Raw genomic sequence first — 288,358 nt, forward strand, 5'->3', positions numbered from 1 at the left:
TAACAAGGTGATTCATATTGTGATCGAAGCAAACTCTATTTTTACATGTCATAAAGTTTCAACTGTGTCTGTAATGCAAATATAAGAACTGAAACTACAATTCCACATTGAGGAGAATAATATCAGCAGGTGTAATGCTTTATGAGGCTTGTTAATTAGTACCACTAATATTAGGGATTGTAATTGTAACTTCTCATAAATCAGCTAATAGAACTGAAATGAATACAGACCTGTACACGGGTACACACTATCGCTACCAATATAGGGACAAGACTACTACTTAACTTAATATTAATATATTAAAAAGTAATAGTATAAAATAATTTCTGCTTTAGGCTGGCATATAAATCACACACTTTTACATTCATTAAAACTAGAGCTTTTCAGCGTTGAAATGTAAGTGTTCCGCGGCATTGCTAGGTCTAGTGCTGTTAAACAGGGGGATAGCACGTATTGCGGTAAATAACCTTCCTTTGCATCAAGGGTTCATATAATATTTTGTCAGTAGGAGAAAAAAAAAACTGCAGTATATCAATAGCGCATAGATTAAAGGTTATATAATTCATAATGCAAAAATAAAATCGATTTACTAGCCAATGTGTACATGTCGAAATATTTGGTACTGTTTTATTTATTCGCTAGTAGACCTGTCCGCTTCTTGCAAGCTAATTACTTGTGTAATATATCAAAGCATACTTTCAGCAGTTTGTAGATACATCAGTCATATTGACTTTGCATTTATCTTTTGTAAGGTGTTAGCTAAAATATTGTCTTTAAAATTTGGTTGAATCTATCTTGACATCTCACTTCATTCTCCCCCCCCCCCAAAAAAAAAAAAAAAAGCCATTCAACGAAAGTTTCTGAAATGTATCACCATTAGAGAGTGGAAGAAAGATTAATGAATGTGTATTTATTTTTAAACATATACACATTCATTGTGACTGCCTTTGGTAGTAAGTCAAATAGTCTAGAATGTTAGAAATAGTTCTTAGAAACAAATTTCTTTTTGAACATCTGTAAACACAATATTTAAATAAAAGCAACACGTAAGTTTTATTAATGTTTACAAATACAACATAGACATTATGAGCAACAATAATGCATTTTTGAAAGAAATACTTCATGATTCATGAATAGAGAAACACAAGATTCATAATTCCTGTTTTCAGTAAGTATACAGACGTACGATGTAGACTATAATCTACCTTACAATGCGTTGGTATATGTAACGTTTATTGTTAAAAATTATGTCAAGCACCCTCTTGGTCTTTAGAAATAAATAAATAAATAATTTAATAAATGAGTAAATAAATAAATAAGTAAATAACTAAATAATGAGTTTCTTAGGGATATATGTTTTCAAAATGATTAACTGTCTATGTAAATTTTGAGCCATCAAAATCTTGTGCAGCATGAACAATAAATAAATAATTATCTAAACATCTTATCTTACTTTTCTTGAAATTTAGTTTTGATCTTTTTCTTCCCAATCAGCAACGGAGTTCTTGCTAAATAAATTATATTTTTCGTCGTTATTATATATGATATTTACAAAACTTCTTCAAACTTGTCTTACAATCTCCTTTATCTACAGGTGCAAATTATAAGTGACAAGTTTTGAATGACTAGATATAAGACTTTTGGATATTTGAAATTTTAATCGCACGTGTTATGGTCGATACTCAATAAATTCCATTAATTTACCATGATCTCTAACTTAAATTTATTATAAATCTGACAAAGGCGTGTAGAACCAAAATGTTCTTTGTATTATTTCCATGACAATATTTAGAATTACCCAATGTCAGTTCGTTGTGGACAGCTTTCGCCATCCTACCCAAAGATTTTCAAAACACCGGAATGCAATCATCAGCTCTGTAAATGGCTGGTGCTTTTTCCTTGTGAATCACCTACATAAACAAGCAAAACGCAACGGTGATTTCTCTCTATAATAGTCAGGATAAATGAAGAAAATATTGCATTCCTAAATTTATTAGTAATATCCTATACTAATGATAAATATTAATAATTTATACTTTATAATCAGATTAAGTCTCGCGTTAGATGAGCGCCATTCATTACATTCATAAAAGTGATTGACTTGATAACGTATTATTATAAAGTGTAAAACAATATGACGTTACAAATAACTCAACCATATGACACTAAACATTTATTTTACTTTGAATAGTACAGTGTCGGTTTCGCTTGTACAGAATCAGTCAATGTTGTGTGTGTGTGAAACAACATTAATTGGAGTTCCGCCGATCGCAGATATGTTTTCTCAAGCAATGTTGACAAGTTCAAAAGAAACCCTCTTTTGGAATATTTAATTGAAATCTTTTTGTGAAACATCTTATATGATGCAATAAAATGTCGTTTTCATATTTACGGATATTTGGTCTTGTGCAAAATTATCAGTTTCTTTCTCAACTAATATTGCTGCTCATTGTCACAGATTTCTGGATGTAAACAAAGATAGCACTAGGTTAACCTTTTAAGTGGTACACAGACCGGACAACATGTATCGTTTTAACAAAGGTCCTTAACTTGAGCAAGCCCTCACATTCCAATTCGTTTTCGTTAAATTTCAAAAAATTGTTTAAAATAAATGTATTGTATATATATATATATATATATATATATATATATATATATATATATATATATATATATATATATATATATATATATATATATATAGTAGGAAAGCAAAACTTGAAACTGAGTCCATTAAGTTTTTGAGACTGAACACCGTTGGTCAGAAGGTTTTAAAACGCCAATATATGCAAAACAGTGCATTAAGCTTTCGAAGGGACACACACACACACACACACACACACACACACACACTTTTAACACTTATCGGTATATCTTTTTGTGATATCATATCAAGTGGAATAATACAAGGCTCTGAGCCGGAACACGTTAAAAGCCGGAGCACATTAAACTGTAGGCCGCCGAAGAGGATAAGGCAGAATTAAGTATCGCACAAGGTAAAATGCTAACATTCTCATTTACTAGAACAAATTATCTTCAAGACCCGTTAAAAAAGAATACAGATTTTGTTGATCAGTGTTTTCCAAGAAAACAGACTGTTGTTAAAGTTCCTCTTCTTTCACCACTTTGAATTTTTTGCTCTCTCTCTCTCTCTCTCTCTCTCTCTCTCTCGCTCTCGCTCTCTTGGCGCCCCGAGTGGACGAGTGGTCTAAAACGCTCGCCGTTACGGATCACTACCATCTCACCTCTGTCTGCGTGGGTTCGAGTCTCGGGTTCGGCCAATGTGGTTATGTGTGTAAGCTTGCCAGTAGCTTCTCGTAGGTCGGTGGTTCTTTCAAGGGTTTCCTGGGTTCTTCTTCCACCATTAATACTGGCCACCATGTATAGCCTATCTTGTGCTGAAAAACGGCGTTAAACCCTTCAGCAACAACAACAACTCTCTCTCTCTCTCTCTCTCTCTCTCTCTCTCTCTCTCTCTCTCTCTCTCTCATTTGCGACGACTCTGACTACGATCAGTTCGCGACTCGCGTAACGATATAGTAGACAACTAGTGCGACAAAAGGAATGACTTGGATATCTGTTACATTCTGGAGCGACAGACCTTAAACGTTTTTTACTCCAACATCTGTACCTACCCAACGGACATGAGAATGTGAGACTCATAATATCGTGGTCGAGCGATTCTACTACAATACATATTGAAATCTGGCTAAATTATGTGCCTTAATAGCAAAAGATTTGAGTGTTACTAAGCAACGACTTGTTACATTATTCGATTTGCAGTTGACATGAGCTGTGAATCGAGCATTAGAATGCAGGCAAGGTCATTCAAGGTCATTAGCTGTACTGTCTCTCTATACAATGGCTACGTAGATGATACAGTCATATCTATCTATTAATATTTGTAGTCTCTCTCTCTCTCGGTCGATTGAAATATGTGTTATATTCTAATATAAAATGCGAGGCAATATAATTATTCATGCTGTATAAAAAAAAGAAAAAGGTTCAGGCTAAACTGATTAAAATTAAAACGTACAAGACTTAATAGTAGAGAAGCTACAAAAGAAAATTCTAACTTTTTCATTTCAAAAGTTAATTATACCGATATCGTATTCGTCTGAAGAGAAAGCTAGTGAGTAACAACACTTCTTTACAGTATTACAATCTTCTTTTATCTGGTTATGGTTTGTAATATACATTAAGATACGATTTAAATGTAAAAGGTTGCCATAATAGTTTATCCAGCTTAATCACTTACGGAATTCGAATATTTTTAGGTAGGCCGTCAACGTGCAGGAAAGTAAACAAAGATAAACCCCAAAAATATATACAGGAGCCATTCTTGCTTTCTTTTTTCAGCCTACGTACCGTAACTCTCGGTATCCTTCCATCCTAGTCATTAGGCCAGCGGCTGTTTTAGGCTGTGTGGGCCCGGTACGAAATGAGGACCATGGGTCCTCTAAGTCTAACTTATATATCACTGAACAAATTCCGTTAAATATTCATAGAAAAATACAGGTTCAATTTATTTGCGAAAGAATCGTCTCTATTTTGACCATAAACCAAAAAAAAGGTTGAATTTAAGAAAATGAGTACGTATGAGTCTTTTCCAAGTACGCAGAATAACAAACATAATTTAGATGATTGTCAGAAATCATGTTATATCTGTATTCACCAACCCCGTAAGAGAGGAGGGTGCGGTAAGGAAACATTATAGAAACGCAGTATAAGTCACCTAGTGCGGGCTTTTACGAGGTCATTTTTCACCTGGCTATCTGTCACCCTGTTACTAAAAGTATATATCACCTGGTACTAATACAACTTTACACTCTTTTCATTTACTATGATAGGTGAAACATTCTTGCGTTAATTACATTTTATCGTTCAGCTATGATTAGAGAAATAATATTTACAAATAAAAATGTCGTTAGTTGCATAGAATTTACTTACCTAGATACATTAAAATCATTCTGTCGCGACCAAAGAATATTATCTTTTTCTTCATCACTGTTACCTGGATACGATCCCTGTATTTTATTAAGCACACCCACAATTCATAGCATATCATGCATTTTTGTGAGATTCTGTGCTATTATACGTACATCTTTGAGTCATAAAGTTCAGCTGTAAAGTAAAATAAAGGTTGAATATAGTAATTAATGTTGTTAAATGTTCGTTCCGACAAATCAAAACCTTCACATGAGCATTATAGCAGAAATTGAAATAAGAAACACAATGTCGTTTTATACACAATCGTGTGTGTGCGTGTGTAAATATATATATATATATATATATATATATATATATATATATATATATATATATATATATATATATATATATATATATATATATATATATCCAGGCATCAGTGAGCCGTTTCCAACTTTCATCTTCCAAAAGCAATTGTTTTGTTTATAATGGCTGTCTTGCCAATCAGTAAGGTACACGATTTGCGATTCTCCATATTGCCCTCTTGCTGCTTCGTATTTTATAACAAGTTAACGCAGAGGGACCATCCGGAAGACTCTAGTATGATGGAAGTTGCTCTATAATGGACGATGTACAGATTTTCGAAAATCCTTTATGTACAGCTTTTAATTACTCACTCAGTCAAACCATTAATAAAGATAGATATATAGTTAGACAGATATATATATATATATATATATATATATATATATATATATATATATATATATATATATATATATATATATATATATATATATATATATATATAGATAGATAGATAGATAGATAGATAGATAGGTAGATAAATAAATAGATAGATGGATAGGTAGATAGATAATAGATAGATAGACAGATAGATATATCGATATATAGATAGATAGATAGAGAGAGAGAGACAGACAGATAGATAGATAGATAGATAGTTTTATTTGGGTAGCATGTTAAGAGCAGAAACTAATCTGTTTATATATTTATCTATTAAATTTGTTCATGACAGCAAAAATAAGAAGTTGAATAAACTCATTTAGTAAAAGAAAAGTGAGATTGAAATTAAAAAATAAACGTTGTCCAAAACGCTATAAGCTGAATCCAAAGTTTCACGTTTAGGTGTCTTGCTCACGAAAGCTTCAAGTCTAAAACAGTAGGAAATAAATACAGTTAAACTTTGCGAGACGTCAAAGCATTTACGTTTTAACTGTTGTTTATACATGGATGACTTATTTATTGAAATACCTCTTTTTTTTTAGAGACAAAAGGTTTGAAAATGAAAATACATAGCGAATCATCTTTGTTTATAGACACCCAAAAGTCGCTGGTTGTGCTCATAATTTAGGTTGTCCCCATTTTTGTTACAAGTTTTCGTTTTTAATTTGGTCTCAAAAAGTAAGATCTAATGTCTTATTCTGTGCAATTTCTTTAAAGTGATTAAACATATACATCTATATAAAGTAATTACTTAAGTTCACCTGTTTTGACATACGACTATAATAACAGCCTTTGAAATTATTGTGCAGTTGTCTATAAGTGAATGGCTGCAATTGTGGGAAAGATTTTTAAATCCCGCCTTCTGTTGTTATTTGTTTATTCACATTTTGGCGGCCAATTGTCGACTCGAGTCAAGAAAGGGAATTGTGGAAAATGGTATCGTCTGTCTGAAAATGACTCAAAGAGGCATGTTACGTCATGTAAAACATATCATCATTTGAAAAATGGCACAAAACTTCAACACAAGATCAACAAGAACAAGTAAAACCAAGGGTATTGTTAATATATCTATCCTATTTTGTACATTGAAATATGATAGAGCGGACTGTTGAAAGAAAAATATTAAAATGTTATTATTAAAATTCATCAAACGTCCACTTTATCCGGCAAACAATGTATGCGAGCCTGCGTCTTTAATTGGTATGTGCTAAAAATATCAATATTTAGATTTTTACGTAACCAACCAAAAATATTAAAACAAATCATCTTCAGAGTAATATCCTTGAAATTTATAAAAGCAATGCAAATCTACGATTCCATATGGTAGTTGTTGATAAGAAGAAACGAATGATTTCGTAGGTAAACCAAAGTTGGTTTTGGTGTAAATGGACCGTTTCCTGGCGATGAAATCTCTGTTGGTCACATGCTTTACTTCGCCACCTAATCTAAACAAAATCTTTCCGTTGTAGGTTTTATTTCGCGGATATATGTTACTCTAAACAAAAAACACAAAAAGCAAAACTAAATCGATTACAAATATGTAAAAGTACTAAAATATAGTTATCCCTGAAAACATGTAATAAACTATTAAACTGAGAAAAGGACTCATTCAAACATAAGAGCCTTGCCTTTTGTTTTCTGCATGCAAGGTTTTGGCGATTTTGTGAACAGATGCCATCTTTGAAGAGCTATAATTTGGTGATGTTTGCATTACAGCATGAATTTTGATGCCTAATCTTAATTAATTCATCTTGATAAAGTAGATCCTCTATGTATGTGTGTTGGTGTGATTCATTTACAAATTTCACATTCGCTAATCAATATAAGCATCAAAGAAAAAATTCAAAGCTGTCAGACGTGCGAAAGAAAAGTGCGCTAATAGTTGACTAATATATACCGATTAAATTTGTTGCCCAAGTGCAAAGCACAAGGCATGCACTGTGTGTGTCTCTGTGTGTGTATGAGAGAGAGAGCGAGAGACAGACAGACAGACAGACATAAAGAGAGAGAGAGAGAGATAGACAGAGAGAGAGAGAGAGAGTAGAGAGTATTATGCACTGATTTTCAAAAAGATAAATTGGCTATTTTGGAAAATCGTACAAATAAAAATTTGGATTTCTCATTTTTTTAAATGTATTGACTTGAAGAAGAAGAAAAGTTAATGATTTGAACACCTTTTAAATTAAAGTCAACGGTACAGCCGAATTAGTACAATCTATATTTTCATGAGGCTTCGATTAAAAGAGACGGCATGAATCGCCCTTGGGCAAGCAAAGAGAAGGCACGAATCACTCTTGTGACAGCAAAGAGAAGGCACGAATCGCTCTTGTGACAGCAAAGAGAAGGCACGAATCGCTCTTGTGACAGCAAAGAGAAAGCACGAATCACTCTTGTGACAACAAAGAGAAGGCACGAATCGCTCTTGTGACAGCAAAGAGAAGGCACGAATCACTCTTGTGACAGCAAAGAGAAGGCACGAATCGCTCTTGTGACAGCAAAGAGAAGGCACGAATCGTTCTTGTCGCAGGAAAGAGAGGGCGTGAATCGCTCTTGTGAACGCAAAGAGAAGGCATGGATAGCTATTGTGCAAGAAACGAGGGAGTATGAATCGCTATTGTGCAAACGAAGACAAGTTATGTATCGCTACGGTTGAAGAAAAGAGAAAGAATGAATCACTATTGTGCAAGAAAAAAGAAATCATAAATCGCTATTGTGCAAGCAAAGAGATATTGTGCAAGAAAAAGAGAAAGAATGAATAGCTAATGTGCAAGCAGTCTTAAGGTCCTGAAAGCAAGACATATATAACCTCTTAATCAAAAAAATAAAAAATAACTTATTCTCTCAAATCAAGAAGACAATCATCAAATTCACAAGAAGTGTACAATGACGAATTGAGACTAGTTTAGTTGGCAGCATCCAAATATATGATAATAATATGTATAGTGGAGATCGAACAAAGCGTCATACAGGTAATACAGTTACTTATGTTTACAAAATGTTGCATCGTATCAAATACAAATGTTATGTCAGAACCAGGAAAATCAGTTTATACTTACTGGGCAGGAATTTGAGAAGACAGCATAGAGCCAGTGCAAGAAAAGAATAATCCTGGCTAATATTAGCGGATGAATTCCATTTTATTGATGGTGACATGCAATAAGTAGCATATATATATTCTTGTTTTCTGTATGTAAGTATGTATAACGTTCTCTGAAAACACATACAAGGACAACACATTCTAGGGTTTGTTTATTCAAATGTTTAATTGATCGACAATCTTGTAGACCCATTATGTAAATTTTGTAAATTTGAATCCCCGTACAGTGAATATATACAGTACGTGATGTGACGGATGTGTGTGTGTGTGTCTGTGTGTGTGTGTGTGTGTGTGTGTGTAAGTCTCTCTCTGTGTGTGTGCATGTGCTGACAGTGGCAGTATAATTAAGTTAATATCACCTCGAGCAAAGATATTCACAATAACTCATACACCAAACTGCAATGAGAACATCAGCAACCCACTTGTAAATTTAGATTCGAACTGTCTGCTACCATACACCTGAGCTAGCACAGCAGTGGTTAAATGTGATACTATTTTGGGTCACAAAATACACTTGGTGGTCAATTGCAATTTAACAACAGTCCTTATAAATAACATTATGAATTACCTATCATTAGCATGATGGTGATATTATAAAGATAATGTAAACATCATATACTATTTTACTCACCAACATCCAATCTTTATGTACCAATACCCATGTCTGCTAACCAACACCTACATCAATGGGATGAAATAGCAGTTAAACTTTTAATAAACAAGACAAATATTTTGTCATCCACCCATGCATCTACCACCATTCCCCTCATCAACAAAGCTAACATCCATATAGTATCCCCGTAACGTTGGCAGTGAAGAGTAAAGAGAGAAAATGGTGAAAATGTACACACATTATACATAAAAATATACTTATATACTATAACACAAACACCTATGGAGGTATAGGTTTCTATGGGGACTTGTGTAGCCATGTTTAGAAGGTTTAAATAAATATCGCTAGCATATACCACACTACCTCCCGGTTCTTCTTCACAAGCTTCTCCTCAGTGCAGGACCAACCAATACTCGCTTTAGTCACCCTTGCGTTTCAATGTGCACGGTTCTTTTCGCTTCCAAAAAGTTGCAATCATAGTGATCGTACGTAATGACTACACATACATAAGGCAGTCTGTATCGAAAAGCATACTGGTAGAAACGACAGACGAGAACAATGATTGCCGAATCGAAGAAAAACCAACTTGGCTTGGGTTGAGATGATACAACGTGATAGCTCACCTTTACATATAGTCAACGATAGGATCGAATTACGAACACAGAACAGTTTGAATTCAGTATGGCATGACTTTATTTCGGGATGAGCCTGCAGCGGATACTTTGCATACCTACTACTACTGGAGTAAGTTTTATTCAAGAGGAAAATGGCTTAAATTTGGATTTGAACTTTGCGACTCTGTGTCTTCGAAATAATATCTGTCGGCCTATCGTTACCTGCATACGATAAATTTAAAATAAACATAAGCTATAGTTAAGCGCGTTTGTTTTTACAACGTCAAAATGGTAGAGGAACAGGAATTTATTTAAAAAATACCAACAACATGACGAGGAAAAGAAAAAAATGAACTTTTGATAGGTGAGAGGAAGGTAGAAAGTGAAAACAAAACTATTGGACAAGACTTTTAGACAGAGTTAAAACACATGAGAGAAATGTAACAAAATTCGTTGGTGAAACCCAAGAGAAAGAATCCTTTACAAGACTTCTAAAACTTCCATGACTACATCGAGGTCCACCACTGAGACAGCAGTCGCTACTTCCAGTACAACAGGAGGAGCAGAACTTGGGTGTTGAAGCGATTTAAGTCTGTTACAGCTGATGATGGGAAGTCGATAATTTTTCCTTCTGAATATAAGAGACCCTCTCTGTGTCATCCAGATCTCTTAGATACTAATACAAATCAAATTCCAACACAGAATTCTTTGTATAACTGAGTGTCCGTGTTTGATTATATTTTCAACTCTAAAACAAAATCATATCGAGACACTTATATTTATGGTATATTCTTGTGAATAAGAACCAAAACGCACTTTTAAACGCATCACAAATTACAATCTTTCTTTTATACATTGTTTTTTGTTTAGTGTGTTCTTCTCCTCCTCCTTCTTTTTCCTCTTCTTGTTTAATTTGCTTCACTTGTCTAACTTTTTTTTTCTTTTTTCTTTTATTCTTCAGTTTCATCTGGTTGCCACTTCTTTCTTTATTCATTGGAATAGGTTTAAGTCTGTTTCTTTTTCTTCTGAACACTTATCATTGTTTGATCTTTGTTCACATTTTCGGAAAACTCTGAAGACCAATATCATTTTCTTGCGAATGGTAAAATATATACTTATCTCTGGATCTATCTTTTTTCTACTATAATTGGTGTGTGATTTAGATTTCTAGCGTAGCTTTAACAATTTTCCGGTAATATCACTACGATGTCTGCAAAGTGACAGTTTTAAAGTGATGTATAGCACTGAGACATCACGCCGCAGACATATAGCATGATGTCCCACCGAATCACATTATCCTGACACCAGGCCGACCAGTCCTAACACTAACCTCTTAATGCTGAGCGACAAGCGAGGCAGCTGTTAGTACCATTTTTGTAAGTCTTTGGTATGACTCGGCCGGGGTTCGAACCCACAACCTCCTGCATTCGGGGCGCACGCTCTAACCACTAGGCCACCGGAGCCGCTTGGTCTATTATTGGAGTTTCTTTTCTTTGATAATGTGGACTTTTTAAAGTCTACTATTCCTTCTCTGGACATAACAGATACCTTCACTTTTATCTTTAATGGAGTAGTCAGAAATATTGTTGCAGGTTATTTTCCAGCGTCCATCTGTAAATCTCTGACCAGAAGTATAATTTGTTAGGACTCTTCTACTTTTACGCATTGAAAGTAAATGAATATTTACCCTTGTGTAGAGAGGACACTATTTATATGGATAGAGAAGTAAGTGAGACAGGATCACTTGTTTCTTCTTTTCCATCTCCTTTTCTTTCTTCTTTTTTTTTCCTCCTCCTATTTTATCTTGTCACTTTCCTGGAAGGCCTCTATGGCCAACTCATCCAGGAGTCGCCTGGCATACTCCAAGTTCTGGTAATTTGCTTATTCTGTTCATTTTCTTTGATGTTGTCTCGTTGACGATGGGTTGCAAGACTGACTGACTGGCGTTTCGATTAAGGTCGCATGCGACTATAATGTATGAGCCACCAGTTAATGATACCATACTGGGGTTAATTAATTATACGCGGTGAAAGGAAAGAGTGACTCATCCCCTGGCGCAGTTATGCACTCATAGAGTGCTATTTAATTCAACCAATAAAGTCCCAAACGACCTGTATGTAGGGCTATCATGCATGGGAATAGACACAACACACACTAATGCTGATTAAGCGTGTTTACTGCAGTATGAGACGTCAAGTTTGATTGGGCAATTCTCATATGACTTCACCCCGGTTCTGTGCGTACACGCTCTTCGGGGCACCTGATTTTAGACGAGTGGGAATCGGCCCAAACACTTGTCTTTTGAATGTCCTAGTAAGCAGAGAGGAGAGGGACCCGAAAGGAGGCACCAAGCGTCAGCGGAAATGTACCTGAAACGCGATAATTAATACTATGAAATTAAACTCAGTTATCTTACATGATGTGTAAAATCTATTGATAATTTTTGTAAGCCACAATTATAATTAGAGCCGCGCTAATTAGTTATAAATTTTCCTATCATGAAAAATTAATGTTTGGTGTACAAGATGTACCTCTAAATTGTAATGTCGAATAGAGGATCAATGTGACCCTTCTAATTTGTATGTCAAAATCTAACAATACCCATTCCACCATCAATAACATGGAACGTGCGGACCTAACCTACAAGCACACTTTATTATGACTCATACATACAAGCAAAATCCATAGACTATCTTACAAGCTAGGGAAACGAAGTGCTTATAGGCACACTTCTATTTTTTAAACCTACCAATACACCAATACAGACAAATATTTTGGCAATAGAGTAATTTTTTTCTAGATTATTGGGATAGCCCTGAAGATGGCTGTTTTGTTGGGGTTATGACAATCTCTTATCGTCTAATATTGCGTCCCCGTCTGGTTTCAGGCTTTCCCACAGGACAGGGCCTGCTTCTGCGGAAGAAGGAGAATTCGTTCATGTCCACTCGACAGTCTACAACCCTATGTCTGGCTCTTGTTGTTTCAGCTGCTGTTGCTGCTGTCTCTGCTTCTGAAGTCTATACTTCTCGATCCACTCTTCTTGCTCCTTCTTGATTTATTCTTTAATCAGATCTTCTATCATATCTTGGGCCACTATTAACACCCTGATATTTTCTATCTCTTCAGGCTTGGTTATCTGGTGTTTCCTGACACGATGTAAATTCACGCGGGCTTCATTCATTTAGCTAAATTAGAAGTCATCTTCATAGGTTGACCAGTCAGACTGGTGCGTTCGTTTGTTGGATTACGTTCGCATTCGCCCAACAGGGCATGTGCGACCGGTTAATGCCCCCACAGGGAACTGATTGAATTTTTCTTGGGATACGGGATAGTACCCATCTCCCAACGCTTTAATGCAAACAATGTGTGCTGTCTGATTTAACTGACTGGTCGTGGAATGTTAAGTCTCATTCGACCTTTATGAAAGGCTATCATTGGTGGGAATGGACCTAGCACGTACTCAGTGTAAATAAATTTCGTATACTACAGGATTAGACGTCTCGAAGGATTGGTCATTGCTCTTATGACGACATCTCAACTCCGTGCTTAGACGCTATTCGGGGCACCTGATTTATAGACGAGTTGGGATCGGCACACACACTCGTCTTTTAATGTATGAGTCGGCAGGAGCCATATGCTGTTATCAAATTCAACCCAGTTGTATACATAATGGGTGATTCCTATTAACATTTTTACGTAAGCCGAAATAGTAATTAGAGCCACGATTATAAGGAAAAACAATTCTTATCTTAGTTTAAAATTTCAAAAGAACATAGTGTACATATTTATTATTAATGTTAAACTAAACGTGATACGTCTAAGGGTCCAGGAAACGTTTATATCATCAAGTTAGGATACTTGGTTGTTAATTTGGATCGGTGATTAAATGTACATATTTGTTAAGTGGAGTGATATCGAATCGGGATTACGACCCAAAAAGAAATCCCTTGTTAAGAGGCAAGCATTAAAAGGACTAAGATTATTCCTCGTCAGGAAACCGTAATCCTTTCAGGTGTTTGAGAGGCATGAACTTCCATTTGACCTCTGATTCGATTATACTCGGACAGATGATATCTCCGAGGGTTAGATGTTCGTATTCAGGCAGTGTTTGGGATTTTGGTATTTTTATGATATGTACATTGATCAGCTCTTTGGATATTAATACCAATGATGGAATCGGGGTCAGGTCGAATTCATCCTCTAATTTTTCTAATTGGTGTACACGTGTTATAAAGAATTTCCCTGGACATTTTGCCCTTTGGTAAGTATCCATCACCTGTTTTAGGTCTTATATATAATTTAATGCAGCAATTTGGTCAGCCATCATCTGTCCAATTCCTAAATTCTCAGCTTAGTCAAATATATAGTTGACCACATTTGCGCTTTGGTTGGCTGTGAGTCGAGTTTTCCGTTTTCGCTGGAATATCTGGATAAATAGGCAAAACATCAGGTTTTTTGTTGCCTTTTCTTAGGATTTCTTGCAGTGGTTCCAGAGGCTGCAGTAACTGCTTTTGATGTCTCCGGTTTAGTTTTTGTCGATGTAATCGCTTTCTTTACTGTCAAGATTGCAACTATTGTTGTTATTGTTATTGTTCTAGTTATTTCATTTTGTAGTGCTGAAGCCACTGAACTGGTGTTCTGCTTCTCTAATAATTTTTTCCGAGCGATAGTAATGATTTGGCTTACTTCTATCGATTGTGTCGATCTTGGTGTTGGAGTAGGTACGGTTTTGATTAGTGATGGGTCTACTGGAATTGCTGGTTACGTTTTCTTTGTTTCTTGATATTTTTTTTATGAGTTTCTTTTAAATTCTAACTTAATATTTCCTTGGATTCGAGTAACCTCCATTGCCTCTACCCCTTTAGTTCTCTCTGGGGTTTTGATTTTGAACTCCTTGTCCATTTGGAGTGCGTCTGCGTGAGTAGTATGCACTGAAACAGTAGTTAATGTTGTTGTTGTTGTTGGCAAGTTAAGCTGGGCCTCCATTAATTTTCCATTGGGCTTTGGAATCTCTCTTGGTGTTATAGTAGTTCTAGTACTACTTTTTTATCGTTTCTAAAAGAGTCACGATCAATGTCACGGAATGGTGTAAAGGTTGTTAATTAAATACATGTACTCGGGTTTCGTTTCTTTTCGCTGTACAACGATGCCCGAGGGTGATTATATCAGGGTCTATTGTATTTCGAAATCGTGAGTACGATTCGTCCTGTGCCACACGTGCAAGGTGCCTTTGATAAAGAATAACGAAAATTCTAAAGGTATAAATACGTTACTACATGTAAAGGACCTTTACAATACTAATGGTTTTGTCAGCAAGCGGCCTGCTTAAAGGATTCGCACAACTCCAGCTGTAGGGGTAGGTAATTTTTGAGTTTTAAGTGATAACTAGTGTAGTACCATATTTACCTTTGCATGTTTGTTATAGTTTTCTTTACATACCATAATGCGTGCATTTTTTATTCTTGTTGCGACGTAGTGCAGGATTTGTATTGGTAATGTAAAGTTACATTTTTTTTAAAAAAAGTTGTTTACTATTGTCTTATCGAGCAGGGTTAGGTTTACTACTGAACCTCTGTTTTGTAATTGCCATAATAATATAATCTTTATAACTTACCATGTATAACGTCCTTACGTTATGTCTGTAACAAGTTTAGTACACTGTATCGGGTATATTTTCAGCTGAGTTTTTGATGGTAGGAATATCCGGGGTGTCCGGTGTTGTCAGAGGGTAGAAACGTCCGTGTGTCCGGAGCGTTTAAGGTGCCGGAGCGTCTAATGTCTAGCGTCCGGAATGTCAAGAGTGACTATGGTGACCCAGCTGTAGAGCCGTCAAAGGACCAGGGGGACCGGAGGGTCTAATATTTCAAGTGTCCGGAGGGTCTAATGTTTCAAGTGATCATAGTATTCCGAGGGTCCGGAGTCTATATTGGTTGTGAAATTGATTCGGAGGAGCTGTGGAGCGGATATGGTGCACGGGTGACGGAGTGCATCTCCACACATGTATTTTTAGCTGTATGCTAATTTTGGGTTAGTAGGACCCAGTGTATTATTCAGGACTGGAAGGATAGATTGTATATCCGTTCTTGTTTAGTGACATAATTTCGCTACCTGAGCGAATACATTTTTTTACTATGTGTAAACGCTTACATTGTTTACTATTTGAGTGAACTATATTCATCTTTCCATTATTGAATCATTTGTGAAATCATTTATCCTGTATTTTAGGGTTACTGAACTAAATTTATTTGTATATTTTTTCCATCTTTGAAACTGTGCGTTTTTTTTTGTTAAATAGATCCAATATTTGGATTATAAATACGCACACATCTTCATAATCCACTACTCAAATAAATCGCCACATTAAACCATATATCTGTGTCGTCAAAACGTGTTCTGTTGTTAAAACGAAATATCCCACCCGGTTATCTTGTTACAAATGGTGTCAGAAGTGGGATCATTTCGGATATAACAGAGCCCTGAAATTGTTTTATTATATTTGTATGCTTTCTGTGTGTTTCAGATGCGTTTGACAAGGCACCAAGGTTAGGTAGATACCTAATATTACTTTATTTTTTGTATTTAATATTTTCGTTGCATTTCGTGAAAGAAAATACGGTTTGTGGTAATTACGTGGTTTGTATAAAACTGCACTTTAAGGTTGGTCACCACCAAACTTTTGAAATGACTTCTATGAAAGAACTGGTAGAACTGGGGAAACAGTTTGGTTATGAGGGAGAGTCCCTTAGAAATTTCGTTCGTGAAGAACAAGCCCGGGAGAGGGACCACAGATTAAAGGAGAGGGAATTAGAGAAGGAAAAATTTGAAAGGGAACAACAAATAGAAAGGGAAAAAAGGGAAACCCAGAAGGAAATGATAGAATTAGAGAAGTGTAAGATCGAACTAGAGAAACAGGCTGAGAGGGAATTAGAAAGGGAAAAAAGGGAAACCCAGAAGGAAATGATAGAATTAGAGAAGGGTAAGATTGAACTAGAGAAACAGGCTGAGAGGGAAAGGATAGAATGGGAAAGGGAAGCAGAGAGGGAGAAGTTAGAAGGGGAAGATAGAAATCGGCAGAAGGAATATCTAAGAAATTCTGAGCTATTGCAAGCTAAAAAAGAGGGGGAACATGATGTTAAACTGAGAGGTCCAAAATTGCCCCCATTTGAAGACGATAAAGATAATATGGATAGTTATCTAAATAGGTTCGAGAGGTATGCTACGGTACAAAAATGGAAGAAAGAAGATTGGCCGCTCCATCTTAGCGCGTTATTGAAAGGTAAAGCGTTAGACGTGTATTCGCGTTTATCCACGGCCGATTCGCTCAATTACCCCGTGTTGAAAGAGGCACTTCTCAAGAAATATGAACTAACCGAGCAAGGGTTTCGCAAGAAGTTTAAGTATAGTAAACCAGATAGAGGCGAAACATTCACACAGTTCGTCAGTAGGACTTGCCATTATTTGCAGCGATGGGTGGAATGTGGTAAAGTCGTCAAGACATTTGAGGGTCTTGTCGATTTCTTGCTTCGTGACCAATTGTTAACAACTTGTGGCAAGGAGTTATATTTATTCTTGAAGGAAAGATCCTTCACAAATGTACATGAAATGGCCACACAGGCGGATTTGTTCGCCGAAGCTCGGGGAGGTTCGCAGAATGTCATCACGCGAGATGTCAAAGGTGGGAATCAGGTCAACGACAGAAAACCCAGGGAACCCGAAAAATCTGGTAGGAGTAACCAGGGGAAGCGGAGTGACATGCAATGTTTCATTTGCAAGGAAGTGGGTCATATCTCCCACTATTGTCCTAAACGGAAGGGACCAGTCCAGAAAGTAGCGGTAGCCATTAGAGGCAGAAGATCGGTAAATGGAAAACTTAATGTTTCCCAGCAAGTTAAGCGGAAGGCGGTGCGTGAACCGGTGGTGCGTTCAGAGATCAGTCGCGATGTGATCCAATCAATCGGCACGTGTATTTTTCCAGAGGCACGGGTGCCGACCGCAAACGGCACTGTTAACGGACAAGAAGTCACCGTTCTACGAGACACGGGATGCACTACTGTAGTCGTGAAACGGAGCTTAGTCCGCGATGATCAATTGCTTGGGTTTAAATCACCTTGCATGTTGCTTGACCAGACAATCGACCACGTTCCAGTTGCAAGGATAATGATAGATACACCTTTTTTGACCGGGACTGTGGAAGCTTTATGCGTAGCCAACCCGATCTATGAACTGACGATTGGCAACGTACCGGGTTCTAGACTTCCAACCATAGCAGATTTCCGATTCCCTATCATCCAGGCAGTGCAAACTAGGGCTCAGGTAAAGGAGGAAAATAAACCTTTGCGTAAGTTAAAAGTACCGGAAGCCATTACTGATATATCCCGCGAAGAATTTCAAAATGAGCAAAAACGTGACGCGTCTTTACGTGCAACCTCTGAGAAGGCATTAACGGGTACCGTGAGAAAGTGTAAGAACGGGGGTTCCTCTAAATTCCTTGTTCGAAAGGGTTTAATGTACAGGGTTAGGTTTACTATTGAACCTCTGTTTTGTAATTGCCATAATAATATAATCTTTATAACTTACCATGTATAACGTCCTTACGTTATGTCTGTAACAAGTTTAGTACACTGTATCGGGTATATTTTCAGCTGAATTTTTGATGGTAGGAATATCCGGGGTGTCCGGTGTTGTCAGAGGGTAGAAAGATTCAAAGATGGAAAAAATATACAAATAAATTTAGTTCAGTAACCCTAAAATACAGGATAAATGATTTCACAAATGATTCAATAATGGAAAGATGAATATAGTTCACTCAAATAGTAAACAATGTAAGCGTTTACACATAGTAAAAAAAATGTATTCGCTCAGGTAGCGAAATTATGTCACTAAACAAGAACGGATATACAATCTATCCTTCCAGTCCTGAATAATACACTGGGTCCTACTAACCCAAAATTAGCATACAGCTAAAAATACATGTGTGGAGATGCACTCCGTCACCCGTGCACCATATCCGCTCCACAGCTAAATGTTCTAAGGGATATCCAAGACTAGATTGTGGAAGAAATACACATAATATTGTCCGCACGCCATGGAATATGTGCCTTGTAAGTTCACATTATTGAAGCGACTCAAAGTCACTGATTTCGTCTGCCACAGTTGGAAATCCATACGAATCAAAATACTCCACACAGGCATCGTGGTGAAAGTAGACGGCTACCCAGTGTGTTCCTGAGAGATGACTGTCGTCCGTGTTGATGCCAGGTTTGCGATGAGGAAGTTCATCTTTAGCACACACGACAGGCTTCCAAGAAGCGGTATACAAACTGTTTTTCAAAAGGTAATAAAGTTCCCAGGTATCAATTTCGTGTTTTTTATTTCTCACAGTAATAAGTCATCAATTCAATCCTTATATTTAACTTGAAAATCTGTCAAGTAATCGTCTCTTCGCTTCGTCTCCGTACTCTGGGCCAAGAGAGATTCAATGCGATGGAAGTCTAGATCAGTCAATGGAATGGGAGTTATGATCATGCAAGTCTTTATACCACAAATGCAACACTGCTTGTTCCGAGGTGAGACCCCAAGCTTCATCCAGATACTCGTTCAATTTTTCTTCTTGACTCATTATTAGGCATTTATCGTGTTGAATTTGACAGGGATGATCGTTCTGACATCCATAGAAATCTTTCTTGGTCAACCGTGTAACAGTTTATGAAAGGTGGTTGCCGAAACGGGAGACTAAATGTTATTTTTGTTCTGGCCACTTAGACATTAGCAACACCACTTAGTCATTGTCTTTTTGTTCTGCTTCCAAGATATCATCCCATTCCATTTCCAAATAGGCTCCAACATTCAGAGGGAAAAATGTTTTCCATAGCTTCTAATAGTCGAGAATGACTTCTCGCAAACTGTTGATTTCTATCGTATTGTCGAATTCGGCACACAATAGAACCTTCACCGTCTATTTCAGTTGTTTAAAGTTCCACACGAATCCGGCCGGATTTTATAGGGTAGAAATGTCCCTTGTCGCTGCTTTGGTCTGTAGTGAAACTATTAGCCGAAAAAGCGTAACCATCTGCATAGTCATCGTACGCAATACCATGGCTGGTGTTGGTCGCTAATTGTCCAGTGGCTTCGTACAAGGACAAGTACGACCTCAAGTAATTTTCGTATCGGGAAAAAAGTCAGGTTCGAAGGGTCCCTTACACAAGGTTTTACCATCTCGACTGACTTCGATTTTGGACACGCCAAACTGCTGAAACGTGAAAGGAGTTTCTTTGTGGGATCCGTTGAAGGGTGAATTCTTGACGATACCAATGATTAAACGTTTGGGTAGCTGTTCTTGGGACAGATGATCTTCGACCATGGATTTCCGACCATTGGGAATGGTGAAGGTTTTCACATCCACTCGTCATATTGGATACTTGGCGTTCGTTCTGCTCAAAGTGTGACTGATGTCGTTTCCCACTTTAGGCAACACTTCCAAGCGTCGTATGTAAAGTCGGGCTTCTTGGATGATGGTTTTATCTTTGGTAGCATCATCTCTAGCCATCAAATGGAAAGCGGTACTGCTACGATTCAGTCTCAGGCGGACATCCACACCGTTCAATAAATACTTCTCTTGCAACCACATGTCCAAATGCAAACGATCCCTCATTTCTAAACTATGTCCTTGTGGGATTTAACTTTGCTCGTTGAAGTTGGTCGCTGTGTCAGGTTTCCATACTACGCAATCATTAAGATGAGTGTTCTTGGCTTCTTTTCCGTACGTCAAAAAATTTTCTATGTACGCTAGGTAAAGGCAATTATCCATGCAACTGCTGACCAGTTTGTTATTCAAGTACAAATCAACTCCGCTCAATGAGGAAGGCATGAAATTGTTAACGGAGGATACTTTATTGGCCACTTCTAGATCGGCACCATCCGCCGCTGTATCACTTTTACTTTCCAGTACTAGTAACTGCTATTCAGATCGATGTAATTTTCGTGTTGTCTTATAATTTCGAATTCGATGAATCCGTCAAAGAGGAGATGGATGAAATACTACCCTTTGGGATTCTTGCATCGTCATCATGGTGGGTGGCATGGCAAACATATCCAGTTACGACTTGGAAATCTCGGGCATCAATTTTTTTCTGTGATTTAAGTCTAAAACGTCTAATTCTCGAACGATTCTTCTTTTCCTGGTCTTTCTAGCTGTGTGAGTGTGAAGTCCTGCGGAAGCGGACCGGTGTCTTTGTCTCTGTCTACGTTGCCCATACTGTGGAGCCAGGGAAGCAGGAATGCCTTACTAGCCAGCGTCCAGGTCATTTTTAGGAGTTTCTAGTTGGCTCAAAATGTCATTCCCAGTTTGAGGCAAGACATTTTTGCCCTCTCAAGAAGGTTTATTTGGGGTTTTGTTTTTTGATCATGACATTTTGGAGAAATCCTTTGCCTTGCGTCAAAGCGGCATCTTTCAAGTCGTGCAGTCCTCGTGCCACCATCGGTTTCAAGACGGGAGCCAGCAAACGAAACGCCGATTTCAGCATATCTCCTAAACCATGTCCTCGCTGTCGAGCGACTCCTCGGTACACTGGATACACGACTTACAAGTCCTAGAGAATCTTTTTCGAAAATGGAGTTTCACCGTGACTTCCCCTTTGGAGAAAGGAATATTGTGTCCCAGATCTATTTTTATACCAATATTGTCACTGTCAAAATACGACTTACTGACGGGTAAATAGTGAGGATGTACAAATTTGTGGTGAACGTGATAGGTGTTTCCATTTTTTTCTCGTCAGCAATCATGACATAATCCACTTTGAAATGAATGACTCGCAGTAAGGGTGCGGAAGTGTGCGGAAGTGTGCTCCACCGTGTTGTACTCCACCACATACGAGTACACAAAGATCAAGTTCAATCCTTCATTCGATTCTTCCGGCTTGCGAAATAACTTTAAGAATCGATAATATCTTTGTTTCAACACCAGTTTTAGGGCTCGCACAAACTCAGTGCTCGATTTCGAAGTCGATGGTACGACCATTTAGCCGTATAAGGATTTTTAAAGGATACCCTATGATGTAAAAAAGCGAATAAAGCCAGGTTACGGGTCGGATTCGGCCCCAGGGCAGTTCGTCTTACATGTCTGCTTTAGGTGAGTATTATCTCAGGTACGCATAAACACAAATACCGTCACATTCATAAACATAAAATACCCTTACATTCATAAACACAAATACCCTCACATTTATAAACATACAAATACCCTTACATTCATAAACATACAAATACCCTCACATTCATAAACATACAAATACCCTCACATTCATAAACACAAATACCCTCATTTATAAACATACAAATACCCTCACATTCATAAACATACAAATACCCTTACATTCATAAACACAAATACCCTCACATTTATAAACATACAAATACACTTACATTCATAAACATACAAATACCCTCACATTCATAAACATACAAATACCCTTACATTCATAAACGTGCAACTTTTGAATTACCTTGAAAACAAAATTTGTCCTCTCACTATGTCACTGTCGCATACATTTCCCACTTAAGTGGATACAAGTAGTGAGATCTGATTGACTTACATTAGTGGCGTCCAGGCAGATATTAAACACTTGAAGGATCTTTGAAGATCTGCATAACAAATCTTGCTCACGTGTGCTTTGATATTTGAATAGCATTTGATGTGCCCACTTATGGGTTCATTGATTAAACCTTACGTTGCTGGACATACTCATCAAATTATCTGGAACCGATATTTGTACTGATTTGTTATAGTTGTTACTAGACTATGCTCTTAGTAGCAGAAAAGAGTGAAAGACAACACGTTTTGTACAATTTAACAAATTTATTTCAATAGAATACAAATTGAAAAATGAGAAAGAAGAACTGTCGGTATTACGAATTAGATCCCAAAATAATCCAAGAATTATTGACATAAGTCCTAATAATAAAAAGTCCTGAATAAAACTCAGTTCAAGTCCCGAAGAGATCCAAAATTGAAGGCAATGTCGTGTCTGTTATAGCTAACAAAGTTCTGATGTGTCAACAGTCTCTTGTTGAATCATCTAAAAAAAATCTAGGTTTTAATTCAGTACAAATTCCAGTGAATGTCTTTATCCAAGAATTTTATCAGAGCTCTTTTGAATTTCTAGAGAAAATAATCACTTGGATTCAATAATTTAAAGAAAATAAAATTGAACCAAAACTGGTCACAACATAATACAACTTGAAGGTGCTACATGTTAAAGCACAACTGGTAAAATCCTCAGTCACAAGATTATATAGTTATCTGCTTGACCTTAGGTCACAATTAACATTTTCTAAAAGCAATTTTTACCTAATGGAAAATAACCCTCTAGAATGTTATAATGAGCCTTCTTTATTTACAGCACAATAACACGGAATCTCCGAAACCCTGACCCAAATCAACATATTTACACCTTCTTGTTTACCTGAATAATAATCCTAATAATGCGTTCATACACAAAGAGAATAATGAAGCTATTATTAATTGTTTACATAAATGAAATAAAAGAAAAAGTCAAGCCTGGTCAAGCAGAAATGAACTCCGTTTTGGATAGGGTCAAGTCCAGTACACAATGTTACATTACAAGAACATGTAATGAAATAAAAAGAATTAAAACTAACAAACAATTAAATTAAATATACATAATATAGTAAACTATCTGATACACGTGACCATTTTAACTTAAAATCTTTTTAAACAAAACATGTTAAATTGAACGTTCCTTTTCATATTACATGATAGTAACTGTAAAGGACACATATACATAAAAAGACTTTCACGATTATAGCATTATCTTCGCAGGCTAAAGTAACCAGAGGGAATTATCAGTTAATGAACACCGAGAGCAAGAATATATGGACCGATCAAGGGAAACCAGCACATGGAATTCTTTAATTATCATTTATAATCCGAGGGACACTGATATCTTCCTTATCGTGGAAGACTTGCTGCAAAGTATTAATACAATTATACATGTTTTGGAGAGAATGATAAGTTTTTTTAGTCACAGACAACCCGAAACATTTGACACCTATTTTACCAGGTCTAAATGTAACTTCATGGAAAGAGAGGCCCGAGAGAGCAAATATGGTACGAGTAGATGCGGAACATGTTCAAATATGATAGAGAAAAATTAATTAAATCTACAGTTGGTAAGATATTTAAACTTAAGCAGTCAATGAATTCCAGTTCAAAAATGGGACTTACGCATTGGTATGTGTGAAATGCGGAAGCTTTTACATATATCGGACGAGAAATGAATTTACGAAAGAGTATGACAGTACATAACAGCAAACAACATCACTCTACAGTCCGATTTCTTAATTTGTTTTTTATATAAAAAACTAATATATTTTCATAACATGAAAGAACCTATATTGTTCAGTCAGTGTTTCCTTAACGAACACCTAAAATTCCCGAATCGTATTCCCAGCCTGGAACTACATTTGCTACTTAAAAATGAATACAACAAGTAGTCTAGATATAAGATATTGGGATTTTTATGGCAATAAAATATAAACTAATTGATGTTGTTTCAATAATATCCACACAGTTTTTAATATACACAAATGGGGGGGGGGGGCAAGAGAGGAGCTCCTGGACATTTCACAGTACCTACCAAAAAGTGTGTGTGTGTGATTTAGATTTTTAAGGTAGTTTTAAAAAAAGCTTCAGTCATATCGCTACGATGTATGCAGTGTGACAGTTTATTATGATGTCTAGTACTGTGGCATCATGCCGCAGACATGTAGCATGATGTCCCACCAAGTCACTTTATTCTAACACCAGGCCGAAGAGTAATAGGAGCTAATGTTAACAGCAATGTATTAGACATAATTTTTGTCGATGAAATCTCATATGATGTGTTATGCAAAGTGACACCAAGTGTGACCGAGAACGAGCGACAAAGTACTTTGCCATAGAAACTATATATCACAAGTAAAACTAAAAAATCCAGTCAGTCAAAAAGACTCATAGATTCGTGTCCAGATTCAAAGCATGCTTATACATGCACCCACACCTTGTTCACAGACAATGGAACTTATTAATATTAATCCTGTGTAAAACAGTTATATAGTTATATATTGGTGCCTACCTTGTCGTTTGCATGAAACCGGGTCTTTCATACTATGAACTAAATTCTATTATTACTTATAAAAAATATATATGTCTATATATATATATATATATATATATATATATATATATATATATATATATATATATATATATATATATATATATATATATAATGTGCATTTGATAAGTAAGGATCTCAAATGGGTATTGATATTTAGTGTTGGATTTATTAAACGAGTTTATGCTCTGCGAGCCTTGATTCATTTAGACTGATATATATATAATGTACACTAAATATGGCAACATCATTTGACCTTCAATTAAACGTACTGGTACCAGCCGCAAAATGCGAAATTCTTAGCGTAAAGACCTTAAACAAAAGGTTTCAAAGAAATCGTAGAGAAATCCCTGAACCGTGCACCTCTTGATCTTGTTCCCAACTGCAACTGGTGACACAGAAAACAGTTGTTTCACAATGTAAATCACTTAAAATTCTAACCCCATCAACAACCAGTTTAAACTTCAGACTTTCAGAATATGATATTGGGAATTGTTTTTGTTTTTTTGTTTTTTTTTATTTATGTTTTTTTGTTGTTGTCATGGAACAAATGTAAGTACTGAAACGTTCAGTCTGTATATTTTATGTAGGATCCAAATTCGTTGAGTAAACAAGACGAGAAAATTTATGAACATTTGCAACACAAAGGTAGACGTATCATGGAAGAGACCTGCTCCATTGACCCTGGTTGAAATTTAGAAGACTTTCCTATTATTTCAACGTTGCTAAGGGTTATTGATCACATGGGCACACGCACGCAATTTTATTTTATTTACATCATAAATTCCTACGACTTTTCAATGCAGAGAATAAAAGAAAACTAAACAATATTGTTCAGAATTTCTTGCTGCAAAATACCAAATAATTAATAAACTGTATTCCGCGTTCATAAAAGCTGAATCGTATTTTCTTTTCTTTAAAAATGTATTCGATTCTCACTATAATTTAAATGCATCAATAACGTCCTGTTATGAAAACGTTAAAATACATAGGTTAAATGTATTGTAAATTAATGAGATTTCGATATTATTGAAAGCATTTAGTTCCTACAAGTCTATCAAATTTGCATTGAATATTGCTTGGCATATTCAGTAAAATGGATGTAAGAAAAATGATTCACTTGGTCTAAAATTTATATTCCATTTCAGAAAAAAGAAATCCACTCACCTGTGACTGCAGTGTAAATTCATGTTTCCAATATAGAAACTTTCTGATCTCCAAAGCTAAATAGTAAGCCACTGCACATTATTTCTTTGAACGTAGCACCGATTGCGTACGTCTCATGTTTGTTTTTTCCCCAGTGAGTTGTGCATTACCTTTCATAAATATCCAAATGATTGATTTCAGTCTTTAAAAGGATTGTTTTAATAGATTGACAACCTGTTAGAGATTAACCAACAATTAAGTCCAGGTTTAATAATGGTAAGTGAGGCACTAATAGTGAAATATGAAACACTGACGTTCTGCATCCTGTCTGCCTCTTTCGTCCTAAGCTTAAGTCATAGGCGTATATAGATGATTAGAGCTCATTGTGTGTGTGTGTGTGTCTGTGTGTGTGTGTGTGTCTGTGTGTGTGAGAGAGAGAGAGAGTCTGTGTCTATATCTTTGTGAGTGTGTGTGTGTGTGAGGGAGAGAGATGTGTGTGTGTGTGAGAGAGGGAGGTATGTGTGTGTCAGAGAGAAAGAGAGATGTGTGTGTGTGTGTGCGTCTGTGTCTGTATGTTTGTGAGTGTGTGTGTGTGTGTGTGTGTGTGAGGAAGAGAGATGTGTGTGTATGTGAGAGAGAGGTGTGTGTGTGTCAGAGAGAAAGAGATGTGTGTGTGTGTCTGTGTCTGTATGTTTGTCAGTGTATGTGAGTGTGTGTGAGGGAGAAATATGTGTGTGTGAGAGAGAGAGAGAGAGATAGGTGTGTGTGTGTGCCAGAGAGAAAGAAATATGTGTGTGTGTGTGTGTGAGAGTCTCTGTCTGAATGTTTGTGAGTGTGTGTGTGAGGGAGAGAGATGTGTGTGTGTGAGACAGAGGTGTGTGTGTCAGAGAGAAAGAGATGTGTGTGTGTGTGTTTGCGTGTGTGTGTGTGTGTGTGAATCTGTGTCTGTATGTTTGTGAGTGTGTGTATATGTGTGTGAGGGAGAGAGATGTGTGTGTGAGAGAGAGGTGTGTGTGTTTCAAAGAGAAAGGTATATATATATATATATATATATATATATATATATATATATATATATATATATATATATATATATATATATATATATATATATATATATATATATATATATATATATATATATATATATATATATATATATATATATCTGTGTGTGTGTGTGTGAGAGAGAGAGAGAGAGAGAAACAGACCCAAAAGACCCAATAAATTACGATGCATCCACTTCAGTTATGTCTATTGGTTTATTAAAACTGTTGTCGACGACCAATCGCAAGCAAAGTTCTTACACTGTCAAATGAAATTACGAGAAAAGCTGTCGTGCGTCCACCAGGCTTTACTTGATAAGGAGAGAAAATTAGTAGTGATGGCAATAATTGAGATACATTCATTGAACACAAGCGATACAGCCGTCTTATCAAAGTTCATCTGTGTATTTGTTATTAGCATTTGACGCGTAAGGACTGAAGAAAATTGATGGTATTGGATCATTATGAAGATGCGAATTTGAAAGTTTGGAGAAGGACCATCTACAAAGCTTCCCCGTTGTCGTAAGTGCGTACGAATTTTTTGTTAACTTAATCTATATTTTCTTTAAAAAGAGAACATCTACGTAATGAATGCGAGTAAACAAGTAGCTTGCATTAGCCTATTTCATTGGAAAATGCAGTATATATATATATATATATATATATATATATATATATATATATATATATATATATATATGGCACACTTTATATTATGGAGTTATGAAGCTCACTTGACTTAAAACATCTTTGGAGATATTTGAACGACGCGAATATTGTTCATGCCTATTCTTTTTACGAGAAAAATACAGCTTTGGGTGAGAAACAAATTAAACAAAGGGATCAACAATGTTTACTGTTCCCTATTAATCTGAAACAATATCTTTTAATGACACAGAAGTTTGTTTTAGATAAGAAAGTTTGTACATGGCCATTTTCACTTTTCTTTGTAAGGGTAAAGAAAAATCATTCTTGTTCAATTTAACATGGGGGGGGGACCAAGCAGATTGCCCCCCCCCCCCCCCACTAGACGAAACAAAAAAGAGTTTCTATGTATTAGTGTTACCCCAAAAGTGTGTATGTTTGTTTTATTTAGACGAAAGAAAATCTAGATCAAAATTTTTAGTTTAAAGCTCAATTTTCATGGGGTATTATTGATTCCCTAGTGTGTTCGTAAGGGTTGTTCATCCGATAAAGGGGTTTGATCCTCCTATCAGCGTTCCTTCCCTTGTTGTTTTTGGCAATCTTTGCCAGCGATCTCCCATGTGCGTTATGTGTATCAGTGCTATATTGTATGTATGCTACATTGTCTGTATGTAGGGACGGCAATCTTCATAAAATATATCCGTTATCTTAACAAAGATCTTTTCAACTTCATAAGTCAAAGATTATTGTTATGATTATTTTAGTTTTTATTATCAATTTATAATTTCGACAAAAGAACGGTGTACTAAGTCATTTAAATTATAGAAAACCTCATATTTTATGTGTATGCTCATATCTGTATCGATCTTCATTAAACTAGTTCTAACATAATTGAGACAGGCTGTACCCGAGTAAAGGGTCCACATTTTATTTATTTCGTTATGTTTCACCTTTCTCGGTTTCGGTCTTCTCTTTATAGTATTTATCTTAATCAGCTAATAATTAGGTTAATCCTTAAAAGTTAGAATGGGTAATATTTTGTTAGTTCCCGTTTTTGTGTTTGTTTGTCCATGTCTTTGCAAGCCTGTTCACTTCGCGTGGCGCCTTATGACATATCCCTGCGATGCAAATGCATCTTACTTCACCCACACGAAGGTACCCTGTATTCTCCCTAATTTAAGAAAGTTACTGTGTAGATTGTCATAAAAAATTATTATATAAGTATTCTTAATAGAATTTAGTTACCCTGTTAGTTATTTTATTGTGTTGGTTAGAAGAAGAAAATAAAATTATTTTAAAAAACCAGTATAGGTAATTGTGATTTTATAATTTAAGGTTTTATAGTTACAAAACTCAACATTGCTTAAAAGCGAACCATCCATGTTGAGTCCAGTCAGTATTGAAAATTATTATGTCATTTATTAAAAGATTTATGAGATGTTTTAGATTTTAGTTTGAAAACAGCAATGCCAGAGAGAGAGAATTTGTGACCTTTTTATATTTGGGAAATAATTAATAACTTTATTTTAACCATTATGAGAGAGATGAAACTGGGGCTGTAGCCTGTGCTTGACGGAACACACTCCTACGTGGGCGGTAAATCGAAGCCCCCTCCCCATATCACCCGGTATAATATGAGCTATTAAATGTAAATTTTAAAAGTGGGAATTTTTTTTTACAACTCCCATAAAGGGAATGCGAAATTTTTATAGTTGGGAAATAAAGCTTTTTTTACCATGTGGAGAGAGATGAAACTTGGCTCCAGCCCATGCATGATGGAACGCGCCCCTACATGGGCGACCGAAGCCCCCTCTCCATCTCCCCCCCACCCCCCAATATAGCATGAGCCATATAACTACTTTATTATTCTTATTACCTGACAACATGATAGCATCGTGTAAGTATTTGATGATTAGGCTTTGTAGTTTTAAAGACCTTATTTTTGCCCAGCTTAGCCAAGTTTGTGACTAGTTTACACACCCCTCCCCAAGTTATCCTGTTATGCTCTACATTTTACTTTTTTATGTCTTCTCTTATCCAGTCGTAAGTATTCATTGTGTCCAATTGCCATAAATCTATTATATCCCCATACTTTAGTAAAAATTTCTTTTATATATCTAAATCGTCTCGGAAATTCTAGTTTTTTTTTGTAAGGTTATTATTCCTATATATTTCCGGTCTGTTTCTCATAGTAAATCCAAACCAGTAAATATATAATGCCTCCCAAGCTGTTTTGGTTTCAGGTTGTACGTTTATCAATCTATTAATAATATGTTAGACTTTTAGTAGTAAAGGGCGTGGGATACCCAGTCCCCCTCTACGATTTTTCCTATATAAAGTGTCCTTGATAATGTATTGCGTTTTATAATTTAATTTATAATCTATTATGTCTTTATCAAGTTTATTCAGAATTTTATTTTCTATAGCAATTGATTTAATGGTGTAATTTATATTCGAAGATAGGTAAGATTTTTCTACTTGAGCACGCTCCATGATGCATAGTGGTGTTAAAGCCCAGATATTTGTATTGTCTTTAATCCTTTTGATTAAGTGTTTATAGTTCTCTAATTCATTATTTCGACCAAAGAAATCTTCCAGAGCCTTCACTTTATCTCTCAGGAGGTGCGAAGGAAAACCTGGGTGGTTTCCGCGCCAGTAACCTATTTTAATATTTCAGTTTTGTCATAATTTATTTTGGAACCAGATGCTTTACTGAAATTTTCAAATTCTTCTTGCAGATGAACATAAGATTTAGCTTCCCTTATAAAGTTGGTGCAATCATCAGCATGTTGGAGCGTTTAAAAGTCTCCTTTGGGGTTTGGAATTTGAATACCTTGTATTTATGAGTTGTTTCGGATTTTATGGCTTAGAATTTCAAATGCTATCACATACAATAGCATTGACAGCGGGCATCCTTGCCTTACTGATCTTTGGATATCAAATTCGTTCGTGCATTTCAATTAACCTGAACACATGAAGTTATTCCAGTGTAAAGGATTTCGGTCCACGTGCGGAAATCTTTTCAGAAAACAAATTTTTTCAAGTACTTTCTGTATATAGTTATGTTCTAATTGGCCAAAAGCTTTTTCTTGGTTGAAACTACCTTGGCACATTTCGATCCTATTTCGTTTATATAATCAATTATTGTTTTTATATTTACAATGTTACTTTGTATATCCTTCCCTTTTCCCCCGCAAGTTTGATTTACATTAATTATTTTTCCTAATCCCGCCCGTACTCTTTTAGTTAAAATTCTACTTAAAATTGTGTAGTCCGTTTTTAAAAGCGAAATTAGTCTCCAGTTTTTAATATCTTCTCTATCACCCTTCCCCTTAAAAATAATTATTATGATTCCTTGCGCATTGATTCTGACATATGTTTCCTTTTGCTTAAAAGTATATTATTGAACAAAGCATTTAGGATCGGCGTTAGCTCACCGTGGAATTTTTGATAGAATTCTGCGGTGAGTTCATCCTTCCCTGGTGATTTCTTCTCTGTAAGTGCAGCAATATTCTTTGATATTTCTTCGTCGGAGATGACATCATCAGACATGTTTTTGAGTTCATTCCACTTCATTTAGTTAGTTGTCAGTTGGGTCAGGATCAATATGTTGTGTAGTATATAGATACTTATAATATGAATAGATACTATTTAGGATATCGGATTTTTCCATGTACGTAACATTACCAACTCTAATTTTATCTAAAATCCCCCCCCCCCCTTAATTCTTCCCGTGTGTATAAACTTTGGGCTTTTTTTATATCTATTTCAGTAATTGTTTAAGCCGTGACTATTTTCCCTTGAGATTCTTCTTCTTCGATTTGTTTTCAATTATTTTTCGATCTTTTTCATTTTTTGTTATACCTAGGGTTGTTTTTAGTTGGTTGTTGTCTTTCTTTAAGTTTTCTGCTCTTGTATTAGAAAACTGGATTGCTTTCCTTTTTATTGTGACTTTTAAAATATCCCATTTTTTATTTTGTCTACAGTTTCATCGTTTTTAAAAAGCTTCAATTATATGATTTTATTATATTCACAAATTCTATCGTTCAAAATTTTATTGTTTAATTTCAATTGTCCTGGATCCCACTTGCACCTATTTCTAATTTTCTAATTTTTAATTCAACATAAACCATTTTGTGATCAGACAATTTAAAATCGGTTATTGCAACATCTTTATATATCAGTATATTAAAATTAGTAACATAAAATCGATCTAACCTGCTTGCCTGTCTTTGTTTGTACTCATTTGTGTATTCTCGTCGGACTAAATTTAGTTTCCAATATATATCAAATAACTTGTGTTTGTCGATTAAATTTAACATTTCAGATTTAAAATGTTAATCATATTTTCTGTTAAGTCAGTTGTTCTATTTATTTCATCACCTACTCGGTTAAAATCTCTCTCCCCCCCCCCCCGATCAGATTTTCCATTGAAAAATTTAACAAATAGGTAAACAAGTTTTCTATAAAGACTTGACTTTTACTTCTGTTAGCTGGAAAATATACATTTATTATATGCCAATGGTATATTTTAATATGTAATAAACGTCCCTTAAAAATTCTACTGCATGTTTTTGTTCCCGAGTTAAACCCTGTTTATTGTTTTATTATTGTAGCCACCACCCCTCTGGTATCTTCATTAATGTAGTCATTACAGATAACTACTGAGCTTAATTTGTCTTCTAAGAGGTATTTTAATTCCGGTGTAATCCCATTATGAGTTTCTTGTAGCAAAATCATATCAAAGTTCATTTCTTTGGGTAATTTTCTACCTTTTGTTTATCTGCCCCATTGCTATTGATGGTCACAATTCGGAAGTTTATTCCCTCCATTTTTGGAGACACTTTACTAGGTGCCGCATCACTTAATTTTCTTTCCTATTTAAAATTGTGTTAAAATATATATAGGTTATCTAAGGTCAAGTTATTCTTGTATTTTTGAAACGCTCTGGTCTATTTCCAGAGCCTCTTTTGATTTTTAGATTTCCTCCTCTGTTATTTCTTCAATATCTGAGTTAGAATCATAATCTGTTTCTTTCGTTCGTGTTTTTCAGTTATGAGTCCGTGTCATCGTCCGTTTCCATTTCCAAATCGCTTTCTGCTTCCAATTCGTTATTCTTTTCCGTATCATTCGTTTTTGCTTTTTTTTTGGGGGGGGGGTTCTAGTCATGATCTTAGGCCTAACTGGCGGGATGATAGTTTGTTGGGTTTTGTTGATGACAAATCCATCCCCACCCACGTCCTCGTCTAGGCAGGGGCTCTGGGATGAAATTGTAAGTTTTCTTTTCTTTGGGGCCGGTGTCGATGTGAGGGGTTTCAGCCCTATTAGATCGATTGGCCCATCTTCTGTTTGATGTTCTGATTCTTGAGTTTCCTCATCCTCCTCTACATGGAGGAGGTAGCAGGAGTTTGTTTTTAAAATGTCCCCTTCCTTTTCAAAGAACACATACTTGCAAGTTTTTCGGGGGGGGGGGATAAAATCCTCCTATTCGAGGTCTTTTAACCCCAGAGCTCCCGTTGTGTCACTTTGTACTTAGACGCTGTTTGCGTCTGTAATATCAAACTTTGATGGTGTCGTTATTTGGTAGGTTCTGCAGCTGAAGCATATGTTCCTGGCACATAAGGTTCCTTATAATCCCTTGGTGCATGACCTGTTTTTTTACACATAGGACATGCCCTTTCTAGCTCACATCCTCTGTGCCAGGACTTCAGTAGAAAACCTAGCACGTAGAAGAAAGTGGGCATCTTTACCGAATCTTCTTTGGATATTGTGAGTATTCTCACGCCTTTGTTGACGGTTTGATAACCCCATACCACAGTCATTTTTTTCGGCTCTAACTGGTACTTTGTGTTGTACTTTCTTTACTAGTATTTCATTATCAACCTCTAGAGGGAGCCCCAAAATAAATATTTCTATGGTTGTAGGCTCAACCTGTCTTAGTATTGATGGTGCGTCTGATACAGTAGCTTTTAGTCCTTTGACTTCTAGCTCATCGAAACCTAACACGGGAGAACCAGAGTCCTTTGGGTAAATCACAAACTTGTTCTTCCCACCATTTTGTATCCATTCTATCTTGTCTATTGTTATTCCCTTCATTTTTAGGGCAGTTAGTATGTCTGACTGTCGGGGGCAGTCATTCACTGTCCCGAAGTACAAAAGTTGACAACCTTTAGGGTTGTCAAATATTCTCCTCCCATCCCTTTCTCTAGCCTTACTGCAAAATATTTTTCTAATTTTGCCTCTTTGTACATAACTTGTTTTGGTATGTTATCCATTCTACTTGACGTGAGGGTAATCCTATAATCTGATTTGGTACGAGTAAGACTCACTGATAAGTTGAAGTGAACTTCACTCAGTGAGTGTCACAACACTAAACACCAGATACAGATACAAAGATTAAGTTTGAAAATTTGTTGAAATGGCAAGAATCAATAGGTCAGGTGCAGATCTCTGCACTAACCAATCTTCAAAAATGACAAATTAACTAAATGAAGAAAAGAAAAATGAAAATTGTAAACAAAACTTTCAAAAGTGAATAATATGAAAATTTTTTGAAATGGCAAAATCAGAGGGTCAGTTGCAGATTAAATATTCTGCAACTAACCAAATCTACATAAATTGCAAAATTGCAAAATGAAAGATGAAACAGGAAGAATGATGAAAACGAAAAATTAATATGTAAGCAAAAAGGCAACAAATAAAGCTATGGAAAGCATATACCTCAACCCTTCGTTATCGCTTTTTTGGCACCTTTGCTCGCACTTGCTTGCATAAGCGGCATTGTACTGTACTGTACAACCCGATTTGCGTGCATTCGGGTCACTGACCTGTCCACGCGGGTAAGTTCAATTTCACAACCCAAAAGACATGGTCAAGGTTCGCGTGATATCTTCATTTTATCGGCGCTTGTTTCAAATAAGCTCTTTCTATCTCGGTTTTTTGTCTCGGTTAACTGTGAACGCTTGATTTCACATTTTCTATAGTGTGTTTACTCTGCTATATGAAAGCCAATTAGTCCGTGAGCAAACAAACAACGAAGACCGGCAATTTTAAGGTATGGACCAACATCAAGTCAAGTCGTGAAGGCTAATTTATAAATAAAATTTACTGTGAAATACTACTTTTAGGTAGCAAAGACGGTTTTATCATATGTAAGTCTGTTGTCTCGGCAAGTGATGGGTATACAATATCTCTTAGGAAATTCATGTACAATGTTTACGCAGTTCCCTCCATAATTCCAAAGTCTATATTCACTCTAGTGTACGCCAATAAATTCATTATCTTATTTACTCTTTAAAAGCTAACTATTTAATTGTCCTGGATGGAAAGATTTTACAAATATAGAAGTAGCAGCTCTTTTCCTCTCGAAGATCTTTTCTGTGGTAGATCAATTTTGATTATCTCCTTCAGGTTCTTTTTTTAATGTCTCAGTAACATACAATTGATACTTATCTCTGCCATACATAATTCCATAAACTTCATTATGCTAAAGACAACTAATTGTCATATCTATCCTAATTCGATTTCTATTTCGACACATACATCTGTTTTCAAAAATCTTTCACATATTTTCTAATTTGTGGCACATCCATTTAAAATTACATTGTTTGATTTTGTGGTATATATAAAAGTAACGATTCTTTTGTCATTATATGTAATTGCATCTGATAGCGATATGGGGTCCAAAATGGCATGGAGGGGTTAATGGTATTTAACATTAATGTCTCTATCTTAGAATGATGGCAACATGGGTTTAAATTGGCACTTAGTGTCGACGGGAATTTAACAATGCTATCACTGTTTTAAAATGATGGTAACATAAGGCTAAACTGACATTTGGGGTCAAAGGGAATTTAACATTCATCCATAGGAAATATATTATGAATGTAAGTCCAAACAAAATGGAATTGATGGGCAGCTAAAACATTTATGATTACCTAGATTTCTTCAGTATATCATAGTACCAAAATTGAGGCTTTCCCTACAAAAGTTCTTTTTAGATTATAACAGCTCAAAAACAAACAAATGATCAGTCACCATAATTTATTTTCTTGCTTCCAGGCTTATATATTTATGTGACTTTCACACAGATTTTAGTGATCACAATGATAAAAAATGAAATCAGGTTAAGAGGTAGATTTTCGTGTCGCCACTGTCGATTCTCACAAAAGTATGCTTTTATCAGATGATCGAATTATCAGTTGACCCTTAACAAATATGCATCAGGTCGTCATAGAGAATGAATGCGACGTGAAGATCACAACACGGTGCCAAGAGGATATCGTCATTCAATATAATTAGGAGAGAGCTCCAAGACCGAAAGTGCATTGTTTCCAAAAACGTCCAACGAAAATGATGAATTGCATACAGAATTAGTGTGATGTATCCACTGACTCCAAGCTGAGTGTAATTGAGTGTAATTCTACGCGATGCTACCAGAGTGATGCTGTGCCCTGAAACAAGAGCGATGCAGTAAAACCCTGTGCTTCACTATCAGGAAAATGCTGATTGAGTGCCTATCTATGGATGTCATCCATACACAAGCAAACAACCCTAAATACCACGAATCACAAATCAGCTAATAATGCACGTTTCACGTTCCTTTGTCTGGCTATTGCGATTTTGTCAGTCGATGTCAGACATCTAAAGGGAAGTGACCCATAGATTTGGATTTTCCCACTCCCATCATTTGAGAGAGACAGAGGTATTCGTCTACTTGGGACGAGAAAACCAGGTACAGTATTTCAACTGTGGTGGAAGAGTTAGAAGTGGCAGTATAGAAATTTGACTTTCCTTAAACACACCAGATGGTCTCTGTGCTGTCACTACATTCCATTGGTGGGTCATGATTATTATTCTCTTTTATACTTTAAAAGAGATGATACGTTATTTACATCCCGAGCTGTGAAAACGTGTGTACAGAGACTTTGTATACATTTAATTGATACTTATGAAACAGATGCATCAGCGACGAAATAAACATTTTAGCGATTGGCATTTGATTGATATAAGAAGTCTGATTATTTTATACGTGTTCAGTTGATCAGACACTGAGAGGAAGTCAAGGCAATGTTTCAGAACCTTTAGGATTACCAAAAATTTTAAAATATTTTAAAAGACGTTTTTGCGCCAACACATGACTCCTTCACTTTGTGTCGTGTGTGAGGTAATCACTGATGTTTTGTGGATGTGGTTAACCAGCTTTCTCCGTTTAGCCAAGGTTTGACTATTTTCTCAAAAGCACAGCTTATAAGAACCCATTGTTAATCTGTTATCACACATTGTGTTGTAAGACTAGCCATAATACGACCTATATAATCAGTGTTGCACCAGATTCTATTGGGGAAGTATATGACACCATTTAAGACTCAGTAGAGAGAATTGCCAAGTACATTTAAAATATGTGATTCCGTAAAGCGATATGATTCACTTAATGACTGACTTTCATCTATTTTTCAGTAGCAAATTTATCAGCAGAGCATGCAAGGTCATATAAGGCATTTTATGTGTGCACGAAAATCTCATTATATGTGACTCATGAAAGAAAGTAAACACGAACATTATTTTGAAATGTGTATAAATCTCTGTGGTACCATGTAAATATAATATTAAACATGTAAAACATTACTTACGTTCTTTGTGATTGTCTCAGAATTGTTTAAACTACCTTAGTGTCATGACTGCATCCTCTGTTCTCAACGTTATTGACGATAGATAACGTAGCCAAAGTTTAGAGGAGCTGTATCATCGCCATCCCTTTAACGTCGTAATTGCTGGACCAAGTAGTTCAGATATAATATAATATATCCGATATGTGATCGAACAAACACGAAATTTTTAAGATTCTTCCACACCACATTGCGTGGCGTTTTAAATATTGCAGTCCGCTTACACGTTAGTCAAAGCAAATCAAGGAAAATTGACTCCGTAGAAGTCATTCCTTGCCAAGAGGAAGGGTCGTGTCTGACTCTAGTCTTACTCATCTTGTCATCTTTGATATCAAGTTCAGAAAAGTCAAAAAAGAAATTAAATTTTGATTTACATAACAAAGAGCATCATCTTAATGTAAGTATTATTTATATTATTCAAAATTTATACTGCAGCTAGAACACCCACATACTCACGAAAACCTCTATATGAGACAGACTCCCCCTCCTCTTCTTCTACTCCTCCTGTCTTTAAAGTTAATGTTAGACAAACCTGATTTAGGACCACGATTTCGTCATTTGATGAAACAAATGGAAATCCACCTCTACCTTTACTTCTTCGTCGGCATCGTTTTCTGTTACTCAAGCAGCTGCTCCTGCAGCTAAAAAGGTGTCATCGTTAAGAAAAAAGTGAAACAGAGAACAACGTTTACTGGAATTGTCCAAGCTAGAAGTACTATGATTTAGTCCGTTGACAACTCTTCGTTATCTAGTGGTGTATAAAGTCAGGAGTCGGTTTCATGGTCAAGGACTCAATCGCCACCAAGTTAACAAATCTTCCCACTGGTCACATCGACCGCATTGTGTCCATGCGTTTCCCGTTAGGTAACCAACAACACGCCACACTCTTCAGTGTATATTCTCCAACACTTCAGGCAGATCCTTCTGAAAAGAATAAATTCTACGCTGATCTGTGTAGATTTCTCAAGAGCGCCCCAGAGAGAGACAAAATAATCATTCTCGGCGATTTCAATGCCAGAGTGAGCCAAGACTCAGAAGCCTGGAAAGCCGTTCTTGGGAAACATGGCGTGGGTGGCTGCAATGAGAATGGGCGCCTGCTTCTTGAATTACAGCTCACCATCACAAGCACCGTATTCCAGCAGAAAGACAGCCTGAAAACGACCTGGATGCATCCTAGATCAAAACACTGGCACGTAATCTATTACATCATAGTACACCAGAGGGACTTAAAAGATATCACTGACACCAGAGTGATGCCCAGTGAAGAGTGCCATACAGATCATCATTTTGTCCGATGCAAGCTCGACTTCCACTCAAGTCCAGGCCCAGACAACGAGGAGGTACCCCGAAAATGGAAGCTCCAGATCAAAACCCCTGTTGTCTGAAGACGTCAAGGCAGATTTTCAAGAGAGCCTGCAGTCTAGACTTAAACAACCCAACTTTCCGTCAGATCTACCTCCGAAAGGGATGTGGAATCATATCAAGGCTGCTATTCTGCAAACCCCAGAAGAAATCCTTGGATTCACCACTACCAAAACAAAGACTGATTTGAATAGAACAACCAAGAAATCAAAGAACTGTTTGCCGAAAAATAGATCAGAGTACCAAGCCCACTTCGCTCAACCATCCTGTTTACAGAAGAAAGCAGCCTTCCGCCTTATCTGCAGCTCCCTCCAGTGCAGTCTCCGAGACATACAAAATGAAAGGTGGAATAAGCTTGCAAAAAGTGCCCAGGTGTACGCTGACACTGGTGACTACAAGGGGTTCTATGAAGCGTTGAAAGCAGTGTATGGTCCTTTCTTTTCAAATACAGAGCCCCCTACGGAGTACAGATGGCTAAGAGCTACTCACTGACAGGGAATCTATCCTGAACCGCTGGTCAGAGCACTTCCACATCCTCTTCATCACTAGCCGTACAGTCCAGGAGGCAGCTATTTATCGCATCCCACAGCCGCCAAAAAAGATGGAACTCGAAGAGGCACCCACACTGCAGGAGACTGTAAAACCCATGGAACAGCTGAAGACTGGAAACTCTGCAGGGAAAATGGTATCCAACCAAAGATATGGAAGAGAGGAGACCCAATATTGCACACCATGGTCATCCAAATACATGAAGACCAGCTTGGTCAAGTAACGAACAATAACGATCTGTCACAGACCTTACTCATTGTAAATGGCGTGAAACAAGGCTGAGTTTTAGCCCCAATACTGTTATCAATCTTCTTCACCATGATGCTCCAAAAAGCAACAAAAGACCTTGATAATTATGATGGCATCTATATATGATTTTATACTGATGGCAACCTTTTCAACTTAAGGCTACTTCAAGCCCACACCAAGACGTCGGAAAAAGCGATTAGGGAACTTCTCTTTTCAGAAGACGACGCCCTTGTTGCTCACACGGAAGCCGCCTTACAACGCGTAACATCCTGCTTTGCAGACGCTTGCCAGCTCTTTGGTCTTGAGGTAAGTCTAAGAAAACGGAGGTACCGGCCATCAAACATCTTCATTGACCAGACAGAGAAGAACGTGGCCCAACAGTTCACCTGCCTGGGCTGTGTGATATCCCCTGATGCCAAGATCGACAAAGAAATAGACAACAGACTGGCCAAGGCAAACAGTGCCTTCGGCAGACTCTGTAAACGAGTGTGGTAGAACGCCAGTCTCAAGAGAGATACAAAAACAAATTCAAAATGCACTTTCAAGCACTTTTTCTATAATCCCAACCACTTCTTCTGTCAGGTTAATTTATCTCTTTCAGTACTTTAATTTTTCTAAATTCATTATATTTGGATAAGAATTCTTATATATTCAACTGAGTCTTTTGATAATTAGCATTTATATTCTTTGTATATATAATAACACTAACTTCATTGTTTTGTTTCCATTAAAAGAACTTCTGCGTGTGATATAATTTGATATGCTATTATCTTCATACTTGTTTACATATTTAGAAGAGAAAGCGGACCTCAAACATCGTTGCTTTCGTGCATATCATTAGCATCGTGTTGCTTGTTGGCAATGGCATTCTACACATTGCAAAATAATACAGCTTTAAGCTAAACCAAAGGCAAAAGCTGAAAGACATATGTACTGAAAATGAGAATTTTTATAAACAGCGATATACAGCTACCTCGATCGATAAATCTGATCACCACTGAAACTAGTGACAGTGAAAGTGAAAGTCTAATATTGAACGGTCTTTTCGTTAAAATGGATAAGATGCAGTAACCTAATTCGAGATTTGATATTTTTCAAGTAATGCTGCCTATTTGTAGAATGAAAAATGCTCTTTTAAATTAAGGTATAATGTAGGTTCAGTTAAACAGAAATGTATAAATAATCTTTTCACTTATCACTTTCGACATACTTGATATGTATGTATGCATGTTTGATATAAATTTAAGAAAATAAATAAACAGATACGGCGTGTGTGTGTGTCTGTGTGTGTGTGTTCAATTTATGCTGGAACCCTGCGTATTAATATTTTAGTTCACTCTCCAAGCATTGGATTATGTACACAAGAGTTTGCATTATGTCATGTAGGACAGATCTTATTAAATGATACATCAATCGAGAGTAGGTATGTAGATGACATAGAGACATAATAGACAACAGGCTAAAATTTTAGATAATATACAAGAGTGAAAAATCGCCAATAATCAAAGGTAACTATGGTTGGCGTATTATCTCGCTGATTTAAAGTGAGGCTTATCGTGATTGCCCCTAATTGTTATTAATATGTGTGTGTGTATTATCATTCATGATTATATATGCAAGGGTTGTTTAGTTAATAGTAATTTAAACACACAATTTCGTATCAGGTGTACGTTCGCATCTAAGATGAGTCATAAACCATATGAGTTGATCCCTGCATAAGTTTCAAGGTTGAAGTGTATTGTAATTCAAGTAGACATCACGTGATGTGAATTGAGGTTGTGTGCTTTCTAAAAAGGATAGACTGACCTAATTCTTGAGCAAGCATAAGCCACGAGATGCAATGTAAATGAGTATTTAAAGTATCTTTATGTTTTATTAATTACGACTTAGCATTCTATACTAGAGACTTATTACGTTCAATTAAGCATCCCTGGTAGTACAGTCAGTCTTGAAAGAGTTATATTAAGAACGTATATTCCTTTTTTTTAATTTAATCATTTAGTAGAATTACAGTGCTCTAAAATTTAGTAATTGACTATTTGGACACATAATAGCTGTCCTGGATTACTGTGAAGACATTTATCGAGTACTTGGATTTGTCATAGATGTGCGGTATTACTGTAAATTAACTTAAAGACATTTTGGGATTATGTCATACTTATTTCTACTGTAATGTTAGCACACCAGTACATTATAGACTATCATTCGGAATACCTTTGGAACTCAATCGGATTACACGAAACGTTTGGAATTGATACAACATTTATTAGTTAGAATTTCATTCTTCATACTATAAGTTATTTTTAATTTGTTCACTTTGTATTTTAGGGGGATAAATTATATATTCAATTGTACAAAACCTGATGATTTTGCTCATTCTTTTTGCTCATTTTAAGACCACAGAGTCGTAACAGTATATGTGCACCAAAGACAATGGAGGACTATTATTGACGAATAGCTTCCGTAGCATTGTTAATGGGTATCAATGGTTCAAGTCTGAGTAAAATAAAACATAAATCAATCAAATTGTCCGAGAATAAATATATTGAAAAGGCTGGACATAATGCTGTTGATTCCATGCCCGAGGACAACAACCTCAGCCAGTTGATCCTATCCCCGAGGACAACACCCTCAGCCAGTTGATCCTATCCCCGAGGACAACAACCTCAGCCAGTGTGAATTGCATCACCCACATAATCGCCCAAGCCATTTCGATTTTACAGACTTAAATTACCTGTAATGGATATGCAAGGTTGATAATAACATTAAACAATCACTGTAAATTATTTCCTTAATATATATTTCACCAGCTGTAAAGAAAGAATATAAATTAACTGATGTGGAATAATGAAGGGATGCAGAAATAATTCTTTTCGAAAGGAAAAGTCATTGCCTTAAAAAACACGAGGAATAAATAAATAATTGTCTTTAAGAATGGCAACATTTTGAAATGTATATCCAGATTTAATACAATCTCGCTAGGAAAGATTTAAAAAAATTATATGCGATAATTTATTTCCTGGCCCGGGAATTGTGTGTGCCTTTGGTATATAGAGAAACAGAAAGTAGAAAAAGGAAAAATGATATATTGGCCCAGTGATGATCATTTAAAGTTTATTGCACTCAAATATTTGAGAGAGATGTGTAATGTCTCAGCGATTGGTCTGCACCCTACTACTTTTAGCTAGTGACTTCACACCTGTAGCCCCGTCCTTGAAACAGAGACGATGATCTATTCAATTGATTCCGGCGAGTAAAAGCCACTGTTTGAGTCTTTCGTTTATGTGGACTACGTGTTGGACCCCTTTTGTTTCGACACTCTATGCTCTTTATTGCAGTTCTGCTATATATTTGCAATGATAGAATACATATCAGATAGCATATAATGCCACCAGTAAAAACGTATTGGAAAGACAGACAGTGTTATTCACAGCGTACATGTATACAAAGGTTTTAAATTTAGATATCCGCAAATGATGGAAATAAACATTAAAATGTTCCACAAGCAAATAAGTGAAATAATAAAGTAAAATTAATAAACAAGTTTTGAAAAGGCAGTAAGGTGGCAGGACGTAAACCATCAGAAACACATTATAACTACAGAAGCACAAAACTGATTGCAAATGACCGCGAAATTAAACGGCACAAAGCACATTTGCACAGAGACTCTAGCAATGTTCAAACCAGCTAACTAAATTCTTTGAAATCAGAGATTGCTCTTAGTTGAAGCAAGAATACGACCCTCAGAATTAAAGATCTTACTGTACTTTGTGGTTATTGCAATTGGTACTATTGCCAACGTTTAGTGCCTAAAATTGTGATCGAGTTCTTTGAATGTGGCCAGATTATTGAACTACTTAGGTGTTTTCTTGTGAAATATCTTGTATACATCAGGCTCCATGTATTTAATAAACTATTAAAGGTATTGAAAACCAGTTTTAGTGCCATGTACTGTAATTTTGTCATGTTGTCAGCAGTTTATTAGAGTCAGAAATGCCTAATAAGAAGGGAACAAATACAGTTTGACAGATGAAAGCAATTGTGGAGCATGCTTAATATTAATGGAGGAATAGCGGTCGAGACGTTGCACGACGTTTAACTGTCTTGCTGCTTGCTCCATGTCTTAGATATGTGGCTGTTAATCTTTGTTTTAGTCACTATTTACTCCAAGAAGTTTCACATGGTAAACAAACAGTATCTTTTGAGTTTCTTATCATAAAATTAGGCAAAGTTTGGACGTTTTATATTGCAGATAATAAAGAATGCCTGGTATGGAGACTCGATGAAAAATAAACGTGAAGAAAAGAAACAGTATTTCTTCTTTCGTGGTGTTGTAGATTCTAATACATCGCCTAGACAATATTTAGTTTCAACTGTGGTACAATTACTATTGCACTTAATACGAATTTCCAAAACATAGTTTATTATACCGTGCCTTGTATCTTCGACGGAATGGAAAAGAGTGCCTTATCGACAGGCATTATTCAGGTGAATCTTATCAAACGCCAAAAATATGGACTGGGTTTACTGGTGCGGAGCTGTACTAAAAACTCTTTCGTGGTAGTTTCTGATTTAATTAGTGGTGGCAGTGCGGCGGAGACTGGTTTGGTACGGTCTGGAGACATACTGATCAAAGTGAACGATATAAGCCTTCAAGACAAGACATATGAAGAGGCAATCTGCATTCTCCAGTCCATCCCAGTCAATTCCCAGGTTGTTCTGCTACTTCGATGTCAAGATGGTTACACGGCTCATCTGGAAACTGGTTATGATGAGGGCGGCATGCAACCAACTGTACGAACTACAAATCCGATCAACCAGCCAGAAACGTTCATGTCAAAAATTAGGAGAACATGTTGTTCAAAAAATAATGTATTTGAAGGAAGCGAAAATAATGCCTTTGAAGTCGAGACCAACTATGCCACTGGCCATTGTTCCAGAAATGGAACTAAGACCAGAAATTGTCAGGATGAAATTAAAGTTGACATTTGCAAGAAAAAGAAAGGAGACCATTTTAACGAAGGTCCCGTAATCAATGCTTCAGATGCACATGGTAGTATTGCGTGCGATAACGGTCATGACGCTCATCGTATGGAACAATTCATGGAGTCCAAGTACAAACAGGGATATGAAAAAAATGGGAAAGAAATTCTTAGCAATGGAAGCAAACACGAAACCATTGATGAAGAAACAAGGAAAATGTTAGAATTCGGCGAAGGACATTATCCAGTTGTGTCTAAAGCTGGAAGAAGATCCTACAACTCCAGTAATATTCCCAAGAAGGTCGTGAAATTGAAAAATGTAGCCAATGAAAGATCCGTATACAGAGACACATTACATATGAAGGCTTTAGAGGTATTCTATCTTTCTCTGCCTGTCTCTCTCTCTCTCTCTCTCTCTCTCTCTCTCTCTCTCTCTCTCTCTGTATGACTCTCTGTCAGTCTCTCTCTGTCTCTCTCTGTCTCTCTCTCTGTCTCTCTGTCTGTTTGTCTTTCTGTCTGCCTGTCTGTCTGTCTGTAATTCTCTCTCTCTCTCTCTCTCTCTCTCTCTCTCTCTCTCTCTCTCTCTCTCTCTCTCGTACCGACGTTAGATATGATAAATAAACTTTACTTAGAATAAAATCTCTTTTTACTTTTCCGTGCAGACTGGAGCAGTGGGCTCAACACAATTACTTATAGGAAAAATCTCCGAGATCTATCTATCTGTCTATCTATCTATCTATCTATCTATCTATCTATCTATCTATCTATCTATCTATCTATCTGCATGATTGCATCATATGCATATATAACGATTATCTTACAAGACAACAATCTCACTGATTTTGTGTTAATCTCAAGCTGTCCGTCTGCCTCTCTGTCCATAATTCTTAATTCCACCTAAACGTCATGCAGACATTTGGCATTCTGAGTTCTGATTTAAGTATAATGCATGGTCAATTTACCTCGGTACTGTTACTTTTATTGTTGTTGTCGTCGGCGTAATTGTCAGTTTTGCTGTTTGTTCCTCTAATCGGTTTTGGACAGAACTGAATAATGGACTTTACATGTTCCTGTAATATGCTTTGCGGTAATTTTATAATAACCTGATCTTCCAACATATTTGAACCAAAGGCACGTAAAACGATTGTCATTCATGTCTATATATTTTTCGTTCTATATGTATATGTATACAATTTGGGTTAACCCTATTTTTTAAATCTTAGTTTGTATTTTAAGGATTTTACCCGTTGTTGTCTTTATCTTTATATTCCTTGCCTTTTGGGGACACCTAAATTTATTAGACATTGTACAACTAGGATTTTGCTGTTGTGCCGTTAAACGCTATACATACATGTTGTATTTAACTTTTAGAGCACAGGCTGTACCTCAGAACGGTGTGTAGGTTCCATGATTTCAGCCCCTTCAGCCCGACCCCCAGGGACATCCCGATCAAAAACCGAGCTCATCGATCAAGCCAAAGATTTTATTGACCAATATTATGCCGACATGAAAAGGTAAGACGGATTCCGGGATGAGAATATATCGGATTTTATCGGAATCGGTCAGGTTCAACAGTATGTTTCCTTGTAGTTAGCTACACTCAAGTTTAGCAAATATTTTCTCTCAGGAACGACACCTGAAGAATTTTCAGACATAAAATCACCGCAGATGCATATCTCCTACTTACATCTTATTCAATTCCGATAAACAATTTAAATTCTTAGAAACATGATATATATATATATATATATATATATATATATATATATATATATATATATATATATATATATATATATATATATATATATATATATATATATATATATATATATATATATATATAATGTGTCTGTAATCAATTGCACGTATGTATTTAATGAAATATGTTTGTTTGTTATAGTTAAATAATTCCAATAGTTTTGAATTGACTGCATTTTCTACGTTTTCATTGGTTGCAAACGGTCACGTGTTACTGATTTGGCATTTATTACACATCGATAAATTCTGCGGGATACTTTTGGTTCCATGTTTCCAGATCATGTAATGTGAAGTTGTATCTATATCAAAGGCTCACACCATAATAATAACACCAACAAGCTTCCACCCACCCACTCCTGTGATTTCGGATTGAAACTGACAAGTTACAGATTAAAATCGACCATTAAAAGTTAAAACAATGTAATTGCTCAGACCTTCCTGCACTTCAACACTCATCCATTTTGCCGAAGAAGGCATATGTCAAGCTTTAGAAGCCAATCGTAAGAAAGTTTTGCATTTCACCTCGACAACATGTTACAGCAGCGGTTATTTAAAGTTAGGGTCATATGTCAACCAAGAGATCTCACTAAACATGAAAATGGACACGATTTTCCTTTTGAAAGATCGCAGAGGCTAATGAAAGAGAACTTCGTTGGAATAAAAGTGAATGTTTTGTTGATTAAAGCTGCTGATCTGATGTTAGATAGGAAATAAATTGGAATGATACGGATTAAATGATCCTTCGGACCTTATTTACTTTGGTGAGTGGTTAGGTGAAATTTATACGTTGATAAATACCCAACCATGATCATTTAATCCGAAATTGTTATTGTTTCTCTGATATTAGGTAAACTAGTGGCACTGAGAAATTATCTCTTATAAAGTAAATGTAGACCTACTCAAAATAAAGTTTGTAGATTTTCTGTGTATGTATATATAATGTATTACAACTCTAGTACCCTACCAACTGAATTACCACAACTCCCTCCAAAATATATTTTTTTTCAAAGACACTGTTAATCATAGACGCCGATCATGCGTGTAGTTTTTATAGGCCAAGTTAGAAACTGGAAAATGGATTAAGACAGCAAAGAAAAGGATAATTCACTCATTTATGTTTTCTACTCCACGTTTCCGTCGAACCCAGAGCACTATCCATATAAAAAAGTCTTTGTATTATCAGTCTGCGTTAGTCGGAAGCGAGACAAAGCAGTGACATTTCCATCCACACTCTGTTAAAGTTTTGGTTAAAGGTGTATCTTTTCACTTGCGTAGATTTCCTAAATCAACTGACAAATTCTAATCATATTTGGCTTGAATTACTATGAAACTAAAAATCATTTTTCTACGACACGCTCTTTCACTTCATTATCCTTGAGGTCAATGCAACATTAATCGGAATCTTGCGTGTTGGTTAAATTGTAACATTTATTTAATACATCTTATACGTCTTTGTGTATTTTCTTCATGACTTGGGTAATTATTTTGAAGCTAAGGCAATATAGGACATCCAGACTTCCTTTACCTTCAAGTCAAGGTCTCAGTGAATGAAAATTTGCGCAAAGTTTCCGTTAAGGCTTTTTCATTGCATATATTGCCATTTAATGGACCATCTTCACCCATTGTGAGGCGATGCTAATTTAGCGTACGAAAAACATGATCGCTATTCGAGTCAAGGTCAGAGTAATAGAAAATGTGTGCTACGGTTTTGATTATGTTGTTTTTGTTTGCTTATATTTCCTAAACCCATTCAGAGAATTCCTTAATATCATGATTAAGCTACTATGAATTGAAGGTAACTCATTTTTTGAATCGATGTCGAGCCTCTTTGATGAAAGGTTTTGGTTCAAGTTTTCTTTAAGACACATGTTTGCTAATATTTCCCAAACCCTTTGATGGACTTCATTCATAGTTTGGATTGATCATTATGAAGCTAGAATATTTCATTTTATGTTTCTACCTTGGGGTCGATGGTCACACGTTTCTCAGAAATCCTGTGATCAAGGGCTTAACATGCAGATCGAGGCCTTCTCATAATGTGGGATAATATATATTTTAGGGAGAAATATTATTATCGACATTTTACGTTGAACAATAAATGAATATACTTGTCAAAGGTTTCGCTAAGAAAACTTGCTTTTCGCACGGATATTATATTCTAGAAAGGAGCTCCTTTGAGAATACTTGTAAATGGGAATTTCTCATTCACAGACAAAATAAAACTGCCCATCAGAAACGCTGGATGGATGTCCTCACAGCCATTGAAAACACGGGCACATACGAGCTGACAATAAATGAGCTGACTTATGGAGCAAAGACTGCATGGAGAAACGCACCTAGGTGTATCGGCCGGATTCAGTGGTCCAAGCTTCAGGTACGCAGAAGTTTCACCTACATATTACATTATATACATAAATACACGCAGGCTGTCTGACTAGTAAACAAGCTGTCTGATAGGCGAAAAGGCAGATAAGCATGATTTCTCCACTTACAAATTTAGATCCACGAGGCGTCATAGTGTTCCATTAGCATGCCCCAAAAATGGACAAATAAGAAAATGTCCTCGATAAATCACTTTATTGGAATGCTCGTACCGTCAGCTTATACACATGACAGTCTGTTATCACACCACAAAGCAATAAAAATGATGTTATGCTGCAACATCATTTTTTTCTGTATATGTTTAAAACTATAAATGCAAAACCAGCATAAAAAACAGAAAGTGATTTTGTTCATGTAGTAAAAGTAAAATAATTCAGTTAGATTATTTGAGGTCAATACGACAGTTACAGAGAAACATAACCATGCCTGCGATTGGAACTTGGGACATCTGGCAAGCACATCGACAATTCTACCAAGTGACCTAAATAATTACATGGTTAGTCTTTGTGACCTTTATTATAACAATGTTTTAGAAGCACAAAAGTTAACCATAATGACAGAAAATTTATTTGCTTTTGATTATTTAAAGAAATTGAAAAGACATTAAATATTGTCACCAATTTCAGTACAATTTGGAAGAAATTCGGAGAAGATTTGAAAATAACATATTGTGTCTTCGTGAAATAAATATTCTGGGTTTAAAATTCGGCCATTTTCGAAACTAACCGCACTAATTCAGCATCTATAGCAAACCTAGGGAAACGCCATGTAATTAAAACTTAAATAACTTTACATTTATGAATACTCATGATCAAACCTATATATATCAGTATTGGCCCGTCCTTGATGCAAGCTTCGTGTCTCAGCATTGGCCCATTCTTGATGCAAGCTTTTGTGCGGAGAAAGCAACGTCTCCCGCAAAGTTTTGTCTGATCTACATGTGTTTGAAATATGTGTTATTCATTTTGCACTTAAAGAACCATGTGCTAGTTACAGTAATGATATTCCAATGTCAAATATGTTAAATAACGGACATTCTATCAGTAAGAGATTGTCTCTATGATATTGTTCATTTACAAGTAAAATAAGATCTTGAAAGATTCCTGTTACTAAATTTACTTTACATCATCAACCGATCATATCCAATAACACCCATATATACTTTATTTTAAATTCATCAATTTATAGACTGGTTCCAATTCTTCTACATGATAAGGACCGTGCATCCATTATAAACAAAATCAGATAACAGTCAGTATTAATCTTTAAAAGGATACTCTAAACTGAATTAAATATTAGAGGTCACTGTGACCGACTTTTAAAAACCAGACGGGCTTAGTGATGCAAATTTGTATCGGTAAGATTCTTAAGTGATTGATTTAGATGGAATTATGTGATATTGTGTACTGGTGCAAGAGATAAAATCACCATATTAACAGTAACATAATTAATAACTACGTTGAGACTTACTTTAATTAACATAAAGTCATTCTTTAAAAGTATATCACTTAAATACTTTTAAAAGTCAATCGATCGACTAGTTTCCATTTTCATTAGTTGGGCATTGAGTTCCAGAGCTAAGCTATCTGTATGAAGTCTTTTATATTTTCTGAAAATTTCAAAACAAAATACTTAGATAAATTAAAAAATTTCATTTATTTCTTTGTTTGCTTGTTCTTTCTGCTTCATATGTGTACTCAAATTGATATCGTTCATTGTAGTATTTAAATGATGTGCCTGGTGAAGCCTCTTTTTCAGATACTAGTATATCCAGAAAATACAAGGAGACTCCATATGAAGGACACTGTTTGTCAATATACACCGCTTCTTTATTTACTTACTTTTCACACCTTAAGATAAAGGACACTTTCTATAAACGGAAAATGCTGTGATCCATGTTGTTTCTTTTAGCGATATATTTCTCAGTGTTTTCTATAGACATGTTTCACTCTAGTGTATTCTATGGACAAGCTTAGCCGCGTACAAGCATCTAACCACGAGAACGTCTTTGGCTTTTTCAGGTATTCGATGCTCGTCATATCACCACAGCGAGAGGCATGTTTGAAGCTATATGTAAACATATCAAGTATGGAACGAACAATGGAAATATAAGGTGCAGGAATATTTTTTTAAAAAATCATTACGTAAGCTTCAGCTGAAATTGTAAATTCCACACACAATTAAAAGTTGCAAGTTTGGGTCGCTATCTATTTGAATAAATTTCTTGCCTGTTAATGGCGAGATAGTGGCATTACTTTATGATGGCAACCACAATAGTCGATGCTTAGGCCCTGTCTTAACTTTTCTAACTCGCTCATTTTCATCATTATGTGATGTATTCCATTGAAACTTTGGGATAATATTTTACATTGAAACTTTGGGATAATATTTTACATTGAAACTTTGGGATAATATTTTACATTGTGTGTAAAATGTGTACCATGCTATGGTGAAATTTTTCTTCACCCGTGTATTCGTTTATGCAGAAATGTGATTCATTATAACGTCTACAAATTGTACATCATCACTGCACACCGAAAATCACAGTTTGCATGCAGTGACCTCATTTTGATATGAGCATTTTAATTAGACATATATTGACTTTAAGTGATGCTAAGACTAGGTAAGTTCACAGTTGGCGGCCCACAGTACCGTGAATATAACTCTGTACTCTTTCCTCAGCATCCATTTGCTGGCCCACAACAACATTTATTAAACTGCAGGTACGATTATGCTGCGTAAGGAAGTTCTGTCCACAATTGGTGACACAACTGTGTGTGTGTAAGTGTGTGTGTGTGTTTGTCTGTCTGTCTGTGTGTGTGTGTATGTCCTCGTCCATACACAATTAGATATCTATGGCAATATCGGACCTTGTATTAATGCTCGATCCAGCAACTACAAGCCTTCTATGCCACTCTCTTGGCATGCCTGAACATAATTGAATAAATTGGTATAAGACTTAAGTGGTATACCTTTAATTGCCTCATTAACAGTCATTCAATCGCTCGCTGTTCGGTCATACGTAGCAACAGCAAAGTGTTTTAGTGCTGGCAGTACTGGTATTTCTGCCATTAATCAGTTGTTTGATCACCACCCGTAAAGGTAATACAATTATGTGATTTTGAGATCAGCATATATATATATATATATATATATATATATATATATATATATATATATATATATATATATATATAGTGAAGGGGGATAGATTAGCGTCAATGGGGATTAGCATTACAGACCCCCCTGGGACAGATTAGCGTCAATGGAAATTTAACATGGAGAAAAATCGTGGGACAGATTAGCGTCAAGGGAAATTAACATGAGAATAGGGGACTGTATAGCGTCAAAGGAATTTAAACAGGGTGGGACTTTATAGCGTCAAGGGAAATTGAACATGGGATTTTTTTATATTTTTTTTTAAAAAATAAAAAATAAAAAAGAGGTAGGCAATTGAAAAGTCATTCTCTTTTCGAGAAATATGGCTGGCCCTGAAAAGGGCCTTTGGGTTTATGTTAATGTATTCATTAACGTAAAGGGCACCGCATTGGTCTTCTTCTTGTCCTTAGGCTGCGTCTTACTGTTGGTCCGTAAATCAGCACTCTTTTCAGGCATCCTTGTCTTTCAACGTAGATCCTACGTATCCACAGGCTAGTGTTTGTCCTGTGGACAACGGTCCACTTGGATCGGACATACATGAGCATGTCCGGCCTAAACATCATGGAAGACACAAGGGTGGATGACTCAGCTGTGGTCCACATCTTGAAGCGAGGAGAACAGGTGAATCAATGCAGTGAACTGCGCTTATTTATAGGTAGAGGAAGGATTGAAACGGATTGAGTTCATTCACCAATCCGAACACGCGTTACAAAATTCAGTCAGCTCGCATCCAATCCGAAGAGAGCAGTCTGTGACGTCACGTGGTCTATATAGATTCGCTAGCGCTTGTGTGCAGTCAATCTATGCGACAGTGATTCAACATGACGGAAACTCAGAAAACGATCCATTGGGGTGCACCAACAGGGGAGACCGCCCAAGGGAACCCGGACTTACTTTCAGAAGAGGTGAATTGGGATTTTGTGGATTTTCTCTCCTCGCAAGAATTTGTTCCGGAACCTTCGTTACCTTCTTCATTACCGCAAGTGGAGAATTTTAGACAGAGACAGAAAGAAGAATTGGAGAAATTTATACAACGACAAAAGGAAGCGGAACAAGCTTTTCTCCTACAGCAACAGCAGCAAGAAGAAGAGGTAAGAAAAAAACAACAGCAAGAAGAAGTAGCAGCAAAGAAACAAGAGGGTGAAAATCAAACGGTCACGGTATTGTTGGACATTTTAGCGGAGTTAAGAAGTCTGAAACAAATGTATCAGACTTCTTTATCACGACCGAAGAGAATACGACCTTCCCGAGCTAAACACGTCAACCCTGTGACTAAGCCTACCGTACCACCCTTAGTGATTTCAACCCAATCATCATCATTACGCAGTCCAGAAGTAGGCCTTGGCCGTGGCAAAGGCTTAAGGCAGTTAAAGTTGATTGCTTAAACTCACCCCTTCACCATGAAGAAAAAAGGCCCTTTTCAGGGCCACCCACATTTCTCGAAAAGAGATAGCCTTTCAATTTGCCAATAACTAAAAAAAAATATTAAACAGCCCATTTTACCCTTATAGTACGTTTTTGTGTATGAGTGCGTGAGTGTACGTTCTTATTTTAAAATCAAAACTCAAAGACACTTACCTTATATCATTAATTTATTCTTTTATAAATAGTTACAATCCAATTCACAATTCATAACACAACACTTTAATTAAAAGTTCATTGACTTCTTCTGTCTCCTTGTTTAGTCTCTCTGTTTTTTTTAAATTTCTTCACCGTCACACTCTTTTCCTCTTCTTCTTCTTCCTCCTCGCTTTCTTCCCTTCTTCTTTTCTTCTCCTGTTTCTTTTTCTTCACCTGTCTGCTTTCTTCCTCTGAAAAATTCCTCTCTTCTTCCGAAGAATCCCTTTCTTCTGAAGAATCCCTCCTTTCTTCTGACTCCTCTTGTTTCTTTTTTGGGCAATCTGGAGACCAATGTCCTTTTTCTTTACAATAATAACAGGTATCTTGACTTTTGTCTTTTTTAGCCCCTGTGTTTGTTCTTTTTTGACGGTCTGGACACTCTGAAGAAAAATGCCCTTTCTTCTGACAGATATAGCAAGTATCTTGACTTTTATCTCTAAAGGAAGGAGAGTAGTCCGTAGGCTGGTCTGAAGAGAATTTTCTAATGGCCCCTCGCAAAGCTCTGACGAAACGTTCGATTTGGTTAGCCTCTTCCATCGTTGTGCTCGGCTTGAGAGTGAAATGAATAGTGAAAGAACAAGACACACACCCTTTTATATACGCTAGTCTGCCATGACTATAAATTAGTCTATGGTGTTTGAACTTGAGTCATTTGACGTTTTTCACTCAAGATGAAACCATCCTATTCATTTGAGAAGAAAGAAGAAGAAAGTAAGAGGCAGAAACGTGATCTATCGCCTCGTACCAGGGCTGAAATCTTGGCACAAATTCATGCCAGTGATTTTGAAGAGGACATGAGTGAACCAGAATTTGAAACCTCTAAACCAAGTTCACCACCCTTAGTCAACCCTGAAAAATGCTATTCCATTCGAGAATGGCACACGTATGTTCAGGAAAGAAAAAATGTCACATTTGTCACCACATCGTGGACTTGGAACACGAATGCTACGTGCAAAAATACCAACCCCCACCAGAGAAAGAGGACGGTCACAAGAAGAAAGGCAATTTCATCTTTTTCGATTTCAAATGCATGCAAGAAACCGGCATTCACATTCCTAATTTCTGCGTGGCTCATCGAGCGTGCGAGAAGTGCATTCAAGAACCTATCTTCAGTCATTGCCCTCACTGCAGCAAGATTCCTGGAGGGCGTGAAAAAATCTTTCGGGGACCGAACACGTTAGCCGATTTTGCACAATGGGTTTTAGACCCCATCGACAAGACGTGGAGCCAAGAGGACATCGAACGTTACGGAGATTGTCATCGTCATGCCACGGTGATGGCTCACAATTTCTCCGGATACGATGGACAGTTTCTTTTGAGGTACTATACGGAACAAGGCACCGAGCGTCCTAAAGTGACTTTGAACGGAGCCAAATTCATTTTCATGCAAGTGGGACAAGTACAGTTTAAAGATTCGATGAGCTACTTGGCCATGCCTTTGAGTCGAACGCCTAAAACGTTTGGAATGACAGAAATGGCTAAAGGGTACTTTCCACACTTTTTCAATACGGAAGCCAATCAACACGCCGTTCTACCCCATTTACCTGAGGCTCACTATTACGACCCCGACAACATGCGTACCGAACAACGAGAAGCTTTCTACGCTTGGTACCAGGCTCACGCCTCGGACCCTTTCGACTTTCAGGAAGAAATGCTAAAGTATTGTCGTTCCGACGTGGACATTTTACGGCGTTGCTGTGGAAAATTTCGAGAACTGTTTATCGAACACGGAGGGGTCGATCCTTTGAAAGAAGCTTGCACCATTGCCAAAGCGTGTTCCTTAGTGTATTGACAACGATTCATGCCTGAAAACACCGTGGCTGTCATCAGTCCTCAAACGACCCACTTTGTCAAGCGTCAATACTCGGTCAAAGCCCTATGCTGGTTACATTACTTGTGCGACAAGGAAGACAAGTGGATTCAGCATGCTCGCAACGGAGGGGCGAAAAGACCATCGGAACGTATTCGGTCGATGGCTGGGACTTAGAAAACCCCAAGATCGTGTACGAGTTTAACGGTTGCTTATTTCAGGGATGTCCCGTCTGTTACCCTGACCGTGGCACTAAAAATCAGTTTTTGCAATGAACCATGGAAGACTTGTACCAGGACACTTGTCAGCGACGCCTAAAGTTAGAACAGCAAGGATACCAAGTGGTGGAAATGTGGGAACACGAGTACGATCACCGTATGAAAACCGATCCCGAGTTTAAACGTCTCGTGGAAAGTTACCAGTTCATGGACCCGCTGAACCCGAGGGATAGTTTGTACGGAGGAAGGACCAATGCCACCTGTTTGCTGTACCAAGCCGACGAAGAGAAAGGAGAAGAAATCAAATACTTGGACGTGTGTTCGCTATATCCCTACGTGTGCAAATATTGTCGCTTTCCTGTAGGGCACCCGCAATTGCTGACGGAACACATCGACCTGAAAAACATTCGACAATATGAAGGCTTGATCAAGTGCAAAGTTTTGTCTCCCACGAACCTATACCATCCCGTTTTACCTCACCATTGTCAAGGCAAACTGATGTTTCCCTTGTGCCGTACTTGTGCCGAAACGTGCAACCAAGACCAACCTTGCCATCACACCCAAGAAGAACGGGCCTTGACGGGAACCTGGGTCAGCGTAGAATTGTTCAAAGCTCTGGACATGGGATACCAACTGTTAGAAGTGTACGAAATTTGCCACTTTCCCAAGACACAACAATACCACAAGGGTGATCCCAGTCAGAAAGGCATTTTCGCAGACTACTTGGATGCCTTTTTGAAACTGAAGCAAGAAGCCAGCGGCTATCCTTCCTGGTGTCACACTCCCGAAGACCAAATACAATTCAAAGAGAAATACTATGAACAAGAAGGCATCTCTTTAGACCACATCGAAAAAAACGAAGGCAGGCAATCGTTTGCCAAAGTGATGTTAAATTGCTTGTGGGGTAAAATGGCACAACGACCGTGTTTACCCAAGACGGAATATTTGACAGAACCTTCCCGCTACTTCCAGATGATTCACGACAAAACCAAATACATGAAACACGTGGACGTCGTTCGAGAGAATTTAATCTTGATCAATTACGAAGAAGATCTGGACTTTGTACAAGACGACCCTTTTGGAAATGTCATCATTGCGGCTTACGTGACAGCTCATGCTCGCTTAAAATTGTACGAAGCTTTAGAACTGTTAAGGGAACGCGTTCTGTACTTTGACACGGACAGTTGCATTTACATCCATCACCCGAGTCAACAGCACCCTAACATCGAAGGAGACCGTTTAGGAGCCTGGACAGACGAGCATCCCGACGACAAGATTCTAAGTTTCGTCAGTGGTGGTCCCAAAAATTACGGCTACGAATACCGGGACAAACAAGGAGAAGTGCACACGACGTGCAAAGTGAAAGGACTGACTCTAAATTATCGTACCAGTCGAGTGGTCAACTTTGGGGTATTGAAAGAAGCCTTGCAATCGGGAGAGGATGGAAACTTTAAAGTGACCACCTATCAACCGAACAAGATCGTACGTTTACCCACTCACCACATCGTCAGTCGGCCCTTGGAAAAAGTCTATCAAATCGTGTACCAGAAGCGAGTGCGACTTCCCAATCATTTCACCTTACCGTATGGACACGTTGTATAAAACATTGGTTGTAAGAGGATAGTTACCCCACCAGAAAGATGACTTCGCCACAGCAAGAATCGAGTAAGAAACCCGATGAGAACTCCAAGTTCAAACCCTACCATTTTCCAGTCTTCTTACCTGACTATTGTGATTGTGCCCGTCGATTGGACACGTTTCAGAAATGGCCTACGGATAGGGAAGGATTACCTTCTTCGCATGTTTTAGCTAGAACAGGATTTGTCTACTTGGGACCTGAGTCCGGATTGAGATACGAGGTACAGTGTTTCGCTTGCGGACTGAAGTTACGAATGGATCTATGTATCTATAAAGATTCAGCTATTCTGGAACATACTCGATGGCCTCCGCACTGCCCTTACCTTTCTATGGCCTTTCCACCCATCACACTACGGTACAATGTTGACGGTACCTTAGAGACGGTACCTTCCAGAACAGGACATAAAAAACGTAAAAAAGGAAAGATGTACAAGCTGGAGACTGCATTGCGACTAGTATAAAAAGGGGGCTATGGTCAAGATCGATAGTTCATTGTGACTACCAAGACCGAGTGAACAAGATGAATACTTTCAGAGAAACACAGAACAAGTTGTTTAGAAAGGCACAATTCAAGTGTGAGGCTTCGGAAGTGGAATGCGATTGTGAGCCTTGCGATGGGTACGATGCTGTACCTTGTGACCTTAGCGATGCCGTAAAGCATCATGGGAACTTTAGTGTCACTACCCCTATCATGGAAAGTGATGCTGTGCGTGTCAAACCTGAGGGATGCGAAAGTGATGCCGGTCGTCCTCTTGGACATTTTACTGGGCTTCGTTTTAAAGGGGAATGTTCACCTTCACGTCTACCCCCCTACGGATGTCATCCAGCCCTGAGCAAACTCCTACCCATGTCACTCAACCCTCATCGAAACTAACCTGTGAAAGACGAATATTCGTTTCCTGTGCGTTTGTCGGAATACTGCGACTTTGAAAATCGTCTTCAATCGTTCAAAGGAAAATGGCCTAAGTATCTGGGAGGACCGACCCCCGAAGAATTAGCCAGAGCCGGATTTTTCTACTTGGGCGAAGGAGATAAAGTCAAGTGCTTCAGTTGCGGTGTGTCACTTCACCACTGGGAACCGCAAGATTCGGCCTACGTTGAACATGCTCGATGGTCACCGAATTGTCATTACTTACCCTTAGTGGGACCGAGACATTGAAGTAACCTCTTACCATAATCTGTTCATGGATACTTTACAAGAGAAAATTCGTGCTTTGCCTGTGGAGTTGAGAGAACGCATTTACCGAGAGCTGGTCAAAATACAAGTGAAACGTAAAGAACAATTGCATCCGTTACGTCACCGGTGTTTGAACCACTGGTACCTGAAGGCTATACAAGGATTGATTCAATTGAAAGTGTTCCATCGGACAGACATTGATCAACGATCCTCTAGTTTTAAAAAGGATTGGTTTGGTATGGACGATTGTAGGTACATCATTGTAAACGTACTGCATCGAATTCCAGAGGAAGAGTTAACGAATTACCAACATCTTGAACACAATGTCAACTTGGTGAAAGAGGAAACTTCTGAACGAATTGTAACGTGTAGATTAGTGACTGAACGATTTAAATTCGACACTGAAGTAAAACCATGTTTGTGCAAACAGTACATTTCTTGTGTCAGACCAAAGAGGATTTAGTATGACCTATTCATGGATACTTTGCTAGAGAGCATTCGTGCTTTGCCTGTGGAGTTGAGAGAACGCATTTACCGAGAACTGATCAAAATACAAGTGAAACGCAAACTCAAAGTGATTCGTCCGTTTTTAAATTATGCTATGTTCCAAAGTACAAGAAGACTGATTATGAGTGGATATTACATTAGGCACAAAGTTAAACGAGGCTATTGGCCACCACCCAACGATTCCAAAAACAGTGTATATACTTATGGATACTTTACAAGAGAACATTTTGGGCTTGCCTGAGGAGTTGAGAGAAAGGATTTACCGAGAGCTGGTGAAAATACAAGTAAAACGTAAAGAACAATTGCATCCGTTACGTCACCAGATCTTTAACCACTGGTACCTGAATGGTATAAGAGGACTGATTCGTCAGAAATTTTTTCAGTGGTCAGACCTTGTTGAACACTTTCAGTTTGGGGATGATGATGGACCAGACGTTCGTAATTTTGGTTACTTCGAGATTCACTTACTGCAACGTATTGAGGAAGACGAGTTAAAGGATTACCAACATTTGTTACATGGAATCTGCTTAGAAAAAGACGAAACATCTAGACAAACTCTGACGTTTCAGTTACAGTATGTAACATTTAAATTCCCTACTGGAGAACGAACATGTTTGGTTAGAAATTACCTTTATTGCTTCCGAAACAAAGACACTATAAAATCAAGTTGCCATGCCACGGATTATGTCACATATCATTGAACAGATTCCGTGGAAGGTACTCAATGACCATATTCAAACCGTGGATCATTACCATCAATTATTACAAGAACTGTATCCATTCAATTTGGGACGACAAGTGGTGTGTGTCTTAGTGACTTGTTTTCTGGGATTTCGTTTACCAGCCGATTCTTTGTGGACTCTTTACGATCAGTACTTACCACCTCAATGGCCTTAAATGGTCACGAAAAACTCCTTTTGCTCAAAGCCTTGCGTTTTCATCTGGATACTTCTCGACCTCAACAGGAAAAAAAGATTCGTCAACTTTTAGCTACCCAAGACGTGTATGACGATGTGTGTGTAGCTTGTGACTTACATCCCCATTGGACAGATGTCCGTGCCTGGAAAGAACGGGGTTTTGAGGCTTGGACCCAAGAAGTGGCCCAGTATGCACGAGAGTTGTTCAAGGAAAAAAGTTACTTTTCATCCTGTGTTAGTGACGGTGCCAGAAGAACCCGTCACCCAGGACAGGACTGTCGTGGACAGACCTGAAAGACCCTTTCGGGAGGACACTTGTGTGACCTTACCCCCTACTATAGAACTGGTTAGAACATTACCCAAAACATGTTGTACAGACACTTGTTTTTATTCCACGTTTATGGTTATCATGTGCCTTTTATCCTTGTACTTAAGCCTTTGGCTTTTATGTATTTTTGTCTTTCGTATTCATGTTTGAAAAAAAAAACATTCAATAAACGTGTTCTGAAAAAGTATATAAACTCTTGTCTTGTTTGTTTTCGTGTCACAAGTGACATTTCTCACACAATGGCTACCTCTGCTGTCTCTGCTCCCTCTTCCTCTACTGTCAAAGTCATCGACGAACACTTAGATCGTGCCAGTTGGGAGGCTTTGTATCTTCGCCATCCCTTTAACATGCTCATTGCTGGACCTAGCGGTTCAGGCAAAACCGAATTCGTCAAACGTTTGATCGAACATAAACATCATTTGATCGATCGGCCACCTCAACGGATCGTGTGGTGTTACAAAGAGTGGCAATCGGCGTACAACCTCTTGCGAGAAAGTCAAGGCGATTCCATCGTGTTTGTGGAAGGCATTCCTAAAGAAGACGACAGCATCGTCTCTGACTCCCGTCAAACCCATTTGGTCATTTTCGACGACATGTTAGGAGAAGACGAAGAAGAAATTAAACTGTGGTTCACGCGCAAAGGGCATCACCGTAATGTCAGTGTTGTTTACATCACCCAAAATTTGTTTCAACAAAGTAAAGCCCATCGCACCATCAGTCTCAATGCGCATTACGTGGTCTTGTTTAAAAGCCCTCGAGATAAATCGCAAGTGCAAGTCTTAGCCAAAAAGTTAGGAACGCCTTGGCTGACTCAGGCGTACGACGATGCCACTCAAACACCACACGCCTATTTACTCGTCGATTTGAAACCTACAACTCCCGAGGATTTGCGATTTCGTACCCACTTGTTTCACCGCTGGTGCCAAGACGTCTCCGTCCTCGATTTCATTTCACGCCACATAAAAAAAATCTATAAAAACCTCAGACCCTTTTCGTCTGTCTCACACACAGTGTGAACATGACGTCCCTTCAGTCGCATCTTCCCGTCAAATTGATTCGTGCATTGTATGGCATCAGTCGAGAAAAAAATCCTCAAACACGAGCCCGTGTCTTAGAAGCTAGTCTCAAAGAAGTCTTACGATGGTTCACGGTGACGGCACGTCAAATACTCCAAGGAATCATTCAGATTCCTCATCAAACCAAGCGCTTTTTCGATGGAAACAAAGTCGCTTTGGTCCAACTGGCCGATCCCCGCATCGACACTCAAACCAAAAAACAAATCATTTTGAAACCTGGAGGGAGCGGTACTCTAGGAGGGGTCATCATTCGCTCTCTCTTAAGATGGGATCCTAATGTCTCAAAAGTTATCCCCAAGAAAAAAGTCCAACGAAGCCCCAAGAAGAAGAAAAAGACCAGGTCCCCAAGGAGAACTTCTCCAGTGGCAGGACCCTCCTCTGACCAGACACCACCACCCCGGAAAAAGAAAAGAAGCTCCCAGAAAAAGAAACAGAAAAAAAGTCCCCAGAAAAAGCAAAGTCCACAGAAGAAAACTAGTCGCAAGAGAGGCACTTCGGGCAGGACGCAACCTTACACTCGCAAACCACGACCTGCCACAGCGGTGACTGCGTCTCCGGCAGCCTCACGTTTGTCCACTTCTCCGTTAATGACACCCAGAACTGAAGAGTACTTGGAGACGTTGATAACACCAAGAACTTCTCCGTTGATGACCCCCAAAAGAACTTCCCCAGTGGCAGGACCCTCCCATTTAGCGGCAGTGGCTGCTGCTCACAAAGTACCTTCTCCCAAAATCAAAGTCCATGAAAGATCGGGCATGTTACAAAGTTTACTGGATTTGTCCAAGCAAGAACTGGCTCGATTTAGTCCGTTGCGTACCCCTGCACGACGTGTCATGCCTGTCCTCAAACTGATACGACGTAAAGACAATCAGTGGCGACGCGTTCCAGTATAAAAAAGACCTGTGACCAAGTAGGGTATCAGTGTTTTTTCGGTGCTCCTGAAGACTCAAAGATGTCACCCTTCAGAAAACCGCAAGGAAAGAAAAGGAAAGGACTGCCACCACGTTTAGCCAAACATGGAGACATGTTATCTGTCCTGTCCAAAGCTTCTCCACCCCTACGAAAAAAACTCATTCAAACGGCCTCCAAAGAGGTCATCGATACCGTGTGCGATTGTTGTTTGAACGTTTTGAAAGGCACGATCCCTTTGTCCAAACACCAGAAACAATGCTTAGGCAAACATCGTCACGTTCTTCGGAAAATGGTTCAAAAGAAAATTCCCATTCGTCAAAAAAAGAAGATGTTGGTCCAACGTGGAGGCATTTTGCCTCTCTTGTTAGGCCCCATACTGAAAGGAGTCTTGGGAACCATGTTGGGAGGACTGGTGGGAGCAAGATAAAAAGGCCCTCGGAAGTCCCAAGATCTCAGAATCAACCCCTGACAACCCCATGGAAGGACGAAAACTAGCTTTAGTGCCTTACAAACGATGGATGGAATACCATTGGTGGCAAGAACAACGCACCCCGCATTTACCTCCCAATCCCAATTTGAGCGAGATGTCCCAGGTACAACACGAATTGCAGTCCTTGATGGATCGCCAAGATTTGTCCGAAACAGAAAAATCGCAAAAGTACGGTCAACTCTTGCAACGATTGCAACTCTTTCACCAGAAAGCTTTAGACGAAACAGCTCTACCCACTCTGAAAGATTTTAAGACCTTGATGAAAAGTCCAGCACCATCACCAGTACCAGTACCAGTACCAGTGACCAAGACAGAAAAAGGAAAAGAAGAAGAAGAAGAAGGGTTTCAAACTCCACCAGAAAAAGTACGCAAGTTAACAACACCACCTACCTCCAGAATTGGATGGATTAAAAAGATGATGGCCACCCCTTCTTCATCACAAGAGAAAAAGAAAGTGAAGACAGAAGTGAAGACAGAAGTGAAACAAGAACCGATATCCCCCGCTCAGACATCCTCCTCCTCTTCAACACCTATTGCCGGTCGCACACGCAAAGCATTGCAATCCAAGAAAATACCCCAAGAGAAAAAGAGTAGCCTCTTCCAAGAGTGGGTGCCTTATTAACACACCAACCAACACAAAAAAAATAAAAAATGGAAAAAGTCTTAGCCAGCATTTACTACGATCCCTCGCATCCTGCAGGTTACGCAGGAGTTCAAGAACTGTATCGTGCTGCCAAAACGCGACTGAAAAGTCTCCGTTTACCTCAAGTGCAACGATGGTTACAAGAACAAGCTACCTACACTTTGCACAAACCCATTCGACGCAAGTTTGCCAGAAGTCGCACCCGAGTGGAAGGCATCGATCATCAATGGCAAGCCGATTTAGCCGATGTCTCTCATTTGGCCAGCTACAATCGTGGCTACAAATATTTGTTTTGTGTCATCGACGTCTTTTCCAAATTTGCCTGGGTCGTGCCCTTGACTTCCAAATCGAGCAGCGAGTTAGTGCGAGCCCTGCAACGAGTGTTGAAACAAAGTGGTCGTCACCCTCTTCGATGGCAAACGGACAAAGGCACCGAATTTCTGAACCAAGCTTTCCAAAAAGAATTAAAGAAACGTGACATTCATTTTTTTACCACCGAGAATCCCGAAACCAAAGCCAGCATCGTGAAACGTTTTCAACGCACTTTGAAAGAACGCATGTGGAAATATTTTACGCATCACCACACTCTGAAGTACATCGACATCTTACCGCACCTGGTGCAAGCTTACAACCAATCTTACCATCGAAGCATCGGACGTGCCCCGCAAGACGTGACTCCCGACAACGAAGTGCTGGTGTTTGAGCGTCTGTTTGGTACGTCCCCGACGAGGGCTGTCCCCAAGAAAAGTGGAGAGTTGGCAAAGCCAAACGCACTTTTGACAAAGGTTACTTACCTAACTGGACGACCGAACTGTTTCGCGTCACTGGACGAGTGCATGCCGTCATCCTGCCGTCTATAAATTGGAAGACATGAACGAAGAAGTGCTCAAAGGAACGTTTTATTTGCCCGAGTTACAACGTGTCACCAAAAAAGAAGACGACATGTACGACATCGAAAGCATTCTCGAACGCAGAACCCGTAAAGTGGGCAAACGACGTGTCAAAGAAGTCAAAGTACGATGGAAATGATATCCGCCCAGTTCCGATTCTTGGATCGACGCTTCGCAAGTCATCGACTATAAAAAGAAGTGACCATCATGCCCTTTCACACATCAGACGCAGCTACGTCGACCACTCCTTCTTCACCCAGTTCTTCTGTGCAAGATTTACAAAAACAACCCTTGTGGGTGTGGTGTGGAGAACGTGTGCCTAAAACGCAAATCGTCTTTTTCTGCCAAATCTTCGTGGTGTATTGTGTCATCGGGGCAGCCATCGCCAATTTGAGTTTGCAACAAGGAGACAAACAATTGTGGACCATTTTATTGAGCAGTTGCATCGGTTACCTGCTTCCCAATCCCTCCCTGAAATTCTCCTCGAACGGGAACCTTGTGTCCAGTGCCAGTGTCAGTCACCACTCCAACCACAATCAGAACCCCATTTTGGGCGGAGACACGCCTCTGACGTCCAGTAATATCCCCTCGGACAGCCACAGAACTCTGGAATTATGAGTCACTTAAACCAATTTTACTTAACCTTACCCAGTGACAGTTCCATGGAGGTGTTTCCCAACAACACGTTGTGCTGTTACACGGCCAAATTACCTCAGGCCATCGCCTTAGATCACGAAGCCCATTGGGAAGTGGCTTTAGTAGAAATGATTCACCCGACCCAAGTTCTCAATGTCCTTCCCAATCAAAATAAATTTGATGTGGAAGTTCATGACGTGCCATTGCAACAGGAATTGAATAAAAGAACCATACCTGACAAGAAAACCTATAATGAAAGCACTCAAAAGTGGACCTACCACTTGTCCATTCTTCCAGGCTATTATTTTAGTGGTCATCATTTGGTCAGCGCCATAGCCTCCAGGTTTAATGGCGTGTTTGGGAAAGCTTTTGAGCAGGTCAACAACAAAAGTGTCACCATGGAGTACCACAAAGTAGCTCGTCGCTTCTTGATGAAATTTGAGCGGAGTAAAATCGTGTCCATTTCATTTTGTCCTGAATTGTTTGACATGTTGGGCGGAGACATGGAGCTGAGGAAGAAATTAGAACAAAAACAAAACCCGAATTACCAATCATTTACGACAACGAGACTTCTGGCCAGTATTTTCGTACCCCGGTAGAACTGAACCAAGGACTGAATTTGATCTTTGTGTACTCCGATGTGGTGGAGTACAACGTGGTGGGACACACCTCCGTGCCGTTACTGCGTGTCATTCCTTTCAAAGTGGATTCTGCCACGAACGCTGACGAGGAAGGTGGAAACACTTACCACGTCCACCGCGAATTTGTCCATCCTCACTATTTGCCGGTCAGCAAGTCGTATTTGGACACGGTCAACATTACTATAAAAGGAGATTTGGGACAAAATATTCCATTCACCAAAGGAAAAGTCACGGTGAAACTCCATTTTCGAAACGGTTCTCTCACGATTCGTAAGTAAGTCATGTATCCAGTGTACCGAGGGGTTGCACCACAGCGAGGACACGGTTTAGGAGATATGTTAAAATCGGCCTTTCGTTCGGTGGCCCCGGTGTTGAAACCGATGGTGACACGCGGATTGCACGCTTTGAAAGATGCGGCACTGACGCAAGGCAAAGAATTTCTCCAAAATGTCATCATCGACAAACAAAACCCTAAAGAAGCCTTCATGAGGGCTGGCAAAAATGTCTTGCTGCAAACGGGCAAAGACATTTTAGGCCACGAGACACACCTATAAATGCCCTGCACGCTACCGAGTCAGGCATTCAGCAAGGACAAGGTAGAAAAAGACGACGACGAAGAAAACACCCTTTCACCAGACTTCAAGCGAGAAAGGCCAAGAAAAGAAGAACCGTTCGAGACTTAGACGTTTTCGATTATTGAAACACAGAAAAAAAAATGATGCACCGAGAGTCTTGCGCTTGTTCCAAGACGGAACTGGATCTGTTTGCCATGCCCCCCACCATGATGACGATGCAAGAATCTCAGTGGGTGGAATTTCATCCCGTCTCCTCATTGACCGATTCCGCTCCCATTGAGTTTGAAATCAAGGGACAGCCCGAAGATTACATCGATCTGAATAGCAGTTACTTGTACTTGAAAGTCCAAGTTCTAGATAAGGGTAATGGTCCAGTAGATGGCGCTGAGGAAATAGCTCCCGTCAACAATTTCATGCATTCCTTGTTCAGCTCAGTGGATTTGTACTTGAATAACAAACTAGTCAGCAGCAGCATGGATACATACCCTTACCGTGCCTACCTGGAAAATCTCTTGACGTACGGAATAGATGCCAAGGATACTCATCTCAATGCCTGTGTGCTGTGGGTACCTGACGAAGCGGGCAAGTTCGAGGCAATGGATGGAAGCAATTCCGGCTTTGAGGCAAGAGAAAGCAAAATCTTAGACAAGAAGAGTTTAGAACTGATGGATCGTTTGCATTTGGACATGTGGGTGCAAGAGAAATATTTGCTGAATGTTCGCTTGAGACTGAATCGCAGCAGTACCGCTTTCCATTTGCAGGCTGATCCTGCTAAGGCTCCTAAAAGCAAAATTGAAGAGGCCAAAGTCTACGTACGACGCGTAGAAGTGTTACCCAAAGTGGGTAACGAAATCAGTCAAACGTTGAGCAGAACGACCGCCAAGTATCCCATCCGACGTGTGGAAGTGAAAACGTTCACCATTCCCAAGGGACAGCATTCTATGATCGAAGATCATCTGTTTCAAGGACAGTTACCCAAGCGTTTAATCCTTGGTATGGTCTTGAATTCAGCCTTCAACGGAGCCTTCGCTGAAAATCCTTTCAACTTTCAACACTTCAACGTGAAGAAAATCGAAGTCAGTCGCGATGGCAAGACCTTGTGTACCCGACCTTTCGAACCTGACTTTGATCCCAAAAAAATGAATTACTTGAGATCGTACTTGTCCCTGTACGAAGCCACCGGCCAGTTAGGAACCAACACCAGTCACGGTATTGAGTACGAAGATTACGCAGGAGGCTACGCTTTGTGGGCTTTCGATTTCACTCCAGACCAAGGCAGCGACGAGGGACATTTCCACCCTATAAAATCTGGCCAGATTCGTGTGGAACTTCAGTTTGCAAAAGAACTACCAGCAACAGTGAACGTCATCCTGTATGCCGAATTCGATAATACCATAGAAATCAACAGTTTGAGAGAAGTCATTCTAGATTATTAGAAGCCATGGAAGACTGTTATCCCTCTTTACCTAGTGGAGAATCTTTGGACATGAAATGTGAGGAGACCGTGGAAGGAGAAGAATCTCAAGACAAAGACGAAGAAGTTGTCATGATGAAGTCGAGATGGCCAGAACAAGAAGCCCATTTAGTCTCCTGTTTTGCCAAACACTTGGTCGAAAAAATGACGGAATTAATCAAGAAAAATTGCTATGGATGTCAAAACGATCATCCCAGTCAAATTCAACACGATAAATGCCTGATGTTGAGTCAAGAAGAAAAATTGCACGAGTATCTGGACGAAGCTTGGAGTCTCATCTCGAACAAAGACGTGTTGCATCAGTGGTATAAAGACTTGCGTGAACATTCTTGTCCACCATTAACCACTCAAGAGATCCATCGTATCGAAGCTCTCCTGAATCAGAGTGAGGAAACAGAACGAATAACCGTTTATTCGTCAGACATTTTCAAACAAAAAGTCAGGATCGAATTGACGACTTATTATTACCTGTGAAGAAGAAGAAGAAGAAGAAAAAACACAAAACAATGGATACCTGGGAACTTTATTACCTTTTGAACCACAGTTCGTATACGTCTTCTTGGAATCCTGTCGTCTGTGCTAAAGATGAACTCCCTCATCGCAAACCTAAAGACCATCAAGCTTACGTGATCAACACGGACGAAAGTCATCTCCCAGGAACCCACTGGGTAGCCGTCTACTTTCCTCAAGAAGGATGTGTGGAATATTTCGATTCGTACGGATTGCCCCCTTTGGAAGACGATATCATTGACTTTATGAAAAGAAATGCTCAAACCACCCGATTCAATAACGTGAAATTACAAGGCACAGATTCCTTGGTGTGTGGACAGTACTGTGTGTATTTTCTGCATCATCGCAGCCTGGGCTATTCCTTAGAACATTTAGTGACTCATTTCGATCCTCGTTCTTCTGCTAGAAACGATGTGAAAGTAGATCGATGGTTTTGTGACCATTATGCTTATCTTTTGTCTCAAGCTAGGAAACGTAGTGTCCATCAATGGCCTAATGATTTCCAACAGTGGAAATCACAATTTCATTCACAACGTTGTCAGCCCTGTTTAAAGTAGACTGTCAATTGAGAAAAAATTGTTTGTGATTAGAAAAAATTGTTTGATGTTATATTGTTGGATTATTGTTAAAAATGTTAGAGTTGTTGTTTAGTGTTAAGTGATTTTTGAATAAAAAATGTTGTGTTTTGAAAAAAATGCCTTTGTGGTTTGTTTAGCTATAAGAATGTTGGATTCATGCTCTTTCATTTCTTACTATCCCTCTCATGACACTCACTGAACGTTGCGACTCGAAATCCGTGTGGGGATGTTTTCCTTCACGTCCGCGCTTTGACTTTAAGAACCGGGTTGTTTCCAGTCTAACCATCCATTGTCGACTCATCCTCCTACGAAGATGTGCTCCAAACTAGCTAAGCTCAACGAAGCCTACGTGAATTTGCATAGGGTCAGACACAGTCTGATACCGAAGCCAGAAGAAATAGAGAATGTGAGAATGCTAAAAGTCACTGAAGACCTGATAGAAGAGCTCTTCAGAGAAGAAGTGAACAGGGAGAAAGAAGAATGGACAGAGAAGTACAGACTTCAGAGACAGCAACAACAGCAGCAACAGCAGCAACAACAGCAACAGCAGCAGCAACCTGAACCTGACAGAGGCTTTGTCGATTGCCGTATCGACACCAAAGAGTTCTTCTTCTCTTTCCGAAGAAGCAGACCTATCGCCAGAAAGTCTATCCTCAGAAGACATCGCATTCTTAGAAACTAAAAAAGATTGCCATAGCAAACAAAAAAACAGCCCTTTTCAGGGCTACCCCAATACTCTAGAAAAGAAATAACCATCAATTTGCCAATGTGTGTAGGTAGAGTAGTGTGAAAATAAACACTAACTCTTTTTTTTAAAAATGTGCGGGTATGTGTTTGTGTGTTTGTAAGTGCTCACGTACGTTGGTATGGATAGTAGATTACAATGATGTTTGCTTTTTTTGGCTGTTAGAGGTGTAGATTTGGGGGTTAGATTGGATTGCTTTGCGTATGTAAATAGTCTATTGAAGTGATTTATAAAAAAATTTAGAATAGTGATGGGTAGCATAAAAAAGTGAGTGAGTGTTTCTTTTAGGTCCGCGCGTTGTTGTTTCTTTGGTCATTATCTAGGTAAGATCAATTTTATTTTTTTAGGGGGATGTTTTCCATCACGTCCGCGCTTTCAGTATAAATTGAAACTCACTCGGCAGTCTAGCTACCCTTGTTGATTGATTAACACCACCAGAAGAATGAACACCAGAATTGTGAAACTGTTAGAACTCCAGATGCACCTGGAATATGCCAGGCACATACTAAATGAACTGGCCGCGGAGGCCATTGTCGAAGAAGCAAGAATGAAAGAGGAGGAGGAAAGAAGAAGAAAAGAAGAGGAGGAGAGAAGAAACAAAGAGGAGGAGGAGGAGGAGGAAAAGGAGAGAAGAAGAAATTTCAGAATCCCAGAAACCGAAAATTGGGATTCTGAAGCCACATATCCTGCCTCTGCACTCCCAAGAAGAAAGGTGAAAGAAGACTGGGGAAGAAGATGCGTGTGTGGCGCCAGGCCAGGAAGGTGCAACCATTAGATAGGTGCATCTGGAGTTCAAAAAAAACCAACAGCCCTTTTCAGGGCTACCCAATACTCTAGAAAAGAAATAACTATTAATTTGCCAATGTGTGTAGGTAGAGTAGTGTGAATATAGACACTAACTCTTTTATTAAAATATGTGAGGGTATGTGTTTGTGTGTTAGTGTTTGTAAGAGCTCAGGTATGTTTGTGTGAATAGTAGATTATGGGTTTCTTTATTGTTTCTTAGCGTATGTGGAGAGTATAGTTTAGGTTTTATTATATGAAATGAGAAAGTAGGGGATGTTTTCCTTCACGTCCGCGCGTTGTTTGGTCATGATCTAGGTAAGATCAATTTTATGTTTTCAGGGGATGTTTTCCTTCACGTACGCGCTTTCACTATAAGAACCCACAGTATTCGTCGTTCAAACCATTCTACAAAGAAGATGGCTTCTAACCAAATTGACAAAATGCAAACATTGCAAGACGTTTTAGACAACTTAGGAATGATGGAGCAGATGTTAATAAGACTCGTTGAAGACCACTATTCCTATAGTCCCCATCGTGTAAAGATGGAAATTAATAAATTAAGAAAGGTAAAGGACATGATAAGTGGTGTCATGAAAGAGATAAAGGAGGAGAAGGAGGATGAAGAGGAAAGGATAAGAATACGCAAATGGAACGAAAAAATTGAAAAAGAAGAAGAAAATGAGAAGAGCAAGAAAGAAGAGGAGGAAGAGAAGAAGAAGAAAGAAGAGCAGGAGAAAAAAAAGAAAGAAAAGAAGAGAAAGAGTGTAGGAGATAAAATAAGAACTTGGTGGAGAAAAAGAAGAAATTAGAAGCAGAAGAAGAAAACCCAAAGGCCCTTTTCAGGGCCAGCCATATTTCTCGAAAAGAGAATGACTTTTCAATTGCCTACCCCTTTTTTATTTTTTATTTTTTTTAAAAAAAATATAAAAAAATCCCATGTTCAATTTCCCTTGACGCTATAAAGTGCCACCCTGTTTAAATTCCTTTGACGCTATACAGTCCCCTATTCCCATGTTAATTTCCCTTGACGCTAATCTGTCCCACGATTTTTCTCCATGTTAAATTTCCATTGACGCTAATCTGTCCCAGGGGGGTCTGTAATGCTAATTCCCATTGACGCTAATCTATCCCCCTTCACTACTTATATATATATATATATATATATATATATATATATATATATATATATATATATATATATATATATATATATATATATATATATATATATATATATATATATATATATATCCACTGTATAGCCACTGTAGAGAATGGTAATAGCATTGATATCCAATATAAAGGATATTGATAATAGCATCTATAACAACTGTAGAGAATATTGGTAATAGCATCTATATCCACTGTACATAATATGACTCAGCTGTAGCTATTAGCTGTGGTAATAGCATCGATATAAACTGTTTAGAATATTGATAAAAGCTGTAGCCGTGCTACATACGGTATGCTATAGGCAATTAAAATAACCGTATGTCTGATTAATGTTGTGTGCATGTAAACATACCAATGTCATCCCTGTCTGTGCTACATTATCTCCATTCTCCCCTGAATAGAGATAACTTCTTTGTTCTCATCTGTTATTGTGTTTACTCAGAGAGGTAACTAAAATGTATTTTTGATCTTTTGCCTAAAAGAACACATTTCTTTTTCATGTCAGACTGAGTTTGGGTAGACACGTATTCTCATATTGTTTCCTCGTCTGCCTTAAAGAATATATCCCTATTTTATATCCGATTGTAGTTGCCTTAAAGAATATGTCCCTATTTTATATCCGATTGTAGTTGCCTTAAAGAATATGTCCCTATTTTATATCCGATTGTAGTTGCCTTAAAGAATATGTCCCTATTTTATATCCGATTGTAGTTGCCTTAAAGAATATGTCCCTATTTTATATCCGATTGTAGTTGCCTTAAAGAATATGTCCCAATTTTATATCCGATTGTAGTTGCCTTAAAGAATATGTCCCTATTTTATATCCGATTGTAGTTGCATTAAAGAATATGTCCCTATTTTATATCCGATTGTAGTTGCCTTAAAGAATATGTCCCTATTTTATATCCGATTGTAGTTGCATTAAAGAATATGTCCCTATTTTATATCCGATTGTAGTTGCATTAGACACATATTCTCATACCACTTTTGTTTGTAGCTTCCCAGTGATGTCAATTTTACTTCATTCGCCAGTTGTGTGTTTTATATTGCAAATCTTTACGATGATATTTGAAGTATAAACAATACGTGTCAATCATATATGAAATTAACCAATGATTAAGTTTGACTGGGCAAGAGACGTTTAGGGAACAGAAAACAATGCCCAACTGTCTGAATGATTATTTAACGGGTATGGTCTTTACGTTGGGTACTTATTTGAAAACTGATGTTGATTTGTCATCCACTGTAGCAATTGTTTACTTACCTTTTTAAACCCAGAAAGGTGTTGAAAAGAAATTTTCGAAATGCTTTATTAAATGTTCACAAGTCACCTCTTGCAGTCGGCGTTTGCCATATTTTATAAGTGATGCTGAACAATTGTCGAACATTCCTTTGTATAAAGGAAGCAAGAAAAATAAAAAATATATCACCAACAACAGCTCTAGAACCATACCAATACTTTGTACCAAATGCAGGAGACGTGGTCTTAATATCAGGTAGTATTAGTGACGTCAAATTGGGTTACGCTAGTCCCTAAATAATTTATTTGCACAATATATATATATATATATATATATATATATATATATATATATATATATATATATATATATATATATATATATATATATATATATATATATATGTGTGTGTATATATAACAGAACAGTAATAATAAAGATTTAAATTTTTTACAGTATTTGCTTCATCAGAGCTTTCATCTGGAATGGCTTTTTATTCTTGTCCTATATTTTGTTCCGAGTTCTTCAGCTTTTCGGCTTTAAAAGTAGTCTGTGCTAAACTGCAGACTGGAGTACATATTGCAAGGTATAGAAAAATATGTACCATCGACATAAAATAAAATAAAATTTTATTTATATTGTCCCTACAGAATTATTTATTTTTAGAGAAGTGTACTACTTAGCTAACTGAATCGCATCCCACAAAGGGTTTGACAATGAACTGTTGAAAAGCGTAATTATACGTCAGATTCAGCATCTTTAAATACTTTTTTAAAGAAGGAATTCTTCTTCATGGCAGTCTCTCATTTTAAGTAAAATCTCTCTTTACAGATCTGCTATAACAATATTTCCACCTCGAACAAGCGGAAGACAAGACTTTCGTGTATGGAACTCCCAGCTAGTCTCATATGCCGGCTACAAACAACCTGACGGAACTGTGATCGGAGATCCAATAAATGCCGAGTTTACAGAGGTAAAATGACCCACTGTCATTTCTGTCCGTTGGACTGTTATGAACATAACATTCTTGGATATTTTAATATGACTTTAGATAAACGTTTCAAGTTCATTTCCATAAAAATAGAATATCCACATAAGAACGCAGTAACAATATATCAAGTCAGAATTAAGTTCATATACAATTAGAAGGATAGAATTCCAACCTGAGTATTATTCATAATTTAGATTTAAAGATTGCAACACAAGAATAAACATGGTGTCACTGATAAATTTACAGTATTACCCATGACACGGGCATTCGCACGTATAAAATCGCATACATATGCACTGTCCCACCGTATATCAACCTGTCTTCCTAATGCACAGGCAATAGTTGGAGTGAGTTTCATATCAATATACCCTATAGAGAAGGTTAATGGACTAACATTATACATGCACATGCATTATTGGTGCATTCTTGCTTAAGATTTTTCGTTTAGCTTGTGATCACAAAGGCTTTGTACTCTATCCCAATACTGCTATGCGTGGGATGATGAAACTTGGTAAGAGGATGCATATCAGTAATATACTCTCGCTATAAAAGTATGTCAACGTGACCCATATTTCATGCTGGAGTGAGTTTTGATAAACTTTCTGTTTTAAGTTTATTTCTTGATCATTGCTCACGCTAATATCGTTCAACTTGCCACACCAATAAAGCAAAAGAACATCACTGTGGCCCATAATGTTTAATTTTAAGTCATGATCACATAGCTTATTTTGCGTGCGTTGTATAAATTCCACCGTCTACAGTCCTACTACAACAAGTGTGATCATCTTACCCGTCACTCTAAGGTTACTCAAAGTGTTTCAATTGCATCCAACAATTGCTGGTTTCTTACGCAGGACAATGATAATACATTATGAAGTAGAGTTCATGAACTAGAAAATAGTACCTCTGGGTTTTCCAAACACATTATAGAACCTTTGCATCGATATCATACAATTGTCTTCGTTTACTGTCTTGTATGAATTGTTACATGTCAAGATCACTTTATTATGAATTTATTTTCTGTATGATGATAATGTTTATAGTGGTTGCTGCAGACAACTAAAAGCTTTGAAGGTGTGAGCTATGTTATCTTCGATTGCATTCTGTTTTGACTCTAAACCATTTGAAGGAGCATAACTGACACAAATGCATATTACTACACTGTTTTAAAGTTGGTTTGTGCGAACTTACGTGCATTTGTATTCTTGGCGCGTATGAGTTTTCATTGCTTTCCTATGAATATACTAAATTGGTTACAAAGATAATACAGTGTCCTTCATTACGCCATTTTTGCTTTCCACAGCTGTGTAAGAAGTTGGGTTGGAAAGGAAAGAATGGAAGGTTTGATATCCTCCCACTGGTTCTACAGGCCAATGAACATGATCCGGAGCTGTTTGAAATCCCGCCTGATTTAGTTTTGGAGGTTAACCTAAAACATCCCAAGTAAATATCTCTTGTATTATGTTTGCCTATTTAATTTACTACGTATCAAGCAATAATTGATCGAAAAATACTGCGAGCAATACAGAGAATTATGGATACATACAACGAAACCCCATCGAAAGCCACCCTCTACTGTACCGAAATTGCCATCAGATCAAACTTTTGTTTGCTTCCGAATTTGTTTTTCTTTAATAAGATTATCTTTTACCACGTAAACCAAAATTCCTCTGCTTTGAAAACCCTTACAAAATTTCGTTTCGTAATTTCAGTGCTGTACCAAAATTAAACCTGTCCCCTTTAAACTTGGAATGTATTGTAATAAATCTGGAATATGCGCTATTTCTATATAGTTCTCCATTTTTAGGATTTATTAGATTTTTGTGATTACTTGTTTGATTTTTGAAAGTCGTTGTTGGGCCGCAGTCCAAATAATTAGCCATTTACTAGGGGCAAGTGTCACAGTGTGCAGTGCTCATGAGATTTCGTAATGGCATAGTTTAATTTCGTAACGAGTGCAGGCCAGAGCCGTTTAAATGGAGCCGAGTTGTCCCTATTAAAATCTAATTGTGTGGATTGTGTGACTACATGTGCATTATTTATGATTGGAGACTGGTAAATTGTACAATGGAATAATTGAGAAGGGACTGTTCCGTCATCTGGAGACGTTGCTATGTTGGTAAATGTGATGTAGAGTTACAGACGAAATGAGGCTTAAAATCATGAATTGACTGACCTATGGTAGCATAGCAAATTATTTCCCTGTATTTAGTGTCTGAGTTGTATATTTTGTTAAGAGACACCCTTGGCTTATTACAGTATATTAGCTCCTAAGCTGCTAAATTCTATAAAACCTTGATAAATGTGGTCCAGAAATAGCAGGTGTTCATGTATTAAGCGGCACACACACACACACACACAAGACACCCGCTAGACCCACTTGATTAATGGCTTGAAAGTAGTACGCTTGGTTAATCGTTTAGCCACAATGTCCCATGGGCAACCTAGCTAAAAACATTATTTCACAATCACCGATAGGCAGCTAATCCGACGTCTTTATGCCTTAAATAAGGCCAATATTTGTATGCTAATTGTTAATAAATAAACGCTTGTAGAAACGAGTCAGTTAAGAAAGACTATGTTGCATTACTTATGATCTCATCGCCCTTAAAGATGTTTGTTTGTTTAAATGACCAATATATTTTTTTAAAAAGATAACCGGACTTTAATGAACAAGCCCTTTGGTTACCTTTATATACTTTGCTGAAGGAGACCAAAACAATATGATTCTAAAAGTCAGATTGAATCAACTGATTTACAAAGGAGACAATCATGAAATACCTATATTAAGTAACCATGACTGTCATATGTCTTAACTAGCATGTCAAAATGTCCGAACGACAAGCTATGCGTCGTAGACTGAACCATATTTATAGGATGAAATTATTTAAATCAAATGCTGTGCCAAAAGATCACATGGATACAATGGTTAAAATGAATTTTGAAAATAAAATAGAAATGATTGAAACTTTTTAAAACACAGCAAAACCTGATCCTTAAAACCTATTAGTAAAATAACAGTTCTGAAAACTTTACATATACAAAAGGCTTAATCATTTGCTTATATCTTTATCAAATCCTCCAAAACGTTTGCTGGGAATTAAAGGAATTATTGTTCACCTTCGTCTGGCAGTAAAAAGTTTACAAAGTTAAAAGAGAGGTTATGCATAAACCGTTTCCCAAAGATGGCATGGTAATGATAAACGTTGATCAACTAATGTTGGTTTTGAGAATAAAGTAGATTTATATATTTATTTTATTCAATAGAACATTTGTCTATTTCCTTGAGTATGAAACAACTGAGAGTAACTACATGTTCCTACTAGAAGATAAAATTTTTATTTCCTTATCCAAAAACGCAAATAAATCTTTTTTACGGGAACAGAGGAAAATATATCACGGACGGGAGACGATCTTATAGAAACAATTTTATGAATTAACTAATTAATTAATTTATGAATGAACAAGATACCAGAGTTCTAAAATAGTTGGTTCGAACATAATGTAATCTATGTTGATGATCAGGGAACTATTTCTGACTTTGACCGTTTTTCATCTAAATTTCCGAACTTTTCAAGGTATAATTCACTGTGTAAAGTTGAATTGATACAGCTAGAGCATTTATCCCTTTTCATTTGGAAATTGCATTTCATAACTTTAAAAAAGTGTAAACATCTTTACAAGCTACTTTTAAAAAGGGATTTTTAGCCAACTAGCGAAAAGAAACGGAATTAGACTTTCAATTTTAATATAGATGAGGCGTAAATGGTATGCTAATCTTTTTACAGCAACATGAAACTAAAAATTACAATTGCTTCGATTTCGTGTTACTCATAATTTTAACAATGAATTCATTTTCGCATAAAATAAATTTTTCTGAAACCAATAAATGTCCTTTTTGCAAAAAGATACCCAGAAACAATGCTGCATTTATTTTGGAACTGTAATGTGATCAACAGGCTGTGTAATGACGTGTCCCGCTGGATGTGGATAAAAGTGAAAATATATGTTGTGCCAAGCGCAAACACTGTTATATATGAAACATGTAAGTACAGATATAATGTAGTTTTGTTTTCTTCTAGCCAAATATTACATCAATACATATAAAATGAAAAAGGATGTACCTGAATTAGAGTGGCTACTTTTCCTTCAGGACCACTATAATTTGGAAAAAATGTATTGCAATCAAATCCGAAAAGAAAGAAACATTTATGTTTAATTTATGAATATTGGGAGCCATTATTCGAACAGTAACTAAGAACACATTGTTGTACATCAATTGCACGTGTGTTAGCAGGGTACACATTATAGTATATAGTGTTTTTGTAATATATCATGTCACTTCATGCCTAATCAGCTGATATGGTCTGAAAATCTGAAAAGTCTCTCTCTCTCTGTTTTTTTTCTCCATCATCTTAAAGTGACGAAACATTATTTTCTAGAATTATTGTACAAATACGTATTGTATATATATATATATATATATATATATATATATATATATATATATATATAATCTATCATATGTCAGTGAAAAAGAAACAAAATGCTGTGCCACAAATCTTTGACGATGATAAGCTTTTATATCTTATTATACATGTATATAAACTACACATATTTTCGCGTTTTCGATGTTCTCAATAAACCGAAACCTCTCAAATCCAAATTAAATTTTATGTCGGTTTTGAGAGCTAGCTCTCTTTCTCTCTCCATCTATTATAATGCAAATTGTTCCATTTCCGAATCCCTTAGAGTACATTTCATCCCAAACGCCATTAATATAATGCAAAATAAATTAGTTTATTTGGCTAGAGTATCGCCATACCTTGTTACCTTGGAGCAGCTTCGCCACTTCGTGTATTTGAAAACATTTACATACATATGCTACGCGGATTTCGTTTTCTGGCACCTGTTAAGATTGTCTGAACGAAGAATAGTACGAGGTTTCAAATGAATCACAGAAAGGTATTGAGGACTTACATTTCAAGGTCAGAAAGAATGCGACTGGCTCTTGGACGAATTAAATGGTCGTTCTTGTTTTAAGTTCTTTACTGTTAATTCAACATAATTGCCTTCATTCCCTTTGCTTTTCTCACCATTTCTACTTCTCCAAAATTTAAACAAAACAGTGACCTTCCTTTCAACCGTTTGAAGAATCCTATATATTTTCTATATTTAATATTGCAAAGGTGCTTAAATTTTTTTTCTATCACCTATACTAAATTGTTTTTGTTTTTTTAAAAATTAAAAATATTAAAAAGGTTTAAATTTTCTTCATTACTGAGTGAATGTTTAATTATTTGTTTTAATTATTTATGATAAAATCCATACGTACACATCTCGAGACGTGTATAAAGTATTCTTGAGGTGGCCATTTGAGTCTGCAAATTTACCGGGAACTTTTTATGACTCAGGAAGGAGACTATAAGGGAGAAGGGAATCGGGTGCAATTAATCTGTGTGAATACGGCTTACGTACCAAAACTGACCTAACCATGTAATACTATCAATGATGCATTTAATTTACAGAGTCTGGTAAATACAGCTCTTTATATGCCTCGCGTCAAATAATAATAATAAGAGAGAGAGAGAGACAGACAGACAGACAGACAGAGAGAGACAGACAGACAGAGAGAGAGAGAGAGAGAGATCGTAGAAATGGTCAGCAGCACAAAGATAAAATCCAAAATATCCCTCTTAAACGATTCATGACACGGACGTCACGCTTATATATTGATTTTTATACGATTGTATAAAATATAATTAATCACACTAATACGATCCTCCTCGACAGATTCTGAAAACTGTTAGATCGCTCCGTGACAATTTGTATCAAACTTGTACGATAATCAAATTTTATTCCAAAACAGATTTCCCTGGCTTGCCGAACTAGGTCTGAAATGGTATGCGTTGCCGGCTGTTGCAAATATGCTGTTTGACTGTGGCGGTCTAGAGTTTACAGCCTGTCCCTTTAACGGCTGGTACATGGGCACAGAAATAGGTGCCAGGGACCTGTGTGACCCACATCGTTATAACATCCTGGAGGTGCGTAGAATAGAGTTGTAGGTAGTGAACGCTGTCATGGTATATGACGTGCACGTGACAATATATGTTTAACAAGGTACAAGTATGTGTAGTGGCGGTAATTTTAGTTGTTCTGGATTTCGTTTTCTGATCATTGGCGGAATGGAAGGAACGTGTTTCTGATTGTGCATATGAAAGCACGGCAGCATTTACCTATCACATCGATAAAACCGAGCTAGATTTGCCACGAAAGATCTAACTGGATAATTGTTTGTCTACATATCCATATGAACATCTACATAAAATGATTATTTCTTGGCCAAAGTATCCACAGTTGATACATAGGGAGGAGAAGTGTTTCTCTGTGTTTGGTATTAGAGGATGATTTACCTTCGATGCTAATTTTATTAACATAACAAATTGAATGCAATAACAAAATAACCATCATTGATTTTAGTGCTTACCTATATTGCATGTTTCTAAAGGGTAATATTGATCATTTGTACATCAGCACAGTGTTCCTTGACCATTTGCATCGTTCAAAGGGATTTATACGGAAATGAACCAAGTTATATATGACTCATAAAAGCTGACTTTGAATTCGCACTGGAAATTAGAGTATAGTTAGTAACTGTTTTAAAAGCATTTTCACAAATATTATGAACTGTAATGCTCTGCGTTCCTGAAAGAAGCTTTATTTCACCCATCGTCCATACTAAATATCACTATATAAAGGTAATTGTGACAGAGCTAACAAACCCATTTCATTGCAGACCGTTGCTCAGAAGATGGAGCTGGACACCAGTAATAGCTCCAGCTTGTGGAAAGACCAGGCATTGGTTGAAGTGAATGTGGCTGTCTTGTACAGTTACCAGGTTGAAAATCTTTTCTTCTCAGCCATCACTGTTCTGATGCATCCTTCAACTTTAGCAAATCAGTTGTCTTTAGCAGAGAATGTAATAAAGATATTAAAAAGCACAATTTGGCAGCATTTCACTTGTAAGGGTTTCTCTTCGGTATTAACCTAAATACTTTAGAAATATGGTATCGGGGATTTTTGTCTCGTATTTAGTATGGCCACTCTGCCGTTGTCATTCTGCATCATAATTGGTTCTAAATTACAATTTATAATCTAAGTGTTTCCGAGAGATTCCACTAGAAGTTCTAGCATATGTTTCTTTTTGAAACATTATCATATTATACGTGTATATAATTGTTGCTACGGCTATCTCGTGCACCGTTTGAGGTTCATCTTCCTTCAAACGTCACATCACATCCCATTTCAGAATCAAATGCAGTAATCGTGCGGGAAAATAAGCAGAGACAAGTAGATACTAACAAAAGTATAGTGAATCTATGGCAGTTGTATTATATCCCTTTACTAATGGTAGTTTGTGTTCCTTGGAGATTACAAGAATCTGAGACAGCCCCGATAATCTTGCAATCAATTGTACATGCCAAAACTGATATCGTGTCATTAGTCGTTCCTCGGGTAAATACAACGAATGTGGTGGATAGGTTTGTTTTCCCGTTTATAAAATCACACCATCATCTACCCAGCAATCCTGCCAGATCAAATGATTTATATTTTGCAGACGATGGGCGTGACGATTACTGACCACCACGCAGCCGCTGAGTCTTTCATGAAGCACTTGGAGAACGAGCAGCACCTGCGCGGTGGGTGTCCGGCAGATTGGGTCTGGATAGTTCCTCCAATGAGTGGCAGCTTATTGCCAGTCTTCCGCCAGGAAATGCTACTTTACAAGCTGAAGCCATCATATGAATACCAGGTAGAATGACCATAGAAAGATAAATGGTTAGAGAAAATATATGAAGAGTATCACATTAGATTACGTTAACATTTACAGTTTCACAACGTCAGAACATAAACTTCGTATGTCATAAACTCAGTGTATTGATGAACACACAGATGAGGAGAGAGAGAGAGAGAGAGAGAGAAAGGAAGAGAGAAATATTACAAATTGTCTTTCATCCACTGTGACTGCCTAGTCGGCCTTCCTAAATTCTTGTGTACAGAATGATGGTTCAAAGAAATATTTTGGATCAAGGGTCAAGTACTCAGCACTTTGTCTTCAAAGATCTTACCAAATGATACAAAATCTTAATATGATATGCGGCTTGTGAATCAAATCATATCATCACAGCAACATCTAATTCGTTATGTTTATAAGTGTCACCTGCGGCAAAATTATCAATGATACAAAAAAGTCCTCCAGACTTATCATAGATATATAAAATGTCAGTCATCCCGAGTAGGTCCTTCAGATTCTCACAAACGTTGTGACAACCTGTCATTGCACATCTCTCTCTCTCTCTCTCTCTCTCTCTCTCTCTCTCTCTATATATATATATATATATATATATATATATATATATATATATATATATATAATGTCTGTCTCTCTATTGCCATGACATTGCCTATTGTCATGTTACTGTAAAAGAACTGGGGCAGTTTGTACATGCTTCAAAACAAACAAAAGTTACAAGAAATTTTTAGCGTACTCTTACCATGGTCAAGATCAGCTTAAGAACCAAACTAAACGATGTACAACTGTGAGATCTTATTTATGATGTCAGATGATTTGATTTGCAAATGATTGAAAAACAAATCATCATTTTATTTAGCGTATAGAACGGATGCTTCGTTGATACAGTTCACTCTACCATACGAGCGACTATGACGACGGTTTATATCACGTTATCAAATTTTGCACCTATCGATTAATCTGATCTGAACATCCCTGAATAGTTTCTGTTCATCATAGTCTGTACTATCAGAATCGGCAAGTTTTCGTGGAAATAAAATGTTATCGAAGGTGGCATACTGCAAACAACACGAGACCGATAATTGAATATATATGCAATATTTCAAACTTAAATTTAGTATCATTTAGAAGTTTGAACTCACTTGCCCCATCCTATCTGTATTAATTTATACGTCCTCTCAGCAACATTCAACGCACGCGCATATAATGAGACTGACTCCATAAGAACACAAATTTGATTGTTTGCAGGAAGTCCCGTGGAAAACATACGTCTGGTACAAGGATATGGATAAAACCAACACCGCCGACAAGCCTAGACGTAAAATTGGATTCCAACAATTAGCAAAGTAAGTGCGTAAGGAAAGAAATTCTTGAATCCAATTTTCATTTGATATTTTATTAACATTTGAAATCAGCCATTTATACTCAGAAAATTGATAGGTAGAAGATATAGATGCCAAGTATTATTCAATAGAATAGTTATCCTTTTGTCTCAAGTGTCACCTCAATTAAATTACATTATTAAAAGGTTAGTAATGATACTATATGTATAACTTTATCTTCTTGCTCGAAGGGCGGTGCTATTCTCCGTCAAGTGTATGGGAAGAGTACTTGAAAGAAGAGTAAAGTGCAAAATCCTGTATGGTACCGAGACCGGAAGATCGGAAGAATTTGCTAGGAGTCTCTACCATATCTTCATGCATGCATTTGATGCAAAGGTCAGAATATTATTTTTAAATAACATACCATTTATTTCGCTGTAAGTTTATATTGCAAACATCCATGTACGTTCATAGAGCAGACATCGCTGTAAGTTCATACTGCAAACATCCCTGTATGGCTAATTTGCAAACAACCCTGTACGTTCATATTGCAAACATCCCTTTAAGTTCATATTGCAAACATCCCTGTAAGTTCTTATTGAAAACATCCCTGTAACTTCATATTGCAAACATCCCTGTAAGCTCAAATTGTAAACATCCCTGTAACTTCATATTGCAAACATCCTTGTAACTTCATATTGCCAACATCCCTGTAAGTTCATCTTGCGAACATTCTGTAAGTTCATAACGCGAACATCGCTTAAGTTCATATTGCAAACAATCCCTGTAAGTTCATATTGCAAACATCCCTGTACGTTCATATTAGACATCGCTGTAAGTTCATATTGCAAACATCCTTGTACGTTTATATTGAAAACAACCCTGTAAGTTCATTATGCAAACATCCCTGAAAGCTCATATTGCAAACATCCACGTAAGTTCTTATCGGTGAAAGTTCTTATCGCAAACATCACTGTAGGTTCATATTGAAAACATCCCTGTATGTTCTTATCGCAAACATCGCTGAAAGTTCCTATCACAAACATCCCTGTAAGTTCATACTGCAGACATCACTGTAACTTAATATTGCAAACATCCCTGTAAGTTCAATATGTAAACATTCCTGTAATTTCATATTGCAAACATCCCTGTAAGTTCATATTGCAAACATCCTTGAAATTTCCTATCGGAAATATCTCTATAAGTTCATATTTCAAACATCCCTGTAAGTTCATACGGCAAATATCCATGTAATTTCATATTGCAAACATCCCTGTAAGTTCATATTGCACACATCCTTGTAAGTTCATATTGCAAACATCACATTAAGTTCATATTGCAAACATCCCTGTACGTTTTTATCGCAAACATCGCTGAAAGTTACTATCACAAACATAACTTTTATATCATATTGAAAACATCCATGTGTGTTCTTACTGCAAACAGTCCTGTAAGTTCATATTGAAAACATCCCTGTAAGCTGATATTGCAAACATCTCCGTAAGTTCATATTGCAGACATCCCTGTAAGTTTATATTGCAAACATCTCTGTAAGTTCATATTGCAGACATCCCTGTAAGTTTATATTGCAAACATCCCTGTACGTTTATATTGCAAACATCCATGTTCGTTCATATTGCAAACATCCGTGTAAGTTCATATTGCAGACATCGCTGTAAGTTCTTATAGCAAACATCACTGTAAATTCCTATCGCATAAATCCCTCTAAGTTCATATTGAAAACATCCATGCATGTTATGATTGCAAACATCACTTAAGTTCATATTACAAATATCCCTGTAACTTCATATTGCAAACATCCCTGTAAGTGCTTATCGCAATCATCCCTGTAAGTTCATACTGCAAACGTCCATGTAAGTTCATATTACAAACATCTTTTTAAGTTCATATTGCAAACATCCCGTAAGTTCTTATGGCAAACATCCCTGTAAGTTCATATTGCAAATATCCATGTAATTTCATATTGCAAAATCCCTGTAAGCTCATATTGCAAACATCCCTGTAAGTTCATATTGCAAACATCCTTGTAATTTCATATAGCAAACATCCCTGTAAGTTCATATTGCAAACATCCTTGTACGGTCATATTGCAAACATCGATGTAATATCCTATCTCAAACATCCCTGTAAGTTCTTATCGCAAACATCGCTGAAAGTTAGTATCGCAAACATCCCTCTAATTTCATATTGAAAACATCCATGTGTGTTCTTAATGCAACCATCTCTGTCAGTTCATATTGCAAACATCCCTGTAAGTTTATATTGCAAACATCCCTGTAAGTTCCTATCGCAAATATCTCTGTAAGTTCATACTGCAAACATCCCTGTAAGTCCATACTGCAAACATCCATGTAATTTCAGATTGCAAACATCCATGTAAGTTCATATTGTAAACATAATTTCGTATTACAAACATGTGTGTAAGTTCATATTGCAGACATCGCTGTAAGTTCTTATCGCAAACATCGCTGTAAATTCATATCGCAGAAATCCCTCTACGTTCATATTGAAAACATCCATGCATCTTCTTATTGCAAATATCCCTGTAACTTCATATTGCAAACATCCCGATAAATTTATATTGAAACCATCTCTGTAAGTTCATTATGCAAACATCCCTGAAAGTTCATATTGGAAACATCCCCGTAAGTTCTTATCGCAAACATCGCTGAAAATTCCTATCTCAAATATCACTGTAGGTTGATATTGAAAACATCACTGTATGTTCTTATCGCAAACATCACTGAAAGTTCCTATCAAAAACATCCCTGTAAGTTCATATTGAAAACATCCCTGTAAGTTCATCATGCAAACATCCCTGTAAATTCATATCGCAAACATCCCTGTAAGCTTATATTGCAAACATCTCTGTAAGTTCATATTGCAAACATCCATGTAATTTCATATAGCAAAATCCCTGTAAGTTCATATTGCAAACATCCTTGTAATTTCATATTGCAAACATCGATGTAATATCCTATCTCAAACATCCCTCTAAGTTCTTATCGCAAACATCGCTGAAAGGACGTATCACAAACATCCCTGTAATTTCATATTGAAAACATCCATGTGTGTTCTTACTGCAACCATCTCTGTCAGTTCATATTGCAAACATCCCTTTAAGTTCCTGTCGCAAATATCTCTGTAAGTTCATGCTGCAAACATCCCTGTAAGTTCATACTGCAAACATCCATGTAATTTCATATTGCAAACATCCCTGTAAGTTCATATTGCACACATCCTTGTAAGTTTATATTGCAAACATCCCATTTAGTTCATATCGCAAACATCCCTGTAAGATTTATCGCAAACATCACTGAAAGTTACTATCACAAACATCCCTCTAATTTCATATTGAAAACATCCATGTGTGTTCTTACTGCAAACATTCATGTAAGTTCATATTGAAAACATCCCTGTAAGCTGATATTGCAAACATCTCTGTAAGTTCATATTGCAGACATCCCTGTAAGTTCATATTCATATTGCAAACATCTCCGTAAGTTCATATTGCAAATATCCCTGGAAGTTCATATCGCAAACATCTCTGTACGTTCATATTACAAACATCCGTGTAAGTTCATATTGCAGACATTGCTGTAAGTTCTTATCGCAAACATCGCTGTAAATTCCTATCGCAGAAATCCCTCTAAGTTCATATTGAAAACATCCATGCATGTTCTGATTGCAAACATCTCTTAAGTTCAAATTACAAACATCCCTGTAACTTCATATTGCAAACATCCCTGTAAGTGATTATTGCAAACATCCCTGTAAGTTCATACTGCAAACGTCCATGTAAGTACATATTGCAAACATCCCTGTAAGTTCATATTTCAAGCATCCATATAAGTTCATATTGCAAACATCCCTGTAAGTTCATATTGGCGACATTGCTGTAAGTTTATATTGCAAACATCCCTGTAAATTCATATTGCAAACATCCCGGTAAGTTTATATTGCAAACATCCGTGTAAGTTCATATTGCAGACATCGCTCTAAGTTCTTATCGCAAACATCGCTGTAAATTCCTATGGCAGAAATCCCTCTAAGTTCATATTGAAAACATCCATGTATGTTCTTACTGCAAACATCTCTGTAACTTCATATTGCAAACATCCCTGTAAATGCTGATGCATGCATGTTCTGATTGCAAGCATCTCTTAAGTTCATATTGCAAACATCCTTATCAGTTCATATTGCAAACAGCCCTGTAAGTTCATATTGCAAACATCACTGTAAGTGCATATTGCAAGCGTCCATATAAGTTGATATTGCAAACATACCTGTAAGTTCATATTGCAAACATCCCTGTAAGTTTATATTGCAAACATCACTTTAAGTTCATATTGCAAACATCCCTGTAAGTTCATATTGCAAACATCCCTATAATTTATATTGCAGACATCACTGTAAGTTCATAATGCAAACATCTCTTTAAGTTCATATTACAGACATCCCTGTAAGTTCGTATCGCAGACATCCCTTTAAATTCATATTGCAAACATTCCTGTACGTTCATATTGCAAACTTTCCTTTAAGTTTATATTGCAAACATCTCTGTAAGTTCATAATAGAGATAAACGACACATACTCAGATCCGTGATCAACACAAAGTCTCTTCAGTTCACGTGGAAAAAAGAATATGAACCTAGTCTTCATCACTCGTAATATTATTTACCCGTTTAAATAAATACGAATTTCTCACTTGCTGAAGGTTGCTTGTTATTTTGAACTGTCTTTTAGAAAACCCTCAAGGAGTTGAAATCTCAGCCTTCTGATTAGATGACTAACATGCATGTTCACAACGGTGATATTTCCGTTAACAAATGTTAAACTAATGTTTAAGCTGAAAACAACCTGTTCGTCTCCAAATACAAATTGAATGAACATCGGCCTTAATCAAAGTATTCTTCTTACCGCGAGACATTCGATAAACATAACATTATAGTTATGACAATGTTTGATGGAATTTCTCAATTATTATGTTATGTATATGTTTAATTTATAATTGATCTTTGTCCAAAATCAGGTTATTGGTCTACTGACCAGTGACATTTATTTTATAAACAACCTAATGCATATCTAATGTTTCTCTATGATTATAAGTTAAATATTAAGATCATTATTGTTGTAGGTAAACATGTTTTTTTAAATCTGCGTCTAAGAAATCAGTTTTCCATTTGGAAATTCATAACCTTGTTGACAACTTTGAATATTTTAGAGAGGAGACTGACCTACATCCCGGCTATGTTATTATGTCTTAGCTTTTATAGCAATGATGTTTACTTTAAACATTACTGATTCCTACCTTAACATGCAAAGTGGAAATAGACTTATTGTAGTGTTCAGCTGTTAATTCGCGTAGATTTATTGATTTTAAATGTTCACTGTAATTACAAAGTGCTCAATAATACTTTTTGGACTAAATCATTAATTTCGAATTATAGTGAATTCGGTCAAAGCTAGTTTGGCTTATATTATTGTGATGAATCAAAAGACTGCTAACACCTAGCAACATCCCAGGCCATTGTCACAATAGCACATTCGAAACTATAGGCACATCAGCACATTCAACATTGGAACTTATTTGGAATACCACTTACATTCCATTGGAACTCTATGTATTTTGACTTGTAATAGAACTTTTAGGACTATCTGTGATTTACTTAATATTCTGTAAGTTCTTTAAAACTGTTCTCTTTGTATTTTAGAGAACTTAATTATTTATTGAATTTACACAATTTGTTGGTTTTCACTCTTTTCTATTAGCTTAAACCATAGAGTCGTAACAATGCAGGAATTATTAGGTCTTGACATGTGTTGGAGCAAAAATGGATTATAGTGATAGGCAACAATGGGTTATAGTGATAGACATCACTGGATTATAGTGATAGGCAACAGTGGTTGTTGTTGTTGTTGTTGTGGGGTTTAACGCCATTTTTCAGCACGATAGGCTATACATGGCGGCCAGTATTAATGGTGGAGGAAGAACCCGGAAAACCCCGGAAAGAACCACCGACCCACGAGAAGCTACTGGCAGGCTTTCTCACATGCCCACATTGGCTGAATCTTAGACTCGAACCGCCGCAGACAGAGGTGAGATGGCAGTGATCCGTAACGAAGAGCGCTTTAGACCACTCGGCCACTCGGGGCCCCGGCAACAGTGGGTTATAGTGATAAGCAACAATGGGTCATAGTGATAGGCAACAATGGATTATAGTGATAGGCAACAATGGGTTATAGTGATAGGCAACAATGGATTATAGTGATAGGCATCAACTGGTTATAGTGATAGGCAACAATGGATTATAGTGATAGGCAACAATGGATCATAGTGATAGGCAACAATGGGTTATAGTGATAGGCAACAATGGATTATAGTGATAGGCATCAACTGGTTATAGTGATAGGCAACAATGGATTATAGTGATAGGCAACAATGGATCATAGTGATAGGCAACAATGGGTTATAGTGATAGGCAACAATGGATTATAGTGATAGGCATCAACTGGTTATAGTGATAGGCAACAGTGGATTATAGTGATAGGCAACAGTGGATCATAGTGATAGGCTACAATGGGTTATATTGATAGGCAACAATGGATTATAGTGATAGGCAACAATGGGTTATAGTGATAGGCGACAATGGGTTACAGTGATAGGCGACAATGGGTTATAGTGATAGGCGACAATAAGTTATAGTGATAGGTGTTATGTATATTTGATTTAATAATATCTGGTTTAACACATATTTATTTTAATTTAATTGCTTGTTTGTCAGCTTTAAAAAATTGTACTACGTGCTATGGTAATGTAAATTTATTCACTCGAGATGGTCCTTTTTCCAGAAAATAATTTGATCTTGACCGCATTAATAATCACCAGGTGTTGACCTAGATCCTGACTTTATTTAAAAATTAATTGTTGTTGTCAAGGTCATGTTAGGACCATGTTTTTAAGATGTAAACATTGTTTTCTTTTTTATTTCTTAGAGTAAAATGATTGGTTTTCATCAGGGCCACACTGGGTGTACGTGTTCTTGAACAAGTACCTAATTTCTACGGGGTTCTGGAACATGATCGCGTGACCCCCTTTTGCGTTTTGGAAGACGATATAACCTTTGTTTTTGGAGAATTATTCTCAGTAGAAGCTGGTTTTTTACTTACACTAGAGGTTGTATGTTGTGCTGTTTGGAGCTATTTCCAATTACTCGAATTGGAGTTATTTCAAATTACTTGGACCGCTCCGTTGGCCTAATGGTTAGAACCGTCTGCCTCGGATGCGGGAGGTCGTGGGTTCTATCCTCGGCCGAGTCACACCAAAGACTTATAAAAATGGTACTTACAGCTGCCTCGGTTGGCGCTCAGTATTAAGAGGTTAGTATTAGGACTGGTCGGCCTGGTGTCAGGATAATGTGACTGGGTGGGACATCATGCTACATGTCTGCGGCATGATGCCCCAGTGCTAGACATCACATTAACTGCCACACTGCAGACATCGTAGCGATATGACTGAAAAATTGTTAAAGCTACGTTAAAAATCCATAATCACATCACATCACATCACACATCAAATTACTTGGATTCAAAACGATTAATTCCTTTTTTCCTGGAAAATATGTGTGCTCATATGAAATTGATGAACAAGGACAGTTTTTATCACAATTTATTCAGATTTCCAAAACCGGAGTGATAATTCTTGTTTCTACAAGGAACTATAGACTTCAACACTACAGATTACATCATACGTCATCGTTTTCCATCTTGGATTCTTCGCGGGGACTCGAACTTGAAAGCATTAGAACATTTGTTTTTAGCATTTTAAAAACTTTATTTGTGGATTATTTTTGGCTTATTTTTGGATATGATTCTTAAAACTGTAAGTTCATATTTGTCATTTTTAAGAATTTTTCCAGCAAACTTAAATTATATTTTTTCAAAGCTTGTTCTTTTCATTCTTTCCTGTGTTACTGTTTATTCAAGCCTAAACATGTGACATAAGAATTGGGGAGCTCGTCCTAAGGATAATTTAGAATTTTTGATAGAATATTTCAGAAAACTTTGTTTTTTGAAATTTTAATTCCCCATAATTTTTTAATTTTTAGTGAAATCGGTAAGCTTTTCCTAAAATGTTATCAAAAGTGGAAATCGTTCTTTCAGATCCTACCCAGGAACAGATAGATTTTTCAAAAAGATGAATTGATTCGACTTGCCAGAAGATACGATCTTTCTGAGATAAACGCTTCCTTAACGAAATAGGAAATACATAATATTTTGGTTCAGTATTTGGTAGAAAAGAATGTTTTGGATAAAAGTGCTTTGGCTTCGATCAGTAGGTCTGAATCAAACTCTGACATAAAAATGAAGGAATTATAATTAAAATACAAATTGGAATTGGAGTTGAGGAAGCTAGAACTTCAGAAAGAAGAAAGAGAAAAACAAATGCAATTAAAATATGAGATAGAGGAGAGAGAGAGATACATGAAAGAGAGAAAGAAAAACAAATGCGTTTACAAGCGAAAGAAAAAGAGAAAGAAAGACAAGTTCAGTTACAAAAAGGACAAATGCATTTACAAGCCGAAGCAATAGAGAAAGAAAGACAAGTGCAATTATAAGACGAAAAAAATCAAATGCATTTACAAGAAAAATAAATATATATATGGAAGAGAGAAAGAGAGGGAATACCAATGTAAAATGAAAGAAATTTAACTGGCAAGTGAAAATCACATTCATACTTCAAATCCAAAATTTAAGTTTTGACCTTGCAAAGAATATTAGATTAGTGCCCCATTTCAGAGAAGAAAGAAATAGACAAATACTTTACTCGTTTTGAAAAAGGTGCTGAAAATTTGAAGTGGCCAAGGGAAAATTGGACTCAGTTATTACAACGTGTACTCTCTGGTAAGGCTAGTGATATTTATAATTCACTGTCAGTTCACCAAAGTGGTAACTGTCATGTGGTTAAAGAATGTATTCTAAGGGGTTGTGCGTTAGTCCCTGAAGCTTATCGGCAAATATTCAGAAACTATAGAAAAGAAGCTGGACAAACTCATGTCGAATTTGCTAGAGAAATAGAGCAGTTGCTTGATAGATTGTGCTTAGCCAAGAATGTTGAACGAGAATATGAAAGTGTCAAACAAATTGAATTAATTGAAGATTTCAAAAACTGTGTCCATATTGACATTAAGTCTTATCCTGAGCATCAAATTGAAACCTTGGAAATCGCTGCTTGTGCTGCTGATGAGTATTCTTTAACTCATTAGTTTCTTTTGTAAACAAGACTTCTACTCAACAATCTTCTGGCAGAACAGTATTTCAGCCTAATACAAGCCCTTCTAAATCTCTAACTGGCACTACTTCTAAAAATCAAACTTCAGAGAAGCTTGATTCAAGATCATTGTCTCTTCCTATATGTACCTATTGCAAAAAGGACACGTTATTTCTGATTGCTACAAATTAAAAAAGAGGCATCAGAATCAAGACAGATCTATTCCAAATGCTCTTATTTCTAAGAGGTCAAGGTCACGGTCGTGTATTGAAACCAATACATTTGTTGGGTTTAATAAACCCCAGTCTGATTTTATTATGGAGAATTATAAATCGTTCGTATCGAAGGGTTCTATATCACCCTTGGGTAATTTGGTCAATCATATCCCTATTAAATATTTAAGGGACACAGGAGCTTCTCGGTCTTTTATTGTCTGGTACTTTGCCTTTTTCTGAGAAGTCTTCTTCTAATAACAGTGTTCTTATTCAGGGAGTAGAGTATGGCTTTGTTAATGTTCTCTCCATTGTATAACTTTGTCATCAGGCTTAGTCTCAGGACCCATGGCAGTCGGAACAGTCTCTGTTTTACCCGTTGAGGGCATTCATTTATAACTAGGCAACGACCTAGCTTGAGACAAGTTTGGAGTTAATCCACTTGTAACTGATAAGCCTTGCTTGGATCAGAAAGTTGATCCAATTGATAAAGAATTCCCTGAGTATTTCCAGCTTGTGCAGTTACTAGAGTTGTGGCTAAGAAAGATCTTGAGAATGATGTAGATAAGGAAAGTATTCCGTTAGCTGACACCTTTGTTGGTCAGGCTTTTGATGAGGTCACTTTCACTCCTTGTTCGGATCAATCATAAGGTATGGATCACAGTGATCCTCTTATAACTACTCATTGTCTTTATTCGAACCGGGGTGATAATGACAATCGCTTATCGTCGAACAGGAAAGAAATCCTGAGATCTGTTTGTTTCAAAAGCCCATTATTGAAACTTAAGCTACTAAAGTTCATGTCTGTTATTTCATTAAAAATGGAATTTGCATGAGAAAATGAAGACCTCCCGAGGTACCTGTTATACGAATGGTTCGTTAAATATCAAATTGTACTTAGTCTGGCCCATGAAACTCCATTGGCTGGTCATTTAGGGATCAATACAACTTATCACAAGATTTTAACCAAAAATCAAAAGTGGTGCTGGTAAATATTGTAGATCACGTCATACCTGTCAAACGATAGGAAAAGCAAATCAGAAACTTCCCATGGCACATCTACAACCTATTCCTGCCTTTGACGAACCATTTAGTAGAATTATGGTAGATGGTAGATTGTGTTGGTCCCTTACCTAAGACCAGGTCAGATAACCAATACATGCTGACCATTATGTGTGCGTCAACAAGGTGTCCAGAGGCAATTCCTTTAAGGAATATTAAAACTTTGATAAAGTATTTTACTCAATTTGGCCCTCCCAAATCTATCCAATTGTTTCAAGGGTCAAATGTTAGGTCTGGAACATTCCAGCCTATAATGCTTAAATTTGGCATTCAGCGATTCAAGTCAAAAGTGAAATTACTATTTGACAGAACTACAATGGAATGAACTTTTCAGTTTGGTAATAATGGAGTTATGTCTCTCTTGCTCATTCTTAAATTTTTTCTTCAGATTAGATCTTACGGCCCTTACAAATGTAAGAATAAAATGAATGAGTTAAATAATAATATTAGTGCTCCTGTGACCTAAATAAATTAAAGGAGTACCAGTATATTGACAGAGATAGCCAGGTTAAACATGCAATTAATTTAGTTGTACCTGTCCCACTCTCTGAAGGTTTATGTGAAGGAATGTCATCGGATTCTAATGATATTGGAGTGACAAATCTTCGGAATTCAGACCTTATGAATGATCTGGACCAGAAACGTTCACATTTGCAAGAGCAAGAAAGAAATAAACTTAAATAGTTATTATTTGAATATAAGCACTTATTTCCAGATGTTACTACAAGAAAACAATTTTTCCATGAGTTGAAATTCTAGCTTCCAAACTTGTGAAACAATACCTGTACAGGTCGAATCCTCTCAAACATGAATACTTAAAAACAAAAATCAATACTTGCTGGAGAATGATTTTATGGAGCCCAGTAAAAGTGACTGAAGTTCACCATGCATACTTGTTCCGAAACCATATAAAAAATTCCGCATGTGTACTGATTATGGAAAGGTGAATAGTGTGACAAAAGCAGATTCCTTCCCATTACCAAGAATCGATGACTGTATTGATAAGATCGGGAATGCCGAGTATGTCACCAAATTTAACCTTCTGAAAGGATTTAGGCAAATTCCACTAACGGAAAGAGCAAAGGAAATTTTGCCATTCGTGACTCCAAATAGCCGGATACTATCGAAAATTTTGTTCCAATTTTTCCATAATTGCTGAACCCCTGACAAATTTATTCAGTAAGAAAAACAAGATCCTTTGGACTGAAAAATGTCAGAAGGCTTTTGACAAATTGAAAGCCATGCTTAAAAAAGCGCCAGTTCTTACAGCTCCAAATTTCAGCCAATCATTTAAACTGTCTGTTGATGTAAGTGATGTTGGGGTTGGAGCAGTTTTGATTCAAGAAGATGAAAATGATATTGATCATCCAATGTACTATTTTTCTAAGAAATTAACTAAGTACCAAAGAAATTATTCAACAATCGAGAAGGAATGCTTTGCTTTGATATTGACATTACAACATTTTGAAGTTTACATTAGTTCAGCTCCTTCTTCGATTATTGTATCTAGGGACCACAACCTCCTTACTGTCATCGGCAAGATGAAAAATAAAAATCAAAGACTACAAGGTGGAGTTTGTTTTTACAGGAATATAATCTTGACATCAGGTAGATCAAGGGAAATGATAATTTAATAGCAGACGCACTTTCCCTTGTACAAAAATGTATTATTTCATGTACACTGTGTGTAATTTATATGAGTTATTTTTAACCTCGTGTATAATTAGTCTGTTTTAAAAGAACGCTTTCTCGTAATAAATCTTTCTTTTTCTTTATGGGGGAAGTGTTATGTATATTTGATTTTATTATATCTGATTTAACATATATTTGCTTCAATGTAACTCTTTGTTTGTAACTGTGTTTACTGGAGATGATATTTGTTCTAGAAAATAGTTTGACCTTGACTGTTTTGGTAAACACCAGGTGTTGACCTAGATCCTGACCTGGATTCAAAATTAGTAGCAACCAGGTAAATATGTTCTATCTTTATTTTAAAATCATTGGTTGTTGTCGAGGTCATGATAGGACTTCGTGTTTGAGATGTAAACAATTTTTTCGTAGAGTAAACTGATTGGTTTTCGTCAGGACCACACTGGGTGTACGTGACATAAGATAGGCAACAAAATAATCATTAAAGGAGTTAGTGAAATGTCGCGTTTTAAACTCGTTCATGACTATAGTCCTTCACGAGATTGCATCAAGATACTATAGAATTTATAGAGTGTTTCTCTAACTTAACAATATTTCCTCATTATCAACTTTTCAAACAGAGAAACGAAGCAATATGATGGTCTTAATCCATTGTTGTATGGCAATTTAGCCTTATGTGATATAGTTCTGTCTGCAGGTACTATCAATGGGGGACTATGACATCGCTGATCTTGAACACGAAGCTCTTTTACTGATCGTGACCAGCACATTTGGAAATGGAGATCCACCTCAAAATGGAAAGGTTTGTATTGATAGACACTCATTTTTCGTACGAGTAAACCTGTCAGTATCGAGTAATTGCAATGTGTTTGTTAAAGGAAAAATTACAATATCTGAAAGTTACGTGCGAAGAACGAAATTCAAAATTATGTCCTCAACAGATTACTCTTTGACGTCCCATGTGTGGCCGTGTCAGAACCGTTGTCAGCAATTATTGCCTTTGTTTCTCTTCGTTAGATGTAAGTGTAAACTGATGTTAAAAAATACCTGCATTGGCGGATCCTGGAAATCAGCTCTGCCTGTTGATTGGAATATATCATATAAACTGATGCATGTCTAACTGAAAAGCACCTTACTGGCTGTGCTATTTCTTTCAAATGGGCATTAATGTTTATAAGTACAAGCTTTTGTTCTATTTGTTGAAGTTATTATATTTTATTCTTCATTATTTTAACTATGCAATATCAATGGATATAGTCCCGTCAAGACCAATAACCATCTTATCGACGACAAGATTATTCATGGCAATGAGTCAATACTATTGTAAACAAAATGTTACCAAACCGTCTTTAGTATTATTATTTTGTCTCATGTTTATATTATTTTGTTTATCAGGTATTTGCTAAGGATTTGTTTGAAATGAAATATGCAGACAGCAGACACGGGTACGTATAAGCAAGCTTGGATTTTTAATACACAAAAGAAGGGTTGTTTTGTTCAGCTTCTCCGTCCGTCCTTCCGTCCGTCACACATTTGCTTACTTAACATTTCCGAACATGATGAGATATCTTTGTGAAAGTTTGAATGTTTAGGTATAATAATTAGACAATATGTCCAGTGAAGAACAAAGTCTATCAAAGAGAAATTTTATGCGTTATCAACATTTTTATTGCAAATTATATCCATGCTTGCATCAAACCTTCTCCTGAACAGCTCTGAGATAGTTTCACGAAACAAGGTGTGCATATGTACCATGACAAACCTTTCTGTCCCATTTCAAAATCAAATTTGTCAGATTAATACTTACCAAATTTTGTTTCCAACTGTGTTGGCCCGTCCATCATATTTTTCTCCAGTTAGTGATTCTGCCTTGCTATGCTAGTACTTTCAGAGTAATAGCCTCTTGAATTAAAGAAGTTTTTCAAATCATATCACCATAACTGTCTTAGGTGTCTTGATGAAATTTAATATGCTCTTGTATTATAATCAGGCATAGTGTCATGTTAAAGGCGAACTATATCTAATCTGCATCTAGGAATTATACCCAGTTGTAGAGGCAACGATTGAACTTACCACCGGCATTGGCTGTGGCACTTATGAAAACACACATTTAGGTCTTAGACAACAATTTGGAGCAGATTTCATAAAACGTGAATCCTGGGATGGGGCATTACGTGGCTAATTCGGTACATTACTTGTATGTTTTAGGCTAAGATTTTGCTCAGTTGTTTTGTATACTGTTTTAATACCATTACGCACGGATTCCTGAAACTTGATGAGGTTATACTTCTGGTTATCAAAGCACACCATCACCAATTGTAGATCACTGTAACCCATATATTTTTTATATATACCAAATTTGTTTAAATATTGTGTTTTAAGTTTATTTCTCAAGTTGTAGTCATGCTGCTATCAGTAAACTATATAGCTATATGTATCTCTATTAGTACCCCACACTACCCAAAACGTAGTTTTTTGTGACCTAAATTTTGCATGGTTTTATTGAAGTTCTTGCCTTTATCTCATGACCATAGAGACTTTTCGCACCTTGCTAGCATACGGTAATAATTGGAAACATGAAGATTGGTGAAGGATGGATCTTGGAAGAATATCTCAATATAATCACAAAAGTAGTCAGTGTGAACCCATAGTTCATGCTTCATTGACATGGATTCAATGTTGTGCTTGAAAATTATATCACCATCACTGTTCACTATATATTGACCGAACTAAACGTGTGGATGCTTCTCTTTATTTCCATATCCATACGCCAAAGGAAAGTCACTTTGATCTACATTTTATATTGGTATAGCTGATGACCGCATCTTTTTTTATCCTGTACAGAGACAGTTATACCTGGAATCATAGGAGGGTGGTCACTGTAACCCATATATTGCTCATCACTGAATTATGTTCATTGTGTGTTTTTATTTCACTGTAATTTTCTAATTTAGGCTATTATATACATCTGTATTATTACCATACCCATACAAAATATAATGTCTCTGATTACGTTTAATATTTTACCGACCTATTTATGTTTCCTGCCCCGAGGGTTTGATAACATAGGTGTTTGTAATGCTGTAAACAAGCTATCACATCAAGAATCATAATACATATTGAGGGATGCATCTTGATCTATACCGTTTTGCATTTCGGAAGCAGTTTATTGTGGATCTTCTTTTATTCATCGACAACTTGGATAAAATTTTGTTTTGGCGATGTTCTATTTAGCGGGAAGTTTTAATGCTTTAATAATAGAATCAATGATAATATTCCTCTTTATTTGTACCACACGCCTACAACAAAGGATGCTCATAGTGACCTATATTTTGTCTTTTACTGGGTAGCTTTATTGTTTAGCTCATGAACACACAAGCGTTTAGCATGCTAAATGCTAATTATTATTCCTAAAATCACAAACCTCGTCGACGATATCTAGCTTGCTAAGTACTGCGTCCTTATCACAAACATATACATACAGAACCTATATTTCATAGCTATTCGACTTTGTTGAATATTTGTGTTTGAATTTTTTTTTTCCTGCGTACGTTCGTCACGAAACTTGACAAATGAATGCATCTCTGTTGGTACTATTACGTATGTATATTCAGTTGAGGACCATATACAACTTCTGTGTTAGATTAGTCTACATGGAAGGTACGTATTAACATACACAGATAACGGTCGAAATAACTACGTTTATTCAATCGCAAAATCAGGAGCGCCAGTACATGGGGGAAGGGGGACCTACTCCTTCTCCCCCCCCCCCCCATCTCACTGCTAAAAATGTTTTGACCTACTGCTGTATAACTTAATAGCTGACCAAAACATGTTTGTACCCCACCATTAATTCTGCGGGCCCCCCTGGGTAAATCCTTCCAATTGTCGAGTCAAATGAACATTGCATTTACTGATAGGTTACCTATATATAGGTTAACTATCTGTTGTTCATTAGAATGAATATAATAATTAGATGAATGAACTGCGTGCGTTTCTTGCCAGATATCATCTGTACTTGCTGATCATGGTAAGTCTTGATGCATGCTATGCGTTTTTAATAGTAGATATCACCTAAAGTTAAAAGACTCCAAATAAAACGTTCGCGGGCTCGATACCATCAAACGCTCAGCATAGAGAAGGCTGCCTCGATGTGTCATTGGAAAAAAACACATTTAGATTCCATTTTCTCTACATAATACTAATATAGTCAACAACGTGTTAAATGTGCCGTTAAATGAGCCAACCAATCAACCAACCAACTTTTGTTCTCGAAGTCTCTTAGTTATTCATTGACCGTCCACCTGCTCCAAATGCAGGGCCGGATTTGTTCCACTGTAAAATGACTACTGTTTTCCATTTTATAGACATTCGCGAAATTTGAGTTTATTTCATTTGAATAAGAAACAATAACTCATGGGAGCATTTTACCGACTAACTGTAAAAATAAAATAACACACACACACACACACACATACATACGTGTGTGTGTGTGTGTGTGTGTGATTAGGATTTTTACTTGGCTTTATCAATTTTTCAGTCATATCGCTACGATGTCTGTAGTATGGCAGTTTAAAGTGATGGCTAGCACTGGGGCATCATGCCGCAGACACGTAGCAGGATGTCCCACCTAGTCACATTATCCTGACACCAGGCCGGCCGGTCTTAACACTAACCTCATAATGCTGAGCGCTTAGCGAGGCAGCTGTTAGTACCATTCTTGTAAGTCTTTGGTATGACTCGGCCGGGGTTCGAACCCACGACCTTCCTCTTCCGAGGCGGACGCTGTAACCACTAGGCCACCGCAGCGGCCCATACATACATACATACATACACACACGCATGCATGCATATATACATACATACATACATACATATATATATATATATATATATATATATATATATATATATATATATATATATATATATATATATATATATATATATATATATATATATATATATATATATACATACATACAGTTTGGTTAAGTTATATATATATATATATATATATATATATATATATATATATAGATATAGATATATATTAATAAGCATATATATACATCACACATTACACACACAAATACCTGAATATGCATAATTAATTGTTATACCTAATTAATGATTAGCTGTCAGTGTTTCTTCAATCTTTTCCCACCATTTCTCTCTGCCCTTGCCGATGAGCATAAATATATAGAATATAATACAAGATGTTTATAATGTTTTATTTGTTCTATACAAGCCACAAAACATGGAATGCAATGTTTAATTTACAACTTGTTATCATAGTATGCATACATTAATGATCTTCATTTCCTGTGCATTTCCACTTCCAAATTGTATGGTCTGTTAAATGTAAGTCATTATTGCACTTGTCTTTCGAACTGACATAACATTTATCAATACTGTTTTCACAAAATGACATCCCAAAAATAAATCTATCAGAGTCTCTTAAGCTTCATTGCAAAACGTACATGATGAGAATTTAGCTATTTTCATTTTTAACAATTTACGATTTAATAGAGAGACTTCTGTGGAAAACCATGAATAGAAAACTCTAAGTCCTGTAGAAGGAAAGGAAAATATTGATTCCTAATCTTCGTGCGAGTAGTTCTTATTTAAAATAGAGTTTCATTTTATTTTCCATTTAAACTGTAAATCCTGATATTTAATATATAAAATGATAATACTATTTTGTCATGATTTCTGAGATTAATTATGTTGTTGTATTGTGGTGATTCTAATTTCATAATAGTTTTAATAGTATTTTCTAAGGCACTGATATTGCATCACGAACTCGACAGAGTTCTACAAAAAGTAAGATTGATATAACAATTTTAAATGAACTCCTTATAAGTAAGGAACACGCCATCTTCATTAATTATGTCATTAATAATGAATGCAAATTTTCAGACCAGTTAATCAGAAAAACTGGTTTATAATTTATTTTGATACAGTTATTATACCAGAGTGGCATTGATGACCAAGGGTTGCGGTGAAATAGTCATCCAAATTTGAGCTTGTTAATATCACATTTTTCCAGAACCTGTTAAACTTATGTGAAACTATGTGAAGTGTTGTGCCTCCAGACTCTTGAAGAATATCTATAATAAGTTGCCTTGGCGACTGACTGAGTGGATCAATTCATTTTGTTTTATCCACGTGACCTGAAGTGCATGACAGTAAGCATGAATATGTGGCATCTTTCGCCCACCATCATGATAGCCATTGACTAGAATATTCCTTTTGATTTTGTCACTTTTCCCGCTCCAAGGGAAGTTTTAAAAACATTGTTTGAATATGCTGTATGATTTCGTTTGGACGGTCAGGAAGTACCCCAAAACATTGAACTAACATGGGCAAAGTTAAGCATTTGATTGCTATGACTTTGACGACAATATATAAAATTTATAAAAGACAGTTAGCAAGTAACATTTAAACTGAACGATTCTGTTTCTATAAATATATATTTGCCTATTCTTACACAGCGAATCCAACATAACATAACGTAGAATCCTCAACATAAGGAATGTTTTGCACGTTCTGCTGCCAGCTTTACTTACTGCTATGAAACAGAATCGAACATAACATGTATTACATACATCTTCATCAATCTAACCGTTAACTGCATCAGGTGACATATTTGGATTACAAAATTCCTTAAAATTTAAGAAAGTCAAACAAGGTCACCGGAAAGAATGTAATAGGTTGTACTATTGAAAGTTTCATTATCAAGGCTGATAAAGCACAAAAGGCTGATTTAAATTCAGTGACTTTTGTCTAACATTTTTTAATTCTTCCTGTTTGGTCTATTTCACATGTATTAAATGGTGTAAGTTAAGTAAATGTATACCATCCTTCATACACAAAGATACATGTACAACATTTACTTTAGTCATCTCTTGGAATTGTAAAATTACGGTTATCTAAGGGACTTTGATTAAGACATGTTTATGTGTATCTAAAATTAAGTGTGTGTGTATGTGTGTGTGTGTGAGAGAGAGAGAGAGAGAGAGAGAGTGCGTGCGTGTGTGTGTGTGTGTGTGTGTGTGTGTGTGTGTGTGTGTGTGTGTGTGTAATTACCTGCGAATGAGGTATAATACAGACATTACACAGTTGTAGAATTTTAGGATCTTTAGAAGTGTGAACATTTTATGGGAAACTACTGTATGCTGGCAAATGTCTTAAGTGAAACTCCAGTTGTTTCTACTCAGCCAATGTTATGGGAACTTTTGTGATTGCAGTGACATGCGCTACCTTCGCGCAAGAACGTCTTTCCAACAAGAGGAGGAATTTTCCTTGGACCTCAGCAACAAAGAGGTGAAGAAAAGAGATGATAATTTGACGTTCGATGTAGGGTCTCTAGGAAATGTCAGGTATAAAATATTGTATTGTTTGCCAACAGGGCCAATGTTGGCAAATAAGTTGCAATCATATCGTTCTTTTCACATCAATGACATCATAGATCCACTACGGTACTTCGAAAACTACAGTGTGGAGAATACATTGTCATAAACTATGCTTTGACATCTGATAAAAAATTTTTTTTAAAAATCAGCATAATTTAATTTCCATTCGAAAAATCTTTGAAGTAGTATTGTTATCGCTGTGTTTATTTATTGGTTTAATAAATAAAGATTATGTCCATGTTTACTATATTTTGCACTTCTATCAGTTTTTATAAATCGTATATATCTATGTATCCATAGGTCTCTATTTTATTTGCATGAAGGGTGAACTTTGATGGATGGAAGTAACCAAATTTATTGCCATGTTAATGCATCTCAATAATCCCCACCATCAAGGAGAGAAGATTTTGTTATCCCCATGTGTGTGCTTTGCGTGCCAAGGGTTTGAGTGTTGTGTGATTTCAATAGTCTCTCAGACTACACTGTTGAGTTAAATTGGGCTTGTTAGTCCTTCCTTGCATCCGTCCGTCTGAATTTTCTTTCTGAATAATAACTTCGTTAATTCTTGCTCATTCTTAAACTAATTTGACTTTGCAGTTGATAATGGCAAGACCTTTGCTGGGGCTAAATTTCTGTATCCAGCCTCATTAATTACAGAGTTGAGGTTAAATTTCTGTATCCAGCCTCATTAATTACAGAGTTGAGGTTAAATTTATGTATCCAGCCTCATTAATTACAGAGTTGAGGTTAAATTTCTGTATCCAGCCTCATTAATTACAGAGTTGAGGTTAAATTTCTGTATCCAGCCTCATTAATTACAGGGTTGAGGTTAAATTTCTGTATCCAGCCTCATTGATTACAAAAATGAGGTTAAATATATGTATCCAGCCTCATTAATTACAGGGCTGCAGTCGCTAATAAATTATAATATCGTGTTACCTTCTCCAGTCGCAAACAAAGAGATTTATTTTATGAGAGAAGTAAGACAGTGTCCTTTTCCCGACAAGCATCTTAATCACCGAATTTTACAAGCCAAGAACATTCTAATATCGTAAACAATTAAAGCAAAGTTAACCGGTGCATTCTGAAGTGGGTATCATCCCCGACATGGTTCGGAATCTACGTATCTTATAAAAATTACCTGTCAAAGTGTTTACATATGCCTTTTTCCTCAGAAATGACAGATAATATTCAGGACAATTTGCTGAAAAATGTTATTCTGCAATACATCATACATGATTCTCGCTTGAGACACTTATATACATCGAACGGGTTATATGAGCTGACAGGAGAACATCTTCTATGGTAGCATGCTAAAGGAACTTGCTATTGTTTAATTATATAAGTTTCGATGAGTGCTCACGAACATATATACAAATAAATAGCAGCATTTCATTAAAGATGTCATAATGAAGAGACTCTTACATTCTAGATATTCGGTGTTCGGGCTGGGCTCGAGAGCCTACTCTAACAGCTTCTGTGGTTTTGCTCACTACTTAGACACCATACTCCATGCTCTGGGTGCAGAGAGAATACTGAAGATAGGCGAAGGGGACGAGCTATGCGGACAGAAAGAATCCTTCAAATTCTGGGCACAAGATATTTTTAAGGTAACAAAATATGTTCTTTTTAAGTAAATTAGTTATTTACTTTCCAAATTCATTGTGTACTTGATCTGTATCATCACATAACATTATGACAAATTCCTGATATGTGTCATCACATAACATTATGACAAATTCCTGATATGTATAATCTCATAACATTATGACAAATTCCTGATATGTATAATCTCATAACATTATGACAAATTCCTGATATGTATCATCTCATAACATTATGACCAAATTCCTGATATGTATAATCACATAACATTATGACAAATTCCTGATATGTATCATCTCATAACAATATGACAAACTCCTGACATGTATCATCACATAACATTATGACAAATTCCTGATATGTATCGTCTCATAACATTATGACAAATTCCAGATACGTATAATCACATAACATTATGACAAATTCCTGATATGTATCATCTCATAACATTATGACAAATTCCTGATATGTATCATCACATAACATTATGACAAATTCCTGATATGTATCATCACATAACATTATGACAAATTCCTGATATGTATCATCACATAACATTATGACAAATTCCTGATATGTATCATCACATAACATTATGACAAATTCCTGATATGTATCATCTCATAACATTATGACAAATTCCGACCAGTTGTATCTGCTTAGGACCAAACAGTTTATCTCAAATCAGGACTTTGAAGCATTTTATTTCAAACAGTTTATCTCAAATCAGGACTTTGAAACATTTTCTTTTGGCTCACATGTTGTCCATCTTTGAGTACCCATTTGCCTTCCAGTCTACCTTTTGAGCCCTTGAGTCCATCTCTTTGTCTTAGATTCCTGGTGTTCTGTTTTGAGCTAGTTTCCGGTCCGAATAAAGCTATGTTATAATGTTGCTTTCACATATACTGTTATAAACCTGTCGGAGACTAAAAAGACGTCATGAAACGTTGCTGGAGTGCCATATCAACTGGTTTTACTTCTCATGTAGATTCCGTCATATGATATGTCGATACGACTGTTTTTGTGTATATTTAGGCTTCTTAAAATAGATCTGGGCTTTACTTTTTGTGTTAATGTTACCCCACCCCGCTTTTTATCCACATTAAGATAGATTACTGTGTTAAACGCTCCACCATTAATGAATATTTCTGCACTGTATTCTTCTTTGTTTTCTTCCAACTTTTGCATAAAACCAGGAGCAGCAAAATATGGCCCATAAACGTTTGTTAAACTGATATTTAATTTCCAAGCATGGGCGCCCGCAGCATAGGTCAATTGGGTCACGTGACCCCCTGGAAATCATACCGCAAATAAAATTGTCCGCGTTTACGAGCGAAAACACGAAACTAACTCTCCAGCCGTGACTGATTGACCCCACCCCCACCCCTCGAAAAAAATCCTGTGGGCGCCCATGTTTCTAAGCATTATGATAATTCTTCTACTAAAACGTCACAAAAATTACTTTGCTTCAACTGAAATTCAGAATCAAAGATAATCGCCACCCAGAGACTATTTATATAATTATCACTGCAAAATGCTTCATAGCCCCATTCATTTTTTTAGAAACTCGAGACTATATTATAGAGTCCGGTTGTGACAAAAAATCAAATAGTTTTCGCACTAATCCATTAGAACATATTACGCTTGTTTTTAGTCGTCTCCTTTAACATTCAAGTTCCTATCTTATTTATATTTTGACTCATTATTGTTGGACAACGTATTCCTTATGTGGCAAGGCGAAAAGTAGAAAAGAGCGGGAAGCTGACGGAGTAAGGTGTAAAGATGATAATAAAGACAAGGTTCGGTGCGGAAACAGCCCCACCCATACCAAAATGTATAAGAGGAATATCCAAATATCTGGTAAAAACACGAAACATCTCCTTCACAGCGTATTTGTACAGGGAGAGAGAAGCAACTGAATGTTGTTGTTTCATAAGATACAAATATCCTTTCACATAACTTAGTACACGTTTGCCTAAAAGTAGTACAGTGCTTTAGAAACTTTGTAAACAACGCATGTACACTCATGTAGTAGACACTTTATGTTTTTGGTTGAATAGATTTGTTTGTGAAAGAACTGAACAATCTGTTTCGTCCATTTCAAAGGATAGATGATAACGTTAACGATGTAGACGAGTTCACTGAGTCAGAAACGAAAATTTCAAACAAGCACAGGAATAAACGTGATATTCGCAAGGTCAACAACAAACATGAGAGACGCAGTAATCGAAAATACCGTTCTTATTAAAACGCTAATTTCGAATATTTTCGCAAATAGAATGGTTCAGACTATGACGAGTACTCTCTAGGGTCTATAAATATAGCACAGGAAATCATAATGAGGCCATGGGCAACCCTCATCTATCAGAAATGTACCATTTTACAATTCTATCAAACTACTAGATTCGAGACAAATATGCAGCTGAAGGTGTTGGTAGGAAATTAGGAACCTCTAAGCCAATAATCCAGGACGACAAAAAAGTAACATTTCCTCTGGCTAAATAAGGAATGTCGTACAAGAGCTGCTTTGAAATTTTCCCCGTGTAACTAATTTGATACAACGTTAGACTAGCGATAGAATGCACACTGTATGGTACAGGTCATAGCCGGGGGACACCAACAGCGAGATTCAATTAACAGGGCATAAATATGTCTTCTTTAGCTGGTAAAGAATGGTAATAAATATACTTACATTTATGTATCTTGAATTTACTAATGCGATATCCTGCAGCACCTGACACTCCGCGAAAGTGCACTGGAATTTCTTGTAAATGTCCAGCTGAAATCCATTCTCCTTTCTGCACTGAATGGTCCCAGTAATCCAGATCATAATCGGAATAGCAGAATTGAGTTGGATCAACATAAAAACAAAATCCATCCACTCCAGGCTAAATGGAAAAGTTGTTGAAATGTGCATTCATTCACAATATGAATATAAAGGGATTCTCAACATATGATATTGAAATTTCAACCACCGGTGTGTAATTCAAAATATACACTGTAAAAGCCGACATAGGAAATAGAACATTAAACCACCACTATATAATTCAACATCTAAAATCTAACATCTCGATCTAGAAAATGGAACTTTAAGGACGTGCAATTTAATCCAACACGTGACACTGAATTTGTCGACATACGACATACGGTGCCTCATAATTGTGTACTGATGAATCTACGGCTGTTTATTTATTTATGAATATAGCATAAATTCAATTACTTTGTTTCTTGTAGTGCATTTTTATACATTTATTTTATAATCAAGCCGTAGGCAGAATTAAAAAAGAGTATATTATATGTATGGAAAAATATGAACACGTTTGCTCGGATGAATACTTTACTCCCAAAGGTCGTGCAGTATTAATCCGAAGAAGAAAAAAAAAACTCGTTAGTATTTTCCCATATAAATGCAGTAACCTATAGATACTTTTATTATTAACATTGCATTTTTACTGTTTCTATTTTAATAAAAGATAAGAGGGCTGGGTATTTTCCATAATGACACAATATTCCCTTGTATATAATTAATAAAATACGGTACCTCTTGAGAGAAAAAAAAGTATAAGGTTACAAAGGTATCATAAATGGGATATGCAACAATAGAGAGATAGCCAAATTCGCAAGTGTTTATACATTTTTATGGTTACTTGTAATATATGTTTGTTTTTTTTTGTTTTTTTTACACTCGATCGACCTGATATTAACTTGAAATGTGAAAGAGCGAGGAAAATCGCTACAGGAAATAGAGGGAGACAAGGAAAGGACAGAAAAAGGATAGGGAGAATTTATATATGGCTGTTTACATTTTATATCAGTTAAAGTATACATTGAACTTCAAACAAAACTAAGTCTCTGAATTGAGTTGTTGAGGTAGCGGTGAAACAAGTGAAACACATCAGTCCAATCACTTTGTGTTGATTCCTTGTTACCGGTGGCCTTCGAATATGTATTAGTGTTAATCGTCCAAGACGAGAAAACAGACTTATTGCTCTCGTGGATGGGCAACCTAGCAACATCTCATTTTCATGTAATTTTAAACTCGACCTCATTAAAGTACCAATGTTATTCCTGTCACTTATACTATTTGGGAACAGTATTTGGCCAATTTGTATATTGCGTATTCTTAAAATGCTCTCAATTTCCCATCCATCTCTTTTCTTTGTCCTGAATGTACTAGAAATCACATCTTCCCTAAATCTTGGCTAGTTATAACGACACTTGAGGAAGTGGCAGCTCTTAACTTCCTTGCAATTATCATGTTGTTGCCTTTTTCCATAATGAACGTAAACTTTGGAAACTTAGTACAAGATAACAACTAGAGAGTCTCTCCGACCGGAATAAGATGCAAACTAGCGATTCCCTTCCATTTGGAATATAAAGAAACCTAGAGATTTTCTTCCACTAGAAACCAACAGTTTTTGTTGTTATTACTGGTGTCCTTGTCTCAAATATCATGAAAGTCTATCTGCTACATTTTTTAATTGAATATTCACTTCCACTGGCCTTACATTAGTTTTATGACTTCAGACAACATGATAAACAGGACGACAGTTTATAGATGACTTCCATTGTTTTGCTTGAAACAACGTTCTTCGATAGAAATGAGATGATACTTCATGTGAATAAGGTATTCATCAAGAGGTCGCATCTGCCTCTGCATGGAAAATCCTCAATGGATTAGAAATATCAGTTTTCAGATATGTTCTATATTTCATATTGCATAAATGCTTCTATATAAAAGTTTTTCATATAAAACCACGTCGTAAATATAATATGGCCTCAATGTCAACATAAACTAACCCGTATATCATACTGCATAAGCTGTCTTTTCTCGTCTGGTCCTTTATTTCTAGGTACATTTTTAAAGGCATAATTTATAGTTTCAGTCGAAGTCTAAATTAGCTGAAAATATATTTACCTAGGTTGCATGCGAGGCATTCTGCGTCGGAGACGAGAAAACCTTCCGTGATGTTTTTGGATCTTTCTCTCAGACAGATCTCACGTGGTCTCCAGAGAAGTTCAGGCTTACACCAACAGAGGAAAAATCACCTAATGTTTGTGACGGTAACATGTTTGAAGGAAACATAGGATTTGTTTGCGTAATAAATGTAGGTTCTAAATATCTCCGGAATGTAACAACACAAACAGGAATTAGAATACTTGTTTTCTTGAATTGTATCTGGTATAGGGAAAACATTTATTTCAAGCGATATGAGTCACGAATAATGGGTCTTGGATGGATATGCATTTCTGAACATCCCAACAATAAGACAAAGAGAAATGTAATGTAACGAATTTAAATAATGATAAAACATCACAACATTACAAGAAATAGTGCATTTCTATCTTAGTATTACATAATTGCTGTAATAAATAAATTGTTGTGTAGTATCCAATGAACCAGTATGCCCCCACAACGATATATATATATATATATATATATATATATATATATATATATATATATATATATATATATATATATATATATACATTCTATTGAATAATGTTTGATAATAGTATGCAGAATTAATATTGTAATACAAATAATTCTACTATTAAAATATTGTGTCTCCTATTATCAAGCATTCTTCACTAGAATCCAGGGATAGCACTTTCCGTTATGTCTGGTTTATGTTTATAATTCTCTATAATTAATTCTGTATACCTTAATTTCTTTCATAGGAATCCGGAATGACTGTGTAGATACATGAAAATTAATTACCAGGTCGTCATGCGAGTGTGTCTGCTACGCACGAGTGCATATAACACCGATTGAGTAATCTATATGATAGTATTATTTGTATATATATATATATATATATATATATATATATATATATATATATATATATATATATATATAATGATTATGTGTAATGTCTCTTTTACCTAGGTCTTTCAAAGCTACACGGGAAGCATGTTGTTTCATGTCGACTTATCGAGATTAAACAGCTGCAACCTTTGGAGTCGAGGTATTATTTTTGTATACGTCTTAGATTCAGAGTTATATGTCGCGAATCATTTTATTTTATTTTGTTTCTTGTGAAGAGTGTAATCCGTTTTGTGGTCTCTTGCATGAATGAAATTTAAAGTACGCGAGTCTATTAAATTTTAATAGGTCTGAGGATTTGATTTATCTCGAATTAGACAAAAAATATTGTATATGTGAAATTACATTTTCATTCAATTGCATGTTTATCACCCAAAATGTTGTGCAAATTAGATAATAACGATGGCGGGTGTATTTAATTTCTTTTTACTTTTACTACTTTAAGGCTATGATACACTGGTATGAATGTCCTCGAAAGTAATTAATACATGGAATTAAACATAACTATTCTAGATTTTCGTACGTCAGATTGCTAATCTACACTAACACGATGGCCATCGTGTACATGATTGGGTTTCCTATTTTGCACCCACATGAAAAACAGTAATGATTTGAATGACAGCTCTTGAAAGTATTCGAATTGTTTGCGAACCTCCGCTATCTATAAAAGAAACGTTAAAATTCTTTCTTTTGCATTTCATGCAGTCGTCAGACTTTACTGGTGAGATTTGACACGGAGGGGGCGTCAGAGCTGCAATATTCACCAGGTGACCATTTGGCGGTATTTGCAGAAAACTCTCCCGCCCTTGTGAACGGAATCCTTGCCTGCTTGCATAATGCTCCCCCTGTCGACCAGGATATTAAAATAGAGGTGCAGTCTCTACGTACAACTCCACTAGGTAAAGCGAATTTTCTTCGTGTTCTTCTAAAATGTTTTTCCTCTGCAAAGCCCGGTCTGAGGAGAGGAAATGGGGATTGAGTTGTGGAAATATTAAAAGTGCTCTGTATTACCGGTATACCAGTTTACCATGGTACTTTTGTTTCTTTTTGTACGTCGGCATTTTTTTCCGTCAGTTAGGAAGGTACGAAAATTCCCGAGGAATCTCTTTATGATTTTAGTTATATTAACAACGTATATAGATTATTCTTGACAAAATGTAATTCGAAAAATTATATTGTTTTATTGTTAAATGGTTCTCTCTCTGTTACAAGTTAATGGTCAATAGATCAAATATAATTATATTTGTGATCTTTTAATCACATGGCACGTGTCACGTGCCAAAGTTGTAGCCAAATGGAATGCTGTGAAACTGATTTGGGCCAAATCCAATTTTCCGAAAAATATCGGATTAGAAAAAAACAAACAAGAAAAGAATAAATAAACAAACAAAACAAAAGTCATGTTTTAGTTATTTACTAGCATATGTGAATATGTTAAGTATTTATAATCCTTTGTAAGATTTCGAAGTAACCTAAGATTTTTTGTCTATGGACTTGATTTCTGTCTGAACCGTATGTGATTTCTCAAGTGCTCTAAATATTTTATCGTTTGCTGAAGTGTTTTATGTTTACTGGCTCTCTCGGATAAATATATTGGCGGGGTGTTGGCATTCCACTCAGAGTTTCCCTGCCTTTTATATTAATAATGTAGCTAGAAACTTAGAGGCTTCAGTATCGACAAGTCCTTTGGGCAGCACAATATATTTCATAGTATCAGATTTATGTAAGCTTAAACATCCCACTTTAGTTGCGGCGTAAAATGTAGACTGCACGTTATAGAACAATTAACATAACCAGAGCGAATTCATCTGCTATAAGGCCATTTAATTTCCAGGCTGGGGTTGTCATTTTTTTTTTTTTGGAACTGTAATATTTTCTTTTCTTTTATCACAAGATTATTATTTTTCTTCAAATACTATGAGGAATTCAGTATAAGGCTATTTTTACTATAAATCAGAGGATGATATTCTTCCGGCTACTGAAAAAGACGGATATTAAACAAAACGTTTCAGGCCCCTTTCACAGAAGTTTAAATTGTTATATGGAACGTACGTTCAGAATTACCACAGTATAGAACTGTTCATAATCTTTCGTTGTACACAGATCCAGGATATATATACAGAGAGAAGGGGTATTATTAGAAAGGCTTTCTTAAAAATAAATTATTTCGAAATTTAAAAACATTTACGTGTGGCGTATCATACAGTATGTACTTAACCTAAGAGATTTGTGTTAATTTTTTGTGTTGATAAATGGCTTCTTCCAAAGTTTTATTTCATGGTGTATTCTCAGTGTATCCATGAATAGGATATGAGATGTCAAAGATGCTGAAGCGAACTTATGAGTACTTTGCTGGAAGACAGGCATCATCCAGTAACAAAATCAGCTTTCTTAGTTATTTCAGGTTGATGTGGAGAAGCAAACATGTGTCTTACATGGCTGTTATGATTTTGTTTCCTACTACATTTTCCTTATTTGATGTATTTATTCTTCCAGGCAATATGAAATCGTGGGAAAGGTTCTTGAGGTTTCCAGTCTGCACGTTGCGGACAGCCCTGTCCAGATATTTGGACATTACAACACCTCCTACCCAAAGCTTCTTGAAGATCTTAGGGACGCAAGCATCTAAAGATTGCGACAAAGAAGGATTGGAAAACCTCGCAAATGTAAGTGTTTGGTCCTTTCTAGTGCGAACCCAATACAATGGAGGAAAAGTCATCGTATAACAAACTGCAAAAAAAGTGTACATCTGACTTAGAAAACGTTTATTTTGGGTGGGCGTACATGTATGAGAATACTCGTGTTGCCTTGCATCATCATGACAGTTCGTATACACTTTAATCCATGCTAGAATGATACACCACGCCATGAGAGCGTGATAAAATATCACGACAAATATTAGCCAGCAATGACAGAAACTTCACACACAAATGCACAACAATGAAAATAGTCAATGGGCAGTGGAAAAGGATTTTCGATGAACGCTTTCGCACACAGCGTTTTTCAGTTTTCTGTCCTTAAAATATAAAAGGACTCAAAACCACTTGAGTATAGATAAGGGATAGTTATCTTTGCGTTATTTTACCGCTATCTTTCGTTAGGCTCTCAAAGTTTCTTTGGCGGCTGCAGCAGTCCTTTTGTATCTCCTTGTCTTCAATATTTATTTGAAACATTCGCTGTCTTAGAACAATGATACAGACTGAATAATGGTTGTACAATTTATTAATATGCCTAATTGTTGCTTTGAAAATGCTAACAAAGAATCCTATAACATCATCCAAATCGTGTACTATAGAACCTGGAAATGTATGAGGTTTGGAAACATGAAAAATATCCCAATCTTCTGGAAGTGTTAGAGGAATTTCCATCTCTAAAGATCCCGGCAGCCCTAATTCTGACGCAGCTTCCTCTACTGCAAGAGCGGTACTACAGCATCAGCTCCTCCCCATTGGTCTATCCAGGAGAAATACACGCTACGGTGGCGGTCGTCAAGTACAGGACTCAAGGTATGGAATTATATTTCCTCGGTACTTTAATCGTATATTGTGCATCATGACCGCGATATAAAGGCCTCCGCAATGTTCTGATGTTTGTTACAAATAGGGTTGTTTTTTAATGTGGCATGTTGTACACAAAACTATATATAATCCATGTTATATTTGAAAATGCGTTGTAAATTATTCTTAGTATCCTCGGAACTAATATTAAGTGAAACAAATTAAGTTCTAAAGATAAACAATAATGTAGCGAACTTAATAGTATACATAACTATACCCGAGATATAGAAGGGACAACATACATTCTAGAAACATTTATCAAATACAGTTTACTTGGACAAGTGAAATTCTTAAACTCTATTGTATCGAGTATACTTTACTTTACTAAGACAGTTGAAATTCTTAATCTGTTTTGTATCGAGTATATCATAATGTGTTACCCTAAACGCAATGAATGGATTTGTCATTGCTTCAAAGAAACATCGGTTAGTGACTGAATGCTGACAAAAGAATTTCTCTGCATATACTATTCGCGTGACTTTTCTCATGCGATCTACTCATTCTCTTACAAACGTTTTTAAGAAGCATTTATGGTCTGAAACATTTGGTAATGGTCGATTATCACTTAGTTATTATTTATGTTTTGTTTAAAGGTTCTTTATATTGATTTCCATAAATATTTTATTGCAATGGTTATATGGTTAATTTCAGGTGGCATGGGACCATTGCACGAGGGCGTCTGCTCGTCATGGCTGAAAAGGATAGCACCTGGAACGATTGTGCCATGCTTTATCCGAATGTAAGCTTACTATTTGTCTCAACACATTTCATTCAAGCATTTACTGAGTGTAATTTCAATTATTTAACTTACAACGGTTATGGTTGGAGCTGAGCAACAGTTGTTTTTGATGTTGCACCGCCGTTAGGATGCGTTATTGGTGATGAATCCGATTAGTAGTTGTCTGTTTACAATGTTTTATTACAGGAATGGTCTAATGTTCGCCAATTGTAGACAAAAAGTTTCTATTCTGATGACACTGATGGAATGAGAATTATTATGCATTCGTAGCAACAACTTTCTGGTGTTATGGTAAATGTTTTGAAACTAAGGAGATAAATGAAGATGAGACAAACCAAACGTTATTTCACCCGCAGAAACAAACACACACACACACACACACACACACACACACACACACACATATATATATATATATATATATATATATATATATATATATATATATATATATATATATATATATGTTTGAACCACTATATTAAACTTGCGTCAGCTAGTCACAGACAGAGCGATACATAATTTCCATGGTAAGACGACTGCGATAGGCAGCTTATCCCGTAAGTACTACGATGGATCTGTCATGACGCAGATCCCTTTACTTCATATTGTCAAAATATTGGCAAGCAATCTCAGGTTGATTATCTTTCAGTGCGCGATCATTCCACCTGCCCAAGGACAACACCCTTCCGATCATCATGGTCGGACCTGGTACGGGTATTGCTCCCTTCCGCAGTTTCTGGCAACAAAGGAAAATCGAGAGGAAAATGTTACCAGTGCCATGTATACAAGGTATAGGAAACACCTATCTACACGGCAGTCATAGTCATATTAGTGTAAAAGAGACTAAAAAGATGTATATACTCCACTAAGTCACACTCACAAAAACGTGCCATGATTTTCTAACGTAGGTAGTTGAATACATATAACTGTATCCTTCTGCAGGTAATAATAGTGCAACAAGGAAAATGCCTTGTAATGGCGTGCCGCCTTTAGTGAGAAGAACGATCAGTTTTGTTTTCTCGATTTAGATTTTCATAATTATGCTGAAACTAGCTGCAATGCCAGCTGCGTCAAGCCTATGTAAGTTTCCAGAATTTTATATTTAGGAACTTCAATTAGATTTCAACGAGGAAGACCAAGAGAATGCTAACAAATATAACCAGAATTGAAGTCACTTAAAGCATTAAACCACCGCTACAATTAAATATATCACAATAAGTTATTCTGATTTGTTGAAACATCTCCCAATCATGATCAAAAATTGCTTTGTAAATTATTTATTTCTTTTTTGTTTGCTTGCTGCCTTATTTTTATATAATAACAATAATGATACTACTACTAATCATACTAAAATTAATAATAATAATAATAATAATAATAATAAGAAGAAGAAGAAGAAGAAGAAGAAGACAGAGATAGAGAGAGAATAAGAATGCTCTGATGAGTTGTTTCTTAAATTTAGATAAATCTCGGTCAGGCTGGGGAAGGATGGATCTGTACTTTGGATGCGGCGTGCCCCAGGTGGACGATATATATAGGAAGGATCTGCAGGCGGCCAAGGAGGACGGTGTATTGACCAGTGTCTACACAGTTTATTCCAGGGAACCTGGCAAACCCAAGGTACGATTGTCAGTTCCATAACGATGGTAATCAGCAAACAATATTTACAACGCGATTTATCCAAAAAATTTAGTCACCAGAATGATACTGAAAAAGCATTGTAGTTTTTATATTATTAGATAATAAGCTGTTGTCATTGATATCACTGTTGATAAAATGCAAGTACATGCAAGCTGCATTTCGATATATTTTATTAAGCACAAGCACACATAATTTACATTTCGATCAACCCAACCGACCTTCCATTCATCCATTAGCACAGCATGTACCATGTTTTAACTTCGAACTATATTCTCAATTTGACTTATGTTTACTCTAGAAACTGGAAGGTACTAGAGAAGTGTGAAATTTTAAACGTTCAGTATACCACTGGCTGTTTAGCTTTTCAGCATACCAAACAGTTCTGTTTTCAGAATTAGCTTTTCTGTTTCCGTATAAAGTAGGTCTGATGGCATAACACAAGCTGGATATTAACTACTATTATGATCTCGAGCATAGTGTTTTCAGTCGCAGATTGTCTCTTTGATAATTTTATACGCAAGCAACATTGTTTCATATCAGGTGGACATCTTGTTTATTTGCAGATGTACGTTCAAGATTCCTTAATTCGGAATAGCTCAGACGTTTATAACAGCATTCTTCTAGAGGGAGGACATTTATATGTATGTGGTGATGCCAAGATGGCAGCAGGCGTAACTTCAGCATTGGAGACAATTTTTGAAAAAGAAGGAAACATGCCAGCACAAGATGCTAAGAATTGCATATTGAAATTACGGGTAGGAAAAAATTATTTCATTAAGTTATTTGTATACACCTTTAAGGATCCATTGCTATAAAATAATATGTAATATTATGTCAAAATGCAACTTCCTTTCTCGTCAGGTCCCTCTTCGTTTGGAAAAGATACAAATGTTCAGAATTCAGAATACAGCAAGCTTTATTTCCAGAATAACGACCTAACTTTCTTTTATCAAGATCCATTTCCAGACACTGTGCCGTGAAGGTTATCAAGTACAGATTATGTGTGCTTATGTCTCTCCAACTTGATATGTCGGGCAGTAAATAAAGAAAACAAAGACATTAATTAGTGCAATTTCTTGATGCATTGTGAGATTGAATAGCTGAATGTAATTAATGGAATATAAACGTGAAACATTTAAGACATATTAAGAATATCCAGCGACGATATTTACAATTATGATAAAATTGTCTTTTTTCAGTATTCTAACCAGTACCATGAGGACATATTTTGGAATGCTTTTGAGGATCTCAGATGTAACAGACAACGCCATGGTCCTAACGAACAAATCACGGGAGAACATCAAAGCGAATGGAAAACTTAACAAGTACCTATTATTACGGGAGGCGATGGTAACCATACAAGTCATGGCAGATGTTTTCTGCTGGTGACTCAAAATGCTCAGTCGTTACTCTTCTTGACCATTTGTTATCATTTTCATTTTACCCCAATATTGTACAACTTTGATCAGTATAGTAAAGAGTTTATGTTTGCCTTTGTCACTACCATGTACAATATTGTCTGCTAGTGTTAACGGCAGTTGTTTTCGTTGATATGTAAAGACTGACTGCTATCCATTTTCAGCAGTAATGGTTATTGTTCATTGTGTCACCAGAGTGTGGGTGAACAATAGTGGTTGTTCTAGCTTACGTTCAAAATCAGCGCCATATCCATGTTCCTTTGTCGTTTCTTCCTTTAATGTGGAATTGTTTCGTTTTTGTCTTTACGCATTAGGTGACATCAGACTCATACATGTTATATCGTACTCATGCCAAGGAAAGAAATTCTTTCCAGTATAGGACGTTTAGATTCCAATAATTTGCTAACAATTATGTATATATATTCTACACCCACATGGAGAGGAATATCCTTTTGTTAGCATTTATTTCTGGTGCCAGGAATAGTTCAGGTGATCTAAGATTCCCTTTTGCCTTGCCAATATAAGATTGTTCACTGATGTGGCCTTTGTCCGCATAGTTGGAACGAATTTTAAGCAGCAAGTGCCGGTGCTATGAACGGGTGCGTCTTGTATTAAATTTCCCAAACGTTAACAATTATGTTTACTGCAAAGACAATAGCAAACGAATTCTTAGCCCACTTCAGCCATTTACATTATAACCAGTGGCGTCGCTAGGGGGTGTGCGGTGGGTGCGGACCGCACCGGGTGACACCATCTCAGAGGGGTGACACCAAAATGAAAAATTGCAAATTTTACAGAGCACACACTGCTCGGTTTAGTTAAATACATGACTAGCAGGCACAGCAGTGGCGTCGCTAGGGGGATGCGGGGGGTGCGGACTGCACCGGGTGACACCATCAGAGGAGGTGACACCAAAATGACATTACTAAGGATTCTGTATGGTCTGTTACGGAAGGAGGATCATGGGGGTGACACCATGAGCTACCGCACTGGGTGACACCAACCCGAGTGACGCCACTGATTATAACTAATGTTTTCAGCCTGCTATATGTGCCTCTGCATAGTGATTGGTGTCGACGTACTATTTCTTTGATCCTGAACAGGTCTTGGACTGAGTGAGAAACTCTCTCTCTCTCTCTCTCAAAACTGATTTTGTGTCAGAGACCTTTCAAGAAAGTCATTTGTTTTCAGTCAGTTATGTTCAGTTGAGTAAGAAAATGTACCTGATTTATTGGCTTGGCTGGTATATTAGTAGCCATAATTTTCTCACAAAGTCCGTGATAGGACTGACTTTCAGTGTTCGTCCGTCCATCCATCACACAGTCTTGTCAATCCAAGCGTTCTCTCCGCTTTATAGGATACTGTGCAAAGTTACATGCTATGAATGTCACTAGAAGATCTACATATTCACACATCCCTGTGTTCCTGCTCTTATGTTCCGTGTTTAGGCTGGAATAAAAAGTAACACAAGAAAGAGTGAAAACAACAAGCTTTGAAAAATATAACACATAATTTATTCCCAGGAAAATTACTGTAAAATTGAAAAAATAAGAACTTACGGTTTTAAGAATTAAATCCAAAAATATTCCAAGAATAATACACGAATAAAATTTTAGAAGTCCTAATAATAAAATGTTTTAATGAATTCAAGTTGGAGTCCAGGTGAAGAATCCAAAATGGAAGGCGATGACGTATGTTGTATCTTGTTCAATGTTGTTGTATACAGTTCCTTGTAGAAACACAATAAATAACACTCTGGTGTTGGAAATCCAAATAAAAGTTTTAAGAAATGTCTTTGTTTAAGAATTATGTATGCGCACAAAAATATTTCCAGAGAAACTACTTAATCTTTCAGAATCCAAATAACCTGAAGAAAAATTATCAAATAACTCGAAACTGGCATCAACAGAAGGAAACGATTTGACATCAAGCGTTTTTAAGCCCAGACTGAGATTATGTCCCTAAAACAATGGCTATACAGTAATTTTGAGGCGCAGAATGGGTTACATGATCATGTTTACATATTTAAAAAATCACGTAGCCCAAATATGACCTTGATAAAAACCAATCATTTTACTCCGAGAAGACAAGTTGTTTACTTCACTAAAACTATTTACAAGCCTAGGGTTCCGTATTCAATACAGCCTCGATCTCACTCTTATTACTCCCACAATAAAAATAAATTTTAAAAAAAAAACTTGTTGACGTGACTGTTACTAAATTTTAATTAAGGTCGGTAACCAGGTCAGCCTTGTGTGTTTACAGAAATGAACAGTCAAGGTTAAACTATTCTCCGGAAAAAGTACGAGTTCCTAGTAAAGAGAACTACTTTATTTTGACATATAATGAAATCTGAAAAATTAATCTGAAGAAAAATTAACATATGACTATAAAACTGGCCGCAACAGAAGGAAACGAGTTGACATCAAGCGTTTTTAACCCCAGACTGATCTCTCTCTCTCTCTCTCTCTCTCTCTCTCTCTCTCTCTCTCTCTCAGCAATGGTTTATAACTTGAATAATACATAAAACAGATGCCCGGATAAGGGTCACGTAATCATGTTTACATATAAAAATATCTTATAGCCCCTGTATGTCCTTGATAAGAACCAATCATTTTACTCAGAGAATAAAAGTTGTTTACTTCACTAATAGCTATTTACAAGTCGAGGGTCACGTATCCAACGTTATTATTCCCACAATAAAAATAAATTAAAATAACTTGTTCACGTGGCTGTTACTAATTTTGAATTAAGGTCGGGAACCAGGTCAGCCTTATGTTTCCAAAAATGAACAGTAAAGGTCAAACTATTTTCTGGAAAATGTATGAGTCCCTAGAAAAAAGAACTACATTATTTGGTCATTTAATGAAATTAAAAATATATAGAACGGTTTTAAAACATACAAATAATTAAATCAGATATAAATTAACTGATTTTGCTTGCAGGTTGTTACATATTTCAACAGACCCTCGTGAACGCAACTTCTCTCGTGGGCTTTCAAAGATTGCTGATAACGTGGTACATTTTATGGTACATGGTCGCCATGCAAAATCGTGCATGTTTTTAAACATCTATACTCATTGCGATTAGTCAGACTTTATACACTTCTGACTTGCAGCTGGGTGTAGGGCAACATAATCTTGTAAACGCAACTAATGTCGCGGTTTGGCTTGATTGATGTCAAACTTCGAACATATAATGATTATCACAAGCTGATATGAATAATGAAAACTTCCTGTACTTTCATTAACATCTAAAGATTTCTCATCGTTGTATTATGCACAACTGAATACAGTATTTGACACAGTAACAGTAAATGACATAGTATTGTGAATCATACTTGCTTGCTGTGATTTGGTACATTTAGTGGTAATTAAATGAGTGGTTGCTGTGATTCGGTACATGTAGTGGTAATTAAATGAGTGGTTCCTGTGATTTGGTACATGTAGTGGTAAATAAATGAGTGGTACCTGTGATTTGGTACATGTAGTGGTAATTAAATGAGTGATTCCTGTGATTTGGTACATGTAGTGGTAAATAAATGAGTGGTTCATGTGATTTAATACATGCAGTGGTAATTAAATGAGTGGTTGTTGTGATTTGGTACATGCAGTGGTAATTAAATGAGTGGTTGCTGTGATTTGGTACATGCAGTGGTAATTAAATGAGTGGTTGCTGTGATTTGGTACATGTAGTGGTAATTAAATGAGTGATTCCTGTGATTTGGTACATGTAGTGGTAAATAAATGAGTGGTTCCTGTGATTTAATACATACAGTGGTAATTAAATGAGTGGTTGCTGTGATTTGGTACATGAAGTGCTAATTAAATTAGTGGTTGCTGTGATTTAGTACATGCAGTGGCAATTAAATGAGTGGTTGTTGTGATTTGGTACATGCAGTGGTAATTAAATGAGTGGTTGCTGTGATTTGGTACATGAAGTGGTAATTAAATGAGTGGTTGCTGTGATTTGGTACATGTAGTGGTAATTAAATGAGTGGTGGCTGTGATTTGGTTCATGTAGTGGTAATTAAATGAGTGGTGGCTGTGATTTGGTACATGTAGTGGTAATTAAATGAGTGGTGGCTGTGATTTGGTACATGTAGTGGTAATTAAATGAGTGGTGGCTGTGATTTGGTACATGTAGTGGTAATTAAATGAGTGGTGGCTGTGATTTGGTACATGTAGTGGTAAATAAATGAGTGGTGGCTGTGATTTGGTACAAGCAGTGGTAATTAAATGAGTGGTGGCTGTGATTTGGTACATGCAGTGGTAATTAAATGAGTGGTGGCTGTGATTTGGTACATGCAGTGGTAATTAAATGAGTGGTTGCTGTGATTTGGTACATGCAGTGGTAATTAAATGAGTGGTTGCTGTGATTTGGTACATGCAGTGGTAATTAAATGAGTGGTTGCTGTGATTTGGTACATGCAGTGGTAATTAAATGATGGTTGCTGTGATTTGGTACATGCAGTGGTAATTAAATGATGGTTGCTGTGATTTGGTACATACAGTGGTAATTAAATGAGTGGTTGCTGTGATTTGGTACATGCAGTGGCAATTAAATGAGTGGTTGCTGTGACTTGGTACATGCAGTGGTAATTAAATGATGGTGGCTGTGATTTGGTACATGAAGTGGTAATTAAATGAGTGGTTGCTGTGATTTGGTACATGTAGTTCTCCTGTTCTCCTCAAATTTGTTGAGAGATATTGTTTCTTCTTTATTTCCAAATGAGTGCTGAATAGAAAACATTATATTTTACTGCAGTCTTCTATACTTACAAATCAGTGCTGAATATAACACACTGTTTATTCGCTAAAGTTTTCTTTGCTCACAAATAATTGCTGAAGATAACACGCTATTTGTTTACTGCAGTCTTTCGGTTACTAATACATTTTACGGGAACAGTGCTTGGTATAAATTTACATCTGGTGACGTCATGTATGTTGTCCAGTCCATGTACTACTATGATTTTCTTTTTTGAGAATTATTACTATTTCCATCCGGCAGCTAAGGGCAATTAGCATCTCTAATGTTTTTTAATAACGACAGTATTATAGGCAAATCTTCATCCTTAAGTGGGCTGCAGAGGGTGTAATCATGTGAGAAAACTGTTCACCTTCCTCAAGATTTAACATCAACATCATCCCGGGAATTAGGTAATGTGGTCATTAGAATAGATGATTAACTTTGCATGTATATCCTTAAGTCTCTTCTTATCTTCAACAATATGAACATTCATAGACACCTCTGCTTTGTGCTTTAAGAAACGTACGAGGAGAAAACGGTTTTAGGACACCCACCCACACCCACACCCACACACACACACATATATATATATATATATATATATATATATATATATATATATATATTACTGATATGTTAAGCTTCGTTGCTAATGATTTGCAAAGTTACTGAAGTTAAAAATCCTGACATGGAACTACTGATAATACCTTTTTAATTACAAACTTATTTTAACCTTCCAAAAACAGTACTTCAATCCGTATCATAAATCATGAGATCACTGAGGAAATTTCACTTTCTCGAAAACTAATATTCATGTTAGTTTTACAGGATAAAACAGGTGTCCTATAAAGCACAAAAACACCTTAAAGGATTTCAGCCAAGATTCAAGTCTTTGAGGACGCCAAATCTATGGAGATCGTTGGGAGAAATGCTCTTACCCATTACCGTTGATTCTAAAGAGACGTCTATGAAAATGCCTTCCAAATATCAAATTTTGGATATAAAACGTAGCGTTAAAAAAAAATTCTACGGTGAAATCCAAGGTAAATGAAGCTTGTACAATAAGGATGCCTCATCATTCCTTTCACCATTTATACCCACTGAAATACGTGTATCTATATTGTTGTCCATAATATCAAGTATATTTGTTTAACAGAGGCAGTGGTAATTTACTATTTATCCAGTACGTCCGTTTGACTAGAAATAAATAATAGTTTACTTGTTAACAAAAAGAGAACAAAGGTGAACTATGTCAAGGAAAAATTTCACGTGGTATTTCGTCGTCAAACAGGTTCGACGGAGCGAAGTATGAATTTAAATTACACAATCAGTCTTCCACGCAATATGGATCTCTATCACACCATCGGTCTTCAACGCAATACGGGTCCCTATCGCACAATTGGTCTTCCACGCAATATGGGTCTGTATCGCACAATTGGTCTTCCACGCAATATGGGTCTGTATCGCACAATTGGTCTTCCACGCAATATGGGTCTGTATCGCACAATTGGTCTACCACTCAATATGGGTCTCTATCGCACAATCGGTCTTCCACGCAATATGTTTCTGTATCGCACAATTGGTCTTCCACGCAATATGGGTCTCTATCACACCATTGGTCTTCCACGCAATATGGGTCCCTATCGCACAATTGCTCTTCCACGCAATATGGGTCTGTGTCCTACAATTGGTCTTCCACGCAATATGGGTCTCTATCGCACAATTGGTCTTCCACGCAATATGGGTCTCAATCATACAATCGGTCTTCCACGCAATATAGATCTCTATTACACAATCGGTCCTCCACGCAATATTGGTCCCTATTGCACAATTGGTCTTCCACGCAATATGGGTCTCTATCACACCATCGGTCTTTCACGCAATATGGGTCCCTATCGCACAGTTGGTCTTCCACGCAATATGGGTCTCTATCGCACAATTGGTCTTCCACGCAATATGGGTCTCAATGATACAATCGGTCCTCCACGCAATATGGATCTTAATTATTCAATTGGTCTTACATACAATATTAATTTTAATCAAACAATTGGTCTTCCACACAATAATAATATGATGGTCTTCCGCACAATAATAATATTAATCAAACAATTCGTCTTCCACGCAATATTAATCCCAATTACGCAATTTGTCTTCCGCGCAGTATGAATGTTAATCAAAACAATTGGTTTTGTATGCAGTATGAATCTCAATCAAACATTTTATATTAAAATCAATAAGAATCTAAATAATACAACAGCTCTTTCACGCAATTCTGCTGTGTAGATGGAGCAGCCATCAAGGAGTTTTGCATCAAATTCAGCTTGTTGTTGCGGCACCACTATTGCAGCAGCAGTTCTGTTTAGTTCTTTCGATTTAGATCCGCCTGTGTAGATTGTAAGAAATCTAGAGTAAGTTTCTTCGATGATTTTCTGGATTTCTGTTAGTATTGTTGATGGGTTTTGTAGTTTGGATCCTAAGTTCTGGACAGACAGGTTTATTTGGGACGTTCAGTTTTTCCAAGGGGAAGGGTCTTTGATTTTGTATTGCTCTGCTTGAATTCCGGATAGTTGAATTTCATCACAGAGTGTGTGTATAAACAGGATTGAAATCTTCAATCACGCGAACGTGATGGAAAACATTGTTGTTATGTAGCTATAGCTCTTATAGTTTTTGTAGTATCAAAATCAATTCTATAGATATGGTTGTATAAATATATCACTAAGTCAGATTGGAAGGTCAGTCCTTCAAATTATTTGAAAGTGAAGCCACATTCTGAGTTGTTATATCCAAAATGTTGGAGGTTTTTGTTTCGGCAAACTGAAAGTTATACCAAGCTATAATGGATTGAAGGGAAGAGTTGTTGCCTTAAGCAGAAAGTAATTCCAAGTCATTTGAGTTATTTAAATCAAAGAAAGGGATTTGTTGGTATAGTTTCGGCAAACTGAAAGTTATACCAATGTAAAAAATAATAATTATGTTTTAGCATATTGTGTTCCTGTTGTTCAGTTCTCTTGTTGCATCTTGGTGCACAAAGATGATTGAAATCTTCCATCACGCAGATGTGATGGAAAACATTGTTATTTTATAGCCATAGTTTTTATTATTTTTGTATTATCAAAATTAAATCTTATATATGGTTATATAAAATTGTCAATAATCAGAAAGTAGACTGTTTCTTTTGAACTTTTCAAAAGTAAAACCACATTCTGATTGTTATATCCTAGAATTTTGTAAGTTTTATCTCGGCAAACTGAAAGTTACACCAAGCTATACTAGATTGGAGGGGAGGGTGTTTTTCCCTTAAATAAAGATAATTCCAAATAGTTTTGAGTAATTTAAATGAAAGAATCTAAAAAAACTATCTATTGGAATAGTTTTGGCAAACTGAAAGTTATACCAATCTATGTGATGGAAAACATTGTTTTTGGTTTTAGTATTATAGCATCTTGATGCTAATAAAAGTACCGAGCTTGGTAAGAAAAACGGATTGAAATTTATAAAGGCGAGAACGTGATTGAAAACATCCTGGTATTGAATATGTTCATATTGAAGTACCTTAGCAAGTGTAGACAAACAAGTAATCAATCGTATGAATGACAGGAAGAAACAAAATTAGCATTAAACACACTGAGCCTCTCTCAATTCAGCAAATATTCAGAACCTTTCGGAATTAGGCTCAATCATTCTAAATTCAAAATTCGTGCAAGACGACAACTTTAAATCAACATCCTAGACTAGTTAACATTCACCTTCCTGTGGATCGGCGCCTGCCCTCCCGCCCACCTCCTCTCATAACAAGGCCGGACATCAATTAACAGCGTGAAATGCACGCGTTAATTTTTACCAATAAAAATCACGAGCGAGTGTTGGTTCCAATCCCACTCATCCTCACAATTGGTACTAGTTAACTTAAACATGAGTGCGTGCTGGGTCCATTCCCACTGATGACAGCCCACCATTCAGATAGCATGGAACAATATGTCTCGCTAACTGACGGCTTAATTATCAGCACTCCTTGAGCACATTAACGTCTGGGGGATGTGGCTCGGATCCCTTTCCCCAGGAATAATTAGCATCATGCTGTGTAGGAATAAACCAGAGGCACATGCACTCCGTGCGAACGCCTCTATAATCCAAGTAATCAATCAATCAACTTCCTGTAGGATTGTAATTTCCCATCACGCGGACCAGATGGAAAACATGTCTGTTCAGTCAGTTTAGAGAAGAAAACAATTGTTTTTATTGTGTAGAATATGTTATGTTGTATATTTTTGACTCTTAAAACAAGTTCTAAAACACAGTTACACGGTTCTTTTTGTGATCTCTTTTTAAAGTGCGCATCTTTTCAACGGCTCAATCACTTTTAAGGAACCCTGTTTCTGTTTTTCGTTGTAATCATGTACATTTGAGGTAAAATAAATTTAGAATAAGGTACATTAGCAAAGCTCCTTTTTGTAGTTTCTTTTTGAGTGCGCACTTTCATGTGTCTCAAATACTCTAGGAACCCTGCCTGTGTATTTTATGGGGTTATTACTATTACGGTAGGGTGCTATTAAAGTTAAGGTGGCAAGGGTGTTTACTTATGAGTTCATTTTAGATAGCCTAGGCTCTCTCATGGGTATGGTTATGAAAATTCAGTTATGGGTTCTTTTTAGATAGCTCATCTTTCAACGGCTTTCCCATATTCTAAAACTTTTTAATATAATTTTTTAAAATTTTTATTCAATTTAATTGTAACACGTTTTATTCCTAGTTTCAATTGATAATATTATGAAATTTGTTACTTCTTTGTATAATTCTTTATCATTAATTAGTTTTGTATATAGTAATTTAGAATCTTCAAAAAACCTAACTTATTCATTATCTTTTGTTTTATATTTTCTCTCTGTACTTCTAATTTTTTACAGAATAATATAATGTCTTTTATCGTCGAATTGTGATCTGCATATTGGACATGGTGAGTTGCTTCTGATTATTTTTCTTTGGAAAGCTTTTTCTCCAGTCCACCATGCTAAATGTATATATATTATTGTAGCTTTTTCTTTGGTCCTCTAATGTTTTCAGAACTCCTCCAGACATCTTTTCATATTATTTGAGGTTTTTGTATTTTTATTTTGTTTGGTGGTAATTTTAGGTCTCATGTAACTTGTAAATTTCCTCCTTATTCTTTTTTACCAGATTTCCTTATTGTATTCTATATTCTTTCATTGCATTTGTTTGTCTGTATGCATCAATTGGTGGATTAATGATTTTGGTAAGTTCATTGTTTTGGTATATTTCCTGTCTATGGGACATTAGAAATCCAAACCAATTTAGGTAAATAGCTTGCCAGTAATATGTTGGTTCATTAGTTAGACTTTTTTAATCTTTCTATATAGTTTGCTGTTTGTTTTGTTTTTAAATTAGACATATGTAAAGCCCCTTGATGTTTTCCTTTTTGAAGTGTATTTCTAGATAATTTTTGTATTCCATTATTCCATATAAAGTTGTATTTTTCAAAGTCAATTATATCGAACTCATACCATATAGAGTTATATAGATATGTTTTAGCAATTTGTGTTTTTTCTACTATATTGAAGTATTTGTTTTTCCAAGTGTTCATGTGTTTTATAATCCCATTTTTAATTTGTGTTAAATTTAGACTTTTACTGTTTTGACCCAAATATACTTCTAAGACCTTAACGTGTTTAATTTTTCTGAAGGGATTCCAGGATAACAATCTCTCCATTTTCCTATGAGTAAAATTTTTGTTTTTTCATGATTTGTTTTAGATCCTGAAGCAAGTCCCAAAAAGATCGCATTGTTTTATTAGGTATTGATAAGATTGATGTGTTGTAATACAATTAGTGCAGTCATCTGCATGCTGGAAGGTTTTACCATCTTTTTCATATTGGGTATATTTATACCTCTTATTATTTCATCTTTTTGTATTGCTAATTGAAGTACTTCAATACCAAGTATATATAACAACAGAGACAGGGGACAGCCCTGTCTTACTGATCTGCTTATTGGGAAGGGCTTTGTTCTAGCCCCATTTATTTGTACAATACATTCAATGTTGTTGTATAGTGTTTGAACCCACTGTATAAAAACTGGTCCGAAACCATATTTGTGATGTATGTGTATTATGAAATTGATTTATATCCTGTCAAATGCTTTATCTTGATCAAAGAGAATTAATGCACCTGACAGGTCATTTGATTCCATGTACTCAATTTTTTGTTTTTATGTCTATAAATGTCTTCTGGAATAAGATATTATTTTGAATATTTCTACTGTTCTCTCCACATGTTTGATTTTTATTAATAAGTTCTTCTAAAGGTGCCTTTAATCTATTTGCTAATACAGTAGTCCCCCTCTTGAACGGCCCCCCTGACCAGCGGCCACCCGCTCCTTACGGCCAGAATCCGTTGGCACCGACGAGTTTGTGTTCAAAAGTACCCCTCGCGAAAGGCCACCCGGCTAACGCGACCAGCGGCCAGCATATTAGTGTAAAATCATAAAATTTACCCCTCACAAGCGGCCGCATTTTATTTGAATATGTATCCAGAACCAGTATTGTATTCATAACGTGTGTTAAGTAATCCGATTTCTGTTTCCCGATGTCAGGTTTTCGTTACTGAAAGAAGTGTTGAGTAAAGTACATTTACCACTAAGGTTAATATTATATCATTTACGCCTCACGAGAAGCCAAATTTATTCCATAAAAACCGAGAAAGACTCAAATTTTAATCCATACAAAAGGGTACGTACATGTAATCCAATTAGCCTTACTACTGTGTTATCATAAGATGTCCGGTTTAGTCACTCTGATAATTGTTAAGAAAACAATTATCGAACAGTAGAAACAGCTGAGAAGTGGCAGTATCGATGTATAATACCCAAGTCAGCAGGAAAATGGTTTAATGGCCTTTATGGCTTCCCTTAGTAAGATGTTGAGCTTGTTCACTTTGGTAATCAGTGGCTATTACTACTGACAATAATTGTCAAAATTACGAATCCTAGCGGCCGCGAGGTCAAATCTGCGTGATGTTAATGGTACATATCGAAGCCGTTTTGGCTTCTCTCCCCTAGTTTCAAGAAATGTATAAAAACAATAGGGTACCAGACTGCGACTAACGAATCACGTGACAAGATCACTTCCTTTAAAAACACACGGCAATTTGTTCAGATGCATACAAAATTGTTTTATTAGTATTGTAGTTGGCAACATGAATAACTTACTGCAAAAAGATCAACATGTCATCGAGGAAAATAAAAATTCTCAGTTTAGAGGAGAACGTGAAAGTAATTCAACTGACGGGAGGGGGGGGGGGGCGTCGTCGAGGATCCTTGCAGAGAACTAACGTCGGGAAGACTCAGATAAACAATATCGTGAAAGATAATGAAACAATTCTGCAGAAGTGGAAAGGTGAAATGGACAGAGAAAGGAAGATTGTTTGAGCCAGGAGACGTTTGTATCCTGATTTGAAACACAAGAAAAAGCAAAAATTTTGTCAGTTGAACTGGGATATGACGACTTTACCGCGAGTAACGGATGGTTGCACAGATTTCAAGTGCGACACAATATCAAGTATTCTGTCATTAGCGGCGAATCAGCTGATGTTAATAATGAAGTTGTCGAAGATTGGAACAAAAGACTAAACGATATATGCAGGGGATATGACAGCAAGGATATTTTTAATGTGATGAGACTGGTTTGTTTTTTAGACTGTTACCAACAAAGTAACGTGATGTGAACTGTAACATAATTATAAAGACAGTTTTATAACTGTATCAATGGTTATTCATAGCATTCTTCTGCAAATGATGACAAAGTTTGTTTTACATTTATTTCACATCATGCATGTGATTTTTTAATTAAAATATTAAATATTTAAAATTAAATGTACTTGTGACTTTTTTCATATGTATTTACTATTCGCATTTGTCATTCCCCTCTAGAAAGGCCACCCGCATTATAAGGCCACTTTCCTGCTGCATTAGGGGTGGCCTTATAAGAGGGGGACTACTGTATATTACTTTATATTTTATAGTCAAGGCTTAATAAGGATATCGGGTGCCAATTTTTCCAATTGGTTATTTCACCTTTGTTTTTATATATTAAGGTTATTATTCTATTTTTCATACTTTCTGTCGTTTCTTTTTTTATAGTATGTTATTATATAATGATTTTAATAGGGGTGATATTGATTCTTTAAATTTCTTATAAAATCCATCTGTCAGGCCATCGACACCTGCAGATTTTGTCTTTATTAAGTTTATCAATTGCTTTTTAATTTCATTCTTGGAAATTGTCATCACATTCATTTTTAATAATTTCACTTATTTTTATAAATTGTAAGTTTTTAGTATAATTTATTATTGTTTCTTCAGAAATAGTTTGTGATGTGTAAAATTTAGTATAAAAATCTCTTATATGATTTGTGCAAAACTTGTTGGTTTCGCTTGTTTCCGTCACTCATTTTATTACAATAGACGTAACACAATAGAAAGTTACAAACAGACTCACACAAGTGCCCATGAGAAATGTTGTCTTTAAGCAAGTGTACCTGTCTGACAATACTCATGTTTATTCTTCAAGGTGGATAAAAAATAACTTTCAATAAATTTGTATTTACCTACATAAAGAATTTGAAAAGAAGAACAACTCTATAACGGGGATAGTATGCCATAACATGAAAAAGAAATGTGGAAAGGAAAACCATATCGATAACAAATTACCTAATATTGCTTTAGCCAGTATATCCCATATGATGATATAAAATGGTATATCCCATATGATGAAATAAAATGGCATATCCCATATGGTAATATAAAATGATATATCCCATATGATGAAATAAAATGGTATATCCCATATGATGAAATAAATTGGTATATTCCATATAATGATATAAAATGGTATATTCCATATGATGATATAAAATGGTACATCTCATATGATGATATAAAATGGTATGTCCTATATGATGATATAAAGTGGTCTGCAACAACTGGGGTATCTTCCTTGAGCCCTATTGTGTTTACTATTTTGGTTCATCCAGTGCTCCTCCAAAACTGCATGCTATTTGTTTTATACATAATTTCTTTAGGCATATTTGTGAAAAGTTAAGAAAGTGACCAAAGTCAGCCACACACCGTACAGTGATATTAAATAACTTATTTTGTTGCAGGTATGACAATCGAATACGATAAATTATTTGGTATTGATCTATTAGGACACATGCATCATATCCAATCATATTCATCCTTATCAACGCTCTACATTAAAAGCCAATATGTGTTATGTTCCTTTACAAATAAATTTTTCTCATGAAAAGACAGTCAATACTTGAACAAAATGATCAATTTGACATTTTATACTTAACAATGTTTAGGTTCATTAATGATGCTCACGTGTCTCTGTTTCAATGGACACGCTTCAAGGCTGTCGAATGTTATGTATCCTCAGTAAGCATGCCACACGCTTTCTTAGGAACAGTTTTATACTGGCCATTGAACAAGGACAAAACCATACACCCGAAAGAAACTAGGGGAGATAATTCAACCGAAGCTTGACAGGTGTGAGAGTTATCATGCACAGTGCACAGTTGGTTTTATTATATATGTAGCTATCCTTATATATTAAATAATATTAATATGTCTCTAGACTGCTAAATTAACATGTATACTTAGTCTAGGTTGTCAAAAACACTTTTATGAAATACAAAGCTATATCAATGTGTATAAAATGGGATTAAGTTGCTTTAACTGCTGTCTTCATACATATGTTTTTCTGATACATTCATCTTCTGGATAAATTCGAATAGTTTAACTCGGACATGCGTTTGTATTCACACCAGCACTTACTGTACTTCACTTTAGTGATATGCGGTAAATCACATTAATAAATATTATTAAATAACGGGTCAAAGGTCAAAGGTCTATTTGCTGATTAGTATTGACCTGTCCTATTTCAAGAGGACTAATCATCTAAAGAACTTGAGACTGTTTTCAGAGCCAGATTGGGGGTGGGGATGGTGGTCAGGGGTTTCCAGACATGTCCAACGGCTAAAAAGGCATCGTACACATAGAAAGTACATTTATTTGTCACTTGAAATTGGACCATCGTTTTATTCTTGCGCACGCTTATTGGGTATTATGTACACTTTAAGTGAATAGACACAGACTTTGGCTTTGCTGACCTTTCGAGGAAAGTCTGGGCACTTTTGAAATTTTGGAACATTACCACCTATCCACCCAACCGTTGACCTAATACGGTCCTGGTTTGATTAAACACAAAACTTAGCACCAAGGACAGATGGATATGACCAAACGTATTACAAAATGCAAAAGAACATTCAACACTCTGAACTTTCTGGATATACGTTAGGTCACAAAACACAGCCCTTGCACGCATACTAGCCTAGCCAATCTTCTCTGTTACATGAATATGAAATGTTCTCCCTTATGAAGTGAACACAATTAAGGATAACACAGCCCTGTCAATAAATGTATTGGATCATTACAGCTTCTAAAAACCTTTGTTTTGTTGATTTTGGGTGAATCTTTGGAAACACAAAATGAAAACTACTAGGAAACCAGCAATGTATAGTAAGTCAAAGGGAGCTGCAGACTAAAGAAAAGTGTGCTTTAAAAGGAGAGGTTTAGTTTATAATAAAGAAATTATTGAATACCAATGCAAAAATGAGAAAATTTAAAAGACACAGTCCGATTGCTTTACGTTAAATTAATACGTGGATGCAGTATCCCATCGGTGTTAATGCAGACGTACTATTACATCACTTGCAGGCACCAAAGCTTATGATGCATTTCAAAATGAATCAAAGAATCAATAATTGAAATCAAATGTACGTGTGGAATTCATTTTGACCCAACACATTTAATTAAAATATTGAATTTAATGGATAAGAATTTTTAAATAGTGTAAAACCTTTACAATCTTTTAAATTTTGCCGTGACAAAATTATATCATTCTTTGTTCTTAAATTTACATCTTGATTTAGTTTTAATAAAGTATTTCATAATAAATTGTTTCATCACTTTCATCAACAAACACTGAGAGATTTTATTTCAGTAATCATGTGTGGTGCAAGGGAGATAAGTAAATGGAATATATAGAGTTGCAGTAGTTTTCTTTCCTTCATTGTTTTTATCCATGAAATATAAATTATTACATGAAAGGTGGGATGTCTTGCACGTGAATAAGTTATCTAGCAATAAATAATTGATAATATCAAAGACTAAAATTGGCCTTTGTGCATATCGCAAAGAACCTGAGTGTAATTATGTATTTTGTTCGCAGATGAGGAGGATCCCGTTTATTCGATTGTTCAAGTCCACCACTAGACCTTTATGTGGTATGCATACGTCCTTCAACATGTCGATATGACCGGGGCTATGATCTTCTGGGTTTTTGTGATGGGACCCAAAATTTAAACAATATTATGAGTTTTGTATGGAATGGACGGGAAATATTTGACCGTTGTGGTAAATATTCATCAATGATTGGCCTTTATGAGGGTATTCAGAAAGAATCAGTTGATCAGAACGATCCAAAGGTCAATAGAGAGTTATAAATGGACTTTCCTAAACGCCCATGGAATCCGCTGCCTTGTAGAAATTGCACTTGTCTCACAAAATTCCTGCTCCTTCTATAAAGGGATACAAACGGTGTAAAGAATATGGTGAGCAAAATAACTGTAAAAAGGGGCAATTATTGCAAAAATTAAAATTAAAAGCAGTAAGTATGGCCATATCTGTAAATAAATGACATAAATTTACTACAGTCAGAATATCAAATATAACATAGAGTGATCCACAGCAAGTGAAGCATCTTCCTTGAGGCCTATAGCGTTTTCTCCCCTGTTTTATTACATGCCTTTCTCGAACTATATCTTATTATGTATACATGATTGATTACTACATATATATGTAAAATTTACCCACAATCAGCTATACGTAATACACCATTGATCTTAAATAACTTTTTTTGTTGCATGTATGACAATCCATGTGCTGAATCCATTGATACATCAGAAGAGATGGTGAACTGACCTCTTCCTGGAAAATGAAAATATAAAGTCAATAACGTCAAACCGAATTCTCTAACTAAAACCGAGAGTTCCTCTTATTTGGGTTGGAAAAATGTGAAAATATGTAAGAATTATACATGCTAAATCTTGGTCAAAAGATGAATAGAATAAAGATGTATGTCTCATCTTTACTAAACAAAGCTGATGAACGTGATTTTCAAAAATTATAAGGATGAAGTAAGAAAAGGAGAACAACCTCAACCACAAATAACTAAAGCTGAAATAATTAAATTTACATCTACGGCTTTAGACAATTTTAAATATAATGTCTCTCAAAATAAATTAATAGATCTTGCGGTAAATTATGATGAATGAGATAAATATTTAAAACCTGAATATGTTGGATCTTTGTCAGAAAATGATTGGATTACCAGTCTAGTTTTCATCAGAATGGGTTTTAGACCTGATGATGATAATGAAAATGGCCAAATATATTTTAATGTGGTTAAAGATGACATAAAAGAAAGAAAACAACAATTACAAGACGAATATATAATTACCGAATTGCTTAGACAGACGCAAAGCTCCGGTCAAAAAACTGGAAGTGGTGTTTCTAATCAGATTACTTGTTCTAACAGTGTTCTTTATGATGTTGAACGATTACAAATTCTAATCGGAGGAGAGCGTGCAGGAAATAATTCTCCATAAATAATTAATGAAATATCTTATATTTGTCGAAGATTATTTACATTCGGTATTATGGTTAATATTGTTTTTCAGTCTCTCATTAATGACATTATTGATGATTATCACAGCGAGTGAGAATAATTAGATCAGTAGGCTAATTACGAATAAAATGATCGTACATAATGCTCAACGTGAACCTGTAACGGTCAGAATAATAAATTCACGATTACCAACGTACAAAGCGATTTATGGAGATGGAATCGGTGATGTTGTTCAAGGTTTATTTAAGAGAATAGCTCTAAAAGCAATACCGATTGCAAAACAATTAGGAAATAAAGCTAATGACGCTATTCGCGATGAAGGTATCAGTGCTGTTGGTAATGTTGCTGGTAAAGCATTATCATCAATCAAAGAAAGATTAGCTCAATTAGTACGAAGAAAACCACAACCAGTAAAATCACCGACCACCGAAGTTATGCCTGCAACTATCAGTAAAATAATAAATCAAGCTGCAAATAAAAAATTAGCAGAGTTCGCTAAAAGAAAAAGAAACAAATATAACGGCAAGTTCAATAGCAGAAAGTGGTCTTCATGTTAGACGATAATAATTATAATAAAATATTCAAGCGTATTTCAGATCCAGCATTTGACATGGATGCACCGGTTCTCAAAGATGAATCTGCTCGGGATTATCAATATTATTCCTATGACGCACGTATACCAGATCAGCGTGGCCGAATTGAACACTTCAAATTCAAGATACAAGCAGGTAATGTTTGTTTTACGTGCTGGAGGTTCTTTTTTAAAGTAGAAAATAAAATTTTACATGATGATGTTGAAGTAGTCGCAATAGGCGAACTAGTTGGTTTATTAACAATGGTATTATAGCGCTAGTTGACAGCGCTACGTACATGATTGAAGGAAGAAATATTGAAACAATTAAAAAAGATGTTGATATTGTTACACCAATACTTGGCCTTGCAAGATATTCAGATGATTGTGCAAGATCAGCTGGCCCATCAATGATGTTTCCCAAAGATATCACTAAACATCTTGAACACATAAACGTAAAACTAAACGCAGCTGGGGACGCAGTTGTATCGATGAACGAAAATTTTAACTTCGGATTTTCCGCGCGCAAAGCAATGTTAAATGATGTAGAAGCTTTTTCAGGTGTGATTCCACTTTCACATATATTTGGAGTCTGTAGAAATGTCAGAAAAATTATCTTTGGGGCGAAGCATACAATTGTTCTTAGCTATTGATAATGACGCTATTTGGCGTCCTGCTGTTACTCACGATTGTATGGCAAGACTAACCAAACTTTCACTGTGGATGCCAGTAATGACTCCATCAATTACTGAAAAAGAAAGATTAATTACTTTTATGAATTCATGTGGAAAATCATTGTTATCGTGGTTGACAATGACCACAGATAGCTTTCAAAGTAATGTTGCTGGTTTATTTACATGGCATTTAGCATCGCAACAAGGAGTTTCTGCACCAAGGCCTATATTCATTCCTTTACTGAATGCTAATCGAATAAATTCACAAGAGAATAGTCATATGATATTCGACACACTTGGAGTTTCTGATGTTTCTTGAAGTATAAACGGACGTCAAGAACCAACTGAATCTACATTGTTAAATTTGGATCGAAATCATGTAGCACGTGCATATCATCGTTTAATGAGATTTATAGGACGTGATCAAAATATAGATACCGGTTTACAAATATCTCAGCGGGATTTTTCAACAGTATATCCAATCTATTATTTTCCACTGGAACATTTAGATTTATTCAAATAATCTGTCGTTGATATTCATTTTCGAGCTCGTGTACATTTCCTGCTGACTTTATATACAGAGCAAATGCAGTTATACTCAGCGATAAAGCAATGTTACTTGAAGGTACTGGTGGAATAATGCGAGTTATTGACGCACAAATAGAAAACATGTAGCTAAACCGCTTTACTATTGTAATTAACATATTAGTTATAAAATGTCATATCATCATGCTAGTGTTAGTTTGACTCCTGGACAGATAAAAAAATGTTCAAGCAGAAGCAAATAAAAATTGTGGATAAAACATTTCACTAAAGAAAGAAAAGCTCATATGCTGTCAGAATAAATTATCATTAAGTAAACGCCAACTCAGACACTTTAATAAATCTAACCAATCAAATAACGGTATTAGACTTGATCTTTCAGCTGGTTTAGTTAAAAGCTCGATTAAAACCTGCGAAATATTTTTATTTCTTGCAGCTATACCAGCTTTAGTAGCTGCTACCGCCCCAGCTGTTGCAAGAGAAGTTGCACTTGGTGCTACTGGAGCAGCTGTTGGTACACTTTCTAACTTAGCAATAGGTAAAGTAACAGGAAAAGGATTATAAAAAGGAAGAAGAGGCTACAGACTTCCAGAAACCCCTTATTGGTACATAAAAGGTCAGGAACAGTTTGTTAATGCTTCCTATGTCACATTTTGATTTACTTGATGCTGACAAATATTAAATATAAATTTTTTAGAGTTTCTTTTTACGTAATCAGTTACCAAAACAACCGTAGAATGTTGAAACTGGTATCATTAATCTCAATAAAAGTTCCGGTCCTGGTACTCATTGGGTTGCATACGCAATTCATCCACAGGGATTTATTTATTTTGATTCGTATGGGTTGGCTCCACATCATGAATTTTTAAATTACGTAAACACCAAAAACATTCGAAGCTGGTATTCAACATTACCAACACAAAGAATAACCGATCCGCCAATATGTGATCGTGAAGTAATCGCTTAACTCGACGCCGTGTCATCATCAACATGACCACCTCATAATGTCGTGCAAGATTATACAAGTGGACGCGTCGTTTTAAACAGAGCTTAAAGTATAATGGTTGATATTTACGGAAGATCTTCTAAACAAGATACCAACGGAGACTGTAAGTAAACAGATTAGTGATGAAATATCTGAATTATTAGATCTTCCAATGTAGCTCAAAATGAAGTGGTTGTATTACAAGATAAGCAAGAAAAATAAAAATTAAAAACAAGCAAACTTTCTTTGAAAGTTATTGTCGTTACATTTAACGGAGTAACTGAAAATAGCATAGATGTGTTTGATAGTAATGGAAAAATTAAGCCTGGTGTTATTATATCAACGATATTAGATCATATTCGTGGTCGAGTAAAAAACTCCGGTGATACAATGACTGGTTCTCTCAATATGTCTAGTAATAAAATTACTGATCCTACAGAACCAGAATCAGACAATGACGCCGTAAAGAAGAAATACATTATTCTAATGATGAACTCGTTGGCTTCAGTTAATAATGAAATGATCTAATTTAGAACTGATTATTCTAATTATTTACAATTGTTTATGAGCTTTCATAGAAGCATAAATAGATCCATTAATGAATTTTTGTAAGTCAACCAGCCATCGATATTAAACTCTCTGACATAGAAAAATTACCGACAGTGTAGTATACACAGTAGCGTCTGGACAAGCGTTATGGTCACCACTTAATAAATATATGAAACATCGCGCTGATGTTACCGGTATATACAGGTTTTCAATACTTAACGTTACAACATTTACAATATCTACCACAATTTCACGGCGTTATCCACTAACTGGATCCTCTGGATCTATGTTATTGACGTTGGAGCAAAACGACGAAGATATATTTAGTGAGGAACCGGAAGAAAAAACCTCGGCTTGATTTACTATTGGTGTCTGGAATTCGTACCTAAATTCCCGCCTGCTTAACATATAATAATCATTCCCATCAACGTTCAACGTTTTAGAAACAATCAAGCACGTGAATGGCAAACAAAATTAAAGATATATTTGACGAATATGCTGTAAAAGTAAAAGAATATCGCAGAAATGTAGTTATTGATGACATAATAGTGTATTCCAAGTCTGCTGTTATCGTTTGAACGGCGTATTATCATCAACAAGAACGATGACATCACCAGCAGTTGTAACAATTTGTGTTTCATCTGCAACAATAATTGCTGGCCATCTTAATATTAATGAAAAAGAAATTTACTAATAATAATAATAATAATAATAATAATAATGAGAACTTTGTATTGCGCCTAATCATTAGAAGCTCTAAGCGTTTACAACATTAGACAACACATATAACATAAGAAACATAAATAATGATATGATTACAAAAAACAAACACCATGAAATTAGAAAACATTAAACATACGCTGAAAATATTTAAGGTAGGAAACATTATTAGGTCTTTAAGTTTGTTCTTGCAGTCGAAGTGAGTTTTGAGAACACTCTTGAATGGTATCACTGTGCGTTTGTGTCTAAGTTCAGTGAGCAATTCATACCACGTTGCTGGGCCCTGCAAAAGAATATTATCCATATGACTTCGTGTTCATAGTGGGAATAATGAGTATACGATTGTCAGAAGAGAGGCATAAGTATCTTGCTGTTGTCTACACATGGGTGAGGTCGGATAGGTATGTTAGACTAGAGTCCGTCAGTGAAACGTAGCACATAAAGCAAATTTTGTGCTTGATTCTGGATCAAAAGGATAGCCAGTGTAGGGTACAAAGCAGCGTGGAGGTGTGCTCTGATCGTGGTACTCTAAGTATGTTCCGAGCAGCTGTGTTTTGAACTTTTTGAAGTTTCTGGAGTAAATATTGAGATGAACCAGACAGATTTGAATTACAATAGTCCAGTCTTGAAAGTACTCATGAACACACAAGTTTTTTAGTTGCATCAACTGAAATATATTTGCGAATGGAGTTGATGCCTCTCAGCTCAAGATATTCAGCTTTGTACATGCTCATGACATGTTGGTGCAATGTGAGAGTACTGTCCAGAGTAACACCTAGGTTTCGTACTGATTGTCTGAATTTAATGTTGGTGTTACTGATATTTATTGTTTGAGGCAAAGGATGTGAATGAGAAAGTCTTTATGTTGTGATCAGAATGGCCTCAGTTTTATCACCATTCGTCTGCAGCTTGTTACATGTCATCCATGATTTCATATCAGAAATTCACCTTTCTACACCTTGGATGGTAGTATCAACTTCAGTTGGGTGGCTAGATTTGTAGATTTGGGTGTCATCAGCGTACAGTTGGTGATACACTGGATGATGATCTATGACACTTGATAACGGCTGAGTGTATAGAATGAAGAGAACAGGTCCAAGAATAGACCCCTGTGGAACACCACAAGATATATTAACTGCGCTAGAGTGTATTCCATTTGCAGATACAATGTGTGTCCTGTTGACCAAGTAGGACTTGAACCACAGTAAGGCTGTATCATGAATGCCAAATACATGCTGTAGACGGTGAAGTAATATATCATGGTCTATTGTGTCAAATGCTGCAGACAAATCAAGGAGGGTGAGGACTGTAATCTTTCTGCTATCCAACGCAGAGAAAATGTCATTAACTACTTTTAGAAGATTAGATTCAGTACTGTAGCAAGGGCGATATGCAGATTGTACATTGCTAAAAATACTGTTCGAGTTCAGATGTGATACAAGCTGGGATAGAACAACCTTTTCTAAGATTTTTGATATGAATGGGAGATAAGAAACTGGGCGGTAGTTCTTTAAATTGTTATGGTCTAGTGTTGGTTTCTACAGCAGAGGCTTTACAATGGCAGTTTTGAAAAATGATGGGAATTCCTCGGATGAGAGAGAGGTATTAATAACATCAGTTAGTGAAGGCAATACAGGATCTAAGCACTCAAGCAGCAGTGATATTGGAATTGGATCAAATTCACATGACTTTGGTGCACTCTTCATCAGGATTGTTCGTACGAAATCCATAGAGACTGGTTCAAATGCAACTAAAGTTCTCGCTGAAATTATGTATCCCAACTGTATGGTGACGACGAGTCAATTGAAATTGCGTTGTCAAGCTTATCTCTAATGGTTTGAACTTTGTCAAGGAAGAAATTTGCAAACATGTCCGGAAGGTCGACTGTAGAGAAGGTAGTTGGAAGTGGTGTGCATATGTTCCTTGACATTAGCTTGTTAGTAATATGGAATAACCCTTTGCAGCTGTAACTTTCCATGTTCGTAGTACTGTGGTGGGCTGATTTTGCTGCATGGACTATATTTGTGACATTCTTTTTAGCGGCTTCATAGATTTCCTTATGAATAGTGAGCCTGGTGGAAAGCCAAAGCCTCTCCGCTTTACGGCGGTCTCTTTTAGCAGTGCGAAGCTGGTTCCTAACACTGATATACCATGTAGAACACTTTTGAATTGATACTCTGTACCTTGAAGCTGTGGCATGTTTATCGAACAATGAACACAGGCAGTTATCGAGTTGTTAAGCAAGTTGCTAGGTTTGCTTGGATGTCACTCATTAGTTTGGTTCTATTTATCATACTGAGGTTTCTCTTAGTAGCAGATTAAGGTGGAGGGTTAGGGACTGATACGACAAGATGGCATATAATGCAGAGGTGATCTGATGTAAGTTCGTGGGATACCTTAGAATGTTATCATCAGGTCTATGAAGAATCCAGTCTAAAATGTGACCAAGTTTATGGGTGGGTTGGTTAACTGACTGTTTGAGGTGAAAACATTAATCGAATCTATGAGTTTTTATGTGTTTGGGTTTCCGGGACAGTCAAAGTGAAAGTTGAAACCTCCAAGAATAATTTGGTTGCCACCTATCGAATTTCCATACTCCAAGAGATTCGGAAACTGGTCCGAAAGAGAGATTCAGTCAGTTTGTTTTTCTACAAGGAGGAGGGCGGTATAGGCAGAAAAAAAGAACTGACCTTTGCTCCATTGTGAGTGTGGATTCGACTAGTTAAATCGATGTGTGGTAGAAATTGAAAGTTGTGGTGAGGTTAAGACTTTTGATCGTGGATTTTTTTTGTGATGACAGCAATTCCACCTCCGCGAGAGTGGCGGGGAAACGACTTAATGTGGTAACCAGTCGGTGTTAGATCCGCGCACTTGTGCTCATCCCCTGATGTTTTTAGCGATGTTTCTGTCAGGAAGAAGACGTGGATATCCTGGTCGCTGACAAAACTTACTATGTCTGTGCGCTTTTCTGGTGGTCCAACTCATTGGGCATTGAGCACAAATGCAAAAGTACATAAGTATATAATAAAATAATTAAACACAGCGACTCAGGCATACTCCAAAATTGTCCTCGTTAATATCACCAAGCCTTAGTGATGGAAAAAATCAGATTTTGAGTTCACGGAGATGATTAAAATTTACAAGGAAGTAATGAGTGTGAAAGAATCCACGCCTAATTTAGAAAATAGGATTTAGAAAATAATAATAATAATCATAATATCAACGTCGAAGGAATTACTTCAGGAAATTGTCGTTAATAACAATTCCGTCAGAAACAACTATGACCTGAGTGAATTCCAATAATTTTGAATTAAGCGTTAACTTTCCAACTGCCATTCAAGCGAAATAAAATAGATCTAGCACAATTACGAGTAAACGTTAGCTGGCCAAATATCAGATCACATTCATTTGGTGGATTGCCAGCGAAACATTCGCTTGTATTTTCATATGAAAATAAAGCTGAGGGAACTCCCGATTGGCTCGTTATCAAAATTCCTACAGGCAATTAGCAAATCAAACAAATAAACGATGAATTCCAGGGCAGAAACAAATCTATAATCGGAAAAGAATCCAAAATAGCTATTACTGTTCACGAACCAACATTATCAGCTGGGATATAAATAAATTCGCTAGATTATTCTGTAGATATTTATCAAGCGTCAATCACATCATTCTTAGGCAGGCCTGAAATAGTACCAGAGTATAAAGGACCGTTAAATGTATTCCTTACAAATGATAAATTATTGATAACAACTCGAGAATATCGCAAAGAAAGCCATTGCGTTATATGGGAAAACAAATTTCAAATCCTTTATCTTCTCCTGGAGTGCATAGCTATACTGTATCTGCTGAAGCAAAAGCTGCTGAATTATTATTATCAATATTCAGAAGAGATGATAAACTTATATTTTATATATCGATGAACAAGTTATCAAATTATTTCCTGATGACATGAAGCCTGAATGCACACGCCTACAAAATTCATTTTTCAATATCATACAACATTAGAATAAAGATGTAAAAAAAAAATACAAAATTTAAATCAGGTTATATTATATCCGATCTTGGTCTTGCCAACTGGGTTATAAATGAAAAAGTATTAACAAACGAATTACTATCAGCACACAAAAGTGGAAAAGCAAAACTCAATACAGACTAAAATAAATTATTTCTCGATCATTATAAAATAACGAAACAGGATTACCACCAATTGTACTATCCTGATTTGAAATCGACGAACTAAAAAAAAATTAGTCAACGATCTTATCAGTGAAAATTTTCCCAAAATTGTTGAGTCATGGAGAAAATATCCCCACTGGCAAATATTTTTTAAACATAACAATGATTCGTACGGTGGAGGTCGTCATATTTCACCAGGAATTGTAAATATAACATAAGCAATTGTAGTTAATCTTGTATGTGATGCAGTTGATGGCAGCTATGAAATTGGTCTTGAACTATCTATTCGGGCTCAGCTAGGATATATTCTTCATACATTTAAACCGCAAGTTCCTATTGGATATTTGATCGTACAAGAACCTATTAATTCGGTTTATCTAAGTTGTCATCACGCATACATTTCAAACTCACTGACCAGACCGGACACCTTCTTGATTTGAGACAACAAAATCTTAGTATAAATTTATATCTAAGATCTGACATAATCCTTTTCAAGTGCCTCACGCGCGTGTTAATAATCTTTATCGTTTCGTATTAGTGATCTAATTTATATCTATTTTTCAATCGCGCGTGAGAGAGATACGAATTTTTTAACTGCTGTATCTTTGACCGTAGCCATGGATTGGAACATAGGCTGTTGGATGATCTTAACCAACTATAATCTGCTGATGGTGTATATATATCCTCGAATTTTCGTGTATGTAATGATTCAAAATCACAAATAATTTTTTCTGGATCCAGTTGAAGTCATATTTTATTTATTTTATTGCAGATATAATAACATTATATTTCCGTTTATAATAAATATATATTTAAATATTTTTTAGCAGTTTTATTGTACTATTATATATTATTATATATTATCATTGTATACAATCTTTGTTCTAAGGAAGGCACAATACATATAGTAGCATATATAAAGCATTGTATTAATCTATTTACAGCACTAGATACAATTTTAGTTCTAAGGACAGCACAACAATAACTTAATAAACTTAATTCTATGGACGGCACAATACATATACTGGGCCTTCTCTACGTTCAACCGATGTTTGCTCTTTGCAACACATACCCCAATAATCAACCCGAGATAGTGCAAAAGAGCACCCACCACGTGGTGACATGTTGGGGAAGGTGTATTTTTTCTGTTGAAGTTCGAGCTTGGTGTGGGCCCCACCTTTGTAATGAAAAATTGCGAAATATTGCCATCGACAACAGATGTCATTCATGGGATTAGAACCCTCGAGTATGAGAATCCAACACGTAGCATTGTGCTACCGACACATCTTACATATATATGATATAGAAATTATTATAAAGTTACCTATACTGGATTCCTACAAATGATCGTTATAAAGACCACGGCGTGGATTTGTTTTCAATTTTCCGGAAAGAATCTTATTAAAATAATCATATAATGTATATATTTCTGCATTTCACTAAGTCAGGTTTAAAATATAGGTATTTCTGTATAACAGAGGGATCTAAAAATAACTACAGCATTTCAAAGCGGAAAATTGTCAATAAGACGAAATTAAGATGTAAATATCATTTCACTAATTTGAACTATTACAAAATTATATTACTTGATTGATACTATTTATCAACAGATAGTTAAATTATTGTATATTTGTATATAATTAGTTACAATGAAAACAATATGGGTCAATTACGCAGTAACAAGCGAGATAACTACTTAATTACTCTACCGGAGAGACAGAGCTTTGCTTGACAGAGTTATTTCCCTTCAATAATACTGAGAAGTTATTTTTTGTTATTTTTTTTTTTTTGACAAAGCCGATCTGGTAATATTATCTGCGACATACTTTACCGAACGTGAATTAATATAAAAATATTTTCCAGCTTCATTTATTGATCGAAGTATTATTTCTTCGCCGGTTATTGTATTTACAGACTTAATGATTTTTTATTTTTAAATGTTTACCAGTGTTTTCGAATTTGCTGTTCTGACCATGTGTATGGCTCGTAAATCATTTAAAGAATTATGGAGTTTTTGGACATTAATGTGATCGGTCACAAGAACGTCTTCGATAACCTCCCGAAAACATTCGTGCACAAAAATATGACTGAAAAAATGTTTATTCCCCTTAGTATTGATCATGAGATAACCAGAATTAACGACATTACCAACTGGTTTTTTAGTAGAAAGTTCCTGATTACACCATCACGAGATGCCTCGTAATCCTTGATGATAGAATGTTTTACAAATTCTTTTTGCTTCATTATATATAATAATATTATATGTCTAAAAGATTATATGAAAATCTAGCGAGATAATCTTCGGCGCTTTTTATGCCATTGTCATTATTATCAGTGTTGTTTCTTATCATAATATATTCTCAGCTCTCTCTATTTTGTACCACCACATAACACACACAACCGCGTTTTTCTTCTAACCCCAACACCACATTTCAAACATGGTTTAGGTCCTTAACTCCCTCTACGTACACCTTGTAAGTGAAGTCCACAGAATTCATTTACACAAGCTATTTTACAGGGAGTTGTAGAACCTATCATAAGCAATTTGCATCTCAATTTAAATATATATTTGTCTTAATTATAATATGGATGAGTTTAAGATATTATCAGCGATTAGGAATAAACCTTCTAAATCTAAATTCGATCTTGATAGAAGAACAGCGGACCCACGAAGACGCGCTCTGGTTGCTCCGACGATAACTCTGATTGAAAGTATTCGTAATGCTAAGAAAGAATTTCGCGACGATGATGCATCTCATGTGTGGTCAAAATTCAAAATCATACGCAACACCGATGTTATCGATGCTACAATGGACGAACAACGAGTGGCTACGATTATTAATTATCTCGACAATCAAATATATGTTGTCAGAGTAAAGTATATTAAGGAAGTAGATGATACTTGGATTATCAGTGACAAACGTGACCCTGTCCTTCATAATGAAAAAATCGCCATATTAACTGAAACTTTCAACCAGGAATGTTGACTGGTATTGACCAACCTTATTATGAAAGAGCGTATCCTGTGAATGGATGATAAACCCAGAGTTCATGATCTAAAACCGATGAAATTCTCAAGGCTAAATTATGATATCGACCGAGTAACGAAACATTTTACAATTTATAATCGTGGAAATTGTTGAACGGATAAAAGACGAAAATAATAAATGATTGGGCGGAAGTAGTTAAAGATACCGGAGCATCTGTCAAATACGTTGCTGAGCTAGGAAAGAAATCAAAATTTTTCAGTAATGATAAAACGATAACGGGAGAGATTTGTAGGAATCAAAGTATAAATGGAAATGAGCTTCGATTGAAATTATTGATTATAATGCACATGCGTAGGCTAATGCAGTAACAATATTTCCACGAAATCAATTAGTTAAATTTTACCAAGGAAATATATTTGATTTTGTTAACGAAATAAGTAAGAACGATCCAGTATCAGGATGGTCATTTCAGATTTCCAATGATGGAAGCTATGACCAGTTTGTACGACCAACTGGAGATATTTATCGCACAGAATCTCTCCACGAAGAAATGAAAGATATTGCGTCAAAATAAACACATGACGATGTCATGCATAAAAAGTTGCTCAGTAATTATTTTACAATTCCATCAGTCGTGGCTCATTTCACTAGATAGAAAAATTCTTAGAAGCCTACGAGGTTTGATTTTCTCAATGATATAATATCGATTATAAGGATATTATCTCGGTTGATATGGTTGTATGTTATCCCGGAAGTTTTCTTGGAATGGGTGAATGTTCTGCTTTGGACATCCAACACACGAGATGACCAGAGTATCGATAAATGGACCATTCCAAGATTTTGACTTGACTGGATTCGCTTGTAACGAGTCATTTAAGTTTGCCGAAGATCTTCATCCGATTTGTTATGTCTGGTTTGGCAAAAATTTTTCAGAAAAGCTGTGGACACCAACAGTATTATTACGATATATGCTTGGTGTCAAAATACTGATATAGTTGATGAAAATCCTGATATGACTGATTTTGAGAATAAAATCGCAAAAGATCTTGACAGAAAACTAACCGGTAAATTCAACCAAGGAGGATCATAAACGACATTGTGCATGATTAATTACAGATGATGCTGAACTCGAACTTATAATTATCGATACAATGAATAGAAAAACATTTATAAGTCAGAGTTTTAGTTAATTTATCTGACGGAACTAAATTAGGTACAATTGTGAATTATATCGATGGTGTGTCACCGCTATTTACTCATTTAAGATCTTTAATGCTCGCGTACATTTCGATAAATCTCTTATCGATGACAAATAGAGTTTCTGAGTTTGCTGTCAGAGTCGCTAAGGATTCATTTTATATCAATAAAATAAATACAGGATTGCTAGAACAACTAAATATCGGCACTTTTGCATCATGGGGTGAGTGGAGAATAAAACAAGCAAATATAATTAATTATTCCGAATCCGATGACAATGAAATAAAGGATATTTATTACCAAAAATTCAAATATTAAAAGTGTCATCTGCGCCATCGGTATATGATCCTGTGACCAGAAATAAGACTTTTTTATCTCGATGGGTCTGGAGTTTATAGTAAAACAACTCGTGCGATTTAATTTTTTGGAATTTTGATAAAGTTGTATTAACATCTATATACAGACTCGCAAGAGAAATGTACGAATTAAATATTTAATCATGTGCTTATCATAAATTCTTTCGATGGAAGGGAGATAAATGGACTCATGAACGAATGGGCGAGAAATATATTCAAATGATTACTGTTAGGGACAAAAATACTACTGTATTAATGTTTGGTGATCATGGTTAACCACCACCTTTTGCTGAATTGTCTCCACATAAATGGCTGAAAAACTTGTGGATTATTATGAAGAAATAACTGATGATCATAGAGCATTTGATTCAGAATTAAGAGAGTTCAGTACATTAATCAGACTACATCCGAATCAAATTTAATGTAACATAATGCGTGAAATAATTTCAGAAACTCCTATAAACAATTTTTGGAATTTATGGAGACCAGCTGATTTGATAGTTGCAAGTAGAAAGATAGTTCGTGATACACTTCAACAACAATTATTTTTGTTGCTTAAAGATAAAAATTCAAATCTACCCGTACCATTGTGTTATCGACCAGCAATACGCGACGACAGAATATCGACGTTGATATACCAGGATCGTCATAGAAACAAAATCTTGTATTAAATTATATTGTTTTAGTTCCTGTCAGTGTTGTTGAGAGTGCGTTAACTATGGACAAAACTCCGTGGACGCTAGGATACGTAATGACAATTCATTCATCACAAGTATTAACTATCTCTGATACAAATGATTGGATCGTCGATGATCGTATCGAATGGTCAAACTTAGTTTATCTCGCAGCGTCTCGAGTCAGAAGAATATCTCAGCTGCGGCGAATTATCATTGACTTCACAGGAAATAATAATCAAATTCAGGAAACTAACGAAGATATAGTAAGAAAGAAATTAGTTTGTTATAAAGTGTGACAAACAAATAAACGTGACTTTAATCTCCATGTTGAATTAATCATGACACTGAAACAACGGGAAAAAAATCATTGTTCTAGCTGTAACATAGTAATGTTGTGGCAGTATTCAAATAATAATCGAAGACAATTTACTGTTGATAGAATTAATAGTAATTTTAGTCATACACGCGAAAATGTGATGCTGACCTATCTTGAAAGTAATCGACGTAGAGGTGAATGAGGTGGTAATTGTGTGTCTTCAGGAATTACTTGTAACTGTTCATGTACAAATCCAATTTAAGGAGCAGTTGAAACTAATCTGCTGATTGCAGGTCTACTCATAGATCTTACAACGCTGGAATTGTATGTGTCGTCACACTCCAAATAGGATCAGTCGCTCTTTTTTACCTCCTTCAAGTTCATCAGGTTCAAATAAATATCTTACAGTAACATTACTTAGTACTGGTTGTTTTGCAACGTCATTTTGTTATATTAGTATGTGTTGTTTGTAATTGAATTGATGAGTTTCATAGAAATTGCACGAGTAATTTCATTATTTGACGCAGCTATCACACTTGGCAATTTTGCAACCCATTCGCGAGATCTCATATCTTTCTGAATTATTTCATTTGCATATTGATATCCAAATATCCGCTCAGCAAGTGTTCGATTAAATCGTTCAACAATTGCCTGGTCACGATGAATTGCAGTATGTCCTCCTTTAATTTTGAAGTTTTGTTTTTTCATCAGAGAATACACTGCACCTAGAAACTCTTTGCCAGGATCAACCTGTATAAACTGTGGCCATCGCATGGGTCGTCGTTGATAAATTCGTTCAAAAGCAGATACAACTTCAGCGGCTGTTTTAGCTGATAATGGTTTTGCTTCCTTATACCTACTTGCAGCGACAAAGACAGTTAACGCGTATTTGTATGTAAGTGATTGACGTCTATCAATTTTAATAGTATCGTGTGGTAAAAATAAAATGTCTGCTTATGAACTTCATTAAAATTGCTGATATCAATATGTGCATGCTGAAAGTTTTTAGTTGTTGGTATTTAAATGTGCCATATTGCCTGTCGTGCTTACCAATTTGCAGCAACATAACGTGTAACATTTGCTGCATCAGCAAGTTTACTAATCGCTGCTATACCCTCCAGTATCCTCTCGGGCTATAACAAATCGATTCCAGTTTTTTATAACAGTCGGTTGATTAACTACCAGTCCCTAATACTAGTTTACCTTTCATCGCAGATCTTACCAACCAATTAGCTAATGATTCTCTGAAAGATTTATTTTTTATGGAATTTAACGAGTGAATCAACTTCACATCTGCAATATGTTGGTGTTGTAAATCCTTTTTATAACTACATCATGAACGTGGCATGCTTGATCAATCGCGTTTATTGGATACTCTCTATGTCTTGGTTGATCTCACTCGTCAAGAAGGATATCAAGTCGAGTTCCAGGACCACAATAATTATATCCTGGAAGATGCCTTTCTCCTGGGTATAGCCCATGGAGTTCCTGGTAATTTTTCTAATGAAGTAGCGATATCACCAACTGTTTTCCTACGAGACGAAATAAATTTATATTTATTTGTACCACATTTCACACACTTGCCAGTAAGGGTAGCTCTTTTATTTTTTATTTTTTTTTGTTATAATTGTTGTTAATCCACTTATGGGGTGGTTGCTCTACATCGAACACAATATAAATCCATATTATTTATTATATTTTTATAATTTTGGATGTCATTGATTTCTCAGCGACACGAAAGCAAGAGCCAATAAAACATCATCCACCGCTACCAAATTATATCAATTATCATAGGTCCATCTGGGTCTGGTAAATGCAATTATTACTTAATCTGATAACGAGATGGCAAAAAAGGGATAAGTTGTATTTAGTAGCTCCGTCAGTTGATGATCAGATATGTTACGATGTACTTAAAGACTTTAGTGAAAATGTAAAATTGTTGGACGAGGACAGCAATGATATTATCAGTGATATTGATCAAGCCCATCTGTAGATGGCCTCGATGGATCTATTAATAATCTCGTAGTATATGATGATGTAATGATGGCCAAACAATCAATTCCAGCTCCGATATTTTCTCGAGACAGGCATAAAAACACATATGTGATTTATGTTACTCAGCGATATACACAAATACCTAAAGTGATCAGAGATAATTGCAATATGTTAGTTGTGTTTAATGGAGTCGATACACATACTCTGCGAAACATTCATCAGACTTGGTGTTCAGGAGACATGGATATGATTAAGTTCAAAAGCTTCTTTTCAAAAGCAAAATCTACTCCACACGGATTTATAACAATAAATTGGCACAATCCTCGATCACCATACCATATATGTCTTGATAAAATCTTTGGATAAAAAGACAGCAGCAGAGAGGGCGCGACCACAAATTAGTGTCACGCTGGGCAAATAAAAACTTTACAAAAATTTTGAAAAACACGAACAACAAAGATAAAGTAACAAAAAACTCCCGGTTTTCGTTAGATGAATCGGATTGATGTTATTGACTTTTAATTTCATTTTTCAAAACTGGACTTTCCATCATGTGGTCTGTTCACCCTCTCTGAAGCTGATACTGAGCTAGCAATGTATACACATCATCGTCTCTCAAAGTAATTCGTATCAACTGCCACCGTTCTAAGCCAACATGTGTTATTTCAGAAGATCTATTTTCTTTTCATTAGAAGTCAATCAATACTTGAATGAAAACGAAACTCAATGTGTCTTTTTATCTTATGTTACGTGTTTAGGCTCGAATAAACAGTAACACAAGAAAGAGTGAAAACAACAAGCTTTGTAAAATATAACAAATAATTTATTTCCCTGGAAAAATACCGTAAAAATGAAACAAGATGAGAACTTGCTGTTTCCAGAATCAAATCCAATATTAATACAAGAATAATCCACGAATAAAGCTTTTGAAGTAATAATATTGATATGTTCTATTGATTCCAAGTTCGAATCCCGATGGAGACCAACCGTTGTTCATCGACTAACCAAACATAACTTTCAAAGGAAATGTAAAGCTTGTACTCATCACTGATCATTACCTGTGAAGAACGATAACTGATTACTTCGAAACCATCACTGAAGAACAAAAATGATAAATGGAATGGATATATTGGAACTTCGTTACCTTATGACGCACAGTTCGTACAAAGCTGCTTTGAATCCTGTGGTGTGTGCTAAAGATAAATTTCACCATGGAACACCTAAAGAAGTTCCAACATGTGTCATGAACACAGACGACAGTCATCGGCCACAGGACCATTCGGTAGAAGATGTGAAAACATTAACATTCGGTAGCCGTTTACTTTCCCGATGATCACTGTGTGGAATATTATGATTCTGATGGATGACTTCCGTTGGACGGTTTCTCTGACTTTATGGGAAGAACAATTGTATCGACTCAGTAAAAACAAAAAACGGTGAACTTGCAGTGATCTGATTACATGGCCTCTTACAATAATATGTGTATTGTCTTCATCAGCACAACCTTGAAGATCCCTTATAAAATTTAATGTATTGTGCTGATCGAGAGTACTCTAGAAATGATTACAAAACAGAAAAAAGTTTTTACAAATACTATGATTATCTCCTTTCTTTAGCTCCGAAACGTATTTCGCATCTTCAGAAAAGTAATAGTGCCTTAGATCATCGTACATCATGTTTGTCAATACAAAGGTATTAACCCTATAAATATGTTCATGTATAAAATTTTGAGAGTTTTGTATTCCTGTTTGAGTTTGAAAATGTTCTTGTTCTTTTCATTAAAAATACTTAATGATTTTAGAAACAAAATGGTGATGTCATGGTCTTTATTTGCTGAAATCAATATTGTATAGAAACTCTATTTCATCTTCTTTCTAACCATCTTGGTGAGGGTTTCCTTTAAATCCGCGTGCCGAATCAAAGTAATGCTTTCTTTCACTATCACGTTTCTGCATTGCGAATAAAGCGGCCCGTTCACAAGTCGTTCCATCCGTAGGTGACTTGTAAACCCAGGAAAATCAGTAAAGTAACAAAACTGAGTAAACCACTGGTGTGCATGCGCAGTCACTATCTGCTTGAGAAGAAGGGGGACAAGAATACGCCCATCTTCCTAAAATGGCACAAGACCTCTTAGAAAAGAAATAATCAGCGTTTTCTGCTCCATCTATATAGTGTGTGCAGGTTGTAATTTTGTGTAAAGGAGGTTTTCCTTCACGTCCGTGATTCAAATAAATAAATCGATGATTACCAGAGCCAATTACAGAGATTCAATATCAGTTAAATAAAGGTCCAATAAAAATGTAGCAGATCTGACTCTGGAAGAGAAGGAAAACTAAGAGACTAGTTTTAGGCTCGTCGTCTTCACCAGTACAAGCTGGAGGAAAAATGAAAAGAGCTGCAGACAGACATGTGCAATATACAGTGGGCTGACTCGAAAAGGTACGACCACTAAAGGACAGTCGCGATAAACCCATACTGTCCTTTTAATGGCCACCGTGATCTGAAAACAATAGAATTACTAATTAACTGTCAAACATTTGTGTTTTAACACTTGTGTCTGGTTGTGTATGTCTGTGTGTTTACGTGTATCTGTTTCTTTCCCCAACAAAGCTAAAGCTTAAAAGCCCTTTACTCATTCTCTTTTCTGTGTGATATTATGAGTGTATGAATGTAGTACTGTATCTACCCTTGTGCGATATCTTTGTATGTTTGGGTGAAAATATGTGTATCAACACTTCCATCTATTTTCATTGAATAGAAGGGGCGAATGTTTAGACAATAATCAAACTGCAGGCTCCGGAATATATGAATGTGTGTTTGGATAGTAATCATGAAACCGGTGCTGGATAATACGGCTTGTGAGTGTGCTGTATTGCAAAGTTGTATTGGAATGTACACACAAAATGTAACATTACCATTCCCATTTGACCCATAAATAAATGTTGACCCCATAAATGCTTTGGACATCATACTAATATCCGCATGTTAAGTCGATGGAAAAGTTTAACATAAAGTTTCCAGTGCGACCTCCAGGTGGCGCACATATGTAAACATATGCGCTAATATTAATTTGCTTATTATCTCCATGTCAATTCATACAAATACTCTTGTATCTTATAATCTGTTTCATTTTGCCGTAAAACTTATCGAATCGAAATAGAAACTTGCATAAGAAAGTATCGTCTTCATTTGTACATTACTTCACCACCATTGTAAATACATGTTGTGTAATAGAAAGAGACTTACACAAGACAGGAATTCATCAATGCATGCCAAACACTTCTTATTTACTACATAAAGCAGTATACTGGAGTCCTCACAAAGGATGGCCCAAATAATATTTCATACAATTAGTTACACCAACATTTTTTTGCAATACATGATTTTATTTTGGAAGTGATCACTCTTTATATCTAGGTTCAATTTCATCTACGTTTTGATTCCATTTGCCTCAGTACCAGAGTAAAAGGTACAAGCAAACGCACATATCAATTAAAATTGTCACAAAATCCTCCAAAACAGCCTTTATGGAATGAAACTGATTTCTTGACTGGGTGTTGTTTGTTTTCTTCGGTTCAGTGATACCAATCGGGCCGATCAAGCATGTACCAAAACATACTTTCAATTTAATGTGTTGAGCCTAAACACACCACATGAATCAGACTACATCCGGCTTGAACGCATATTATCTTCCTGCTTGTTCGGTTCAGATGTACCTAGATGATTTAGAAACACGTTTCAATAACACTTTAGTGCAGTTATATTGGTGACAAACACTGCGGTTAAGATTACAATCGTAAAAAATTCTCACCTAAAAGAATAACGTTGAAACCTTATAATTGACCAAACTGAAGTATCTGAAAAACTATTTCCAAACTTCTATACAATTAATAACTGATATCTCATGGTAGAAAGAACATTCATTTAAAAGAATAATTTGAAAATAAAATGCGCCTGAGTTTCATAGAAATATATATTTCCTACTATTTGCTGTATTCAAAAGGGAATATAGATCAGAGGGAAATTTGTATTTATATTATTTTATTCGTGTTTGATTTTACTATCGCACTGTATTATTAGTCTGAGTTTGTATAATGATACACTATCTCCAGAGAACGTGTTGCGACATTCGATGCAATGGTAACATCAAATCAACTCCAATCGTTATCGGACCGAATCTTACATTATCTGGCACGATCAGTTGGAAAACGTCGGTTAAGCCACTAAATTTATAATAATTATAGTTTAACTCGAAATGAGACGAGATGTCATCCAATCGCGCCTACATTTTGTTTCAATGTCCCTTTAGTTCCGACAATGCATGTAAATACTTTATTGACTTCAATTAAATTTGATTTAGGATCTTAATAAATTCTTCTTGATGTATTTGATTTAAGAGCTTAATAAATTCTTCTTGATCTATTTGATTTAGGAGCTTAATAAATTCTTCTTGATCTATCTTTCTGTTGTTCTAATTCAGTTTAAAAATGTAGTACTTATGCAATTGATTCAGCTTATTTCCAGTATAAAAAGAGTCAAACTTATACAGAGTGTGTATACTTACTCGTAGTGCATTATATATGGACGAAAATGTACTCTGGTTTCGTTATTATGTACAGACAGTTGTTTTTAGTTGTCGTTATTTCAAAACTCTGAAATCGATTCACGCACCGCAACATGCACATATTGTCCGCAAAGAGAGTTCCGACAACCACTATTTCACTGGCCGTGGATTTCACCAAGATACTTATAGCCACATATTCTCCCTGTATACTTAGAATTCGGACGAGTTTTACCAGGAAGCTTTCCACTTTATGGAATTAATTCCCAGCTGTAAAGACATGTGAAATGTAAAACTGTATTATGTCCTGCTATCCGTGTTATGTAATATAACTTTTTTATATACTAAATATTCGGGATTTATTCTAAAGAGTCTAGAACGTCAGACCTATGTCACGTAATGTCATGCTATTCAATACAATGAAGTATTTTCCAAATAGTAGTTGTTTTCAAAAGCTGAACAGACGATTTGAATTTAATCATATGTTGCATACTTTGGATGACGATTAGTTTTCCAGTTCTTATAATCCAGTGAGATTTTATTGTTAGAGACAGTATCGTGTACGATCTTTGCTATTATAATAATAATCTCGTTCTGGTGAAATAATCCAACGTTTCTATATTATGTTCATAATACAAAATAATTCCAATGTTCCGCATATATATATATATATATATATATATATATATATATATATATATATATATAGAGAGAGAGAGAGAGAGAGAGAGAGAGAGAGAGAGAGAGAATGTTCCATACATATAGAATGAATATTATGTAAGATAAATATAAGGATGAAAATATATTTAAACTGACTGAAGAATGCTCTCATCTTTTCGTTACCATAATCGTTTTAGTTCTAGCGGTTATTGTAGTGCTGTTCATGACTATGACGACTAGTGGCAGATAGAGTGATTTGGTTTTTTTAACCCCCTTCAATCCTACAACAGGTAACACGTACTGGAAGGCGTGAAATTGACCTTGTCTATCACAGACACTCGTGTGGAAGAAACAACAAATTAGCCTGATGAACATCGTTTGGTATTGGGACATCAAACCAACCACGTGAAATCATGTTTTGGTACAGGCTGGTACTTTGTTACAGCGTTGTTTGCCCAAACATTTTCAAGCAACCCTGTCAGTAACCTTTTCGGCATTTGCTAACATTTCACTGTCACTTCACCTTTCCAACATCCAGCCGAGCAGTATAATTTACATTTAATGAGAGCCACGGGAGGCAGAACCTCCAAGTGCAGCTTTTCTTTAGCTGAGAATTGTTGACGTTGATATGAAAACCACAAATATGTGTCACCAATATAAATGTACTAAAGTAATGTGTTTTTAAATTACCTTAGTACATCTGAACAAACCAAGTTAAAAAATGTTATGTGTACGAACCGGATCTAGTCTGACTCATCAGGTGTTTGCTATCTTTAGCATAGTTAATCGAAATTATGCATTGGGCACGTGGTTCTGTCGTAATTGAAAATTCGTTCTGATTGGTATAATTAAAATAAGAAAACGAACAGAGCCAGTCAAGAGATCAGGATATATATATATATATATATATATATATATATATACACACATTTAGTCAGACGTGAGTACACTTTTGAATACGAAGAGGGCAAAGCAAGTAGGACAGACCTTTAACCAACTAATATATAAAAATGCAAAAATATACCAGCTGCTTTGAGACAATGTTTCGGATTTAGGCTAGCTACAGTATATAAAAAAAATGCAAGATAAGGTCCTTACAAATAACATACAAGTGACAAGTCATATAATCTCTTCTTTAGCTGGTGATAAGAATGGCAAAATAAAATATACTTACAGTTTTACATCTTGAATTTCTTCAAAATGTATTTTCTTAATTCTGCAAATCCGAATTACATGAGCTATGTCATAGGTTCTCAATCTGGATTACACATTTCAAAATTGTACTGTAATTTCGATGATAAGTGCAATTACATCCTCCTTACTGCAATCAAAATGAAATAAGCATTAAATTCCATTGTGTCTTTTTGATAATTGCAATTGAAAGACTTCATATTTTTCCCACATTATGATTTCAAACATTCAATGACAGAAACAGAAACACATTTGCAGATGTCAAATCGCTCCAGTCCATGATTACGATATTTCCTAGAATCGAGAAAAATGCCAAATTCTGTTCATTTCAGATCAAATGGAAAAGTTGGAAAATGGAAAAGTTGTTGCAATGCGCATTCATTCACAATATGACTCCAAATTTCAATTTTAACTAGACACGCCATTTTCTTTCGAAAGTTATTGTCGAGCGCGTTTAAGTTCAAATTTATTTGGGCGCAGTAATAATGTTGATTTGTGTAATGATGAATATGTGCTTGTGTATTTAGTTTGGCATGCGGCATACATTCATTTACGTTGTTTCTTGTAGTGTATTTTGTTTATATAATTAAGCCTTAGGTAGAATAAAAAAAATGAGCATATAATAAAAAGGTTACTGCATTTGTATGGGGAAATATGAACTCGTTTTGTCGGAAGGATATACTGTACTCCCAAGGTCGTGCAGTATTCCATCCAAAAAACTCGTTCATATTTTCCCACACAAATGCAGTAACCTATAAATATACGACACAAAGTATAGATCAAACCACGATGATTACCTAGGTGAAGTTGAATATGAGATTATATGAACAGAAAACAAAAATATGTGGATGATTTCATCTCAGACGAAGAAATATCGAAGAATATAGCTACACTTACAAAATAAAATCACGAGGGAAAGACGGACTCACGGTGGATTTCTATCAAAAATAAACGCCGATCCTTAATGCCTCATACAATAACATTTTTTTAAGTAGTAAGTAAGAAACAAATGTCAAAGTAAATGTGGGAGGGAATTATAACAATTATCTATAAAGGGAAAGGCAACAGAGTCGATATAAAAAAAAAACTGGAGACCCGTTTCAATTCGTAATACAGATTATAAAATCCTAAGAAGAATTCTAACAGACTAAAAACTGGACTAAGGAAGATAATTAATGCTAATCCAACTTGCGGGAGTAAGGGGAAAGATATACAAACCAATACTTTAAATATCAAAACAATTATTGATTATATAAACGAAACGGGATCAAAAGGAGCCATACTACCTTTTGATCAAGAAAAAGTTTTTACCGATTAGAACATAACTATATTCAGAAAGTAAATGAGAAATCTGGTTGCCCACTGTCAATGCTATTATACGTGATAAGGATTGAAATACTAAGTCACAATATTAGGAATAACCCACATATATAAGGCATTCAAATTCCAAATCTCAGAGAGGAAATTTAAATGCTCCAACATGCTGACGATTGCACAAACTTCATAAGAGATGCTAAATCTTATCAACATTTACAGAGAGAATTTGAGAATTTCGGAAAAGCATCAGGATCTGAAATACACCATGACAAGTCCGAAATTTTAAAAATAGAAAACTGGCGCGGAAATCACCCTGGGCTGCCTACGCAACTCCTAAGAGATACAGTAAAAGATCTATGAATTTTCTTCGGTAAGAAAAATGAATTAGAAAATTATTAGCATCTAAAAAATAAAGTTCAAGGAAATGCAAAAATCTGGGTTTTAACGCCACTCTGTATAATAAAGCGGGTCCAAGTGGCCAAAACATATTTTTTTGCTCAAATATTAACTATACTATTAAGTATATTGATATGGATAATAAAATCCTGAACATATTCTAGAAAAATATAATAGACTATATAGGGAACTACAAAACTCATTTTATTATAAAAGAAACTCTCTATATGGCCAACAGTAGAGGGGGACTGGGATTACCCAGCCGCTTACTACTAAAACTAGCAAACATAATTAATAGATTCCGTATGAGGAAAAGACCGGTAATTTATAGAAACAATAACTTGTCGAAACAATTAGAAGTTCCAAGACGTTTTAGATATATTAAAGGCATTTTATTAAAATACAGAGACCGAGCAAAATTATGGCAAATAGGAAATAAAACCTATGAGTGGATTAGAGAGGATATAACCAAAAAAATAAGACGTAGAGTTGAGCAAGATATCTGGGGGATAAACTGGACTAGAACTTGGTCTAATTGCGAAAAAATAGGATCCATAAAAATACAAAGTCTAATTTTTAAATACTTACACAACGCCTGACTTACAGGCGAAGAAGCTGTTAGACGTCGCATGATTAGAACAATACCCAAATGTCTTTTATGTAAAGTAGCAAATTTTACAAAACTCCAGGCGATGACCCAATGTGACATAAATAATAATAAGGGACTAATGTTAATGAGGGAAATTTGCAAAAAAATATAAGTATCATAGGATCAACATTTTATTTCTAGACGTAAACTGTGATAATAAAGTACTTTAAAAATAATTTACTATATAACGACAACAATGCTATCCTTTGAACAGGTAATAAAAATAATAAAATGACTTCTAAAATAGAAGAAAACAAAATTGTGGGGATGGGGCGGAATTCGGTTTACCACCCCTTATGGGTGTGTCACCGACCAGGGTGGGCTGGATCCCTCACTTCATCCCCCGACTCAAGAATAGGGCTGTTTTTATTTTGAGTTCTGTGGAATGACAACATAAATTGAAACAAATTCTACAAAAAGATATATATATATATATATATATATATATATATATATATATATATATATATATATATATATATATATATATATATATAAAGACAAGGTTGGGTGGAGGGAGGTTTCGGTTTACCACTCCTTACTGGTGTGCTACTGCCAAACGCGGGACGAGGCCCTCACCCTCACCTCATCTCTCGACTCAAAATAGGCTGCCTTTATCCTGAGTTTTGTAGGGAATGCAATATTCTCAGTTTGGAATATAACAATGCTGAGGTTTACTCTATGCCTTTTGGAATTGTGTAACTGTAAGAGTTTTCTATATTTTTCTTATTAACCAACACATCTACAGTTAGCAGGGTAACTATTTAGACTAGGAAACCTAACATAACACAATCAAAATCTTCTCTTTCAAAATTAAGAACATAGAAAATTTTAAGCTAGGAGGGATACGGGGGACCTTCATATGGAGGAAGTATGATGCACTTACGTCGCAGGGCTACGTCACAAGGCGCCACGCGAAGTGAACAGGCTTGCGAAAGAGCGTCAGAAAACCCCACATGAAGCATATGGACTTTCAAACACAAGCACGGGGAGTAACATAAGGTTACCCTTTATAACTTAAGGACTAACCAATTTTGAACCCTTTCGAATCTTTATTAGCAAATGAAGATATATAATAAAAAGAAAGAGCCTAACCCGAGCCAGGTGAAACATAACAAAATAAAGAAAATGTGGACCCTCACTTGGGTACAGCCTGTCTCACTTATGATAAAACTAGATTAATGCGAGGAACGACACAATATGATCACTCACATAAAACACTAGGCTTTCTTTTGACAACGACTCAGTACACCGTTCACTCGCCAAAATTCTAAATTAATAAGAGAAGTTAAATAAATAAGGACTAAACTGGACTTTTATAGTCCAGATATATATGATAAGACAATTGTGATAAATTTGATGAAGTCTTACCGTCCCTACATACAGACCTTATAGCATACATACAATATAGCAATGACACATATAGCACACACGGGACATGCGGGATCTATGACAAAGATCACTAAAAATCAAGGGTACTAAATCTGAGAAGGGGAATCAACCCCCTTCCAAACGAACGACCCTTTAGAGAACACTAGGAAATCAATAAATGCCCCATCAAAATTTAGTTTTAAAACTAAAGTTTTGATCTAAATTCTTTATTAAATAAAACAAACACGCGTACCGTTGGGGGCATCACAAATACATAAAAATAATTTATTTCTTTTGGTTAAGTATGGGGATGGGGGCATCTGTCTGGTGCCCCCACCTCCAACCCCCCACCCCCACAAAAAAGTAAGTTCATAGGGATTCAGATACTCCTTCTTCAGAAGTAAAGTCTGTTTTATCATCGGCAATGGCACGTACAAAGCAAACGGCAAGAAAATCTACCCGAGGAAAGGTTCAGAGAAAGCAATTGGCAACCAAGACTGTTCGTAATAGCTAACGGTAACTTTTTTTGCAAGAGAGAAGTAAGGAATCGATGGAACATTATACGAAAGTATAAAAAGAAGGTATACAAATTTACAGAAAAAGAAAATATAGATGGTGAATTCTACTCACGAGCAAGAAAAGCAAGAAAACATGGCGGCTGCCCATAATGCAATAAGAAACTCTGAAAATATTTCAAGACAAGGAGAATTGAGACAGAAGAAGGGTCACTCCTTGAATGTTACTATCAGGAGGATACCCGAGAATTGGACATGAGGAAAATACCAAGATAAAGAGTACCTGCTACATCAACTGTAATAATAGCTTTTGCAAATCAGAAACCCGGACATCTTACAACAGATATACTCTATAAACAGGACAGGATACCAGAGATGCATAATACGACCCATATGGAAGTTGTAGATCCTACCGTATCGAGAATTAAACATTTCGGGAGAGACGGTAGTATAAAAAAAACAAAAAAACAAAAAAAACACGCCTAACAAAATCAATAAGCAAACAGGAAAATTTCACTTATCCGACATTCCTATGGCGGTACCTTTAGAAGACACGGTCGACGGGTTTCAAAAATACATTTGGCGTACAGGGGGAAACATTAAGATCGGCGACCGTCCCATGATTTTCAATGTACAATAGGATTAGAATATTTAAAATTGAAAAATCAAACCTTAGAGGAATTAAAAGGGCTTTCTATCTACATGGAGTTTTGACAAAAGCATAGTACAAGGGCTGCATACACCACACAAAGTGTAATAGATGTTGAGAGACAGGGCACACCCAACAAAAATACCAACAAATAACCCAGCCGAGACCAATACAGGGAGATCACACTGCAACGCTGAAAACTTTCCCAACTTTTAGGCAACAGGAAGAACAACAAGAACCACCCAGGACAAAAGCAATAACAACAAGAACAACACCAACAAGAAAATCAGAAACAAGAGATAGAAAAAAAGAAACAGCAACACCATGAGTAAAACAAAACCTAGAACAAAACCACAAAGAACAGCAAAGACAACAAAATGGACTAAAACAACTTCAACAGCAGCAAGAAAATGAGAAACAAGGTGATGGAGCGCCAAAAATAACACAATGAACAAGAAAATCAAAGCTCAAAACACCAACAAGGAGAACAGCAACGCCAACTAGAACAAAGCAAGTCCAGCAACAACAACAAAAGAAATTACAGAAACAAGTAACAGGAATAAAAACAAATAGCAGACAAAATCAAACAAACGATGGGTGACAAAACAAAGAAACGAACACAGCCGATTATTAAGAAGAAAACAACACAACAAGGGAAACAAAAAGATAGAACAAAAACTAGACAAACAAGGAACAAGAAGAAAAACAGTGCAGCAAAGCGACAACTACAACCGCAACAGAAACAACAACAACTGGATCAGTACAACCAGCACAATTAGGTCTGATAGAAGAACAGATACAAATGTACCTGGAAGACTATGATGAATGTACCTGGAAAACTATGGTGAATGTACCTGGAAGGCTATGATGAATGTACCTGGAAGCCGATGATGAATGTGCCTGAAAGACTATGATGGGTGCATAGAATACATGATGGATAATCAGCCAACTACATGACAACACCAAAAGAAACAATAACAATAGAACCAAAGTAAACAACCTGGACAGAAGAAGAAATAAACAGAGATAAACGTAGAAGGATGGCACTAAAAAGACAAAAGTGAACAAGAGACATAAATGAGTGAAACATACCTAATGGACGATGATGAATGTTTTGAATAGATTTTTATTTTATTTTCAGTTCCCCCAAAACGATACAACATGTACCAATATATATATATATATATATATATATATATATATATATATATATATATATATATATATATATATATATATATATATATATATATATATATGTATATATGTATGTATATATGTATATATGTATATATATATATGTGTGTGTGTGTATGTATGTCTGTGTATGTATGCGAATGTATGTCTGTGTACGTCTATTTATCTGTATGTATGTCTGTGTATGTATGCGCATGAATGTCTATGTACGTCTATGTGTGTGTATGTATGTCTGTGTATGTATGCATATGTATGTATATGTACGTCTATGTGTATGTATGTATGTCTGTGTATGTATGTGCATGCATGTATATGTTTGCCTAAGTATGTGTATTATGTCTGTGTATATATGTGAATGTATGTATATGTATGTCTAGATATGTATGTGTATGTATGTGTATGTATGTCTATGTGTATGTATGTTTGTGTATGTATGTCTATGTATGTGTGTGTATGTATATGTATGTCTATGTATGTGTATGTATATGTATGTATGTATATGTATGTCTATGTATGTATGTGTATGTGTGTCTATGTATGTCTATGTATATCTATATGCGTAACTATATGTATATATATGTATATCTATATATGTATATATATATATATATTTCTATATATATCTATCTATATAGATATATAGATATATATATATAGATATATATAGATATATATATATAGATATATATATATATATATATATATATATATATATATATATATATATATATATATATATATATATATATATATATATATATATATATATATATATATATATATATATTTATGTATATATATATCTATATATGTATATGTATATGTATGTGTCTATGTATATGCATATCAATGTGTGTATGTATATGTATACGTATGTGTCTATGTATATGTATATCTATGTGTCTATGTATATGTATACGTATGTGTCTATGTATATGTATATCTATGTGTCTATGTATATGTATACTTATGTGTCTATGTATATGTATATCTATGCGTCTGTCTATATGTATATCTATGCGTCTATGTATATGTATATCTATGTGTCTATGTATATATCTATGTGTCTATGTATATGTATATTTATGTATATGTATATATCTATGTGTCTATGTATATGTATATCTATGTATATGTATATATCTATGTGTCTATGTATATGTATATCTATGTATATGTATATATCTATCTGGTAAAGGAGAGATCTATACAATATTTTTTGTTTTTCGAAATGATTAATTAGTGCTGTAAGATCTGAGCAGAGTCAGTCGTATTACTGTCGTGTCCAGCATTTCATTTGGGCTGGAATTTATATATTCAAATTATTTAATTAAAGTTATTCTTGTCTAGAAATAAAACCATTAATGGAAACAGAGATTTGGATTTATGATGAAATTTCAAATAAGGTTGTATTCTTGGACTGTATTATTGGGATTCAACAAAATGCTACTGGCACATCACTAAGACACAGTTCACCACAAGTCCAGTAACATTTCCATCCCTGTATTTATTTTATAATACCACTAATGTTTGTTCAGAACTTTAATCATTAGGACTTGTGTTCAAAATTTTAGGATTATTTGGGATTTATTTCGCGCTACCATAAGATCTTTAATATTTTTCACTTTGTATTCTAGGGAAATATTTTTTTTTAAATTGTACAGCACTTGCCGGTTCTCATTCATTTCTATTCCTTATTTTAAGACCACCGAGTCGTAATAATTGTCATTATAAATAAAACTGTCTTCTGTTCCTAAATTTGTTGGTTTATGAAACAAGTATGTTAATTTTCATTCGAGGAAGCTATTTATTCTTTAACTTTCTCATTATAAGACTTGAAATGTTTCACTTCTTGTAGCTTATGTATCTATTTATCTTGAGCAGGTTTACACTTAATCTTTATAATTAACAAGTATTAAACTTTTGTACTTTATGCAAAATAATTTTAACCTCTTTTGCAGTACACAACAGTGAACTTTCGACAGCTCAGCTTTTCCACTGAAAATATCATATGTAACTTCGTTGACATAATGACGTGAGTTCAATTGATTATTTTCAATTCACCCCACATGTGCCGTTTAACTATGAGGTTATATTACTCGCTGAAAACTAAATTTAGTCACCGCAAATCTGATTCATGCAAGACACTTATTTCTGTTCTGGCTTATGTGTTGCATCATCCCTTTGCACTTGTAGTTAAATAAATAAATACCTAGCGTTTTTGCGTGATTAAAGTGATCACCACAAACTCAGAATTGTTCAAGTATAAAAAACAAACAGATCAGACTGAGGTTTTGGGTAATACGGATGTTTCTATCCTGACATAAGACATAAATACGACTTAAAATGTCGCATCATAATACCAAGATCGCATTAACTTGGATGGTAAATTAAGGTATACTGCTAAATATTGTTTTCTTAGCGACTTTTGTTCTGTCTGTCTATATTTATTTCACAGTTCAGTAATTTGATGGTGCCTTCCGCGTCATTAAATATTAATTCTGAAGAGAATGAGATCTAACATACGTGAAAAGTCGCACCTTTCTTTCTTTTTGTTTCATTCCCTTACTCGATTTCTATTTTTTAAAAATACTTGACCCGATAAAGTACCACCATGTCGGCCAATTCTTCGCGTCGGATAATTCTGCGCAACGATACGTAATTTCTGTAAACATTGGATCACGTGTTATTTTGGATCAAAAATCCATTTTGTATCAAGAAAGAATGATTGCAATTTAATTAACAAAAGTGATATTCATAAAGTGTGCAAAAATATCCTGCATTTCGACTCGAAATGCATATGTAAATGTGATTTATAAATGCCAACATAAAGACCCATTCCATGACATTGTTGAACCGCCAACCCAGAAAATCCGATTTTCTATGTATCTTTTAGAATCATACAAACAAATACATTATATAAAAGATGGAAATGTATACCTTGAAACAATGCTGCATTTTAATCCAATGTTTCATTTTTGCAAGAAGTTGTCCCGGTATAAAATCGTCTGCTACTAATGTGTCAACTTGCCGCTAGAATATGAATTCTCAAGAAATTCACCGGCGTATAGTCTGTTTCTAAATTCTTAAGTAATTTTTCCCCCATCAGCAAGACGTTGTAAACACTTTATATCCTATTCATTGTTGTTTCTCTTCCACATAATAATCTTTTTATATATAAAATGTGGAACTTTACTAACTTTTTTACAAGATCGGTTTTGTTTGCTTAATATAGCTTGCCATTTATTGGCATTATTACGTTCAATTTTGGGGCCCCGAGTGGCCGAGTGGTCTAAAGCGCTCTCCGTTACGGATGACCTCGAGTCTCGGATTCGGCCAATATGGGCATGTGAGAAAGCTTGCCAGTAGCTTCTCGAGGGTCGATGGTTCTTTCTGGGGATTTCCCGGGTTCTTCCTCCACCATTAATACTGGCCGCCATGTATAGCCTATCGTGTGCTGAAAAATCGCGTTAAAACCTATAACAACAACAACAACGTTCAATTTTGTAAAACTAGCTATAAATCTGACCTAATTACTCGACTAAAATGCTGACAGAAACAGTCCAAAGTAATGCATTTCATTTCTATTGCCCGATTAATAAATGTTACATCTTTTCAAAGCTGTGCGCAGAATAGACCGACATATCGCGAGTCAGGAAAACACGGTGGTGGTATCCCCTGTGTCCAAAATTAATATTATTTTGAACAGAATATTCTGGTGACAAATGCCTCTTTTCAAATGCTAAGCATTGCTGAATTTTATTTTCGTCAATCGGTCGAATTCGGTATGCGTTTTGCTTCAGTGTTGGAGACGGAAACCTTAGGTGCGCAGAAATGTCCGATAGCACTGCACATGTTGAACTGTTCTTTGGAGCAATTAGAACCATTTGAATAATTTAAATATATTTAAGCATTATTGTTCGGTTCATAAACATTCTCGACTTCCACATTAATGAAGTAGTCTCTGTACTAAAACCAGCTGTTGTCTTGCACAACGAATTTCATACACATTTTGCGACCGAAAAAAGTGTAGAGAGTCTACATTTTTATCCTAATAATACATTCAGTAACTGATAACTCGCCGACTCCGCCCGTCTGTCAATCAAGCATTTACACTTAACATCTAACAATGTCGCGTGACTAGGTATGAGTGTCTACGTTCGTGACTGGAAGAGTGTGGCTGATAGGTTTCTCAGTTTCTACTTCCTGTGTAATAGTCACCACATACCACAAGCAATCAAATGATGCTATGTAGGAGTGAGATCGCGGGGGCCGTTTCCAAAAATTAGAAAACAAAATTCAGCGTAACTTGCAATATTCACTCTATTGACAAGTTCAAAAATAATTTCAATTTGTGGTCTGTTTTACCATTGTTGTTCAGTTCCTCCACAGTATATTTCAGTAGCATGCATTAAATATATTCTTTTGTAAGTAAAATACCTTGTAAACTAAGTATGCATTAATGATAATTATAATAATCAAACACATAATCTAATAATAATACTACCAAGCAGAGATTAAGATACGCTGTGCCTAAGTTTATTAAAGGAAGCGACACAAATGAAATTTAACGAATAAGCACCGAAACTTACAACACAGAGGAATGGAATGAAATAAACAAAAACGAGAATGAAAAATAACAATTCACAGTATTTGCCGTGAATAGATGACTTCAATAAATTAGTAATAGTTTATAGTCATGTGTATTTTCAATAAGGGACTTATAAAAACTTGCCATATCTTATAATCTTCTTTAGTAGTAATGAAAATTTGTTTGAAGTACATAAACAGTATACTAGTACCTTTGACTTTTCTGGACACCTAAGCGCATACGACTCGGGTGTCGTTTTTTGTGTAAAATCATTCATACTTTCTGACGCGGTTGTCTTTTTTTTTTGGGGGGGGGGTAAAATCATTAATACTTTCTGACACGGGTGTCGTTGATTTTTTTGTGTAAAATAATTAATACTTTCTGGCTCGGGTGTCGTTCAATTTTATGTGTAAAATCATTAATACTGTCCGATAGTTTATACATTTCAACTCTTGTTTCCATCTACTTTGTCCTGAATCAATAGTATGGATTTGTATTGTATGTAATGTACTATCGCCAAAGGAAAGTGCTATGATTTTCGATGCACACACGATCTTGCATTGTCTCGCGCATACCAGGTCAATGGAAACGTCAGATAAGCTACTTGTGTTAGTTTCGCTTTAAACCCAATGTGCTTGTTCTGCCTGTCGTTTATTGTAGTCGCTTTTTGTGATTCGAGAACACTTTTCATTATTGTTATCTTTTAAGTTTCTTTCCTGGTGTGTCCATAACTTTTTAGCTTGTAACCTTGTAACGTTTATAATTCAATATTCCTTTTGCCCACATAAATGATAATCTGAGGTCTACCTATAAGGCTGATACAACAAGTCTTGAAATATCAAAATGTATTAATTAAAGATTTAAAACAAAATTTAGAACAATAAAAACGTTACGTTTTTATTCCCTTAAGAGTTGTGAACCAATTACAGTAATGCAATTTTAAACAGCGTTATATAGGTTCCCTGTTGAGACAGTTTTGTGGAGAGGTACAGCGTTTACTGACATATATCGTACGTTACCCAAACAACATACATGGAATATAAATTGCAGCATACGTATTATGAGTATTATGAGAGAGTACAAAGTATTCTGAACACAAAAGACTTCAAAAAGGTATAATACCTTTATTATTCAGAGCTTTCTTTTTAATAGCAGGTACTTATATACCATCATTAAATAGAACCTATAACAGAAAGTGGCTCTGTACAGATGACGTAGTCATTATCATAGACCTAGGTTGTGTAACAAGATAACCGGGTGGGATATTTCGGATTAACAACAGAACACGTTTTGACGACACAGATATATGGTTTAATGTGGCGATTTATATGAGTAGTGGATGATGAAGATGTGTGCGTATTTATAATCCAAATATTGGATCTATTTAACAAAAAAACGCACAGTTTCAAAGATGAAAAAAATGTACAAATAAATTTAGGTCAGTAACCCTAAAACAGGATAAATGATTTCACAAATGATTCAATAATGGAAAGATGAATATAGTTCACTCAAATAGTAAACAATGTAAGCGTTTACACATAGTAAAAAAATGTATTCGCTCAGGTAGCGAAATTATGTCACTAAACAAGAACGGATATACGATCTATCCTTCCAGTCCTGAATAATACACTGGGTCTTACTAACCCAAAATTAGCATACAGCTAAAAATACATGTGTGGAGATGCACTCCGTCACCCGTGCACCATATCCGCTCCACAGCTCCTCCGAATCAATTTCACAACCAATATAGACTCCGGACCCTCGGAATACTATGATCACTTGAAACATTAGACCCTCCGGACACTTGAAATATTAGACCCTCCGGACCCCCTGGTCCTTTGACGGCTCTACAGCTGGGTCACCTTAGTCACTCTTGACATTCCGGACGCTAGACATTAGACACTCCGGCACCTTAAACGCTCCGGACACACGGACGTTTCTACCCTCTGACAACACCGGACACCCCGGATATTCCTACCATCAAAACTCAGCTGAAAATATACCCGATACAGTGTACTAAACTTGATACAGACATAACGTAAGGACGTTATACATGGCAAGTTAAAAAGATTATATTATAATGGCAATTACAAAACAGGTTCAATAGTAACCTAACCCTGCTTGATAAGACAATAGTAAACAATTCTTTTAAAAAATGTAGCTTTACATTACCAATATAAGTCCTGCACTACGTCGCAACAAGAATAAAAAATGCACGCATTATGGTATGTAAAGAAAACTATAACAAACATGCAAAGGAAAATATGGTAATACACTAGTTATCACTTAAAACCCAAAACATTACTTACCCCTACAGCTGGAGTTGTGCGAGTCCTTTAAGCAGGCCGCTTGCTGACAAAACCATTAGTATTGTAAAGGTCTTTTACATGTAGTAACGTATTTATACCTTTAGAATTTTCGTTATTCTTTATCAAAGGCACCTTGCACGTGTGGCACAGGACGAATCGTACTCACGATTTCGAAATACATAGACCATATTATAATCACCCTCGGGTATCGTTGTACAGAGAAAAAGAAACGAAACCCGAGTACATGTATTTAATTAACAACATTTACACCATTCCGTGACAATACCTCCCCCCTAAAAAAAGTGGTATCACTTTTAGAACAATCACGGAATGTGAACAATGAATCATTATTAAAACTTCCAATTTTCAGACCGAACGAAATGATTTGCTAATTACACCCTACTTAAAAAATCAGCTCCCACATTTTCTGACCCTCGAATTGCCTCATTCGAAAACTGTATGGTTGCAAAGATAACGCCCAACGCATCAATCTTGCATTGGTGACCTTTGCTTTATTCAAATATAAAAGCGGCTGATGGTCCGTTTGCAAGGTAAACTCCCTCCCAAAAAGATATGTATGGAATTTCCCTATTCCCCATACTAAACCTAGGCACTCCTTTTCAATCACGGAGTACTTTTCCTCTCTAGGGAGCAATTTCCTACTTGCATAAGCAATGGGCAATTTCATCCCCCCTTGCTCCTGTAGCAAAACAGCCCCAAGACCCGTATCGGACGCATCAGTCCTCAGTACAAAAGGTTTATCTATTTCCGGCAACTTTAAAATTGGTGCACTTACCAGTTTGTGTTTTAGAGTGTTAAACGCTTTTTCCTGGCATACACCCCATGAAACTTTATTCGGTTGCCCCTTCCTAGTCAAATCCGTTAATGGGCTGGCAATAGCCGAAAAGTTGGGGACGAATTTCCTGTAGAACCCGATTAGACCTAAGAAAGACCTTACTTGTTTTTTTGTCTCTGGTCTAGGGGCATCCCTGATTGCTCCTATTTTATCTGGATGAGGTTGCAACTGGCCTAGTCCACTTACCAGATGTCCCAAACATTCCAGACTGGAATACCCTATGCTACACTTAGTAGGCCTAACTGAAAGGTTTGCAATGTGAAGTCTATCGAACAGATCCCGTAATACCTTAACATGTTCATCCCATGTATGCGTGTAAACAAAGATGTCGTCTACGAAGCTGTCGACGTTTTCCGTTCCGTTTAATAATTTGCGCATGAGACGAACGCACGACGCACCGGCGTTGACTAAACCGAAAGGCATAACTTTAAATTGAAACAGTCCTTTGGGAGTCGCGAATGCCGTCAACTCGCGGCCATTTTCGGCGATGGGTATCTGCCAATATCCTTTGCTTAGATCTAATTTGGAAATGTATTTATGACCTGCCAATTTTGAAAATACACTTTCCATATCTGGCATTTGTTCTGCATCAAATACGGTGATCTTGTTTAATTGCCGAAAGTCGATGCAAAACCGGTTGGTCCCGTCTTTCTTTCTGACTAACACCACGGGGGACGAGTATGGGGAGTTTGAAGGTTCGATCACTCCCTGGTCTAACATTTTCATCACTTCTTCGCTGATTGTCTCCCGTGCATTAAAGGGTATCGGATATCCTTTAATCCTGATAGGCTCAGTGGTATTCAATTTGATCTCGTGTCGAATTAGACCCGTACAGCCTGGTCTGTCCGTGAACACATCTGGATATTTGGACAAAACCTCCATAATCTGTGTACGTTGACCCTCCGATAACTCAGGGCATACATTTATCTGGTCAATACTTTCCTTACCAACGTCCATGGGGTATTCAAGGGGTATTTCTGTGCTGGAGACGAATTCCGCTTCGTCACCAGACCTATCCTCTATCACCGCAACGCATACTACATTCAAAATCCCTTTATCAATCGTTTGTCCAGGTCTCGCTATGTAGAGTTTAAGCATATTGGCATGAAATGTCTTGGACTTCCCCTCCATATCAATGATATAATCCATTTCGCCTTTCACCTGTCTGACTTCATATGGCCCTTTCCATTGGACTAGCAGCTTGTTGTTATTCGTTGGGAGAAGCACCAACACTTGATCGCCTACGTCAAATTTTTTACTCCGAGTTCCTCGGTTGTAGTACTTGGCGTACCTACGACTAGATTTCGCGAGTTCGTCTTGCGCCATTTGACAAGTACTTTCTAATCTTTCGCGCAAATCAACTACGTAATGGTATGTGGTCTTAACTTCTTCGTCCGCGACCTCGTCTGTCCACAGTTCACGAAGTATGCGCATAGGACCACGAACTGTCCTACCGTACAATAGTTCAAACGGGGAGAAACCCAAGCTTTCCTGAGGAACCTCACGATATGCGAACAGAAGGGCGTTCATATATCTATCCCAATCCTTCGGTCTTTCCGCACACATTCTCCGCAACATTTGCTTCAATGTGCCGTTGAATTTGTCGACCAATCCATTGCACATAGGATGGTAAGGTGTTGTGCGTAACTGTTTAAGGGACAACAACCTACTAATTTCTGCCATAAGATCTGAGGTGAATTGCGCTCCACAATCCGTAAGAACTTCTTCGGGCACTCTGACCCTGCTGAACATGTCTACGAGCGCTTCGGCTACACGTTCGGTTTCAATTGATGGCAAAGCTATGGCTTCTGGATATCTGGTAGCGTAATCTACCAGTGTCAAGATGTATCGGTTTTTCCGATCTGTATGCGGAAATATTGGTCCTACAATGTCGATGGCTACTCGTTTGAACGGAGTATCTATCAAGGGCATCTGACCTAACGGTACTCTAGTTACCCTGCCCTTAGAGATCGTCTTCTGGCAAACGTCGCACGAGCGACAGAACCGCGCTATGTCGCTATTGACGCCAGGCCAATAAAATTCTCTTAATACCCTATCCGTTGTTTTCTTTACACCTAAATGACCTGCCATACTCGACTCGTGCGCGACCTTTAATACATGTGCCCTAAATTTCTGGGGAACCACTAATTGCAAGAACTTCCTATCCGATGTATAGTATTCCCTGTACATTAAACCCTTTCGAACAAGGAATTTAGAGGAACCCCCGTTCTTACACTTTCTCACGGTACCCGTTAATGCCTTCTCAGAGGTTGCACGTAAAGACGCGTCACATTTTTGCTCATTTTGGAATTCTTCGCGGGATATATCAGTAATGGCTTCCGGTACTTTTAACTTACGCAAAGGTTTATTTTCCTCCTTTACCTGAGCCCTAGTTTGCACTGCCTGGATGATAGGGAATCGGAAATCTGCTATGGTTGGTAGTCTAGAACCCGGTATGTTGCCAATCGTCAGTTCATAGATCGGGTTGGCTACGCATAAAGCTTCCACAGTCCCGGTCAAAAAAGGTGTTATCTATCATTATCCTTGCAACTGGAACGTGGTCGATTGTCTGGTCAAGCAACATGCAAGGTGATTTAAACCCAAGCAATTGATCATCGCGGACTAAGCTCCGTTTCACGACTACAGTAGTGCATCCCGTGTCTCGTAGAACGGTGACTTCTTGTCCGTTAACAGTGCCGTTTGCGGTCGGCACCCGTGCCTCTGGAAAAATACACGTGCCGATTGATTGGATCACATCGCGACTGGTCTCTGAACGCACCACCGGTTCACGCACCGCTTTCCGCTTAACTTGCTGGGAAACATTAAGTTTTCCATTTACCGATCTTCTGCCTTTAATGGCTACCGCTACTTTCTGGACTGGTCCCTTCCGTTTAGGACAATAGTGGGAGATATGACCCACTTCCTTGCAAATGAAACATTGCATGTCACTCCGCTTCCCCTGGTTACTCCTACCAGATTTTTCGGGTTCCCTGGGTTTTCTGTCGTTGACCTGATTCCCACCTTTGACATCTCGCTCAGGTAGCGAAATTATGTCACTAAACAAGAACGGATATACGATCTATCCTTCCAGTCCTGAATAATACACTGGGTCTTACTAACCCAAAATTAGCATACAGCTAAAAATACATGTGTGGAGATGCACTCCGTCACCCGTGCACCATATCCGCTCCACAGCTCCTCCGAATCAATTTCACAACCAATATAGACTCCGGACCCTCGGAATACTATGATCACTTGAAACATTAGACCCTCCGGACACTTGAAATATTAGACCCTCCGGACCCCCTGGTCCTTTGACGGCTCTACAGCTGGGTCACCTTAGTCACTCTTGACATTCCGGACGCTAGACATTAGACACTCCGGCACCTTAAACGCTCCGGACACACGGACGTTTCTACCCTCTGACAACACCGGACACCCCGGATATTCCTACCATCAAAACTCAGCTGAAAATATACCCGATACAGTGTACTAAACTTGATACAGACATAACGTAAGGACGTTATACATGGCAAGTTAAAAAGATTATATTATAATGGCAATTACAAAACAGGTTCAATAGTAACCTAACCCTGCTTGATAAGACAATAGTAAACAATTCTTTTAAAAAATGTAGCTTTACATTACCAATATAAGTCCTGCACTACGTCGCAACAAGAATAAAAAATGCACGCATTATGGTATGTAAAGAAAACTATAACAAACATGCAAAGGAAAATATGGTAATACACTAGTTATCACTTAAAACCCAAAACATTACTTACCCCTACAGCTGGAGTTGTGCGAGTCCTTTAAGCAGGCCGCTTGCTGACAAAACCATTAGTATTGTAAAGGTCTTTTACATGTAGTAACGTATTTATACCTTTAGAATTTTCGTTATTCTTTATCAAAGGCACCTTGCACGTGTGGCACAGGACGAATCGTACTCACGATTTCGAAATACATAGACCATATTATAATCACCCTCGGGTATCGTTGTACAGAGAAAAAGAAACGAAACCCGAGTACATGTATTTAATTAACAACATTTACACCATTCCGTGACAGGTTGAACATCAGTGGTTAGAATTTTTCATAAATATCTTTCAATGATTTAACGCACTTTTCTCATGGATGGTTGTGCAAATATTGAAAACGCAAAGAAGGCAAAAGGCCTAGCCGCGTTAACTTTTCGTTGCAGACACTATGGCAGAAATGTTTGGTTTATTATCGTACCTAAGAATAGATCAATAGTCAAGGATAACACAATATCCCACGCCGTCTTCTACAACAAGAATCAGAAATCAATGAAAAGTGTTCATTGAAAATAATGTGTGGGTCATAAGAAACGAAAGAAGAAATAACTGCAAGGTTAAAACAGACCGAGATAAATAAATTACTGATGAGACTACACGATCCATTTGACAAAAAGTTGTTAAAGGACTTGTGTAACGTAATCTTACATTCATGATTGTAAATCATTTTGTACTTTATAAAACGTCTGCGAAGAGAATGCTATTCAGTTCATTGTGTGTCCGGTTTTGAATTTAAAATCGTGTAAATAAACTTGATTAGTTAGTAAATAATTTATTTATAGGAGACATCCTGGTGCAAACATGAAACAATCACAAGGTCCTATGGACACGTTTGTATTACGTGTGTTAAATTAGGCAGCAAAGTGAATGTTTATAAAATGTGAAATTAGGACCACCCTTAGAATTTATAGAATTTAATAGATTGAAAAGTTAGAAGAAATTTCAAATCAAATTTCTCCGAAGTTGTTGACAATAATTATACGAAATTTGTAGCTCTACAAAATCTTGAAGTCTTTGCTTTAGTGAACTACGACTTGCAGTGGTTTAATTTTTAATAAAACTGTTGTTTTTTTAAAAACTTAGACCATTATAATAGTTACAAGCTTGAAGCTATAGCTGTATTAATACATCACTGGCATAGCTGCATTCTACGCTACAACCAGCTCATAAGAGTAGAGGTCATTCGGAGTAAAACCGTCTCCATATGCAAGGAATGTTGATGGTTTGATGTGTAAATAAGGCAGTGTCCAGGTATGTAATCTAAAATCTTTGATACCAGCATAATTTAGATCTACCCCTAATGTCCCCTGACCTTACGCAAACAGATGTCACCCGTACAAAGCGGTAATAGACTTTTCAACATAAGAACTATTCGTGATCAAGGTCTTAGAGAGAGAGATCACGGGTCCTGGGGTAAGAAACACCCGGGCCTCTCCTAGTTATTGTTCAAGCGAAATGTTTCTTTCATAACATTAAAAGTGTTGTTCGGCCCGGTCCCCGGGGATATATCCCCGGTCCCTCCCCCCCCCCCCATTCTCGGCCCTGTTCTTGATTATTTTGATTTTAAAGCGAGATTAATAATCCTATTTAGGTCCGGAAAATTGGATACGTAAAAAGTAATGAATGCAAACAAACCGAATAATTATCCATGATATTTGATTTGGTTAGGGTGCCATTTTTCTTAGGTGTTTTGGATATTGTTTGGAAGCTGCTAAAAAATTTAACCTCAATTATTTGCAATGACATGATCGAAGACATGAAAATATACTGCTTTAGTTTTACATCACGTGAAAGATTACCAATGGCGGTATACTAAAGCAACGACATAGAAGTCATTCCTACACTCGTTGATCTAAATGATGCAGTGTGACATAGCAATAATACACTAGTATTAGTATAATTAAACCTAACAACATCGGTATACGAAGTTACGACAGGTGATGTGTGTTTGGTCGAGGGGGTAAAAATTTAGAGTTTGCAGGCAAGACAATATGTGCCGTAACCCGCAGACCTGGGTTCGAATCTTAGTAGCGTATTAATTATAAATTATCTAATCTCTCTGATAATATCCTGGCTTCATATTTAAAATGCCACCTTATTTTACCATGCATCCTCCGGTAGGATACACGGATAGCACTTTCTGCTCTGTATGGTGCATATTTATAATTCACTATAATAATCTTCATCTTTGTCGTAGGAATCTGGAATGCATGTGTACTTCGATGGTAAGCAGATACGTCTACTGCGCACGAATGCCTATTGCAGTTAGTTCACTGCATCCGTTAGTTGAGGATATGTGCTTGGTAAAGGGGGTAAGGTATTGGTGAATGAAGGCAAGGTATTCGGTGCCGAAACCAACTGACCCGGGTTTGAATCTCAGTAGAGTATGCATTGAAAATTCTCTAATTTATATAATGATGTTCTTTCTCAAGTAATTTTGGAAGAGGAAAACCTCTAGAGAACCATGCTAAGAACTACAGACCCTAGGGAAGCTCCTGGCCAGCTTTTTAACGTTACAAGGTTGGTAGCGAACTAGAATAGAACCAACGCTGACAAAGAGATGTCCGTTATTTGTCAAGGCGAGCACCTTAGACAATCAGCTACCGACTCTCCTTGAGTGCAATGCAAATGAAAGTATTGTCATTGATCCTGAACAACATATGATCTCTAAACGTAGCATAGAGAACATATTTTGTGTTTGATTGCGAATTTAGAAAGTGGAGAGCACATGCCGGAGGAATGTGTATTCAGTTCTTGGTGAAGTTGATGATATTTAATGTTTGAGGTAAATGATAGGAATGAGAAAGACTTTTATGGTGATCAGAATGGCGTCAGTTTCACTGTCATTCATCTGCAGCCAGCTACATAGAATGAGATATAGATACATGCAAAACTGAATTATGCAAACAAATGGGTCCGAAAGATATTGCATCTATTACTAAACGTAAACGGAAAATAAAAAGGTTTCTAAGTTAAAACAGTATTGTTTTACGATTATAGAATGTAAACATCGTGGAGTATACAAATTGCATTATTGTATCGTTGACTAAAAATAATGCTTTCCAACTGTTAAAGGCAAAGAATAAAAAAAAACAATAGTAGTGAAAGGGGCCACCCTACGTACAATGGGAATTAGCATTACAGGGACCCCTGGGCCACTCTACGTACAATGGAAATTTAACATGGCAAAAAATCGTGGGCCACTCTACGTACAAGGGGAATTTAACATGGCAATAAATCGTGGGCCACTCTACGTACAAGGGGAATTTAACATGGGGAATAGAGTTTGGGCTTGTTTAGGGACAAAGGGAATGGAACATGGGATTTTTTTTTAAAAAAAAATTTTTTTAAAAAAGGGGTAGGCAATGGAAAGGCTATCTCTTTTCGAGATATATGGCTGGCCCTGAAAAGGGCCTTTGGTTTATGTTAATATGCCCTTAGCATAAAGGGCATTTGCGACATCTTCTTTTCCTCAAACTTCGTCTTACAGCAGGGCCATACATCAGAGTCCTCTTGAGGCAACCTTGTCTCTCTATATAGACTCTTCTTATCCACAGGCTGCTGTTGGTCCTGTGGACAACGGTCCACTTGGATCGGACATACATGAGCATGTCCGTCCTGAACATCATTGTTGACACAAGGGTTGAAGATTCAACGTCGGTCCACATGTTGAGGCTCCGAGAATAGGTGAATCAATGCAGTGAACTGCGCTTATTTATAGGGACAGAAAGGATTGAAACGGATTGAGTTCATTCACCAATCCGAACACGCGTTACAGAATTCAGTCAGCCCGCATCCAATCCGAAGAGAGCAGTCTGTGACGTCACGTAGTCAATATAGATTCGCTAGCGCTTGTGTGCAGTCAATCTATGCGATAGTGATTCAACATGACGGAAACTCAGAAAACGATCCAGTGGGGTGCACCAGCAGCGGAGACCGCCCAAGGGAACCCGGACTTACTTTCAGAAGAGGTGAATTGGGATTTTGTGGATTTTCTCTCCTCGCAAGAATTTGTTCCGGAACCTTCGTTACCTTCTTCATTACCGCAAGTGGAGAATTTTAGACAGAGACAGAAAGAAGAATTGGAGAAATTTATACAACGACAAAAGGAAGCGGAACAGGCTTTTCTCCTACAGCAACAGCAACAAGAAGAAGAGGTAAGAAAAAAACAACAGCAAGAAGAAGTAGCAGCAAAGAAACAAGAGGGTGAAAATCAAACGGTCACGGTACTGTTGGACATTTTAGCGGAGTTAAGAAGTCTGAAACAAATGTATCAGACTTCTTTATCACGACCGAAGAGAATACGACCTTCCCGAGCCAAACATGTCAACCCTGTGACTAAGCCTACCGTACCACCCTTAGTGATTTCAACCCAATCATTATCATCATTACGCAGTCCAGAAGTAGGCCTTGGCCGTGGCAAAGGCTTAAGGCAGTTAAAATTGATTGCTTAAACTCACCCCTGCACCATAAAGAAAAAAGGCCCTTTTCAGGGCCACCCACATTTCTCGAAAAGAAATACAATTTCAATTTGCCAATAACTCAAAAAAAAAAAAACTCACCCATTTTACCCTTATAGTACGTGTCTGTGTATGAGTGCGTGAGTGTAGCTTCTTATTTTAAAATCAAAACTCAAAGACTCTTACCTTATATCATTCATTTATTCTTTTCTCCATTTTTTTACAATCCAATTCACAATTCACAACTCAACACTTTAATTAAAAGTTCATTGATTTCTTCTTTTCTCCTTGTTTAGTCTCTCTGTTTTTTGAATTTCTTCACCGTCACACTCTTTTCCTCTTCTTCTTCCTCCTCGCTTTCTGCCCTTCTTCTTTTTTTCTCCTGTTTCTTTTTCTTCACCTGTCTTCTTTCTTCCTCAGAAGAATCCCTCTCTTCCTCCGAAGAATCCCTCTCTTCTTCTGAAGAATTCCTCTTTTCTTCTGACTCCTCTTGTTTCTTTTTTGGGCAATCTGGAGACCAATGTCCTTTTTCTTTACAATAATAACAGGTATCTTGACTTTTGTCTTTTTTTAGTCCCTGTTTTTGTTCTTTTTTGACGGTCTGGACACTCTGAAGACCAATGCCCTTTCTTCTGACAGATATAGCAAGTATCTTGACTTTTATCTCTAAAGGAAGGAGAGTAGTCCGTAGGCTGGTCTGAAGAGAATTTTCTAATGACCCCTCGCAAAGCTCTGACGAAACGTTCCATCTGGTTAGTCTCTTCCATCGTTGTGCTCGGCTTGAGAGTGAAATGAATAGTGAAAGGACAAGACACACACCCTTTTATATACGCTGGTCTGCTATGACTATAAAGTAGTTTATGGTGTTTGAACTTGAGTCATTTGACTTTTTGCTTTCAAGATGAAACGATCCCATTCATTCGAGAAGAAAGAAGAAGAAAGTAAGAGGCAGAAACGTGATCTATCGCCTCGTACCAGGGCTGAAATCTTGGCACAAATTCATGCCAGTGATTTTGAAGAGGACATGAGTGAACCAGAATCCGAAACCTCTAAACCAAGTTCACCACCCTTAGTTAACCCTGAAAAGTACTATTCCATTCAAGAGACGGAAAAGCGCTCCTCTAGAAAATTTAGAACCACGGCTTACAAATACACGGTGAAGTTTAAAGATTTCAAGGCTGAAGTGCCGTTAGAGAAAGCAGAAGTGTTCATCACTGAGGTGTGGGATTCTTTGCTCACTGCACTCAAGCGACAATGTCAACCCAAAGAAGACGATCGCTTGAGACTTTCCATACAACACGACGGTTTGAAATCCCCTGTTTGGATCGAGTTTAGCACCCCTGCAGAATTGACTGCTTCCAAAGTCATGGACAAGATTCAACACGTACAACAATCTAATGATCAGTTTGACATCACCGATGGTAAAGCCACACTGGACATGACCCACGTCTCTCCTCCTCAAGGGACAGGACGCAAAAAGATGTTATTGGTGGACGATCTTCGCAACACCAAAACGAGTCTCGTCCGAATTAACAACCCTCATGACCAGATGTGTTTAGCCCGTGCCATCGTGGTGGGACGAACCTTTGCCAACAAGAACGACACGGTAGAATGGAAAAGAACCTGGAACACTATTCAACGTTCCGACCGAGCCAAACAACGAAACGAAGCAGAACTCCTGTTACAACAAGCCGGATTGCCCAAAGACACACCCTGTGGCATTCCCGAGATGCAAAAATTGCAAGATGTCCTAGCTCCACGCTACACCTTGAAAGTGCACCCTCAAGAAATGCGCGGGCCTCTATTGTTTCGAGGCCAAGATTTTAAGGACGGAAAATACATTCACCTTTATCATCACGATGACCATTTCGATACCATTACCAGTATCACTGGATTTCTGGGATACAGATATTACTGTGAGAAATGTGACTATGGTTATAATAATCGAGAGCAACACAAACATTGTGGATGGAAATGCTCAGGATGTTTGGCCTCTCCACCCTGTCTGAGCGAAGAACCAGTGCCTTGTTCCACTTGTCTGCGCACGTTTGTCAGCCCTGCCTGTTACCAACAACATTTGAAGACGCAAGGTTCACAGAAAAAATGCGCTTGTAAACTGCTGAGATTGTGCCCCGTGTGTGGACAAGGCATACGTACCAATAATACCAAGGCACACGTATGTTCAGGAAAGAAAAAATGTCACATTTGTCACCACATCGTGGACTTGGAACACGAATGTTACGTGCAAAAATACCAACCCCCACCAGAGAAAGAGGACGGTCACAAGAAGAAAGACAATTTCATCTTTTTCGATTTCGAATGCATGCAAGAGACCGGCATTCACACTCCTAATTTCTGCGTGGCTCATCGAGCGTGCGAGAAGTGCATTCAAGAACCTATCTTCAGTCATTGCCCTCACTGCAGCAAGATTCCTGGAGGACGTGAAAAAATCTTTTGGGGACCGAACACGTTAGCCGATTTTGCCCAATGGGTCTTAGACCCCGTCGACAAGACGTGGAGCCAAGAGGACATCGAACGTTACCGAGATTGTCATCGTCATGCCACGGTGATGGCTCACAATTTCTCCGGATACGATGGACAGTTTCTTCTCAGATACTATACGGAACAAGGCACCGAGCGTCCTAAAGTGACTTTGAACGGAGCCAAAATCATTTTCATGCAAGTGGGACAAGTACAGTTTAAAGATTCGATGAGTTACTTGGCCATGCCTTTGAGTCGAATGCCTAAAACGTTTGGAATGACAGAAATGGCTAAAGGGTACTTTCCACACTTTTTCAATACGGAAGCCAATCAACATGCCGTTCTACCCCATTTACCCGAGGCTCACTATTACGACCCCGACAACATGCGTACCGAACAACGAGAAGCTTTCTGCGCTTGGTACCAGATTCACGCCTCGGACCCTTTCGACTTTCAGGAAGAAATGCTAAAGTATTGTCGTTCCGACGTGGACATTTTACGGCGTTGCTGTGGAAAATTTCGAGAACTGTTCATGGAACACGGAGGGGTCGATCCTTTGAAAGAAGCTTGCACCATTGCCAAAGCGTGTTCCTTAGTGTATCGACAACGATTCATGCCTGAAAAGACCGTGGCTGTCATCAGTCCTCAAACGACCCACTTTGTCAAACGTCAATACTCGGTCAAAGCCCTACGTTGGTTACATTACTTGTGCGACAAGGAAGACAAGTGGATTCAGCATGCCCGCAACGGAGGGGGCGAAAAGACCATCGGAACGTATTCGGTCGATGGCTGGGACTTAGAAAACCCCAAGATCGTGTACGAGTTTAACGGTTGCTTATTTCACGGATGTCCTGTTTGTTACCCTGACCGTGGCACTAAAAATCAGTTTTTGCAACGAACCATGGAAGACTTGTACCAGGACACTTGTCAGCGACGCCTAAAGTTAGAACAGCAAGGATACCAAGTGGTGGAAATGTGGGAACACGAGTACGATCACCGTTTGAAAACCGATCCCGAGTTTAAACGCCTCGTGGAAAGTTACCAGTTCATGGACCCGTTGAACCCGAGGGATAGTTTGTACGGAGGAAGGACCAATGCCACCTGTTTGCTGTACCAAGCCGACGAAGAGAAAGGAGAAGAAATCAAATACTTGGACGTGTGTTCGCTGTATCCCTACGTGTGCAAATATTGTCGCTTTCCTGTAGGGCACCCGCAATTGCTGACGGAACACATCGACCTGAAAAACATTCGACAATACGAAGGCTTGATCAAGTGTAAAGTTTTGCCTCCCACGAACCTATACCATCCCGTCTTACCTCACCATTGTCAAGGCAAACTGATGTTTCCCTTGTGCCGTACTTGTGCCGAAACGTGCAACCAAGACCAACCTTGCCATCACAGCCAGGAAGAACGTGCCTTGACGGGAACCTGGGTCAGCGTAGAATTGTTCAAAGCTCTGGACATGGGATACCAACTGTTAGAAGTGTACGAAATTTGCCACTTTCCCAAGACACAACAATACCACAAGGGTGACCCCACGCAGAAAGGCATTTTCGCAGACTACGTGGATGCCTTTTTGAAACTGAAGCAAGAAGCCAGCGGCTATCCTTCCTGGTGTCACACTCCCGAAGACCAAATAAAATTCAAAGAGAAATACTACGAACAAGAAGGCATCACTTTAGACCACATCGAGAAAAACGAAGGTAGGCGATCGTTTGCCAAAGTGATGTTAAATTGCTTGTGGGGTAAAATGGCACAACGACCGTGTTTACCCAAGACGGAATATTTGACAGAACCTTCCCGCTACTTCCAGATGATTCACGACAAAACCAAATACATGAAACACGTGGACGTCGTTCGAGAGAATTTGATCTTGGTCAATTACGAAGAAGATCTGGACTTTGTACAAGACGACCCTTTTGGAAATGTCATCATTGCGGCTTACGTGACAGTCCATGCTCGCTTAAAATTGTACGAAGCTTTAGAACTGTTAGAAGAACGCGTCCTGTACTTTGACACGGACAGTTGCATTTACATCCATCACCCGATTCAACATCACCCTAACATCGAAGGAGACCGTTTAGGAGCCTGGACAGACGAGCATCCCGAAGACAAGATTCTAAGTTTCGTCAGTGGTGGTCCCAAAAATTACGGCTACGAATACCGGGACAAACAAGGAGAAGTGCACACGACATGCAAAGTGAAAGGACTGACTCTGAATTATCGTAGCAGTCGAGTGGTCAACTTTGGGGTATTGAAAGAAGCCTTGCAATCGGGAGAGGATGGAAACTTTAAAGTGACCACCTATCAACCGAACAAGATTGTACGTTTACCCACTCACCACATCGTCAGTGGACCCTTGGAAAAAGTCTATCAAATTGTATACCAGAAGCGAGTGCGACTTCCCAATCACTTTACCTTACCGTACGGTCACGTCGGTATTGGTCTGTATATAAAAAGGAACCCTAGGCAAGATCGATAGTTCATTGGGACTACCAAGACCGAGCGAACAAGATGAATACTTTGAAAGAGACATCGTTCCAGTTTGGGGATTGTAAAAAAGTTGTATCTTCCTCTAGTGTGACTAATACTGGATGGATAAGACCCAGGCATTCCGACGGAAAATGTCCGGAAGGAAACTGCGATTGTCCATGTGGTTACCATTGTAATTGCGTAACGGAGTTTGCAGACGAGTGCGATTGTGAGCCTTGCGATGTGTACGATGCTGTACGTTGTGACCTGAGCGATGCCGTAAAGCATCATGGGAACTTTAGTGTCCCTACCCCTATCATGGAAAGCGATGCTGTGCGTGTCAAACCTGTGGGATGCGAAAGTGATGCCGCTCGTCCTCTTGGACATTTTACTGGGTTTCGTTTTAAAGGGGAATGTTCACCTTCACGTCTACCCCCCTACGGATGTCATCCAGCCCTGAGCAAACTCCTGCCCATGTCACTCAATCCTCATCGAAACGAACCTGTGAAAGACGAATATTCGTTCCCTGTGCGTTTGTCGGAATACTGCGACTTTGAAAATCGTCTTCAATCGTTCAAAGGAAAATGGCCTAAGTATCTGGGAGGACCGACCCCCGAAGAATTAGCCAGAGCCGGATTTTTCTACTTGGGTGAAGGAGATAAAGTCAAGTGCTTCAGTTGCGGTGTGTCACTTCACCACTGGGAACCGCAAGATTCGGCCTACGTAGAACATGCTCGATGGTCACCGAATTGTCATTACTTACCCTTAGTGGGACCGAGACATTGAAGTAACTTCTTACCATAATAATCTGTTCATGAATACTTTACAAGAGAACATTTGTGCTTTGCCTGTGGAGTTGAGAGAACGCATTTACCGAGAGCTGGTCAAAATACAAGTGAAACGTAAAGAACAATTGCATCCGTTACGTCACCGGTGTTTGAACCACTGGTACCTGAAGGCTATACAAGGACTGATTGAGTTGAAAGTGTTCCATTGGACAGACATTGATCAACGACCTCCTGGTTATAAAAAGGAATGGTTTGGTATTGACGATTCTATCTACTACATTGTAAACGTACTGCATCGAATTCCAGAGGAAGAGTTAACGAATTACCAACATCTTTCACGCAATGTCAACTTAGTGAAAGAGGAAACTTCTGAACGAATTGTAATGTGTAGATTAGTGGTGAAACGATTTAGATTCGACAATGAATTAAAACCATCTTTGTGCAAACAGTACATTTCTTGTGTCAGACCAAAGAGGATTTAGTATGACCTATTCATGGATACTTTGCTAGAGAACATTCGTGCCTTGCCTGTGGAATTGAGAGAATGCATTTACCGAGAGCTGGTCAAAATACAAGTGAAACGTAAAGAACAATTGCATCCGATACGTCACCAGATCTTTAACCACTGTTACCTGAATGGTATAAAAGAACTGATTCGTCAGAAATTCTTTCAATGGTCAGACATTGTTCAAAACTTTGAGGTCGCTAATGATCGACATGTTCATGATTATGGTTACTTCGAGATTCACCTAGTGCAACGCATTGAGGAAGACAAGTTAAAGGATTACCAACATATTTTACGTGGAATCTGCTTAGCGGAAGAGGAAACACCTAATCGAACTCTGACGTTTCGGTTACAGTATGCAAGATTTAGATTCCCTACTGGAGAACGAAGATCTCTGGCTAGAAAGTACGTGTATTGCATCCGAAAAAAAGAGAATATAAAAACAGGCTGCCATGCCACGGTTTATGTCACATGTCATCCAACAGATTCCGTGGAAGGAACTCAATGACCATATTCAAACCGTGGATCATTACCATCGATTATTACAAGAACTGTATCCATTCAATTTGGGACGACAAGTGGTGTGTGTCTTAGTGACTTGTTTTCTGGGATTTCGTTTACCAGCCGATTCTTTGTGGACTCTTTACGATCAGTACTTACCACCTCCATGGCCTTAAATGGTCACGAAAAACTCCTTTTGCTCAAAGCCTTGCGGTTTCATCTGGATACTTCTCGACCTCAACAGGAAAAAAAGATTCGTCAACTTTTAGCTACCCAAGACGTGTATGACGATGTGTGTGTAGCTTGTGACTTACACCCTCATTGGACAGATGTTCGTGACTGGAAAAAGGGGGGTTTTGAGGCTTGGACCCAAGAAGTGGCCCAGTATGCACAAGAGTTGTTCAAGGAAAAAAGTTACTTTTCAACCTGTGTTAGTGACGGTGCCAGAAGAACCCGTCACCGAGAACAACCACTCGCTTCAGGACAGGACTGTCATGGACATTCCTGAAAGGTCATTCCGGGAGGACACTTGTGTGACAATACCTCATGTAGAGACTGTAAGAACATTACACACTGTCCCTAGGACATCTTGGTTACCCAAAACATGTTGTACAGACACTTGTTTATATTCCACTTTGATCGCTTTGCTGTGTTTTATATTCCTGTACATCACTATTTGGGTTGTATGTATTTTTGTCTTTCGTGTTCATATTTGAAACATTCAATAAACGTGTTCTGAAAAAAGTATATAAACTCTTGTCTTGTTTGTTTTTCGTGTCACAAGTGACATTTCTCACACCATGGCTACCTCTACTGTCTCTGCTCCCTCTTCCTCTACTGTCAAAGTCATCGACGAACACTTAGATCGTGCCAGTTGGGAGGCTTTGTATCTTCGCCATCCCTTTAACATGCTCATTGCTGGACCTAGCGGTTCAGGCAAAACCGAATTCGTCAAACGTTTGATCGAACATAAAAATCATTTGATCGATCGACCCCCTCAACGGATCGTGTGGTGTTACAAAGAGTGGCAATCGGCGTACAGCCTCTTGCGAGAAAGTCAAGGCGATTCCATCGTGTTTGTGGAAGGCATTCCTAAAGAAGACGACGGCATCGTCTCTGACTCCCGTCTAACCCATTTGGTCATTTTCGACGACATGTTAGGAGAAGACGAAGAAGAAATTAAATTGTGGTTCACGCGCAAAGGGCATCACCGTAATGCCAGTGTCGTTTACATCACCCAAAATTTGTTTCAACAAAGTAAAGCCCATCGCACCATCAGTCTCAATGCACATTACGTGGTCTTGTTTAAAAGCCCTCGAGATAAATCGCAAGTGCAAGTCTTAGCCAAACAGTTAGGAACGCCTTGGCTGACTCAGGCGTACGACGATGCCACTCAAACGCCACACGCCTATTTACTCGTCGATTTGAAACCTACCACTCCCGAGGATTTGCGATTTCGTACCCACTTGTTTCACCACTGGTGCCAAGACGGAGGGCCTGTCCTGTACACGTCTCCGTCCTCGACTTCATTTCACTCCCCATCAAAAAATCTATAAAAACCTCAGACCCTTTTTCGTCTGTCTCACACTCAGTGCGAACATGACGTCCCTTCAGTCGCATCTTCCCGTCAAATTGATTCGTGCCTTGTATGGCATCAGTCGAGAAAAAGATCCACAAACACGAGCTCGTGTCTTAGAAGCTAGTCTCAAAGAAGTCTTACGATGGTTCACGGTGACGGCACGTCAATTACTCCAAGGAATCATTCAGATTCCTCATCAAACCAAACGCTTTTTCGATCGAAACAAAGTCGCTTTGGTCCAACTGGCCGATCCCCGCATCGACACTCAAACCAAAAAACAAATCATTTTGAAACCTGGAGGGAGCGGTACTCTAGGAGGGGTCATCATTCGCTCACTCTTAAGATGGGATCCTAATGCCCCCAAAGTTATCCCTAAGACAAAAGTTCAACGAAGCCCCAAGAAGAAAAAGACCAGGTCCCCAAAGAGAAGAACTTCTCCAGTGGCGGGACCCTCCTCCTACCAGACACCACCCCGAAAAAAGAAAAGAAGCCCCCAGAAAAAGAAACAGAGAAAAAGTCCCCAGAAAAAGAAAAGTCCACAGAAGAAAACTAGTCGCAAGAGAGGCACTGCGGCCAGGACGCAACCTTACACTCGCAAACCACGACCTGCCACAGCGGTGACTGTGTCTCCGACAGCCTCACGTTTATCCACTTCTCCGTTGATGACACCAAGAACTGAAGAGTACTTGGAGACGTTGATCACACCAAGAACATCTCCGTTGATGACCCCCAAAAGAACTTCCCCAGTGGCAGGACCTTCCAATTTAGCGGCAGTGGCTGCTGCTCACAAAGTACCTTCTCCCAAAATCAAAGTCCATGAAAGATCGGGCATGTTACAAAATTTACTGGATTTGTCCAAGCAAGAACTTACTCGATTTAGTCCGTTACGTACCCCTGCACGACGTGTCATGCCTGTCATGAAGTTGATACGCCGTAAAGACAATCAGTGGCGACGCGTTCCAGTATAAAAAAGGCTTGTGACCAAGTAGGGTATCAGTGTTCTTTTGGTGCTCCTAAAGACTCAAAGATGTCACCCTCCAGAAAACCCCAAGGAAAGAAAAGGAAAGGACTACCACCACGTTTAGCCAAACATGGGGACCTGTTATCTGTCCTGTCCAAAGCTTCTCCACCCCTACGAAAAAAACTCATTCAAACGGCCTCCAAAGAGGTCATCGATACCGTGTGCGAATGTTGTTTGAACGTTTTGAAAGGCACGATCCCTTTGTCCAAACACCAGAAACAATGCTTAGGCAAACATCGTCACGTTCTTCGCCAAATGGTTCAAAAGAAAATTCCCATTCGTCAAAAAAAGAAGATGTTGGTTCAACGTGGAGGCATTTTGCCTCTCTTGTTAGGCCCCATACTGAAAGGAGTCTTGGGAACCATGTTGGGAGGACTGATGGGAGCAAGATAAAAAGGCCTTCGAAAGTCCCAAGATCTCAGAATCGACCCCTGACAACCCCATGGAAGGACGAAAACTAGCTTTAGTGCCTTACAAACGATGGATGGAATACCATCGGTGGCAAGAACAACGCACCCCGCATTTACCTCCCAATCCCAATTTGAGCGAGATGTCCCAGTTACAACACGAATTGCAGTCCTTGATGGATCGCCAAGATTTGTCCGAAACAGAAAAATCGCAAAAGTACGGTCAACTCTTGCAACGACTGCAACTCTTTCACCAGAAAGCTTTAGACGAAACAGCTTTACCCACTCTAAAAGATTTTAAGACCTTGATGAAAAGTCCAGCACCATCATCATCATTACCACCACTACCATCCCCAAGGGTCACCAGAGATGCTACCCCACAAAGACCTGAGGAAGAAGAGATGCGCGAAGTGTTTCAAACACCGTCAGCAGCTCCCATTTCGAGTAAGATTGCAGCATCCTTATTGACCCCGTCCCCCACACCCCAACGAGAAGAAATGAAAGCTTGGGTTAAAAAGATGATGTCCACGCCTCCTTCGACAGAAGTGAAAAAGAAAGAAGGGAAACCAGAAGCGAAAAAAGAAAAGAAAACCAAAGCCATTCCATTGCCACCTCCACCTCCACCACCACTACCTTCGACTTCTACTCCCGTAGCCCATCGGACACGTAAATCCGTTTCCAAACCACCCTTTCGACCCACCCAAAGTAGCATCACCGAAGAGTGGGTGACTTATTAACACACCAACACAAAATAAAAAATGGAAAAAGTCTTAGCCAGCATTTACTACGATCCCTCCCATCCTGCAGGTTACGCAGGAGTTCAAAAATTGTATCGTGCTGCCAAAACGCGACTGAAAAGTCTCCGTTTACCTCAAGTGCAACGATGGTTACAAGAACAAGCTACCTACACTTTACACAAACCCATTCGACGCAAGTTTGCCAGAAGTCGCACCCGAGTGGAAGGCATCGATCATCAATGGCAAGCCGATTTAGCCGATGTCTCTCATTTGACCAGCTACAATCGTGGCTACAAATATTTGTTTTGTGTCATCGACGTATTTTCCAAATTTGCCTGGGTCGTGCCCTTGACTTCCAAATCGAGCAGCGAGTTAGTGCGAGCCCTGCAACGGGTTTTGAAACAAAGCGGTCGTCGCCCTCTTCGATGGCAAACGGACAAAGGCACCGAATTTCTGAACCAAGCTTTCCAAAAAGAATTAAAGAAACGTGACATTCATTTTTTTACCACCGAGAATCCCGAAACCAAAGCCAGCATCGTGGAACGTTTTCAACGCACTTTGAAAGAACGCATGTGGAAATATTTTACGCATCACCACACTCTGAAGTACATCGACATCTTACCGCACCTGGTGCAAGCGTACAACCAATCTTACCATCGAAGCATCGGACGTGCCCCGCAAGACGTGACTCCCGACAACGAAGTGCTGGTGTTCGAGCGCCTGTTTGGTACGTCCCCGACGAGGGCTGTCCCCAAGAAAAGTGGAGAGTTGACCGTATGAGATTGGGTGCGCATTGGCAAAACCAAACGCACTTTCGACAAAGGTTACTTACCTAACTGGACGACCGAACTGTTTCGCGTCACTGGACGAGTACATGGTCTTCATCCTACCGTCTATAAATTGGAAGACATGAACGGAGAAGTACTCAAAGGAACGTTTTATTTGCCCGAGTTACAACGTGTCACCAAAAAAGAAGACGACGTGTACGACATCGAAAGCATTCTCGAACGCAGAACCCGTAAAGTGGGCAAACGACGTGTCAAAGAAGTCAAAGTACGTTGGAAAGGATATCCACCCAGTTTCGATTCTTGGATCGACGCTTCGCAAGTCATCGACTATAAAAAGAAGAAGTGACCATCATGCCCTTTCACACAGCAGCAGACGCAGCTACGTCGACCACTCCTTTTTCCCCTAGTTCTTCTCTGCAAGATTTACAAAAACAACCCTTGTGGGTGTGGTGTGGAGAACGTGTGCCTAAAACGCAAATCGTCTTTTTCTGCCAAATCTTCGTGGTGTATTGTGTCATCGGGGCAGCCATCGCCAATTTGAGTTTGCAACAAGGAGACAAACAATTGTGGACCATTTTATTGAGCAGTTGCATCGGTTACCTGCTTCCCAATCCCTCCCTGAAATTCTCCTCGAACGGGAACGTTGTGTCCAGTGCCAGTGCCAGTCACCACTCCAACATCCACAACCAGAACCCCATTTTGGGCGGAGACACACCTCTGACATCCACTAACCCCTCGGACAGCCACAGAACTCTGGAATTATGAGTCACCAAAACCAATTTTACTTAACCTTACCCAGTGACAGTTCCATGGAGGTGTTTCCCAATAACACGTTGTGCTGTTACACAGCCAAATTACCTCAGGCCATCCCCTTAGATCACGAAGCCCATTGGGAAGTGGCTTTGGTAGAAATGATTCACCCGACCCAAGTCCTCAATGTCATTGACGATCAAAGTAAATTTACGGTGGAAGTTTATGACGAACCATTGCAAAAGTGGATGAATGACAATAACAAATATCCCCATAAAAAACAAAACAAAGTCAATCCAAAGTGGACCGACTATGAGTTGTTCATTCCCTCAGGCTATTATTTTAGTGGTCAACATTTGGTCAGCGCCATAGCCTCCAAGTTTAATGGCGTGTTTGGGGAAGCTTTTAAGACTTTCAAGTCCAAAGCTGTCACCCTGGAATACCACAAAACAGCTCGTCGCTTCCTGATGAAATTTCCTGAGGGGGAAAAAATCATGGGTTTCTATTTTAATGATGAAATGTTTGACATGTTGGGTGGTGACGTAAAGATGAGGAAGAAAGTAGAAAATACACTAAAAGAAAAAGTTGTCATTTACAGCAACGAGTCTTTTGGCCAGTATTTTCGTACCCCGGTAGAACTGAACCAAGGACTGAATTTGATCTTTGTGTATTCCGATGTGGTGGAATACAACGTGGTGGGACACACCTCCGTGCCGTTACTGCGTGTCATTCCTTTCAAAGTGGATTCTGCCACAATCGCTGACGAGGAAGGTGGAAACACTTACCACGTCCACCGCGAATTTGTCCATCCTCACTATTTGCCGGTCAGCAAGTCGTATTTGGACACGGTCAACATTACTATAAAAGGAGATTTGGGACAAAATATTCCATTCACCAAAGGAAAAGTCACGGTGAAACTCCATTTTCGAAAACGGTTCTCTCACGACTCGTAAGTAAGTAAGTCATGTATCCAGTGTACCGAGGGGTTGCTCGACAGCGAGGACACGGTTTAGGAGACATGTTAAAATCGGCCTTTCGTTCGGTGGCTCCAGTCTTGAAACCGATGGTGACACGAGGATTGCACGCCTTGAAAGATGCGGCACTGACACAAGGCAAAGAATTTCTCCAAAATGTCATCATCGACAAACAAAACCCTAAAGAAGCCTTCATGAGGGCAGGCAAATATGTCTTGCTGCAAACGGGCAAAGACATTTTAGGCCGACGAGACACACCTATAAATGCCCTGCACGCTACCGAGTCAAGCATTCAGCAAGGACAAGGCAGAAAGAGACGACGAAGAAGAAAACATCCTTTCACCAGACTTCAAGCGAGAAAGGCCAAGAAAAGAAGAACCGTTCGAGACTTAGACGTTTTCGATTATTGAAACACAGAAAAAAATGATGCACCGAGAGTCTTGTGCTTGTTCCAAGACGGAACTGGATCTGTTTGCCATGCCCCCCACCATGATGACGATGCAAGAATCCCAATGGGTGGAATTTCTTCCTATCTCCTCTTTGACCGATTCTGCTCCCATCGAGTTCGAAATCAAAGGACAACCCGAAGATTACATCGATCTAAATAGCAGTTACCTGTACTTGAAAGTCAAAGTAACCGAAGCGAACAACGATGACATAGACAATACTGATGCAGTAGCTCCCGTCAACAATTTCATGCATTCCTTGTTCAGCGAAGTGGACTTGTACTTGAATAACAAACTGGTCAGCAGCAGCATGGATACTTACCCTTATCGAGCGTACCTGGAAAATCTCTTGACGTATGGAATAAACGCCAAGAACACTCATCTGGATGCTTGCGTGGTATGGAAACCTGACCCAACAAATAAGTTCAACACTACTGCACTTGCTGCGGATGCTGCACATTCAAAGGGATTTGTAGACCGACGAGCGAAAATTGCACTAAGTCGTAGTTTAGAACTGATGGATCGCTTGCATTTGGACATGTGGTTGCAAGAAAAGTATTTGCTGAACGGGGTGGATATCCGCTTGAGACTGAATCGCAACAGTGCCGCTTTCCATTTGATGGCTGCAGAAAATTCCACTTACAAAACCAAAATCGAAGAGGCCAGACTCTACGTGCGACGTGTGGAAGTGCTGCCTAAAGTAGGTAACGACATCAGTCAGACGTTGAGCAGAACGACGGCCAAGTATCCGATCCGACGCGTGGAAGTGAAAACGTTCACCATTCCTGCTGGACATCGATCCATGATCCAAGATCATCTGTTCCAAGGACAGTTACCCAAACGTTTGATTGTTGGTTTAGTGAAGAATTCAGCCTTCAACGGAGCCTACAACGAAAATCCTTTTGAGTTTAAGCATTACAATGTGTCCAAGATCGAAGTCAGTCGTGATGGCAAGACCTTGTGTACCCGGCTTTTCGAACCTAAATTTGGTGACGGGAATTATTTGAGGTCGTACTTGTCCCTGTACGAAGCTACCGGACAGTTAGGAACCAACACCAGTCACGGCATTACGTACGACGATTATGCAGGAGGCTACGCTTTGTGGGCTTTCGATTTCACTCCAGACCAAGGCAGCGACGAGGGACATTTCCACCCTATAAAATCAGGCCAGATTCGTGTGGAACTTCAGTTTGCACATCCAGCTCCAGATCACACAGTGAACGTCATCCTGTATGCAGAATTTGACAATACCATAGAAATCAACAGTTTGAGAGAAGTCATTCTAGATTACTAGAAGTCATGGAAGACTGTTATCCCTCTTTACCTAGTGGAGAAACTTTGGACATGAAATGTGAGGAGACTGTGGAAGAAGAAGAAGAAGTGATCATAATGAAGTCGAGATGGCCAGAACAAGAAGCCCATTTAGTCTCCTGTTTTGCCAAACACTTGGTCGATAAAATGACGGAATTGATCAAGAAAAATTGCTATGGATGTCAAAACGATCATCCCAGTCAAATTCAACACGATAAATGCCTAATGTTAAGTCAAGAAGAAAAATTGGACGAGTATCTGGACGAAGCTTGGAGTCTCATCTCGAACAAAGACGTGTTGCACCAGTGGTATAAAGACTTGCGTGAACATTCTTGTCCACCATTAACCACTCAAGAGATCCTTAGAACATTTAGTGACTCATTTCGATCCTCGTTCTTCTGCTAGAAATGATGTGAAAGTAGATCGATGGTTTTGTGACCATTATGCTTATCTTTTGTCTCAAGCTAGGAAACGTAGTGTCCAACAATGGCCTAATGATTTCCAACAGTGGAAATCACAATTTCATTCACAACGTTGTCAGCCCTGTTCAAAGTAGTTAGTAATTGAAGAAAAAAATGTTTGTGATTTGAAAAAAATTGTTTGATGTTATAGTGTTGGATTATTGTTAAAAATGTTGTTGTTTAGTGTTAAGTGATTTCTGAATAAAAAATGTTGTGTTTAGAAAAAAATGCCTTTGTGGTTTGTTTAGCTATAAGAATGTTGGATTGATGCTCTTTCATTTCTTACTATCCCTCTCATGAACGTTGCGGCTCGAAAACCGTGTGGGGGATGTTTTCCTTCACGTCCGCGCTTTAACTTTAAGAACCGGGTTGTTCCCAGTCTAGCCATCCATTGTCGACTCATCCTCCTAAGAAGATGTGCTCCAAACTAGCTAAGCTCAACGAAGCCTACGTGAATCTGCATAGGGTCAGACACAGTCTGATACCGAAACCAGAAGAAATAGAGAATGTGAGAATGTTAAAAATCACTGAAGACCTGATAGAAGAGCTCTTCAGAGAAGAAATGAACAGGGAGAAAGAAGAATGGACAGAGAAGTACAGACTTCAGAGACAGCAGCAACAGCAGCAACAACAGCAACAGCAGCAGCAGCAACCTGAAGCTGACAGAGGCTTTGTCGATTGTCGTATCGACACCAAAGAATTCTTCTTCTCTTTCCGAAGAAGCAGACCTATCGCCAGAAAGTCTATCCTCAGAGGACATCGCATTCTTAGAAACTAAAAAAGAATGCCATAGCAAAACAAAAAAAACAGCCCTTTTCAGGGCTACCCAATACTCTAGAAAAGAAATAACCATCGATTTGCCAATGTGTGTAGGTAGGGTAGTGTGAAAATAAACACTAACTCTTTCTTAAAAAATGTGAGGGTATGTGTTTGTGTGATTGTGTGATTGTGTTTGTAAGTGATAAAGTAGGTTGGTGAGGATAGTAGATTAAAATGATGTAGGGGCTGTTTGAGGTGTATATTTGGGGTTAGATTGGATTGCCTTGCGTATGTGGATAGTCTATTGAAGTGATTTATAAAAAAATTTATAATAGTGGTGGGTAGCATAAAAAGTGAGTGAGTGTTTCTTTTAGGTCCGCGCGTTGTTGTTGTTTTTTTTGGGTCATGATCTAGGTAAGATGAATTTTATGTTTTTAGGGGATGTTTTCCATCACGTCCGCGCTTTCAGTATAAATTGAAACTCGCTGGGCAGTCAAGCTACCCTTGTTGATTGATCAACACAAGAATGAATAGCAGAATAGTGAAACTGTTAGAACTCCAGATGCACCTGGAATATGCCAGGCGCATAGTAAACGAACTATCAGCGGAGGCTATCATAGAAGAAGCAAGAATGAAGAAAGAAGAGGAGGAGAGAAGAGAGAGGGAAGAAGAGGAAAAGAAAAGAGAAGAGAGGATGTCGTTCAATATTCCCGAGACAGAGGATTGGGGTGTTGAAGCGAATCATCCTCCCTCTGCGCTCCCCAGAAGAAAGGTGAAAGAAGACTGGGGAAGAAGATGCGTGTGTGGCGCCAGGCCAGGACGGTGCAACCATTAGATAGGTGCATCAGGAGTTCAAAAAACAGCCCTTTTCAGGGCTACCCAATACTCTAGAAAAGAAATAACGATCAATTTGCCAATGTGTGTAGGTAGAGTAGTGTGTATATAAACACTAACTCTTTTTTAAGATAGTGTGAGGGTATGCGTTTGTGTGTTTGTGTGTTTGTGTTTGTAAGAGCTCAGGTATGTTTGTGTGAATAGTAGATTATGGGTTTCTTAGCGTATGTGAAGAGTATAGTTAGGGTTTTATTATATGAAATGAGAAAGTAGGGGATGTTTTCCTTCACGTCCGCGCGTTGTTGGGTCATGATCTAGGTAAGATCCATTTTATGTTTTTAGGGGATGTTTTCCTTCACGTTCGCGCTTTGAGTATAAAACTAACAGTGTTGGCCATTGGAACCCATTCTACGGAATAAGCAAACAAGAAGATGCCAGCAGCTTCAGCTTTATACAACGATCTTATGGGAAGTTGGTATTGGATGGTAGATGGATTGAGTGTAGTAGAAAGGGTTGAACAGGAATGGAGGTATGCAGTGACAAAAGACTTCGTCTCAAGACAAGTAACCAGCCTCCACTTATCCGTAAATATTGTAAAAGAAATGATAGAGGATGAGGAGAAGAGAATCAGAGGTTTAATTAACCCACCGTATGTCAAAGTGGGTAAGTTAAAAGAAGCGATAGATCATGTGACGAGTGCAAGGTGCTTTCTAGAAGACATTGTAGAATGGACAGATTGGTGTTTCGCGAAGTGGGGGTTAGAAAAACTTAAGAAAGCTGAAGAACTAATGAGGAATGTGCTGACCGAAGAGGTCAAGAAGATCAAAGAAAAGTGGTCAAAGGAAAGAAAAGAAGAAGAAAATAAAAAAAAAAGGGATGAATTAGAAAAACTGAACACAAACTGGATGAAAATCCAAAAGAAGTTCCGGGCCATGGGCCACCCGGACTGGTTGCCGGAAACAGAAAAGAAAAAGAAGAAAGGAATGATGGACAAAATAAGAGGATGGTGGAAGAAGTTCAGAAGTTAAAAGAAGAAGAAGAAGAAAAAACCCAAAGGCCCTTTTCAGGGCCCCCATATTTCTCGAAAAGAGATAGCCTTTGAATTGCCTACCCCTTTTTTAAAAAAATTTTTTTTTTAAAAAAAATCCCATGTTCCATTCCCTTTGTCCCTAAACAAGCCCAAACTCTATTCCCCATGTTAAATTCCCCTTGTACGTAGAGTGGCCCACGATTTATTGCCATGTTAAATTCCCCTTGTACGTAGAGTGGCCCACGATTTTTTGCCATGTTAAATTTCCATTGTACGTAGAGTGGCCCAGGGGTCCCTGTAATGCTAATTCCCACTGTACGTAGGGTGGCCCCTTTCACTACTAACAATTGTGAAAGGTTGTACAATAAAAGCTAATGGGTTATATTAGGTTAAAGTAATGAAAAAGCAGAAACTGAAAGAAGAATTGCAGAAAAAGACTCTTTAGTTCATTGAGAATAGAGCCATAAGTTCGCACTGCCGCAGGATGAAAAATTTAAGCAGCAAGTTCTGGTAACCCAATATGTAAACACTGTGGATGATGCCTACACACCTTCTGCTTCTATACAATTTAATTTAAAGTTTGAAAACCATAAAAAAGAACCACTTCAATATAGTGATTTCGACCAACCCTCCAACTGGATGGTTAAAAATGAGGATACGTACAGCTAGTACGATGAGCGTAAGTGTTTGAATTGAATATAAATATATGATTAGTCTCAGCGAAATTTAGAAACATTTATATCCTTTTGGAGATATTTCTGGTTGTTAGCTTTTTATACCTCTGGAGGCGAAGTTAAATTAGGGAGGAGGAATAGGTATTTCCTTATTTAAACGGCAACATATGGAAAATTCTAAACTCACAGCCAAAGACCTAATGTGTTAATTATTCTAGGCAGTTTTTACATTTTATTTGATCCGAAAGTCAACGGAGATGCAAACGTTGATGTTAACAACATTGGAAGAATCTTGAATAAAGATTTAGCAGTCTCATTCGGTTGAGATAAAACCTTTAAATTTGAATGAATAAGTATAACATTTTCATATCCTATGCAGATATATTACTACCAGCCAGTATGAGAACCAACATGATAAAGAGGTACAGAAACATGCGCAGTGACTGGTGTCCTTCATACAAATCTTCTGATTGGGTTTTCTGAAAAAAGATTGTTCCATGAACTAAAACTAGGAAGATCCGGTTTGTATTGTTGTATTCATGAGTGTCTCGTTTTCATGTAATCTATCATACCTGGAATCTTGCCGCTTGGTATAACCTCACCAATATTCTTTTGTATGTTACGAATGACATTGTATTTAAAACGAACCTGTACATAACGATTCTGAGACAACTTATTTTTATCGACTCTTAATTAGGTGTGAAGAAATGGTCTGTGATAGGGATATAATAAATATATCAAACGAGCTTGATCCGCTATCGAAATGAATAAATTGACTAAAATGAATAGGATGCCATAGTTGTTTTCTCTCAAGGAGCAAGAAATATGTAATATAGTACATAATTATTTTTCGACAATAACATCAATATGAAGTAAAATGTATCTGGAGGCATAGGGTATGGTGCTGTACAAAAACTGTCAGAAAAGGTTAAAAAAACAAACATTCCGTGATACAATAACTGATGATTCGCAAAAGGTACAAAATACATATAAAAACGGTACGCTCTGGTTGAAGTTTATGGAAGTCAACGGCGATGTATAAATGCAAGCGTGTGAAATGTGTTCCAACACTCACTGACCAAAATTATGCAATATAAAATGTCAATTACACAATATTTATCGGTTTTCGCCATGGGCTCTATTCGGTATTTAATATTGTATTTTTAATGCATAAACTAAAGTACTGTAGTTATACGTGTAGAATATACCCATATGTACATGAAGACGTACTCAAAACACTCTTTATCGCTTACGCTCTTCGTTGAAGACAGTACAAGCCAACATCATAAGCGTTTTCACAGAGAATTCTCCGCATGAGCAGGAATTTCACCGCAGATTCCGAGTCTCAGGTAAAAATGACTCATATCATAATAGTTTCAAGCTCGGTGATAAGAGCGAGAAGGACAAAAACGAGACATAGAGAGAACCACAATATTCCTTATTGCGCTATAAATTTGTTTATGCAATCAATTTGTAAAGAAAATGTACGAGAGATTGATTAAAAGCATCTTCTGTAACCCACTTGTATTACAGCAATATGCAGCGCCTGTGTCTTGGTAATTTGTCATTGAAAAACTGCATTTCATATGCGTTAAATATGCATACCTTTTACATACGTAGGCGTAGTTAAATATGCATACCTTTTACATACGTAGGCGTAGAATAAATCTTGGGCTGAATCATTTGCCATTATGACAAATCTTTACCTTAAATCTTTAAGTCAAATATGCAGTGATTATTTCATAAATGTCTTTGATGTCACTTTGTAACTAACATTTTATTATGAATGTTTTTTTTTTACAGTTTTTCTTTTGCAATAGAACAGTAAAGTCGCAAAGCACACTTATTATATTTTCAGCAACTATAGCGTCAAATGGCATTGTTACCAGTTTAGTTGCTGGCAATTTTAAATGACTTCGCCTATTTGTTAACTTACACCATCCATCATTATTAAATATATAAAACTTAATTACCTGACTTTACTGTGTACATTATATCTTCTTATCAGGATCATGTTTACGATGCATACTTATAATGTAATTTTTCAACTGAAGGAATTTTATGCAAGACCCGTATTGTTTTCAGGTAAATAATGTCTTCACGGGAAATCATCGCTCAAAATCTGAAAGCATTAGCAGAACCAAATTTACGTTTTGTAGTGTGAAATTCAAAATTGACTCTATCGATAATTATAAGTAGGCTGATCGTTTTACTCTCAAACCTATCGTTTAATTTACACTGTAATAATATGACACGTAAGTCTATAAAAACTGACAGAAATTATTAATTAAAATTTCTTGACTTATTACCTATGATTTTCATTTCTATGCCATGCCAGCGTTGTAAGCAGATATTAGAAATTACACGTACGAAACTGTACCATGCCGAGATGGAACACGCACAATATTATCCAGTGCGTATCACTAAAACAAAAACGAACCAGGCTCCTCAGGCGGAGGCTTGGCGGATTCTAATCATTAATATGCATGAACTTGTGAATGTTTTAACTTTGAATTTGGATTTAAGGTTGTTAGATATACTAGGTTTTATTTTACGTTACAGTTTTGTTCTTGTTATTGTAGGGTTTAACGCCATTTTTCAGCACACGATAGGCTATACATGGCGGCCAGTTTTAATGGTGGAGGAAGAACCGGAAAACCCCGGGAAGAACCACCGACCCACGAGAAGCTACTGGCAAGCTTTCTCACATATCCACTTTTACGTTACATAAGAGCTGAGACATATAGGACAATTAAGTGAACGAGCCCATGACATTAATATCAGTTTGGTAAAGGATCTTGTTAGATAATGGACGGATCTCGTCCAAAAGTATTGCCCGTAGATTTTATAGGAAATCCGTGTTACAAATAGCTGACCGTTTGGGACCTGGAACAGTATAGCTGACTATTGGGGGCATGAAATCATATAGCTGACCTTTTGGTCATTAAATGTGGATTGATTTTTAATTAAAATAAAGTCAGCCACGTAAATTGCACAATGATATATTTATGGAAATTGGTCTGGAATAGAATCATTCTAGTTTGAAGTAAATATGGCTGACACTTGTTAATATTTATCACGTATCCATATACTGGCAACGTAAACCTAGATCGCTCGACTTAATAATTATTGAAAGGAGAACATAATTATTAATGGGCATATCTCAAAGCCAGGTTTTATGAGGGATTTGTACACACATTACTGTAAAACATGCAATACAATAAGGTATAGATATAATGCTAGTCAACATTAGCTTGTGACAGGATCCTGGAGTAATACAAAAAGGGCAGATAATAACAATAGAGTGTTTTAGTAATAGAAGACATCCGAGTAAAAACCACAACGTGACGGTGAAAACAAAACATCTCTTTCTTTGAAATCAAACATTATTTTAGGAGAGGATATGAAACACATGGTAACTATTTTCGTCCCATTCAGGTCTCAAAAGTTTCACACAAACTCTGCCTAAACTTAATCTTCTTATGTCTGATTGGACAGTGATTAACATTATTTATTCAGAAAAAAAGAATAATTCAACACAATGCAATCTCCTGGATTTTAGTAAGAAAAGTTGGAAGTTAGTTAAAACAATCTCTTTCTTACAAAGAATATAAATTAATAATTTCCACTGACTTCACACACATACACACACACACACACACACATATATATATATATATATATATATATATATATATATATATATATATATATATATATATATATATAAACAACAGGACAAGTCACAATTTATTCAAAAGTCTGTTTCTTTTGTATTTCTATTGGCTCATTACAACCATATGCCCATGCTTTGTTTGGTTTTTTTTCTTTCTCTTTTTATAAAAATAATATAATAAGGTGCTAAAACAGATTCTTTTTTTAAAATGTTCGAAGGCCGCTCTACCCCCTATTCTCCCTCAACAACGAAGCAGAGGGGTGGATAAATGTTGTAAGTCTTCCAACTCCTCCCACCGCCACAGTCTCTCTCTCTCTCTCTCTCTCTCTCTCTCTCTCTCTCCCAATTTGAATGAAATTAGAAGCTTGAAGTGAAAAGAAGAACATAGTAATATATCATTCTGTAACGAGGATTGCTAATAGCTGCAAAAGCTAAAGAACTATATACTGTAGTGGACACAATGGGCAGGGATTATGTGTGATCAATTACAGTATATGTAATTTCGCAGTGATAATGTAATAGTGACAAAAGATAAAAGATGGAATACGTCGATGTGGCTGTGATTTGCATATTTTCTGAAGCACGTTTTGATAATTATACGAAAGTCTGCTCTGCCAAAGATACATGAATATCAATTTCATCAGACAAAATGGAAATGCCGTATATTGTTGTCTTAATTGTAAGTCGATACTTATAATAAACACGATGTATTTGAGTTTTATATTTTTCACATTCATATACAAAGAGTTTAGCTGTTTCAATATATCTGCATGTATAATTCCTATTGTTCAACATATGATTTAAGAAAAATTCGTTATTGCTCCTTGAGAGACAACAGCTATGGTATCCTATTCATTTTAGTCAATTTATTCATGTCGATAGCGGATCAAGCTCGTTTGATACATTTATTATATCCCTATCACAGACCATTTCTTCACACCTAATTAAGAGTCGATAAAAATAAGTTGTCTCAGAATCGTTATGTACAGGTTCGTTTTAAATACAATATCATTCGTAACATGCAAAAGAATATTGGTGAGGTAATACCAAGCGGCAAGATTCCAGGTATGATAGATTACATGAAAACGAGACACTCATGAATACATCAATACAAACCGGATCTTCCTAGTTCAGTTCATGGAACAATCTTTTCAGAAAACGCAATCAGAAGATTTGTATGAAGGACACCAGTCACTGCGCATGTTCCTGTACCTCTTTAAAAAGGAAGCCGCTCCGCCCAAAACGACACTGCTTCGGAGACAGTGGTAGGGCGCAGTTTTCTTCCAATTCGTCTTGCCGACTCTACAATGCCACCGAATCAAGCACTAGACAGGACAGTGTCGACTAACAAAGGGATCCAGAAATAAAGATCTTTAAAAGGAGAATTGATTGCCTCAAAACTATGGCAAGCACACATAGCTCCTCATCTTTGTGACCGACAATATATTGTATGGACGCTGGTGTGGATGCACTCTTCTCCTTGATTTACTGTCGTATAAGGTAACTGTATGCACATTAATGCACAAAGTAAAATATAGGATGCATACACAAAGTTCACATCCAAATTTAAATAAAATGTCACTCTGAAAAATAAAAAATAAACAAATATGATATACGATGCAATGACGTTGACTGGGGGTAAGGGCTCTTGGTAAATTTCGATGAAGCTTGTCGACAATCCAATTTTGTATATTTTTAAAAAAGATAAGTAAAAGGAAAAATAGAAAATTGACCAATGAAATAAATAGAAAATCATCTCAGATATAAAAACATTCAAGAAAAAGAGTCGATATTTGAACCACGTTTTATCGTCGACTTGCCGTCAGGCAGTGGATTCACGCTTGTAGCTTCGTTCTCGACACCCTCTTTGAAAGCTAGGCAAGACCAAGGATTCTCTGACTAGATATTATGAAAATTATCTATTAAGTAGCTATGGAGAGTAAATACTATTGTCTCAGTCATTGGTCTAACAAGCATAATGTGTGGAGTACGAACTTTATATTAGCATCTACTTTATAATGCAACTGTGTTAATTATTTACAATTAAACTATACAGATCAGTTACAGTTAAATGAAATTAAAACAGTAACATCTTAAATGATAAAAACCAATATATCCAACATACAGATATACACATTATATGATACGTCATAGAGTGCGCATCTAAATTTTATCATTAAAATGCATGAACAAAGGCCATACGAATAATCAAGATAATCAGGAAGTGATTTCACTAACACTGGTACTGTGACCAAATGTTCAGTTTGAAATTATTATTGCATTCTGTGAGCGTTACCATACTATTTAAGCAGTCATGTGTTTTCTTGTCAATTGCTTTGTGTATTATGTTGCCATACAATATACCCAAATGGGAAGTAGAGATTTTTCTTTTTTTATACAGTATTATGTAACTCGTTAAAATCATAAAGAAACTGATGTCAGCGTCATGTGCTGTAATTTGCCATTTTGTCAAATTTCGGATTACTTTAGAAATACTTGAGGAGGAGGCAATAACTGCAATGTGACGGATTTAAACATATGTTGATCATTAATTTATTAATAATGCATGAATAGTGGTTGAGTTGTTGTAAGATATTGAATTGTCTTGCTAATTTCTCCAGAACTTAGATCTGTACTATTTACAATTTAATTCAGGTCAGTATCTACTCCAAGAGGTTATCGTATGGTACTTCTTGATTTTGTGAAAAACTTTGACAATTTGAGATCATTGTTTATTTCAGGTAATACCATAAGACTGGCAAGTAAGTCAGTGGGAAAATCTGTGAAGAAAAGAAAAAGTAGCAGACTGAATGAAGTTTAAATTAAAGTGCACTTTAAACAAATTTTAAAACATTTTATTCCATCGTTCATTCTATCAGCAACAAAATGGAAAACAATGCCTTATCACCAAACATTATTCAGGTAAAAGTGATTAAACAGCCGCAATATGGACTGGGTTTTCTGGTGCGAAGCAGTACAAGCAGTCCGTTCGTAATAGTTTCTGATTTAGTTAGTGGTGGCTGCGCGGCGGAGTGTGGTTTGGTGCAGGCTGGTGATATGCTGATCAAAGTGGATGACATCAGCCTTCTGGACAAGCCATATCAAGAGGCAGTCAGCATTCTCAAATCAATCCCAGTCAACTCCCGGGTCGTTTTGCTGCTTCGATGTCAAGACGGTTACACAACTCATCTGGAAACACGCTTTGGTGAAGATGGCCTTCCAAAAACTGTGCGAATTACAGAGCCAATCAACCAGCCTGAAACGTTCATGTCAAAAATTAAGAAAACATTTTGTCTATCAAATAAGATATCAGAAGCAAATCAAAATAATATCGTTGAGGTCCACGCTAACGATGGCAGTGGCAATAGTTCCAGGATCGAGACTCAGAAGTGCAAAGTGCATGGTCAGATCGAGGCGAAAAGAAATATATTGTGCGAATGTATCACAACATCAGGTTCACTAGATGTTACTGGGGACCGTAACGGTCATGGTGCATGTATTATGAAAGATTTTATGGAGCCGACTGACAAGCATGGATATGAAGAAGAGGAGAAAACAATTCTTACAAATGGATGCAAACATGAAAAAAATGACGAAGACAAAAGCAAGGTGTTAGAGTTTGGGGATGGACATTATGCAAATGCGTCATGCAACTACGTTAATATCCCACCCCGAAAAGCGGTGAAGCTTATAAATGTAGGCGATGAAATACCGGTGTATAGAGACACCTTGCATATGAAGGCATTACCGGTGCGCGCTCTCTCTCTCTCTCTCTCTCTCTCTCTCTCTCTCTCTCTCTCTCTCATTTCTAACATAAATGCGTCACTAACCCCTTACAATCGAACCAGGTAATTGTATTTTTACTTTATCGAAGCTGTCTGGGGCTGTGGGGTCAACATGGGTACACTGTAAGCTTCGATTCTTCTTTTGTATTCTTCTCAACAACTAATCCCTTTGCTGGTTCGATGAAGCATGATGGGTCAACTTGTACGAGATGATGAATCGCGTCTGCCATCTTCCTCATAGATGGGTAACATTGTTATGTTCCATCTAAAAGCTTCTTCCATTGTTTAAATGAGTACTGTTTATATAAAAATAACAAAATAAAAACTATTACTTAAAAAAATACTTGGGGGGGGGGATTTTATCCTTGTTTCCCATTCATTTATCTTTGTTCAGTATGCCTCTTTGGAATACTTAAACTACTCGACACTGCATATCTGCTGGATCGTGCTGATGTGCCAGCAAACAGCTATATTTATATTTACATACATCTTGCATATGACTTTCAGAGTACAGGATGCACCCCAGAACGGTGTGTAGGGTCCTTGATGTTAACACCTTCAAACCTACCCCCAGGGAGGTCCCGATCCAAAAGCGAGCTCATCGATCAAGCCAAAGATTTCATAGATCAATATTATACCAGCATGAAAAGGTAAGATGAAATCCAATGGTCCAGGCTCTGAATCGGACTGTTGCTATAATATGTTTCCTTGTAGATTGTTACTCTCCTATTAGGAAAATAATTTTCTGTATACATCTACACCAAAAGTCGTAAAAAGACCGTAAATGCATATTTCTAATATCTTATGTCAACTCTGATAAAGACATTTATTAGAAACTGATTTCTTATTATATTTATATCATAGAAACAGGATTTGTAAATAACTAGCAACACATTAAGCATGTTTGTATGCATATCTGAATACATTTGTATGTATGCATGCATGTGTATATATATTTTTGGATGTAGGCAGGTAGGTGTGTGTTATTTTATTGTTTATAGTTAGTCGGTAAAATTGCTCCCCTGAGTTAATGTTTTTTATTCTAATGAAATAAACTTAATTTTTGCGTACGTGTATAAAATGGAAAGCATTAGTCACTTTACAGTGGAACAATTCTGGCCCTGCATTTAGAGCAGGTGGACGGTCAAAGCATAACTAAGAGACTTTGAAAATAAAAGTTGGTTGGTTGACTGGTTGATTGGTTGGTTGGTTAAGCGGCACATTTCACACATTGTTGACTATATTAGTATTATGTTGAGAAAATGTAATCTAAATGTCTTTCCCAAGGACACATCGAGGTAGCATTCCCTATGCTGGGCTTGGCTGGCATCCAGCCAGCGAGCGTTTCAGTAGGAATCCAGTTGCGCCTTTTGAAAATAACTCAACTAAACACATTTACATAATTTTATCTCGAAATCAACAATAAACAACAATTAAGCTTAGACTTTATAAAAGCCAAGCAATGAACTGCATACTGTATATAAATATATACAACAGGCTACTTAATTTATTAATTGCTTCCTCTACTTTTTTGCGGTGAATCCAAAGAACTAAAAACAAAAAAATTCTGTCTCGTATTGTCTAGCTGATGTTAGAAGCGAGACGGAGCAATGACTATTTGATAAACTCGCTCGCTACTTCTTTTACCTTGGGTTCAAGGTCAAATTAAGATAAATGTTGGGTTAAAAGTTTAGTTAAATTGATTCAATTGCTTATATTTATTATGTTTTAATCATGCATAGGGCGAATTAGTATGAAGTTAAAACAATTATTTCTGGGACAGGTTTGTTTGGCCTTTCGTGTCCGATCAGTTCAGTCATAGAAAATTTGTATTAATTTTTTTAACAATTTGATTTTACTGTCTAAGCGAATTAATGGAAGGCTAAGACAAATCATAATTCCTCTTTGATCCTTGTGTTAACCACACAATGATAAACAATTTGCATTAAGTATTTTGATTAAGGTATTTTCATTTGCTTATGTTTCCTACAACCCTTGATGAATTTTCTGTATGCGCACATTGAGACAATATGTACCAAAGACAACTCATTCTACGAATCGTTTATGTGCTTCACCATTCTTGGAGCAATAGGTTGCCGAAAATTTGTTAAGGTCTTGGTTCAAGTTGTTGGTGGGGATTGTTTGTCGTTTAATTGTTTATATATCCTAAACCCCTTGAAGACGTTATTTATATTTTTGATAAGTCTGAGAAAAAAAATTTTAAAAATCATTCTGTAAAATACTCGTTTAATCTTTAAACATTGGGTCAAAGTTATACTTTTGACAGCAATGCTTTGCTCGTGGGCTCGATATGCAGTTTAAGCATAAGATGTTGAGAACTTTATTTATTTGAATAAATATCAGGTGATGCAATAGAAAATGTTATGATGAACAATATATTAATTTATCGACCTAAGGTTTCGCTGAAAAATCTTGTTTTTATTACAGCCATTGTTTCTTAGATGGAAGATCTTTGAAGAACAGGTGTAAATTTAAATTTTTCATTCGCAGACAAAATAAAACTGCTCATCAGAAGCGCTGGATGGATGTCATCACAGCCATTGAAAACTCAGGCACGTACGAGCTCACAATAAATGAACTGATATTTGGAGCGAAAACTGCATGGAGAAATGCACCCAGGTGTATCGGTCGGATTCAATGGTCCAAGCTTCAGGTAAGTAGAGATTTCATCCATTTACACACACAAACATACAAATATACGCAAACACATGTACACCGACTGAGAGACGGAGAGTCAGACAGCAAACAGCCTGAAAAAAAAACAGTTTCTCCACTTACTATTTTCTTTCGATAAGACCTGATCACTTTCCTCTTGCATGACCAACAGCGTAGAGAATGTCAGGCAAATTATGCTGTTTGTCATAGCTTCCATCAAATAACGTTTTCAAACAACAGTGTTCGCTTCGATGATAAAATGTCCTTCAAAAACGAACTTTTTTGAGTGCTCGAATAAAGCTGAGAACTGTACCTACTATTCATATATCTACTATCCGAGTACGCGATCACCCGTGAACCCGTAATAAAGCTCTACATAGTATAATACCAGATGGCTATCCCAAAATGGTGCCATATTGCAACTATATTGCTCTGTATAGGTTTAAAACTCAAAATAAGCAATAAACAAACAAGCACAAATGATTTTGTTTAGATACTTTAAATGATTCAGCTTAATTATGGAACAGTGCTTATAAATAACGCCAGTTACTTACAAATTTCACATCTATATGAACTGCACCTGCCCATACTGGGCAATACGTGTTGGGATTTTGGCATTATCCCATATAGACATGTTTCACTGTGAACCCATGAGTGTCTTTTTTAGGCAGGTAACAATGTGCATAAAATGCTGTCTACGAAACATGTCTTTGACTTTTTCAGGTCTTTGACGCTCGTAATATCACCACAGCGAGAGGCATGTTTGAAGCTATATGTAACCACATCAAGTACGGAACGAACAACGGAAATATTAGGTACCCTTGATATTTTGTAAGGATTAAATATGCTTTACATGGAAGTTTGACTCCATCTCACACTACAAAGATTCAACCGTATGTCCCTCTAAGTATTTAAATGTCTCGTCTGGTTATGGCGAGATAGGTGCATTACGTTTCTGACACTGACCACGGCAGAATCATTGTTAACATCGCTAAGGTCCTTTGTTAAGTTTGTAAAGTCGCAAATCATTATTAGGTGATGTGATAATATTTTGTTATATGTATGGAGCATATGCTTGATATTATAGGGTTCTTGTTTCACCCATATATACAGAAATATAATTTATCATAGCGATTCCAGCTATAAACATAATTTCACACATGGAATATTTTCTTACATTCTCTTGACTAGAATAGTAACATTCTTTCACCAGCCTAAATTAGTTTATGTATTCCTGTAATTTACTTTGAATCCTTTTGTTGGCTTGCAACCACGTTTAATAATCTTATGGCATGCCTATGATGGTGGTCCAGGATCTGTATATGTAAAAGATTATCCATGTATGGCAATCTCGGATAGTTTTCATTAGTGCTTCAACCGGAAATGACCAGTCTGGTGACCTACTTGTTTGGTGTACCTTAATAAAACAAGACGTTGGGAGCATAGTGTCTAATGGTTTTTCTTTCCTTTCTTTGTGCCTTATCAGCAGTCATGCAAGTACTTGGGCCATCATACCTAAGTATAGCAAACTGGTAATGTCATCGTGTGTTATCTTCTACTGATTGCTCTGTGGGTGTCGAATTAAGTATTATAATAGCCGTAGTACCTTCATCATAAACCTTCTGTATTTCCCAGTTAATACGTATAAAAAATACCAAATATCTGGTTAGAGGTCACACCGCGCAAAGGCATATAAAACAACAATTCAGTGTCGCTTGGCATCGACGGGTAAATACATGAAGACCTTGCCTGTTCCAAATGCAATCAAGACAGTGAGCTACTGAAATATGGCATGAACTATGACAATAATAGCCACGTCTACGATACAGAACGTGACTCCTCTGTTCACAGTTTCTCTGCATACAGTAAACATGTATATTTCTTTGTGTGTGCATGGTGTTTGGCCACTGTTAGCCATCTCGTGCTACACAGCACCATTATCCTATAAGTATACCTCACTGTTAGCCATATCTGTACTACACAGCACCATTATCCTCTAAGTAGACCTCACTGTTAGCCATCTCTGTGCTGCACATCACCATTATCCTCTAAGTAGACCTCAATGTTGACCATCTCTGTGCTACACATCACCATTATCCTCTAAGTAGACCTCACTGTTAGCCATATCTGTGCTACACTGCATCATTATCCTCTAAGTAGACCTCAATCTTAGGCATATCTAAGCAACAGAGCACCATTATCATCTAAGCAGACCTCACTGTTAACCATTCTCTGTGCTACACAGCACCATTATGATCTAAGTAGACCTCATTGCTAACCATGTCTGTGCTACACACCACCATTATCCTCTAAGTAGACCTCACTCACTTCTTTATCTTCATATATTATTTTGATGGATTCTAAAGCGAGGTAAATGAAGAGCTGTGATCTGATTGGTTCTCGTTTGCCCTAAGGAATGCATCCCAGATTCAGGCTAAATTGCTTTTGGGATGGACGTGTCTTCTCACACTTTTCCTCCATTTGATTATGCTTGTCGTCTGCAAGCTATAAGAAAAACTACCAAATTATGTCATTACTACTTATATTTTGCAGTTGTAATTTGAATTATTTAAACATGGTGTCCTGCGTCATAAACCTTACCAAGTGGTACATAAACCATTTGAAAACTCAGAAAGGTTTCTATAGAAATTGTTACATATACTTTTAAAATATTCACACGAGCTTCTCGCAGCTGGCATTTACACGTTTACATGAGTAAACCCGCTCAATTAACTAGCATTGCGTTAATTATTTTCAACACCAACAACATTAAGAAAAACAACAAAAACTCAAGAACCATTCTAGCAATTGGTTCCGAATGTAGATGTACCATTAGTGATTTCAAATTTTGCTATATCGCTATCCTAGTCATTAATTTACCTAATTATCTATAAAAGAGTAATAAGAACAAAATTTTAACATATCTGGTCATTCAGATTGTTTTGAGAAATGATTTTCATTCTTGTGGCATATTTTCTTCAGGTTTTTTGGGTCAAAGGAAGTGTATTATATGTGCTACACAGCCTGAGACTGCATACTGTAAGTTTCAGACCTGTCTGTACCAGATAATATTTGGCTTATACTGTCTCTTCAATTATTTCTCTGTTTAGTGTTTAGAGAGATAAAGTACTAATCGTATATAATTGCATCGCATCCTTAGCAAGGTTGGATAATATACTGTTTAATTGCGTAACGAAAAAAGATAAATGAGAACCAGTGTCATTAAATAATTTCGGTAAAATGGAATTCGTCTTACTGGCAGTGTATGACTGTAAAACATTGTCTCTTGGCAGATCCGCCATAACAATCTTTCCACCGCGGACAGGCGGACGAAGCGACTTTCGTGTATGGAACTCACAGCTGATATCTTATGCCGGCTACAAACAACAGGACGGAAGTGTTCTCGGAGACCCAATCAATGCTAATTTTACCGAGGTAAAACATTTTTCTATTATGTCAATCTGTTTTTGTTGTTTTGAGCATATTGGATTGGAAATAGTTTAATACGCTCAGGAAGATAATGCTGCGGTATCCCAGTTGGTATAACGTCGGACTGGTAATCCAATGGTCTCGGATTCCATTCCCACCCAGACACTTAGCTCCCATTCTATACGCATGATATAGCCATTATTGCTTCAAAAACTGCCTTTTCATAAAGCGCAACTTGCTCATAAGACAACAATCAGGACACGGGACATTAGACCCTCCGGAGATTCGACACTAGACAGCTCTACAGCTGAAGATGTGCAAGTCCTTGAAGCAGTCTGCCGGCTGACAAGACTTATCCGTATTGTAAAGAAATTTACGTACGGTGAGGTATTTATACACAGACATGGTCTGTGCATTGTAGGCATTCGGTTCATCCCATCGAGAGCACTTCGCACGTGTGGCATGGGATGAACCGAACTCACTAATTCGAAATACGACACAATTTACATAAATCACTCTCGGGCATCGTTGTACACAAAAAACGAAACCCGAGCACATGTATTCAATAAATAAAAGAATTTAATTCCGTGACACCTGGCGAGACAAATAATCTGAATGAGTTATTCATCCTCATTACAAAGGTTGGACAATGTGTCCTCTTTCTCACGTTTTCCTAACTTTGATTAAAGTTTCATTGACTTTGGGTTTTTCCTAAAATTTATTTTTTGAGTATCGTTTATACTACAACCTTATACAGTATTATGCCTGACTGACTTGAAATTAATTATGCTTTTTAAGCTGAATTTTCAATCATTGTCTATGCTAGAACCAGGAAATTGACGATGATATGCATCATTATTAATGCCACCCCTTAGAACAAAGCAAACTCGCTGTGACATATCTCTCACTTTTCACTGTCTTTATATAAGCTTTTACGCTTATCTCGAGACCAAGCGACATTTTCATACCGTAAGCATATTATCCCTCCTTGAAACATGAAACTTGGTGGGAGGAGGTTGCATTTTAGTCGGTCCTACACTCATAATTCAAGAAAATGTGACCTTTATTTCTTGTATCTTTAAATATTTGCCTTTAAACTTCGTTCTTTTTCTGCGATTTACATGTTAGAATTATGTAACTTTATTGGATGCCTCTTTGCTAGTACGGTACACTTACAAACAATGAAAATCACTGTGACGTGCATTTTATGTTTTATTTTTCATTGGTATATATTTGTCTTTAGCCTATGTCTGCATAGTTTTTTCCCATAATACATACAGTCTAACCTAATAGTAGGTCCTTTCTGACCAATGCACTGTAAATTAGGAATGAATATTCTTCTTTTGTTATAAAAGGGTAGTAGACTTTACACATTAATGATTATACGTCATACATTGTGACGGGTTACTTTCAACAGGTACCGTTGTATTGTGGCCATGACTGAGCAACTATAATAAGAGTTCTATTTATGCATATAGCGACTAATCATTCAAATTAGTGATGCATGAATTATTCTTGTAATTGTAGTAATGATGGTTTTCACTCAAAGGTTACTCAAAGCCGTTAATTTTTGCCTAGTAAAATGGACAATTATAATACCTTCGGAGCAGATTTTATGAACAACGATTTGACACAAATATGTCCAGTTTTTATAAGTCATTTTAATATCCTTTATTTTGTTATCAAAGAAAATAATTTCCTTTTATTATTTTTTTCTATTTTGTGTGCCTCGATGTTATCCACGAGCTTATGGGAATTTATCTTAAAGGCAATTAGTAATGTGATTCATTTTTACATAAAAAGTATGGAGTTTATGAGTTTTCGATTTGATATCAATATTTTTAAATAGATACAAAGATCTAACAAGGTATTTCACTATGTCATTTTTGTTTTCCACAGCTCTGTCAAAAATTGGGCTGGAAAGGAAAGAACGGAAGGTTTGACATTCTCCCACTGGTTCTACAGGCCAATGAACATGATCCGGAGCTGTTTGAAATTCCACCAGATTTAGTTTTGGAGGTCACCCTAAAGCATCCCAAGTAAGTCGCTGTTGTACTATGTTTGGTTTTTGACATATGATATATTGGGCCACAATTAATCACGGAATGCCGTGATCTCCACTGAAATGCGTCTGAACTTCATTGCTCCTTTTAAACAGTGTTACCAAGAGTAAACATTTAACAATATTGTCAACATTACATTTTGACGTTTTGAAAAGAATATCAGTTTCATCCCAATGGCGAGACTGGTAGCATGCCATTTATTCCTGAGTGATTTCCAAAACAGAAAACCGTGTATGACGGTTATTCCTTTTACATGAAATATTGCTGCATATATAAATTATTTATCGAATGCAGCTTTGTCTGCTTTATTATGCAATCCTTTATCTGACAATCGGCTTTACGTGATAGAAATACTGGAAACGATCGTGTTTTATTATGTTTAGGATAGTCGACGCAAAATTTTCAAGTTCTGACTCATCCGGTGTACATTTGGACGCAGGAATTTTTTAATCTAAAGCAAACTTACTTATTTATCAGGCAAGTGGATCGTTATACCAGCTAACTGTATCGTTATTGTGGGTTTAGCCATTTTGTGTATTTTAAACAGTCTACAAGCAACTGTCAAGCGAACATTGTTTTTCGCGCACTATTCAAGTTTTGAGATAGCTTAAACAAAAAGGGCACTTTTGCAAAGTGTCATGTGAGTCACAGAACGGCGTTGTGGTCTTACGTTTCAAGAGAAAACATAATGCGGCCGACCATTATATGGCTACAATAGTCGATGCTGCTTTAAGTTATTTATATTTCAGCATAGTTCTTTTCCTTCCTTTCTTTTTATATTCATTTCTATTTGTCGAACGTCTAGAAGAACGAAATTGTGTTTAACCATTTGAAAGATCTTGTATATTTTATACTGAAAACATACTATAAAAGATTCTCCGTCGAATCGTATTTTTTAATAAAAAGTATGTAAAAAGAGGTTTTCATCGTCGTCATGTTAGCTTTCAATTTTTCCTGTCTTCTTCTTCATTCATTCGTATATCTTCGTACACACATATCGAGAGACAACCATTGAAAGCTGGTCTTCTTTATCCAGCGTTCTCTGCTATATCCGGCAAATTTACCAGTAGAGTTTTGTATGTGAGAAAGGAAGCTAGACTTACCTTTAGAAAGGAATTTTTGTGTGCACTCACCACGTGCAGTTCAAATGTGCGAATACGCTTCACGTACCAAAATAGCACGCGCAAAGTGCCATACAACATGTCTAACCATATTAAATAAGTTATTGCTGGTCTTCTTCATTGATCTAATTTGCTGAAAGTTGACAATATATGGTACCAGAGAGAGAGAATAGTTCTAGAATATAGCAGCAACAAAAGGGTACGAGTCTCAGCAATTCTTTTAGAAGATTTCTCTTACTGTGCTAACGCTAATATAGAGAATATGCCAGGACTATGCAATGCATGATTAATTTATACTGATTTTTTTGTGTTCCTCTTTATGTGCTGCAAACTCTATCAAGTAGGTTCTTAACCTGTATCTAAATAATAGGAAATAATGTTAAAAAAATATTCCGCCATAGATTTCCCTGGTTTGCCGATCTCGGTCTGAAATGGTACTCGTTGCCAGCTGTTTCAAATATGATGTTTGACTGCGGTGGTCTGGAGTTCACAGCCTGTCCCTTTAACGGCTGGTACATGGGTACAGAAATAGGTGCCCGGGACCTGTGTGATCCGCATCGCTATAACATCCTAGAGGTGAGTAGACCGTTTGAGCCGATGTACGTGTATTGAGTATGGAAAATGGTTTAGCAAATCATGGTTTCGTGATATTTCAAAGGAGAACTCTCTGCACTCTAATGTGTGTATAGGCGATTTTATTTAATTACATCCTTGATACCATACGTAGGAATATAAATCTGAGTCCTACATGTGGCAGTCTCAAAACTGCTATGCATGTTGGTATACCCATAGGTGACAAACACCACTAACTAAATGCATTACCTCTCGGTATATTCAAAATAAATTTGCCGTGCTAAAATATTTCCAATGCAATGAAGTCAAATTGTTGTAACCCAGATGTGCTTGTTCGTTTATTAGCGGATTGATCCAAGCATGCTTCAGTTGTGTGTATGAAGGTGCAATCGTTTATCTAAAGCTATATGTTTATGAACCAAACTTTATTTGAGCTTTTTATTCACTACATATTACAATCAAAAAACACCTGCCATTGAGCTAGCTAGCGCATTTCGTTCCAGACAGTTGCTGAGAAGATGGAGTTGGATACCAGAAATAACTCCAGCTTGTGGAAGGACCAAGCCTTGGTGGAAATCAATGTGGCTGTGCTATATAGTTTCCAGGTGGATATACTTTTCTTCTTCTCTTAGATACATCAGTGCAGAGCGCACAGAGGCAGATTTGTTCCACATATTTGAGTCTTTCGGCTGCATAACATTTTTGTGGATATATCAAAACATGAGGGCATCAATGATATTTCCTTTATTCTTTTGTTTTCCAATATCCAATTGACTTTTATTCACCGCAATAATTAATCTGATGCATACTTTAATTTTAGCAAAGCAATTCATTAAAAAACAAAATGTACGAACATAATATTAAACGTCCACTTTGAGAAAGTCTTTAATTTCACAGAAATATCGTTTGGTGAATATTTACCATATCTCGTATCGTCATTCTGCAATTGCAATTCTATATCATGGAGTGCCGTAAATAAAAAAAATATATTCTAATTGTTCGCCGATAGATTCCACTCGAAAAGCTAGCATGTTATAACTGTATTTGTTTATTGCCATAGTTATCTCAAGCACAGCGGGCCCATCGTCAGTTCTAAAATATCACATCTCATGCCGCCATATCCGCATCAAAGGTAGTGATCATGCGACTATCAGCTTCAACACATTAGCAATGTAAACAGAAGTAGTTACTAGCAAATGTAGTGACTCGAAGGCAGTTTAATTTTGTCCATTTTGAAAAGGCCACACGTGCTTCTTGAGATTTCAATATAATGACACCTCGCAGTTAATCTTGATTCGTTTCTTAAGTGTAATGAATTGTCGTAAGGTCGATCCTTACTTCAAAAGTATCATCTATCCAACAATCTTGCAAGACGAAATGTTGTATATTTCGCAGGCAATGGGCGTGACGATTATGGACCACCACGCTGCCGCCGAGTCTTTTATGAAACACGTAGAGAATGAACAGCGCCTGCGTGGTGGGTGTCCGGCAGACTGGGTGTGGATAGTTCCTCCAATGAGTGGCAGCTTACTTCCTGTTTTCCGCCAGGAGATGCTACTTTACAAGCTCAAACCATCATTTGAATATCAGGTACACTAACAAAAAAGACAGAGGGCAATACGAAATAGGTTAAATGTATATATCATCAAATTACATTATCATTTAAGGTGTCACAATGTCAAATAATAAACATTGTATATCATGTAGTGACATAACACCTACAACGGCACCAATTACCACCAACGTTAATATTTAATGTTTGCGTTTATGAAAACAGTTTAATCGTAAATACGCATTCATCAGACGTAAAATTTACGAAATTCATTCTAAACAAACACATGTCACGAGCTGCGAATATTATTCAACCTGTGTTCATTCATTTCGTAATTAGTGAATAATTGGTTCAAAAGCTTATGTTCGCCTTACCATGACATCATAAAAAACGTGAGCTTCAGTTTTTGTGTTCAGCCAAATTGTAACAAGTGTATTTCTTAACATTGATTTTGATTGACTTAACTTAAATCTAAAGCACCCACGCAAGCTCAGATTGTATGTGATTTCAAAGTCTGATTCTCGCTACTACACATAGCATTTTTCTTATTTGTTTGCAAACCGTCGTTGCCTACGTGTAACTTTTGTTGTTAACTCTAAATACAAAAAGGTCTATTGAATTCAGACATAAATGTAAGCACAGTCTTCTTGACGTGGTGTTGATTTTTTATCCTTTTGGAGACACTCCTTAGGCAAATTGAGTTCAGTCGTAAAAACAACTCAATGCAACTCAACTCCTGTTAATCCGATACAGAGAGACACACATATACAGAAACATATAGTGATAGGACTTGTCTAGCGTTCAATAACATGGCCTTGTCGGCTCATATAAAATGTTGTGTACAGAATGTTGGTTCAGATTAATACTTTACATCATGAGAAAAAGAGGCTCGCTTTTGCCTGCCTTTAAAATGACCACTCAGCAGATTTAACATCCATTCCGGTCTCCATAGAAAGTTTTCTGAACATAATTTACCAAGTTATAGAAATAAAATGTCAATCTTTCGCCGGAAACCTTCTGATTGTCACAGATAATGTGAAACACTGTCATTGCTCGTCTATATCCCCCTCTCGTGTCCTTGCCCATACCCATGCAAATTGCCATATTACTATGAATTAAATGGAGGGGTTTGTACGTGTTCGAAAACAATATACCTTTCAAGCAATTATAAACGATATTTTCACTTAACGAGAGATTATGAACCAAGCTGAACCACGTGAAGCAGCGACATGCTGTTCGATAATGTCATATAATGCCTATTAGAAATGACTGAAAACAAATCATGATTTCATTTAGCACGTAGATAAAAAGAGCCCGCTAAGAAAGATGATTCCACAATGGAAGCGATTTTCACAATGAAACATGAGGCTTGATTTCACACTGGCAATTTGATATCTATTGCCTAAGTATCTGAATGTCAATGATTAGTTTACGTGCAGCATTGCCAATTAGAGTTACCACATTTCTCTAAACAAAATAGCACCAAATCATACTACTAAGAACAAGAGACGTATACTGAAATCCATCCACATATTTCATTAAAATTACTCATGATTAATATTTAGACGTGTAATTCATTTATACTTTGTTAAATGAGTTAAAGTATACCTCCCTCTGCAAAAACCTCGACGCACATTAAAATATTGAGACCAATTCCAATTCCATAATAACACGTATACTTTGCTTACAGGAGGTCCCGTGGAAGACACACGTATGGGAGAAGGACGATGGTGAAACAAATAATGTATGCAAGCCTAGACGTAAGATTGGATTCCGACAATTAGCCCAGTAAGCAAGGAAGGAAATACTTACAGAAAGCATTAACGTAATATCTTATGAACAGTTAGGATACAGTCTTTTGCAATTCACCAATTAAAACGTAAGACATCATGGTGTTGACCATTGGTCATTTAATAATTATTTATGGGTTTTTTTTAAGCAGCAGCATGTTTTGGTGGAATATTGGTTAGAGCGTCCGTCTCGGTTGCGTGAAGTCACTGGTTCTAGGCCCGGCCGAGTCTTACCAAATACTTATTAAAATGATAGTAACAGCTGTCTCGCTAGGTGTTTGGTATTACGAGGCTGATAGCAGAACTGATGGGCCTGGTGCCAGGATAATGTGACTGGGTGGGACACCCTGCTACGTGCCTGTGGCAAGATGACCCAGTGCTAGACATCACTATAAACTGCCAAGCTGTACACATCGTAGCGATATGACTGCACAATTGTTAAGGCCACGTTAAAAATTCAAATGACACACACACACACCTAAGCAGTGTGTGTGTAAAGTGTTGTTTTAGTTAAGCCATATTAACATGAAAATAGCTTGGATTTCATAAGCATGTTGTTCCAATGCTTATGTTTTTATTCAAAGGGCGGTGAAATTTTCCGCCAAGCTTATGGGAAGAGTACTCGCGAGAAGAGTGAAATGTACCATTATCTACGCCACAGAAACCGGAAAGTCTGAAGGATTTGCGAAGACCCTCTGCCAGATCTTCAAGCACGCATTTGATGCAAAGGTCTGTACACCTTTCTAAAATCACAATTAGTTTCATTATCACAAGTGTCGCATGTAATTTCATGTCACAGCTATATTGGTATAACAACAAGTGTCAATGACACATAACCCGGTCACTGAGTAATGGAAAATCTGTGTATTTAGCATGAAAAATGAATTCCCAAACTCGCTTCCATCACATATGAAAGTAATTACTCTTGAATAAATACAGATAGGTTGCTCGCTGAAAACAGGTCGTGACATATGATAGAAGAGGACTCATTTGATTAATTCCTAAAACAGGAGTGCTCTTCTAAGATTCTCTGTTAGTACTTTACAGTTGCTAAGGATGCAATCCATCTACCAGGTCAAAACAGGGAACACGAAGAACTAATTTTAGTTTTTCTATTTCGCTTAAAGATTATAACATACAACATGTCAAACACCTACAGGCCGCTTATCCACTTAGGAATAGTTTTACTATCGAGGTTTAAAAATCAATATCAGGTGGTTTCTCAAAGGGATTCTGCAAGGATTGCTTAATCCACTTTGAGCTAATCTGTGGTAATGAATATGTCAGTGCTTTAATGGCATTCGTGCCTACAAACAGATGGATGGTAAAGCCAAACATTAAACGACAAAAATTAATTGGTTAGTACATGTTGCATTTATTGTTTCAAACGTTTCAACATATCCCAGAGAAACTGTACTGAAGATCTAATTTGAGACAAAATCAAATAAAAATTGATAATTCTGTCCAGTTTTTGTTGGGGTTTGAGCATTTCCCGACTCACAAATCAATATTAACCATATAACGCAAATGAGTTTTTCTGGAATATTTGTTCAGAATAATTTAATAATGAATCATTTTCTCTTTTACAAATGGTATTTCATCAGCAAATAAAATTGCGGTTGGGTGCCCTTCGGATAATTTGAACTGTTCAGATTAGTGCAACGAATAGGGTAATTTGACACATGTCCGACAGTTTGATTTTCGTTAGATGTCTTGTTTTTTATTTTTACTCCTCAAATTAAATAATTCGTTTTCTATGAAATAAACTTGTCATCCGTTTTTCTTCATCGTTTCTTGTTATACAAACAAGCTGAAATAATAATATTGCAGTCTATACCATTGCCGATTTGTGTAATTGTCTAACAATGCAATATGAATGCATCCGTATTAAATACTTGCGATAAACCCCGCGGTTAGTCTTCCAAAGACCTTCAGGGAGTACCATTAATCCAGGTTTTCTTCTTATATCATTTAAACTAAACCTCCCAATCCCGAGAAAGAACAAATCAACGTTGACATTTAAGTCAACCTGTTTGTATCCAAAACAAAATTGAATGAATATTAACCTACATCAGAGAGTCTCTGGCATTGTTACGAAATATTTAACTGACATAACCTTCCTTGATGAAGACCTTAGCGATCTACTTAAGTATTAGTCGATCTTGTCATGTGTTTGCTTTCAAGTAATACATAAGAAAAATATCACCAGGAAGTAGTGAATTAAACGCATCCTTCACTCTTGTATGTCACCAGGTTACAACCATATGCTAGTCTGGTTCTCTCTTTCAGTACCTTTCACGGTTTCTCTCATTATCAAACGTTTTAAGCAGGAAAAAAGATTGTTCCATATAACCCATAGATGAATCATTCTTTGGAGAGTTCCAGTGCTTAAATGTACACTGCTTGACTTGCTTTAGACAAATATCTGAAGATTTCAAAACCATTCCTTTATAGCAACATTTTGCTAAGTGTAATATGGATATGTCTGCAGGTGCTATCAATGGATGAATATGACTCCAGTGATCTTGATCATGAAAAGCTTTTACTGATCGTGACGAGCACCTTTGGAAATGGGGATCCACCTGAAAATGGAGAGGCATGTATAGATAGATACACACTAATCTTTTCTGAGAGCATACTATTCGGTCCTCACGACAAAATACTGAATCGTTCAAAGTAAAGTTCTTTCAAAGTTTCGAAGCTCGGTGCCATGAATCAAATGAAACATCTGTCATCGTAGAATTTACACTTTAGCGTTGCACATATGCACGTCATAATCATTTTCAGTAATTATTATTATTGCTTCTCTTCATTAGATACAAGCTTAGTCTGGTAGTAACTTACAAGTGCACTTACTTTCATGTAAATTTCAGAATAAGCAAAGGATTTACTTAAGAAATTATGTATATATCTAACTAACAGAAAGCTTACTTATTCCTACATTGTTTTAAATAGTATTTATAGGTTACTGCATTTGTAAGGGATAATATGTACGAGTTTTTCTTATGTAAATACTGCACGACCTTGGGAGCGAAGTATATCCATCCGACAAAACGAGTTCATATGTTCCCATACAAATACAGTATCCATTTTATTGTATGCTCATTTTCTTATTCTACTTAATGCTTAATTATTATAATAACAAAATACACTACAACAAACAAGTAATTGAATTAAGGCGTATTCCAAAATGTATACACAAGCGCAGATTCATCATTACACAACAACAACATTATTACTGCGCACATAACTCAGTCCAGATAAATTTGAACTTAGTCGCGCGCTCGACATAACTTTCGAACGAAAATGGCGTGTCTAGTTAAAATTGAAATTTAGAGTCATATTGTGAATGAATGTGCATTGCAACAACTTTTCCATTTGATCTGGAATGAATAGATTTTGGTATTTATTTTGATTCTACGAAATTTTGTGATTATGGACTATATTTATATGTGACAATTCCACATGAAATACATCGTATTGAAGAATCGAGGGAGGATCATGTTGACAGCTGCAAATGTGTTTCTGTTTCTGTCACTGAATGTTTGAAATCATAATGTGGAGAAAATATGACGTCTTTCAATTGCAATTGTCAAAAAGACGCTATGGGATTTAATGCTTATTTCATTTTGAGTGCAGTAAGTAGGATATAATTGCACTTATATTCGAAATTACAGTACAATTTCGAAATGTGTAATAAAGATTGAGAGCCTATGACATGGCTCATGTAATTTGGATTTGCAGAACTAAGAAAGTACATTTTGAGGAAATTGAAGATGTAAAACTGTAAGTTTATTTTTTTGCCATTCTTATTACCTGCTAAAGAAGACAGTTTATCCCTTGTCACTTGTATGGTATTTGTAAGGACCTTTTCTGGCGTCAACTGTATAGCTAACCTAAATGCGAAACATTGTATCAAAAAAGTTAACGCGGAATGTGCAAAAGCAGCTGGAATGTGGCAGTCCACGAAACATCTGCTTTACTTCATTTAGAAACTAATTTAATCAACCAAAACGTAAATCGCCTACTACGCGAGTGTACATGATTTGTTTACAAATCAAAAGTGATTGCCTATGCGTCAGTTGTTTGTTTACAATAGAAAGTATTTGCTTTATGCACGTGAATGCAATATGAAGGTGTGCAATATCATAAAATATTGAACGATTCTGACAATGTAAAGTTAACGGAGAATAAAATGAGTATATAATAATAATACAAAGGTATTACGTATTGCTACATTGTTTTAAATAGCATTAATACAAAGGTTTCAACAATTTATCATATTTACTACTCATTTACTAAGTATACAATATAATTATATGTAAGTATACTATGTTCTACAATTATCGTACGATCTTCAGAATTATTCGTAACTGTAGGTCAACGTGAATTGCTGCAAAACAAGTTCTAAACCTTTTTGTTTTAAAAAAGATATGATATTTTCTTTATATAGGTATTCGCAAAGACTTTATTTGAAATGAAACATCCCGATGGCCATAATGAGTACGTATAATTTGTTCCTGTATACCTAACACAAGCTAAGTTGTTTTGTTATTTTTTATATATAACAAGACCTATACTGGAGTCAGTTTATCCGTCTATAAGTTTGCTTCGTTACATGTATCTCGATCCCTTTGAGATATCCAGTAAAAAAACAATGGAGTTTGCCAACGAGGCATTGTAAGATTTGTCACCATTTTCTTGTAATTTTTACCCTTCTGTCCAAAAATCTTTTCTTAGGTTAATATGCCTTTGAGATCCATTGCTGTAGTTTGGTGCACATATGTATCATGAGATCTTTGTGCGTCACATTTAAAAAGCGACTCTATCAGGTTAGTAGTTGTAAATTTTTATTACTAATTGCATCCGTTCGTCCGACACGCTTTTCAGAGTCATATCTGCTGAACTAATTTAGTTATTTGTTGGAAACCTAGAATGCGTTTTCTTACATTTGTGTTCATATATGTGATTCTGCTTTGTTACATTTGTATTTACGACTGGAAGCTGTATTGGCAATTCATATCTCCATGACATTATGTGCTTTCTTCATGAATCTTGTTATGTTGTTGTATCATGACTCGACAGTGTGTCTGGCAAATGAGCAAATTGTGACTGATCCGCAATTTAAAAGTTATATCCGTGTTAGCTCAGCCGTGTAAAATGAGAAACTATTGTAAAACCACAAACTGCGTCGCCGGTTCTTGAAGAAGTACATACCATGACATTTGGAGTGGGTTTCATAGCAGTGTGATGAGGAATGCGGGGGCTAATTATTTATATATGTGTCTAATATTTGACCTTTCGCGGTTAGATGCTTGCGTTTAGCTCAGTTCTTTTGCATCATGCATACATACATGTGACGCTTGGAATCAGGAGACATGGTGAAATGATTCATCTGGAGAAACAGTACACCTTAATCTCAAAAGTAGATCAGTGTCATCTACACTTCAAACTGCGCTAAAGTTGAGTAAATTTTGAGTTATAAGTTTATTTCTTAATCTCTTTTCAATCTGGAATCATTGAATTATATTACTATAAGCATCTCCATTAGTAACTCGCACTAGCGAAAAAGGGAGTTCATTTTAACCTATATTTTACATTTTCCTGTTTAATTTAAGTTTGTACCTTTAGCTCATAAACACATAGAATGTTTGAACCATTTAATCATACAAGTGATATCTGAACTCAAGAAAATTACCGAAAGGGATGCAGTTTAAAAAGTACGTCAGAAAAATTACAATAGCAGATTTCTATCAACTATAGTTCATCCCCTTTGACCTTATATAAATTATGTGTGTAAAGCTTATATTTAAAGCATTTTTCGTCCTTTATCAGCCAGATTCAATCAGTGTCTGCGTATCTATCCGTGCCATATCTTCACACAAAAGGTCACTACGACCCACATTATATATTGCACTTGTTTAAGTTCAGTTTATGCGTCCATCTTATAGCTACAGCTTGCCTATATCCGGCAGACACAGTTATGCCAGGAACTATAATACAATGAAAGGGGATAAATCTTGATTGTTATCTATATCTCTCTAAAGATTATGCCATTTTGACCCATATTGCACGCATCACTGACTTTAGATAAATGTACTTTGAATTCGTACTACAATTATGACATTATGTGATTGTACAATATATATTAGTATCACACGCGTGCAAAATAAAAGGTTTATGCGGCCGATGTTTAACATTTTAGATAATTTTCTTTGCGTTTAAGTTATGATTACATGGGTATTTTCCTGCTCTGCAAACGCTACGTTATCTAGAATCCTTACGCTATTTCGTGAAGGAAAACATTATAATAAAGACTCCTTCATTTCAAAAGTAGGTCATTAAGCCCCTCATTTTATTCTTTGCTAGCTTCAGTTAAATTTTGCAGTGATGTTTATTTTATGATAAAGAAACTGATGATAATATGTATGATTGTTAGTACCACACTCTTACAAGAAAGACACATCTTGATCTATATTTTGCTTATAACTAGCCTTTTTAGTTAAGTGTTTTGTGCGTAGCTATGGACAAATATGCTATTTTATTCTATGTATTGCATACACTGTGAAAGCATGTATGGGTCTATGCAATATGTATACGTGGTATATGATGTTAAGTTTAGTTCTAATAACGTAAATATTACATTTGCCAAAAAAATACATTTGTTGGAACACTAACTTTAATTGTCGAAATCACTTCAGTCTGAATGAATTTTATTTACTGTACCATAATTAATGTTTGCTCAGGCTGCTGGATACAACGAAAGCTCAATTACTAAAATGAGCACCAAGTACTTGTTGGTTACATCTGCCTAAGAAAAATATGTTAGTTTATTTTGCAAGTTATACATGTTGACGGAACATGGTGTGTATATGTATCACGGTTAGGAGTTCTGCCCTACATATTTAATATTCGTCTTTTTGAGTTGTGAATCGTAAAAACATTTTTGGAACATGGACACCCTTATGCTTGAAAATTAAATTTACAGATCGTATCTCCTCAGCTTAGGTGTCTTCTTGACACCATCTATGCGCCTGAGTGAAGACGAGATAATGTGTGCCGTAGAAAATGGACTATATTTAATAAGCATTTTAAGTGTTATGCCCATCAAGAAAATAGTGTCCTAACGGCCATAGATCTTCAGAAGCATTTGACATATCGTCCTGGCACGCATTATGGACTTTGACCAGCATTAATGACCAAATGGTTAGTCCGAATAGTCCTGTTTAAAGTTTTACGTTTAGAGCTAGGGAATTTCATGACATCTTGCTTACTGATAATTTAGTTTATCTTAAATAACATATTTGCCACAAAAGACGAGCAAGGAGAAAACAACAGTAGAGCATGTATACGATTATAAGTAGTATAACTTATTTTAAAACCCATTTATCATTTAATATTTACCTAAATACCGTATCTAAAGAGGAACCATTCGTGTAAGCCTTTCCAAGAAGAGCGTAAATGATAAATGAAAGTGTCATCTCGCTCTCTTGTTAATGCTTGTCGATTAGATCAACCTTATTTATATTTCTCTCTCTCTTTCTCTCTCTCTCCCTCTCTTTCTCTCTCATCGACTGTCAAGTCATAGTCGACAAAAATTGATAATTCAAAAGAATTTCCATATTTGAAACGAATTTAGGTTATCCTACACTCTAGGAAAACAAACTTCAGTACATTTTTATTGTATACGTATATAATAATATGCAAAGCATGCCATACCTGTGTATCGTCCAGAACTATGGCTAGTTTTTATTACTATTGAGAGGTTCAAATCCCAAACTGCGCAAGAAACAGTGTTGTTGAACATCACAATTGCTTACATGGACTAAGAGCATTGGTTTAAGTTTCGTTAAATATTTTGTTTAAAAAAAGCGTACAGATTTATAATAACAAGATATTTTTTAAGCTTCATCAAAAGTTGGAACCCTCGTCTTAAAAACAAATTGTAATGCAACACTTTAGAAACATTAACGACAAAGTAGATGATATGGATAAAATTCTTTACGGTTAATAGACCCTACGCAGGCAGTTACCCTATGAGTGAAGGAAAAATACCATTTGTACAGCCGTTTGCTTAGCAAAGATCCATGTCAGGCTGATTGATATCTCCATTGACAGATCCATATAAAGTTTTTGCACTTACTGTTTAACCGCCTCATAAGAAAGGTTTTATTATGGGTCACCATTTCAAAATAGTATACGTACCATCATGAACCATTAGTAAATTACTCTTGTGTGGATTAACATAATTATTTATATTGTACTTTATCAACCACGTGCTCGGAATAGAATTTTACGAAATATAACTCGCTTAAAACCTAAACATAAATATGCTTTACAGTTATGCATATACCGAGTACACATTACATAGGAACTGCAACAAAAGTACGTTTCGTTTGTACTGTTCTGCTTTTTACTTTGCCTACTACCTACGGATAAAAGCCGATACTGTACTTTAGACAAGTGATCCTGTACTTTACCATGTATTGCATCCGCTTGTTTAATTGGATCACATGACATATTTAGTTTTACAGGATTCCTTAACGGGACATTTAAGAACGGAAAACAATTTCACTTAAGAGATGTAGTATTGTTCAAGGTTATAATTATTTTTTGGACATATTTCTTTGAGTTTTCCTGATTAGTCCATTTTCTATGTATTACACAATGTCATTGCAGCAACTCTTTGTTGTCCATGATACTCGAGATTCCATCTATCATATTTACTTTAGAGGTCTTTGAGAATTTCATAAGTTTGTAGTTATCTATGGGATACGTAAATGTGAAAAACCTATGAATGACAAAGAATTACATTTTTATACATGTCTTCTAGTTACCTGGAAATAAGGCATGATCCTGACAAGTAACGAAGTTCAAGCAATCACTTTTTTAAAATGCTAATTTATTTATGGCCAATGTTTATGTTTGTACTTGTCTCATATCAATATCCAAATATTCACTCTGACTTCGAAATGTGTTTTGTGATTACAGTGACAACGGCAAACGAACGCCTTACAATCGTTTGACTATCTCTTCCTTAAAAGACGAAAACCCTTCATTGGGCCTCAGCAGCGGTGAGGGGAAGAAAAGAGATGATAACTTGCAAGTTGAGTCAGGGCCTCTGAGAAATACCAGGTACCTAACGTTGCGTTTTATACCAAAAAGGGTAATGATGGCAGAAACGGATGTCAAAATTTCATTCTTGCACAAACATGACATGCTATCCCTACCGCCATGGTTTTGATACGAAGAAAAAGTGGTGAATACAGTGACATAAACATTTATTATATATTTCTAACAGAACTACAACTTGAGCTCAGCATAATTTATTTATATTGTCGAAAGTTTTGAAATACTGTTTCCATCAATTAAAGCAATGAGTTAATTTATTGGTTTCAATAAATAAGGATACCATAAGTATTTAACATATTTTCATATCGATGTTTTGCTAGCCGTATATATATATATATATATATATATATATATATATATATATATATATATATATATATATATATATATACCCATCAAACAGGCGTACCAACAGTTCTCTTTTGTTTGTGTACTGAGAGTGAACTTTGCTCCCTGGAAGTAGCCATATTTTCTTCTGCCAAGATTAATGAATCTGAATTACTCTCCGATATATAAAGAGAGAACGTTTTATAATTTTTATTTGTGCTTCACATGTAAAGAGCTAACTGAATATATTTCCATAATCTCTCAGGCTAAGCTATGAAACTGAATTGAACCTGCCCATCCTTCCGTCATAGCCGTGTCCATCCGTCCGTCTGGCTTTGTTTATGCACAATAGACCCTTGGTGACTTTAAATTCAAGTATTCTGCATCGTCACTCTCAGAGTCACCGTCCCTTAGACACACCCAATTTTGTTAATGCACAAATCTCCTTACTGGATGTTAGACTTTAATGAGCCTTTTGCCTAAGTTTCATTGCCATTGTTGCTGAAAGTATCTGCTGAGTAGGCAACATCAGCTTTGTACGGTGTTCATAGCTTTCCTATACTTAATACTAATAAAGAACATATATTTGTACAGCGTGCTAAAACTCATTTTTGCCATACATCTTCACAGATGGCTCTAGACTGAGTCGCTTACGTCGAATAGACAACATCATCATCTGATCTGGAGCGCGACCCTCCGGAAAAAAATAAGTAAAGCATTCATAAAGTACACAGGCTTTTATTTGGAAAAACGTTTACTTTTATATTAAACTTTCAATGGTTTTCCCTTATTTATTATGGAAGAAATGCCATCAGACATCAAACACATGATATTTCACGGACTCCCTCCGATGTGTACATCAGAGTGTGGCCATATATATATATATATATATATATATATATATATATATATATATATATATATATATATATATACATATATATATATATATATATATATATATATATATATATATATATATATATATATATATATATATATATACTGGCGCAGGTGAGAAGCTTAAACAAATGGTATTGTGTATTCACATCATTTCGATTGAGCTTTCATGAAACTATGTACAGATATATAATATCTTTACATTATCAAGGATTATTATGATGAGAGTTTCCAATTCTAGATACTCTGTGTTCGGATTGGGGTCGAGGGCTTATCCTAACTTCTGTGCCTTTGCCCACTATTTAGACACCACACTTCATGCTTTGAGTGCAGAAAGGATACTGAAGATGGGTGAGGGGGATGAGCTATGTGGACAGAAGGAATCATTTAAAATATGGGCAGAGAATGTATTTAAGGTAAGAAAACGTATTCTCTTACTTAATTACTTGGTTACTTTCTTAATTGCTTTCAAGCTTCTCCTCCTGTTAATTATCCTCCCAGGACATCCTGGCAAAATCCGACCAATTGTGAACAAATTTGAGTCTTACAGTTATCTCATAACAAGTATTTCAACGTGTGTTCCTTATATCATCATTTTTCCTCCTTTAAATACCATCTGGTCTTCCCTTCATCCTTTTGTCCCCTTGAGTCCGTTTCCCTGTCTTGTTTGAATTCATCTTGTCCGTCATTTCTGAGTCAGTGTCCAATATAGGTGTAACCTTCATTTATAATTTCTGATGTTACACAATAGACTTCTTTTCCATCTTTGATATCGTCGCTAGAGGACGAAGCAGGGCATCCGTTTTGCTAGGTTTGATTTATGAGATACGGGTGCTCTGTGAAGGTTTTCTTTCTTAAAGCAAAAGAGCACTTTCTTCAGTTTAAATATGTGTCAAGTCTTACCTTCACTGCAATTATCGTGTTGTCTTTTCGAGAAAGAGAGTAATCTTTGATGAAAACTAAAGATTCTATACCACTGGAAACCAAATTTTTTTGTTATTGTTGGAATATTTAGATTAAAGGTACAACTTCTCGACTATCGTCGAAAGACTAACCGATATTCTTGTTTTTATCAGAGACTTGTATCCGCTGACCAGACGACACCATCAGAAAGAAGGTTTATCTAAGACTATTTATTCACTGCTTTATTTGGTTTCAAAAAACAGTCCTAAGTCCTAAGAAATGTCACAATACTTTGTGAATAAAGGATTTTTCAGTCTATTGCATTTGCTGAACAGATTCGGTTAAAATATCATGTTTGTTATCTGTTTTATATTTCGCATCGGCTAAATGATACTATGCTTTTACATAAGGTTTTCTCCGCATGAAACTACGACTTAGTAATTATATAGTTTCTCCGCAATGCGAAAGAAAGAAATAAACTTCATATGCCGTATTTTCTTACTGTTGCTTTTGATTCAGGTACATATTACTTATAACTGAATTTAAAGCTCAAGCTTTGTTGAACATTCAATTATTCAGGCTGCATGTGGAGCATTCTGTGTTGGAGACGAGATGACAATCCGTGATGCTGTAGGAGCGTTCTCTCAGACCGATCTCACTTGGTCTCCAGGGAAGTTCAGGCTTACACCGTCAAAGGACATATCGCCTGATATTTGTGAAGGTAAAATCTTTAAAGAAAAGATAAACATTTTGTCCTTGTATTTCATGCAGTTGTTAAATTATTTTCAAAACTTAGAAGTAACAAATAATTAGTAGAGTCCTTGAGACTTAAACGGTATGGGGATGTATTGGATATGGGGATATATTGGATATGGGGATTATATTAGATATGGAAATATATTGGATGTGTGGATATATTGGATATGGGGATATATTGGATATGGGGATATATTGTGTTCAAATGACATGTGACTCACAATTGATGGTTCTTGGACGGATATGCACATTTGAACAATCACATAAAAATTATTAAAACCTTAACAACAGCAGGAGGAAGAATGTACATTTTTTTCTATCTGTTTAAAAAGCCGCTGTAATCCAGGGTACTGAAGTTATACTGTCTTAACACGCATAACTGGTGTTATGCAAATTTGATTTAATTTATATCTGATTTAATTGTTTGTAAGTTTTCAAATCTTATTTTTTTAAAATTTCATTAAATGTCAAAAGAATGTAGTTCTGTTTGCTAGGAACTCATACTTTTTCCAGAAAACAGCTTCACCTTGACTGTTCATTTTTGTAAACATAATGCTGACCAGGTTCCCGACCTTAATTCAAAATTAGTTACAGCCACGTGAACAAGTTATTTTTAATTTATTTTTATTGTGGGAATATTAAGGTTGAGATCGAGGCTGTGTTGGATACATGACTTGTAAATAGTTAATAGTAAAGTAAACAACTTTTATTCTCTGAGTAAAATGATTTGTTCTTATCAAGGTCGTACAGGAGCTACGTAATTTTTAATATGTAAATATGATCACGGGACCCTTATACGGACATCTGTTTTACGCATTATTCAAGTTATAAACCATTGCTTACAGAGAGAGACCTCATTCTGGGCTTAAAAACGCTTGATGTTAAGTAGTTTCCGTCTGTTGCAGCCAGTTTACGAGTTATATGTTAATTTTTCTTCAGATTATTTGGATTCTAAAAGATTAATTCGTTTCTCTGGAAACATTTTTGGGCTCATACAAAATTATTGAACAAAGACGCTGCTTAAAAATTTTATTTTGGATTTCCAACACCGGATGATTATTTATTGTGTTTCTACAAGGAACTGTAGACAACAACATTGAACAGAATCCAGCATACGTCATCGCCTGCGATCTTGGATTCTTCGTCGGAAATCGAACTTGAATTCATTAGAACATTTCATTATTAGGACTTCTAAATTTTATTCGTGGATTATTCTTGGGTTAGTTTTGGATTTAATTCTTGAAACCGTAAGTTCTTTTTTTTTCCTTTCTTCACTTTTACAGTATTTTTCCAGGGAAATAAATAATTTATTAAATTTTTCAAAGCTTGTTGTTTTCACTCTTTCATGTGTTGCTGTTTATTCGAGCCTAAACACGTAACATATGACTGGCTTCGAATAGATATGTGAATATCATTTAAAACGCTATAACCTATCAAAAGTGCATAACCTGTTGCGTAGTATACTATGCAATAGGACCACCCCAACCCACGATATATACATGCATACATTAATAATTTGAGCTGCGAACCATAAAACTCTGAACATAACACAATACATACCACGATACATACCACGGTATGCCGGAGTTACATTAATATAATGTAATTTAATGTCCTGGGTAAGGGGTCGGACGCTTATTTAAACAAATTCTGTCTGGCAATAGCTGAAAACAAATATATTGCTCTGCTTTATACCAAAATACCAACATATTTGATCCATCACATTATTTGTAATATAATAATTATTTTGTGATAAAAGACAACAAAATAGTTCAGCTGAAAAGCATCGCAGTCCCCCACCTGAACGTTAAATGGCCAATTCCTTATAGTCGATATATTTGCTGTGTGTATGTTAATTGCTCTATCAGTTATTATCCAGAAACTGTAACTAAAGTGAGATGATTAAGTTTGTGATATATGTGACACGATGAAAGACATTGTGCTGACATTAGAGAACCTTTCTGTAAAAAGCCTGCAATTTACTAATAGGGAAACATTGAGAAAATACGCGAAATATTAAGTGAAATAACGCTCCCCTGGACATTTTAGGAACGTTCGTTGTCTTACAGTGGGATATATATACTTAATCCATTATGATGTGCAGGTAAATAGTAAATATTGAAATTTTCTTTTTCATTCGAATTTTTATTATCAAACGCTGGATTTGGTGCAAATATCATTCACAACATCTCATCTGGCTGCCACGATGGCACACCTAACAAGCGTCAAACATGTGAGTAAACGATCATAAATATGATTATATTTGTAAAGTTCAAAAATTCAGTTGTGATAAATACGAATGTCTTGGTAAGAGAAAAAAAAAGAATAACTTTATCATGAAAAATGAAGACAAGATGTTAATATGAATATATTTACAGCAAGAGTACTCTCGAATTTCCGTACATTCCTTAATAACGGAATCAGCCGAAGTACCGGTAGGGCGAAAATGTACTGTGTTAGGTACCACCCGAAGAAAAAGAGCACGGTATACCGTTATATCAGTAATACTGAATACCTCTATTCTTAATGTATTGGTGTATTCTTTTTATTTATACCTAGCTCTCTCAAACCTTCACGGGAAGACTGTTGTTCCGTGTCGACTTATAGAGAGTAAACAGTTGCAATCTTTGGAGTCAAGGTATTAATTTGAATACGTGTTTAGTGCATCCTCGAGTACTATCTGAAAAAACAATTATAAAACAATTATATTCGTACTTGCATGGTTTTATTGAATTTCGTGTTTAGCACACAAACAATAATTATAGTTTTATATTAACGATGGGAGCTGTATTTTTAATCTGCACAACTTCATCACTGAGGCAAAAGACAGAAACTTAACAAAGTGCTAAAAAGCCAGTAATACATGGATTACAGACAAATACCCTTGGTTTTTATACGTCATGTAGGTAATCTAAACTAAATATGATTTCTATGGAATATACTGTATTTATGTCAGAAATACTTATGACTTCAATGACTTGTGAAATTATTCGTATTACGCGAACTCTCCTCTTTATAAAAATGATGATAAATTTATGTTTTCGTGCAGTCGCCAGACACTGTTGGTGAGGTTAGACACACAAGGGGCATTCGAGTTACTGTATTCCCCAGGAGACCATTTGGCGGTATTTCCAGAGAATTCGCCCTCCCTCGTGGACAAAATCCTTGCTTGCTTGCATAATTCTCCCCCTGTTGACCAGGATGTTAAAATAGAGATGCAATCGGAACGTACAACACCGCTAGGTATAATGGTTGGAGGACTACGTGCCCTATATATATAGCGCGTGGTCTATGTCATTCTTTCTTATATGATACTTGTTTGCCTTATTACATGTTATCCATGAACCAAACGCGAACTACTTTAGATATTTTTCTATTAAAGATATGGGGGGAGTGCTATTTCTCTGTTTCTTTTAAAATGTGTCGACTTGGAATAGATTCACTAAAAGATGTGGACTCTTCTATCACCAGTCATTACAAACAGTATTGCCTTTTGCATCAAGAATGTTCATATAGTTACAATAGTATCATAGAATGAAAAGGCATAGGTTATGTTATGTACAAGTACCAATAATACGCACGGAGTTCTAAATCATCATGGAAAAAAGTCCGATTTCTTAGTACTTCCACTTGAATGTGGCTAAGGAGATATGCATCTACATACATGTCTATCATTACGTTTCCTAGTATACTTTTGCATGTTTCACTGTGTTTATCCTTTCAGGCAATGTAAGAACGTGGGAAAGGTTCCCGCGGTTTCCAGTCTGCACGTTGCGGACTGCTTTGTGTAGATATTTGGACATAACAACACCACCTTCCCAAAGTTTCTTGAAGATCTTAGCTACTCAAGCAACAAACGCCAGTGAGAGAAAAGCAATGGAAAATCTTGCAGATGTATGTTTCTGGTACTTCCTAGTGGAAACGTACTAAAATGTGGTGAAATTGTCTTACACATTTACAGCTTTGAATATATGCTTGTGCACGTGCATCTGAGTCTGAGTATGTATGTATGTATGTATGTATGTATAGTCCTGTGTCACAAAAACCTTTACTTTTGTTTAGAAAACAATGTTGGGACAACGTGATGTAAGAAACAATACACACACACACACACACACACACACACACAGTGTATTATTCTCTGAATGTTTGGTTGCCAGTGGAAACAGATTTTCATTAGACGCTCTTCAATTTTTTGTTCATACAAGATAAACGCAGTTCCAAACCTCCACGTGACTGACAATAAGGCGCGTTATATTTGTACTGTTTTAACGTTATGATTTAGTTAGGTTTCTTCAATTTTGCTTCAGGTTTCATTTCCACCTGCTTAAATTCCCGGTGCGTCAATTGTTTATAATCTAGGTGCTTTAATGAATTACTGTTTTAAACAATGAGCCATGATATAAGTATCTTTAATCAAGAAATGTATAAAGCATCAGTAGACTTATAACAATGGCAGACTTTTAATAATAATATTACATAGTATGTACGCGCGTCAATTCTGCTTTCAGTGCTGACATGGAAACGTATAAATATCTTAAAAATCATATAATTTAGAACATAAAAGAGTATGAAGACTGGAGGCATGACAAATTTCCCAATCTTCTTGAAGTCATGGAGCAATTCCCGTCCCTAAATATCCCGGCAGCCCTAATTCTGACGCAGCTGCCTGTACTGCAGCAGCGGTACTACAGCATCAGCTCCTCCCCAGCTGTCTATCCGGGAGAAATACACGCTACGGTAGCGGTCGTCAAGCACAGGACTCAAGGTATGGAATATAATGGCTTCATTAGTTTAACGATATTACGTTGTTCATACCAGCCCTAACAGTGACGGCGTTATAGATTAATTTACATTCTTGTGCTGGATGTTACAAACAGGGCCTTCTTTTAGTTCCATGTTCTGCATATATACACAATTTTATATTTGTTCTCATTACCCTCAAAACTAAAATACAGCAAAATAAACGGGGTTCGTAAGAGAGACGTTCTTGTAGCCAACCTAATAGTATATATCTTGTATATATGAATGGCAAGAGTGATATGTGGAAGTCAATAAAAGGATATAACTGTACTAAATTGTTGGACATGTAAAAACATTCTAGGGGCATTTATCATATCTATTGTACGAGGACGAGAGCTGGACTTCTTAATGTGATATGTATCCAGTATACCATTAAGAGCACATCACAATCAGTTAATTGATTTCTCATTGACTTCAAGAACATCGAGTTCAGACTGAATCCTGACAAAGTAGTTTATCAGCAAGTATTGTTCATAATGTTTTGTACAATGCATATAAATTGTTTTGTTACACATAATTTCAAAGAGGAATACAGTATTGTGATATATATTATGATAGTTAATTTTGACTTTCATTATTCTTTATGTTGTGTTTCAGGGTTCATTCTCAAGACTTTTGTAAACATTTGACAGGAACGTTATTGTTTTTACTTTCAGGTGGTATGGGGCCCTTGCATGAGGGTGTCAGCTCGTCTTGGCTGAACAGAATAACGTCAGGAACCATTGTGCCATGTTTTGTCCGAACGTAAGCTTGCTATTTCTGTCATAAAATTTGAATCAAGCACTGACGTAATGAAAGTCCAATTCTTTAAATTTTGTATTATTGCTAATGGCTGTTACAACGCGAATAGCAATTGTTGCATTTGATGATGCGTCACTGTTAGGATATGCTATTGGTGTTCAGTTAGACTGATTGTTGTCTGTTCTCAATGTCCTGCAAGGAATGACCCAGTGTTCACCATGTTTAGGTCAAACTTTGTTGTTCTTTATTCTGAATCAGATTCAAGAACGAAACTGGTGAGGATTAGTTTTTAGTAATACTATAACTGTATGTAACATCTTACGTATCAGAAAAAATCTCTGCTGCCTTTGAAAAATGTTTGAAAAGAACGGATCTCAAACAAAAGGATGGGATAAGTTATCAGTGACAACAGCGGAACTTAAGTTACCCACACACTCAGTGTAGAGATTTTGCTAAAGTTGGTCTTTACGTTTGGTCTTGCGTTGTTTGTTTCGAATGTTATGTTTTGAGATAATCCTTCTAGAACAGGGATTCAGTTGACAGTACATTAACCTAGCGTCAGCTAGTGGCAGACATGTAGACATGATTGATGGATAAGTTCATTGGAAAGATGACTCTGATAGGCAGAAGATCCTGTAAATATTCAGATGGAAACGACGCAGATCGTTTTCATTGATATTCATAATATATTGTCAATCAATCTCAAGAGGTTTATTTTTCAGTGCGCCATCATTCCACCTGCCAAAGGACAACACCCTTCCGCTCATCATGGTCGGCCCTGGTACGGGTATTGCTCCCTTCCGCGGTTTCTGGCAACAGAGGAAAATCGATAGACAAATGTCGCCCGTACCACATTCGCAAGGTATCGCACACACAGAGCCACGCAGCAGTTATTGCACTTATGTTGCCGTAAAAGAGAAGAAATATATTAAGATAATATATCATTCCTGCTCTATCATATGTACGCACAAAAAAAACGTGACGACGAGATTGCCAAATTTAAGTAGCTAAAATTATTTTTAACTATAGTCACTACTCGCTTCAGGGCTTTAGGCTAGGGCATACATTTTTTCATCATTGTCGAAATGATCCATCAGGCAGTAAATCGTATACTTTGGAATTTTTATCCGTTTTCCTAATTTGTGAGAAACAGACAACCTCTAATCAACCAGTTTTCGTTTCTCTGTTACTGGATTTCGTATACGCTAGCTCCATTTATTAGAGAAATATTCTCTATCAATCAATCATCTTTTCATAATCTACAATTTCGTACTTGCGTTAAAACTGGGCGAAGCGTATACACAATGCCCCGGATTCACTATTTAGGACCTGAGAAAGGCTTTCTATGAGTGTGAGTAACGAAAAGCCAAAACTAATAACCAAGGGTGGAAATTATTGAAGAGATTACATCATCACTAAAAGTTTGCCACATCAAACATTCTTATTAGTTCCAACATTTCCCCTTTCAAATAAAAAAGTATGTTTTTTATTATATTTATTGCTTGTTTGTTTAGTAATAATAACAACAATAATAATCGAAATTATGACCAGCCGCTTTTTCACTAAAGGTAAATCTCGCTCGGGATGGGGGAGTATGTACTTGTATTTCGGGTGCCGCAGGTCCCTAGTGGACGATATATACAGAATGGAGCTTCAGGCGGCCAAAAAGGAGGGTGTTTTGACGAACGTCTACACAGCGTTTTCTAGAGAACCGGACAAACCTAAGGTATGAATGTGATTCATCAATTTCCGACGCGGTAGTATTTTGTGAAATTGTATTGGCTAGGCAATTTGTTAATAAGTTTCAGACACCGGAAAAATATCGCTAAAGGCAATATAAAATCAATTAGAATATTGATTTATCTTTTGTCAATTGCTTTGTCTTTTAATAAACTAAAAAAAAGACGAGTACGCACAATTTACATCCGATTTGAAAAACCTACCTTCCATTCAGCTACTAATACGAAACCCTTAACTTGTAACGTTCAGCGGGTGACGTGGTTATTTTATATAATTAAGTTGTCGCTTGAAGAAAAATTAATTATGTATATTCATCATTTACAACCAGATAAGGGGATTACTATCACTACACCTACAGTTTAGATAAAAAATGTGGCAGTCTCAATTTTTGTCAACATATGATTTCGATCCTCACTACTAAGCGCAGTAAATTACAATTTAAATAATGCTTAATGTCACCTGATACTTAGATCATATCGCAACACCTGATACTTAGATCATATCGCAAACAAGATATGAACTAATAGTACAAACTCGAACAAAGAGCTTTTGATAAAGATTTTCTGTATCCGTGATCAATTACCACGCAAGCATTGCGTCTCATATTGGATATATAATCTTGTTTCTTTGTAGATGTACGTACAGGATTACTTACTTCAAAATAGCACAGAAATTTACAATAACATTCTTCGAGAGGGAGGACATTTTTACGTCTGTGGTGACGCCAAAATGGCAACAGATGTCACGTCCACTCTGGAGAAAATTCTTCAAAAAGAAGGAAACATATCAGCACAAGACGCTAAGAATTTGCTAATGACCTTACGGGTAGGAAAGGATTTGCTTATTCAGTTATTTGTATTCACCTTTAAGGATCAATTGTTAAGATATATATATATATATATATATATATATATATATATATATATATATATATATATATATATATATATATATATATATATAGTTTTGACAAAATGCACCTTTCTTCACATATCAGGGCCGAATGATTGTAGAAATGACACGCATGCAAAGAATTCAGAATACATCAAACTTAATATCCAGAATAATAACTTGACTTTTATTTCTTTAATATCCAGTCATCATGATGTAAACAAGATGATCGGATGCAGATTATCTGTGCCTATTTATGTCCTTGTGGATATTTACGGTTGTAAATCAAATAAACCAATACATGAATAATTATATTTTCTTGCAGTAATTTGTGATTTGATAACCTGAACTGGATAAGCGAATAAAACGTAAATCATTTTGTATATGGTAAGAGCCACCAACGGCGGTATTCAGAATCACAATAACATTGCCTTCTTTCAGGATTCTAACCAGTTCCACGAGGATATCTTTTGGAGTAACTTTAAGGAGCCCCAAGGTAACAAACAAGGCCAGGTTCAGCACGAAATAAACCCGGAAGTACATCAAAGCTCATGGAAAACTGAAGAAGTCCCTGTCATCACCGGTGAACTAGTTCACCATACAAGCCACGGTAATTGTGCTTCACCTTTGGTTAAAGATGCACTGTCGGTACTCTTCAGTAGCGTAGTCTCTTGTATATACCCTTCCTCCATATTGTACAACTGTGATAGGCCTAGTCAACTGCTTCTTATGTTCGCCTGTGGACACTACTGGTTGCAATCTTAACTTCTAAAGTTAACGGCAACGGTTTTCGTTTATTTGTCAACACTGCCATCAGTTCAGCTGCAACCGTTATTGTTCACTGGGACATCAGGGTTTGAGTAAACAGTAGTATTTGGTGCATATTTTACTTTTAAAAAAAAGTCATATTATCTTTTCCTTTTGAAGGTTCATCTCTTACGTCTTAATGTCTCTCTTTACGTGGCACATCAAGAGATAGCATAATTACTTCATGCCTATTATATCGTACTCATGCCATGCCATGAAATCCTTGCCAATTTGGAAGCTTTAAATCTGAATAGTGAATTAGCTGGCGTCATTTACAATAAGCAGCTATTTCTAACGCCCAATAAAACCCTACCAACAGCAGTTGTCAGTGGGATTTACTTGACTACTAAGCATGATTATTTTAATGAAAGATGTTGTCATTCCAAAAGTGTATATGTGTGTATATGATGAGTGGTGGTGGAGGGGAACATTGGATGCCGTACTGAACACGTCGAAACTATGCAATTATTTTTTTTTATTTCCCGTGAAAGTACGGTTAGGAAAGATTGTTAGAGAAAGCTAATTATTTTCACTCATTTAGCTCGAGCGTCGCGGCATGTGTGTGGTAGAAAGTACTCCTGTTTTCTTGGCATGGCTAGTCTAGTCATATCAATACTTTTCTCCACAGTGTAGGTCGTACGTCGCACAGCGTTGTAAATACAAATAATATCTCCGCTTTTGACAGATCCAGTGAAAGTACATATTGCATAGTCATCATCAGAGGATGTACATATACGCCAATAATTGTTCTGCCCAGCGATTCTTGTAAGAGTTGTATCCCCTGCCATGCAATATTATCACATGAATTGCATAAACGTAGATCATTATTTATTAGTTGGAAGATATGGTTGATACAGTTTTAAGCACTACTGCTTTAAAAACATATGCCAGGAATGGCATTCAAACTTGTATTTCTTGGATTTTCTAACTTTCATTGGTCGTGATTTAGCACATCATCTGTGGTTAGAAATTCTGATAAGGGATTATGGACAAGTCAAAGTAAATAGAAAATGTGTTTCTACCTATACGAAAAAGAACTTTAAGTCTGAGAAAATTTAAATTTCTTACGAAATACTTATACTTTCCTTGTTCCAGGATAGAAGAGATACCCCCAAAAGTCCAAAAGCACCTTTAAGTCAGGTTTACAGTAAAAGTTCCTTTTCTGTGAGGAGTTTCCATTATCTACGGACGGGTATGTTAACAACATACTCTGGAGACCGTGAAGAGGAACCATCAACAGTTGATTCTGTAGAGACCTTTACAAAAATTGCATGGATGAAACTTCTGACTATTAAACCAAATGATACTCCACAGTGTAGGCCTGTGCCACTCAGCAATTATGCATAGTACACTTTCAAATATAGCATTCACATATATACTTCATTAAATGCATTCGTTTTGAAACAATTTATATAAATGATTTTACTAGTGATTTTATCTCCAGGCCTCCTTGCGTGATGGAAAGATTTTGTAACTATTAAAATAACACAAGGACACAGAGTAAGCCTATGCCACTATAAATTATGCATAGTATACTTCCAAATATATAATTTCATAAATATTCATCTTTATAACTATTTGTTTTTTAAAATTGTTTTGCTATTTATCATTTTCATAATTGTTATGTATTTTCACAGATTTTATTAAAGAGCATTAAATGAATATTTGACTCAAGTACAGTATTGTTTTAAAGATGAATATTTCTTCTCTCTCTTCTTTTTCATGCAAATCAATCAGTTTAAAACAATTGGAAAACAAATGTAATCAAGCACAATTTGAATACAAGTTGTAAAATCTCTACTCAAACTTGAAGCCACTTATTAGGAGTTTCCATAGTATACGAAAACCAAATATATTATAAATATTTTGCCATGTTATCTGTATCGCGCTATATGTATACAGCAAATGGCAAATCAATTCATTATTTCTGCTTGTATCACACAATTGTTTTACACTGAACCTCCATTTAAATCAACTAAATAAATGCAAGAATATTTTGGAACAATTTAAAATTTAATTTAATCATTATTATTTTAACATAATTGTAAGAACTTTCATTATTGCCTTTAGCTGTATCAGATTCTTTATTCCTCTGGCTTGAAGGTAATTGTTCATTTTTTCTTAGGCGTTAGAAAATAATATGACAATTTAAACTGCTTTAGTTGAAAATCGATAGTTTTGTTATCAATAAATATACATGTATTTGTATATTCATAATAATGCCTTTAACAGATCAGTGATGCAGAATAAACTCGAAAGAGAAAGTCCTGCTGTACAATTTACAACGTGCAACTCTTGCATCCAGTTTCTTCTATTTTTCTCCAAAAATCCCCGAAAGGGAAAAAGATCATTTTTGTATTTGAAATCACTGACAATCAAAAGAGTTTGAAACACAAGTCTTAGATTTACATAAAAATATAAGTGATTTGCCAATATTTACTACCTTAATCAATTTTTACAACTATTTATCTCTTCTGTTTTTACACGAGTTATAACTTACAAAATGAGATGGCTTTAATATCTCAGAGAATATAATATAGATATTTTCATTGTGTTTTATAAATTATATTACATAACTTTATTATATAATTTTATTAAATAATTGTGCTTATATTTGGAAGGAATTTTATTAGCTAAAGTTAATTTTGAATTTGAGAATCAGTTTGTCAACTTTACCAAGCTTTAATTTTACATAACTTTTTTGTCTTCTTAAAAAAGTATTTTATTTTTTGTGATACATGTCCCATATTTTAGCATGATTTTTATATATGCAATTAAATTTGTGTTTAAATCATGTGTCTACGTTTCTTATATAACATCCAATCTTACCTTTTCGATATATACACAAAACGTCATACATGTTTTGTTCTGAGTATGCGGAAAGACGAGTTGGCGTAAATATACCTCTAAGTCATCAGCCGGAGAAGTATTCATAAGCCATGTCAAACTTTTCTTTAGCCAACTCGGGACAAAACACTAACACGGTTAATTATTCCAAAACAATCTTTTTAAGGCTTTTAAATACTTTTAGCTTCACAGCGAAAATGAAATTCAAAATGTAAAGTTCGATTTTGTGTTCATGAATATCAACACAAGGACGTCAGACAAACACCTAAATAATTCTAATATCGGTAAGTGTGATAAGGAAATATGGAATCAACATTAATATCAGATGCCAGATCAACCACGTAAGATTAAATAGATATGTAATTAAGCGTTTAATGCGGATGTTTAATTCGTATTTCTTCATAACACGCACCGTCTCTATTTATCCTTTATACTGACAACCACAGGTGGATATTCTCAGATGTACTGACCCAGACTTTAACAAATCCAGTGTTCTCCGGGGAAAAAAAGTTTCATACTGTATAGGCGTTATATACAGAAAGTATATATAACATAACTCATCAAACAAACCGTATTCACTATTGTACCTAGTTGTGCAAAAATCCTCGTTTAGGCTTACGTCTGAGTGAGCTATGTATTTGTATTTGTATGCCTTTTCCACGGAAGTCTGACGTTTTATCACTAAAGTACGGCGAAATCTCTGACAACATGAAATCAACTTATCGGTAACATAAATGAACACAATGAGTGCAACGGTGACCACAACCCTCCACTCGATTCGACTTTTCTCACGCGTCTTTTATCGCTTCAGAATCGCAAGAAGAGTGAAAAACTACACATATACATTCAAAAGATAGTGACGTACCAACGCAGACGACCATCACATGAATCCAATCCGGAGAATTAACCTTATTTTCACCATTACGTTCACAAACCCTTTCTATCAGAATCCACCAGACGGAAGTAGCACATTCTACCACGGGATGAATAACATGATGAAAATAATTTCACAAGATAAAATGTTTAACTTGCTTTTTATTTCAAATTGTATCATTTTATAATTTTATATAAATTTCCAGAGCAGAAATATGTAGTTAAAGTTCGGATGGTAGAAATATCGGTTGATGACGTCATCACACTTCAAATTTTAAAAACAGATGCTGGATCCGGTAGATTAAAAAAAAATGTTTGATCGATTTGCTAGAGTTTGCCACCTGGTAAGATCATCTGTTTGTTGTATTGATATTTTTCATAACAGAAAATAATAGTGGAGAAGAAAATATGATACTTGTATGAGAGATATACTATTTATTATGATCATAATAATGATTGAGAGGGAAAAAACAGTAGGAAAGGAGAATATCTGATACTTTATAGTTTATACCACTGATTAGCCATTGGTGATGATGGTGATGTGTCTGTGTCTGTGTCTCTCTCTGTGTGTGTGTGTGTGTGTGTGTGTGTGTGTGTGTGTGAGAGAGAGAGAGAGAGAGAGAGAGAGAGAGAGAGAGAGAGAGAGAGAGAGAGTGAATAGTTGTGACGGATAAAATCAATACGTAATACGATACATTACAATAAATGACGATGCCAGAGAGAACAAAATGATTCTTGTACGATTTACCGATGATGAGCGAGAGAGCAAAGGCATATGACGAATGAAAATTAATACTTACGTTTAGCATTTATGGTAATACTGACGTTAAAGAGGTACAACTGATACTTTACCTGATAATTATACCATTGATGATGATGAGGTGAAAAACATGGTGATGGTGAAGGATAAAAAAGGACCATGAATGATACATTTATCATGTATGACGATGAGAAAGAATAAACACTTGTGAATACAATATTGTTTACTAGAGATTTACCATCGTTAATAATGACAATGACAGTGAAGAAGGCAAGAAATTAGAAACATGTTTCACTGTTTAATACCTTGATCGTGCCAATGAAAACAAGATTTGTACCGAAATTGTAATAGTTCATCTAATACCTGAATAATTTCTTTCAAAGGTCCGGAAAGGTTCCAATATTCAATCTTCAAAAGTACCCCCTCCTCTCTCTCTCTCTCTCTCTCTCTCTCACACACACACACACACACACACACACGCAAATACACACATGTATGTATGTATGTATGTATGTATGTATGTATGCATGCATGCATGCATGTATGTTTGAGGAATGTGATAATCGACATGTCTTGACATCGGTGGGATCGGTCAATGTTTAATTTGTCTACTGGTGACATCGTTTATTAAAGAAACATGCATGCATCTATAACACATGTACATTACTTTTAGTCTAATTATCGTCAGCAAAATAAGCACATGTCTTTAAGAAACATTACAGTGATGAATGCTAAATATACTGTCTTTAGTATCCAACAAATACTCAGTACAACAAACCTCTTAAATCAAGTTCCCTATTGCCATCGATTGTACAACATAGAATGTTTGGAGCCATTCTTTTCTGACTCAGGTATACAGTCAAAGTCACTACTTACATTTTGCACTTTATTTGCACTTGCATTAAGTGCAAGACCTGCTTTCTGTATACAAACAAAATAATCCTAAAGAAATTTCGTAATTATTAGTTTTTCAATGAACAATTCCACAGTCAACATTCTTTCACTAATTTCAAGGTCAAAGGTTATGAAAACTAGTGTCTACTATCTATCTACTAACAAAATTTATAAACGCAATTTTCATAAAACAAAGTTATATATATATATATATATATATATATATATATATATATATATATATATATATATATATATATATATGTGTGTGTGTGTGTGTGTGTGTGTGTGTATTTACACTAGGTGAGCCGATTTCAATAGTCTTCTCCCCATAAAACAAGATTCAAGTCCAATGATTTTCACCAGCTTCTTGCACTGCATATTTATTATGAGCATGGCTGAGTCCAATGTATTAGAAAAATAATGTTATTTCATACTGTGGTGCACGATTTCTCAATAATTAATGACACGATTTCAATATTTTTAAAACTACAAATCACCACATGAATTCTTGTGAATTCCTACATATTTTGATTTTGTTTCTCCTGATGGTTGAGGTTCATTACGTTTGTGTTAAATCTTCGACTTCCTTCCTCTTCCTTTCTCCTTGCCCATTCCTTTGCCTTTCGAAGTGTTCATCAAACATGTTTGACACTTCCATACAGAGTTGTTTTTGATGACTTGTTCATTTCCGGTCAATCCAACGCATCTGAAATGGAACCACAAGTTACAGCTGTCACATGGAATAATATTTTCATTGGAAATCGGTGAATTGTCGCTACATTCTCATTCACAGACTGAATGAAATTGTTCAACTTTCCAAAGAACAGAAACACATGATCCCTCACATGACTTAGACCTCTTGATTTTCCTTGTCTGTACTCTATTTCCGATAGACTTTGTGGCAGATTCGTTATAGTGTTTATTTCTTCTTCGTCTATGCGAAGTTTCTGCAATAATTGCTGTTTCAGATAATCCACTCTCGGCAGCGACTTGGATCCCTTCGTCCTGTATTTCTGAAGACACACTACCGTAACCGATCTTTGATTTTATGAATGCACGCTCCAGCGATATACCGTAGCTTTCCTGTGGCTCCTGGTGTTAAGTTATCTGCCCCAGTTGACAGATTTACTGGCATGCCCTGGTAGTTTTCTGACTGTTTCTGCTTGATATCACTTTCTATCGTCTGGATTTTCATCTCCAACAACCACATTAATAACTTAGAAGAGAACTTATTTTGTTCTTTGGAAATGATTTCCACTTGAGAAAAAAAAAATTCTGCACATGTCGAGGTGTTCATCATTGGTAAGGAAAGCGTTTGCCAGTTTGTAGACATTTGACCAGGAAGCGGATGATTTTAAATCTTTATCCATCCAGGCTGAGACCCTAGCATATAATGAATCTGTGTGTGATATTAGCAGCTGTGACCCAACATCGGGTGAAACCGATAGGCACGTTTCATTGCTCAACATTAGTTTGCTGATATAAGCGTTTACCGAGAATGGACAGTTCACTAAGTCTGTCTGCGTAGAGCCTGAAGGACGCTCTGAAATATATCAATTTGCTCTGTCAATCCTAACTTGTCCATCTCCCTCGGTGCGTGTATCTGCACAACAAGTACCCTTTGCACATTCCTGTCCTTCGTCGTCAGTGTTTGTTTCCCTATCTGCATTGGCACTTCTGTTTGACGTTGTGCAATAGGTATCATCACCTTGCCTTTCTGGTGTATGCTGAGATTGACAACACGAAATGTCCTCTTTCTTTTCAACTCCAATATAGCTGTCAATGTCATACACTGATTGTGGAGGCTTGATGAGTGCTGCTTTCGGATTGTAGTTCAAAATCCGGAGGCCTTCTTTGCATGTTGCTCTTCCCACGGACACTCCCATTTGACCCGGTGAGAGAAATGAATAGCAATCAATCTCCGGTCTATCCAAAGATGGTCCTTGTGCCCTGTGAACTGTTACTGCATATGCGAGTCGCACGGGGTATTGGATCCGCGTTGCAACGACCTTACTACATTGCGAATCGTACACTTTTCAAAACTGATCAACGGCAATGGAATAAATTTTCCAAGAAATTAATAACTGGATGTCTATTTTCTTGAAGAACATACACAACTCCCCGTGTGCCATTGAGCAAACCATTCGATAGGTTCCTAACTAAAATTACAGGGGATCCTTCTTTCAACACTAGTATCTTGGGTACTGCTGATCGCTGAAGATAAATCTTCACCCCTGAAAATAAATGTATTTGAATGTTACCATCAATTTTTACTTGATTGAAAATGGTGGTCAAACAAGCTGATAAGTCTAAACTGAATTTGCCTTGCCTGCGTGGAGCCAATAATTATTTGTTAGTCCCCTCCCCCCATCTACCTATTTATTGTATTCCTGTCTAAAATAACAATCAGCTTTCCTTGTAATTATCAGCAAAGTATATATACTGTTTCTCAATATTCGTATATGTTTGAGGTATTATTGCCCTTTTCCTGAAATCATTACACTTAATACTTTCAACTGATGGCATTTCAAACCTGACCCTTAATTTCAGTTCATCTGGACAATGGAGTTAGATGACCCACACTCTACATTTTACATTTTCTTTTGAGAGCACTGTGTGTGTTACGTGGTATATAATGCTAATACGTTATTTTTGAAACATATAGGATTCATTATAAGCGTCCGTGATCTATTTTATATATATATATATATAGTTTCATTAAACTCGTTCTGGAAATGTCGTCATCATCAATACGCATACAGTTGTCACTAATGATATAGCAGTCACCGTCCGATAAGTTATTACTACCGGTATGTCTTTACTGTTCAGTGCTGAGGAATCAAAAGATAAAACAAAAAACTGTAACACAATTTAAACCATTGCAGGAATCAAAATTACCCTCATATTTAGCTCTGTAAGTGCGCTGTGTACCATCTGCGGAATCTAAGAACAGCTGATTGTAATAATCGACGTCAAAATTTGTGCCAAATATCCTAACAATAGGTTCATCACCAGGAAATTTTCACCCCCCATGCCTTTAAGGAGAGCTTCAATCTCAGTTGATGGCTCGCCGCTGCAAAGTTCATTTACAGCTCGTATGAGATCGTTCTGTTTCTGACGCATTACCTGCAATATTATATAACATAAATAAAATCATTTAAACCGAAACATAACTTTTTATGGCACCAGTATGATACTAATAATCAAAATTACATAAACGTACAGTGTAATTTTCCCAGAAAACTAGAAATGTTTAAATTTCAATATATTGCTATTAGGAGCAAATTAATTCATTACAATTGCTATAATAATTTTACATTTTATGTCCACCCCACGAGAACCATTTGGATGTGATCAATTGTTTCGTGAAGATTAAAGTCGCAGATAGAAATAATTGAAAAATACGAACCAAAACTGTAAATGCTATGCAACTAATCCTCTGATGGGAACTGTTCCGTTTGTTTTGGAAAACTTTCATATAGATCATAGGATGTAAGAATACCTTACTTAACAAGTTAACTATGAAAACCTCACCGGCTACTTCAGTTAGGACCATAAAGTTGAAGAAAAAGTGAGAACCTAAAATGAATAGTTCTGCAGGCTGGTATCAATATCATAAATGTGTGTGTGTGTGTGTGTGTGTGTGTGAGAGAGAGAGAGAGACATTGTTTAGGCTCATGTGATGAGGGAAAACTTTTCGGAATATCTCCACTTCAAAACAAAAATCCGTGGCGTCGTCGTACATGTAATTTGGAACTGGTGGCAGCTGTTTAAAGTCACCAGAGGCAATGACATGTTCATAAGATAAAGAAATGTGTGATTGTTTTCATGAATGTTTGTTTTGCTTATACTGGAAAAATATTATTCCTGACTAAATGTTATATCTGTTCGAACGAGAAGGTATCTTTTACTTGGTGTCATAATTTAGGATTCACATTTCTGTGTCGGTACCACTTTGTGGAGAGAGAGATCATTACAGCATTTGTCACATTTACAAGGGCATAATGGTTCTGCCGCCGGGGCCATGTGGTGATTCCAGAAAAATCGCTCAGTATGCTGCATCGGGCGGAGGGCGTGCACAAGTAAGCGAAGGGACTGTATGACAGAAAGGGGGCGGGGGTGGGGTTGAGGTCATGAAAGCTCCAACATTATAAGCGTTTCAACACACATTTGTAACCATGTTAACTTGACAGTAAACTCATGAAGATTTTAAGGTGAGGGCAAGACAGATCGTCCGCACTCTACAGTCATCACCACAACCGCTTTTTACCAGCCCTCATCCTCCCCCAACTTGCCGGACTGTGCGAACAATGACTCGTGAAAATTATTTGAATTGGTCGTATTATTTGCCTGAATTCCTCCGAAAACGGCACATGGATTCTGAATCATCCTGCAGATGTATTCCAACGTCTTAAACGTTTTTCTCGACACCATCCCTATCTCGTCTATTACCAGCATATCTGTCTTTCGAATTCTCTCTGCTACATCAGAACTATCGCCCTGGAGATGTTTCTTAACTAGATCTTCTTTACCGTAGTTGACGAAATTCAGAGTGGCCATTCCAGTCGAGGAAGTAACTGCCACTATTTTCTTGTAATTTAATGATTTGATTATACGCCTGAAAAAGGGAAAACACGTGACATGACGAATAATGTTATTTTTTATTACATTGGAAAGAAAACACATATCTCCAGAAATGAATATAAGTAATACATTTTATACTGTCCATCTGTGTTTCCCGTGTCATCAGGAACTGCCACTGAGACTCTGTAAAGAAATAATATTTCTGCATGGAAACAAGATTCATAAACGCAAAAGTTAAAGAACCACAGTACATGTCTTTTGGTATCCGTTATTTATTTCTCAAAAGGTAAAAGTCTGATCAATATTATGGTTATTTAAATGCTTACAAATTCAATTTTCATCCATGATAGATTAACCCTCTTAAAGAGGACACTTGTGAATTTATGACTATTGTCATCACATGACAATGAAAACATTATTATATGGTTATCATTCATTTTGGGGGCCCCGAGAGGCCTAGTGGTCTAAAGCGCTCACCGTTACAGATCACTTCCATCTCACCTCTGTCTGCGTGGGTTCGAGTCTCGGGTTCGGCCAACGTGGATATGTAAGAAAGCTTGTCAGTAGCTTCTCATGGGTCGGTGGTTCTTTCCGGGGTTTTCCCGGGTTCTTCCTCCACCATTAATGCTGGCCGCCATGTACAGCCTATCTTGTGCTGAACAATGGCGTTAAACCCTACAATAACAACAACAACAATGACAATCATTCATTTTGAAATCAACGATTATAAGACCATTTTAAGTTAAATAACGAAGTAAACTTATTTAGTGTATAAGTACATTTTTAAAGGTGGAATGGTTCCATGTACAGAAAGCATGATTCAAAAGCCACGAAATAGGTCACCGACATAGATATATGTGCTCATTATGTGTGGATTTTAAACACGCTTTCATAGTGAACTGTTTGTTTCACTAGTCTGCTTGCTCTCTCTCTCTCTCTCTCTCTCTCTCTCTCTCTCTCTCTCACACACACACACACACACACACACTTTAACGACTCACTAAACGAAACGATCGTATTTTCAGGTTGTCAACCAGTTATCAACCCAAAGAAGGAGAAATGATAAGATCTGTAGACATTTACACCAAGGTCAAGGACTTTTTGTCCCTCTTTGATTTGCCCCTTCGAAGGAAATACTATCGAGAGTGATCACATCATTACTTCCCGAATCCAAACGTTTATACAAATCGTATTGGATACACTTGTTATACTGGTATTGTAGAGAGATGTAAAATTTCAAAGGACTACACCTCAGGCCTTATTTCCAATGAATGTGAAGCAGGCCAAGACAACTCGGGGCACTTGACGAGTACATGTCCCACCTTACATGTTGTAAATGGCAAAATTGTTACACGTATGACTTTTGGAGAAACAAGGTTCTTGATGATTAGAGGGGCTTCACTACATATCTAACTGATCAACGTGTACGATCTTCAGTATGCAAGATCTTCGTACCATGGACTTCCAAAGTGGAACTATGCTTGGCGTGTAGATACAATCTTCATTGCCAAAAGAAAAGGAAAGCAGAGGATCATGATGATGCATGCATTGTTCCTGATACGGAAACAAGTGAAGATAATGTGATAACTCCCGTAGAAACACCAATCGTGAAATGAGAACCAAATGGGATGATGGCCGAGACTCCGGACGTAATGCTAACTGCAAATGTTGAAACCAAAGCAGATAAACTGCTTAAGGTAATTACATTTAGTGGTGCATCAGAGGGATTTAACAGTTTGGTGGACTCTCAACTTAGAGATACCAAGAAAGAGCAGGATCCAAGACAAGGGCGGTAGAATCAGGATACTATAAGTCTTTCGTTGAGTCTATATTGCAGGTCACCCAGTACTTAACAGGACCTTAAGTCATCCGGATTTCTGACACTGCCATCCAAATGTTTTTGTAGTACTACAAAAATTCAGTTAAACAGCAACCCGGGTATGTTGACGAAAATTGGACTTGGATGGTTAAAGAGGCAGATAGACAGAAGATAAGTGAATTTGGAATGCATAGTGTCATTTTAATTGATGAAATGACAATTCAGGACGACTTAAAAATATGAAAGGAAGGGGACGCATGGAAGTTGGTAGGCGCTGTGGACATGGGGGAGATAAACAACAGAATTGACGTGATAATGAATGGTCAGAAAAAAGATCAAGCTTGCAACCAATGTTTTCCAATTTTTATTTCACGGTTTCACAGGATTTAGGTGGTCAATTGCATATTTTGCATCAGAGACAGCCACAGCCCACCAGATGTTTTAAACGTATGGGAAGGCATTGACAAACGTGAAAACAGACGTTTCATTGTCGATTATATATTGAAGGATGGAGCCTCTACCAATCGCTCATTTTCTTCTATGTTGTTTACAGGCAACCCCAGAGAAGAAGGGTATTTGACGTAGAATATGTATGATGCTAGTCGTACATCATTCAAGATATGATGCACGTTTTAAAGAAAATACGGAAAAACTTGGAGTCGAGCAAATCAGCAAATGAACATGGATCGGGACAATTTCTTTCCCTGGGAGACAGCTTGATGATAATTTGGGACATATTTGACAGAGGAGTGCAAGTTCAATATTCAGGCAGGTTTCAGATTGCATAGGAAACTGTCGAAAGAACATCTTGAATTGACGTCTCTCACAAAGATGCGAAACTCTAAGGCAATCGACGTTCTCGGGAAAGAAATGCTTTTTTTAAGCAAGCTTATCAGGTCTCATTGACTAACCCAGACAGTGTACGGGGGACTGTACATCTCCTTCAACAAACCAGTAAGATCACTGAAGTTGTTTATGACAAAACCGATCAATTACCGACATTAGTGATCATCGCCTGGGCATGCTTCATGAGGTTCTAAACTTTTTCAACACCTGGGAGAAACGGTCTCTGAGTCAACCTTACTTGTGCCGAAAAAGCATCTTATGAACAAAGAAACAAGAGATGACCTTAATTCTTCCCTGGTGGGTTTTATATCACTATGCCACCAACATGTCGGAAGTGGCAGGGCCATCAGTCCAGGCTTTTTCAATTCTGACCTGATAGAGAACTTCCTCTCTCAACAGAGAGGCGTCAAGAATTGGTTAAACAAATTCAGCAATACAACAATATGGACCGTCCGCAAACAGCATTTGTCTTGGGCACACAACCGTGTCTTTCAAATCTGCGACAGTACCATGTGCTTTGAATGCCGAATCAAAATCGGTTATACCAGCTAAAAGTCTGGTATAAGTATATATATATATATATATATATATATATATATATATATATATATATATATATATATATATATATATATATATATATATATATGAGTGGCTTGTGGAGAAAAGTCTGGTTTTGAATTCATAAAATGAACAAGTGTGACAATTTTATGAACTTCACAAATATAACTCCTGTAAGTGAAGTGTCAGCATTTGTAAGTCATTTTGTGGGGGTGAGAATTTGTAAAGTACTGCATAGGTCAAGCAATAATTACTGAATATAAGTAGTCACTGCTTATGATTATTTTGTCTTGAAGTTAGGATAGACTGTATACATTTATCTTGTTATTTTTGTGTTCTTATAATTTTTCATCAGTTCTAGCATTACTATTGATTTTATATCTTGTGACTAACATGTGAACCAGTCGTTGTATGTTCTATGAAGACTTTATTTTTTTACAATATTCATAATTTAAATATTATATAAAGATTATAAAACATAAAATGTCCCTGAGTTTCTTGCACTCTTGGAAACACACACGCGCGCGCGCGCGTGCGCGCACTTTTCTATTTCTGGTTACTTATCCAAGGTAGTAAGTCACGTAACACAAATTAAACCAAACTAAATGATGTTGTTGTTGTTGTTGTTGTAGGGTTTAACGCCATTTCTCAGCACAAGATAGGCTATACATGGCGGCCAGTATAACTGGTGGAGGAAGAACCCTGGAAAACCCAGGGAAGAACCACCGACCCACGAGAAGCTACTGGCAGGCTTTCCCACGTACCCACGCTAGCCGAACCTTGGACTCGAACCCACGTAGACAGAGGTGAGATGGTAGTGATCCGGAACGGTGAGCGCTTTAGACCACTCGGCCACTCGGGTTCCCCCCAAACAAAATGATATTGTATTTCCAATTCAATGATTAATAATTAAGTTTTTAAAAGAAACCAGAGTTTTACGATTGGACTGGTCGATATAAATGAAGGGGGAAAACTGTTAGATAAAATACTTGTTATGTCAATATTACGGTGCAATACGTTCTAAACTCTACTTCAAACTATCGTGGTAACACTTATCTGTAAAGTATCAGGACCAGATTAAAGGCGGAGCAGTTGCTTCAGGGCGCCCGCCACACCTAGAGCCCCGCAACACAGTGAAATTGAGAGTCGGTGGGTTGGAAATTACTGCACGGCATCTACCACCCAATTCCAGACTTGCCTGTTTCTATCACTGATGCAAGAAATGAATCATTAGCTAATACTATTATGTCAAACAATTACTGTAAATCATATGTTTTGCGACATCCACATTGTCCAGTCAATAATAAATTGTGTCCATCCTGGGCACATCTGAAAGCACTGTACTGTTCCATGATGAGGTCGTCCATTGTTTTCTTTGACAGGTGCTAATTTTAGTGCCAGGATGGTGCTCTGCGCGCACGACGGTACATTTAAAATACCAACATAAAACGAGGTTGCAAATTTTCCTTAAGTTTATTTTAAAATGTCTTAAATTCTTATTTACCTTCTATCCCAGATCCAGGTAGCAAAGATGTTCATGAAACAAACCTTGCTTATTTATGCAATTGTATGTACGAACGAGAGAGAGAGAGAGAGAGAGAGAGAGACAGACAGACAGACAGACAGACAGAGACAGACAGAGAGAGAGAGAGAGACAGAGAGAGAGAGAGACAGAGATAGAGAGACAGAGAGAGGAGAGAAGTGATTGAAGAACAAGAAACATTAGTGGAGAAATGCAAACTGAAACAGATAAATGGACTACGACATTATCTTATCTTTAAAAATGATATAAAAGTGCTTTTCCAATGGAACGCATACAAGCCGGATAAGGGTGGGCTTGAGACGTCTGGAACTCGTGCATTACTTATCAGACTCTGTAGCAACTGGGTTACAGTGGCACACACACGCGCACGTACACACACACAAACACACGAGATAGCGCGCACGCAAGAGAGAGAGAAAGAAATATGAGGCAGGTAACACAAAATGCTAAAATTATTATGATTAATGTGTATACAATGCGGGACAGTCTGAAGGCTATCAGCAACTGTATGTATGTATGTATGTATGTATGTATGTGTGTGTGTGTGTGTGTGTGTGTGTGTGTGGGTGTGTGCGTGTGGGCGGGTGTGTGTTTGTGTGTGTGCGTGCGTGCGTGCATGCATGTATGTATGTGCAGAGTGAGACAATTTTAATTACAACTTTTGAAAATAGCAGTAATATATTACTGTAAGTAACATTTTCATGATGCATTCATTATTCTGAGAAGATTCAACTAATCTATTGATACTGCCTTAGTAATTTCCCTATTATTAAAAGATAACACAGATTCTGCGCCGTGTTCGGTACAATTATTATACCCTAAATCATATTTAGTGCAGTTATGCGTTGGTAAGTCACTGTCTTTTGAGTCTATATGTGTAGTTTTTCAGTCTTCTTGCGATTCTGAAGCGATAAAAGACGCTTAAGAAAATTCGAATCGAGCGGAGGGTTGTGGTCACCGTTGCACTCCTTGTGTTCATTTATATTACCGATAAGGTGATTTCATGTTGTCAGAGATTTCGCCGTACTTTATTAATAAAACGTCAGACTCCCGTGGCCTTTTCAAACTCATATTGGAAGCCGACTCTGAACAGCACACTTATGTAGCGTGGTTTACGTAAAGACCAACATTTTCAAAACACACAAAAATTACATGAAGCACACTACTGTTGTAGGATAAAACCTGTTCTGAATATTGTTAATATATACACATGCTTCTAGCATTTCGGAAAGTAAGAGGGAAATAATCGAACAACTTTTAGGCAGCTTCACGTGGTGCTGTTGGCTTCCATGCTTACTTACCTTGATATCGCTCTCCACCATACTTTTGGGAAATCTTCACTTGACGCATGTGAAGAAAATAATTTCATGAAAGAACATTGTGACTTCAGGTAACGTTTGCCTATTGCCAGTGTATGATCAATACTATTTGCAACAAAAAGCAAATGTAAATTCAACAAACCGTTTGTGTGTTTATATATAGCTTTTGAACACCAAATACAATATAGCTAAGACGTTTTGGATTTCAAACTATAAATTTGTCTTTGCAAAACTTTCTCTGCCTGATGATAAAGAAGATATAATAAAATCAAGCAAGTGGTAATGAATCTGTATAAACAGGAGGACTTACAAGTTGCGAATATGGGAAAGTGGATATTTTACAAGGAGTTATATTTGCTCCACGCACACGATGATGTATACATGATTGACAAGATTTTAAGCAAGAACGAATGTATGGTTAGAATATCTCTTATTGCAATGTATTTCATGTATTGTTTGACAGAGCACTGAAAATATTGTTATTTAATCATGCCAAGTCTAAAAGATTAAAAATAAGGCATAAAATTAGTCACTCTAAAATTTATTCAACGTGAACAAAATACACTCATATAAGTTATTCTGAAAACAGTTATTGTGACATTTTGTATGATGAATTAGTCCCTTGTGGAATGTCAAAGGATGTTTGCTGTAATATTAAAGAGAATTTCTTACGACAATATAATTTCCATCATCACAAAAATGGAAAACATTGGATATTTCTGGTGAGTGGTTAGCAAGTGGATAATGATGGCCTCGGGAAGCAACGTTATAAAACATATATTCAGAATCTTAATAGTTTATTGTTTTAAAACGTTTTGATCAGACCAACATTAACAAAATAACTGACAAATTAAAATATAGAATGTCCTATATGACACACTAATTTTAGGGAAATGCAATTAGAACATTACTTGCAAGTGTGGAAAATATGTAAATGAAGACTTATGTGCAATCAAGAGATAATTAAATTTAATACTAAATTTCTCATTGACAAAATAATACTAACTTACTAGACTAATTGGTATTCAGCTAATCACCAATATAACCAAATGAAACTCTGCGCCCTTTATCAGTGTTTGAACTAGAAGGGAAATTTAATGAATAATTTGAAAAACAAAATGAAATAGAATTATTACAGAAGGTTCCATGATGTGTTTAATACAGCTGTAAGCGAGTACATATTTTACGTTGGAAATGATTGGATTGTATATATTTTTAAACGATATTGACCATACTTGAAGACTATAGTAAGTAGGAAACTGAGAGTATGGTAACTTTAAAGTCTAGCTCGATGTATCGATTAAAATGTAACGTTAATAGCGGATAGAAGCATTTTGTATTAAATGTATAAAGGCTTTAAAAATCCTAGACAGAAATAAAACCCAAATAGTAATAGGTACCTTCTTTGATATAATACACACGCAATTTGATCAGAAAATATGTAAAATTACAAATTGGTATTTTGGTAAAATACAATATTTGACGTTACGTTGTAGACATATATCAGCTAATAAGAGGAAGATAATACACTGAAATAGCAAAATGAAATACGCAAACGCACTTGTTAGTATTCGATATCAAAATAATAAATGTTTATTTTATGTAAACCGACGGTGAACCCACCAAGAGATCATCTATAAAGGCCATCAAAATACATTCCTTTCACATCGGCCCGATTACAATTCGCTGTATTGATCAATTCTAAAACATATTTAACATATCTGGGAATGTATGTAAGATTGTATACAGGCTCACACAACCAGTTAGAGCGGCAGAGACAGATAAGTGCTAATTGTATTTCGTGCTAACACATACCATTATTACAAAATAAGATTTATTACAGTTGGAAGCATCTAAAACAAACACAGCCGTAAACAAAAGGTATTTTCACAAGAAGTCATTATATAATTTTAAAACTGAAATAAATTGCACTAACATCAAAGATAATATAAACAGATATAGAGTACAACTGACACAGTGCATGAAGAGGGTTGTGCTGTGAAGTTTTTTAAAACATATTACCATTATGTATAGGGATATTAAAAGTAATATGGAACCCATAAGCAGTTGGAAATAGGATTCAAATCACACAGACGGTATATTTTTTGCATGAAAAGAGTGACAGGACAAGTAATTGCTGCTTTTAAAGTGTGATTTTAAGGTGGGAATATCAAAGACCATGACACGATCCAGGCATAAATTTTGTTGAGAGAAAAGTTTAAAAAATTGCATGAAATACTATGTTCAAATTGTTTTTTTTTTAAAAGAAAGACAATACAGATGATGCTATTGATAATTCGGAAAACAAAAGTATTCAATGATAACATCTACTAAAAAAATAATAATTATCTGCATACATGGGTGAATTCACATGCATAGGGGTGGCTTTTTGCCTGAATTATCTCCTGGTGTTGACCCAGATGGCAGACTAGTATCATTTGTATGAATTCAAAAGACCATCATGCAAGAACGCACTGTCAGATCTTTTAAAGGTTTTTAATATTTTTTATAATTGTAGTCATGTCTAATGGCAGATTAGCATCTATATGAACTTTGAAGAAGTAACTTAAACATTTTTCTATAATTTAGTAATGGCAGTCATATTCCATGACAGATTAGTATCATTGTATAAATCTGAAAGACCTTTATGTTTAAAAGGATATATACTGTCAGACGTGGTCTGATTCTGCTGAGCATTTGTTTTAGAAATCCTTTCAAGATTTTTATATGATAACAGAGCAGCACGATTTGTATAAATCTGTAAGTCTTATAGACTAAAATAATTTCTACTAAATTTCGTCAAATTTTATTGAGCAGTTTATGAGAAGATGCCATTTAAATGTTTTTATTTTTGCAGTTACAATTTTCATATCTGGTGGGGGTGGCCTTGTTACCACAAATTTGAAAGTCATTCAGGCCAAGATGCATTTTGTCAAAACAAGTAAATTCTGTAAGTTCTTTTCGTACAAGATGTTGCTTAAAAGTTACTAATATTTTTATTAATAATGTCTATATCTAAAATGCAAAAGCATCATTTGTATAAATCTGAATGGTCTTCATGTTGGCATGATCTTGGCGAATGTGGTTGAATTGATCATAATGATTAAGCTAATTTAGAAATGCAAATGACATAAAATACTCTGGACTATACAATGTCTCCCCTAGCCTATTGACTGGATGCAGGACTATACAATGTCTCCCCTAGCCAACTGACTGGATGCAGGACTATATGTTTCCCTAGCCTCCTGACTGAATGCAGGACTATACAATGTCTCCATAAGCCTCCTGACTGGATGCAGTACTATACAATGTCTCCCCAGCCTACGGACTGGACGCAGGACTATACAATGTCTCTCCATGCCTCCTGACTGGATGAAGGACAATACAATGCCTCCACATGCCTCCTGACTGGATGCAGGACTATACAATGTCTCCCCATGCCTCCTGACTGGATGCAGGACTATACAATGTCTCCCCATGCCTCCTGACTGGATGCAGGATTATACAATGTCTCCCATAGCCTCCTGACTGGATGCAGGACTTTACAATGCCTCCCCTAGCCTCCTGACTATGTGAACTAAATATGAAGTACATATATATGCACATCCAAATGCCTTACCAGTTATACTGACCTCCTCAATTCTGCCTCTGTGATATTACTTGACATACTGAGCATAAAAATACACTGCTAAATCATTTCTCAGCGGTTGGAATTGGATACATCAATTGACATGACTGGTTTTTCCTGTCTCAAACAGTCCTTAGTGTACTAGTTCAATTACCAAGCAAAGTTACATTCTATCTTTCTTCTTTCTCTTTTTCTTTTTCTCCTTTGCTTTTAACGCCTCTTTTTCTTCCTCTGCAGTTACAAATGAGAAAGTTGTATTATATTGTACAAATACTGTAATGAACTATACAAGTCATGACTCATTTAATTATTTTACCAAAAAAAAACAACAACAAAAATCACTAAAAAATTTGGGGAAAAAATCGTTGCGACACTCAAGTAATTTTTTTCCTCATCTTGCTGATTAGCATATTTTATCAATTGCAACAATTTATTGGCTGTTATGGGACTACATTGATTGCAACAATTTATTGCCTGTTATGGGACTACATTGATTGCAACAATTTATTGGCTGTTATGGGACTCTTGATTGCAACAATGTATTGCCTGTTATGGGACTACATTGATCGCAACAATTTATTGGCTGCTATGGGACTACATTGATTGCAACAATTTATTGGCTGTTATGGGACTACATTGGTTGCAACAGTTTATTGGCTGTTATGAGACTACATTGATTGCAACAATTTATTGGCTGTTATGGGACTACATTGATTGCTAAATAGATGAAATTGTTATACATTACACTGATATACACTGTCTGGGAAGTCATTAAGGATATTTAATTTTCATCTGTTTTCTTCTTTTATCTATTTCAAATATGTATAATTTCGCTACACACTGACAAGCATTTTGCAATGGTGTTGCAAAGGAACAATAACTCGTTCCTATTATGCACTAGACAACTTTACCATTGTCACTTTATGCATAGTTATGTTAAAATTGTTGCCAGTCACAAGTAGTTACTAAGTTTTCTTCCACGGGCATTTAAGCACCTAACTCATTGTTTCTGACTGTATTCCTCCATTTTGTTCAATGTTTTCAAAAAGACGGCTAATACCTGTTGAATAAAAATAAAGTTTGCAAAGAACTTAAAAGATGAACTGCCCCTGATTATTTTCCTCTGTGAATCATGAGGTATTCATGATAGGTGTATCTTCAGAGCTCTCTGAAGTCTGCATCTCTACTTCCTGGACGTTGAGTGTTTGGTCCTGGACTCTCAATTTGAAAATTGCATATATGTCCTTACTGAGAGTTCTGATCTTGCAAATTTTAATACAGACAGGGTATGCTGGCCAAGTTTAACAATGAAATATGGTGCCACAAGGACTTCAAAATCTACTTGGTTATAAGAAATGGAAAGTCATATTTTATGTGACATCTACAAGCTCTATATAAGTGCTTCCAGCACATCCTGGATCAACAAATGTTAGTCATGTAGCATGAGTGTTCTGAGACTGTGTATCTTGAGGGCCAATGGTCACTGGCCATGAACCCTCAGTTTTGTGAATGTACATTATCTCATTCTGCATTATAAGAGGAAAAATAAGATATTTACAAGAACAGAACTAAAATACACTTGTACTAAAAAAAGTGAAAAAGATGGTGAAATCAAAATGTAGAAATAAATATTGTCAGGAAGGTTATTTATGGTAAAAGTTCTATTGATTTTCCTTTAATAATGGATATTTTCTCACATAGACCTTAATAAAGGCGCAGCCACGTCAATCAAACCCAAACAAGCTCCAGCACCCATGGGCTACCAGCCAATACTATCATTGGCTAAGGTGTGAGGCATTACGCAATTTATAGACTTGCTGGAAACAGAGCCCATTAAAGTGCAAGATCTTAAATAAATTGAAAAACAATGGAATCACTCTTCTCTTCGAGCCTGCTGTATGTACAAACCAACTTCAACTGTTAAACTTTATTTAAAACATCAAAAATAAAGCACGTTATCATTTAAAAATTTTTGTACTTTAAGTAATGGTGAGAATATTGCATCATTTATACAAATCTGAGGGCCCTCTGTCAGGACACTTTCTGTCAAATTCTACCAAGTTGTTTTTGAGGTCATTAAGGTTGTCTATTTTTAGTAGTATTTTCAGGCAAAGATGCTCAGTGCCAAAATTGGGTCAAAATGGGTTAAATGTTTATTTTAAAATGACAATCGCTGACAGATGCAAGATGCATAACACGCAAGCATAATGCCATCATTGACCGAATCCAAGACTTATACTCATGCAGACAGAGGTGAGATGGCAGTGATCCATAACAGAGTGTGCTTTAGACCACTCGGCCACTTGGGGCCCCTCTTTAAAAAAAATACTCCTTCTGAAAGCAAAGTAAAGAGAATGGGCAATCGAGGGACATAACTCTTTACACAATAATATGGAATGCTTGAAATTGAACTCCTTAAAAGTCTCATCAATATAATGCTGCATGCCAAATGAAATGTAATAAAGCTTCATAAATTTATCATGTGGAAACCAGTATCAAGAGGACAGACAATACAGGGTCAAAGCTCACAGAAACAAGGCTAACCATTAAAAGACACACGTAGGTCTATGAGACAGTATTGATCCACAATTGCATCAATTTAATATATTAAGTGGTTCTTGAGCTATCCTGTTACAGATGGAGATATTAAGCATCAAGGGCCATAACTCTATCCAAACTAGAGCTGACAAGACAAAACTTATAAATGGTACATCTACATTATGACACAATGTAACAATAAGCTGCATCAGATATGTTTGCTGGTTCTTCAGCTGTTGCTTGGTTCTATGGTAGTGATGTAATGTTAATGGAAAAACTGAAACCTTTAAAAGACGCATCTACATGTAATAGGCAATTCACACTTATCAAGTGGCATCCAGTTACATGCAAAGGTTGCATAGCTTTTCTGTCTAAAACCAATATCCCATGTGAAGATACGAAGTTTACTGTCAAGGGCCATAACTCGATCCAATATGGAGTTGAGGAGACATTAGGTCATATCATTTCAACTAATAAGAGTTCAAAAGTAAATAAAGCAGACAAAAAAGCGAATGATACACACAACACTTAAAGGTTAAACATCAGAAACAAAACTTATGACACACACAAACTTCTAAATCAAAGAGAAATCATAGATCATTCAAATATTTAAATCAAATCTGTAGATCTTTTCAACATTCAGCCTCATTTAAAGTTGGCTTCAATTTAATGTCCTTAAATGTTACACACTTAAACTTAAAACAAAATTAATTTTGATGAACACAACAAAGTGACGGACAAGGGTAACTCATCAAGCCTTTCCACACAACGAGGGAGAGGATGCAAATAAATCAATCATGCACATTTGAGGTAGAGATATTTCATAAAATCTTTAAACACATAAATGCAAGCTAGCAAAACAGTTCCATACTTTGCTTCAGCTGCATGAGTGGAGAGATGAATTTCTCTTCGCTTGTTTCTGAACTTGTGCTGCTAACATCCAGAACTATGTCCTTGTTAGGGTCAGCTTTGATGCAATTTCTGCATTGGTAGGTAAGATGCCCAGCTAAAAAGATGAAAAAGAACATTCAATGCCCAACTTTCCAAATTTGACTCTTAATCTTCATTACGGAACTCATGTGTCAACTGTCCACATATTTATAAACAGACATAGCTATATTGCCATATCTGGGAATTCACAGTGGATCAATTCACTTGATAAAGTGATTTATTTTCTGAGTAGAACATGTAAATAACCTCACTTATGATAAAAGATGATATAATGTGAAGCCAATAGAAAAAAGATGTTCAAGGAACAACACACATTTTTCTTCATCTTATATACAAAAACTGAAATTTGTTGAAAAATTTACAGAAATAACATACCAATATTGTCCTTAAGACCTTGGATGTGGATACAGAATTTTTCACTGTGTTAGGGTTAACTCTACTGAACATAGATGAAATTATATTAAAAAAAAAAAACTACATGACAATCAGTGTTCAATCAAGTCATTACACGTTTAACACATGTATCCACCAGATTTTTCACCACAACCAACATCAATACCCCTATTCATGTTGGTAACTTATCATCAACATCAATACCCCTATTCTTGTTGGTAAACTATCATCAACATCAATACCCCTATTTATGTTGGTAACCTATCAACAACATCAATACCCCTATTCATGTTGGTAACCTATCATCAACATCAACACCCCTATTCTTGTTGGTAAACTATCATCAACATCAATACCCCTATTCATGTTGGGAACCTATCAACAACATCAATACCCCTATTCATGTTGGTAACCTATCATCAACATCAACACCCCTATTCTTGTTGGTAAACTATCATCAACATCAATACCCCTATTTATGTTGGTAACCTATCAACAACATCAATACCCCTATTCATGTTGGTAACCTATCATCAACATCAACACCCCTATTCTTGTTGGTAAACTATCATCAACATCAATACCCCTATTCGTGTTGGGAACCTATCATGAATACCACGTGCATAAGCTGTCAATACCCCATTTCATGTTGGTAACCTATCATGAATACCACATATATAAACTGTCAAAAAAGGCACTTTTTGCCAAGAGTCCAATCACAGTCCTACATGACTGACATAAAAAATTCATCCAACTTTCTCCAATGAATTAATGAAAGTATCAGTATTGCTAACTGCCATCATAAAAGCTATGCCCTTCTTTTGACTTTATTCAATAACTGCTGTCATGATGTCTGGTATTTTCTAAAAATAATTTTGACCATGAGAATTCCATTTAAAATTTTCTATTACTGGCACACATGATTTAATTACAATCGAAATGATAGTACAACAGTCCATCATCATACAATGCTACTCTTATAAAATGTGGGCATTCAAGGCTCAAATTGTTTATAAATGCTTATCTTTTCAACAATCAGGCTACTTTCAGTGTTCAGTAGTATATTGAATACAAATACAATTTGAATACAAACTATCACATGTAAGAAACTTCGAGTTCACGCCTTTATGCAGGGTTTTCAACTTAGCAATTTACTGGCATATAAGAATTGTAACTAGCGAATTGAGATACTAGCTTGTTAATGTCGATATCAAGCCATGTTATTGGGATGGATCCCATTATGTTAGCAAAATGAGTTTTGTCATTTTGTCATCAAATACCAGGTACTACTTTTTCTCTACTTTTGTTTGTGCAAGCATACCCCTACTATGCTTGTAATATAACTTCACTGTAAAGTGACTTTATTTATATCATTGTATACTTTTTTAATCATATATTTCATATGGAGATAGTGAAATGTTTCAGTAAAGAAAACTGATATAGCCAGTGGCAAAACCTCTTTTATCACCACATTGGTGATACCATTTTCGGAACTACTTTCCTTTTGCATTTAAGAAATATATTTGCCATTACCATATTTACACACTTACAAGACTTGTACAACTGCAAACTGCACAGACCCTCACCTGCCATCTCATAATGCATGGGCAGATCTGGGTCTAGCAGTTTGTTAGGAGTAATCAGTAGAACAAACAGCAGAGACTCTGATGAGCAGGTACTTTAAGCTATGAAAAATTAGATCTTTGTTGTTAGCAGTTTTACTTGATTTATAAGCAAGTATATACAGAATATATGTTAACCAAACTTATCTTTCTATATTAAGGCTTATTTCATTTTTCTTCTTTTTCTGCTTCTGCACTCTCCCAACTTTTCTTTCACTGTCTTTCCAAGAAAACAGATCTTAAAATATGTCAAGACTGTAGACACTCTTGAATAGTTATGTAATTGATGTGATGGAGAAATCACAAGTTGCCTAAAAAAATTTGCATACTGTCAGTGACCAAAGTTACATGACGTACTGCAATACAATATTCAATGTCACTCAGATAGTATCATATAACTGTTACTCTACAATAAACAGTGTAAGTCGCCGGGGAACAGATACTCATATAAAATAATAGTAAAACTGTCTAAGTATCAATTTCAGCTTTCGTCATAATCTTAATCATATTGAAAACAGTAGAGAAATCAGCATTAGATGATTGTTAGCCAAAATTAAGTGATAGTCAAAATGCAGAAGATTTTATGCACTGAAGTCTGTTGGATACAATCACTGCTTCTACATTATCTCCACCCCAACAATGGTCACTGTATCAATCTGTACATGAAATGTGATAATGGAAATGAAAATCTGACCATGAAATGTGATAATGAAAATAAAAATGTCATTGTTTTATAGGAGACCTCCATCAACAGTATCATAATGAAAAGACAATGTATTGACATAAATAATATTAAAATAAACATTAAGACGATTTTTACCTACCATAGCCGCACTTTTTACAAGCTGGTTTCAAGCCATCATTTGTCTTGTTGGTAAACTTTGAAATAAGGCCTGTAAAACAGACACAGCTTTATGGTAATTTTGTCTCATCAAGACACTTTTCATAAAAACGTTCAACTTGCTGACTTGCACTGTACTATGCAAAAGCCACCCAAAAATATGCCAAACTGTTATTAAGTCCTGCTGAACAAATGAAAATTGACAAAATTATCTGCAGCTCAGTAATCAAGGCTCACACGTACACTGTACAAAATGAAAGGAAAATCAGTTGCTAAAGTTAACCATGAAAGTGATTCTGCTAACACCACAGGAGGTTGAGGGTGGGGTGCATATTAAAAAAGCACAGAAAGTCTTGAATGTAGACAAAGACAATTTATTCTAAAATATCAATGTTCACAAAACATATCTGTATAAATATATGTAGGAAATAAGCACATTTTAGATTGAAATAACATGAGGTAAAGAATTTGCAAAAGTGACCAGACCAATACTAAAAATAGTTGATGGTGCATGTGTGTGAATACTTCCAGTCAATTTATGTCCAAAGATATCATAAAGATGAGCTCATTTATTAATTCTGCACTCAAATTATGCAGAAAACATTCCAGTTTGATATTTTCCAAAAGTCTGAAAAATTCATTCTCTGTTGCCATCAACAGTATTAAATGTAGAGTACTGGAAATCTGAAATGCTAAATCTATCCAGGGCTTCTGTTAATGCACATAAAAGTGTTAAAAAATGCATTAAAACCCCATCTTATGAGTCCTGTGTGAGGCAGAAAAATTCGTTTTGATTAAAAGTGTTAAAATAAATCACAATTTGGTATAAATAAACCACATGTTTAGCTACCAAACAGAGTAATTTCACAGGCATATGACCTAGGATAAAACTAGACTTGAATTTTAGGGAAAAGTGACTTCTGTTGGACAGAACATGGAGAAGTGAGAGCTCAACAGGGAGAAGTGGACACGAAGTAAGAAACACAACATATATATATAATGTGTGTTCTCTTATCTTAATTATGACCTCTATTTCCAGTATTCATATTTGCATTTAACATTGGATTTAAACTTTACTTTATTTTCAAGTACAAAATTTTCTGAGTTGTTTTGGCCATATGACTTTAAAAGAAAATATTAGAAACTACATGGTACCAAATTTTAATTGAGTAACCAGATTATATTATTGTAATTGCAAGTTAGTTAAAATACTTAATCAACTACCCTTAATCAACATTTTGTTTATACTTTCTAAAAGTTCACAATAATGTCACTTTGAAAGATTTCTAAACGCATTTGAAACAACCCCTGTATCATGTACAAGAGGGCAAATGCATACTTCAGATCATTCTGTTAGTCTATATTTCTTTGTTGTGGATTAAACATTACCATAACTATTCATACATAAAACATTAAAATGCATAAAATTATAGATATGGCTCCATTTTAGTCGGTATATGAGCTAAACCCTTCTTTTCAACTGAATCAACAGACATGTGAGTTCATCTATTTTTAGAAGGAGGGGTTATCATAATGTTACCACTCCCTTTATATAGCTTCATTACAACAGTCCATTGATAGGATTGCAAATTTATGTTTTTTTATTTGTCTACATACTTGTAGTAATTTCTTGCATTGGTTAAATAGTATTTGCTTCACTGCTTTTTCTGTTTTTTCACATATATGAGTCATGTCAGACCTTATAGCACTTCTTGCGAATTCCACAACACAGCTGTGTTTCTAACCTACATAATTCCATTTTAAAGTTAAATCTTAAATAACATAATACCTAGGCTTTGCTTTCTATGAATGGTATATTTTTCTGAATAGATTTGCCCAATGATTTGCGCAAACAGACAATCTAATATACTGGTACTTCCCAGTCAACAGCGATGTCTGCCATTATTGACCTGTGACAGGTTCACTTACAGTTTCAAAATAAATTTATGACAAAATAGTGTACAAGAGGCAGTTAAAACATCCAGATCACCAATTTTGATCTAAACACACAAATGGCTATTTACATACTGTAGTTAAAGTGTCGAAACATAAGTCTGTATGTTTTTATCATCAAAGGATAACATGCGGAAATTGGGCATTGATGGCTGCTAACTTGCTTGGCAAAGGGTTAATGGTCAAGCAGCTATCACAAAACATGCCTCTGAATGTACAAGAGTTTGTCAGCGTAATTGATATCAAAACTAGGCCCAGCTACTGATGGCTTGATGAATGCATTTCGCTACAACAAAACACTAGAACATACCTGGCTAAGGTGACGGGGCATTTTAAAAAGTATCATCAATGGTATTGCCTCTAAAAAAATCACAGGGTGAAGTCGTTTTGGCTTTCCTAACAAAAGAAGGCGTAGTTTAAATGTTTTAGACAACTTAGTCACCCATTCCGCCTGATAGCGTGACCCCTGTATGTCCCATTCTTCTTTTAATTCCGTATATAATTATGAAAGAAACACCCGATAAATGCTAAGTATTGCAAGTGCCAATATGTGTTGACCATGAGGCAGCAACTTTAATACCTGTCTTGGCACAATTATATATGCCTGATCATTGGTTAATTAACTGGGAAGCTTAGTTCTAAATATAAATGATGCTGAATGGTACTAGCTTATGAAAAGAAGGCACTGTTCTATTTTGTTTCAAAAGATAAAACTATTTGAAATTTACTGAATCATTTTCAGTACAATTATGGAGCATCATTACATAAAACATGCTGACATCGTTTTGTTTTGCCCAACATATCTCTCCCTTTAAATTTATATTCTTGCATGAGTTGTTCATATAATGGGGGAATCCTGCAATCACACACCCTGATGGATATAAGTTGTTCCCCACCTGTTTTTCTCTGACATGACTGGATGTTGACCAGTCATGTTTGAAAAAAGATGCAGAACAACTTGTTGGTTTACCGGGGATATGCAACACAGGGAAGTGGGAAATTGCTGAGAAAAAAAAAAGGTAAATCCACTATTCTGAAGAATGGTCATTGGAATACTACATTGTTACTAACATTATTTTCTGCTCTCACACATGTTGCCTTAAATAAAGTTGAAACTGACTACAACTTTAAGGAAATGTGTGCTCAATAGATTATACTTAAAAAACGCATATTATCTATAATCAAGAAAAATAAATAAAGCAAAGTCCACTATAACACAGAACTATCATACTAAGTCTTGATTCCCTGAAATGACTCTCTCTCTCTCTCTCTCTCTCTCTCTCCTGCAGTGTAAGTTGCATCACAAGTTATTTATGTTTTGGTAGCACTAAAACAAAAATATCATGTGTTACGTCTTGTAGTAGAGGTCCTAGCGACTCCTTAAAATTTCACACTCTCGGAAGCCGTGACCATCTCTTAAAAACAAAAGTTAAATTTATACATATCATGAACGTCGCTCTGCATTTTATTAAAATCAAAATACGAGTGAAAATACTGATCAAGAAACCAAATGTAAGCCCAAAATGTCTCAGAAGCCCAGTGAGTGCTTCTAAAAAAATCAGTAGTTTATATGAGTAGCTTCCCCTATGTTACAAGTCAAAAACAATAGATGGATAATCCCCCCTCAACTTTTCCAATCATATTAAATCTTAGCAAATAATGAAAGAAAACAATATGACTAGCTTAAGTAAGACTTTTAAAAAATAGCTTATCATTTTCTGGATAACAATGATTTACCCATTAACTTGGACTTCCAAGATGTCTGTAAGGTCTGTAATCACTTTTCTTTTCTTTTCTTTTTTGAACAGTTACCTGCAGTTTACACAATTTTTGAACAGTTACCTGCAGTTTTAGTCCATGCAGCGAAATCAGCCCACTACACTACTAAGATCATGGAAAGTTCAAGCTGTAAAGAGCTCTTCGAGATTACTAACAAGCTATTGTCAAGGAACAAATCTACACCACTTCCAACTACCTTCTCTCCAGTCGACCTTCCGGATATGGTTGCAAATTTTTTCCGTGATAAAGCACAAACGATTAGAGATAAGCTTGACACTACAATTTGAGCGGCAACCATTAGCAGCATTTGAACCTGTCTCTATGGATTTTGTACGTACAATCCTGATGAAGAGTGCACCAAAGTCATGTGAACTTGATCCAATTCCAACATCACTGCTGCTTGAGTGCTTAGATCCAGTATTGCCTTCACTAACTGATGTTATTACTACCTCTCTCTCATCCGGGGAATTCCCATCATTTTTCAAAACTGCCATTGTAAAGCCTCTGCTGAAGAAACGAACACTAGACCATAACGATTTAAAGAACTACCGCCCAGTTTCTAATCTCCCAATCATTTCAAGCATCACAGAAAAGGTTGTTCTATCCCAGCTTGTACAAATTGAATTCAAACAGTCTTTTTAGCAATATACAATCTGCATATCGCCCCTGCCACAGTATTGAAACTGTAACTCTTATAAAAGTAGTTAATGACATTCTCTCTGCTTTAAATAGCGGAAAGATCACAGTTCTCACCCTCCTTGATTTGTCTGCAGCATTTGACACAATCGACCATGATATAGTACTTCACCGTCTCCAGTATGTATTTGGCATTCACGATACAGCCTTATTGTGGTTCAAGTCCTACTTGGTTAACAGGACACAAATTGTGTCTGCAAATGGACTACACTCCAGCCCAGTTGACCTATGTTGTGGTGTTCCACAGGGATCTGTTCTTGGACATGTTCTATACATTCTGTACACTCAGCCGCTCTCAAGTGTCATAGATCATCATCCAGTGTCTCACCAATTGTACGCTGATGACACCCAAATATACAAATCTAGCCACCCAACTGAAGTTGATGCTACCATCCAAGGTGTAGAGAGGTGCTGTTCTGATGTGAAATCATGGATTACATGTAACAAGCTGCAGGTGAATGATGATAAAACTGAGGCCATTCTGATTACAACACAAAGGCTTTCTCATTCACATCCTTTACCTCAAACAATAAATATCAGCAACACCAACGTTAAATTCACACAATCAGTATGAAACCTAGGTGTTACTCTGGACAGTACTCTCACATTGCACCAACATGTCATGAACATATGCAAGGCTGCATATCTTGAGCTGAGGTGCATCAGCTCCATTCGCAAATATCTTTCAGTTGATGCCACTAAAACACTTGTGTGCTCATTAGTACTTTCAAGACTGGGCTATTGTAACTCAATTCTGTCTGGTTCATCTCAATATCTACTTCAAAAACTTCAAAAAGTTCAAAACACAGCTGCACGGATCATACTTAGGGTACCACGATCAGAGCACACCTCCACGCTGCTCTGTACCCTACACTGGTTATCTATTCGATCCAGAATCAAACACAAAATGTGTTCTCTGTGCTACGTTTCACTGACGGTCTCTAGTCCAACATACCTATCCGACCTCACCCAAGTGTACACACCAACAAGATACTTACGCTCCTCTTCTGACAATCGTATACTCATTATTCCCACTATGAAAACAAAGTCATACGGACAGCGTTCTTTTGCATATCAGGGCCCAGCAACGTGGAATGAATTGCCCACTGAACTTAGACACAAAGACACAGTGATCCCATTCAAGAGTGCTCTCAAACTCACTTATTTCGACTGCAAGAACAAACTTAAAGACCTAATTATGTTTCCTGCCTTAAAAATTCTTAGCATGTTTTATTTATGTTTTCTAATTTCATGGTGTTTGTGTTTGTAGTCACATCGTTATATATGTTTTTTATCTTATAGGTGTTGTCTAATGTTGCAAAGCGCTTAGAGCTTCTAAAGATTAGGCGCTGTACAAAGTCCTCATTATTATTATTATTATTATTATTATACCGAGTGTTCTCAAAAGCATACTACTGACTATACCTCCCCGTTTGTTTGTACCCCACTACCGATTTCAATAACGAAAACGTTTAATGTGATAAAAAGTGCACAGAACTAAGTAAACTGAATCATTGATTTATAATTTCTAACCTGTCTGTGACCAGAATGGCACTAATACTAGCATCCCCTGCATATTTGATGCTTAACGGACTTTCCTTACTAACACTGCGTACCATATGGGCTAGTTTATTTCCATCAGACAACATAATGACTTAGTTTATCATGTTCGGTAACTGCCGGATAATTCCGTAATTACCATAACGTTGAGAGTTTGGAATTATATCCATTTGCACACATAAACATATAAATTAAATCGCTTGTTAAATCCACTTGAAAGGCAAATTTTTTGTTGTTGTTCTTTTCCTTTGCTTGATTCGACATTGTAAATATCTGAAGCAGACGACATATGCATGTACATCTATAGTCATGCAGACACCCCTTTGCTGCAAATGGACTTGTCCAGGATCTGGAAATGGATCTCGAGCATGTCCGTCTATTATACTGAAAGCTTCCGTTTAGCGCGAAACGCGCAGACGATGACGGTGTTAGGGACACTACTGACAGTCAGGTTAGAAATTGTGAATCAATGAATTAATTGACTAAGTTCCTTACACTTTTTATCACATTAAACGTTTCCAATATTGAAATCGATAGGGGGGATACAAACAAACGGGGATATATAGTCAGACTGTACTAGTTCTACTAGCAATCAGTAGTCAAAGTCATTTGCCCAACCTTTCTCCAACGCTGCCTTAACATGTTTTCTTTCTCGCAATAATGACAACTTTTATGTAATACCTAGATCTGTTCACTTCTTAGAGTCACTAACATTTCTTTTTTAAATTACATATATTGCTAATCTTTAAGCAGCAAAACATGAATCACTGGTCAGTGAGGATTAACACCAAGACTCAGTAAACTACTGACAGCAAACAGCAGACCCGTGCAGATTATATAGATTGCAGTACCGGTAATTGGAAATAATAAGCAATCACATTTTACCTTTCACACTTCCTTTACCTGCTTTCTGTGTCAGTAACATTTAATATGTTGGGAAAACTTTGATCATCACAATTGAGACACGAATGCAAGTCTCTGCAATCACAACTCTCCCATGCATCTAGTCTCATCAGAACTTGATGTATTCTAAGATTTTAGCAGTTTTTGTTGCAATTACTGAGACACTACTGATGAAACTATCCCATATGACTATCGATAAACCTCATATATCAGATAGCGGTTTGAAACCAGTATCTCCAGCGCCATTCTTTGTTTAAAAATAGTACTCAACAGGTTTTTCGTATTCTAATAACGGAAAATCTGATTCTAGCAAGCAGCGAAAACATAACACATTTTCTCCATTAGAATCTGTTCCCTTTAATTTGATTTAAACGATGCGGTTGATTCTTATAACCAATTAACATTAACACCAATGTATGGTATTTGTGTTAGAGTGTGTGTGAGGGAGGAGAGAGACTTTTATGAAATATATGTAACACGTCACTCACCGTGTGACTTCTTATTGGTTATCTGTAATTACAAAAGACAATAAAAGCTATGGGTCACAAGCGAAAAATTATGTTTATCACCAGCACCAGAGAGGGTGAGCAGACCATTTTGGGGGAGGGTCCATTTATGAAAAATAATGCTTTCTACGAAAATGAAAAATACATAGTCAATAACGCTAAAATGAAGCCTCTAACGACCAATATTTTCTATAATTGGGTTAGCTTATTTTGTTACTTTATTTTTGGTGCTCGTGTTTTTCAAATTTTTATGTGTGTTTACCCGTCTTACATTCATTGTTGGTCGCACCCTCTCTGCTGTTGTTCCTTATCCAAAGTTTGTTTCAAGAGATACGCAATATCGTGACTGAGGATCACGTAACTTTTTCGTGATAAATCCGTGTGGGGTAGATTGTGCTTTTGAGAGAAAAATAATTGAATTTAATCATATCCATGTCCCCTGAACACTAAGTCTGATGAATATTTCGCAGAGTATGTGTATCAACTCCATTAAACACAACTAAAATATTGCAGTTATCTCTTATCACATTAGGTATTTGCGTATATCGCTGAGTAACTTTAATCACGTCTGTGTTTTTGTGTCTACCTCGAGAAAGTTTCCTAGCTGGATATGATGTCCAGCATCACATCATCGTATGCTACGAGATTATTAATAAATCCATCAAGGTCATCTACAGATGGGGCTTCATCAATATCGGTGATAAAATCAATAATATCATTTCCGTCCTCGTCCAACAATTTTGCGTTTTCATTAAAATCTTTAAGAACATCGTTGCATCGCTGATGATCTACAGATGGTGCCACTAAATATAATTTATCCCACTTGAGCCATTTCAGTACCAGATTAAGTAATAATTGCGTCTTACCAGAACCAGATGGACCTATGATAATTGCTCTGATAGAAATTGGTAGCGCTGGATGATGTTTGACTGGCTCTTGCTTTCGTGTCGCCGAGAAATCAATGATATCCATGTTGTATAAATATAATAAATAATATGGATTTATATTGTGTTCGATACAGAGCATCCACCCCGACCAGTGAATTAACAATAATAATAACAAAAAATAAAAAGCATGCACTTACAGGTAAGTGTGTAAAATATGGTACAAGCAAATACAAATTTATCTCCGGACACAAAGTGTCTGGTGGTGATATCGCTGCATTATTAGGAAAATTACCAGGAACTCCATCAGCTAAATACCCAGGAGAAAAACATCTTCTTGGGTATAATTATTGTGGTCCTGGAACCCGACTTGATATCCGACTTGAGGAGCGAGATCAAACAAGACCTGGAGATTGTCCAATAAATGCGATTGATCAAGCATGTGACGTTCATGATGTAGCGTATAGAAATAAGGATTTATAACAACGACATATTCCAGATGTGAAGTTGATTCACTCATTAAATTCCATAAAAAAGAAATCTGTCACAGAAACACGTGTCAGCTTCCTTGTAAAATCCGCGAAGAAAGGTAAACTAGTGCTAGTGGCTGGTAATTAATCAACCAATTATCATTATTATAATGGAATCGATTTATTATAGCCCAAGAGGATATTGGAGGGGTAGAGCTTCGATTAGTAAACTTGCTGATGCAGCAAATGTCACACGTTCTGTTGCAGCAAAATGGTTAGCGCGACAGGCAATATGGCAAATGTAGCTATCACCACCTAAACAAATTCAATACGCACATTTTGATGTCAGCACTCCCAATGATGCTGATCAAGCAGATATTTTGTTTTTAATCACACGATAACGTTAAACTGGTATACGTCAGTCATACAAATTGCGTTGACTGTCGCTGACGTTGCAAGTAGGTATAAAGACGCAGAGCCACTATCAACTAAAACAGCAACTGAAGTTGCATCTGCGTTTGAACGAATTTATCAACGAGGATCCGGACCACAAGATGGTCTACGATTTCCACAGTTGCTTCAGGTTGATCCTGGCAAGGAATGTCTTGGTGCAGTATCATCTCTGATGAAAAAAACAACGTCAAAATGAGACGAGGACCCTCCGCATTTCATCGCAAACAGGCAATTGTTGAACGATTTAATCGAACACTTGCTGAGCGGTTATTTGGATAACAGTATGCGAAGGAAATAATTCAGAAAGATATGAGATCTCATGAATGGGACGCAAGACTACCAAATGTAATAGCTGAGTTAAATAATGAAATTGCTCTTGTAATTTATATGAAACCTATCAATGCAATCACACAAAAAAACATAGACCAATACAATGACATGATTTCTTCTCAAAACAACCAGTACTAGGTAATGTGACTGTCAGATATTTATATGAACATGGTGAACTTGAAGGTGGTAAAAAAAAAGAGTAACTGATCTTATTTGGACTGTGACGACACATACACGGGTAGACCTGCAATCTACAGACTAGATTCAACTATTCCTTAACGTGGATTTGTACGCGAACAATTACAAGTAATTAATGAGGATACACAATTACCACCGCCTTCACTTTTGTGAACTAGCGCCTAAACGTCGATTACATTCAAGACAGGTCAGCATCGTAATTTCGTGTGCGTGACCAAGACTACTATTAATTCTATTTACGGTAAACTGTGGTGGATTATTTGAATATTGCCACATTACCGTGTTACAGCTTCCACAATGACTCTTCTGTCGTTGTTTCAGCGTCATGATAAATTCAGCATCGATTTCCATGAAATCTACCTCCATCACTGGGCACTGGCTTAAGGAGCGTCTTACTCCGTATCAGCCACGACGCTTGCTACTGTAGGTTCCTGCATGCTGTGAACATCAGACAGTCAGAGCAGTTCGCACATGTTCAATGTTGCGCTTCAAACTTTTAACTATATTGACAAATATTACACATTTCTTTCAACACTGGTTTCAGTTTTAACCTGACGGTATATTTTCTCTAGTGTTTGAATTGATTTTTAAAAAATATTTTCTCTATAATTTCTCACTAACTGTGTTAAAAGTCAATTGCGTTCTTTTACTTTAACTACTTGCCAAAAATTCCTGCATTTAATCTTTGGGTCTATCTGTTTATTTCCCGATTTATTTTTTAATGTCCTCAACATGTCGCCAACAGATTTTATAGATTCTCTTATTCTCAGAGAATTATCAGCTTCCAGAGCATTAAAATACACCTCAGTTCTCCTTCCTGTTGTTCAGCAAATAATCTTTCAACTGTAGCAATAAGTTCTCCAAGTTAAATTCTTCTGTGGTAATTGTCAAGTTTAGTCTCAGCTCTTTTCTTATCCGTTGATCAAACGGCTAATTACTTTCTATTTGTTGGCGTCTCTTTTTCCTCATGTAAATTATTGGCTGTTTAATGTAAATTGTTGGTTTAATCAGATAATCCCATTTTCCACCATGTTTGATCCAAACTAATGTGATCACATGTTCACTGTCCTGTCTGGTTAGTGTCTCCTTTCCCCGAGACTTTAATTGTCTTATAATAATGTTTCAAATAATAGTGTGGGGAGGGGCTGTTGTTTTAAAAATTATTTTAAAGTTCAAATTTTTTAAAACAGCTTTGATATTCACCCATTTCATTGTGTCATTCTTGTGGTGGATATACACATTTTAAGAAAACGAATTTCCCCGGGTTTCTTCACTGGTTATACTTGCTATTTAAAAAAAGACTTGTATATCTTATGCCCTCCTCAAAACATCAGAAATGTTAACAAGATTTACAGTGTCATTAGTTTGGCTTTATCTTTCGTATCCATTAAATCATTTTTTCATACAAAGGATCTTATGTATCCATATCTATTACATCATCCTCTTCAAGCACGCGATCTTATGTATCCATTACATCATCCTCTTCATACACAAAATCTTATGTATCTGTAACATCATCCTCTTCATACACGAGATTTTATATATCAATTATATCATCCTCTTCATACACAAAATCGTATGTATCTATCACATCATCCTCTTCATACACGAGATTTTATGTCTCTATTACATCATCCTCTTCATAGACAAAATCTTATGTATCCATTATATCATCCTCTTCATACACAAAATAATATGTATCTATCACATCATCCTCTTCATACTCGAGATTTTATGTATCTGTTACATCATCCTCTCCATAGACAAGAGTTTATGTATCCATTACATTATCCTCTACATACATAAGAGTTTATGTATCCACTACACCATCCTCTACATACACACGATCTTATGTATCTATTACATCATCCTCTTTATACACATGATTTTTTGCCTCCATTACATCATCCTCTTCAGACACACGATATTATGTATCCATTACATAATCCTAAACATACACACGATCTTGTGTATCTATTACATTATCCTCTTCATACACATGATTTTATGAATCTATTGCATCATCCTTTTCCTACACAAGATTTTATATATCTATTACATCATCATCTTCATACAAAAGATTTTATGTATCTATAAATCATCCTCTTCATACACAAAATCTTATGTATCAGTTACATCATCCTCTCCATAGACACGATCTTATGTATATATTACATCATCCTCTCATACACATGATCTTATGTATCCATTAAATTATCCTCTACATACGCACGGTCTTATGTATCTATTACATTATCCTCTTCATACACATGATCTTATGTATCTATTACATCATCCTCTTCATACACAAGATTTTATGTATCTATTACATTATCCTCTTCATACACATGATCTTATGTATCTATTACATCATCTTCTTCATACACAAGATTTTATGTATCTATTACATTATCCTCTCATACACATGCTCTTATATATATATATATATATATATATATATATATATATATATATATATATATATATATATATATATATTACATCTTCCTCTAAAACACATGATCTTATGGATCCATTAAATTATCCTCTACATACCACGATCTTATGTATCTATTACATCATCCTCTTCATACACAAGATTTTATGTATCTATTACATTATCCTCTTCATACACATGAATTTATGTATCTATTACACCATCCTCTTCATACACAATATTTTATGCATCTAATACATTATCCTATCATACACATGATCTTATGTATCTATTGCATCATCCTCTTCATAAACAAGAGTGTATGTATCTATTACCTCATCATCTTCATGCACAAGATTTTATGTATTTATTATATCATCCTCTTCATACACACGATCTTATGGATCCATTAAATAATCCTAAACATACACACGATCTTGTGTATCTATTACATCATCCTCTTCATACACAAGATTGTATGTATTTATTACATCATCCTCTTCATACACATGATTATATGTATATATCACATCATCCTCTTCATACACATGATTATATGTATCTATCACATCATCCTCTTCATACACAAGATTTTATGTATCTATTACATCATCCTCTTCATACACAAGATTGTATGTATATATTGCATCATTCTCTTCATTAACAAGATTTTATGCATCTATTACATCATCCAAGATTTTATGTATCATCCTCTTCATACACACGATTTTATGTATCTATTACATCATCCTCTTCATACACACGATTTTATATATCTATTAGATCATCCTCTTCATACACATGATTTCATGTATCTATTACATCATACTCTTCATATACATGATTTTATGTATCTGTTACTTCATTCAAGATTTTATATATCATCCTCTTCATACACACGATATTATGCATATATTACACCATCCTCTTCATACACATGATTTTATGTATCCATTACATCATCCTCTTCATACACGTGATATTATGTATCTATTTCACCATCCTCTTCATACACGTGATATTATGTATCTATTTCATCATCCTATTCATACACATGATTTTATGTATCCGTTCCATCATCCTCTTCATACACGTGATATTATGTATCTATTTCATCATCCTATTCATACACATGATTTTATGTATCCATTACATCATCCTCTTCATACACGTGATATTATGTATCTATTTCACCATCCTCTTCATACACGTGATATTATGTATCTATTTCATCATCCTATTCATACACATGATTTTATGTATCCGTTCCATCATCCTCTTCATACACATGATTTTATGTATCTATTACATTATCCTCTTCATACACATGATCTTATGTATCTATTAGATCATCATCTTCATACACAAGATTTCATGCATCTATTACATTATCCTCTCATACACATGATCTTATGTATCTATTACATCATCCTCTTCATACACAAGATTTTATGTATCTATTACATTATCCTATCATACACATGATCATATGTACATATTACATCTTCCTCTAAAACACATGATCTTATGGATCCATTAAATTATCCTCTACATACGCACGATCTTATGTATCTATTACATCATCCTCTTCATACACAAAATTTTATGTATCTGTTATATTATCCTCTTCATACACATGATTTCATGTATCTATTACACCATCCTCTTCATACACAATATTTTATGCATCTATTACATTATCCTCTCATACACATGATCTTATGTATCTATTACAACATCCTCTTCATAGACAAGAGTGTATGTATGTATTACCTCATCATCTTCATACACAAGATTTTATGTATCCATTATATCATCCTCTTCATACACACGATCTTATGTATCCATTAAATAATCCTAAACATACACACGATCTTATGTATCCATTACATAATCCTAAACATACACACGATCTTGTGTATCTATTACATCATCCTCTTCATACACATGATTATATGTATCTATCACATCATCCTCTTCATACACAAGATTTTATGTATCTATTACATCATCCTCTTCATACACAAGATTGTATGTATATATTACATCATTCTCTTCATTAACAAGATTTTATGCATCTATTACATCATCCAAGATTTTATGTATCATCCTCTTCATACACACGATTTTATATATCTATTACATCATCCTCTTCATACACACGATTTTATATATCTATTAGATCATCCTCTTCATACACATGTTTTCACGTATCTATTACATCATACTCTTCATATACATGATTTCATGTATCTATTACATCATACTCTTCATACACATGATTTCATGTATCTATTACATCATACTCTTCATATACATGATTTTATGTATCTATTACATCGTTCAAGATTTTATATATCATCCTCTTCATACACACGATTTTATGTATCTATTACACCATCCTCTTCATACACATGATTTTATGTATCCATTACATCATCCTCTTCATACACGTGATATTATGTATCTATTTCATCATCCTCTTCATACACATGATTTTATGAATCTGTTGCATCATCCTCTTCATACACATGATCTTATGTATCTATTACACCATCCTCTTCATACACAAGAGTTTATGTATCCATTACATCATCCTCTTCATACACAAGATTTTATGTATCTATTAAACCATCCTTTTCATACACAAAATCTTATGTATCTATTACATCATCCTCTTCATACACAAGATTTTATCATCATCTTCAAATTACACACGTTGTCATTTACAGAAAGCACACGTATAGGTTCCTGCTTTCAATATCACAAATTTATATGTTCAGTCGTTTCTGTTTTATTGATAGTGATAAATGATGGAACAAAGGCATTAAAAGGATTTGGGATTATCGAGGGCGATTTTAAACAAAATTAGAGGGCTTCAATAATGACTGAAAGATGGCTCCATGCAAGCAAATCATATGAGATACGTAATTTGAATTTTGCCATTTAATTTGGCATTATATAGCTCGGCATTCAGGGTAAGTTTGATCACTTTGAATAAATTAATTTGTAAAAGACATCAGAAAAATAAACTGACAATATTACGAACATGTGTTGTAAATAATATGAGTAATGGTTGCTTTGTTAAACACAATTAAACACAATTCCTGCAATAATTGGCAATGATGAAGTTAGCGTTCTTAAATGATTTGACTTGTAAAACTATGTTCTTCAATCACTTCTTCAAACGTTATTTTATTGGTGTTTTTTTTAAAGACCTACTTTCACTATCTATCCAGTTGTCTAGTGTTTGACCAGTGTTAGATACATCAAATCATAAACATGCAATGAAATGATCTGTCCCATTCCGCTCATTAGCACATTTAGGATGTATAACGCATAGACATATTCTGCGGAAATAAATCGATGGTACATCCTACATTTTTAAAGTTGTGTCTGATTTAATGTTGAATAATGCTGTATAGTTTTGGTATCATTGTCTTATGTACCTTAGTAGCAAATTGGGGCGCATTAGGGACAATGGAACTTACCATTAAAAACAGGGTCCCGGCCCTTTGGGGACTGTGTAAATTTAACATGGGGAAAACTGGCCCGGCCCTTTGGGGACAATGGGAATTAACATGGGAATCTATTTTGGGTTAGTCTAGGGACAATGGAAATTTAACATGGGAGAAAAAAAACAATTCTAGGGACAAGGGGAATTTAACATGGGATTTTTTTTTTAAATAAAAAAAAATAAAAAAAAGGGGTAGGCAATTGAAAGTCTATCTCTTTTCGAGAGATTGGAGTGGCCCTGAAAAGGACCTTTGGTTTTCTTCTTCTTCTAATTTCTTCTATTTCTCCACCAGCTTCTTATTTTCTGTCCTACACTTTTTCTCTTCTTTTCTTTTTTTTCTTCCTCCTTTTTCTTTTTTTTCTCTTCGTTCTGCTTGTCCTCCCCTTCTTTCTTCCTTTTCTCATTTTCTTCTTCTTTTTCAATTTTTTCGTTCCATGCTCTCATCCTTATCCTTTCCTATTCATCCTCCTTCTCCTCCTTTATTTCTTTCAACAGATCACTGATTATTTCCTTTAGTTTTCGTAAGTTGTTAATCTCCATCTTCACTCGATGGGGACTATAAGAATAGTGATCCTCGTTTGGGTTAACCAACATTTGCTCCATCATGCCCAAATTGTCCAGGACGTCTTGCAATTTTTTCATTTTATCAAGATGGTTCGAAGCCATCTTCTTTTTTATTCTTTGTAGAATGGCGTGAATGGCGAACGTTGTGGGTTCTTATACGAAAAGCGCGGACGTGAAAGAAAACATACCCCTAAGACACAAAATTTATATTACATAGATCATTACTTAAAACGCGCGGACGTGAAGGAAAACATCCCCTACTTTTCTCATTTCATATTATCTACTATCCACATACGCGAAGCAGCAATAAACAAACCCCAAATCTACTATCCACACACGCAAAGCATTAAAATTAAACCCAAATCTACTATCCACACAAACCAACTTAAGCTCTTACAAAACCCAATAATCTACTATCCACACAAACGTACGTTAGCGCTTACAAACACAAACACATACACTCACACTAGGAAAAAAAGAGTCAGTGTTTATATTCACACTACTCTGCATACACACATTGGCAAATGGATTACTATTTCTTTTCTAAAGGTTTGGGTAGCCCTAAAAAGGGCTGTTTTTTTTAACTCCATGGCACCTGGTTAATGATGGCACCTTCCAGGCCTGGCACCACACACACATCTCCTACTCCAATCTCCTTTCACTCTTTTTTGTGGGAGAGCAGAGGCCAAATGAGTGGCTTCAGAATCCCAATCTTCTGTCTCTGGGATTCTGAAATTTCCTTCTTGTGGCTGTGGTACAGCCATACCTATCTCCTTTTCCTCCTCTTCTTTTTTTCTTCTCTCCTCCTCTTCTTTTTATCTTCTCTCCTCCTCTTTCATCCTTCTCTCTTCGACGATGGCCTCCGCGGCCAGTTCATTTAGTATGAGCCTAGTTAGTTAGTTAGTTGGATTATAGTGGTTTTCGTTCTTTTGAACATGTACCACTTGTTATTCACGCACTGCGTGATTTTTAATTACTCCTGGAGGAAGGAAAAGGAGCCTCATCCCCCAGGCTTTTATGTACTCAAAGAGTACTTTTTAATTTAGCCACTCAGGTGTAGGACTAACTAGTCCTTAACAACCTGACTGAAAGGCTAATAAATATGAGTGGGAATAGTCACACCACACACTCGTGTTTCTTAGTTGGATTGAAATGCCCCAGGTGTCAAACCAAGCAGTATGTGACTCCCGCTACGACTGGTAAGCAGTGATGACGTCACATTAGGACACCTGGTCTTGTGGCATTGACGAAGTGGCCCGCTTTTTTGATATCATCAATTGCCTTTCCCAGTCCCATATTCCGGTAGACAGAGCCTTCCTTTTTTCCACTCTGTTTAGGTGGTGCAGGTTCATCAGCTTCATGGCCGCTGGATGATGATACTTCCAGGGTCGCTGCCAGCGTGGAAGTTTCAAATTCTTCAGGGTCGTCTGCCAACATTGCCTGGATTTGGCTGAGTATGTTAGTAGAAATAGCTGTGGAAGCTTGATTTAAAAGTTCAGCCAGATGTTGTTTAAGAGACAAGGTTACGGTTAGGAGTATTTTTTTTTTTTTTTTTTTTTTTTTCTTTCTTCATGAATTCCTTATTTATTTTGATTCCTTATCTTATTGGTTTGGAATGAAAACTTGTTTTAAGGTTGTTTGTATGTTATTATGGAGTCCTGTTTTAATTAATTCCTATTTTCCTATTTTAATTTTTTTGTGGCCTTAATTGATTTTTATTATTCGGGCTATGAACGGCTGTGTCAGTTTGTGAACCTACGAGACCTAGCAGACCGTCATAATTCCCAAACAGTGATTTTGTAATATTCGTCCTTAACTGGCTTTTATTATTCGGGCTATGAACGGCTGTGTCAGTCTGTGAACCCACGAGACCAAGCCGGCCGTCATAATTCCCAAACAGTGATTTTGTAATATTCGTCCTTAACTGGTTTTTATTATTCGGGCTATGAACGGCTGTGTCAGTCTGTGAACTCACGAGACCGAGCCGGCCGTCATAATTCCCAAACAGTGATTTGTAATATTTTTAACTGGTCTTTGATTTACTTTTTTAGATTTTTTTGATTAGATTGGATTCGTGTATAAAACTTATGATATTTTTGAATGTTAGATTAATATTGGGGTTTATGTTCATCAAGAATTCTGGGTATGTTGCAGGGGATCCAATATTACGCTGTTTAACTTTTTAAAGTATGAGCCTGGCATATTCCAGGTGCACATGAAGTTCCAACAGTTTCGCTAGTATTCTGCTCATTCTCTAGTGTTGATCAATCAACAAGGGTAGCTAGACTGCCGAGCGATTTTCAATTTATACTAAAAGCGCGGACGTGAAGGAAAACATCCCCCTAAAACAAAATTTGTCTTACCTAGATCATAACCAAACAACGCGCGGACCTAAAAGAAACACTCACTCACTTTTTTACTACCCATTACTATTTTAAAAATTTTCATTAAAAATAATATACTATCCACATACTCTGATCAGCAATAAACAAACCCCAAATCTACTATTCCCACACGTCAAACATCAAAAAACATTATCATTATCTACTATCCACACAAACGTACGTGAGTGCTTACAAACACAAACACATACACTCACACTAGGAAAAAAGAGTCAGTGTTTATATTCACACTACTCTACATACACACATTGGCAAATCGATTCTTATTTCTTTTCTAGAGATTTGGGTAGCCCTGAAAAGGGCTGTTCTTTTTTTTTCGTTGTTGTTTTTTTGTGTGCGAAGTTGAAGCTAGGGCGATCTTTTAGTTTCTAAGAACGCGACGTCCTCTGACGATAGACTTTCTGACGATATGTCTGCTTCTTCGGAAAGAGAAGAAGAACTATTTGGTGTCGATACGACAATCGACAAAGCCTCTGCCAGGTTCAGGCTGTTGCTGCTGTTGTTGCTGTTGCTGCTCTCTCTCTCTGTTTTTTCTGAAGTCTGTACTTCTCTGTCCATTCTTCTTTCTCCCTGTTCATTTCATCTCTGAAGAGCTCTTCTATCAGGTCTTCAGTGACTTTTAACATTCTCACATTCTCTATCTCTTCTGGCTTCGGTATCAGTGTCTGACCCTATGCAAATTCACGTAGGCTTCGTTTAGCTTAGCTAGTCTGGAGCACATCTTCGTAGGAGGATGAGTCGACAATGGATGGTTAGACTGGAGGCTACCCCCGGCTTTAAAGTCAGAGTTCGGACGTGAAGGAAAACATCTCTCCACGGTTTTCGAGCCGGAACGTTCAATGAGTGTCATGAGAGGGATAGTAAGAAGTCAAAGAGCATGAATCAAGATTCCTATAGCCAAACAAAAGACAAAGGCATTTTTTCAAAACACAACATTTTTTTTATTCAAAAACACTAACAAACAACTCTAACATTTTTAACAATAACCCAACAATATAACATCAAACATTTTTTTCAAATAACAAACATTTTTTTCTCAACTAACACATTATTTTGGACAGGGCTGACAACGTTGTGAATGAAATTGTGATTTCCACTGATGGAAGTCATTAGGCCATTGATGGACACTACGTTTCCTAGCTTGAGACAAAAGATAAGCATAATGGTCACAAAACCATTGATCTACTTTCACATCGTTTCTAGCAGAAGAACGAGGATCAAAATGAGTCACTAAATGTTCTAAAAAAAGTGATGAAAGTTGAAAGGATTTTTAACGAAGTCTCCGTTGAAGGCTGAATTCTCGACCATACCAAGGATTAAACTCTTGGGTAACTGTCCTTGAAACAGATGATCTTCGATCATGGAATGATGGTTATATAGTGAACGTTTTCACTTCCACACGTTGTATGGGATACTTGGCGGTCGTTCTGCTCAATGTGTTACTGATGTCATTTCCCACTTTAGGTAACACTTTCACGCGTCGTACGATTGTTTGGCCCCCTCGATTTTGCTTTTGGGATTGACGGCAGTACTATCAGCCAACAAATGGAAAGCGGTACTGCTGCGATTCAGTCTCAAGCGGACATTTACACTGTTCAGCAAATATTTTTTTGCAACCACATGTCCAAATGCAAACGATTCATCAATTCTAGACTCTGTCCATCTTTGATTTTGTTTCGTCTTTCCTCAAAGCCGTCATTGTCAAATTTGTCAAACTTGTTCGCTTTGTCAGGTTCCCATTGCACACAGACATTGAGATGAGTATTCTTGGCATATATTCCGTACGTCAAGAGATTTTCCAGGTAGGCACGGTAAGGGTAAGTATCCATGCTGCTGCTGACCAGATTGTTATTCAAGTACAAGTCCACTGAGCTGAACAAGGAATGCATGAAATTGTTGACGGGAGCTACATTCTCAGTGTTTTCTATTCCACCATTATCCTTATCTAGAATTTTGACTTTCAAGTACAAGTAACTGCTATTCAGATTGATGTATTCTTCGGGCTGTCCCTTGATTTCAAACTCGATGGGAGCGGAATCTTTCAATGAGGAGACAGGGTGAAATTCCACCCATTGGGATTCTTGCATCGTCATCATGGTGGGGGGGGCATGGCAAACAGATCCAGTTCCGACTTGGAACAAGCGCATGACTCTCGGTGCATCATTTTTATTTAGCTGTTTCTCAATAATCGAAAACGTCTAAGTCTCGAACGGTTCTTCTTTTCTTAGTCTTTCTAGCTTTAGACGTGTGAAGTCTGGTGAAAGAGTGTTTTCTTCGTCGTCTCTTTCTGCCTTGTCCTTGCTGTGGCTTCAAGGAAGCGGGAATGCTTGACTCGGTAGCGTGCAGGGCATTTATAGGTGTTTCTCGTCGGCCCAAAAGGTCTTTACCCGTTTGCAGCAAGACATTTTTGCCTGCCCTCAAGAAGGCTTCTTTGGGGTTTTGTTTGTCGATGATGACATTTTTGAGAAATTCTTTGTCTTGCGTCAGTGCGGCATCTTTCAAGGCATGTAATCCGTGTGTCACCATCGGTTTCAACACCGGAGCCACTGAACGAAAGGTTGATTTCAACATATCTCCTAAACCGTGTCCTCGCTGTCGAGCAACCCCTCGGTACACTGGATACATGACTTACGACTCGTGAGAGAACCGTTTTCGAAAATGGAGTTTCACCGTGACTTTTCCTTTAGTGGATGAAATATTTTGTCCCAAATCTCCTTTTATAGCAATGTTGACCGTGTCCAAATACGACTTGCTGACAGGCAAATAATGAAGATGTACAAATTCGCGGTGAACATGATAAGTGTTTCCACCTTCCTCGTCAGCGGACGTGGCAGAATCCACTTTGAAAGGAATGACACGCAGTAACGGTACGGAGATGTGTCCCACCACGTTGTACTCCACCACATCGGAGTACACAAACATCAAATTCAGTCCCTGGCTCAGTTCTACCGGGAAACGAAAATACCTCGCAAAATGCCCGTTGTTGTCAATGTCTCCGATGTGAATCTTTTTGGAGTGCTTATCCGTGACCATATTGAGGTCTCCACCCAAAATGTCATACAATGCAAGAAAAATTTAATACGTATACTTTTTTCCTCACTTTCAAATTTGATTAGTAGACGGTGAGACAGTTTATGGTATTCAATGGTGAAACGTTTTTTTAGTCCGGTCAGAACTTTGTCAAATGCTGCATGGAATTTGTCAGCGATTGCCTCCACCAGATGTTGACCACTAAAATAATGCCCTGAGTTAATTTTAAAGTGATAAATGTAAAAAGGAGGAGAAGTGTCACTGCTGCTGCGGGGTACTGTGTCCTTCGGAAGTGATTTATGTTGATTAGTGGTCATCATGGTTTGCTGCAGTGTTTGGTCCAGAATTTCGACGTCAAAAGTGTTTTGAGTTTCAGTGATGTTATTGATTTGTGTTGGGTAAAACATTTCTACCAAAGCCACTTCCCAATGGGCTTCGTGATCTAATTGGATGGTTTGAGGTTATTTGGCCGTGTAACAGCACAACGTGTTGTGGGGAAACACCTCCATAGAACTATCACTGGGTAAGGCTAAGTAAAATTGGTTTTAGTGACTCATAATTCCAGAGTTCTGTGGCTGTCCGAGGGGTTACTGGACGTCAGAGGAGTGTCTCCGCCCAAAATGGGGTTGTTGTTATTCGAATGTTGACTGGCACTGGCATTAGACACAAGGTTCCCGTTGTTCCCGTTGGAAGAGAATTTCAGGGACGGATTGGGAAGCAGATAACCGATGCAACTGCTTAATAAAATGGTCTACAATTGTTTGTCTCCTTGTTGCAAACTAAAATTGGCAATGGCTGCCCCGATGACACAATACACCACGAAGATTTGGCAGAAAAAGACGATTTGCGTTTTAGGCACACGTTCTCTACACCACACCCACAAGGGTTGCTTTTGTAAATCTTGCACAGAAGAACTGGGTGAAGGAGTGGTAGCAGTAGTAGCTGCGTCTGTGTGAAAGGGCATGATGGTCACTTCTTTTTATAGTCGATGACTTGCGAAGCTTCGATCCAAGAATCAAAACTGGGTGGATATCCTTTCCAACGTACTTTGACTTCTTTGACACGTCGTTTGCCCACTTTACGAATTCTGCGTTCGAGAATGCTTTCGATGTCGTACACGTCGTCTTCTTTTTTGGTGACACGTTGTAACTCGGGCAAATAAAACGTTCCTTTTTGCACTTCTTCGTTCATGTCTTCCAATTTATAGACGGCAGGATGACGGCATGCACTCGTCCAGTGACGCGAAACAGTTCGGTCGTCCAATTAGGTAAGTAACCTTTGTCAAAAGTGCGTTTGGTTTTCCCAACTCTCCACTTTTCTTGGGGACAGCCCTCGTCGGGGACGTACCAAACAGACGCTCAAACACCAGCACTTCGTTGTCGGGAGTCACGTCTTGCGGGG

The 288,358-nt window shown here is 36.6% G+C and overlaps 2 protein-coding genes, 2 long non-coding RNA genes and 1 pseudogene across 4 annotated transcripts; 3 read left to right on the plus strand and 2 right to left on the minus strand.

The window, feature by feature from the left end:
• The first annotated feature begins 38,460 nt into the window (after positions 1-38,460).
• On the plus strand, positions 38,461-39,066 carry LOC149806346 (protein CFDP2-like). Its single transcript, XM_089951269.1, has one exon. The coding sequence runs from the start codon at positions 38,461-38,463 to the stop codon at positions 39,064-39,066; it is 606 nt and encodes a 201-aa protein (XP_089807395.1).
• A 5,227-nt stretch (positions 39,067-44,293) lies between these two features.
• LOC149806347 (nitric oxide synthase, salivary gland-like) lies at positions 44,294-127,827 on the plus strand (annotated as a pseudogene).
• A 4,135-nt stretch (positions 127,828-131,962) lies between these two features.
• On the minus strand, positions 131,963-166,049 carry LOC149806348 (uncharacterized). The gene is made up of 3 exons (XR_016423829.1): positions 165,980-166,049; positions 156,929-157,075; positions 131,963-134,081 (listed from the first exon to the last, which is right to left on the minus strand). It is a non-coding gene; the product is annotated as an uncharacterized LOC149806348 (long non-coding RNA).
• LOC149806349 (uncharacterized) lies at positions 153,899-155,402 on the minus strand. Its single transcript, XR_016423824.1, has 2 exons — positions 155,098-155,402; positions 153,899-154,249 (listed from the first exon to the last, which is right to left on the minus strand). It is a non-coding gene; the product is annotated as an uncharacterized LOC149806349 (long non-coding RNA).
• A 36,465-nt stretch (positions 166,050-202,514) lies between the features above and the next one.
• On the plus strand, positions 202,515-240,927 carry LOC149806350 (nitric oxide synthase 1-like). The gene is made up of 27 exons (XM_089951871.1): positions 202,515-202,764; positions 204,006-205,014; positions 205,557-205,699; positions 207,561-207,723; positions 208,449-208,540; positions 211,019-211,160; positions 213,054-213,193; positions 214,740-214,914; positions 215,415-215,516; positions 216,307-216,501; positions 218,154-218,251; positions 218,838-218,982; positions 220,745-220,849; positions 222,707-222,756; positions 227,245-227,388; positions 228,854-229,028; positions 230,095-230,236; positions 232,831-232,909; positions 233,321-233,514; positions 233,996-234,165; positions 234,829-235,039; positions 235,731-235,818; positions 236,538-236,677; positions 237,384-237,541; positions 238,189-238,380; positions 238,888-239,056; positions 240,349-240,927. Exons 2-27 carry the CDS (start codon positions 204,151-204,153, stop codon positions 240,351-240,353), a joined length of 4,281 nt encoding a protein of 1,426 aa, XP_089807997.1. The 5' UTR covers positions 202,515-202,764; positions 204,006-204,150; the 3' UTR covers positions 240,354-240,927.
• The last annotated feature ends 47,431 nt before the right edge of the window (positions 240,928-288,358 follow it).

Source organism: Sinohyriopsis cumingii, chromosome 1 (assembly GCF_028554795.1).
Source record: "Sinohyriopsis cumingii isolate HCF-2022 chromosome 1, ASM2855479v2, whole genome shotgun sequence".
NCBI classification, from domain to species: Eukaryota; Metazoa; Mollusca; class Bivalvia; order Unionida; family Unionidae; genus Sinohyriopsis; species Sinohyriopsis cumingii.

Bases quoted from the DNA above. Each gene is read 5' to 3' on its own strand.
- LOC149806350 (XM_089951871.1), top strand. From the start codon at position 204,151: ATGGAAAACAATGCCTTATCACCAAACATTATTCAGGTAAAAGTGATT. The intron at 215,517-216,306 runs GTGGATATACTT...TATATTTCGCAG, and splicing joins CTGTGCTATATAGTTTCCAG to GCAATGGGCGTGACGATTAT. The intron at 227,389-228,853 runs GTACCTAACGTT...TTCCAATTCTAG, and splicing joins GGGCCTCTGAGAAATACCAG to ATACTCTGTGTTCGGATTGG.
- LOC149806346 (XM_089951269.1), top strand. From the start codon at position 38,461: ATGGTCAAGGACTCAATCGCCACCAAGTTAACAAATCTTCCCACTGGT.